Source organism: Rhinoderma darwinii, chromosome 1, assembly GCF_050947455.1.
Source record: "Rhinoderma darwinii isolate aRhiDar2 chromosome 1, aRhiDar2.hap1, whole genome shotgun sequence".
NCBI classification, from domain to species: Eukaryota; Metazoa; Chordata; class Amphibia; order Anura; family Rhinodermatidae; genus Rhinoderma; species Rhinoderma darwinii.
This window is the reverse complement of record NC_134687.1, coordinates 107,730,426-107,974,218: the sequence shown is the minus strand read 5'-3', so window position 1 is coordinate 107,974,218 and position 243,793 is coordinate 107,730,426. Positions and strand designations below refer to the sequence as shown.

At 41.8% G+C, this 243,793-nt stretch overlaps 1 protein-coding gene across 2 annotated transcripts; it reads right to left on the bottom strand.

The window, feature by feature from the left end:
* Positions 1-10,677: 10,677 nt before the first annotated feature.
* On the bottom strand, positions 10,678-189,582 carry LOC142753072 (putative ATP-dependent RNA helicase DDX60). Of its 2 annotated transcripts, none has more exons than XM_075860265.1 (39): positions 189,529-189,582; positions 167,717-167,899; positions 162,736-162,799; positions 150,929-151,118; positions 148,893-149,231; positions 147,831-147,938; positions 142,751-142,864; positions 142,261-142,419; positions 131,327-131,468; positions 128,874-129,026; positions 124,853-124,955; positions 124,646-124,761; positions 121,717-121,889; positions 117,475-117,727; positions 111,402-111,568; positions 109,120-109,275; positions 105,396-105,545; positions 104,276-104,395; positions 102,176-102,271; positions 93,667-93,782; positions 92,087-92,220; positions 87,244-87,353; positions 78,930-79,034; positions 77,191-77,319; positions 75,202-75,326; positions 72,243-72,386; positions 68,091-68,120; positions 62,636-62,768; positions 59,264-59,413; positions 50,362-50,466; positions 49,556-49,756; positions 47,087-47,191; positions 41,934-42,075; positions 40,969-41,090; positions 39,416-39,563; positions 33,905-34,047; positions 30,936-31,069; positions 12,428-12,490; positions 10,678-11,204 (listed from the first exon to the last, which is right to left on the bottom strand). In XM_075860265.1, exons 2-39 carry the CDS (start codon positions 167,883-167,885, stop codon positions 11,096-11,098), a joined length of 5,220 nt encoding a protein of 1,739 aa, XP_075716380.1. In that variant the 5' UTR covers positions 167,886-167,899; positions 189,529-189,582; the 3' UTR covers positions 10,678-11,095. The 2 variants fall into 2 exon arrangements, with proteins under 2 accessions (XP_075716380.1, XP_075716381.1); XM_075860266.1 differs by having other exon boundaries at positions 62,636-62,765.
* Between the last annotated feature and the right edge of the window lie 54,211 nt (positions 189,583-243,793).

Here is a 243,793-nt window from a genome sequence, read left to right as displayed (position 1 = left end):
TCATGGGGCAGGGTGCGTTTGAAAATGTTGACATCTGGACTACACGAAGAATCTTACTTGGGAGTGCTCTTTTTCAAATGAAGCACAAAGAAAGGTTGTGAATGAGACCCTTCCGCTTCTTCTGTGCACTGCCCCCTCCCAACCAAGGTGCTAACATGTGGCCTGATTTTGGCTGAGTTGCAGTACTTAAAGGGGGTTCGCCACGTCTTATTTTTTTTTTTCTTTTTAATTCTAGGATGGGAAATCGTACAGATTTCTAATATACATGTATTTAAGATTCTGCTCCCATACCTTTTTCTTAGATCAGTGCAGTTGTCTGTCTAAAGAAGAGATATAGCCCACAGATCTGTCCATAAAAACAAAACACCAATCGCATAACACATGGACGGTCATGTGACCACTGGCATTCAGGTAACTATGTATGTATCAGGTGAATAATGTTGCTGGAGGTAGAAATACTTTACAACTTTTCCCCCTCAATACCATATCTCCTCATGTCTGTCAGTCCCTGTGAGGAGCATTCTTATATTCTCCCCGTCCTTTTAATTTAATTTTAACTTTATTAACATGACATTACCTAGATACTGAATACACGCACCGTGAATCAATTGTTTATCATTGCTCCTATTTAGATAGCCCATGTTGCCCCAGCGCGTGTGCGCGGTGTCACATGTCTGACGCCATGTTTAGTAGTTTTCAGTTAGCCTGTGGCTGCATTACACAGGACTTATCTGTGGGCTATACCATTCTACGGTGAGACACAGGGGCTTCATGCACTATAAAATGTATGTGAACAGAATTTCTAATACAAATAAGTAAAAAACAAAATGGAACCTGGACAGCTCCTTTAAGACAGGATTGATGATGTGCATAGAAAAAAAAAAGTTAAGGGCTGTTCTAATTCACATGCAGCAGATCTTGTTGCGTCGGTTTTATGCGACTAAAAATTGGTTTCGGTCACCTGAATGGGGTTGTTTCGGCAGCACGTGCATAGATTTTTGTTGGTTAAATTCTGATAAAAGGAACGGATTTTCAGTCGCAGAAACATCCACCAAAACCTGCGTGTGACTACTCTTCTAGCACTGCTGCCTTTTTATTTTGTATGGCTGCCACACGGCTCTGTTCAACTAGGAGGTTGTATTGAGCTATACGTTTTGCGGTGGAATCACAGCTTTTCCGCCACAAAAAAGCGCAACATCTGCTATTTCTCGTGGACTTTACTTTCAATTCAATGGGGAAAACCAGCAACATAAAAGCAGCGATTACGCAAATACAATTAACATGTTGCCGATTATAAAGACTGCACTACAGGTCAATTTCTGAGCGGGTTTTCTGCTTATTTGTTCAAATCTCCTCCACTCTGCTGCTACTGTATTATGCTGCTGATTTTCTGCAATGAAATACGTTGCGGAAAAAACAGTATTTATGTAACGGTGAATTCTGCCTAATACAGCCCTGTGCTTGAGCTGTTGTGAGAGACTCCAATTCTACGTTAGGCTGGGTTCACACACACTATTTACGGACGTAATTTGGGCGTTTTAGCCCCGAATTACGTCTGAAAATGCGGCTCAAACGCGGCAGCAAACATCTGCCCATTCATTTGAATGGGTCTTACGATGTGCTGTGCCGACTGTCATTTTTTTCACGTGCCGCTGTCAAAAGGCGGCGCGTAAAAAAGACGCCCACATCAAAGAAGTGGCCGTCACTACTTCAGACGTAAATGGAGCCGGTTTCCATGGAAAAACAGCTCCAATTACGTCCGTAATGGACGCAGCGAAAGACGCCTGCACATGCCATTACGGCTGAAATTACGGTGCTGGTTTCACCTGAAAACAGCACTGTAATTTCAGCCGTAACAGACGCTGCCGTGTGAAGATACCCTAAAATGCAAGGCAATGATCTACTTTATCAACATCGTTTGCTGCCCGTCACTGAAGGAGCAGCACAGACGGTCCAGTCTCTGAATGGCAGTCACTGCATATTCAGCCGCACCACATATTTTACATATAAAATTGGATGTACTCCAATGCGTTATTCTCCAGTCTCTGCTTAAAAATCACTGTAAAGTAACAAGGAGTTATAAAATACTAGAATCTGTTGCTCCAGGAACTACATAGATTGTATATGTTTACACGCGTAAACACACTTAATACTGTTGATCAGTGGTGGATTAAGTAGACTATAGGCCCTGGGCTGTTACCCAAACTTGGGCCCGTCTTCTCCCCGCCGCGCCGGAACTATTGTTAACGCTACCTTTTGTGCAAACATTAACAAATAGGTGTTACGATTCCTCTTGTCAAAGGGCTGTGTCCCTACATACTGACAGTCTCCAACCATTGCTGACAGTATCACACGGTTACTACACTATTGTTTCCATTAAAAGAACGGAAGCCAACTGAAGCATTACTGTTGAAATCAATGGTAATACAAACAGAAGCTATAGTTTCCGTTCGGCTCTTCGTTCATCTGTTCCTTTGATTAGGAATGGACGGAAACTCCAAATGGAATCTCATATGAGCAAGCCCTGTAGAGAAAAGAATGTTTTGTTTCTTCTGTATCCTGTTGAACAAATAAAATTTTTGTTGCCAAGAGTTAAAAATATATAAGGCTTCTATGAAAGTATTTATTACGAGATCATAATTACGGTTAGCACAAACATTCCAGTATTTTTTTTTATAACCTACAAGAAAACGTGATGTTACATTTGGCAGTGCATGCAGAAAAAAGGCAGTGCTCCTAATGTAACTTCCCTGCACATTGCAGTTGATTGAAAACCATACAAATTCAGGATACTTCTTGCAAAGTGACAAATATCTCCTCTTCACATGGGCTAAAAATAGGGTATTGTAATGTGAGGTAGGGCAAATATGAAATGCAGATTTCACGCATACTGTGAAGGGTGAGGCCTGAAGCCACAACTCAAAATGTAAGAACATGCTTTTTTTTCTCGCTATGAGCAGTGGCTGCGGCTTACTTGAAAGGACTAATCCTAACATCACATTTATGCCACCATTGTACCAGTTCTGAAAAATTTGTAATATTGGCAAATAGTACCATTTATTAAAAGTGGATTTCACTTCCCCTCCCCTAAAATCCCATCCTGTTTTGTTTTGTACCTGGTTAACCCGGTTTACGTTCCCCAGTAGTCCTCATCCTAACAGGTGGAGCATGGGTACTTCTCTACTTTTTCAGCATAGCTCTTTGCTTCTCCCTCCGTAGTGATGACCCATTCGCAGTTGACCAGTGCTTGCCCTGTAGCTCCAGCTCGTCTTACCGTTGGCTATATCGTCTGCTCACTCGGCTATGTTACACAGAAGAGCAGGGTGCATGGCTGACTGTGTCCAAAATGTTGGGGCTCGGCTGAGTGTCAGTTCCTGTGTAAGTTACGCAGGAGAGAAGGGTACACTGGGAAATGTAGTTTTCAGTAAGGCAGTGATCGGTCATGTGAGCTGAAGTGCTGGACTGCTATCTGACGATTGCACGTGTTCCGATGCCACAAGTGTACCTATTTGGCAAGGGAAATCATAGGAGGTGGGTGAAGGAGGTTGGTCTGCATTTTCAATATATGCATGTATATGTGAGTTTGAAAAAAACATGGGATGTTGGATCACCATCAACCCCTTTAAAAGTTCCTGCTACTATGCAAAACTGACTGTGGTACTCGCACAATTGTGATTTTACATGCGGTTTTTCTTTTAGTGCCGTGATTTTTCCTAATAAAGTTGATGCTGAAAAACGACAATAGATCGGGTACACTGAACTATTGATCTGAAGGATGCTTGATTTCTGCAGGATAACACCAGGCAAAATTAATCCAACCTCAGACTGGGTTCACATTATGTTTAGCAGAACTGCTTGAAACCTTCCGCTGAAAGTATGCCCCAGATGTACTGTATGAAACGGTTTTATACCGTTGAATACGACTGCCATAGTCTCACATTGAAAAAAAAATGTATACTGCACAGTATTGTTGTTTTCTGCCATACAATTGAAATGAAATGTGCACTTCACTACCCAATACAGTTGAGACAAAGGTATACGGATGTATAGCTGCTAAACCCATGCCAAAAGAAAGTTTTTGTTTTTTTTATATTGCTTTGACCAATAAAAGTCTATTGGCACATTAGATGTATACGTGAGGAGTATTTTGCAGCGTGGAGCTCAAATGCAGCCTGCACCTATCCTAAAATGTTAAAGGGAAGGTGTCGTGAACATTTTTTTATTTTTATATCATATTGCTTTTAGTATGATATTAAAATAAATGTTATTTATTTGTGTTCTTGTGTTTGTAGTTTTTACTTTTTTTTCTTCTTACTTTTACTTCTCTATGGGGGCTGCCATTTTTTTTTTTCATCTCTGTATGTGTCGATTAACAACACATAAAGAGATGGAATACGGCACATACATCCCCATAGAGAATACGAACGGGAGCTGTTCCATTCACTATAGTGTACGCCGTCTGTGTGGGAACGGCGCATGCGCTGCTCCCACACAGACCAAAAGGAAGGTCTTCGGCAGAGCGAAAATCCGGCGCCGTTTTCATGTGGACCGGAAGCCGTGGCGGCGGCAGGAGCAGGTAAATTATGTTTGTGTTAGTGATGTGTGTGTGTATGTTCGTGTTATACTGTCTGATTAGCACTGTATTTAATCCTACACTGTGCATTCGCTCAGAAAATGGTGGCACACAGTGTAGGAGGTTTGAAGATTCAATCCCCTCCTTCTCCTGGCACTAGCCAGAATAAGGGAGGGGGGATTGTGTGAGGACACTAGAGCGAGTGTGTTTACCCCAAATTTGCAGCATAAAGCACTGAGGTTGCTTTACCACAGTGACCATGCTGCAATTTTGGGAATTGCAGGTACAGGTTTATAATTAAAGGCTTTACTGGACCACATTAAGTCCTGTCAAAGGATGGCTATCCCCACGTAATTCACCTGCTTCTTATGTTTTAATGTGTTGCTGCTCTTGAAGTTGCGTACCAAATGTATTGTATGTGAAAATTAAAAACAAACATTTTCTATTGGTTTTGTTTCTTGGATTGTATTTATTTATGGAACGGATGTATTTCAATATTTTTTTTTTTCTCTGCATTTTAAATATTTTATACAGAAGTGCTTCTGAAATGCAGGTGGGCCTCCACCAGTGAGGCATTCACAGTTGTAGGTGAGGTTTTCGAAGCTAGAAAGGCAGTGTTCACAGAAGTAATCCTTTGCCGTACAGGCATTTCTCTGACTGCAGCATTCTCTCGTTTAGCAACATATTTGACTCATTTTGTGCTCCTATTAATGTTATACTAGATTCAGTAATATTTATACTTATGGCATGGACTTTGACCATGGTGGTAAGACACAGGCATCACTATTTTTTGGGTTGTGAGGCCCTTTAGTATTTACTAAGCTAATTGCGTATGAATTCTGGCTCAATTTGCACAAAAAACTGATCTATATGCCTTGTGCCAGATTAGTGAGATTCAAAAAGACAAATAACAGTTTGAAAATTTTCACAAAATATTAGTCTTAAGTGAGCCAACTAAGGCCTCATGCACACGCCGTAGCCATGTGCACAGCTGTGATTTTCTGGTCGGCCGGCCGGCCACAGAGTGACAGCCGCGAGCCGCACGCAAATCGCGGGCCGTGCACATGGCCGGGGCCGTTATTTTCAATGAGCCCAGACCGCAGAACACGGCCGTAATAAGACATGCCCGTTCTTTCTGCGGTGCGGCCTCCTTGGCCATGCACGTAACGTGAAAACCACGGTCATGTGCATGGCCCCATAGGAATAAATGGGGCCGCAATTCTGCCGTGGATTTTTGGGGAAATTGCAGCCGCAGAAGCATGTTCGTGTGCATGAGGCCCAAGAGGTAAAAAAAAGAGAGAAAAGAACCAAACATGTTGAGCAAGATGCACCAAATTATCATCTAGCATACACCACTGTGATAAATTTGGGGCATCTTTTGCCTGCCTTGTTTTGTTTTAACTCCTTGACGCACCATGATCAAACTGTAGATGGTGCGGTGGTTGAGGTATGGAGTGGGCTGAACCTGCTCCATATACTGTGGGTGTCACCTCACAGGAACAGCGATAACTCAGATTCTGGCCGTTTAACCACTTGGATGCTGCGGTTAATAGCGGCTGCGGCATCTAAGCCAAAAGTAAGAGGGGGCAGCCCTCTCAAACAGCCGATCGTTGTCATGGCAGCCCGGCTCAAATCTCCGAGGAAGACTAATAAAGTGTATAACAAATATTAAAAGTTCATAAAACCCCCATTTTTCCTCCTGAAGTTCTGTAAAATATATACTGCCGCGTTCGTAAAAGAATGAAATACTACAATAAAACATTTATTCTGCATGGTGAAAGTCAGAATTGCTGTTTTTTTTTGGTCACTTTAGCTCTCAAAACAAATAAGTAATTAAAAAGTCCTAGGTACAAAAAAATGATACCACTAAAAAGTACAGCTTGTCACGCAGAAAATAGTGTTCAACTGACGGAAAAATCAAATGGTTTTGTTTTTTTTGTTGTTTTTTTTTCAGTATCCCAGTACATTACATGGTAGTTTAAATAGTTTTTTGCGGGAGGAGTTGTAGGTTCTATTTTCACTAAGGCTTCACACTAGTCCATTGATGCAAAAATAAAAAATAAAGTTATGGCTCTTGGAAGGTGGAGAGAGAAATATGGCTTGGACTTTAAGGTGTTAAGATAGTAATAATAAATCTGCCCACTGTGTGTGTTGGGAGGATAGTCAACTTTGTACTGTTTGCTAGAGATGAGCGAATTGACAGCCGGGCTCCTGCTCCAACGGCCGCAATTCGAAGTTTACTTAGATTGCGGCCGTTTAACCTGTTAAATAGCGATTGCAGCATTTAACTTGTTTACAGAGGGAGAGAGTGCCCTATGTCACCCATCGGCGGCCCACAAATGCAATCGTGGGCCTCCGACGGGGTGCCATGGCAGCCGGGGAGCCTGATAAAAGCCCCCATGTCTGCCCTGGGCATATGCCTATTAGGATGTAAAAAAAAGTGTAATAAATAAAAGTACACATATATGGTATTGCTGCAACCGGAATGACCCAAACAATAACGTTAGTATGGTGCAAGGTGAACACCGTAAAGAAAGAAATAAAAAAAAAAAACGCAAAAAACAATGACGAAATTGCTATTTTTTTCCTTGCCTCCCCCAAAAAAGTCATAATAAAAGTTAATCAATAAGTCGCATGTTCCCCAAAACAGTACCAATCAAAACTACGTCTTGTCCCGCAAAAAAAACAAGCCCTCATATCACTACATTGATGGAAAAATAAAAAAATTACGGCTCTTGGAATGCGAAGATGCAAAAACAAATAATTTTTGTTCAAAAGTGTTTTTATTGTGCAAAAGTCGTAAAACATAAAAAACCTCCACACATGTGGTATCGCCGTAATCATACCGACCCATAGAATAAAGGTAACATGTTATTTACGGCACACAGTGAAAGGCGTGAATTTAAAACGCACAGAACAATGTTGGAATTTCAGGGTTTTTTTTCTATTTCCCCCCCCCTCCCCCAAACAAAACAAAAGTTTATAAAAGTTAATCAAAAAAGGATCTGTATCCCAAAATGGTGGCATTAAAAAGTACAACTAATCCCGCAAAAAAAAAAAGTCCTCATACAGCTATGTCGTCGGAAGAATAAAAAAGTTATAGCTCTTTGAATGTGACTATAGAAAAATTAAACAAATTGCTTAGTCATTAGGGCCTAAAATAGGCTCGTCTCCAAGGGATTAACAGGCGGTCCAAAAACTATCCCTTTTTCGATAGTAGCAGCAGGTATATCCTTATTTTAACCTCTTAATTACTGGGCCTGAAAATGCCTTAATGACCAGCTAAATTTTTCTGTATTTGCCTCTCTGCTTTTCAGCAGCCCTAACTTTTTTTATTTTTTTCATTGACGTGGCTGTATGAGGCTTTTTTTTCTTTTTTTTTTTTTACGGCGTGAATATAGGAAAAAGCGATTCTCTGCATAGTTTCTTGTTTATTTTTCATTCCATTCACGCTAAATAACCTGTTAAATTAATTCTTCAGGTTATTATGGTCTTTTAGATACCCAATATGTGTAGGTTTTTGTTTTTATTTATGGTAGGGGCAATAAAATATTTTATGCAAAATAATGACTTTTTTTGGGGCCTTTTTGTTTATTAATTTTTTTGGTTACTTTTTTTTAAAAATCCCATTAAGGGATAACTTTACTTACAACTTTATTTTTTTACTTATAATGTATTCTCATACTCCTGTATGCTAATACATTATAGCGATTCACTTTGACACAGGCTGCTGTTAGGGCAGCACATAGTGTGCCCTAACAGCAGGGAAACTGAACAGACACCCCTGGGGTCTTTTCTAGGTCTTCCGGGCTGACTGCAGAGGGATTCCCCTGTCTTTGATCACGTCACTGGGTTTCCGATGACTAAATCAAAGAGGGGGGCGAACCACGGCGATCAAAGGGTTAAACAGCGGGGGTTGGAATGTTTCCAGCTTTATTTAGCAGACTGCTCTAAGATCAGGAGCTGTAAGTTACAGCGCCTGCTTAGAGGATGAGCGCTCATCAGCCTCTTCTGCAGCGACGCCAAAGGACGTCGCTGTAGACAAAGCACCTGCACCGCCTGCCGTCAAAAGATGGTGGGCGGTCGTTAAGAAGCTAAAGAAAAACAAGATTTATCTATTCACCAATTCCATGTCAGTGATGTCTGTATCATTAGGCAGCGGCACGCTATACGCATCTGGATTTAAATTAAAATGGAATTTAAAAAATAAAATAAAAACATTGTAACTTGGACACAGACTGATGTATAATGGTGCTGTCTATATTCTTGATGCAGAACAATATGCAAATTTTTGATGGCACTGCAAGATATATGCAAAACTATGAGTGACGTTACGTCCGAAATGTGTTTCAGAGGGCGACGGCACGCTATCAGCACCAGGATTATTATTATTGAAGAAGATTTATGAACAATATGATGAAGATTGGTGATTCACAAATTAATGTAAGAATTGTACCGCTGTAGCAGCACTTACTCACAGCAATAGCTGCCTGCCTAACTAACAGATTGACACTAACTGACTTCTATATCTCTATAAAATCTATCTCTCTATGAAATTATTTTAAATCTAACTATTCTCCCTTCACCTCACTATGAAGCACACTCACTGACACTAACCCACTATCTGCAGCAGGATTTACTAGCTGGACTGTGTATAATGGCTATGACTGGAATCCACTGAGTCATCAGTGACTCACCCACAAGGGCGGATTTACACGAACGTGATATACGTCCGTGCAACCCGTGTGGTTTTCACGTGGGTCGCACGGACCTATGCAAGTCTATGGGGCAGTGCAGACTGTCCGTGAGTTTTGCGCAGCGTGAGTCCCCTGCGTAAAACTCACGACATGTTCTATATTTTGGCGTTTTTCGCGCATCACGCACCCATTGAAGTCAATGGGTGCGTGAAAATCACGCGCACCACACGGAAGCGCTTCCGTGGGACGCGCGTTATTCGCGCAACAGCAGTAAAAGAATGAATGTAAACAGAAAAGCACCACGTGCTTTTCTGTTTACAAACATCCAAACGGAGTGTCATAATGATGGCGGCTGCGTGAAAAGCACGTAGCCGCGCATCCATATGAACAGGGCACACGGAGCTGTCAAGTGCCTTTTGCGCACGCAAAACGCCACGTTCGTGTAAATCCGCCCTAAATCCCTCATGATTGACAGTGCTAGAGGGAGGGCTGCTTGCAAGATATTATGGGGAAGGCCACTGCCCAAGGTCATGTGATTCTTCTCTGTCTTATCTTCTACTGATCTGTAAAACGGTCGTCGCCATTTTGAGCGATGGGACGAATCTCAAAAGTTTCGTATTTGCTAAAATACAAATCTTTGGGAAAATTCAACACAAATTTGAATAGTGTAGAATCGATTCGCTCATCTCTACTGCTTACCAATTAAGTGAATGTGCAGATGAATTTGAAATGAAATACAAAATACTCTGTAATTTATATATTTTAATAGAAATTTTAAATGCACAGCACATTTTATTTACGTGTAAATAAAGAAGACACCGCCAAAGTTAAGAAAAAAGTTGTTATTCGCCTGTGTCCTGGGCTGATAAGCAGCTAAACTCAACCAGTGATCTATTTGTCTAGAAGAACATGGTTTTGTTTTTATTTCTTTCGTTTGGTAACTTCTTATAATATTTATGTGCCCTCCATGATAAATTGATACATTTGTAGTAGACGTTTTCAGACAAACTGTACCATAATGCTCTGTTTACACTTCTCTTATTACCAAAGCCATAAAGGTTATGACGGGTCTAATGTGTAACTTGTATTAAGCACTGAAGCCTGATCAAGTTTAAAACCAGCGTAAGGCTGGGTTCACACGAGCACATTAACGTCCGTAATGGACGGACGTATTTCGGCCGGAAGTCCCGGACCGAACACAGTGCAGGGAGCCGGGCTCCTAGCATCATAGTTATGTACGACGCTAGGAGTCCCTGCCTCTCCGTGGAACTAGTGTCCCGTACTGTAATCATGTTTTCAGTACGTGACAGTTGTCCTGCAGCGAGGCAGGGACTCCTAGCGTCGTACATAACTATGATGCTAGGAGCCCGGCTCCCTGCACTGTGTTCGGTCCGGTACTTGCGGCCGAAATACGTCCGTCAATTACGGACGTAATGCCCTCGTGTGCACATACCCTAAGGCTTTGTTTACATCTACAGTCAGCGTTTCCGATAAGATGGCTCAGTCTACAGCACTATTTTTGCTGGAATAAATACCTGAACCCCAACGGATACCATTTAAGTTAATGTGGTCAATTAGTGTCCATTTAGATCCATTGAAAAACTGATCTATCAAAGCGTAATGGCACCGGTCTGGAACAATGACACCAGTGTGAACAGAAACTAACACTAACGTTTCCTGCTTATATGGCACGTTTTTACCACCAAAATACAATTATTTGTATCGAGTTTTAATTGTGTAGCTTATTGGATCTGTACAATTCAACCATTGTTATACTGCGAAATTATGAAAACATTAAAAAGATTCTTCGTTGTCAAATGGTACTTTAAGGACGAACTTGCTTATCCGCATGTAGTTTCTCATGATACAAAGATCTCAGCTGTTCAAAGGCCAATGCAACCGGGTCATTTTCACACATTTCTTTCAAAGAAACGCTGATAGAAAAAAAAAATATAAGTTATACATGTGTTCTCTTTTATGTACTGTACAATGCAGAAAAGAATCCTATATAGAATTTCAATATTTCCTTTCTGATCTTTTTTCAATTTAAAGGGGTTGTCCGGTTTTTATTTAGCTTTTTATTTACTTTGTAGAATAGGAAATTATGCAGTTTTGTAATATACATGAATTAGAAACTCTGCTTAGATACTTTTCCTATAGTGCATGAGGCCGCTGTCACAGTAGAATGTTATAAACCACAGATTACTCATACAGCAGTCAGGTAGCCTGTAGATACATTACACAGAATTGAACATGGCACACAAACACCCCCCCCCCCCCTTATAGGATATGTGGGCTATACCATATTTTTTTTTTTTTTTTTTTTTTAGACAACTACACTTGTATAAGAAAGGGACGTGTGCAGAATTTTAAATAAGTATATGTTAGAAATCTGTATAATCTCATATTCTATAAATAAATTAATAAAACAAATTAAAAGTGGACAATCCCTTTAAGTAACAACCTAAGGGCCTGTTCACATCACCGTTCGCTTTCTGTTCCGGGGTTCCATCGGAGGTTTCCGTCGGGTGAACCCCGCAACGGAAAGTGAAAGCACAGCTTCTGTTTCAGTCCAAGGGCCACATAATGCTACTGTAAACCAACCCTCAGAACTATGTAATTTAAGTGATTTATAATGGTTACACCTGTTGTTTTTGCCCCCCTAACACCAATGGCCTTAGTTTTATTTGGGAAAGTTTTCATCTATTAGCCCCTATGTCTTTACAGCACAGATACTGACGTTACCCACATTTTGTATGCAGTCCTATTGGGCCACTTTCGCACAGGGGTATTTTGTATCTGTGTTTGTAAGCTAAAATCAGAAGTAGAACCGACACACAGAAAAAGTATAATGGAAAAATTTGCACCTCTTCCAAGTTTTGGAACCTCTCCCGGTTTTGGCTTACAAATACGGAAGCAAAATGCTGACCATGTGAATGTGGGCTAATGCTGCATTTAGACGGCTGTAATGTGGCCGCATTTTAGCTTTTGTTTTACAGCTGCAAGACCCAGACCCATGCAGTGAACCGAGATTAGATCACCATAGGGTTCTATGCGGTCACGTTACAGCCGTCTGATCGTGGCCTTGTTGTAAGTGCATAAAGTATTGGTGGATTATTGCTTGAAAAAAGGAATTGCAACTGGAATAACACCTTACCTTATAGATGCAATGGAAAGGTAGAAGTCCCTCAATACATAATACGCCTCCCCTGAATTATACCTGCAAGAAAAGAACAAAACAACAATTTATATTGCTACTAACCACATGGTGAAACTACTGTAACGGGATGGTACAGGAGGATGTGACCAATATACAAGGAAAACATTTTTTAACCCCTTCCTGCTTTGGCCACTTTTGGCCTTCCTGACAGAGCGTCATTTTTCAAATCTGACATGTTTCACTTTATGTGGTAATAACTTTGGAATGCTTTTACCTATCCAAACGATTCTGAGATTGTTTTCTCGTGACACATTGGACTTTATGTTACTAGAAAAATTTGCTCGATACATTCAGTATTCAATTGTGAAAAACACCCAAATTTTGTGAAAAATTGCAAAAATGTGCATTTTTCTAAATCTAAATGTATCTGCTTGTGAGGCCTTTTTCACATGAGCGTAGTTCACGTCCGTGATACGCGCGTGAAAATCATGCGCATCGCACGGACCTATGTAACTCAATGGGGCCGTTCAGACGTTCCGTGATTTTCACGCAGCGCGTGTCCGCTGCATAAAACTCACAACATGTCCTATACTTGAGCGGTTTTCGCGCATTAAATCCATGTGATTCGCACAACAGTTGTTTAAGAAATGAAGGCAAAAATAAAAGCACCTCCTTCATTTCTGATTTGAAACATAAAAACAGTGTCTTAACAATGCCATATGCGCGAAAATCACGCAGACACGCACCATACACGAATGTCACACGGAACTGCAACGCGCGCAAAACGCACACATTCGTGTGAATAAGGCCTAAGGCAGATAGTAATACCACACAAAATAGTTACTAGTTAACATTTCCCATGTGTCTACTTTATGTTGGCATCGTTTTTTGAACATCCTTTTATTTTTCTAAGACGTTACAAGACTTTAAAGAGGCTCTGTCACCAGATTTTGCAACCCCTATCTGCTATTGCAGCAGATCGGCGCTGCAATGGAGATAAGAGTAACGTTTTTATTTTTAAAAAACGAGCATTTTTGGCCAAGTTATGTCCATTTTTGTATTTATGCAAATGGGCTTGCTAAAGTCCAACTGGGCGTGTTTAAAGTAAAAGTCCAACTGGGCGTGTATTATGTGTGTTACATCTGGGCGTGTTTACTTCTTTTACTAGCTGGGCGTTCTGACGAGAAGTATCATCCACTTCTCTTCAGAACGCCCAGCTTCTGGCAGTGCAGACACAGCCGTGTTCTCGAGAGATCACGCTGTGTCGTCACTCACTTCCTGCCCCAGGTCCTGCATCGTGTCGGACGAGCGAGGACACATCGGCACCAGAGGCTACAGTTGATTCTGCAGCAGCATCGGCGTTAGCAGGTAAATCGATGTAGCTACTTACCTGCAAACGCTGATGCTGCTGCAGAATCAACTGTAGCCTCTGGTGCCGATGTGGCCGACACGATGCAGGACCTGGGGCAGGAAGTGAGTGACGTCACAGCGTGATCTCTCGAGAACACGCTGTGTTTCTGCACTGCCAGAAGCTGGGCGTTCTGAAGAGAAGTGGATGATGCTGATTCGTCAGCATCATACACTCCCATTCCTAACGCCCAGCTTGTAAAAGAAGTAAAAACGCCCCGATGTAACGAACACAATACACGCCCAGTTGGACTTTTACTTTAAACACGCCCAGTTGTACTTTTGCAAGCCTCATTTGCATAAATACAAAAATGGTCATAACTTGGCCAAAAATGCTCGTTTTTTAAAAATAAAAACGTTACTCTTATCTCCATTGCAGCGCCTATCTGCTGCAATAGCAGATAGGGGTTGCAAAATCTGGTGACAGAGCCTCTTTAGCAGCAATTTCTCACATGTTTAAGAAAATATCAAAAGGCTATTTTTACAGGGGCAGTTCAGTTGTGAAGCGGCTTTTAGGGCCTTATACATTAGAAAGCCCCAATAAGTCACCCCATTTTAAAAACTTCAACCCTCAAAGTATTCAAAACAGCATTTAGAAAGTTTCTTAACCCTTTAGACGTTTCACAGGAATTAAAGCAAAATAGAGGTGAAATTTACTAATTTATTTAATTTTTTTTTGCAGAAATGTATTAATAATCCATTTTTTTTTGTAACACAGAATGTTTTACCAGAGAAACGCAACTCAATATTTATTTCTCAGATTCTGCAGTTTTTAGAAATATCCCACATGTGGCCCTAGTGCGTAATGGACTGAAGCACAGGCCTCAGAAGCAACGGAGCTCCATTTAGGAAACTGTACCCCCTGAGGAATTAATCTAGGGGTGTAGTGAGCATTTTGACCCCACAGGTGTTTTATACATTTTATTAGAATTGGGCAGTGAAAATAAAAACAATACTTTTTCTTCAATAAGACGTAGTTTTAGCTCAAAATTTTTCATTTTCTCAACAAATAAAGGAAAAATAGAACCACAAAACTTGTAAAGCAACTTCGCTGAAGTACGGAAATACACCATATGTGGTCATAAACTGCTGTTTGGGCACACGGCAAGGATCAGAATAGAAGGAGCGCCATTTGGCTTTTGGAGCACAGAGTTTGTGGATTGGTTTCTTGGCACCATGTTGCTTTTGCAAATCGCCTAAGGTACCAGTACAGTGGAAACTACCCAATAGTGACTCCATTCACGAAACTACACCCCTTGAAGAATTAATCTAGATGTGAAGGGAGCATTCTGACCCCACAGGTGTTTCATAGATTTTATTACAATTGGGCAGTGAATTTGCTGGATTGGTTTCTGGTTGCTATGTCACATTTGCAAAGCCCCTGTGGGACCAAAACAGTGGAAACCCCCCAGAAGTGACCCCATTTTGGAAACTACACCCCTCAAGGTATTCACCTAGGGGTGTAGTGAGCATGTTAACCCCGCAGGTGTTTTGCAGAAATTAGCGTGCAATGTTGTAGAGTGAAAATGGGATTTTTTCCATAGATATTCCAATATGTGGTGCCAAGCTTGTGCCACCATGAAAAGACAGCTCTCTAATTATTATGCAGCGTTTCCCGGGTTTAGAAACACCGTACATGTGGCCCTAATCTTTTGCCTGGACATTCCACTAGGCTGTGAAAGGAGTGAAAGAGTACCATTCGAAGTTGAGGCCTAATTTGGTGATTTACAAAGTATTGGTTCACAATTGCAGAGGCTCTGATGTGAAATAATAAAAGAAACCCATGAGAAGTGACCCCATTTTGGAAACTACACCCCTCAAGGCATTTATGAGGGGTGTAGTGAGCATTTTCACCTCATAGGTCTTTTCCATAAATGATTGCGCTGCGGATGGTGCAAAGTCAAAATTTAAATTTTTCCCTAGATATGCCATTTCAGTGGCAAATATGTCACGCCCAGCTTGTGCCACTGGAGACACAATCCTCAAAAATTGTTAAAAGGGTACTTCTTGGTATGGCGATGCCATATATGTGAAAGTAAACTGCTGTTTGGGCACGCTGTAGGGCTCAGAAGGGAGGGAGCACCATTTGGCATTTGGAGTGTGGATTTTGCTTGGTAGTAGTTTTGTTTGGAGTAGTACTCGTATTTCAGTTTATAATGTGGGGGCATACGTAAGCTGGGCAGAGTACATCAGGGGCATAGTCAGGTCATATAATAATGGGGTAAAATAATCCATAGATGTGTGTTAGGCTGGATTCACACGAACGTGGCGTTTTTGCGCGCGCAAAAATCACTTGCCAGCTCCGTGTGTCATCCGTGTATGATGCGCGGCTGCGTGATTTTCGCGCAGCCGCCATCATAGAGATGATTCTAGCCGACGTCAGTCACTGTCCAGGGTGCTGAAAGAGTTAACTGATCGGCAGTAACTCTTTCAGCACCCTCGACAGTGAATTCCGATCACCATATCTAGCAACCTTTTAAAAAAAAAAAAGAGGTTCGTACTTACCGAGAACTTCCCGGCCGTTGCCTTGGTGACGCGCCCTTGGTGACGCGCCTCTCTTTACATCTGGCCCCACCTCCCTGGATGATGCGGCAGTCCATGTGTGACCGCTGCAGCCTGTGATTGGCTGCAGCTGTCACTTGGACTGAATTGTCATCTCGGGAGGTCAGACTGGAGGAAGAAGCCGGGAGTTATCGGTAAGTTAGAACTTTTTTTTTTTAACACGTTCATGTATATTGTGATCGGAAGTCACTGTCCAGGGTGCTGAAACAGTTTAACTCTTTCAGCACCCTGGACAGTGACTATCTCCTGACGTCGCGTCCCGGATATTATTTTGCCGGGTTCGGCCAAAACGAGTTTGGCCGAACCCGGTGAAGTTCGGTTCGGTTGTCCGGGTTCGCTCTTCTCAAAGACACTCCGTTTGGATGTTTGTAAACAGAAAAGCACGTGGTGCTTTTCTGTTTACATTCATCCTTTTGACAGCTCTTGCGTGAATCACGCAGTTCGCATGGAAGTGCTTCCGTGCGGCATGCGTGGTTTTCACGCACCCATTGACTTCAATGGGTGCGTGATGCGTGCAAAACGCCCAAAGAACGGACATGTCGTGCCTTTTTTTCAGCGGACTCACGCTGAGCAAAAATCACGGACATGTCTGCACGGCCCCATAGACACATATAGGTCCGTGCAACGCGCGTGCAAATCACGCGCGTTGCACGGACCTTTTTCACGTTCGTCTGAATAAAGCCTTACGCTGTGAAGCAATCCTTTCTGCACAGGCCGGTGTCGCCCTGATAAATGATGTCCTTTCTTATGCCCCTTTTGGTCCACACTCCGCACCTTTGCAGTTTGGGGAATTTTGCTGGGAAGTGTTGTCCTGGTATAATACGGGCACCGGCGCTTCCAGCAGATATGTTTGGGCCCTCCCCTTCCTGGTTTCCTAATTTTAGGGCCTTGATAAATCGCCTCTTGAAACAGAAGAAATGTTCCCCTCAGGCCTGCACAATGGCATATTTTTTCTTTCCTTCTTATGGGAGCCTTAACTTATTTTATTTTTTCATAGACGTAGTCGTATGAGGGCTGTTTTCTTGCGAGGCGGGCTGTAGTTATTATTGGTACCATTTTGGGGTACATGCGACTTTTTGATCACTTTTTATCCTATTTTTTGGGAGGCAAGGTGACCAAAAAAACTGTAATTCTGGCATAGTTATTTAGTTTTTTTTTATATACAGCGTTCACCATGCGTTATAAATTGCATGTTAACTTTATTCTGCGTGTCAGTCCGATTCCGGCGATACCAAATTTATAGCACTTTTTTATGTTTTCCAAGTTTTTGCACAATAAAATTACTTTTGTAAAAAAAATGTCTTTTTTTCTGTCGCCATGTTGTGAGAACCATAACTTTTACATTTTTTCGTCGACGGAGCTGTGTGAGAGCTTGTTTTTTTGTGAGACAAGCTATAGTTTTTATAGGTAACATTTTTGGATACATGTGACTTTTTGATCACTTTTTATTTCAATTTTTGTAAGGGCAAAGTGACCAAAAAACAGAAATTCTGGCATTGTTTTTTTAAAAAAAAAAAAATTACGCTGTTCACCGCGTAGAATAAATAACATAATATTTTTTATAGTTTAGGCCGTTACGGTCGCGGCAATACCAAATATGTATGGTTTATTTATTTTTTTCAATAATAAAGAACTTGATAAGGGAAAAAGGGCGAATGTGTTTCATTTTATTATTTCAAACTTTTATTATATTTTTTTACAACTGTTTTTTTTCCCCTTTTTTATGAGTCCCACTAGGGGACTTGAAGGTCCAACTGGGAGCTTTTTTTTTTAATACATTGCACTACCTAATACATTGCACTACCTGTCATTCACTGACAGCAAGCCGATTAGGCTTCGCCTCCGGGCGGGGCCTAATCGGCTTTCGTAATGGCAGAGCAGGAGGCCATTGTTAAGCCTCCTGTTACCATAGAAGCAGTTGTCAGCCCTGCAATCAGATGTTTGTCCGGTATACATCCGATGTACATCAGTATATGTTTCAAATGTATTAAAAATCAACTACATTTTTTCACTACAACTGTATACAAAAAAAACTATAAATCTGCCATGCTCGAGTTAAAGGAAGATGTATGCAACTGTAGAGACATGCAGTTACATACGTCTGGGGCCGATTTTCGGTGGAACCTTTCAAACATGCATGCTGTGCATAAGTAGTGTGTACCTAGACAAAAACGAAGGGGGGGGGGGGTAGATCCAGCGCTGATGAAAGAGTATAAAAGGAAGCTTTTTCCAAGTTTTAATTTAAATTGTTAAAATAGCGATCCATGGAAGAAATATGCTAAAGAAATATTGATGTCCTGTATTGCCAAGATATTTGAGAGGGGTGAACGGCCTACGCATTTCAAACGCCGCCTACGTTCTTAATCATGGCTCTGTGAATACTGACTGCGAATGTGGAATATTATATATCCGGGATGACACCTGTTTATTTGATTGCGTTTCAGGAGGAGTTCCCCGTTGAGACGCAAGCGTCTGTTCTTTGTTGCCCGCCTTCATTTGATCAAAGGACCGGGATTCATCTGATTGGTAAGTATTTTGAACTTTTTATATCGATGTTGTAAGTTAATACTTATTGTATTCGTGAGAAAAAGGTAAGCTCCTTCGTTTATATACACATTGTGTGTGGGAGCTGATGGTATGTTTTGAAAAAATTAGAAAACAGGTGTGTGCATAGAAATCGCTTGTTTCGTTTAGTCGCACATAGTCAGTGTAATGTGTATGATGGCTGAGTATGGGGAAAAAAGAAAAAACTAGACACATGAAAGGGTGTTTAGGTGGTTGAGGAACAATGTGTGGGAAAGGCTAAAAAGGCATGTATATATTATCTAAATGGTTATCTTGTTGGAATTTCAAAATATTTACGTGACTGGTTAAAACAGAATTAAATTATGATTAAACAACATGTGTATAATCTTGTCAGAAAAGGAGAAAAACCCTGAAAATCTTGACTATGTTCTATATCAGGGGTCTCAAACTCGGCCGGGTAAGTGGGCCGCATATAGAAAAAATGGGAAGTGGACGGGCCGCATTACTTTCAAATTTGATACAATACAAAATTATTGTTAATCAATTAGTTATTTGAACTACTATAACACTATATTACTAGAATAATAATACTACATTACTATAATAATACCGCTAGGTTTAAAATTTGAGATATTTCTCCACGTGCTTATTTCAACAATCCAGCTTTCCAGTTTAAGTGTCGCTAAATGCAGTCCGGCGGCTCAGTTAGCACACATGTCAAGATTGGGCAGCCCCTTTTTAGATAGTGCCGCAGTGCCCTCTGTGGATGCTGCCGCAGTGCCCTCTGTGGATGCTGCCGCAGTGCCCTCTGTGGATGCTGCCGCAGTGCCATCTTTGGATGCTGCCGCAGTGCCCTCTGTGGATAATGCAACACACCCCTAGATAAGGCCACAGTGCCCTCTGTAGATAAGGCCACAGTGCCCTCTGTAGATAAGGCTACAGTGCCCTCTGTAGATAAGGCCACAGTGCCCGCTGTAGATAAGGCCACAGTGCCCGCTGTAGATAAGGCCACAGTGCCCTCTGTAGATAATGCAACACACCCCTAGATAATGCCAGTGTCCTCTTCAGATACTGTCACACACCCACTTGTAGATAACGCCACAGTGCCCTCTGTAGAGGCTGCCACAGTGCCCTCTGTAGAGGCTGCCACAGTGCCCTCTGTAGAGGCTGCCACAGTGCCCTCTGTAGAGGCTGCCAAAGTGCCCTCTGTAGAGGCTGCCAAAGTGCCCTCTGTAGAGGCTGCCAAAGTGCCCTCTGTAGAGGCTGCCAAAGTGCCCTCTGTAGAGGCTGCCAAAGTGCCCTCTGTAGAGGCTGCCAAAGTGCCCTCTGTAGAGGCTGCCAAAGTGCCCTCTGTAGAGGATGCCCCAGTGCCCTCTGTAGAAGCTGCCCCAGTCCCCTCTGTAGAGGCTGCCCCAGTGCCCTCTGTAGAGGCTGCCCCAGTGATGTCAGGGGCTTGCCCAGAGCTGGAGTCCCAGGCAGAGCGCTAGTAGGCTCTTCCTGGGACTCCAGCTGTGCTCCTGACATCACTGGGACTCCTGCTCTGGGGAAGCCCCTGACATCATTGTCGATGTATGGACAGCGATGTCAGAGGCTTCCCCAGAGTCCCGGAGCAGAGCCGATAATAGCGCTCTGCCCGGGACTCCGCTCTGGGGAAGACCCTGACACACTGTCCATATATGGGCAGCGATGTCAGGGTATTCCACAGAGTCCCGGAGCAGAGCCGACACCAACGCTCTGCTCGGGACTCCGGCTCTGGGGAAGCCCCAGACATCGCTGTTCATATGTGGACAGCGATGTCAGGGAATTCCACAGAGTCCAGGAGCAGAGCCGACACCAGCGCTCTGCTCCGCTCTGGGCAAGACCCTGACACACTGTCCATATATGGGCAGCGATGTCAGGGAATTCCACAGAGTCCCGGAGCAGAGCCGACACCAGCGCTCTGCTCGGGACTCCAGCTCTGGGGAAGCCCCAGACATCGCTGTTCATATGTGGAGAGCGATGTCAGGGAATTCCAGAGTCTCGAAGCAGAGCCGATACTAGCGGCTCTGTGTCCCGCGGGCCGCAGATGACAGCCCCAGGGCCCGAATGCGGCCCGCGGGCCGCGTGCTTGAGTCCCCTGTTCTATATGATCCTACAAATTATTTTCATTGGAAAAGAAAAATATATATATATATAGCCCTTCATGTTCTTTATAGTCCTACAGGTTAATTTCATTAGAGGATATATCGCCCTTCGTTTTCGGACATGTATGTAGGTTGATAGTTATTAGGTATTAAATATGAGAAATTGAATTATAATTGAATAATATTTTGTGTGTATTATATGAATACTCATATTTCGTTGTTAATATTATACGTTGTGTTAGTAAAGAAACATAAGCTCTTTTTTTAGATTAAGGCCGTGTGGTACTCTGGTGTTTAATCGGAAAATCCAATAAGCTTCCCTTTAATGCATTTTGTGTTTTACATCTCCCCCTCTTTTAGATCTGTGAATTTTTTCGATTGCATAGCAGGCGAACGTATTTGTTGATCTTTTGTGGTGTTGGATAAAATGCCTTGCTGCATTGGATATATTAATAATATTGGTATTTCTAATGTAACTGAGATGTTCGAGTATACAGATTTTAATTTGCGTCTAGTGCACCCGACATATTTCAACTTGCAATCGGTACATTCAATTAGATATATTATTGACTCTGAGTTACAATTGATATAATTTTGTATGGTAAAAATTTCGGAATATTTTGAGTTTGAAAAGGTTTTGGAAGTGAGGGTATATGTACAAACTTTGCACGGATGCTGTCCGCATTTGTAGAAACCTTTATTTTCTAACCACGTTGTTTTGGGTTCTGCAGAAGAAAAAAGAGATGGGGACAAGATGTTTCCTAAGGATGGAGCCTTCCTCGCTACTATATTGCATCCCTCCTTCAGAATGGTCCTTAAGCTGTCATCCTCCATGAGTATAGGTAAGTACTTGTTAACAATCTGTTTTATTTGTGAAAATTGATTGCTTTGTTGGAGGATGAGTGTTGGTTTATTCGTGTTGGTTTTTGCATGTATTTGACTGTTTAAGTAGATCGGCCCTATTCGTTTTTGATGTAATGTTGTCCGCTTGTCTGACGGACCATTTTGGAAATCCTCTGTTAGACAATCTCTCTTGAATTTGATCTTTTTCTTTTGTATATTGAGAGTATGAGGTGCAATTCCTCTTTGCCCGATACATTTCTCCTACTGGTATGGATTTGATGGTCTGTTTAAGATGATGACTGTTTGCATGCAGTATTGTGTTTCCGCTTGAAGGTTTTCTGTGGGTTTTTGTTTCGATAATTTTATCGGTTTCACCTTTTAAATCTAAGTCTAAAAATGTGATAGAATTTTTGTTGTTATAATGGGTGAATCTTAGATTGTAATCGTTGTTATTAAGGAACTTGATGAATGGCAGGATAGTATTAACGTCTCCCTTCCATATAAATAGAAGGTCGTCGATATACCTGCCATACCATTCCAAATTGTTATCATACGGATTAATTGCTGAAAAGATTAATTTTTGTTCCCACCAGGACATAACGAGATTGGCAATTGATGGGGAGAATTTAGCTCCCATTGAAACTCCTGCTATTTGCAAAAAATACTTTCCATCAAATTGAAAGTAGTTGTGTAAAAGGAGAAACATCAGTATGTCCAGGATATATTTCTGGAAATCTGGACTATATGTACTGTAGGTATCCAAATGGTATTTTAGTGCATCATGTGCAACTTGGTGTGGGATTGACGTGTACAGTGAAATGACATCACAAGTAAGCCAAGTAAAGTTGTTTTTCCAGATTTTTTGTTGGAACGCACAGAGTACATCTCTAGTGTCTTTCAAAAATCCTGGTGATTTTTGGGCAAGAGGCTGTAGTAAAGAGTCCAACCATTCAGATAGTTTTTCCAATAACGACCCTATGCCTGACACTATGGGCCGCATGGGTGGAGGAGAAATGTTTTTGTGGATTTTTGGTAGCGCGTGTATGATCGGAGTAATGGCGTTCTCTATATAGATGTAATTGAATTGTTTCTGGGTAAGAAAACCTTGAGTAAAACCTTCAGTTAGTAACAATTTCATTAGGAGTTGAATCTTTTCAGTTGGATTGACGTCCAGATGAATGTAAGTGTCTTTATCCAATAACAGGTCCAGTATGGCCTGTTGGTAGTCTTTTTTGTTCATTATTACAATTGCTCCTCCTTTGTCTGAGTTTTTAATGGTTATGTCTTTATTTTCTTTGAGTAGTTTAACAGCATTTTTCAGTCGGCTAGAGATGTTTGATTCGACTGTGTTTTCCTTTATTTTGTCTGATAACTCTTGTAGCTCTTTTTCACCAGTAGTTGAAATTGATCCATCGATTCGGTTCTGGATGTTTTAGGATAAAACTGAGGGTTGGTGGTTGAGAAGTTGGTAGCTGTACATGTGGTCTGTGATGATGTTTCCGAACTTAAGGTCTCGAGGCAGACTAATGTTTTTAATTCTTGAAAAGAAAATGTATTGATGTGATCATGTTGTGTACTTAATGCTTCAACATTATCTTCAAGGTTAACGGACATGGAAGGTACATTTGCTGTATCAGTAACTATCATAGGCTCATTATTTATTACTTGTGGAATTAAGAAATGTCGTTTTATGGTTAAGTTACGTACAAATTTGTTTATGTCCAGTAATGTATGAAAAGGGTTGAAATTGTTACTGGGCGCAAAATTGAGACCTAGGGACAGTGCTTCTATTTGTGTTTCCGTAAGAGATGTGGAAGATAGATTGACTACATTGAGATTTATTGGTGGAACTTGCGGGATCGGAGGCGGCGGCTGTGATCTTGGACCATTTCGTTTGTGTTTTCTGCCGCCCCTCCTACCGCGATTTTTGACATGATTGTTGTATTATTGTGTCTATAGTTATTTCTGGAGGGTGGAAAAATAATGTTCTCGTCTTCAGAAAGACCATCCGTAGAATCCAAGTCTGTAGAGCTGAAGCTTACTTTATTTTGAGGATCTCGGTATTTATTGTAACGGTTATGGTTTTTTAGAATAGGGCGTAATCTGTTGCGATTTGCTTCCCTTTTGTTCCAGTCATAAACTTTGTTTTCTTTGTAGTCTCTTAAGTCTCTTTGGAATTTTCTTTTCTTCGTTTCTGCTATGAGTTTGTTACGTTTTTCAATAGATTGTGTCGTTCGTGTGTCCATTAGTGTTATGTCAGGTGAGCTGGGTATAGCATCAATTTGTGACTTGATCTCTGCGATGTTAATCTCGAGTTCTTTCAATTTTGTCTCTTCTTCGTTAGTAATCAAGTGCATAAGTTTTAAAGAACATTCAGAAAGGGTTTCATTCCATTTAAGATTAAACTCTGCCGAATAGTTAAAAGTGGGTATTTTGCGAATTCTTAACCCTCTAGGTATCATTTCTTTGGATAAGTAGTTTCTTAGGGTCGTCATGTCCCACCATATTTTTGCTTCTTGATTTAGAAACCTTTCCATATTTTGAAACATGTCCTTGATGGTATGGTTACATTCAACAGACGTTTCCGAGTTACCGAAGACTTTCGCGGCCATTTCGGATCTGGTCAATTGAATATCTTGATTCATTTTATTAACTAGTGTGAACAGTTGTCTATGTTTCAGGTTTTTACACCGGAGAAATTCTGGTATGCGTGAGTTTTAAAACCAATAGAAAAAAATGAATGAAAAGCCTCGATATTTCTGAACACAATGTGTAGTATTTGCGTTTTTCTTTGATAGTAATAATATATATTGACTCTTGGAATAACACAGGGAACATATATTCGTTATATACATGAAAAGTGCTTATTTCTGATCCTTTGTTAATGATGTTTGAGGTGTGCACGTGAGGAAAGAACCGATGTGTGGAATACAAAAAAGAAGAATGGATGCCTCCAGCTCACCTTATTCAGACATGGGTAGTTTGATCTCTGCGCACGGGTCTTCGTGTCGGCACACGGAAATAGTAGACAAAAACGAAGGGGGGGGGGGTAGATCCAGCGCTGATGAAAGAGTATAAAAGGAAGCTTTTTCCAAGTTTTAATTTAAATTGTTAAAATAGCGATCCATGGAAGAAATATGCTAAAGAAATATTGATGTCCTGTATTGCCAAGATATTTGAGAGGGGTGAACGGCCTACGCGTTTCGAACGCCGCCTGCGTTCTTAATCATGGCTCTGTGAATACTGACTGCGAATGTGGAATTTTATATATCCGGGATGACACCTGTTTATTTGATTGCGTTTCAGGAGGAGTTCCCCGTTGAGACGCAAGCGTCAGTTCTTTGTTGCCCGCCTTCATTTGATCAAAGGACCGGGATTCATCTGATTGGTAAGTATTTTGAACTTTTTATATCGATGTTGTAAGTTAATACTTATTGTATTCGTGAGAAAAAGGTAAGCTCCTTCGTTTATATACACATTGTGTGTGGGAGCTGATGGTATGTTTTGAAAAAATTAGAAAACAGGTGTGTGCATAGAAATCGCTTGTTTCGTTTAGTCGCACATAGTCAGTGTAATGTGTATGATGGCTGAGTATGGGGAAAAAAGAAAAAACTAGACACATGAAAGGGTGTTTAGGTGGTTGAGGAACAATGTGTGGGAAAGGCTAAAAAGGCATGTATATATTATCTAAATGGTTATCTTGTTGGAATTTCAAAATATATACGTGACTGGTTAAAACAGAATTAAATTATGATTAAACAACATGTGTATAATCTTGTCAGAAAAGGAGAAAAACCCTGAAAATCTTGATTATGTTCTATATGATCCTGCAAATTATTTTCATTGGAAAAGAAAAAATAAATAAATATATATATATATATATATATATATATATATATATATATATATATATATAGCCCTTCATGTTCTTTATCGTCCTACAGGTTAATTTCATTAGAGGATATATCGCCCTTCGTTTTCGGACATGTATGTAGGTTGATAGTTATTAGGTATTAAATATGAGAAATTGAATTATAATTGAATAATATTTTGTGTGTATTATATGAATACTCATATTTCGTTGTTAATATTATACGTTGTGTTAGTAAAGAAACATAAGCTCTTTTTTTAGATTAAGGCCGTGTGGTACTCTGGTGTTTAATCGGAAAATCCAATAAGCTTCCCTTTGATGCATTTTGTGTTTTACATCTCCCCCTCTTTTAGATCTGTGAATTTTTTTCGATTGCATAGCAGGCGAACGTATTTGTTGATCTTTTGTGGTGTTGGATAAAATGCCTTGCTGCATTGGATATATTAATAATATTGGTATTTCTAATGTAACTGAGATGTTCGAGTATACGGGTTTTTAATTTGCGGCTAGTGCACCCGGCATATTTCAACTTGCAATCGGTACATTCAATTAGATATATTATTGACTCTGAGTTACAATTTATATAATTTTGTATGGTAAAAACAGTGGGCTTGATCTCTTATCTGACTTTTATCTACATCTCACTGTAACCAGATATCTCTATTTGGGTAAACCTGTTCTCAAATCCCATTCACAGAACTTGGGAGAAGACAAGAGGAAAGTAGAGAAGAAGCTCTTGGAGGACTGGAGGTTACATGTGGGGAGGTATAGGGAGATTAGGGCAGAGATGTATTGAGGGGACAGTTTGTGGACAGCCTTGTATGTCACTGTCAGTATTTTGAAATAAATGCACTAGCCAATAGCCAGCGAAGAGACTGGCAGAAAGGAGAGGCAGATTAACAGGGCAGCAGAGTTGATGATGAATTGGACGCAAGAGCGTCAGAAGGGAGGCCACAGAGAAGGATGTTGTTGTAGTCTAGGCGGGATATGGATAAGGACATGTATGAGCATTTTTATTGAAGGTTGAGGAAAGAAGGTTGAGGAAGTTTGAAGTGGATTTGAGAAATTTGGAGGTGGGAGGAGGTAGTAAGGAGGAGTAAGGGTGTATTTCACATGGGCAGGTTTTGAAGATTTTTTTCAAAAAACGCCACACTTGTGCAAAATCGTGGCAACCATGGTGCAATTTTGGAAAATTTGCATAGCCGCAGCATTTTTTGCAGCGATAATCACAACAAAAACATGTCACAAAACCTGCCCATGTAAATACACCCTTTGGGCATAAATGTGTGGTCTGAAGAACAGGATAGAATCAAAGGTTATCCTGAGACTGAGCTTGCGAGACTAGAGAAAGAAAGGAGCCAACTGTGTTTGATGGTTCAGATAAGAGGGTTAAATAAGATGGGAAAAATGAGGAATTTGGTTTTGTCCTTTTTGAGTTAGGATATGTTCATACGGCTTATTTTCAACCGTTTTTCGGACCGTAAACGGTTGAAAAATGTCTGAAAAATCGGAAGCAGAACGCCTCCAAACATCTGCCCATTGATTTTAATGGGAGATACAGCGTTTTGTTCCGACGGGGCGTATTTTGAAAAACGGGCGTGTAAAAAAATGGCCACGAAAAAGCAGTGCATGTCACTTCTTGAGCCGTTTTTGGAGCCGTTTTTCATTGACACTATAGAAAAACAGCTCCAAAAACGGCTGTAAAAAAACGCAGCAAAAAACGTGAGTGGCTTAAAAACGTCTGAAAATCAGGAGCTGTTTCCCTTGAAAACAGCTCCGTATTTTCAGAAGTTTTTGATTTTGTGTGTGCACATACCCTTATAAAAAAAGGGAAGACAAGGAGTAGATACCAGATAGATACCATTGTTTTTGGCAGATAAAATAGTGTAGTCTTTTGTGCTATTCTACCCAGTAAATAAAAGTAGAAACTGGACAGATATAATTAACCCCTTCCCCCTGCTGGCATTCTGGGCCCTAATGTCCAAGCCATTTTTTACATTTTTCCATTGTCACATTCGAAGAGCTGTAACTTTTTTATTTTTGCGTCGGCATAGCTGTATAAGGTCTTGTTTTTTGCGGGACGACTTGCAGTTTTTATTGGTACCATTTGAGAGTAGATGCGACTTTTTGATCACTTTCTATCACATTTTTTTAAAGTCAGGATTAACAGAAAACAGCAATTTTTCCATTGTTTTTTATTTTATTTTTTACGGCGTTCACAGTGCGGGTTAAATAATGTAACAGCTTTATAGTCGGGGTCGTTACGGACGCGGCGATACCAAATATGTGTAACTTTTTTGCTTTATTGTAGTTTTTTTTAATAGTAAAGCATTTTGTAAGGGGAAAAGCTGGGTTTTTCATTTTTTTTTTTTCACTTTTTTTTTTAATTAACTTTATTAAACTTTTTTTTACTTTTTTACTAGTCCCACTAGGGGACTTCCCTATCCTCCGATCGCTATTATAATACACTGCAATACTTTTGTATTGCAGTGTATTACTGCCTGTCCGTTTAAAACGGACAGGCATCTGCTAGGTCATGCCTGCGGCATGATCTAGCAGGCATTCGCTGCAGGCAGACCTGGGGGTCTTTATTAGACCCCCGGCTGCCATAGAAGACACAGACACTCGGCGATTTTATCGCCGGGTGTCAGTGAGATGAGAGGGAGCTCCCTCCCTCTCTCCAAAACCATTCAGATGCGGTGCTCGCTATTGTGCACCGCATCTGAAGGGTTAAACAGGTGAGATCGATACTAATATCGATCTCACCCGGCAGAGCAGGGACGCTCCCAGCCCTCAGCTGCTTCTGGCAGCTGAGAGCAGGGAGATTTCACGGCTCCCTGCTCTGTTTACTTTATTCTAATGCAGCGACGTAGTTTGGCGGCGCTCTAGAATAAAGCCCACTAATGACCGCCGTAAAAAGACGTATCGGCGGTCATTAAGGGGTTAAAGTCAATAGCCTCTTTTATAATCTCTTGGGGTATGTTCACACGACGGATTTTTGAAGTAGAAAAATCTGATGTGGATTTGCAAGAGAATCTACGTAAGTAATCCAAGGCTGATACTCAGATTTCTGCTGTGAATCTGCAGTTTCATCTGCACGTGTCTACCGCACATGTATCTACACAATGACGTTTTCAAGCGAATATCGGGTCAAAAAGGGACGTCTCTTTTTTTCCCCCGATAATTTTCAATTTCACATGTGGAAAGTTCCACGCCTTATGAACGAAGGGGTGGTTTCCCATTTAAATCAAAGCTGTTTGGGGGCAGTTTTCACATGAATTTCGCAACAGGACACGCACCAAAATCTATCGTGTGAACATGGCCGTAAACTACTGCTTTAATCCATTGAAGGTGGGTACCTTAAATATTTAACTTTTTACATTTGTCAATAATAAAAACAGTGGGGCAGATTAAGGCCCCATGCACACGAACGTAAAAACGCCCGTAATTACGGGCCGTAATTACGGCCCGTAATTACGGGCCCATAGACTTCTATTGGCCGCGGGTACCTCCCCGTATGCTTATGGGAAGGTGCCCGTGCCGTTAAAAAATATAGAACATGTCCTATTTCAGGCCATAGTAACGGCACGGGCAGGCCCATAGAAGTCTATGGAGCTCCTGTAATTACGGGTGACTACGTGTGTGCACCCGTAATTACGGGAGCGTTGCTAGGCGACGTCAGGGAATAGTCACTGTCCAGGGTGCTGAAAGAGTTAACTGATCGGCAGTAACTCTTTCAGCACCCTGAACAGTGACTAACAATGACAATATAGATCAACCTGTTAAAAAAATAGAAGTTCATACTTACCCAGAACTCCCTGTTTCTTCCTCTAGTCTGGCCTCCCGGGATGACGTTTCAGCCCATGTGACCGCTGCAGCTAATCACAGGCTGCAGCAGTCACATGGTCTGCCGCATCATCCAGGGAGGTCGGACTGGATGTTAACAGAGGGACGCGTCACCAAGACAACGGCCGGTAAGTATGAAATTCTTTTACTTTTTCTGCGGAAAGAGCTGCCCCTTCTCTCTATCCTGCACTGATAGAGAGAAGGGGCTGCCGATTACTGCAGTGCAATCTTGCAGCGAAAACGTGCCCGTAAATATGGGTGGAATACTGGTGACACCGGACCCGTATTTACGGGCACGGGTCCGTAAATAGTGGTGCAATACGGGTCGAATACGTGTGACCAAGGACCCGTATTTACGCCAGTATTTACGGGAGGACAAAAATACATTCGTGTGCATGAGGCCTTAGGCTGGGTTCACACTGAGTATTTTGCAGGCAGAAAATCTGCCTCAAAATTCGGTTTAGAATCTTGAGACGCAAGCGAAAACGCAGCGAAATATGCTTTCTCTGCCTCCCATTGATGTCAATGGGAGGTGAGACACGTAAACGGCCGAAGATAGGGCATGTCCCTTCTTTTTCCGCTAGCGGAAAAAAAACGCCTTCGCCTCCCATTGAAATCAATGGGAGGCATTTTCGTCCGTCTTTTGGCGCGTTTTCCGACGTGGTTTCCGCGTCAAAAACTCAGTGAACTGACCCTTACTATTCAAATTGAGGCAGAATTCAGGCGTATGTGCTGTGCGCCACATTGATTAACTCTTTTAGACACTTTTTTCGAGACGCTTTTCATAACTTAACTGTAAAGAAGACATGGTCTAGCACAAAGAACAGGCGTGGCTTAAAATTAAACCCCACGCGCCAAAAATCGGCATAAGCTAAGCCAACTAATAGCTGGTATAAGGAAAAGAAAATATGTCTAGCCAAGATGCTCCAAAATTATCATACATTATGCACCACTTTGATAAATTTGATGCATCCTCTGACTGCCTTGTCTAAATTTACGCTGCCTAAACCTTAGACTGTATTAGTAAATTTGCACCAACAGGCCTTATTTATTAAAACTGTCTAAAGGAAAAACTGTCATTGATGCTCATAGCAACCAATCACAGTGCAGCTTCCATTTGTCCAGAGCAGTTTAAGAAATAAAAGCGTGGTCTGATTGGTTGCTTTGGGTAACACTGCCACTTTTTCTTTTGATAAATACGTTTTGATCAATAGGACTAGTGTTTGTTATTCATCCATTTTTTCTTTAATTATTGTATTAATACAAACATATACGATAACATGTAGCTGTATCCTCCTATAGGAGTAAAGTATCGTGCAAAACATACCCATTATCTTCCACAATGGCATCCATGCAGCCGTGTTTAAAGAAATCCAAGGCATAAGAGTTAAGGTATCTTTTTTCCTTAAAGGATAACAGTGGAATTTGTGTCTCAGGAATGTGAGCTGTTTGCATCATGAGCTGTTGGAATATCAGATACCATTTAAAATTGAAAAATAAATAAGACATCCCTTATTTTCTACTATGTATTCAAAGTATCAGTCCCCCTAAACAATTTCCCATAAACAACATTAATTACATATCCACAGGAGAGGTGATAAATGTCTGATCATTGGGAGTCCGACCGCTAGGAAAGCCACTGAAAATGAGAACGCGGATACGGATGTGTGAATGGAGTGGTGGCCGAGCATGCGCTCCATTTACTGTCTATGGAGCTGATGAAGCAAGTCGATTACCTCGCTCAGCTATCTCCATCAGTCCCATAGACAGTGAACGGAGCGGTAGTGCGCAAGCTCATACACTGCTCCATTCATTTTGAGGACACGCTTTCTCGTGATCGATGGGGGGCCCAGCAGTCGAAATGTTCTTACTGGGAAAATCCCTATAACCGTTTAGGATTTGCAGTCATTTTTTTTTCATAGTGCCTCCATTTTCACAGGTTCAAAAGGAATTGAACAAACTAACAGAATTATAATATAAGGTTTATTTTTAATACTTAGGCCTTGTTCAACAGGGCGCTCAAAAAAACCAACGTGTAAACGTGTCAAAAACGCTAGCATTTTTGTAAAGCGCTTTTTAAAATACAGGTGTTTTTTACGTGTTTTTTTGACACGTATTTAGGACTCCCATTCACTATGGGAAGTGTGCGTGTTTTCGCCAAAGAATTGACCTGACGCTTCTTTTTTTTCATGCACGTGTAAAAAAAAAAACACTTTGTATGCACTAACAATGCGCTTTCCTATTGATGTCAATGGGGAGCTTAAAGCATGTGTTTTTGATGCACTTTTCGGCGTGTAAAATACGTCAAAAACGCATCGAATACACGTCGTGTGAACAATTTAAAGTGTACCTTAGAATAAGCTGTGTGTATACATGAGGAATAACACTATTTCTGGCATTATATGACTTGTATTCTTCATTTTTAGCAGTTTTCCCCTCTGCAGCCTCTATCTCTTAGGGCTTATTCAGACAAACGTATAATACGTCCATGCTACGCGCGTGATTTTCACGCGCGACGCACGGACCTATGTTACTGAATGGGGACGTTCAGACTGTCAGTGAATTTCACGCAGCGTATGACCGCTGCGTGAAACTCATGACATGTCCTATATGTGTCCGTGTTTCGCACTGCACGCACCCATTGAAGTCAATGGGTGCGTGCAAATCATGCTCGGCACACGAAAGCACATCTGGGTGCCGCACGTGATTCGCGCAACAGCAGTAAGGGCATGACCACACGTGGCGGATTTCCTCCGCAACTGTCCGCATCAATGCCGCACCTAATCCGGGTTGCGGATTACGGCTGCGGATCTGCACAAAATGTGCAGAAAATTGATGCGGACTAGCTGCTGCGGACTGCGGGAAAAGTGCTTCCCTTCTCCCTATCAGTGCAGGATAGAGAGAAGGGACAGCACTTTCCCTAGTGAAAGTGAACGAATTTCATACTTACCGGCCGTTGTCTTGGTGACGCGTCCCTCTTTCGGCATCCAGCCCGACCTCCCTGGATGACGCGCCAGTCCATGTGACCGCTGCAGCCTGTGCTTGGCCTGTGATTGGCTGCAGCCGTCACTTAGACTCAAACGTCATCCTGGGAGGCCGGACTGGAGACAGAAGCAGGGAGTTCTCGGTAAGTACGAACTTCATTTTTTTTTACAGATACATCTATATTGGGATCGGTAGTCACTGTCCCGGGTGCAGAAACAGTTACTGCCGATCGCTTAACTCTTTCAGCACCCTGGACAGTGACTATTTACTGACGTCTCCTAGCAATGCTCCCGTAATTACGGGAGCCCCATTGACTTCCTCAGTCTGGCTGTAGACCTAGAAATACATAGGTCCAGCCAGAATGAAGAAATGTCATGGCAAAAAAGCAAGACGCATCCGCAGCACACATGACATGTGCATGACAGCTGCGGACTTCATTGCGGAACTTTGAATCTCCATTGAAGTCAATGGAGAAATTCCGCCATGAGTCCGCCACTGCTCCGCAACAGACAGAGCATGCTGCGGACACCAAATTCCGCTCCGCAGCCTATGCTCCGCAGCGGAATTTTACGCCTCGTCTAAACGAACACTGCTAAATTAAAGTGTAAGTCAATGGACAAACGGCTCCGCTGCGGATTAACGCTGCGGAGTGTCCGCAGCGGAATTTAAGTGAAATTCCGCCACGTGTGGTCATGCCCTAAAATGAATGAATGAAAACAGAAAAGCACCACGTGCTTTTCTGTTTACAAACATAAAAACAGAGTGTTATAATGATGGCGGCTGCGCGAAAATCACGCAGCCACGCATCATATGCTGCTGACCCACTGAGCTTTTGCGGACCTTTTGCGCGCGCAAAACGCACACTCTCGTGTGAATCCGGCCTTAATCTCAGTTTTACCTAAGCTAGTGGCAGCGCCTAACTGCTATTATGTCTGCCATACATTGCACATATAGAGAAGAGAACATCCTGCTCTCCTATCTCTCTGCTTTATTTCAAACCCATTGTGGTACAGGACAGAGGCTAAATAATGGAAATTGTGTCACTATCCAAATACTTCTGGGCCCGACTGTATATATTTTATCCATTTTGCAGATGAGGCCCATTCTAGGTTTGGATATGGGGCTCTACGTCTGTGTACACCCATGACCAGAATAAAAGTCAAAAGAAAATGGTATTGCAAAAGCTTATGACAAGTGACAGTACCGTAAGAAGCTGGGCTCATACAGAACTGAAGCCTTTCCCCATAGTTATGTGTATATAAACGTCATTGACATTTTACGGGTGCGTTCCAAATTCTTTCTATTACTTACACTACTGAGGCTCCTCATATTCATCAAGTCATGATCTGTATTTCCTGAGAGACATGCGAAAGGGGTGATAGCACTTCTTCCTTCACAGCATGACATCAGGTGATCCACCAATCCCGAATCCATACACTCTTTACCTGAAAATTCTAATTATAGACAGTGGATCAAACAAATGTTAATAGAAATATACATTGAAATAAACATGAAGATATCATCTTACTGTGCTACCCAACTACATTATTTAAAGACACCAGGAAGTAAAAAGAGAATTGCCAAATTCATTACATAAATGCAATTTTACTTCACATTAAATATTTTGAGGAAAAATGGTAGGTGGTATCATTCATACAAATTACAGACCCAAAGTCTTCAGTTACTCCACCCCATAACAACACCTACTCATTGCTCTGGTGCAGCCATGTCATAGGCACTTATATGGATCCAAACTGCTGTCCACATCCTGAGGATAGAAAGTGGGGACACTGGTGCAGAGCAGGCTTCAGGCCTGTAACTTCAATTAATAAACTTTCCACATTCAGTAAGGCAGTGAAAACGTTTTTTTGCGTGTTTATTTACATGCTCTAAGGGGGCTTGAATTTAATACTTTAGGTACTTCTTTAACACCTCTTTAACCCATTAAGGACACAGACAATGTTGGCCTTAACCCCTTAATACCGAAGGTGTTTTAAACCTTAGTGACCAGAGCAATTTTCGCAGTTTTGCTATTCACAGATGTAACGCAGTATAACTCTGTATGTATTTTATGTATCGATGTGAATTGTGCACTGTTTTCTTGGGACATGTAGTGCTTCCTTTTTGTGGTATATATGTATAGGTAACATTTTTGTTACTTTTTTTATAGCCGTGGAAAGAGAAAAAAAAGAAACATTTTGATTTTTCATCATTTAAAATGTAACAGTTTGAAAATAAAAGTAATTGTATCATATAAATGTATTGAAATATATTTTTTCATTTATCTTGATCATAAGGACACCTGACTTGCAGGTGTAGTTTATTTGTTTTGACCAGAAATATAGAATAAAACACAGGTGCCCCTTTTTTCAATTGCGCACTAAAATGTCTTAATTTAGTTTTTTACACCATGGTAATAAAGTATGGGTAATGGACTTGAAGTCCAATAAATAATGGTAAAAAGCATTGTGTTCTACAAACTAGACACTCTAAAGTCTATTTCTAGCGGTTCCGTTTTAACCCTTCACACTTTTTACAGAATTTGTCCAAACTTGGGCCAAAAAAATGGAACAGGATTTCACCATATTTTTTGTATGCGCCATTCATATATTTATATAAGTTAATCATGTCCCCCCTTAGTCGTCTTTTCTCAAGGCTAAATAGGTTTAATTCTTTCAATCTTTCCTCATAACTTAGATTCTCCATGCCCCTTATTAGCTTCGTTGCTCTTCTTTGTATTTTTTCCAACTCCAGGGCATCCTTTCTATGAACTGGAGCCCAGAACTGGACTGCATATTCTAGATGAGGCCTCACTAATGTTGCCATCTGAATAAGGTGGATGGCCACATTTTTATACCAGGCGCGGGATTTTCTTTGCACCAGGTATGGCTGTAAAGCCTGGTCAGACAAATTCACTGCCCCCATGAATTTATTATACTCGGTGATGCAGACCGGCTCCTCTTTATCATGGTGGCACCACGTTCCCTCACTGTCACTTTTGTGTCTGTGTGAACAGTGCTTAGCATGAACACATTATTGCAAGAAGGTTTCCACTGCAAAGACCACTTGATTCCCCCCTTCTCAGGCGTTTTCTCACCAGCTCCTGTGGCAAGCCACTTCTGTTTTGCGGATTGTTCCGCAAGCCCCTATGTCAGCGGCATGCAGGTGCTTGTACAAGGGGATGCTGGTATAGAAGTTATCAGTGTATAACTGATAACCCTTATTCAGCAAAGGCTGCATCAAGTCCCAGACTAATTTGCCACTGCATCCTAGCTCACTGGGACATCCTGGGGGGTTAATATCATGGTCTTTACCTTCATAGATTCTAAAGGCGGATGTGCAGCCTGTACCGCTCTCACAGAGCTTGTAGATCTTAACCCCATATTTTGCTCTCTTTGAGGGGATGTACTGTCGGAGCCTGCCTTTATAACTCATGAGCGATTCATCCACCGCTAGGTTTTTTTCGGGGTTGTACACCGGCATAAATGACACCTCCAAAATTTTTATCAGGGGCCTTATTTTATACAGGTGGTCACGGTCTGGATCACTACGGGGGGGGGCTGGTGATTGTCGTTAAAATGAAGGAAGCACATTAGCACCTCATATCTGCTTCTGGTCATAACGGCTGGAAAAACAGGTGTGGCATGTGTAGGGCTTGTTGCCCAATATGACCGGATTGAGGGCTTTTTCACTAACCCCATGTTGAGGATTAGCCCCAAAAATGTTTACGTTCGCCAGTATTTGTGGGGTGCCACTGCATAGGAGGACGTTGGTTTTTCAGCAAAGAATTGGCGAGCATACAGATTGGTTTGGTTGACAACCAGCTCCAATAGTTCATCTGTAATGAATATTTTTAAAAAATCGAGGGCTGTAAAATTTTCCACGTTAATATTTATTCCTGGTGTGGCAATAAATTCTGGGATATTAGGGGAAAATGACTCTGTGGGTACCCACTAAATATATTCTGAGGGAATAGGGGCCGTGTTTTGTGGTACTTCTGCGGCATGCCCTGTGCTTGTGGACTCTGCAGCGACACTTGCATTTGCAGAAAGCGTATCACTGTCGTCGCTATCACTGTTAGACAACATTTCTACCTCGGACGCGGTTTCTGTATGGCTTTCATCAGAGTCAGAAATTAACATGGCGTATGCCTCTTCCACCGTGAACCTTCTATGGGCCATTGTAATTACACACACGTACGACAAAGACTGTAACCAGACGCACACGCAAACAAATGTATTATTTTTTCTTTACTTTTTTTTTTCACAGACAATAATACACAGATGTCACAAAAGCACGCTTCACAAAAAACTGATGTCGAACAAACACGTTGACTATAAAAAAAATTTTTACATATATATTTTTTTTTTTTTTTTTTTTTGTACACAAAATACACAGACGTCACACACGTACGCTACACAAAAACCCTAGGCTAAACCTAGACTAAACCTAGGCTAACCCTAGACTAATTCTAGAATAGAACCTAGAATAGAACCTACAATAGAACCTAGAATAACCCTAAGGATAACCCTAGCCTAGCCTAGGTATACAATTGAAGTTTATATAAAGTATATATATTAGATTTTTAGTAATTTAGTGTCTTCGGTGTCACTGTAAAATTCTCTCTGTCTCTTCTCATACAAAGTAACAAGTGTGAGGAGAGACAGAGAGACAGGGAGGAGAAACACATTCTTTACATTTTGTGATCACTGTGAATGGCTCTCACAGTGATCACATGAACGGAGACCACTGTTATTGGTCTCCGTTCAACACTCTGAAGCCAAGGCTGTTGCTAACAGCCTTGGCTTCAGAGGCAGATTATGCAATCCCCGCGAAAACCGCTCCGATGCGGCCCCCTCCCTCGCAAACCACTCAGATGCGGCACTTGCCATTGAGTGCCGCATCTGAGAGGTTAAATACGATTGGAGACCCCTGCTAGTGGTCTCTGATCGTTGCCCTGAAGCCCGAGGCAGTTACTAACAGCACGGGCATCAGCAGCACCCCGCACGATGCAGGGAATGTTCTTTTGAAGTGCCGACGTGAAAAGCCGACACTTCAGAAGAACTACCCTAAACGACCGACGTAAAAACACTATACGCCGGTCGTTAAGAGGTTAAAGATGATCTATCACCAGATTTCACAATATAAACAACATACATTATTAACCTCTTAGTGACCAGCCTATTTTAGGCCCTAATGACCAAGTTTTTTTGTTTTTCTATAGTCGCATTCAAAGAGCTATAACTATTTATTTTTCCGTCTACATAGCTGTATGAGGACTTGTTTTTTGCGGGATTAGTTGTACTTTTTAATGGCACCATTTTGGGGTACATATCATTTTTTTATTAACTTTTATTAACTAAAAAACTGAAATTCCGCCATGGTTCTATGCATTTTAAATTCACACCCTTCACTGTGCGGCGTAAATAGCATGTTACCTTTATTCTATGGATCGGTATGATTACAACAATACCACATATGTAGAGGTTTTTTATGTTTTACGACTTAAAACACTTTTGAACTAAAATTATTTGTTTTTGCATCGTCGCTTTCCAAGAGCCGTAATTTTTTATTTTTCCGTCAATGTAGTGATATGAGGGCTTATTTTTTGCGAGACAAGACATAGTTTTGATTGGTACTGTTTTGGGTTACATGGGATTTATTGATTAACTTTTATTATGACTTTTTTTGGCGACAATGTTAAAAAATAGCAAGGCGACGGCCTAGCCTAAGGCCCCATAGTGACCGCCGTGAAAAGGTGTATTGGTGGTCGCTAAGGGGTTAAATCTTAGACCTGATGACATGCTAGACCTACTTTTAAAATCCATGTCAGAATGGCTGCATAATAATTTTTGAAAATGTTCCTGCCTGATATTAAAATTTGCATTTTATGAGTCCTGCCACAGGCCAAGAGAGTTCATAAATCATTTGTATTCGTGAGATAAACTCAATCTCCGCCCACCGAGAGCTGGCAAGCCCCTCCCAGTGTACCTCCTCCACTGCTGCTGCTGAAATCCCACACATCCTCCGTACAAGCTGCTGTCTACCTGGCTCTCATACATCCTCAGTACAAGCTGTAGTCTTCCTGGACAACTAAAAGGATCCCTATGCGCTGAGGAAATTAGTGGAGAGGAGTGCAGGACGCTGATTGGTCAGCGTCATATATTCCTCTGTACAACGCCCACTTGGTCTAAAGTAAAAACACGCCCACTTGGGCATTAAGCAACTCATTAGCATAAATCTAAAATCGCTAATAAAGTGGTGAAAACAGATCGTTTTTTTAATTAAAAAGCACTGCTGTCACCTACATTACAGCGCCCATCTCCTTATGTAGGAGATGGGGCACTTATAATGTGGTGACAGAGTCTCTTTAAGCCAATGATGAACTCCACTTTTCACTAGAATTTTCTTGAGACAAATGTAAGGCCATCAGTCCAGCAGCTTTATCTAGGCTGTAAGAAACAAGGAACCCAAGCACACCAGAAAATCAACATCTGAGTGGCTACAGAAGAAAAAATTAAGGTGCTCGGATGACCAAGTCAATGTTCAGACCTTAATCCGTTTGAAATTCTGTTGTGGTACCTTAAGCTGTGCATAAATGAATACCCTCGAAAATCAATGAACTGAAGCAATGTTGTAAAGAAGAGTAAACAAAGTTCCTCCAAAATGAGGTGATGGACTGATAAACTACATGTTTCTGAATTATAGAATGTACTTATTTTTCCCACTCGGTTTCTGAAAGATGGTTAACTTTTTGGAAAAAAATTACTACATATTGAAATCGATTGTGTTTTTTTTTTCCCATTTGTAGAAAATACTTACTGATTTTTGAAAGTGGTAGCTGGTGTTCCTTCTCCATTTCTGTCAGTTTGGAACCTGCAAGAATACAGTCTCCAAATACAGTTTGTACTTTCCAGTTGTATTCCTCAACGACTGAAGCAAAATCATCTGGAAGTTTATCAAGAAAAACCTGTGCCGAAACAAAGTTTGCATATTCCAGAATTCTGTTTTATTTATTTTTTTATTTATTTATTAGAATTTATCAACTTTTCTTGCCATTACGTTCTATAATTTTGTCTGATCGAGAAGTTTTTAAAGGAACACTCCAGCCAGATCGAATACAATGGGCCTCATCTATCAAAACTGCCTAACAGCAAAACTGTCCTTATTGCCCATAACAACTAATCTGAGCCCAGCTTTCATTTCTTAAACTGATTTAGAAAAATGAAACCTGCATTGTGATTAGTTTTATCTTTATATACCAGTAGATTATGTCTGTGAAAAAGAATGTTGTGGCTTTTAGGCAGAGTAATCCTCCCCTAGACAACAGTTCAGCCTGTTGCTACTATGCAGCAGGTCCTGAGTTTGAGACTCAGCAGAGACCTGGTAAAAGAAGAGGCTAAATAGAAGTTAAATGTATAGAAGCATTCCCGTGGTCTTTCAGAGTTGTGACATTGTAAACCGATCCTGCAATATCGGTGGGACCTGCCGACATTAATCGAATGTGTATTACTAATATTAACAGTTAAATAATAAAAAGACCTTCTGGGTCCCCTCAGCTTGACGCGGCTCATGCAACGTATTGACACCGGGTAGCGTCAGGACGTTGTATGCGATGCAGCACTGATGATGTTGAAGTGCTACATTTCATATAAGGACCTAATGCAGCTCGGCGTCAGGACCTTGTATGAGTTGCGCGGCATGATTATGGGGACTTGGAGGGAAGAAGAGAAGCGTCGAGATGAGCATGTTTTTTTAAAACTTATGGCAGATGGGATAGAATGGATGACGTACGACCGGCCGAAAGATGCAACACATTTATTAATAGGCTTTGTCTCTTAATAAATATGTTGAATCTTACTCCAACTTTTTATTTATAAAGACTGGCGTATGAATTCCACCCATAGTGTATATCAGTAGCACTGTACTAGTGATCCGCCACCGTTCATGAGAATGGGGGTCCTGAACCCCCTGTTACTCCTTAACCGCAAATAGAAAGTCTTTGAAATGGAGAGGCAGTTGAACATGCACGCTGCCGCTTCATTCAAGCTCTGATGTTTCCGTCAGTCCCATAAACGATGATACGAGAGGCAGACGCATTCTCAACTGCAGTTCCATTCAAACTCCTTCTCACTGCAGTGAGGAGGATCGGGAGGTTTAAGATCCCCGTTTTCACGATCAGGGGGGGGGGGGGGTCCCAGCAGTGAAGCCTCAGTGATCAGACAATTATCAGAATTGTTGATTCTGCGACAAGCCCTTTAATACATTACTGCAATTTTTTTGCAGTAATGTATTAAAGGGGTTCTTTACAATCTTCTTGCCATATTCTCTGAATGCGTCGTCATAAGCTGCAAACATCTGTAACATTTGTTTACCTTTGACTGGAAAAATTCTTCTTCACCTGGAAATTTGTTTGGTGGTAAGTAACGTCTCCCAAATAGGTTTGCTAATATCAGTACAAGGGTTTCCATTACAGAGTCTGGAAATTTGGTAGAATCTATGTAACAGTAAATACAATGGTATAAGTGATCACGTGCCTGTAATTTTGTCTGATTTACTATGCCCAAGTTAATAAAAGTTGATGTAACTTTGATAGCAACACAACACATTTGTAAAGGGCAAGTCAAGTGGGGGAAACAGCTTTATCATTCAATTACCTTTTTTTCTCATTTTTGCACACCATATTTTAAATGCAGTAATGAAGCAAATAAAATCCTGAATAATTCTGTCCATGTCTTTATTGAATTGCATGTTTGTTATTTGGAACATAACAGGATAAGAAACAGCGGCACTACCAGACACAGCCTGTGAACAGGAGTGGTACTGATTGGGTACCCATACATGATACAGCCAAGCCACGGTACTTGATTGGTGGGGGTCCGAGCACTGAGACCCCGACCCATAGCTAAAACGAATCGGCAGAAGCGCTCGGGTGAGCGCTGTGTGGCTTCGTTTCTGATCGGCTTTCCTCAGAAAGCTGAGTGAGTGGTGTACAAGCTTTCTATTTAGCTCGTACACCACTTGCTCAGCTTTCTGAAATAAGCCGATCAGAGACTAAGCCGTACGGCGCTCACCCGAATGCTTATGCCACTAAGTTTTAGCGTTCATTGCGGGTCTCAGTTCTCAGACCCCCACCAATCAAAACATCTGACATTTCACTATGACATGTAAAAAGTTTTTTGAACGTTTAGTTACGTTTTAAGAGAACAGTAACAAATGTGAGAATTAGCCAGCTTTATTATTGGTGGAGATGCTATGGAGTTATTCCTTTAATAGTCTGTTTATGAAAAAGGCAAAACATTATTATTTTTTTAAATTTAGTTTGCAATGTAAGAATTACCTTCTAAGCTCGGTTTGCAAAGCTGGTGAAACAAGCCTTTTTGTAGAAAGCGGACAAACACAAAATTTGATGGTTCATGGTAATGTAAATGAGTAACAAGTCCTGTAAATGAAGTAGGTTCACAATCTTGATTCAAGTATCCCTGCAAGAAGCAATTATTGTTAACTCACACAAATAAAATCTAAAATTGTAAATGCAGTCACCACTTCTAGTTATTGAAATAGGAAAAAGCATAATAAATTAGCATCTTTGTTCTCCCCATGCTTTTGTGGGTTTACTCCTTGGGGTCAGAAGAGATTACAGTCAACTTGACAAAATTGGTCAGAGACAATTATATAAAATAAACCATACATATTCCCTTACGTCCGACCAACAGCACAATAATGGAGTGTACTCTGTAGGACAGATGATATTTTTAATTAATCATATTGATCAAACCGTGTGTTTTTTCTGTTCTGTGCGGACTTAGACTTATGGTTTGTTTTGCTTGTTTGCTTTTTATTATGTTTCGGTTTTAATTTTTTTATGCTGGACGTCGATTGAACTGGGAGGTTTACAAGGGTGTTTCTTAGGCTATGTTCACATGCATAACAAAAAACGGCTAAAAATACGGAGCTGTTTTCAAGGCAAAACAGCCTCTGATTTTCAGCCGTTTTTTAAGCAACTTGCGTTTTTTACGGCCGTTTTTGGAGCTGTTTTTCTATTGAGTCAATCAAAAACGGCTCCAAAAACGGCTCAGGAAGTGACATGCACTTCTTTTTACGAGGCGTTTATTTATGCGGCCGTTTTTTAAAACGGCTGCGTAAAAAACTCTGTGGGAACGGAACACCGCTTTTCCCATTGAAATCAATGGGCAGATGTTTGTAGGCGTTCAGCCCCCGAAAAACAGCTGAAAATAGCTCGTGTGAACATACCCTTAGGCCTCATTTACGCGAGCGTGTGCGTTTTGCGCGCGCAAAAAATGCAGCGTTTTGCGTGCGCAAAAGGCACTTGACAGCTCCGTGTGTCATCCGTGTATGATGCGCGGCTGCGTGATTTTCGCGCAGCCGCCATCATAGAGATGAGGCTAGTCGACGTCAGTCACTGTCCATGGTGCTGAAAGAGTTAACTGATCGGCAGTAACTCTTTCAGCACCCTCGACAGTGCATTCCGATCACCATATCTAGCAACCTGTTTAAAAAAAAAGAGGTTCGTACTTACCGAGAACTTCCCGGCCGTTGCCTTGGTGACGCGTCCTTGGTGACGCGCCTCTCTTGACATCTGGCCCCACCTCCCTGGATGACGCGGCAGTCCATGTGACCGCTGCAGCCTGTGCTTGGCTTGTGATTGGCTGCAGCTGTCACTTGGACTGAATTGTCATCCCGGGAGGTCAGACTGGAGGAAGAAGCCGGGAGTTATCGGTAAGTCAGAACTTTTTTTTTTTTTACACGTTCACGTATATTGGAATCGGAAGTCACTGTCCAGGGTGCTGAACCAGTTTAACTCTTTCAGCACCCTGCACAGTGACTGTCTCCTGCCGGGTTCGGTCAAAACGAGTTTGGCCGAACCCGGTAAAGTTCGGTTCGCTCATGTCTAAGACACTCCGTTCGGATGTTTGTAAACAGAAAAGCACGTGATGCTTTTCTGTTTACATTCAGTTTGACAGCTCTTGCGCGAATAACGCAGTTCGCACGGAAGTGCTTCCGTGCGACCTTCGTGGTTTTCACGCACCCATTGACTTCAATGGGTGCGTGATGCGTGAAAAACGCACGATTATAGAACATGTCATGAGTTTTACGCAACGCACTCGCGCTGCGCAAAATTCACGCATCGTCTGCACTGCCCCATAGAGTAATATAGGTGCGTACGACACGCGTGAAAAGCACGCGCGTCGCACGCGCGTATATTACGCTCGTGTAATTGAGGCCTTAATGTGTAAATCTGCTGCTTGCAGCTTACTCTTTTGTATGTTTTAGCTTGCTGCACTAATGCACATTTCTAAATCAAAGGTTTCTAAAAAAGAAATTGCTTACCATTTAGTTAACAGACAGCATTGATATAAGAATTGTTTTATTTTAAAGGGAATGTGTCGCTAGAATTTTTTTTTATTTTTTTTTTAGTTAAACAATTATTATTTAAGTGATTACACATTGTTTTAATTTTTTTAATTTTTTCAAATGTCAGGAAATATTACAAATTAGATTCTAATTTATAAAATTTCCATGTGCTGGCCACTAGAGAGAGCAGTTCCCAAAATTGCAGCATTGTCAATGTGGTAAAGCAACCTCATTGCTTTATGCTGCAAATTTGGTGTAGACACACTCGCTCTAGTGTCCTCACACAATCCCCCCTCCCTTATTCTGGCTAGTGCCAGGAGAAGGAGGGGGTTGAATCTTCAAACCTCCTACACTGTGTGCCGCCATTTTCTGAGCGACTACACAGTGTAGGAGGATTAGATACAGTGCTCAGCAGACAGTATAACACGAACATACACGTACATAATACACACATCACATACACAAACATAAATTGCCTGCTCCTGCCGCCGCTGCCGCCTCCGTTCCTATTCCTTGCGCCTTCGCTTCCTTGAACATATGGCCGGAAGCCGCGGGCAGAAGTCGTCATCTTACTGTCCGGCAGCGGCTTCCGGTCCACATGAAAATGGCGCCGGATTTCGCTCTGCGAACGAGCTTCGTTTTGGTCTGTGTGGGGGGGCCGCATGCGCCGTTCACGCACAGACGGCGTACACTGCAGTAAATGGAACGGCTCCCGTTCGCATTCTCTATGGGGTTGTATGTTCTGTATTCCATCTCTGTATGTGTCGTTAATCGACACATACAGAGATGAAAAACAAATGGCAGCCCCCATAGAGAAGTAAAAAGTAGAACACGAGAATATAAATAAATAAAATTTATGTTATAATCATATTAAAAGCAATATGATAAAAAATAAAATAAAATTAATGGCACCTTCCCTTTAAGAATTCTATATTCTTTCAAAAACATACGGCAAATTATTGGTACCCATAAAAATTATTGAAGCAAAACGCCAAAATGTGCATATTTGGGAAAATATTGTCTTTTTATTGATCCTAGTCTCCAGGAATTCCAATTTTGGCTATGACTTTATATGGTTTCCCTGGGGTAATAATATAAGGGTTATGCTGGATTTACACGAGCGTGTGTGTTTTCCGCGCGCAAAAAAACGCGCCATTTTGCGCGCGCAAAAGGTACTTGACTGCTCCGCGTGTCATCGTCATATGGTGCGCGGCTGCGTGATTTTCGCACAGCCCCCATCATTGTGACACTCTGTTTGTATGTTTGTAAAGAGAAAAGCACGTGGTGCTTTTCTGTTTTCATTCATAGTTTTCCTGCTGTTGTGCTTCCGTGTGCTGCGCGTGATTTTCACGCACCCATTGACTTCAATGGGTGCGTGATGCACGAACAACGCACAAATATAGAACATGTTGTGCGTTTCACGCAGCGGACACCCGCTGGGTGAAAATCACTGACAGTCTGCACGGCCCCATAGACTAATATAGGTCCGTGCGAGGCGCGTGAAAATCACTGACAGTCTGCACGGCCCCATAGACTAATATAGGTCCGTGCGAGGCGCGTGAAAATCACGCGCATTGCACGGACGTATTACACGTTCGTCTAAATAAGCCTTAATACACATAAAAAGAACTGTCAACTCAAATGAGACAGGAGGTTGTGGACCTGCACAGATTAGGAAATGGTTACAACTGTAAACAAGACAGCATGGTATGGTGACAAATCTTTTAGCACATTCAGGATGATAATTAAAGAGCTTATAAATAATTTGCAAGAAAGAGGACACATAGTGCACATCACCGTATCGGAACTGCAGTGTAAATCAATCTTGGCATTTTCAAGTTTGAAAATCCCAACTCCATGACCAGAAGCTTTTTAGAAGAAGTCCAAAAGAAGCCTGTCCTTACAGCATGGCACAAATGCAACAACGGCACTAGGGAAAATGTCATTGTAACAATAAATGGAACCATGTGATGTAGTCAGATGAGACAAAAAAGTAATTTTTTTGTATCATCGTCAAATTTGGCAACAAAAAGGGACTGCATGCAAAGAATTGCACCTGATATCCACTGTTAAACATGGTGGTGGATTATTGATGCTAAGGAGCTGCTTTTCCATTAGTGTATCAGAAACTCTTATGAAAAATTTGGGCATAATTAAAATGCTAGAATATTTTGGCCCAGAGTCTGTCTGCCTCTGCCAGAAAACTGAAACTTGGGCATGGCTGGACCTTTCAGCATGATAATGACTCTAAACGCACATCAACAACTACACAGAAATGGTTGCTGGAACGAAATTAAAGATGCAATGACAATCTCAAAATAAGACAGGTTCTATTTTTCAACGGACCCTTCACACTGTCTGTTGAAACAATGTCCGTGTGAACGGCCCCATTGAAAAACATGTATCCGTGTGACGGCCGTTGAAACAATGGCCGTCATACGGACGTATTCAACGCTTGTGTGAATAAGGCTTAAGAGTTCTATTTCACCCCAGTGAGATACTGCTGTATCATGTCCTCCATGTTGCTGCAGCTTTTACACTAGCTCAGAGAAAAATGAGAATTAAAAATAGATCCTGCAGAGGGGAATACTGCTAAAAAAAAACCCGCAAGAAATAAGTCATATAATGACTAGAAATAGTTTTATTCCTCATGTACAAATATGACAGCTTATTTCACCTGAAACCAGAGGTACGCTTTAAATAGTGTTAAGCTTATAGCATCATTTATTATACCCACTGTCAATGATGGAGCCAGCTAGTATCTGATGAAACACCATAATTTGCTGAGTACGATGGTTATGGACATATCATCGAAACGTAAAGCTGTTACTGATGCAAAGGTGTCATCCTAATCAGGAATTATGTAAATGATCTATTTTTGTTGAGGTGGTATTACTTTATTTAGAACCCTGGCTAGTTGAACTGATGTAAATGATAGAGTGTGTCATGGCAGTAAGATCTTTAGACTAAATAAGTAATTCATGTCTCTATAGTCATAAAACGAAGTCATATTGCTAGACTTTCACCATCAAACCAGAGTCCTTTCCCTTGAAATAGCCTCATACATTTGATCCTATGAAAAGTCCAGTAATGATGCACAATGTACATTATACATACCTCATAGAGTAGGAATTGCAGTGAGAATATGCAGTACAGCTTTAACATTTGTGCTTCTGATGGATGTTTGAATGACATAAGTGGGTGCATCAACATTGATAGAACCTAAGAAGTAACATTGTTATTTTTATATTATTATTTCATAGTGTTTCATTTAAACACAACAACGCAACTTAATTAGCCAATGCAGTCAATGTTTGATATTATTAACAATGAAAAGAAACGCAACGGAAGGGGAAGGAAAGTGTGAAGGAGGAGAAAAGAATGAAAGGAATTTAAGATGTAGAGCAGACCACCATTTTTCACATAATAATCTAATTTACTGCTAATTTACCACAATTATATGTACACATTACAATAAAAATCTGATTGTCTATTACACTCAAGGACAATGAGGTGTTAAGGGGGTTTTACACTGGGCGATGTAAACAGGGCAGTGATCAGCAGATGAATGAGCAAACGCTCGATCATCTGCTGGTAATATCGTTTTAAAAAAGTAAAATATTATCGTTGTCGGCAGCACATCTCCCTGTGTACACAGGGAGACGCACTGCCGACATGATAATAATGTATGGGGACGAGCGATCAGAGTAACGACCGCTCGTCCCCATCCATAGCTCAGTGCGAGAGGAGAAAACGAGCGCTGATCAACGATGTCTCATTGATCGGCGTTCGCTGCACCGACCAATTATCGGCCGGTGTAAAAGGGCCTTTAGACTGTCAGATTTTCGAGACTATTGCAACCTCCCTAGAAGTCTGGAAAAGGTCATTATATGGGTAAATTCACACATACTTGATTTGTTGCAAAACTGTCTGCGACTGGGGGTGTGTGGCTATGCATAGAGCTGAGAGGGCGCACTTCCCCACTACTCCACTGTCATTATAATCCTACACAATCCTTTTATCCACCAGACGCTAATGCACATTTTGAGTGGTGTATTGCCCACCCATAACATCGTTTGCAGTTGCAGCCTAGTCCCACATCTGAAGCCGTGGCCTTGACATCTGGAACACGCGGTGTGCCTGTGCAGTGGCCTAAGCGGAGAGGCTGTTCCATCCATGCAATACTGGAGGTGCTTCTAGACAGCGTCCCTCTTGCCGACGCTCTGGCCGGGGATTCCGCTTAAGAAGAAGCCCCTGACATCAATATTCATAAATTGACAGTGACGTCAGGGGCTTCTCTTGAAGCGGAATCCCCAGCTAGAGCATTGCCGATGCTCTGTGCGGGGATTCTGCACCAGGAGAAGCCCCTGACGACACTATCCATATATGGACGGTGACATCAGGGGCTCATCTTGAAGCGGAATCCCCGGCCAGAGCATTGCCGATGCTCTGGTCAAGGATTCCGCTCCTAGAGGGAGCCCCTGACGTCACTGTCCATATGTGGACAGAGACGTCAGGGGCTCAATCCCCGACCAGAGGGATTCTGCTTGTACAGGGAGCTACAGTGAAGCTATCTATGGGAGGTCCCATCTACGGCAGGTGCTATCTACAAGGGAGCTGTGTGGCACTATCTACAGGGGGTGTGGCACTACTTACAAGGGGGATTTGTGGCACTACTTACAGGGGGCTGTGTGGCATTACCTACAAGGGGGCTGTGTGGCACAACCTACAAGGGGGCTGTGTGGCACAACCTACAAGGGGGCTGTGTGGCACAACCTACAAGGGGGCTGTGGGGCACAACCTACAAGGGGGCTGTGTGGCACTATCTACAGAGGGCATCAACATCTGCGATTGCTGAGAAATCAGCTAAAGCTGCAGTACACAGTCCAATTGTTGTGAGGGCATGGTAGCAAGTAAAAATAGCAGAGAAAAAGCCAGAAACCAATGCAAGTAAGCTGAAGGATTAGGCAAAACTCGCTATACTCTAAAAGCAAGAGAAAATGGTGACTGGGTGATCATGTGACATTCCTGTGGGTGTTTTTAGTTGTTTGAGACCAAAAAAATTGACAAATGAAATTCACCCGTTTTTAAAACGAACAGTGAAAAAAAGATGCAAAACGGGTCACAATAAAAACTGAAACACGTCCCGGAACAGGTGCAAAATTAATGCGAAACTGGCGTTTTTATGGGCCGGAACCCGGACCCTGTCGTGTGAATAGAGCCTTGGCTTTCTATGGGTGCCGTGCAGCCTTTAGAACGGCCAAAATAGGTCATGTTCCAATTTTTTGATGGCCCGGTTTACCTGGCTGTTAAAAAATCGGTTATGTCAATAGCCCCATTTGGGGCCTATTGTTTTTACTGCTGCTGCTTGACGGAAGAAATATCTAGGGGAGAAACACTTTCTCATTGTATACTGATTGACAGCGATGATCTCCTCACTTGTCGGCCGCTACAGTATTAATAATCAGCATTATCTGTATATAGATACCCATTACATTAAACAGAGCAGCATGTTCACTTTATACATTGTACAGATGCTCAGCATCATATACATATTTCAAAAATCAAAAAAATCTGTGCACTTACCTTGGACTTTGCATCATTTTTATCATCTGCTTTGGCCGCCAGTAACATTAATCTGAGAATGAAGGTAACACTTAGAGTAAATTGTCCTCTCAACTCAGGAACATTGGACTTTAAGAGCTTTTTCACCTTAGGCATTGGGATGTTGAAAAAATAGACATTTCCTACTAGATCATGGCCTCTTCTTCCAGCCCTTCCTGCCATCTAAATAGGGAACAGTACCATTACAGACATATTACATTACTTTATAATTCATTACTTAACCTTCCTAAGTTCTTGAAAAGCAGCTGGAGCCTAGATACCATTTTTTAGACCAAAATTACCATACAGTTATATAACAAGCTAAAAATCTTTTGGAAATCTCGCGTCTCTTAATATTTTGATCATCTATTTTAAAAGATCAGAATACTAAAGGCCCATTTACACAGGTCAATGATTGGTTGACTGAGCATTCGTACGAATGTTCGTTCCCGATCATTGCCCTGTGTAAACACGGCAAAGATAAGCCAATGAAAGAGAAAATGCTCGTTCATTGACTGATCGCATCTTTTATGTGACTCAAAAATGTTCACTAGACGGCAGCACACTTCCCTGTGTAAACAATAGTACAAAATAATAATAATAAAAATGTTACAGTTACTTGCTAACCATTGGCTTTGTGCTGCCTACTTCGGGCATAGCAGTGTCCTGGTTCTAATGGCACATACCCTATTTGTACATTTACATTGCACAGTTTGATCGTGTTACAATAAAAATGAAAAACAAAAATAAATTATGTACATCATTAAAACAGGAATTGTGCAAAATACCTGTCTGTAGTTCAGTGCATCCAGGTACAGAGAATCTTTTAGGAAAACTACCGATTTGCATGGCATGTTGATTCCCAGAGCAAGTGAACTAGTAGCTGTTACAACCTGAAAAAAATAAGTTTCTAATCAATACTTATTAATACTAAAAGATGTAAGTGTGCTTAAATAGAAATAACTAGAGTATATGGCCAAAAGTATGTGGAAATCTGATCAGCGCACTAGGCATAAATCTGGAGTGTGGTTCCCATTTGCATCTATAACAGCCTATACTCTTCTGTAGAGGCTTTCACAACGTTTTTGTTGTGTATATGCGGGAATTTGTGCTCATTCAGCACAAAGATCATTTGTCAGGTCAGGCACTAAATTTTCAATATGACCCATTCTACTACCAATGTATGTCTACGGAGATTATTGTAACGCATCTGCCAGCGGTCCCCACCGCCGTGTTTTGTGTCCCCCTCGGTGCTTCCTGTCTTCTGCAGCTCATGGCCGCCGGTTTCCTTGTGCGCGCACAAAATTCTTAAAGGGCCAGTGCACACAAAATTCTTAAAGTTACCCAATCACCCCTGCTGTGTCCCAGGACTATTTAAGGTACCTCCTCCATCTCCCAAGTGCCTGAGCAATGTTGTTGCTAAACTGGGATCTGCAAAGGTTCCATAGTCTGTTCCTGTATCCCGTGTCCGTGACGACTTTAGTATCAGTATCAAGTTCAGTATCTGCGTCCAGTGTCCGAGACCAGTTCTGCTTCCGATAATCCAGAACAAACCATCTTCCAATAATCCAGCACAAGCCTGCTTCAGATAATCCAGCACAAGCCTGCTCCAGATAATCCAGAACAAGCCAGCTTCCGATAATCCAGCACAAGACAGCTTCCAACTATCCGGCACCAGCCTGCCATCCAGGTCCAACCGATCAGTGACTGTTTTATATTTGTTTGACCAGCTGCTGCTCCGTTACGGCGGAGTGGTCCAGTGGGTCCAGAACCCTGGTGTACGTAACAATTTGCTCAGGCCACGGAACCCGCTGGTTAACCCAAGACCGCAGTTCAAGCCATTCAAGTGGACATGCGAGATCTCAGATCACGCCAGGATCAGCTTCTGCAAGCGGTCAATTCCTTTGCCACACTGGACTTTGCTTCTGTTGCTCCCCTGTCAACCTCTCAAGTTGCTGCTCCATCTATTCCTCAACCCGTCATAACTCCAATCAGTTCTAGGGCTGGAATTTCTTTGCCACTTTCTCCCCGATACGATGGAGATGCAAGTACCTGTTGAGGCTTCTTCAACCATTGCAAAATCCATTTCAAGCTGCCTGCACATCTGTTCCCATCTGATCAGATCAAAGTAGCCTTCATTGTCTCCCTACTGTCAGGAAAACTCTGGGCGAATCCTATCTGGGAACGTGATGGGCCGGAGTCTTCTAATCTGCAGGTGTTCAGAGATGCACAGTGTTTAAGGAACCGGGCCCTACGTCTTCAGCCGCTTCTTCGCTTCTGACACTCCGCCAAGGGGTATCGACGGTAGGAGAGTACGCCATACAGTTCCGTACTTTGGATGCAGAGCTCACTTGGAACAACGAGCCCTTGGTGGCAACCTTCTGGCAGGGATTAGCGAGTAAAATCAAGGGTGAACTGACGGGTTGTGATCTCCGTTCTACCCTGGATTACCTGGTTCTTCTGACAACAAGCATTGACATGAGTTTCCGAGAGCACTCCTAAGAGGTTCTCCGAGAGAAGGTCCTACAGACTGGCACCTAATTTTCAAAGACCCCCTGCTACCTTCTTCTGCTGTCGTACCTGAGGAATCTATGCAAGTGGACAGAGTCAGACTGTCTGACCAGGTGTCACGGCGCGGGGTGTGGACCCACTGGGCCATACCACGTAATGGGAAGGCAGCTGGCCAAACAGGTACAATAAATGTCTATAGTCCAGAAAGGGTACCTGAGGCAATGTAGACAGTAGCGGTGATTCAGGCTTAAGATGAAGCTCCAGCAGTACACAGACACCCGGCGGGTATGACACAATAGATGCAGCGGAAGACACAACTCGACTCCAACTCTAGATGGCACAGAGCCACTATAGCACGGGATACAGGGTACAGGCAGCAGGAACGGGTAAAACAGGGAACTGGAAAAAACTAGGAGACCATTTGCAAGACAAGTCCAGCAGCATTCTGACCTAATTGCAGATTTTCTGCAACTGTTCGCGCACTGGCCCTTCACTGGAGACAGTGTCTGGACCAGGAAGTGAGTGCCGGCGTTTCTCAGGAGGGAGATGCCGCCGGGAGCTCACACTTCCACGGCCGCAGCAGTCAGAGGGTAAGTCAGGACGACGGTCCGTGGCCATAGATGTTACACCAGGAGTGCCAGCGCAGACGTTCTGCTAGCTTATGTATGTACTGTGGCTGCAAGGGTTATTTTTTGCGCCAATGTCCCCACAAGCCAGGAAACCCAAACACCTAGGGTTGTTAAGAGAGACTATCCTAGGTGGACTGATGCCTTTTGCAAATTTCTCTCCTAAACGCTCAATTCCTGTAAAAATCACATCAGGTTTAGAATCGCATTCTGTTTCTGCTTATCTGGACACTGGAGTGGCTGCGAACTTCATTCATCAGGCCTTAGTAGACCGTCTCCACTTGCCCATGACTCCTTTGGAATAACCTCTAGCGGTAGCTTCCGTGAATGGTTAACCATTGCCAGATCCAATTCCCTCCATCACAGAACCTTTGAGGTTACAAGTGGGTGTTCTATACTCGGAACAAATAGCCTTCTATGTTCTGACTAAGGCTATTAACCAACTCCTGCTGGGACTACCATGGCTTCACCAACACGCTCCTGTCCTCGACTGGAACACAGGAGAAATTCTCCAGTGGGTATCCTGATGTCTACACCGCTTTCTGCCTCAGGTTCATCCTGTTCAATCTCCGGTGTCTCAGTCACCCCCTGGTCTGCCTCCACAGTATGCCTGTTATGCGGATGTCTTCAGCAAGAAGGAGGTAGAGATTCTGCCTCCTCATCGTTCTTACGACTGTCCAATTGAGTTGCTTCCTGAGACTTCACCTCCTCGTAGATGAGTAAATCCTCTCTCTCTACCCGAAACCCAAGCCATGTCTGCATATGTCAAGGAGGACCTCGACAGGGGGTTTATCAGGAAATCTACTTCTCCAGCCAGAGCTGGATTCTTCTTTGTGGAAAAGAAAGATAGATCTCTCCGGCCTTGTATCGATTATCGTGGTTTGAACCAAATCACTGTAAAAAACGAGTACCCCTTACCACTGATCTCAGATCTCTACAACAGAATAAGTGGAGCCAAGGTTTTCACAAAGCTGGAGCTATGCAGGGCTTATCACTTGATCCGTATCCACAAAGATGATAAATGGAAAACCACATTCAACACCAAAGACGGTCACTACGACTATCTTGTGATGTAGTTTGGATTATGCAACGCTCCGGCTGAGTTCCAGGAATTTGTGAATGACATATTCCAGGATCCACTGTATGTCTGTGTGGTGTTGTATCTGGACAATATCTTGATCTACTCACCAGATCTGACTACTCACTGGAAGCATGTTCTCCAGGTCCTGTCGCGGTTAAGGGGGAATAACTTCTATGCCAAATTAGAAAAGTGTGTATTCGAAAGGAAATCCTTGCCCTTTATGGGCTATATAGTTTCCGATCATGAACTCCAGATGGATCCTGAAAAAGCAAAATCCGTCTTAGAGTGGCCACGTCCTCAAGGTCTCCGTGCCATACAAAGATTTTTAGGCTTCGGAAATTTCTATCGCCAGTTCATCCCAAACTTCTCTTCACTTACGGCCACTATCTCTGCTCTCACTAAGTAGGGCTTGAACGCTAAAGTCTGGACCCTTGAAGGAGAGTCGGCATTCACTAGTCTCAAGAGGGCCTTCACCTCTGCCTCCGTTCTTCACCATCCTGATGTTTCTCGACAGTTCTCGTTGGAGGTCGGCGCTTCTTCAATTGCTGCTGGAGCACTTCTCTTTCAAAGAAACTCCAAGGGTAAGGCGGTCTTCTGTGGCTTCTTCTCTAAACTCCTCACTGCAGCAGAGGTAAAAGGCTCCATTGGGGGCCGTGAGCTACTTGGCATCAAGTAAGCCTTAGGCTGGATTCACACGAGCATGTTACGTCCATAAAGGACGGAACGTATTTCGGCCGCAAGTCCCGGACCGAACACACTGCAGGGAGCCGGGCTCCTAGCATCATAGTTATGTACGATACTAGGAGTCCCTGCCTCTCCGTGGAACTACTGTCCCGTACTGAAAACATGATTACAGTACGGGACAGTTGTCCCGCAGCGATGCAGGGACTCCTAGCATCGTACATAACTATGATGCTAGGAGCCCGGCTCCCTGCAGTGTGTTTGGTCCGGGACTTGCGGCCGAAATATGTTCCGTCCTTTACGGACGTAACATGCTCGTGTGAATCCAGCCTTAGAAGAGTGGTGGCATTTACTAGAGGGGCCTGCTCATCCAATTATCATTTACACTGATCACAAGAATCTCACTTACAGTCTGCACAAAGCTTGAACCCTCGTCAAGTCAGATGGTCACTTTTCTTTGCCAGATTCAAATTCCAACTCTGTTTCCGTCCTGCTGATAAAAATGTCAAGGCTGATGCACTGTCTTGTTAGTTTAAAACAGATGACGCTGAAGAGGATCCTCAGCATATTATTGACCCTTGCAGTATTATTCCTGTTAACACTCTGCAGATTAAAGACATTCCTCCAGGGAAATTTTTTTTGTTCGTCCTATTGACAGGAAGGGAATTCTCATCTGTGGTGATAATTCCAAGCTTGCAGGTCATTCAGGTATTCGTAAGACTCGGGAATTTACCTCTGGCCACTACTGGTGGTCCACGTTGCCCAAAGATTTTGTGGACTATGTCTCATCGTGTACCAACTATGCCCAAAACAAAACTACTCATTCCAAGCCTGCGGGTCTACTCCAACCGCTGCCGGTTTCTGATAAAATCCATGGCAATATGCTGCCAAGGACTATTACAGATCTTCCTCCCTCTGCTGGGGCACCACTGTCTGGGTTGTGGTGGATCGTTTCTCAAAAATAGCACATTTAGTTTCTCTGTCTGGCCTTCCCTCAGCTCCTCACCTGGCAAGTCTATTTGTTCAGCATATTTTTCGTTTGCACGTGTTGACCCTTCATATCGTGTCAGATTGGGGTGTGCAATTCACATCCAAGTTATGGAGAGCCCTGTATAAGCTTCTGGATGCGAAATTGGACTTTCATCTGCATACCGGCTATGTTGAAAGAATTAACCAAGTGCTTGAAAATTATCTCTGCCATTTTGTATCTGCTCAACACGACAACTGGGTACATCTCCTTTCGTGGGCCGAATTCTCTTATAATAATCACATTAGTGAATCTACTACTACGCCTCCATTTTTCATTGTTTACAGCCAACATCCGCCTATCCTTCTTACTGTACCTGCGACATCTCCTGGTGTCCTACAAGTTACGTTTACCTCCTACCCTCAAGAGTCCCAATTCCTTTCATGTATCTCCCCTGAAACCTGTGATCCTCAACCAGTACAACAAGTCTTCCAATTCTTCTGCCCTAGGTGTTTGGCTGATGTCTTTGAAGTCAAGGAGGTTCTGGACCGCAAGAGGGTTAGAGGAAAGACTTTTTATCTTGTGGACTGGAAGGGCTTGGGTCCTGAGGAGAGATCTTGGGAGCCTGAAGAGAACATTGTTACCCCAGCTCTCAAGTTCCTCCTGCGCTATAGACCTAAGAAGAGGGGGTGTAAGGGGGGGTACTGTAATACGACGGCAGGCCCCGCATCTGCCAGTAGTCCCCGCCACCGGGTCACGTGCCTCTCTCAGAGCTTCCTGTCTTCTGCAGTTCACGGCCGCCAAATCCCTAGTGCGCGCGCGCTCTGACCACCTCTTAAAGGGCCAATGCGCTCGAAAGTCTAAAATTTCCCTAATCACCCCTGCTGTGTCGCAGGACTATTTAAGGCACCTCCTCCATTTCCAAAGTGCCTGAGCAATGTTGTTGCTAACCTTGGGTTAGTCTGAAAAGGTTCTGTAGTCTATTCCTGTATCCAGTGTCCGTGATGACTTCAATATCCATGCACGGTGTCCATGTCAAGTCCAGTGTCCGTGATGACTTCAGTATCCATGTCCGTGGCAAGTCTAGTATCTGCGTCCAGTGCCCGAGACCAGTTCTGCTTCCGATAATCCAGCACAAGCCAGCTTCTGATAATCCAGCACAAGCCAGCTTCCAGCTATCCGTCACCTGCCTGCCATCCATGTACCACCGACCAGTGACTGTCTTATATTTGTTTGACCAGCTGCTACTCCATTACGACAGAGTGGTTCAGTGGGTCCACAACCCCGGTGGGCATAACAATTATATGGCTATGTGCTTGAGTTTATGCACCTGCTTGGGTGTGGCTGAAACACCTGAACCCAGTAATTAGGAGGAGTGCCTCCTTACTTTTGCCCATACATAATGTATGTACAGTACATTCCCCTTACATGAACTTTGTATGATTTTATAATCCAATCCAAAGAGTTTCTCTGAATGGGTTTTTTTTACAAGGCAAATTGAGATTGCCATGATAGAAATAATATGGGGCCAAACATGGAAGAGGTAGCTTGAAGGTATTGGTATGTCCATCCTTTGTATTAGACACTTTACTATTATTAAAAGGACCATCAATTCTGCCCTGCACCAGTCTAGGATGCAGATACTTTTGAACACTATGGCAGAGCAGGGAGGTTTCCCCCTGCTTGGCCATTTACTAGCCTACAGGCCACGTTCGGCCTGCAGCTATCAAGCAGGCCGGTGTGCCAGCCTACGCAAGGATCCCATAGGCGGTGAGGATGCTATGGAGCAGCTCCGTTCATGGCACTATCTACAGGGGGGCTGTATGGCACAATCTACAGGGGGTGACTGTATGGCACAATCTAGAGGGGGCACTAACTACAGGCGGGCACTATCTGCAAGGTGGTGTGGCACCAAGGGGAGGGGGGGCCCAGTCAAACTTTTGCTATGGGGCCCAATATTTCCTAGTTACGCCCCTGCATTCAACTATGGAGTCCCGGGCCAGAGCAGCGCAAGCTCTCTGGCCGGGGACTCCTGTCTTGGAAAAGCCTTTGACTTCACTGTCTATATATGGACTATGGACAGTGACATCAGTGGCTCTTCCAATAGCGGAATCCCCGGCCAGATCGTTGCCAATGCTCTGGCCGGGGATTCCGACATCTTAAAGCCCATACCTTCACTGTCCATATATGGACAGTGACGTCAGGGGCTCCTCCTGCAGCGGAATCCCCGGCCAGAGCCTTGCTGATGCTCTGGCCGGGGATTCCGCTCCTAGAGGGAGCCCCTGATGTCACTGTCCATATATAGACAGTGACGTCAGGGACTCCTCCTGGAGCAGAATCCCCGGCCACAGCGTGGCCAATACTCTGGCTGGGGATTCTGCCCCTAGAGGGAGCCCCAATGAAGCTATCTACAAGAGGGGTTAGCGCTATCGGCAGGAAGGGTGGCGCTATCTTCAAGGGGTTGTGGCACTATTTACATTGGCACTGTGGCACTATATGGGCACCATCTACATGGGCACTGGCACTTTATATGTGGGCTCTGTGGCACTATGTGGACACTATCTACAGTAGGCACTGTGGCACTATGTGGGCACTGTGGCACTATCTACAGTGGGCACTGTGGCACCATCTACAGTGGGCACTGTGTGGGCACTTTGTCACTATGTGGGTACTGTGGTGGTATGTGGGCACTGGCACCATCTATGTGAGCACTATCTACTGTGGGAACTGTGGCACTACCTACAGGGGCATTGTGGCACTATGGGTATTATCCTGTATGGGAGCATCAGTGTGGGTATTATACCATATGGAGGCAGCTATGGGGACATTATACTGTATGGGGTCAGCTATGGGGACATTATACTGTATGGGGACAGCTATGGGGCATTATACTGTATAGTGGCATCTGTGTGGGCAGTTTACTGTATGGGAGAATCTGTGTTGGCTTTATACTCTGTATGGCTGCATCTATGGGGACATTATACTGTATGGGGCAGCCATTGGGAGGCATTAAGGGGTATTATACTGTGTGTGGGTTTTATGGGGGCATTATACAGTGGGGAGGCACTATGGGAGCATTATACTGTGTTGGCTGAATCGAGTGCGTATGGGTGGTATTGGGCGGGGCTAGAGGTGTGGCTTAAAAGGAAAAAATTTGCTGCATCGATTGTCCCTCTTTGCGATACTTGAAAGTTGGGAGGTATGCCATATTTTGGCACATAGAGTGCCTATGGCTCTGTAGCATGGAGTTGTATGGACTACCAAAAGGCACCGTGCACATGTATTAGCTCTAATTGTGTTACGCAGCAACAATGATCTAAGACAGAAAAACAAACCAACATCCGAGAGGACAAACAAAACGAAACAAAACAGATTTTTGATTGTTCTAGGGAACAGAGACATTGTATTGCAATCTGAATATACTGTACATTAGTTTGTTGCCCCTTCTCCACAAAGTAATGCACACAAATCCCTATATGCTGAGTTGCATTCATCGATTTGCAGATCAGTAGATCAACCATTTAGCATGCTTCACCTTGGAACTGCTGCTTCTGGGTAATTGTTCCTTTCGCATTCACCAATTCTAGTGAGTCTGCTGCCAAAAGAGAATGTATTCCTAGCATTATATCAACTTTGTTATAAACTTGTGCTCTTACTGCCAGTGGCTATCCTTTCTATATCCCGGGGCACATGCTCCACCAGACTATCCCTAGCTACACCACTGTCTGGAAATGTGTATATCATTGTGGTAATAAGTTTAGTCTTCCACAATATCCTTTTCCATATAGAAGATATTGTGCTGAAGGTTGCTGTAAAATACTCACTCTTATGTAACCCATCCTGAACAGCATCTCAACAAGTCTCCTTCCTTTTGCATCTACTGATCCATGGTGATAACCAATTCCTTTGTGTGACAAAGGTATCAGATTGGTGTTTCTTGAATATCTCGTTCTGTCATACATTTGCGATAAGGTCTGTTAACAGATCACGGAAATTGTATGAATTGTATAAAACATGGATAACAAAGCTTACAGTATTATTGTTTGTTATTGGTGAACTAGATGGCACAGCTTGGCATTGTATATTATGTAAACTAAAGGCACACAATCTGCAAAACAATATTTTAAGCGGCTGTTACTTATCTATATCTGTAGGACCAGCTGACCAATTCATTAAAGATAGATGCTTACTTATGTTATTAATAGCTGGTTAACTTTCAACCAATATTTTCACTTTTATTTATTCCTTGAACTGTATTATTGAGAACTCCTGCAATGCAACATATGATACATGCTGCATATAACAAAATTATTCCTCTTTTGAATAATGATCTCCTGAAAACTGTTAGGCCCCATGCACACGAACGTGCTTTTGCGGCCGCAATTCCCTCGAAAATCCACGGGAGAATTGCGGCCCCATTCATTCCTATGGGGCCATGCACGGGCTCATTGAAAATAATGGCTACGGTCGTGTGCATGAGGCCTTAGGGTATGTTCACATGGCTTATTTTCGGCCGTTTTTCGGGCCGTTAACGGACGAAAAACGGATGAAAAATCGGAAACAGAATGCTTCCAAACATCTGCCCATTGATTTCAATGGGAAAAACGGCCGCGTAAAAAAACCGGCCGCAAAAAAGAAGTGCATGTCACTTCTTGAGCCATTTTTGGAGGCGTTTTTTATTGACTCCAAAAACGGGCGTAAATAACGCAGTGAAAAACGCGAGTTGCTTAAAACGGCTGAAAATCAGGAGCAGTTTTCAAGGGAAAACAGCTACGTATTTTCAGACGATTTTTAGTAAGCGTGTGAACATACCTTATAGGTAAGCTACAAAGGAAGCCTACTGCAAAAACTGGGGGCATGAACTTATAGTAAAACGTGAAATCGGTTCCCACTACCAACTGCAGAAGCAAATGAGTTCAGGACATAAAAAAAATAACAACATATAAATTGGTCCCCTGTGTTTTCCTCTCTTTTACTTGTACTCCTGGTGGTTTGCATTTAATTTTCCATTGCCCCTTGTCAACCCTTAGGGTATGTTCACACGCCCTATTTACGGACGTAATTCTGGCGTCTTACGCCTGGAATTACGCCCGAAAATACGTCTCCAAAGCGTCAACAAACATCTGCCCATTGAATTCAATGGGTCTTACGTGTTCTGTGCAGACAAGCTTTTTTTTTACACGCCGCTGTCAAAAGACGGCGCGTAAAAAGACGGCCGCCTCAAGGAAGTGCATGTCACTTCTTGGGACGTAATTGGAGCCGTTTTTCATTGACTCCATTGAAAAATAGCTCCAATTACGTCCGTAATGGACGCCGTGAAAAACGCGAGTACCAGCAATTACGTCTGAAATTCAAGAGCTGTTTTCTCCTGAAAACAGCTCCGTAATTTCAGACGTATTTTACGTTTGCGTGTGAACATACCCTTAGCATACCCTTAGACTGAGCAAGACTTTGCATATAGCACTGCTCTTCAATGCTAGAACCAATATAAACCCACAAATTCTTTTATATACCTTAGCTGCTTTATGAATATTAAAAGGTGAATTACTAATCTTGAAATAGCTGTGCTCTAAAAAGGAAGAAATCTCACAGTAAAGTGTCATATTCATGTTGACCATGTAGGTGGATGCCTCACTACAGAAGGAGTCTTAGAACATGGGTAGAGTGGGTACAAGCTAACAAATTATAACAATGTAGACTGTCTCCCTACATTCCTGCTAATCCACACTAAATAGTCATTCTAATAAGGCTGTATCAATGGCCCCTCACATACTTAAAAGGACCCCTTGCCAGACAACACTCAAAAAGCAAAAACTGTCTACAAATGAGAATCACTGGTTAGTATTAATACGCATGTTTTAAGGCACTTCCTGGAGTGATATATCAACTTACAGCATGGACGTAGCTAGGGGGGGCAGACGGAGCATGTGCCCCGGGCGCAACTAAGAGGGAAGGTGGGGGGGTGCTCTGAGGGGGCAGTGGTGCCACTGAAACCAGCCACCGCCACCCCCTCCTGCACTGTAGGCGATGAACGGCCGGGTACGTTCAGTGACTGGCCATTCAGCGCCTTTCAACGACTCAAGCGGAGAGATTACCTATTTGCGCCGCTTGCATCGTTGAAAGGCGCTGATTGACAGGGCAAGTCATAGTGCCCTGCCAATCAGCGCCTTTCATAGACGCAAGCGGCGCGATGACGACATCCTGTCGCTTGCGTCTATGAAAGGCGCTAATTGGCAGGGCAGAATGACTTGCCCTGTAAGTCAGCGCCTTTCAACAACACAAGCAGTGCGAGGATGTCAGAAGAGAGCAGGTCTGCATTGACACCGGATGGCGCCGGAACGGGATTAAGGTAAGTATGTAAAGTTTTTTTTTTATCCTAATAAAAATGTAAGTGACATTATCTACAGGGGTGGCTCTATCTACATAGGGAAGGCTCTATCTTCAGGGGGAGGGGCTATATACAGAGGTCGGCTATATGTGGAGCACTATAGGGGGAGCTATATGTAAGGCACTATATACAGGGGTGGGCTATATGTGGAGCACTATTTATAGGGGGAGATATATGTAGGGCACTATCTACAGGGGTGGGCTATATGTTAGACACTATTTACAGGGGTGGGCTATATCTACAGGGGGGCTATATACAGGGGTAGGCTATATATGGAGCACTATAGGGGAGCTATATGTGAAGCACTATATACAGGGGTGGGCTACATATGGAGCACTATTTATAGGGGGAGATATATGTAGGGCACTATCTACAGGGGTGGGCTATATGTGGAGCACTATCTACAGGGGGCTATATATGGGGCATTATCTACTTGGGGGGCTACATGTGGGGCACTATCTACAGGGGTGGCTATATGTGGGCACTATCTACAGGGGTGGCTTTATGTGGGACACTATCTACAGGGGGCTGTATGTGGGGCACTAACTACAGGAGAAGGAGGAGTCTGCACACACATACACAGTCTCTTCTTGAGGAAAGCTAATTTGCCTGATACGACAGATCAAATTCTTGATGGGAAAACGGAAAAATACATCATACGACTGACATTGTGGACCGAAATACTGTTAGTACTCAAGGACACAAAAATGACAAAAAGTTTATTCTAAAAAATACTCTTGGAATGATAGATATGCTTTAAATCCTACTAGGCTAGACATGCCTTCTGCTTCTCGGAATGGTGTCTTACCTCTTTGTCCACAGCGGTGACATCAGCATAAGTACAATCTGATGGTATTTCATTGAACTTTTCAATCTTTTGCTTTAGACTGTTATAGTTCGCTTGTTTGATCATTAGTTCTTCATTTTTACTTGATGATCTGCTAATAATAGTGGAATAAGTATTTGGCTTATAGCGAAGTAGTCACAAGCAGCTTAAATGGTTTCAATTATTAGCAGCTAAGCAGAAGTCAAGAAATATAAAAAATAAAATAAAAACCTAGGGAAAATCTTCAAATGTAACAAAGCTTCTATAAAATGTGGATCAGATACATCCATGGTATTGTATTTTCTGTAATTCTTTATGAATGTGGAATCAGGACAATAAATAAGAGGGTTAAAAAAAAGAAGCTCAACTCCTGTCCATGATTTGTGCCTGGTCTTGCAGCTCTTCCCAATTTAAGTGAATGGGGCTGAGCTGCAATACCAGACACATCCAAGGGACAAAAGTGGTGCTGTTTCTGGGGAAAAAATGCAGACCATTTTTTCTAAACCCAGACAAATTCTTTAATCTTATCAATTCAACTAACTTCTACAACCTACTCAGCTCCCTATTGGCACCATTAATTTCTATACATCTTTCTAACTCGTTCTGTTCCGGTCCAAACCTATCATCTTCAGGCACCATGTAAATCTGTTTGTTTTTTTTATCCATATTTTTTATTTATACATTTTCTTGAGAGGTAGAACGGGTAACAGAAAGGCCTAGTTCACACAGAGTTTTTTGAAGGCAGATAAAACCTGTCTCAAAATTCCTTTAGGAATTTCGAGGCAGATTTTAAACTGCCAGCATTGTTTTATTGCTTTTTTCCCGCATTTTCTGCTGTTTTTTTGCCTGTGGCTGTTAAATCTAACGCATAAATTAGCTGTTTTTTTCTGCCTCCCATTATTTTCAATGGTCGGAAACTGCTGGAAGGAAGAACATGCCTCTTTTTTTTTCCGCAAGCGGGCAAAAGCCGCCTGGAAAAAAACACCACTACCTCCCATTAAAATCACTGGGGGGGGGGGGGGGCGGGGGATTTGGACTGTTTTTTGGTGCTGATTCGGATGCGGTTTTCACATCAAAATCAGCGCCATAAAAACCGTATAAACTGACCCAAAGAATAATAGTGGTGGGTTATATAACAATAAGGGCACATTCAGACGTGGCGGATTTGCTGTTGAATTCCGCTGCGGACAGTACGCAATAAAATTCTGCAGCAGCCGCTTTTTACATTTGTTTCTATACATTTTTAAGAAACCTAGTTCAGACGTTGCGGAAAATAACTGTGCGGAATTTAGGCTGCGGTGCAGAACTTTCCCTCGGCAGCATGCTCATTATGTTGCGGAATTTCGCTGCAGATTTCAGCCTTTGCCGGGCAAAGGCTGAAATCTGTGGCAAGTCCACTGTGATATCTGCAACGTCTGAATTACCTGTCAGATATGAAAATGTTGCTGCAAATTTGCAAAGAATCTGCAGCAACATTTTCACCGGAAAAATTCCGCCACGTCTGAACATGGCCTAATAAGTGATCTCTGCTGACAAGTACATTCAACAAAAAAAACACATATGGGCCCCATGCACACGACCGTACCCGTAATTACGACCCGTAATTACAGGCAAGGCTGGCCGCGGACAGCTGTCCGCATTTACGGGGCGTGCTCCCATTATAAAGTATAGGAGCACGGTCCGTAAAATAAAAAAATAGGACATGTCCTATTTTTTTCGGAAAGTTTCTACGGCATGGACACCTTCCCATAAATACAGTGAAGGAAATAAGTATTTGATCCCTTGCTGATTTTGTAAGTTTGCCCACTGTCAAAGACATGAACAGTCTAGAATTTTTAGGCTAGGTTAATTTTACCAGTAAAAGATAGATTATATTTAAAAAAAAATAGAAAACCAAGACTCAATTAATCAGTCTGACTCTAACCTCTACAACATGGGCAAGACCAAAGAGCTTTCTAAGGATGTCAGGGACAAGATCATAGACCTGCACAAGGCTGGAATGGGCTACAAAACCATAAGTAAGACGCTGGGTGAGAAGGAGACAACTGTTGGTGCAATAGTAAGAAAATGGAAGACATACAAAATGACTGTCATACGACATCGATCTGGGGCTCCATGCAAAATCTCACCTCGTGGGGTATCCTTGATCCTGAGGAAGGTGAGAGCTCAGCCGAAAACTACACGGGGGGAACTTGTTAATGATCTCAAGGCAGCTGGGACCACAGTCACCAAGAAAACCATTGGTAACACATTACGCCGTAATGGATTAAAATCCTGCAGTGCCCGCAAGGTCCCCCTGCTCAAGAAGGCACATGTACAGGCCCGTCTGAAGTTTGCAAATGAACATCTGGATGATTCTGAGAGTGATTGGGAGAAGGTGCTGTGGTCAGATGAGACTAAAATTGAGCTCTTTGGCATTAACTCAACTCGCCGTGTTTGGAGGAGGAGAAATGCTGCCTATGACCCAAAGAACACCGTCCCCACTGTCAAGCATGGAGGTGGAAACATTATGTTTTGGGGGTGTTTCTCTGCTAAGGGCACAGGACTACTTCCCCGCATCAATGGGAGAATGGATGGAGCCATGTACCGTCAAATCCTGAGTGACAACCTCCTTCCCTCCACCAGGACATTAAAAATGGCTCGTGGCTGGGTCTTCCAGCACGACAATAACCCGAAACATACAGCCAAGACAACAAAGGAGTGGCTCAAAAAGAAGCACATTAAGGTCATGGAGTGGCCTAGCCAGTCTCCAGACCTTAATCCCATCGAAAACTTATGGAGGGAGCTGAAGATCCGAGTTGCCAAGCGACAGCTTCGAAATCTTAATGATTTACAGATGATCTGCAAAGAGGAGTGGGCCAAAATTTCATCTAACATGTGTGCAAACCTCATCATCAACTACAAAAAACGTCTGACTGCTGTACTTGCCAACAAGGGTTTTGCCACCAAGTCTTGTTTGCCAAAGGGATCAAATACTTATTTCTCTGTGCACAATGCAAATAAATATATATAATTTTGACTATGTGATTTTCGTTTAGTTTTTTTTTATACATAATCTATCTCTCACTGGTAAAATTAACCTAGCCTAAAAATTCTAGACTGTTCATGTCTTTGACAGTGGGCAAACTTACAAAATCAGCAAGGGATCAAATACTTATTTCCTTCACTGTATACGTCGGCTATAGAAATGAATGGGTTCGTAATTACTATCCAAAATTAAGGGCGGTTTTACGGTCGTGTGCATGGGGCCTTATACATCTCATATAATTCGCTATACACAAGATGAATAAATTTCACTGGTTTTTTTAACCCCTTCCCTCTGCAGTCAACTTTCAGTTTTTATTTTTGTTTTTTCCTCCCCACTTTCCAAAAGCCATAACTTTTTTATTTTTCAGTCGACGCAGCCATATGAAGGCTTGTTTTTTGTTGGACTAGTTGTAGTTTTTCATGGCACCATTTAATGTACTATGTAATGTACTTGGAAACTGTATTCTACGGGTTGATACAATTGCGGCAATACCAAATTTATATAGTTTTTTATGTTTTACTACTTTTACAAAGAAAAAACGATTTGTTTAAAAAAAAATTGTGTTCTGTCGCCAAATTCTAAGAGCCATAACGTTTTTATTATCCCGTCGATTGAGCAGTATGAGGGCTTATTTTTTTGTGGTGCGAGCTGTAGTTTTTACTAGTTTCATTTTGCAGTACATGTGACTTTTTGATCGCTTTTTCTTGCATTTTTTTTTTGGAGCTAAGGTTACCAAAAAACATCAATTCTGGCATTTTCATATTTTTTTATACAGCAGTCACTGTGCGGGCTAAATAATGTTATATTGTAATATTTTGTACTTTTATGGACGCGGCGAATCCATTTAAAAAAAATTTAAATGACCATAACAATACTCTATGGAAAGAATGGGAAAAGTGTTGTTTTTTTTTTAACGTTATTCAACTGTTTTTTATAAGTCCCCCTAGGGGATTTGAGCCAGCGATCGCTCGCACTGTATACTGCAATACTAATGTATTGCAGTATATCGTGATTTTGGCAGGGCTTAAAGGGAACCTGTCACCAGCATTTCACCTATTAAACCAGCAATACCTGGGGGTAGTGGGTGAAAAATTGTTTCTATATAACCTATAATTGTCTACTTAGTCGGCTCTGTAGCTTTAGTATTCAGTCTTTTAGTGTTCCCACACCGTATGCAAATGAGCAGAAAAGAGTCAGATCTTCGTTTGAAAAGAGTCAAATCTTCGTTTGAAAAGGTCAAATCTTCGTTTGAAAAGAGTCATAACTTCATTCTTCAAGTCTATCCGAGTTTACCCCGCCTCCTTACTTTTGATTGACAGCTCCTCATCATCCCCCAGCACACAAAATCCTGCGCTTGTGCATTGATGTCCTCTTCTGGTGTGTGCGCACAAAGGGTCACCGGATTATTACGATAAAAGGCGCAAAATGTTTGCAGACCGTTATTTACAGTCGGAGAAGGAGTTTAGGAGAGGGGATAACGGCAATGAACTTTTGACAGCAGCGGCCAGTGAGGGATAAGTAAAGTTCAATAGGTGAATTGCTGGTGACAGGTTCCCTTTAATAGCAGCGCAAAGATGGCAGACCTGGGGGCCTTCATTTGGCTCCAAGGCTGCCATGACAACCATCGGCACCCCACAATCTCGTCCCAGGAGGTCCAATGGGCTGTCGGGTGGGCCACCCTACTCTTTCTAACCACTAAGATTCCGCAATCGCTATTGATTTTTGATTACGCCCGTTGCAGTCACGTATTGGCTGTAACATACAGCCGACACACGCTTAGTATGGAGCGGGCTCAGCCCATGAACCTGCTCCATATAACCTCTTAACACCCGTTATGTACAGTTACGTTATAATACGTAAGGGGTTAAACATAATAGCCAAAAAGAAGCTTGGGATGATTTTGAAACACTTGAAAATAAATCCTACGATAAAGAGCATGGACAGAAGCGCAACTTTAAAACTTCCATAAAAAAAATCTGTGTTTATAGGCTTAATAATATAAAATAATTGGGAGGATTTATATATGTATTTATGGAAGTTTTCTGGCCTAAGTACATTGAAAAATAAACCAATTGAGTTAAGCATCATATTAATGAAAACCTCTGCACTATTCTTTCCGACACATAGCAATGTGTCGGGAAAAGTGCGTGGGGCCCCAGAGTTGCATAAGTTTATTACAATTTTCAACCACTTTTTTACATAGAAATGCATAGGAAAACCACGCCAGACCTGACCTGGCACTAATTTTAGTGTTTACACCCTGTTAATAAATTAAGGGGAGAGATACTAGTGCACCACTCATATCTCCCCACCGTATTTTCCCAATTAAAGACAGGACAGAATTGTTTCAAGACCGTAAATAACTATGGTGTAAATGGTGTAAAATTGATTTAAAAATATCTATTTTACCTTGAAGGACGTGTTTCTGTTTGTGTTGCCCTGGATAAAAACAAAACATTGATTTTACTTACTGATCACCACATGTTTATAATATTTTGTATACAGTATTGACAAAAAAACATTATATATTAATAGCATAAAATTGTATAGTACATATGCTCCTTTAACCATAAGGATATGATCACACGTGCTATTTTCAGCCATTTTTCGGGCCGTAAACGCTCCGAAAAACGGCTAATAATGCAGGGGCTAAAACCCTACAAACATCTGCCCATTGATTTCAATGGGAAAAACGGTGTTCTGTTCCCACGGGGCGTTTTTTACGCGCCCATTTTTTCAAAAACAGCCGCGCAAAAAAAGCCTAGCAAAAAGTGCATGTCACTTCTTGAGCCGTTTTTAATTGTCTCAATAGAGAAACAGGTCCAAAAACGGCCGTAAAAAACGCTGCAAAAAACACTAGTTGATTTAAAAACGGCTGAAAATCAGGAGATGTCTTTGCTTGAAAACAGCTCCGTATTTTCAGCCGTTTTTTGTTAAGCGTGTGAACATACCCTAACCATTAGGGTATGTTCACACGGCAACGCAAAATACGTCTGAAATTACGGAGCTGTTTTCAGGAGAAAACTGCTCCTGAATTTCAGACGCTTTTACACGTACTTCGCGGCGTCTATTACGGACGTAATTGGAGCTGTTCTTCATTAGAGTCAATGAAAAACGGCTCCAAATACGTCCCAAGCAGTTTCCTGCACCTTCTTTGACGCGGGCGTAATTTTACGCGCCGTCTTTTGACAGCGACGTGTAAAATTACACCTCGTCTGCACAGAACATCGCAAAACCCATTGCAAGAAATGGGCAGATCTTTGCAGACGTATTGGAGCCGTCTTTTCAGGCATAATTCGAGGCGTAAAAGGCCTCCATTACACCTGAAAATAGGTCGTGTGCACACACCCTTACTTACCTTGCACTGATCTTGGGTTACAACCTATGCTCTAGTCTAGTCCAAAGCTGAATTTACAATTCTGCAGTCTTCAGTACTGAAATCTCCCAGTATTCCGCTCAAGGCCAGGTAAAGGGAGACAAACCATGTGGCGCTGCACAATCCCTTTGAGTTAAATTTTTGAGAAAATGCTGCAAAACTATTCCTCCTCATAGCAGACATAGATTTGATTTTCTGACTGTTAAACAGTCCCAAATGCACCACATTTATTAAGAGGCGTGCACCTTTAAATAATTTTGCTGCAAATCATGTCCTTTACTTAGACTGGCGAAAGATATGCCAATCTGAGTAAGACCTTATGCACACGACCAACGTTTTTGCGGCCGCAATTTAACCACATTTTTGCGGATCCAATCTTTTGTATGGCCCCATGCACATGATTGTGATTTACACGGATCTGTGCAGGGGCCGCAAATCCGGACCGCAAAAACTCAGGACAAGTCATTTTATGGTCCAGATTTGCAACCCAATACTGGTGAATTGTTCTGGATCCATGAGTCCGGATGACACACGGATACACAACAAGGGCTTTTTGCGGTCCAACAGACCGTAACGGAACCTAGGTTATGTGGACCACAAAACCAATACGGTCGTGTGCATGGATCCTAAATGTGGGCCTCAGTCTATATGGTTAATAGCACAGATCCACAAATAATGTGTCAGTGTCATTACATTAAAAACATAGAAAAACGTCAAAATACAGGGGTTCAAAATTTATTATATTAAACTACATAGTAGGAATTTCTGAATATCAGCCATTTAAACCTATAGGTAAAATACAACAACAGTCCTAAGTAGCAAAGAAGACACCACATGCTATGTCAATATACTGAGAGTGATAGTTGCAGATTAGATCATAGTTTAAATTATACAAGCTATAAAGTATATAAAGATAGTCCATGAAACATTAGTCAAGTTATCTGGAAAGCAAATAGGGAGAGAGACCAAAATGGCCGTGGAGTGAGCAGACTGCCTCCGCTATTTTACTGTTTTTTACTTGTCCCCCTAGGGGACTTTAACCAGTGACCATTAGATCGCTTGCACGATACTGCAATAGTAATGTATTGCAGTATATCGTGATTCTGACAGTCTCCTATGAAGCCCTGTCGGAGGCAGGACTTCATAGGAGTACAAAGATGGCGGACCTGGGGTCTTTGGCAGGGCCCCAGGCTGTCATGCCAACCAACGGCACCCCCCCAATCTCGCCGAGGGGGGCCCGTTAACGGGTTAAACAAGCGGGATCCCGCTCGAACGGGATCCCACTCGTTACCTGGAAGTGTCGGCTGTAAAACACTCTATGGAGCGGGCTCAGACCGTGAGCCAACTTCATATTCCCCCCCACGGCGTGCGCCGTATATATACAGCGGATGTCGGGAAGGGGTTAAGATTAATGGGTCAGGTTAGGGGTTGTAGGATAGGGTTTGTAGTGTGGCTGTTAGCCACCAGGTAGAGTGTTATTGTCCAGCATGGGCAGGGCTTAAGGGATCAGTAGGAGGGGTCATTAATGTGACGACAGGAGTGGGAAAGTTTACGCCCAACCCTTTAGTGCGTACTAGTGTCTTAGTAATTTAAGTCATGACAGCGTATGGGGAATGAGTTTCTGGCGGGGAAAGGGGTCCCTGGAGGCAGAAAATTATTGTCAGGTGCACAAGAAAAGGGTCGTGCATCATAGCTGTTGGTAATATGAAACATGTGTGTGTTCCTGGTGGGGATTGAGTTTCCAGGAGCTTATTGAATATTTATGTTTTCAGTGCCCTTGGGTCAGGTTTGGACAGCTAAGGGTAAGAAGACTTTACCACGGTTAGTAAAAGGTGATGATGATGGAGACTGCCTTTAAGGATTTTTTTCCCCCATGAAGTAGACAGATGGTTTATATTCATAAGGTAATGTGAATACTGTTTTATATTGTTTGCATATTTAATTAGCATATATTCTTTATTATGTAAATATTGTGAGTTATGAAAATTGTTATTTAATAAATGTGTCTTCTATGGCTTTTTACCACACCAAGGAGTCAATGTTTTTTTATTGGGTATGGGTGGTCATAGTGTTCTATCCTTTAGGGTATGTTTACACAAAATACATTTTTGCGGCCCAAAATTCCGCCTCCCATTAATTTCAATGGGAGTCAGACGCTTCTTTTTCCCACCAGATGATTTTTTCAGCTAGCAGGAAAAAGAAGCGTCCTGCTGGATCTTCGGAAGGATTCCGCCTGAACCGCCCATTAATGTCAATGGGAGGGAGGAATCTTCCTGCCATTGTCAAGAATAGTTCCGCGGCAGATTTTGTGTCGGCACCCACCACGAAAAATACGCTGTGTGAACTAGCCCTTGAAGTCAAGATCTGGACAAGCCGTAACTGAAAATGAGTACAAGGTAAGTAATGCAATGTATATACAAAGTTTTAAACTTTTTAAGTCTATTATATCTTTATGTGAACTGTATAAATTTGTGTTTCTCTGTGAACATCAATCAATTATTATTCAATAATTCATTAGAAATGACAATAAATAATAAATAAAAGTCTAAGGGCTTATTCAGACGAACGTGTAATACGTCCGTGCTACGCGTGATTTTTTCACGCGTGTCGCACGGACCTGTGTTAGTCTATGGGGCCGTGCAGACTGTCAGTGATTTTCACGCAGCGTATGGCCGCTGCGTAAAACTCACGACATGTCCAATATTTGTGCGTTTTTCGCGCATTACGCACCGATTGAAGTCAATATGTGCGTGAAAATCACGTGCAGCACACGGAAGCACTTCCGTGTGACGCGCGTGATTCGCGCAACAGCAGTAAAAACTATGAATGAAAACAGAAAAGCACCACGTGCTTTTCTGTTTACAAACATACAAACAGAGTGTCATAATCATGGCGGCTGCGCGAAAATCACGCAGCCACGCATCATACGCTGCTGACACACGGAGCCGTTATGGACCTTTTGCGCGCGCAAGACGCACACGCTCGTGTGAATCCGGCCTAAGTAAGATGTGTTTGATTGATTTTAATGTAATGTAATGGCAAACTGGCACCAAGGGACCTAAATTGGATCACCAACTTACACCTTAGGCATGTGCTTATGCCTCTCGGGGTGATGCATGATGACCATAATGTATACTGTTGCATAATCACACGTCATGGTATATAATATTTCACACGAGACTTACTTAAGACTTTTTTCTAATTTTTCTGCTCTTGCTTGAAATTTCTGGATATTTTTCGTCTCCTCTTCAGTCTGTTTCATTTTCCTCTTAGTACTTAGATGCTTGCACAGCGACACTGCCAAATTTTCCACTAAATTAAGTTCAAATCTAAGGCAAGATTACATTAAAAATCAAGATGTAGGAAATGAATACACTTTTATAAATAATAGTTTGTCAGTATAGTTAGTGCTTATTTGTTTTCTTCATAATACATACAAATCCAAAATATAAACCCAGACACATTCTAAAATTTTATAGTGCTGAACAATCTGGAGATATGTGAGAAGAACTAGCGATCATACCATTCAGTGACATTTTTCTAGGCTTACTATCAGTAATCCCACAGGAAAACACTACAAAACTACAGTCAGGCTATCCCAAGCTTGAAATAGCTGATTCCAAAAACCAAAAGGTAGGATTCCACGTAACATCAAATAGAGCTAAAATAAGCTACTGTGCCTTTAAGTAAATCTCATTGTTTGAAAATTCACATGAGTGGGCCTCATCTCAGAGACATAAACCAATGAAAGTCCTTCAATTAATTAATTTTCCATGTGCTGGACTCGGTTTCTAAGAGAGCTATGATTCATAAGTTCTAGTTAGTGCATCATTTATTCAGTCAAAATTTCAATCTACAAATTTCCACTAAGGCCCCATGCACACGACCGTAAAATCGCCCATTAGTTCTATGGCCGACGGAAACCTTCCCGTATATATTTATGGGAAGGTGTCCGTGCCGTAGAAACTATTTTAGGGACCGTGCTCCCATACTTTAGATTTAGCATTACGGGTCGTAATTACGGGCACGGTCGTGTGCATGGGGCCTAATTATGTAGACCTAACTTTTTGACAAATATTGAGGAGCAAAATATGATCTTAATTTGCTCAAGTGGTCTTATATTTTTGCTAGAGTAACTCAGTATTTTGCTGGAAATTTTAAAGTCGAAACAAAATTCTTGAAAATGTGAAGTTCACAACCTTCTTGGCGGTCCTCTTCAGATCCCCTCTAATTTCTCGAGGTCCCTAACAGTTCCTAATACTTCCGGTTTTGCACAGTATCTCTTTTTATTCTTTTCTCAAACCTTTTGCAAAACCATTTTATATAAATGAATTAGGCAAAGCACAATGACAATGATGAGGCTGCAGTAATAACAGGACTTTGTTATCTAGCAGGTAAAGGAGGAAGTAAAGGGCTGCAGTAATTTAGTTCTATTCTTCTCCTACTCTGCCCCACATTGAAATGAATGGAATATGCAGCCTGCAAGTTAATAAGGCTAATAAACAGCACAGAACACAAATTAGAAACTTGAATTTACGCCCTAAGACCTCTTCCGCACAAGCGTACTATGGGTGCTTTTTGTGCCGCCTATTACGGACGCAATACCCGGATCGCCGGCCGTTCATGAGAACCTGACTTAGATCATCACAGGCTTTTATGGTGCAGTAACACCATGAACGGGATAAGGTTTGGATGTTGTGTTCGTAATACAGACGCAAAAAAGCACCCATATTATGCTGGTGTAAAAGCAGCCTAAGGGTATGTTCACACGAGGGCGTCCGTAACGGCTGAAATTACGGGGATGTTTCAGCCTGAAAACATCCCCGTAATTTCAGCCGTACCGGCATGTGCAGGTGCTTGAACGCCGCGTCCATTACGGGCGTAATTGGAGCTGCTATTCATTGGAGTCAATGAATAACGGCTCCAATTACGGCCAAAGAAGTGACAGGTCACTTCTTTGACGCGGGCGTCTATTTACGCGCCGTCATTTGACAGCGGCGCGTAAATTACGCCTCGTGTGAACAGACAAACGTCTGCCCATTGCTTTCAATGGGCAGATGTTTGTCAACGCTATTGAGGCGCTATTTTCGGGCGTAATTCGGGGCAAAAACGCCCGAATTACATCCGTAATTAGTGCGTGTGAACATACCCTAAGGGTATGTGCACACGTAGTGACCAAAAACGTCTGAAAATCCAGAGCTGTTTTCAAGGGAAAACAGACCCTGCTTTTCAGACGTTTTTTGACCAACTCGCATTTTTCGCGGCGTTTTTCACGCCGTTTTTGCAGCGTTTTTTACGTCCGTTTTTGGAGCTGTTTTCATTGGAGTCTATGAGAAAACAGCTCCAAAAACGTCCAAAGAAGTGTCCTGCACTTCTTTTGACGAGGCTGTATTTTTACGCGTCGTCGTTTGAAAGCTGTCAAACGACGACGCGTAAATAACAGGTCGTCTGCACAGTACGTCGGCAAACCCATTCAAATGAATGGGCAGATGTTTGCCGACGTATTGGAGCCGTATTTTCAGACGTAAAATGAGGCATAATACGCCTCGTTTACGTCTGAAAATAGGTCGTGTAAACCCAGCCTAAGGTTCATATACTGAGGGTATGTGCACACGATAACTGCATTTACGTCTGAAATTACGGAGCTGTTTTCAGGAGAAAACAGCTCCGTAATTTCAGACGTAATTGCATGTACTCACGTTTTGCGAGGCGTCAATTACGGCCGTAATTTGGAGCTGTTCTTCATTGGAATCAATGAAAAACGGCTCAAATTATGTCTCAAGAAGTGTCCTGCACTTCTTCAGACGAGCCGTCTTTTTTATGCGTCGATGTTTGACAGCGACGCGTAAATGACAGGTTGTTGGCACAGTACGTCGGCAAACCCATTCAAATGAATGGGCAGATGTTTGCCGACGTATTGGAGCCGTATTTTGAGACGTAAATCGAGGCGTAAAACGCCTCGTATACGTCTGAAAATAGGTCGTGTGAACCCAGCCTAAAAGTACATCTGAAGTGGATCACTAGATGTAAGTTATTTACACTATTTAAATCATAAATACCTGTAATATTAACAAAATGTGGTTTGAAAATAATTTTGTTTTTAATATCTGAAAGATTTTTTTAAAATAATAAAAATATACTTACGCAAAAAACAGAGCAGGAAGTTTGTTAATTTTGTCTAGTTTTTCAACAAGCAGAGGAAAATATTTGGAGCAATCTACCTCATCGTATGGCTCTTTAGTTCCAAGGCTTTCCAGCACTTGTGAAACCTTTAAAACATGAATTATTGCTAAGAAAACAGTGTCATGCTTTGACGCATTCATGTATAGATATGGTACTTAAAGAGTATCTGACACTATTAATGCCCAATCTAATAACTCATCTGATGAGCGCTGTCATGCTGATAATTCCAGTGAAAATTGTATTCCAAAACGTTTATTATTTTAAAAGTTATTAGCTTTTTTCTAAATATGCAAATGAAGCTATACTAGCCAAATGGGCGGTAACGCGGCTCTTTCTCTGTGGGTGTGTTTGTGTTGTCTGTATGACGCTGTCCAACTACATAAACGCGCCCACAGAGAAAGAGCAGTGTTACCGCCCATTTGTCTAGTATAGCCTCATTTGCATATTAGGAAAAAAGGTAATAATTTTTAAAATAATAACCGTTTTGGGATTCAATTTTCATGGGAATTATCAGCACGACAGCGCCTATCAGATTAGCTAGGAGATTGGGCATTAATAAAGTACTGACAGACCCTCTTTAAAGAGGTTGTAAAGGATAGTAAAACATGCCCACTTTCTTCTAGAAACAGCACCACACCTGTCCATGGCTTTTGTCTGGTATTGCAGCTTATCTCTATTGAAATGAATGGGGGTGAGTTGCAATACCGCACACAACCTGTGGTCATTTATGCCATTGTTTTATAAGTAAGCAGCCAAGCGTGTCTCCAGTTATAAGAAAAACAATAAAATTCGCCATGAGTCACTTTAAGCCTTCAGTACAGAAACCTTCCTGTGCGGCCCATTAAATAAGACCATTATTGTAAAGGCTCTCAGACTAAATGTGACTTTGTATTACCAACAGTATCCCCAGTGTGGCTTTTTTTTAATATAGTTTTTATACAATTATAATACAACATACTAAAGATAATCAAATATACGTTTTTGTCGCTTTACTGCACTCTTCATATGTATAGGCTGACTTTTAGAGTGTGGTTTTAAGTAGCTTTTGCTTATAGTAACAGTGCATCTATCTATTTGGATTCTGGTCTAACACACAGATACATGTGCATGCACTTGTCTTTTTGTTTCTATTTGTTTTGTTGTAAAGACTGGTAGAGTATTAATGAAGTTTTCCGAATTATTTAAAAAAAATGGCCAAGAAGGGGGGGGATCTGTCACCTTACAGATCCCACAGTGTTCCAGCGCAGCCGCTTCTGTCTTCCCCGCCGCTGTTTGTTGACATGGCTGCAGTAATGACGTGTTTGTATATATCCATGTGATTGTTGCAGTCAATCATTGGCCACTGTACCCACTGAGACCAGTGATTGGCTGCAGCGATTCCGTGGGTATATGGGTACGTCATCGCTGCAGCCATGTCAATGAATAGCTGCCGGGAGTACCAGGCCGGAGCGGCACTTGAACACTGGGAGCTCTGTCGGGTAAGTAATGATTCTTTTATTTTATTCCATTCTCTCCCCCTTCGCCACTTTTTTTTATCAAGTCGGAAAACTCATTTAAAGGGTTATTCCCATCTCAAATATTTATGACGTATTCACAGCATATGCTATAAACGTCCGTTAACCTCTTTCTTAACCCTCTAGAAATTCTGGAAATAAGGGAAAGATGGTAGAGGGGATAAGGTGAATTACATGCCAGAATGATTGTATAAAATAACAGGTACAGCGACAATTAAAGAGGTCTGCCTCTGCCTACCCGCATCTTCAGCAAGTCGATTTCCCCATTATGTTTTTGCAATTTGTGAAGTTGCACCTTCTTTTGGCTATTTTAAGAGACATTTCCAGGTAGGAAATGGAAGGTATCCATTTGGGGCAACGATGAGGGCTTCTATTATCAATTTATTTTTTGGAAACTATGGAATACTTGATATATGTTAATAATTTAATATGTTACCTTTTTATCATGTCCTTTTTGAACCCATTGTATAAGTTCTTCTTTCAGTGCCTCTCCATACTCAGTTGCATCATTTTTTGTTATTATTAGTTTGTTCTTCAAATGTATGTTCTTTTCAGGGTCTAATGCCTTTAGGTTAACAAAATAGTTAGAAAAATGATTAAAAAATGTGATATAAAGTAAATTTTTATATCAAACAATATCAAAGTTATATTTTCCATTAAAATATATTACTTTCTTTGTTGCTACATATACTAGTCATTAACCAAAGCAGGTGATGAGTGTACACATAATGAAGTTAATGGTAAGCACTGACTATTTAATTAATTTTAGTGACGCCATGGGGCTTTTCCAGGGGTGGAATCCCCGGCCAGAGCGTTGGCAACACTCTGGCCAGGGATTCCACTTCAGGAACAGCCCCTGACATCACTGTCCATATATGGATAGTGACGCCAGGGGCTTCACCAGGAGTGGAATCCCCGGCCAGAGCGCCGACAATGCTTTGTCCGGGAATTCCACTACTGGAGGGAGCCCCTGAGGTCACTACAGTGATGTCAGTGGCTCCCTCTAGGAGCAGAACCCCCGGCCAGAGCGTTGGCAACGCTCTGGCTGGGGATTCTGCTCCTGGAGAAGCCCCTGACGTCACTGTACATAAATAGACAGTGACGCCAGGGGCTTCTGCAGGAGCGGAATCCACAGCCAGTGCATCGGCAACGCTCTGGCCAGGGTTTCCTTTCCAGGAGGAGCCCCTGACGTTACTGTCCATATATGGATAGTAATGCCAGGGACTTCTCCAGGAGCAGAATCCCCGAATAAAGCGCCGGCATCGGGGATTTCGCTCCTGGAGGGAGCCCCTGTCGTCACTACAATGAAGTCAGGGGGGCTCCCTCTAGGAGCGGAATCCCTGGCCAGAGCGGCAGCAACGCTCTGGTCCGGGATTCCGCTTCAGGAGGAGCCCCTGACGTCACTGTCCATATATGGATCATGACGTCAAGGGCTTTTCTAAGACAGGAGTCCCCAGACAGAGCGCTTGCGCTGCTCTCGCCCGGGACTCCATGGTTGAATGCTGAAGCCTCCCCTGATGGTTTCCTGCTTTAGCATTGTATTCAACTGTATCTGCCTCCTGAGGAAACCGGGACATATCACCGGCCATCCAGGACAGCGGGACATTGCCCGGAATCCAGGACTGTGCTGCTGAATCCGGGATGGTTGGGAGGTATGCTGCACTAGTAGATGATCTGTGCAGCAGGAGAGTCTCTATGTTTTCATGTGTGCAGCCTCGATCTCTCCATCCTGTCCCCCTCTCTCATATAGTATCTCTGCTCTGTGTAATCTGATTCCCCACTTTCATGCCTCATAGTCCTCTGTCTTTTTTAGTGAGCACAGAGATTCTAAATAGTTACAGACATTGCAGTAGTCAGGTATAGGGGGGAAGTGGCCTTTTTCTGTTTAACAATATTAGAAAGTCTATTATCTTTGCATAAACTATTGATCTATGGGAAAAATGTGAACAATAGGTACACTTTCATTTGCGCATTGTAAAAACGACTCAATCTATTACGTTAACATGGGCTTCAACAAAATTCATGCTATATTGAGGTCACATGGTGGCAGTGCGCAAGACTAGAATGGTGAACCAAGTAAAGTGGCCGCTAAATGTATATAGTTATATGATATATACTGAATAAAACATATACTATTTTTACCACATTTCTAATTTAACTGGAATCCTACAGTACCTTTAAATTTGGCATTTGTGGCCATGCAGATACCATGCAGTCATACAGCTGTATGCTTTCCCTTGGAGAGAATGTAAGATCCCTTGGAATACCACAATTCTTCATCTAATTTACAAAAAATATTAATATGTATTACATATTTATACATAGTAATTTAATATATATATATATATACACACATATATATAAAAGAATAATTGCTCAAAATAAATCTTAGCTTATAATTATACTGTGTACAAATGCTAGGGACATGAGATCTGTACTGTTATGCATTGTTTATAGCACTGGTGTCCTCATACAGGGGACCTTTTGGGATCCCTTAGCATCATTTAGAATCTCTACTGCATAGTTACAATGTAGAAACTCACCTTGTTCCTTTAAACCTTTAGGACAATCGTCTAAATTTCTCAATCCCATTCGGTATAACCGAAAGGGAGTATAACGTGCCCTATGTGCAATATAAAACTATTTGAGATGATTGAGAGATTATTTGAGATGATTGTGGAGAGACCTAAATAATTTCTTGTAATATTTTTGTCCATAGTCCCTCTGTTATATTATCTATACCCAGATCTTCTTGACAGTTATTTTTTAATTTATCCAGTATATTTTACAGATGAAGCCCAATAAAATAATATAATTTACTAGTCCCTCTCCTTACATAATTGTTTTTCAATATAAAGTTTAACTGTTCTATACTGCTAAATACGACTTCACTGCCAAGCGCCTGGGATTGAATTGCTGAGTTTAGTTGTAGATATTTATATATCCCACTCCTCTCTAGATTAATGTCCTGTACGGGAATATCCCAAGATTTGACCTTACCTTGTATAAATATATGTTTAAGGTACCTAATCCCCTTATTCTTCCATACCTCAAAACTACTTTCATTTTAAACATTTATATTATCTTATATTATCCTATATTGTCATTGCGTATATAGACCAATTCTAAAAAGGTGTCTCGTAGAATGACATATTTTCTGTATCATAACACATGTTGGAAATCCGTAACCCAACAACTGGTTTGCCTCTAATGCAGGAAAGAGTTCTTCAAGGGTCATAGATTGTAAAATCTCAGTATTTCTATCCAGTATAGGATGAATTCCCTAACTCTTCAAATAGCCATTCTGAGTGGAAGCAAAATTAAAGGCGCGGATAGGGTACTACCAGACCGCACCTTCTTATATCTTCTTGCAATTTCTTGAAACTGATCCTTGCTTTCTTCCCATTCCAAATTAAGCCCCAAATATTAGATTTATAGTTGTAAAGATCTTTGGATTCATCCAAACGGATTCATCCAAACATGCTGTTTTGCATGACATACAATAGCTTTAGGAACAATAGATTTAACCAAGGCAACAAGTCCACTCAAAGTGAGGGGAAGTCATCTCCAGGTCCACGCCTTCATTCTGAATGAACCCAACATGGGTTGGATATGCAGCTCATCATACTCCATTAAGTGTCTAGAAACCCTTATACCAAGATTCCTCCATTGACTTTCCCCCATTTTTGGGTTTTTGTTTTTACAGCGTTTATGTGTGGTAAAAACGGCATGCAAAACTTTATTCTGAGGGTCATTACGATTACGGCAATAACAAATTTATATATTTTTGATGATTTAACACTTTTATAAAGAAAAAACTATTTGATAAATGAAAATTTCTTCTGTTTTGCCATATTTTGAGAGCCATAAATTTTTTTTATTTTTCCATCGATTAAACATTTTTTTTCAGTGTGAGCTCTAGGTTTTTTGGGTACCATTTTGGTGTACATGCGAATTTTTGATCACTTTTTATAAAACATTTTTTGGGAGCTACGACGTTCATGGTGCCGGTTAAAAAGCATTATATTATAATAGTTCAGACTCTTACAGATGCGGTGATACCTAAAATATTGTTTGGATAAGATTTTTTTTTTACTTTTAATTATTTTTTGTACATTACAAAAAACCTTAACCCATTATTTTTTTTTTATTCCTCAGAGAGGACTTGAAAAATTGATCATTTGATCTCTGCTACAATACACTGCAATACTTAAATATCGCAGTGTATGGTACTTTGAACCTCTCTACCTCTGACAGGGCTTAATAGGAGCAGAAAAATGGCAGACCAGGGGGTATTCATTAGGCCCCAGGCTGCTGTGACAACCATCGGCATCCCGTGATCACTGACGTCGATGGTGGCTCCCCTTTTTCTAATGGCTTAGATGCCGTGATGGATACTGACCGCGCATCTAAGTGGTTGTAGTAAGGTGTTAGCTGTAACAAATAGCCAACAACTGCTGAGTATGGAGCAGGATCTGTCCGTAAGCATTCTCCATACATCACATGTCACCAAGGGGTTAATACTGTATGTTTAATGGTGATCCTTTAAACTTAAAGGTGTTTTCTAGGAAAACACATTGATTTGTGTGGGTCCCAAGGGTTGGCAAAACAAATTTTTCCCTTCAGTGTCTATCCAAAATAGAGGTTTTTGGGTGCTGCACTCTCTAATACCAGTAAGTGCTTTAATGCAAGTTACCTCAATGTTGGATCAATTCCTTAGACGCAAGCTTGAAGAGATTCCACAGTGTGCTAAAAGCAGCAAATTACCTTTAAAATTGAAGTCTGTGTGCTGTTACAGTACCTAGTTGTTCTATTCAGTAATATAGAAACAGGGAGATTCTTTCCTGCCATGACTAAGAACGCAGACCGCGTTCGAAACGCGTAGGCTCGGGTATATACCCTGACTACTCCTACCTTGGGACTCCCTTTTGATTTTAAGGATTTCTCCAATAAACATGGGACCTGTTTTTCCCTTTTAACTACCATCAGCGCTGGATCATTTTTTTTCTTCTATCTTGCTGTTCTATTCAGTGTCTATCCAGGGACAGCATTCTGGGGGTCGAACCCCTACCTATCACACATTGAGGGTCTATCCTAATGATGTCCAGTACGCAGTTAATAAAAGTGGCCGCCTATGAGTCCGTAGCCACTCATTTTAGCTAGTATACAGAGAGGGAGGTATAGTTAGCAATGCTGCACTTGTTGCAGAAGCCGAATTGTGTTAACCCACCCGCGATTATGAGCGCTGCTTGGGAACATTAATTAATCGGCAGCTGGGCTCTTCAAATGGGAATTAGAAGAAAGTTGGCGGGCAGTGCAGTGATTTGTTGCCTAGATGGTCGTTTAGTTGATAAATAGAACTGACCCACCATCTAGCGGAGTTCAGGGTTACCTTAAAGAGAACCTTTCACTAGGTCATATAAGTTGAACTAGTTAACTGACCCGAATAACACTCTCTCCCTGATTTCAGCGCTGTTTTTCTTTTTTTCCTGGGCCCTCACATTCCAGAGATATGGCCCACAGTTATGTTTGCCCCCTATATGCTAATTTGCTGTAATTAGCCAATGGGGTGGAGCTAGCTTCCCTGCCAGCTGAGGGTAGTTCATGCCGTTTTGCGCTATTCAGGTCAGTTAACCGGTTCAACTTATATGACCTAGTGACAGGTACTCTTTAACAGTGACGGGATCAGGAGTATCGGACCAATGGACCAACTTCTGAGCAGACTTCTGGGGAGAGCAAGTGAGGAAGGAAGCGAGGAGTGCGTATTGCAGTGTCTTAAGGAGCAGCCACTCCCACAGATAGAGAGCAGTGTAGGGACAGCAGCTGTCAGCCAAAAGGTAGGGAGAAAAAGGTGGAGCAACAGAGGTAAGGTACAAATGGCCAATGTGAAGAATGTATGGAGTGAGGGTGCCAGAAGAAGAACAGTGACTTATTCACCTTCACTTATTAAAAAATTAAGGAGGAGGAATAATTTTACTAGGCAGGCTAGGGAATGGATTTTACAGCAGGGAAATCAACAAGAGACCTGCAGCGGCTGAGATTTATAGCAGGAATACTTCAGCAGCATCCAAAGAATTGGCGGATTCAGCAAAAACTTCGGGAACAGTGGCGGCTCGAACCCCTACCTATGTGAAGACATTGGAGTGGTTACCTACATCCAAGAAGTTATGAACTTAGATGTGATCGTTAACACCTCGATCCTGCGTGTCAGAGACCCACTGACACTGAACTCGTCAGTGCCGCTGACCTGATAGATTCAGGTCTCAGTGCAAGATACAGCTGCTCTGTATGCAGGATACAAAGCAGCTGTATTTCAAAATTATTTTTAATAAAATGTATTTAGAAAGTTACACCAAATAGACAGGATAGACATTTTTATTTACAAAAAAAAATAATTTATTTCAAGGGTGTACATAGTCTTTAAGAGGCTCTGTCACCAGTTTATAAGTGCCCTATCTCCTACCTAATCTGATAGGTGCTGTAATGTAGACAACAGTGGTTTTTATTTTGAAAAACGATAATTTTTTAGCAAGTTCTGAACAATTTTAGATTTATGCTAATTAGTTCTTAATGACCAACTGGGCGTTTTTTAACTTTTTAACAACTGGGCGTTGTAAAGAGGTCAGTGTTAGGCCTCATTCACAAGACACGTTCATAAATCGGCCGGCACCCTGCTGCATTAGGAATAATAGACCCCTAATGGGGCTATTCACACGACCGATTTTTTGACCGCCGGGAAAACCGGCCGTCAAAAAATAGGACATGCTCTATTTTCGGCCGGGTACCCGGCCGCCCGGCTCCCATAGAAGTCTATGGGGCCGGGTAATACACGGCCATCACCGGAATGTGTCCCGAGTGATGGCCGGGTTTTCCATCACTTGCGCTCTATCTCCTCCTCCTCACAGCGCAGAGTGCATGTGAGGAGGAGGAGTTGATGCGCTGTACACTGTGTGGCAGGGCCGGGGTGTACAGCAGGTGGAAGGGAGTACTGCGCTGGCTCCCTTCCCCTGCTTGTTTTAAAAGCGCCCTGGCCCGGCGACACCTTCCATGGCGCCGCTAGCAGCTGCTGCTGCTGCGGCTGCTGCTACTGTAGCGACGCCACTATAGCAGAGCAGGGAGGTATCTCCCCGCTATGCTATGTGCTAGCTCCATTTTAGCTCCCTGAAGGAGCGGAATCCCCGTGTGTTCGGGGATTCTGCTCCTGGACAGAGCGCTTGATGTCTCTGTCCATATCTGGGAAGTGACATCAGGGGAAACTCCTGAAGCGGAATCCCCGAACACATGGGCATTCCCCTTCAGGAGTTGCCGCTGATGTCACTGTCCAGATCTGCCCGGCCCGGAACTGATGCAAAAATAATGCAAACCGGCCGGGAAAAACGGCCGATTTTACCGGCCGATACTCAGGCTCGGGCGGGACCCGGTCGTGTGAACCCAGCCTTATACACTTCTCTTCATTCATTTTCAGCTTGTTTCACTGCACAGCATGATCACGCGAGATCATGCTGTGACGGGACTTCCTTCCACAGGTTCTTCATCGGAGCCATGGAAGAGTCAACAGACATCGCCTTCAGCCGCTGCATATTCAGATAAACGTCCTGGCATGGCTGGAGTCGATGTCTGTTGACTCTTCCATCACTCCGGTGAAGGACCTGTGGGAGGAAGTCCCGTCATCGCGAGATCACACGAGATCACACGAGATCACGCTGTGCAGTGAAACAAGCTGGGCTGGAATGAAGAGAAGTGTATTGGTCAGCGTCATACACTTCTCTTTACAACGCCCACTTGGTAAAAAGTAAAAAAAACGCCCAATTGGTCATTAAAAACTAATTAGGATAAATCTAAAATTATTCTTAACTTGCTCAAAAATGATCAATTTTCTAAATAAATACCACTTTTGTTATCCACATGACAGCGCCCATCAGATTAGGTAGGAGATAGGCACTTATAATCTGGTGACAGAGCCTCTTTTTTAATACTGTCTCAAATTGAACATATGGAAAAAAAGCTAGGCATATTTCTGGTTGTAAGTAGGATATAGTGAATGCATTGTCATGATTTCAGCTGAAACATTTCAGAACATTGGTCCGGCAAGCAAATTTGTTTATGTCAGTTTATCTGGAACATCTATTAGATGTAATCTGTTATTGATGAGCAGGAATGACTCAGTTCAAGATTACATTTCACCTGTTTGGGATAGGGGCTGTGACAGACGCTGGGCTGGGTCTGACTAAGGAAGTGATACGGATTGGGAAATGAGAGGTAAATCAATTTAATGGCTATGTTCGGCCACATTAAATAGTTTAAATATATAATACAGTATCATTATTTTTGGTCGATCTACAATATGGATAATAGGCCACTCCTTTGTTTTTTGGGCACACAAATTCCAAGTCTTTTGGCAAGGCTGCAAACTTAAATTTTCTGGTTTTAATGAAGATCAGGATGACCAGGAGCAGCTAAAGTGATGACCGAATACATTTATTGGATATAGGCCTTGATATATTTAATTTGGACTTGAAAAATATGATAGAAATGGCCGCGATGATTGGTGGTGGTGCCAAAGTTACGAACTGGTGGGGGTTAACACCTAAATTATTCGGTGGACTATATAGTTTGTGAGTTAATATGTGCTCGAGGAAACCGGTTGATAGGGGTGGTTTGGCAATGAGAGACTATTTTTTGGCTGCGCAAGTTAATAAGATTATTAATACAAAAACTGATAATGTTAATGTTAGGGCCCTAGGATATAGATTCCCATTCTCGCAGAATTATAACATGCTTGAAATTCTGGAATGTGGAATGGGAAGAAGATATAGGATTGAGTTTCCCTCTTTGTATATTTACACTATGGTATGAAAATTAGTAGCTAAGAGACTGGAAGGAATGGTTACTATAGTGGCACTCCTATATGGGGGAATACAAATATGAGAGATGACAGATCCTTAAAGAAGGAGGACTAAAAGTGTTCCATGAGCTAACTATGGAATATGGACTTGAGGAGTAAGATAGATTATGGTTCTTACAGCTCAGACATGCACTTGGTCATAAATGGAGGGAAATGACCAAGGAGTTGGAGAAGAACCCATTTGTAACCTTGATGTTGAGAATAGAGGACTGTGGTAGGAAAGGGAGACACTCAAAGATATATAAAGTAATGAGTGATAAAAAGAGTCAAACTATTCTAATCCCTGCTCAGGTGAGATTGATACAAGATATGGGGGAGATAGGAGAGCCCCAATGGAAGAGAATACTTGGAAATATTCCTAAACTATCTCATGGACCTCAGCTTAGGGTCACACAACTCTTCATTTTTAATAGGGCACATTATTCAATAGGTTGGCTAAAATGTTTAAAGATCGGAAAGCAAACTGTCCTAAGTATGCAGGGGAAGAGGCAGACTTAGTCCATATGTTGTGGTCATGTCCCCAAATAAGAAGATTCTGGGAGGATATCCTTAAAGAAATTGTAGAGAGATTTGGGGTTGAAATCCCCTGGGATCTGGTTATTTGCGTATTGGGTTATGATGGATTTATGGGTACAAGAAATATTAGGAAAGAAGTCCTACTGAAACGGCTATATTGGGTGCGTAAGACCATTATGTTTAAATGGATCAAGCTGGATCCACCTACAGGAAATTGCTGGAGGAAATATGTGAGGAGGATGCTACAATACAAAAAAAAAATCTACTACCTAGCAAACAGTAGGAAGGTAGAGTTTGAGGAGTTGTGGGGAAGTTGGTTGCAATAGGAGGTCGGATGTATTCATACGTAGAGGGGAGGAGAGGAGAGGGAGTAGGGTACGTTGTTTTTTGTTGTTGTTTTGTTTGGCGATGGGATAATAATAGTCTAGATAAATGGGTGGACAATTTTTTTAAGGGTGGGTTTAGAGGTCTGAATGGATTCTAATTATGGGCAAAGGGTGTATTTTGAAATGTTTAAAAAGTATTGGTTTGGTTCGGTGACAAGAGTCCCATTCCTGTATCCCCTTTATAGATTAAAAATGTATAGGAAGGAAATTGGTGTTAAAGATTCCTTAAGAAAATGGATATATTATATGTTGTCTTGCAATGTATGCGTACCGATTTTGTATTTTTACTAATATCATTATAATAAAGAAAAACTTTAATCATAATAAAAATATGTGCTCGAGCAAGATTGCAGAGCTGATTTGTTTTGCTCATATTGTCTTTTACTGTGATGGTTTATTAAAAAAATATTTTAAACTTATTATCCACAATAAAGTGCTGCAGCCATTTTTTGGGCACTATTTATAGTGTTTTGCTATTTGAGTGAGTTCTGTGTGATCAATGTGTGTGTGTGCTTTCTATGATCCCATGTGTAATTTTCCAGAAAACCGATTTATCACATCTAAAAATGTAATTTCATTATATAACCAAATAAATAATCCTGTTAGAGTGCATTTCATCTAGGGGATTATCAACATAAAGTACAATACTAGTGACAGAATTAGTGACATACTATATACTTACATGATCTATTGTCAAGAAAGCACATGGATGGTAATGTTCGAAGTTAACGTCGGAGTCTTTCACAGAACATATATACTTTTCCAGATCATTGTATCGTTTATCATACTGAACTACAAGACAGAATTCAATTTATTTTAATTTTGGTTCATTCGATATATGACAGTATAAATAAAAAAACAATAACTAAGAAATAAATATAAAACATTATGCAGATTGATTCGTTTCATTTAGTTTCTCCCTTAAAAAGTTATTTCCATCTTGGGCTTTTATGTATTTTTTTGTCCTGCTGTAATCTACATTGAAATAGAAACATATTGGTGTGCTCAAATCCACTGTCATACATTTATTTATGAGTTTCCTCTCTTCTTTTGGCTGCTTTGAGTTGTGAGCGCTACGCTCCCCTAGTATCACATGTCACCCGAACTTGCATACCGCTGTGAGGGATCTACCGTCTGCTTGTAAAAAATGTCTACACTTGTTATCTCTATATTTACATCTGGAGATAACAGTGCGTTGGAGCAAACAGACTGTGAAAGCCTTCATTTGGGCTCAGCAGCTAGGTGCCGTGTTTGCAGTTGTACGGAACAACTGCAGGGTTACTGCGCATGCAAGAGAGTCATCCTATACACTTGCGGTATATAGGGCTGCCAAGAAGTGGCCGGGAAGGGAGCTCCTGATAGCCCGGCCATACGCAATGTGAAATGATCTATATCAAGTGCACAATGCGGAGACCTCTGCCCGGCCGTGGCGGTGGACGTTACCATAGGCAACGGAGAAAATACAAAAAGAGGCATACAGGGTGGAGAGCACGTCAGATCTAAAAAAAAAGGTACACTTTTGAAACATGGATGAATTGGCAAAAACTATTATATTTAAATTATCTACCATCTAACCATTGATTGCTGAGATGGGAATACCCCTTTTAAGGTTTTCTAAAAAGGACTTCACATTTTTATTGTTTTTACAGGGTTGGATGGTCCAACACAGTACCAGAGAATCCTGTAGGGGCACCATACTGTTAAACAATAATGGGCCCTTAATCCCCTAAGGACCGAGCAATTTTTCATTTTTTCGTTTTTGTTTTTCACTTCCCGCGTTCCAAGAGCCATAACTTTTTTATTTTTCCATCAATAGAGCGGTGTGAGGGCCTATTGTTTGCGGGACGAGTTGTAGTTAATGGCACCATTTAAAGTACCATATAATGTACTGGGAAACTGAAAAAAAATTATTTGCAAGCTGAAATTGGAAAAAACTGCGATTCCTACATTGTTTTTATGGTTTTCGGTTTTACGGCTCTCACTGTGCGGTAAAACAACAACTTAACTTTATTCTGCAGCTCAATATAATTATGGTGATACCAAACTTATATAGTTTTTTTTTATATATTATTACTTTTTTTTTTTAAAAACCATAAGAGCCATAACTTTTTTATTTTTCAGTGGATTGAGTGGTCTGAGGGCTTATTTCTTTGCAGGATAAGCTGAAGTTTTTATTGGTACCATTTTTTGGTAGGATCCAACTTTTTGATCACTTTTTATTACATTTTTTATGTTAGCTTAGGTGACCAAAAAAGAGCGACTTTGGCAGTTAAATAACGGTATGTTGTAATAGTTCAGACTTTTACGGACACAGCGATATCAATTTTGTTTATTTTTTCCATTTTTTCCATTACTTTAGGTTTTTTGAACTTTTAATATTTTAACTTTTTTACTAATAACTTCATTAAACTTTTTTTTTTACACATTTTATTAGTCCCCCTAGGGGACATGAACCAGCGTTAGATCGCTGGTACAATATACTGCAATGCTAATGTATTGCTGTATATCGTCATTTTCAAAGGCTGCAGTATATCGTAATTTTCACAGGCAGACAAAAGGCAGACCTGAGGGCCTTCATTAGGCCCCCAAGCTGACATGACAAACACCAGCGCCCCCCGATTTGTGTGGGGGTGCCGATGAGCCCATGATTGACCACAGCATTTGAGGAGTTAGTAGGCTAGGAACAGCACGATCGCCGTTTCCGGCCGTTAGTCTGGGCTGTCAGCTGTAAAACACTTCTGACACCCGCAGGGTATGGGGGGCGCTCAGACCGTGAGCGCCCTCCATACTCCCCTATGACACTTATCAAGTACGTATACGTGATAATGCGTCAAGGGGTTGAAGATCCAGCAGAACAACACTATATGGAGTGGATGTCATCCTAATAACTTTCTACTACGGTCTATTTCTTATGGGTTAATTATCAAATAGCCTATTAGACTTTAATGATGATATGTCATGCAATTAATAGTGGACATGCGCATGTTCTGTATAGATGAAGGGTAGGCCCTCAGAATCTTTTTCTCTGTTGGGCCCAAGAAAGCCCAGAATGACATTGCGCATAGAGGTGATATGGGTGCATAAATGTGTATGTGATATTGTATATCTATTAATCCTATCACTCATGATCAACAATTCCATTTCAACAAAGGAGCTTGCTGACACTCAATAAACAAATGACGAAGCCCCAACCTACAAAATAACATTATATTAGCATTAAAGCAGACCTGCCAGCCTATTCCTGATGCCCTATCGGCTGGTAGAATGAGATAGCTAAAGGTTTGCTGGCCAGTGTTGTACTTATGTTGTAAAAACGTCGGGGAAAATTTATGAACCTCACTGCTTTTACTCACTAAAAGTTCTTCACAGATGGTTTACAAAGAAACTGAACCTTGACTATAACGCGGTGCTTAAAGAGAACCTTTCACCTGCCCATATTTGTGCAGCCGAGTGCAGCATGTAATAGGCAGGGCTGTACAAACCCTGGGGCACTTTAAATTTTTTTTCCTACCCTCCTCCGTTATTTAGATATCGGTGCCGTTATATTTGGTATGTAAACAACCCTCTGAACTGTCAATGGGGCGTATAATTGTCAAGGGGGCGTGTAACATCGCTGTGACACTGTCCAATCAGATAGGGACTGTGTCACAGCAAGAGCTGGAGCGCTCACGTGCTCACTCTTTAGCTCCCGGCAGACAAGCTGAACAAGACTGTGATCTCTCGCTAGAGATCACACAGTCTTGTTCTTGTCTACCGAGAGCTGAAGAGTGAGAGCGTGCTGCGATGTCGCTGCTGAAGATACTCCCGCCGCCATGGAACAGAAGAGGAAGTATTCACATTCTTCTTCTGTTCTGTGGTGGCCACGGAGCTGCGCTCTCCTCTCTCCAGCTCTTGCTGTGACACAGTCTGTAGCTGATTACACGCCCCATTGACAGTTCAGGGGGTTATTTAACCCCTTAGTGACCAGCCCATTTTAGGCCTTAATGACCAAGCTATTTTATTCGTTTTTCTATAGTCGCATTCAAAGAGCTATAACGTTCTTATTTTTTCGTCTACATAGCTGTATGAGGACTTGTTTTTTGCGGGATTAGTTGTGCTTTTTAATGGCACCATTTTTGGGTACATATAATTTTTATATTAACTTTTATTAACCTTTTTGGGGGGGATTATAAAAAAAACCTGAAATTCTGCCATTGTTCTATGCGTTTTTAAATTGACGCCGTTCACTATGCGACGTAAATAACATGTTACCTTTATTCTATGGGTCGGTACGATTACGGCGATACCACATATGTAGAGGTTTTTTTATGTTTTACGACTTTTGCACAATAAAAACACTTTTGAACTAAAATTATTTGCTTTTGCATCGTCGCTTTCCAAGAGCCGTAATTTTTTTATTTTTCCATCAATGTAGTGATTTTTTGGGCTTGTTTTCTGCGGGACAAGACGTAGTTTTGAATGGTACTGTTTTGGGGTGCATGAAACTTATTGATTCATTTTTATTATGACTTTTTTGGGGGGCAATGGAAAAAAATTGCAATTTCGTCATGGTTTTTTGCGTTTTTTTTAACGGTGTTCACTTTGCGGTTTAAATTACATATTAACTTTATTAATGGAGTCATTACGGTCGCGGCGATACCACAAATGTGTACTGTTTTTATTTTTTTACACTTTACTAAATAAAACCACTTTTTATGGAAAAAAATGGTTTTATTTATTTTTTTACTGTACTTTTTATTAATAATCTTTATTTCACATTGATGACTTATTTTATTAGTCCCACTAGGGGACTTTACTGTGCGATATTCCGATCGCTGCTATAATGCTTTGGTATACTTCGTATACCAGAGCATTATTGCCTGTCAGTGTAAATCTGACAGGCAATCTGTTAGGACGTGCCTCCGGCGCGTCCTAACAGGAATATGTCCAGGGCAGACCTGGGGGCTTTTATCAAGCCCCCGGCTGCCATGACACCCCATCGGAGACCCGCGATTTCATTCGCGGGCCGCCGATGGGTGACAGAGGGAGCAAACTCCCTCTGTAAACAAAGTTAAATGCTGCGGTCGCTATTGACGGCGGCATTTAACGGGTTAAACGGCCGCGATCTAAGTAAACTTCGATCGCGGGCGTTGGAGCAGGAGCTCAGCTGTCATCAGACAGCAGAGCCCCGGCTCCTGCCTGCACGGGAGACCCGTGCAGGACTTAGACTAGGCTGACGTGAAAAGGCGTCAGCCTAGCCTAAAGCCCATTAGTGACCGACGTAAAAAGGCGTATTAGTGGTCACTAAGGGGTTAAATATGGGGCGCAAAATATAACAGCAGCGATATCTAAATAACTGAGAAAGATAGGAAAAAAATGTATAGTGAGTCTGGGTTTGTACAGCCCTGCCCATTACATGCTGCACTCAGCTGCACATGTTTGGGCAGGTGAAATGTTCTCTTTAAATAGGGTACCATGATCAAGGTGACAAGTTCACTTTAAATTTAAAAAAAAAAGTAAGGGTACAACTTCTGGCATTAATTCACCTAGTCGAACATTGTAAGACATTCTTTCTGTCTTTACTGTTTTTTTCTTTATTCCCTTTTGGAGTGATTTTGATATATGACTCATCTCTCTTTCATCATTTTGTTGCCAATACTTTTGGACTGATTGTAGCCACCTAAATAATAAAAGACAACAATGGAAAATGTTATTACATGACAAGTATTATAAATAAATGAATGATCATGAATCTTACATTCCATTTTCACAACAATAAATGCTGTAGGTCCAATATACACTAGTATACTATGGGGGTTCTTTCACTCTCAATATTTTTTTTTGTGGGATGGGGAAGTATTTCCTTCTCCCTGTACTCGAAAAAGAATACAGAAAAGGCTTGTATAACAGTAGTGTAAATTGATCCTTTAAAAGAGTTTTTCTGGTCCTATGCACCATTCCCACACTGTTAGTCACCGGGCCCCTAGAGGCTTTATGTTATAATTGCAGCATATGTTCTTTAAAATGATGTAACTATGGAGAACACATTATCAAGGTGGCCAATGATTGGCCAATGTGACACGTCACTGATGACCAGTAGAAGCAGCAAGAATTGTATTCTTTTTTTATATTCTGAGCCTATTCGTTACATAGTTACATAGTTACATAGTTAGTACGGCTGAAAAAAGACACATGTCCATCAAGTTCAACCAAGGGACGGGAAAAGAGAAGGAGGGACGGGAAAAGGGAAGGAAACTCCATTCACTGGCATAAACTCCATTTACTGGCTAAAAAGTGTCCAATGAGGCCTTTTATAAATATGTCAGTCACATCATGAATGTCTACATATCAGTGACAGATGCTTCTCTTGTCAGCCACATATGCCCCCAGCAACATATGCTCCCATATCATCTGTAGACTAAATGGGCTGACAAGAGGAAATTTGTATGTCCACATAGAAATACACAAAGGTATGTGTTTGTGTATTCTCTGCATGCTGATCCTGCAGTGTGGTTCAATAGTATAAAAAATAAAAATACAAAAACATAATCAGAAAATAGATGGAAACAAAAAGTATAAATCACAAAATAATTGAATTAGTAACAAAATAATAATAAGCAATGTTTTCCCTTTCAGATTATTAGTTAACTGTTACTATGTTACTCTTTCATAATAACTAACACATTTTTTCCTGCATTCCAAGTAAAGATTTGAATTACAATAATAAGAATTTTAAATTTTTATACTGATGACCTATCCTATCCATCAGTATATGATGGGAGTCCGACACCCGGACCCACACACATCAAATGTTCTGGCTGCCTCTTGGAACCAGATGTTATGCAGTGGCCGGTGTCGGAAGCAGATGGCTCCGTACACAGTATAACGGCAGTGCTGCAGTACTCCTATCCACTTGAATAGAAGCAGAGCTGCAGTATTGCAGCAGAGCCACTATACTGTGACAGGAGCCATCTGCTTCTGACACGGACATCTCGTGCGCGGAGGCAGCCGGGACAGCAGATCGTGCAGGGTCCGGGTGTCGGACCCCCGATAATCATATACTGAAAAACCGCCCCATCCCCAGGCAACCCCTTTAATGTGATCAGTAGAAATGTATAGCACATACTCAGTTAAGTGTTCCGGATTACTGATAGTTGCAGACAAAGCCAGGAATGGACAGCGAATCATGGATATTATGTGGTCCCAGGTTTCCGCTCCAATTTCTCCTCCTAAGCAATGAACCTTGCAATGAAAAATAGATTATGAGTATTAGGGTCTTCTGGTGTTAGTGACTACAGACAAATATCTACTGACTGTCTACATAATATTAAATAGAATTAAGAAATGTAATGAGCTTATAATTTGCAAATTGAATAATGTGCCAGAAAAATTTAATGCACGACTTGCACTTGCACTGTCTTGAAAGACACAGCTCCTTGTGTGGGGTACAGTGGAGGGGGCTTTATAAATATTGCATACATGCAGAGTATTATTTCAATTCATTTGTTTGAGAAAACGGGCCTAATAATTGCCATTAGTACATCTCGCCCAAAATGTGGTTGTGGTAACTGATCAACAGTTACTTCAAACATTTATTGTTGGTAAGACTGATTACACCAGATACTAAAAACAGAGGTTCACAGAAATTTTAAATAAAAACATTGCATGCTAAAGTACTAAAAATTATATAATTTTATATTTTATTAAATGGATTACTTAAAGGATTCCAATGCATTTAAAATAAAAAATGAAGCAACTTTGTAAGTAGTCTTAATTTTATTTATTTTAACAAGAACGAGAAAATAGGTGGAATGCAGTATAACTGAAGGATCATACTAATGAAACTGGGAGTGGAACGGACGGAGGTGTTAGAATACTTAATAAGGATAAGTTAAATTAAAAACAATTACCAAAAACCTGTAAATTGTATGCTAGCCAACAACAGAAACCTAAACCTCCTTTTACACAGGTAGTTATTTTTGTCTGTTAAACGAGTGCCAATCAACATGCTGTATTGCTGATCCGCGTTCGTTTGCTCTATTCAAATGGAGCAATGATGGGGATGAACGATTGTTAATACTAATGGGGTACCACAAGGGACAGTATTGGATCCTAACTAGTTCCCGACCGCTGGCTGTGTTTTTACGGCCAGCGGTCAGGGTCCTTAAAACCCGCACCATAGACTTTTTACGGCGCGGGCTTTAACTTGCGATCGGGCAGCTGAATGTTGAATCTCCGGCAGTCAGTGACTGCCGGGGACCCTGAGGAAAAGCTCCGATCTCTTTTACACAGCGCTCAATGCGCACTGTGTATAGGAATAGAGGCAGCGGCCGAGCCGCTGTCTCTATTGGTCCAGGTGTTCATGTGACTGGTCACATGATCGCCGGGTGCCGTTAGTGGCAGACTGCTGCTGGGTCTAACTAGACCCAGCACAGCCCTATTAGTGACAATAGTCACTATGAGAGGGCTGATTTCCCCTGTAACTGGGGCTGCTGTGCAGCCCCAGTTACAGTGGAAAAAGATGGTGTAAATGAAAGAAAATAAAAAAATAAAGTTCCCCAAAGGTCTTTTCTGACCTTTGAGGGACAGAACATAGTAATAAAAAAATAAAAGTAAATTAAAGTGCAAAAAAAATTAATAATTGATACACATAAAATACCCACCCCCAAAAAAACGTTCCCCCGCCAATCATTGTCGTAACGCTAGCCCTGACCCAATTATCCTAATATAGACTTTAATATATTAAAATGTACGGTATACAATGACAATCACAAATAAAATGTCTATTTTTGTGTAAAACTATGTTATTACCAAAAAAAAAATAGCTGAAATGTAAAAAAGCTTATTTTTTTACTATTATTTTCAAACTTTAAGCCTAAAAATTCTAAAATAGCAAATAGGATGTGTATAAAAATGATAAAAAAAAGAAACCTGCATTGTCTATGGAAAAAACAATCGCAAAAATCACGTCGCTAGCCCAGCAAATAAAAAAGTTATAGCCATTTAACTAACGCGTGCTAAAAATGGCTAGATGGTGTCTGGTCCTGAAGGCTCAAAATATTTATTAATGACCTTGTAGTGGGATTGAACAGTAAAATATAGGTTTTTGCAAATTTGCAAATGATACTATGCTGTGCGAAGAAATTTACACAAAGGAGAGCAGTGTTCTATTACAAATGGATCTGGACAAGTTGGAGGTTTCGGCAGAGAAGTCGCAAATGAAGTTTAACACTGATAAATGTATGGTTATCCACTTGGGAAGAAAAAATACATGTTACCATTCAGGGCCGGCGTCAGCACCCGGCAAACTTAGGCAAGTGCCGAGGCCCACTACCCTTGGGGGGGCCCACTCGGCCACTGGGTGCTGTCGCTGCAGTCGTCACGGCATTACTGTCCATATATGGACAGTGATGTCAGAAGAGGGGAGGAGTCCCAGGAAGAGCGCTACTGGCTCCTCTCCGGGACTCCGTCTCTGGGGAAGCCCTTGACATCACTGTCCATATATGGACAGCGATGTCAGACAGGGAGAAGGAGTCCATGCAGAGCGCTAGCAGCTCTGCTCCGGGACTCCGTCTCTGGGGAAGCCCCTGACATCACTGTCCAAATATGGACAGTGATGTCAGAGGGAGAGAAGGAGTCCCAGGCAGAGCACTACAAGCGGCTCTGCAACGGGACTCCGTCTCTGGGGAAGCCCCTGACATCACTGTCCATATATGGACAGTGATGTCAGGAGGAGAGAAGGCATCCCAGGCAAAGCGATAGCGGCTCTGCTCCGTTACTCCGTCTCTGAGGAAGCCCCTGACATCACTGTCCATATATGGACAGTGTTTTCAGGAGCAGAGCAGTGTCCCAGGCAGAGTGCTAGTAGCGCTCTGCCCGGGACTTTGGCTCTGGGGTTGCCCCTGACATCACTAGCCGTATATGGACAGTGATGTCAGGCGTTTCCCCAGAGCTGGAGTACTGGAGAAGAGCCTTTACTAGCGCTCTGCCTGGGACTTCAGCTCTGCTCCAGACATCACTATCCATATATGGACAGCGATGTCAGGAGCAGAGCAGGACTCCCAGGCAGAGTTCTAGTAGTGCTCTGCCCAGGACTATGGCTCTGGGGTTGCCCCTGTCAACAATGTCCATATATGGACAGTGACGTCAGGGGTTTCTCCTGAAGCGGAATCCCCAGCCAGAGCATTGGCAATGCTCTGACTGGGGATTCCACTTCTAGAGGGAACCCCAAAGGTGCTTCCTACAGGGATGGTTTCTGTGTGGTACTACCAGGGAGGGTGGCTGTGTGGCACTATCAGGGAGGGAGGCTGTGTGGCACTACCTGGGAGGAGGGGACTGTGTGGCACTACCTGGGAAGAGGGGGCTGTGTCACACTACCTCGAAGGGGGGGCTATGTGGCACTCCCTGGGAGGTGGGGGCTGTGTGGCGCTACCTGGGAGGTGGGGTACTTAGGAATTTTAGTTGACAGTAAACTTAACTGTAGCAACCAGTGTCAGGCAGCTGCAGCCCAGGCAAATAAGATCATGGGATGCATCAAAAGGGGCATAGATGTACATGATGAGAATATAGTTCTACCGCTTTATAAATAACTAGTCAGACTGCAAATGGAATATTGTGTACAGTTTGGAAACCAGTGCACATAAAAGACATACACTGTATTAGAGCTTGAGCAGGTTCAAAGGTCGGCAACTAAAATAATAAATGGAGTGGGTGGACTGCAGTAACCAGAAAGATTATCAAAATTATGGTTATTTTGTTTAGAAAAAAATATGGCTGAAGGGTGACCTAATCCCTATTTATAAATACATCAGGGTCAATACAGAGATCTCTATCATGATCTATTTATACCCAGCACTCTAAATATAGCACGGGGACATCCTCTACTTCTGGAGGAAAGAAAGTTTCAACATAAACATAGAAGGGGATTCTTTTCTGCAAGAGAAATGAGATTATAGAACTCTCTGCCAGAGGAAGTTGTCATGGTGAATGCACTGAAATGGTTCAAAAGTGTCCTTGGAACCCTTTTAAATAATATTATGGTTACAAGATTACGGTTGTTGACCTAGGGATTTATTCTGACTGCCATATTGCAGTAGGGAAGGAATTTTCCTCTGGATCAACATTGCAGGATAATAATATTAATAATATATATTATATAGCACCATCATATTCTGCAGCACTTTACAATTCAGAGGGAACATGTACAGACAATATCAGACATTACATAGTGACAAAACTAATTTACAATTCAAACAAGAGGAGTAAGGACCCTGCTCGCAAGAGCTTACAATCTATGAGGAAATAAGAGAGACACAAAATGTAAAAAGTGCTTGTTCAGTACAATGGCCCAAGTGCACCCCAAGTGCATTGGGGTGCAAGGAGTGTGAGAGATACTACTGAATGAGGGGGTCTAGTTCTCATGACTAATGTAAAAGGGGGGGCAGGGAAAGTAGTCAGATTAGGGACTGTTATAGGCCTGTCTAAAAAAGATGTGTTTTCTGGCCACTTTTGACCTTCCTGACAGAGCCTCATTTTTCAAATCTGACATGTTTCACTTTATGTGGAAATAACTTAGAAATACTTTTACCTATTGAAGCGATTCTGAGATTGTTTTCTCGTGACACATTGAACTTTATGTTACTGGCAAAATTTGGTCAATTTTGCGGAACATTTAAAAAATTCGCATTTTCTAAATTTAAATGTATCTGTTTGTAAGATATGCAGTAAAACCACACAAAATTGTTGCTAATTAATATCCCCATATGTCTACTTTAGATTGGCATAGTTTTTTGAACATTCTTTTATTTTTCTATAACGTTACAAGGCCTAGAACTTTAGCAGCAATTTCTAACATTTTCAAGAAAATTTCAAAAGGCCATTTTTTCAGGGACCAGTTCAATTGTCAAGTGGCTTTTAGGGCCTTATATATTAGAAACTCCCAATAAGTCACACTCAAAGTATTCAAAACAGCATTTAGAAAGTTTCTTAACCCTTTAGAGCTTTCACAGGAATTAAAGCAAAGTGGAGGTGACATTTACAAATTTAAATTTATTTTTTTTGCAGACATTCATTTTTAATCAATTTTTTTGTAACATAGAAGGTTTTATCAGAGAAACACAACTCAATATTTATTGCCCATGTTCTACAGTTTTAGGAAATATCTCACATGTGGCCCTAGTGTGGTAATAGACTGAAGCACCGGCCTCAGAAGCAAAGGAGCACCTAGTGGATTTTGGGGCCTCCTTTTTATTAGAATATATTTTTGGCACCATGTCAGGTTTGAAGGGCTCTTGCGGTGCCAAAACAGTGGAAATCCCCCAAAAGTGACACCTTTTGGGAAACAACACCCCTTGAGGAAATTATCTAGGGGTATAGTGAGCATTTTGACCCCACAGGTTTATTGCAGAAATTATTGAAAGTAGGCCGTGAAAATTTAAATCTAAATTTTTTCAAAGAAAATTTAGTTTACTTAATTTTTTTCTCATTTCCTCAAGAACTAAAGAAGAAAAAGCACCACAAAATTTGCAAAGCAATTTCTTCCGACTAAAACAATACCCCACATGTGGTAATAAACGGCTGTTTGGACACACGGCAGGGCTTAGAAGGGAAAGAGCGCCATTTGGCTTTTCGAGCTCAAATTTAGCAGGAATGCTTTGCGGCGGCCAAGTCGCATTTGCAAAGCCTCTGAGGGACCAAAAAAGTGAAAACGCCCAAAAAGTGACTCCATTTAGGAAACTACACTCCTTGAACAATTCATCTAGGGGTGTAGTAAGCATTTTGACCCCACAGGTGTTTTATAGATTTTATTAGATTTGCGCCGTTTACCGCATGGAATAAATTACTTAATATCTTTATAAATCAGGCCGTTACTGATACGGCAATAGCAAATATGTATGGTTTTTTATTTTTTTCAATAGTAAAGGTCTTGATATGGGAAAAAGAGCAATTGTGTTTTATTTTATTACTTGAAACTTTATTTTACAACTTTTTTTCACTTTTTGTAGTGCAATGTATTAGATTGGTTAGTCATTCACTGACAGCAAGCAGATAAGGCTTCGCTCCGGGCGGGGCCTAATCGACTTCCGTAAGGCAGTGCAGGAGGCCATTGTTAGGCCTCCTGTTGCCATAGCATCAGTCGGCAGCCCTGCGAATGCATGCAGGGCTGCCGATCTGCTACCAACCTCTAAGATGCAGCGATCGCTTTCTAGCTATCTCCGATTCCTGCCGTTACAAGTGGATGTCAGCTGTAAAATACAGCTGACATCCACCGCTGATGAAGCCAGCTCAGCTCATGAGTCAGCGCCATCTTGCCGACGGCTACGGAAGACTTTTAGGCCCCGCCTTCGGGCGAGGCCTGAAAGGCTTCCATACTAGGCATACCAGGAGACTAGTGTTAGACCTCCAGTTGCCTTTGCAGCAACCGGCACCCCGGCAATTTCATAGCTGGGGTGCCGATGAAATGCAAACCCCTTAAATTCAGCAATCGCTTTCTATTGCTGCATCTAAGGCGTTAATGGCAGGAATCGGAGCTAGCTCCAGATCCTGCCATTACAGGTGGATGTCAGCTGTAACATACAACTGACATACACCGCTGATGACATCGGCTCAGCTCCTGAGCCGGCACCATCTTGTCAACAGCTACGGAAGCATTTTAGGCCGCGCATCTGGGCGGGGCCTGAAAGGCTTCCGTACTAGGCATACCGGGAGGATAGTGTTAAGCCTCTGGTTGCCTTTGCAGCCACCGGAACCCTGGCAATTTCATTGGTGGGGTGCCGATGAGCTGCAAATCCCTTAAATGCAGCGATAGCGTTTGACTGCTGCATTTAAGAGGTTAATGGCAGGGATCGGGGAAAACTTTGGTCCCCGCCATTACCCCAGGGTGTCAGCTGTAACATACAGCTGACATCCAGGGATGATGTCACGGACTCAGCTTCTGAGCACATTTGTCGTATGGATACGGCAAATTGGGGGAAGCACTAGCTTTCCATGACGTATCCATACAACAAATGTCGGTAAGAGGTTAAAACTATAGATGTTGGGAATTAATCTGAATGTCTGTGGTAGCACATTCCAGAGGACTGGTGCAGCACAAGAAAAATCTTGGAGACGGGAGTGGGAGGTTTGGATTATGGTGAATGTTAATCTAAGGTCATTGGCAGAACGTAGAGCCCGAGTAGGGTGGTAGACAGAGATGAGGGAGGAGATGTAAAGAGGTGCAGCACCGTGCTGAGCTTTGTGGGTGAGAGTAATAAGTTTGAGTTTGATTCTGAAGGGAATGGACAACCAGTGCAGTGACTGGCACATGGTAGAGGCGTTGGTGTAGCGGTTGGTCTGAAAGATGAGCCTGGCTGCTGAATTAAGGATGGATTGGAGGGGGGAGAGTTTAGTGAGTGGAAGACCGACTAGTAATGAGTTACAGTAATCAAGACGAGAGTGAATCAGAGCAACAATGAGAGTTGTGGCTGTTTCCTCGGTAAGAAAAGGGCGGATTCTGGAGATGTTTTTGAGGTGAAAGTGACCGGAGCGTGGAAGTGATTGACTGTGGGGACTAAAGGAAAGACCTGAGTAAAAAAGAACCCCATAATAGGCTTAAGGGCTCGTCCACACGTTGCGGAATTGATGCATTTTTTCCATCCGCAGCAGAATACAGTAGCAGCATAGCGGGTGAGATTTAACAAATCTCATCCACACACTGCGTAAAAATTCAGAGCCAAAATTGACCTGCGCTGCGTATTTTTCGAACCGCAGCATGTCAGTTCCTGCTGCGGAAAGTGGACTGAATTGCTGCTTTTTTTCAGAGGAGATGTCACCATTTCCCAGCATTGAGAAGAACGCACCAAAATACGCACCATTTTCTGCAGTAAAAAACGCAGAAAAATTATGCATTTGTTCCGGAGCGGAAAGTCTGCTTCTTTCAACAGAAATGCTGCAGAAATTGTCTGCAGCAATTTTGTTGTGTGTGGACAAGCCCTAAGGGCATGTTCAGACGTGGCGGAATTTTTCCACTGCAAATGTTGGTGCAGATTTGGGGCAATTACACAACAAATCTGCAGCAACATTTGCATATTTGACAGGTAATTCAGATGTTGCAGCGGACTTGCCACAGATTTCAGTTTTTGCATTGCAAAGGCTGAAATCTGCAGTGAAATTCTGCTTCTTCTCCGCAACGTCATGAGCATGCTGCGGAGGGAAAAATCTGCACCGCAGCCTAATTTCCGCACAGTTATTTTCTGCAACGTCTGAACTAACTTTCCTAAAAATGTATAGAAAGAAATGTAAAAAACGGCTGCTGCAGAATTCCACTGCGGACTGTCCGCAGCGGAATTCAACAGCAATTCCGCCACATCTGAACGTGCCCTAACTTGGTGGACTCTTTTTGTAATAGGTTCTATTTGTAATAGGTTACTGCAGAAATACCTGATTTTGCATAGGAGCTGCAGACACAATACATTAGCAGGTTTTCAGACTGTGGTAAAGTTGCTTTATTTTTATTTTAGATACATTGGAACAAAACAAACTAAATTGGTTACATTGGTGGACATATTTTTTTCAGATTTTTTTTAAGAACTATTGTATATTTTTATCTGCATTGTTTATATACAAAAAAACTTTGTTATAGATAAAATACTACATACCTCATCAAATATTACATATTTTATTTTTTTCACCCATTCTTGTCGATGTGGACTTAATAAAAGAATTTCAAAACACTGTGGCACAGTGACCAGCACCTGTTATGAAACAGTGAACAACACAGAAATCAAAAACAGGACTTGATCCTATAGGCTTATACCTATAAGGCCGGATTCATACGAGCGTGTCCATTTTGAGCGCGATGACACTCTGGTTTTATGTTTACAAACAGAAAAGTACGTGGTGCTTTTCTGTTTTCATTCATTGTTTTTACTGCTGTTGCGCGAATCACGCGCGGCACCCGGAAGTGCTTCCGTGTACCGGGCGCGATTTGCACGCACCCATTGTCTTCAATGGGTGCGTGCAGCACGAAACACAGGCAAATATAGGACATGTCATGAGTTTCACGCAGCGCACATACGCTGCGTGAAATTCACTGATAGTCTCAACGGCCCCATTCCGTAACATAGGTCCGTACGTATTATACGTTCGTGTGAATAAGCCCTAAGAAATAGAGATTGAGATTTTTCCCAGTATAACATGCGCGTCAGACTTATACTTTATTTGCCATTTAGCAGGAATCAGAAAAAAAGATAATTGCTATAAATGTAACATTTTATTCTGTAGTGTTATACTATATTCTGTTCCCTAAACCTTAACCCCAGACAAGTCTCATAGCAATGGCATGGCCTCTATTAACCCCTTCACCCCACAGCCATTTTTCATCTTCGTTTTTTCCTCCCCACCTTCCAAAAGACATAACTTTTTTATTTTTCCGTCTATATAATCCTATGAGGGCTTGATTTTTGAGGGACGAGTTGTAGTTTTTCCTAGCACCATTTATTGTGCCATATAATGTACTAGGAAAAGGGAAAAAAACAACGATTCCTTCATTGTTTTTGGCGCTTCGTTTTTACAGAATTCACTGTACAATTAAAATAACATGTTAACTTTATTCTGTGGGTCAATACAATTACGGCGATACCAAATATATATAGTTTTTTCTATATTTTACTACTTTTACAAGTGTAAAAAATAAAATTTATTTTGTGTCACCAAATTCCGAGAGCCATAAGTTTTTATTTTTCCGTCTATTAAGTGGTATGAGGGCTTATTTTTTGCAGGATAAGCTGTCGTTTTTAATAATACCATTTTGGGGTACATGCGACGCTTTGATCACTTTTTATAAAAAAATTTGTGGGAGATGAGGTGACCAAAAAAGAGTGATTCTGGCGTTCACATTTTTATTTTATTTTTATGGCGTTCAACGTGCGGTTTAAATAATGATATATTGTAATAGTTCAGACTTTTACGGACGCGGCGATACCAATTATGTTTGCTCTAGGGGGAAAATGTTTTTTTTTTTTACTTTTAATATTTTTTTTGTTTTTACATAAAAAAAACAACTTTATTTTACTAATTTTTTATTTTTTTACTAGTCCCCCTAGGGGACTTCAACCAGCGATAGTTAGATCGCTTGCACAATATGCTGCAATACTAATGTATTGCAGTACATCGTGATTCTGACAGGCTTCCATTAAGCCCTGCAGCGCTTAATAGGAGCACAAAGATGGCGGACCTGGGAGCCTTCAGTAGGCCACCAGGCAGCCATAGCAACTATCGCCACCCAATAGCATTGTGGGGGTGCGATGAGCTGTTAGAGGGGGTCGCCCCCTCTTTCTAACGATTTAAACGCCACGGTTGCTATTGACCGCGGCATTTAACGAGTTAAACATACAGCCGACACCCATGAGCCCGTTCCATACTTTCCCTACCTGACATTGGCGTATGGATACGTCAAATGTTGGGAAGGGGTTAACAATGTTATACAAAGGCATAATTTGAAGCTCCTGGGCCCCAATGCAAAATCTGTAACAGTCACCTTCCATGTGACATTTATAATATCGGTGCAGTATATTTTTATGTGGCAGAGGAGCCATATTGAGCCTCCAAAGACACGACGGCTATCTTTGCATCTCTTATAGCTACACCCATGATATTATACTACTGTAACCAGGAGAAATGAACTCCAAAAATATGAATAGACTCATCTTCTACACATTGTATATTCACGTTTATAAATAAAAAGAAATAATACGTACCTGGCTGTTTAAAGCATCAGTGCGATAATCGCGGGTGAAAACCCCACACAATGCCATTCCATTTGGTAATTGTTTATTGAACTGACTCATAACAGTAGCTACAACTTGGTTCACAAGAGCCTATATGGGACAAATGTATTGCATAAAGGTAAATTGCATTCTATATGAAACTTTTATAACTGGCATTTGTAACCTTTACAATAATAATAATAATAATAATAATAATACAACGTTCCAGAATTTAGCATTAGGCCAAGTTCACACAAAGATTTTTGTCAAGCAGAAATATCTTCCTCAAAATTCCTTCACTATTTTTGAGGCAGGTTTTGCAATGCAAGCATTTCTTCACGGTTTTTTTTTACACATTGTTTTATTCATTTTTGACATGGTTTATCTCAGGCGATTTTTTTATTAATCAAATGTAAAAAACATGGGTGGTTTTTGGTAAAAAAAAACAAAACGCTTCAAACGAATGGAGCGTTTGGTTTCCAGCCTCTCATTCATTTCAATGGAGGTTTCGAGGCAGACACTGCTCCAAAATAAGGTTCAACATTTCTTTTTTTCCACGAGTGGTCAAAAACCGGCCAGAAAAAAAACCTACCTCTATCTCCCATTGAAATCAATGCAGGGAGACTTGGGGAGGTTTTTTTTGGCACTCATTCCGACTCAGTTTCCACATCAAAATCAGCACCCAAAAACTGTGTGAACTAGGCCTCAACAATGTTTAAACATTTTTTTTAATTCTATAAGAAATTATAATCTGTTTCATGTTCAGAACTGGCATAAAGCGAATAACAAAAGATAATGGGGAATATTTACTAACAGGTGCACTGGCAAGCTGTATGTAACCTTAGGGACATGTGCTCTATATTCACCAACATGCTGTTTAGGCACTGAGCAACGCCAGGTTGTACCTGTGCAGAAAATTGGTGGCCATTTTTGGTAGATAAACTGCACTGAATGCAAATTGCAAGACCTACCCCATATTTTTCAGTACTTCATAAGTGTTAGAAAAAGTGGTGTGTTAGGGGGCCTGATAAATATGGTGTTTAGTTTTGTGTTTTGTTGGTGGATACAAGCGCTGCTTTACAACACTTCTGCACAAGACCTCTAGTTTTACCTTAGTAGGAGCAACGTAAACCACAACTGCTTCATTGCTTTGTGTCAAAACTTTCTCCATGCAATAATAAGATGCATATGTTTTTCCTGAAGATGTTGGAGCCACTATTACTGCAGATTCATTTTTGTCAACAGCATCAAGAAGTTCTCTCTAGAGTAGACAAACAAATTCAGTATTATTTATCAATAGCATGATAGATATGCCATAAAAAAAAAAAGCTTAGGCTTCATGCACACTTCCGTCAGCCGTTGTACGGTTCTGTCAAACACGGGCCGCACACGGTTGGTTTCCGTGTGCAGCCCGTTGTTTCACAGACCAAATTCAATGAAAAGGCCGAGACTGTTCCATCAAAAATGGGCAGGAGTAGGACCTGCCCTACTTTTGACGGAACGGCCGCATGGCCCCATTGACATGAATGTGTCAGGGTGCTATCCATTAAAATAACTGATAGCACCCTGACAAAAAAAACTGAAGTGGGCATGAGGCCTAGAATTACATGTGTCTTTAGAATTTGCTTTAAAACACACCAAAAAACCCTTGTGTGAACCCTGAGGTTTTATTAGGACAAGTTCCTCCAAGATCCTGTTTACTTTTGTTAAACTCCTGTGTACCTGATCTGTACATTTTGTATTTAATAAATTATTGCAAGTCAATTTTTTATATATATTTTTTTATTTGTTTAATTACATCACCTTAATCCGTATATACTGTCAAATATTGATATGTCCACATATGTTAAAAAATAAAAATGTTACATGGGGTTTTTTGCATAACTGTAAATGTAACTCAATTAGTCTATTAAGTAGGAAATGCAGACATCGAGAGCTACTGTATGCAACGAGAGACACAATTCCCAGATGTGTCCTTCCTGACCAATTGCTCCATCTTACATGAGACTTTCTTTCATGATATTATGGCATCAGTTACATGTTTATCACAAATATGAGCCTCCGATCCTGTAAAATGTACAAGAGTGTATATCAGGTTTAAAAAAAAATTCTGCGATCCTGCCTGCCATGTTTTCTACAGCAATTTCATAATAGTGGCAAAACCACAAAAAAAAAAGGTGTGAATATAGTATAAAGAGAATGCAGCATTGTACCCTGAAGAATTAGAGGCTGACGTTAAAATGCTGAAATGGCTAGGCCATTATTATAATAAATATTTCTCTGTTTGGGGTACGCCTCTTTCTATATTCTTAAACTCTTGTAGGAACGGTAATATGCCCAACTTCACCCCTATCACTCCATCTACTTTATGATTTCAAAACCTTAAACCGACCATTTGCGTTCCAACTATCTCCCAATTTCCTAAGAAAATAGACATTAAATTGCTAGCTAAGACCCTCGTCCTTGTTTAGGTACCTTAATACACAGAGATCTAAAAATATACGACGAGTCTCCCACCTGTTACATTACTGCAAATGCAGAGGCATTGAGGCTATGTTCCTTTCCCTTGATATCAGAAAGGTGTTTGATACAGTCCCTTTGCAGCACTGGACCAGTGGGGTTTACCCTACTATTTTATCACTTGTCTTAAAACCCTCTATATTACTCCGAAGGCCTTTGTAAGATACAATGGGTTCTCCTCTGACCTCTTCTTCATCTACCGAGACGCCCACCAGGCCTGCCCTCTTTCGCCCTTGCTATTTATTCTTGCTCGTGATTCATCTTTGCCAAGATCCCAATATTCAAGGCATTGAAATAGCTTTCGTAGAACACAAATTATGTCTGTTTGCCGATGATATCTTGCTGAGCATCACATCTCCATTCACCATCCCACCCAACCTTTTACGCATCTTGTCCAGCTTTGGGTTAATCTTAAATTTAGTAGTTAACCATGCCAATACACTAAATATCTTACTCCTCTCACTCAACTCGTCATATCTCGCTACCCCAAAATAAAATTTCCCCTTTCAGTTGGTGTTGAGCAAGCTGGATTATCTGTGAATTTGCGTTCATTAATGATGTGCGCTCTATTAGTATGACTACCCCCCATTAATGTGACCATTTAGAACTGTGCTGGAATATTGGGGCAAATATGAAATTTTATGGTGCAAAAATAGTGTTTTTACCTAAACAGCTCTATCTTTTTCGCGTGCTCCCAGGACCTGTTCCAGGTCATTACCTTCAATTATACCAGTTGATCAACAAATTTTTATGGCAGGATGCTCTTTATTATGCTATTGCAGTGTCACCCCTATGGATTGCACTAGAAGCAACTGAATGCCATCCAATCTCATTAGATGGGATCTTATGGCTTCCTCCCTCTCAGTGGTCTTTCATTACCAACCCCTACCTGACTCACATTTTGCAAATTTGTCACTCAGTCAAGTACTCAGCTAAATTGATTTCTCAGATCCTACCACTTTCTTCACTTTGTGAAAGAGCACTATTTCCCCCTGGACTCGAGTCGCCTAATCTGTTCCAAGTTTGTTATATAGCAGGATTAATGAAAGGCCATTATTTCCTCACTATATCAGGAATCAAGCCCTTTCCTGTTTTACAGGAAATTTTCCCTGCGAAGTGGAGAACTGTTCCAATATTTGAAGATTTCCTACTTGCTCAAGAATGGTCCTACCCCTCTTGCGCTAACTCAATTTAAGAAATGTTGTCATCAAAGCCCTCACTGCCCTGGTACTATCTCACTACTATATGCTTGCCTTTCCCAAGCTCAGTCTAGCCACCAACGGCCGTATGTACATAATTGAAATACAGAATTGTGCGTGGAATTATCTGAAGCCAAGTGGTCGCAAATATGGTTTTCCAGCACCAGAGGGCTGTTGAAGACTCTAAAGCTTGAAACCAATGTCAAGGTCCTCACAAGGTGGTACTTAACTCCTGCCCATATAACTAGGGCTGTCCCAGGGTGCTCTCGATGCTGCTTTAGAGGATGCCGGAAACCAAGGTATATGTTTCATATATGGTGGCAATGTCTTAGAGTGTCAAGGCTTTGGGTGCGGGCATATTTCCTTATCCTGACCCTCACCTTTTAAAATTAGTTAAAAACTCCCGGGAGGCCCTCCTGAATAAGAAAATCCATAATATTCCCCAGACTTCTGTCTTTTGGCTGTGAAACAAATGATTGCAATGTCATGAAAGAAGTCATCTCTTGGTACATGACTAATGAGAAACTGACGGCCATACTCCTGGAGGTAGAGAATCTCCCAACAATTTATAATCCCCTATGTCAGCAATACCCCTTTTGCTGGACCTGCTCTTTACGCCCCTAAGTGGAGTTGTCATCCTTACTAGTCAATGGCATGGGTTGAGGGTTGGTGGACCCTTGGTCTTTCCCCTCCAACTCCTCTTTCCCTTCTCAACTTTCTCCTGTGGAGTTGACCGCAGCTCTCAGTGGTCCCCTACGTGACACCTGGTCCGCCCTTTTATGTCCAGCTTTATGCTATATAGTACCTTGATCCTGTGTGATACCCCCCCCCCCCCATTATCTGCTTATAGTCGAGCGATGGCAGAGTAAGCTTGTATTACTATGTTATAGATCACTAACCTGCTTTAGTCAATTGTTCCGATTTCTTCTCAATTCGCATTGCTACAAAGATCTCTATGCTATCAATATGTAGGCTTAAGTTCTGGCCTGTTTGCAGCTATTTGTGATTTATCTATTCTTCCGATGTTGCCCTATGCTTCGTTGCAAAATTTCAATACAAATGCAAGTTAAAAAAAAGAACATGCAGCATGTGCCTATTTAAATTTGGGTTTATTACCTGCCATGTGTCTGGAATGAAGTGCTGCACTCTTGGATCTGGATCACTTCTTTCATCCCTTAGCAAATGTGGTCCCATATACTGTAGTTGGAAACGAACTGAACCAACTCCAACTGCATATCTACTTTCTGTCCTCTCTTCCATTTGGCCAGGCAACTATTAAGACATATTTATGTTTATTTCCAATTTTTCCTTTGTTTTACAGTTTTGATATAAACATTTTTACTGCATTAAGGGTATGTGCACACACACTAATTACGTCCGTAATATACGGACGTATTTCGGCCGCAAGTTCCGGACCGAACACAGTGCAGGGAGCCGGGCTCCTAGCATCATAGTTATGTACAATGCTAGGAGTCCCTGCCTCGCTGCAGGACAACTGTCCCGTACTGTAATCATGTTTTCAGTACGTGACAGTTGTCCTGCAGCGAGGCAGGGACTCCTAGCATCGTACATAACTATGATGCTAGGAGCCCGGCTCCCTGCACTGAGTTCGGTCCGGGACTTGCGGCCGAAATACGTCCGTCAATTACGGACGTAATTAGTGTGTGTGCACATACCCTTAAATGTATTCATCATGTAAGGTTTGTTCACATCTGCATTGTGTCTTCAGTTTACAACATGTTTTCATGGCGCACTGCCAGATACCTTGTGCGACAAATACCAATGTTTCCCAAGGGACTTCATTGTCTTACAATGAGATCCACCAGGGTTCCAGCCAGCATAGTGTCTGTAATTTTGTTGGCAAGAATAGCTCTGCATGCTTCTTCCAATACATATGTGAATGGAGCCTAATTACAATCACCATAGACTATCACACTCAACTATCATACATGATGCATTATTGTTCTCATCAATTATTATATTGTGCTGAATCTCATCAATTATTATATTGTGCTGAATCTCATACATTACTTTGTTGCTTTTCAGAGTGCAGCCATGGGGATCTGATTATGTTCTTTTTTGGGTAAGTATGTATTTTCTCTGGGTATTTTGGTTCCCTCAAGCATGGAGTATTTGGCTTTACATAGATTGTGTACAGTCGGATGAACAAGTGGTACTGTTTCTACAATGTCTACATTCTCTTGTCACTCACAGAAATAATTTCTAATTCATATGGTTGATATGTGATCTGTCCAGACACACTAAGGCTGAATTCACACGAGCATATTACGTCCGTAATGGACGGACCGTATTTCGGCCGCAAGTCCCGGACCGAACACACTGCAGGGATCCGGGCTCCTAGCATCATAGTTATGTACGATGCTAGGAGTCCCTAATTACGACGTCAGGGGATAGTCACTGTCCATGGTGCTGGAAGGGAAAACTGATCGGCAGTAACTCTTTCAGCACCCGGGACAGTGACTACCGATCACAATATAGATCAACCTGTAAAAAAAAAAAAGACGTTCATACTTACCCAGAACTCCCTGCTTCTTCCTCCAGTCCGGCCTCCTGGGATGACGTTACAGCCCATGTGACCGCTGCAGCCAATCACAGGCTGCAGCTGTCACATAGACTGACGCGTCATCCAGGGAGGTTGGGCTGGATGTCGAAAGAGGGACGCGTCACCAAGACAACGGCCGGATAAGTATGAATTTCTTTTACTTTTACTGCGGAAAGGGCTGTCCCTTCTCTCTATCCTGCACTGATAGAGAGAAGGGGCTGCCGATTAGTTCAGTGCAATTTTGCAGCGAAAACTTGGCCGTAAATATGGGTGGAATACTGGTGACACCGGACCCGTATTTACAGGCACGGGTCCGTAAATACTGGCGGCAATACGGGTCGAATACGTGTTACTAAGGACCCGTATTTACGCCAGTATTTACGGACAGGAAAAAATACGTTCGTGTGCATGGGGCCGTCAATTTACTACAACTATGTTTAGGTTTGTGGGCAGGGGGGGTACCAGAATTATCACAGGAAGTCCAGGGTTACATTGAAGAAAATGGACACTTCATCCATTTGTCGCTGTGGTGGGCAATTAAACCCATGACACTACTAGACTCTCCTGCCACAATTCTAAATCTTACACTCTCCAAAATGTTTTGTATAGTGAAAAAACTGACTCCTTACAGATGATGCGTAAAGCGTAAACTTTATTCATGTACAATGCCCAGTGAACTGGTGATTATATATCCTGGCTATATTATTATATAGCTGGAATGTAACTTCTGCTGGCAAAAGCTATTATTTTCTGTATTTCTTTCTGAAATATCCACCACTGTATTGTAAGTACAATATGTTGCTTGTTTGGGTTTATATAATAGACTAATGCATACCTTGGTTGACCTCAATAGACAGGCCAGGCTCTCAAAACCAAGTTTACTTAGATAAGTAGCTATTTGGCGTTGATCATCCTTTTGTAATATATCCTGGTGATGGCTCATGACTGCTTGAATTCTTTTCATTATTTCCACAACAATTTGTATGTCTCTTTGAACTTGAGCTGAAATATATAAAAATAACAACAAAATAGAAATCCAAAAAATGGTGAATATATAAACATTGTCTCTTTGGTGTGTATTTTGAGATGCAAATTGGAGAATTAAAAACTATTTAATATCTATAAGATGACTAAGAAGTGTGTTCATCGGAACTAGACAGTTGAGAAGTGCAGTAAGAGGGATGTTCTATGAGTCATGGTTAACCATTTTTGGTATCTTAGACATCAAATAAACCTACCTTTATGAGAATGTCATGTTTATGCCCATACGGTGCTAGGTGACAGCACTCTAGTAGCCCCTTTGAGCAAATGTCTCCATGTTATCATATGTGGGGGTGAATAGTCTGTACAACCTAACAAATTAAAGTGCATCTTCTTTTTTAATTTAAAAGGGTTGTCCCATGAATGAATGTGCCCATTAACCCCTTAAGGACACAGCCTTGTAGACACAGACGATTTTTTTTCAAATCTGACGTGTTACTTTATGTTGTAATAACTCTGGAATGCTTTTACCTATCCAAGAGATTTTGAGAGTGTTTTGTCGTGACATATTGTACTTTATGTTAGTGGAAAAATTCAGTATTTATTTGTGAAAAACACCAAAATTTAAAGAAAGTGTGCAAAAATTAGCATTTTTCTAAATTTAAATGTATGCACTTGTAAAACAGATAGTAATAACACACAAAATAGTTACTAGTTAACATTTCCAATATGTCTACTTTAAGTTGGCATAGTTTTTTGAACATGCTTTAATTTTTCTTTAACTTTTGCAGCAGTTTCTCACATTTTCAAGAAAATTTACAAAACTTATTTTTTTATGGACCTGTTCAGTTCTGAAGTGGCTTTGAGGACCTTATATATTAAAAAGTCCCCATAAATCTCCCCATTTTAAAACCTGCACCCCTCAAAGTATTCAAAGGAGCATTCAGAAAGTTTCTTAAATCTTCAGGCATTTCACAGGAATTGAAGCAAATAAGAGATGGAATTTACAGATTTCATTTTTTTTGCCAAAATTAATTTGTAATATCTTTATTTTTGTACCACAGAAGGTTTTACCCGAGAAATGCAACTCAATATTTATTTCCCAAATTCTGCAGTTTTTTTTAGAAATATCCCACATGTGGCCCCAGTGTTCTAATGGACTGAAGCACAGGCCTCAGAAGCAAAGTCGCACCTAGTGGATTTTGGGACCTCCTTTTTTTTTTTAGAAAATATTTTAGGCATCATGTCAGGTTTGAAGAGGTCTTGTGGTACCAAAACAAAGGGATCCCATTTTGGAAGCTACACCCCCTTTAAGGAATTTATTTAGGGGTATAGTTAGCATTTTAAACTCACATGTTTTTTGCAAAATTTATTGGAATTAGTTTGTGAAAATTAAAATCTACTTTTATTCTGAAAAAACATAGATATTTTTAATTTTTACAAGGGATAAAAGAGAAAAAGCACCCCAACATTTGTAAAGCAATTGCTTTACGGCAATACCCCATATGTGGTAATAAACTGCTGTTTGGACCCGGGGCAGGGCTCAGAAAAGTAGGAGCGCCATTTGGAGTACAGATTTTGCTGGAATTGTTTTCGGGTGCCATGTCGCATTTGCAGAGCTCTTAAGGTACCAGTACAGTGGAAACTCGCAATTAGTTACCCCTTTTAGAAAATTGCAGATTTTATCTAGTGGTGTGATCACTTTTATGATCCCATAGTTTTTTTTGCTGAATTTAGTGGAAATCTGGCATCATTTATTGGACAGATTTTTCAGACACAGAGCATGTAAGTGAAGGAAAGCACCTCAACATTTATTAGGCTACTTCTTCTGAGTTTAGAAATACCCCTAAAGTGGTCTATTTATGTTGTCTGGACACCTAGCAGTGCCTGGAAGTGAGGGATCACCACAAGGCTTTTGAGACCTTATTTATACTTGATGATTTTGGGGCACAAGCATAGGCCTAAAAAAATTGTGCCGATCATTCACATTTGTTATAGTATTAGGTACTCATCTAGGGGTATAATGAGAATTTTTAGTTTTGTTGTAAGATTTTTTAGAGTGTCCAATTTTAAAAACGGGTAAAAGACCAGAATGATAAAGGGAGGGTTTGAAAGTTTTAAAAGTATCAAATTTTTAATCCAGGGAGGTGTGGAAGATGCGGAAGCAGTCTTTAATGCAGAGTCCGGGTTTGGATGGACAAGTGTCGCACTGATATATTGTACCTTTTGTGCAGACACGGCACCTTTTTCGTGCCCTGCGTTTTTTTGCTGTGGCAGGCACTTCACTTGGAAAGTGCTGCCCAGGAACGATACGGCAAGAAGCAGCAGAAGTTTCCCCCCCTAATCTCTAAGTAAAAAAATTGTAATAATCTTTTCTTGGTACGTTAAGTATGTACCCGGATGGCCAGCTTTTCTGAAAATTAAAAAGGCATTATACAGTGCCATCTGGACAAGGTACACTGCCAATTTATTGTACCAGATTTTGCTTTTCCTCATGGCACTATATGGTTTTAAAACCTGATCATTCAGGTCAACCTCCCCCTGAATTTATTATATGCCTGAATGCACACCGGCTTCATTGTGGATTGTGTGAATCCACATGTGGGGACAGGGGTGCAGCTAGCATAATGCATAGTTGACAGCATGCATACATCTTTTTTGTCTCTAAATTTGAGGCACAGGATCCCATCCTACAGCAATGCCCTGCTTTTGCCAATTTGCAGGGATTCGGTGATGAGGGTCTTGGGAAGGTGCGTCTGTTTTTTTCGTACCGTCCCACACGCCAATTTTTTTTTTGTCTGGAAGACATTTGAACAGAGGTACACTTGTGTACCAGTTGTCCAAGTACAAGTTGTACCCCTGATCAAACAGTGGGTGCAGGAGGCCCAAAACTATCTTCCCACTGGTCGTTATGTAGGGTGGACATTCTGTGGGCTTTATTGTCCTACCCCTCATAAATCCGGAAAGCGTGTGTGTATCCGGTCTCAGATTCACACAGCTTGTACATATTGATGCCTTACCTGGTGCGATAATTGGTCAAATATTGGAAAAACTTCAGCCTGCTCTTGAAGGGCACCAGGAACTCATCTATGGAGATTTCTTTTTTGGGAGTGTACAGTCGATTTTGGGAAAAAATATTAACGAGGAGCGTAATTTTAAAAAGTCTGTCGAAATTGGGATCATTGGGCATTGGAAGTTGTCACTAAAATGCAGAAATTTATGAAGGGCCTCGAAGCAGGGTCTGGTCATTGTAATTCGGTACAGAGGACAATGATACAAAATGTCCATGGACCAGTGGGATCTCACTTTGGGTTTTTTAGTGAGGCCCATGTTGAGGACTAACCCCCAATATTTTAGCATTTCTGCACAATTGGTTTGTTGCCACCGATTGGGCTGGGCATAAAAGGAGTTGGGGTGTTCAGAAATAAATTGGTGGGCATAAATGTTCGTTTGGTCGACCATAAGCTGAATAAAATTGTCTGTAAACAACAATGGGACCACTGTGCTTTAGCGCTACCTACAAGGGGGCTGTCTGGCGCTACCCACAAGGGGGCTGTGTGGAGCTACCTACAAGGGGCTATGTGGTGCTACCCACAAGGGGGCTGTGTGGCGTTACCCACAAGGGGCTGTGTGGCGCTACCTACAAGGGGGCTGTCTGGCGCTACCTACAAGGGGCTGCGTGGTGCTACCCGCAAGGGGGCTGTGTGGCGCTACCCACAAGGGGCTGTGTGGCGCTACCTACAGGGGGAATCTGTGAGTGGGGGGCTGATGGTCATTTTACTGTGAGTGGTGGGCTGATGGTCATTTTACTGTGAGTGGGGGGTTGGTGGTCATTTTACTGTGAGTGGGGGGCTGATGGTCTTCAAGTGGTTTCCACCTCTGACCTCCAATTGAAATTAATTGCATTCGCTTCAACAGCTTAAGAAAAAACACAAAAAAAAGGTCACACAATGCTGTCAGTTGCTGAAGGAATTATGAGGCAGATTTTTTTTGCCTTACAAAAAACGTGTGTGAACATGCCCTACGAGTGAAGTGCTTGTTCTTAGCCGTTTTCTGTCTTTCTCAAAACAATTTTTGGTAGGGGGGCCCTGAGGAAATTTTGTTTTTACAGTGCTGCATCGAGTCCGAAAAGGTTGGGAAACTCTGTACTGGGCTACAGGGTCCCATCATGGAGCAGCTCAGTTCGTCAAGGGAATGGGGCCTAGGTGAGTACAATTTTTGTTTTTGTTTGGGGGCACTGTCTACAAGGGGGAGATGTGGGGACTGTATGGCACGATCTACAAAAGGAGATGGGGAATTATCGCACTGTCTACAGGGAGGCTGTATCGCAAAATCTACAGGGGGGCACTATACTGTGTGGGGTCACTAAGCGGACATTATACTGTGTAGGGGTACTACAGATGCCATAATACTGTGGGCACAATTAGAGGACAAAATACTGTGTTCTTGAAGGGGTTGTAATATATTATATTATTAAATATTATTATTATACTGTATGGGGGCACTAAAGGGGCATTATAATTTTTTCATGGGGCATTTTATTTTAATGATGGGGTGGGGCGCCGAAAGATCATTTCGCACAGGGTGCCATCTATCCAAGGGCCGGCCCTGCAGGCAATACAGGCAGTTTTATAATAATTTGCAGTCGGTTTACTACTTATGAATTATAGTCTGCCATACACTAGAGTCTATGTCCTATTCACAGACCGCAGGCTGTAGACAGATAGAGCAACCACTAGAAAATGAGTAGCCCAGGCTATAATTAATCACATTACTTATGTAACAGCCACAGTCCTTTGAGCTCCTGCCGTTGTCTCCTTCCCCGGAAATGCCAGCATACGTGGCCGTACTGCTCCACAGTGTTTCACGAGGCGCACCTGTAAAATGTTCCCTAACCAATCCTCAGATCACCCTGGACTATAAAAAGGGCTCTGCCCTTCCACTTCTTGCCTGAGCGTTGTTGTTGTCTTCCCATGTTAGTTAAGCAAATGGTCCATTATTTGTATCCTGTTCCCAGGGTTCCCGTATTTTGCTTCCCGTATCCTGTATCCAGTAACTGTGTTTGTTCCTGAGCTAAAGTCTAGTGTTGGAGTCATCTGCCATGTCCAGTGTCATCTGCCACATCTGGTGTCATCTGCCACGTCCTGTGTCATCTGCCATGCCAAGCATCAGCTGCCACGCCAAGCACCATCGGTGCCACAAATCATCTGTGCCAAGCCATCTGCTACACCTTGTGTCTGTCTGGACTTTCATATGGGTACTCTTGTGCTTAGACTTTCCATTGACTACTTGTTTGGTCAGCTGCCACTCCGCTACGGCGGAGTGGCCTCGTGGGTTCACATAATCGTGACAGCTCAGTTTAGCATTAGCCTGGTAACAGTTTGTAAGTAAGGAGTTAGAATAGGAGTATTGAATAGGTGTAAGCATGGGTCCAACTTGAAGCAGCTGAGCCCTAGTGTAAAATCTGTAACAGCGCCCCATCTATCATATACCATTTACAGTGTGTTTTTATGTGGCAGAAAAGCCTTTAGGTCCCTACAGTCACAAGAACCTATTATTTCTACATTACCTGTAGCTCTACCCCTGAGTGTAAGGAGATATTGGGGACTTTTACATGGGCCAATTATCGGGCAAATGAACATTCATAAAATGCTTGTTGACGATAATTGATAATTGTAAACAGGGCAGTAATCAGTAGACGAGAGAGTAAATGCTCGTTCATCTGCTGATCGTATTTTTTTTAAAACAGGCTGGTTGCTCTCCATTGAGATAGATGGGAATTAAGGAAACTGCTGATAAAGAGCTGATAATTTGTGAAAAGCCTTTTAACAATTTAACAATACACACTAGGGTAGTAGTCCATCCTGATTAAAATGGGGACTGGAAAAAGGTATATTGTTTTCAATTGCTGCAATAATAATACCTACATTTCATTTTGCACTCTTCAATCCATTTTTCAAAACATAGTGCTAATGCTCTCAACCGTGCTTGGTATTTTATATATGGTGTCTGGAAAGATATGATTAAATTTTCCAGCTTTTTCAACCCAGAGAATAAATCTACCATGATTTCTTTTTCAAAAGATCGAGCCACAGTCTTCCATTGTTGCTGTTCCCTTTTCTCTTCCTCTGCTTTGTTCTTTTTTAGATTATCTTCTATTATTTGATCCTTTTTTTTCTTCTGTAAAAGACGGAATGTTTAAATAAATTTTACATTATCTTGTAAAAACTGTTCTGTGGTCTTAAAGGGGTACTTTCGGATATAACTTTTTTAATTTACCCCTCATATTCTTGAATAATAAGAAGACTTTGCAATAGGATGTTTGTTAAAAAATCCCCAACCTCTCTCCCTATGGCGCCCACTGAACTCTACACAATTCCCCCTCACAGTCTGTGCAATGTACAAACCACCTGTACATTTCACAAAGAGGCTTTGCCCACTGCAAACTTTTTTTTTTATTCAGAAGAATAAGGGCATGGCCAGACGTGGCTCAATTGCTCTGGAATTCCGCTGCGGACAATAGGCTGCGGTGCGGAATTTGGTGTCCACAGCATACACTGACTGTTGCGGATGTGTAGCGGACTTGTTGCGGACTCATTGCGGAATTTCTTCATTGACTTCAATGGAGATTCAAAATTCCGCATTGAAATCCGCAGATGTAATTTATGTGGCGTAGCGTATTGGTTTTAAGAACATGATATTTCTTCATTCTGGCTGGACCTATGTATTTCTAGGTCTATAGTCAGACTGAAGCACACTAACGTAAAAACGCCCGTAATCACGGGCCGTTATTACGGCACGGGCAGGCCCATAGAAGTCAATGGGGCTCCCGTAATTACGGGTGACTACGTGTGTGCACCCGTAATTACGGGAGCGTTGCTAGGCGACGTCAGGAGAGAGTCACTGTCCAGGGTGCTGAAAGAGTTAAGCGATCGGCAGTAAATGTTTCAGCACCATGGACAGTGACTTCCGATCACAATATAGATCAACCTGTAAAGAAAATAGAAGTTCATACTTACTGAGAACTCCCTGCTTCTTCCTCCAGTCCGGCCTCCCGGGATGACGTTTCAGTCCAAGTGATGGCTGCAGCCAATCACAGGCCAATCACAGGCTGCAGCGGTCACATGGACTGCCGCGTCATCCAGGGAGGTCGGGCTGGATGTCGAAAGAGGGACGCGTCACCAAGGCAACGGCCGGGTAAGTATGAATTTCTTTTACTTTTACTAGGGAAAGGGCTATCCCTTCTCTCTATCATGCGCTGATAAGGAGAAGGGAAGTACTTTCACCTGAATATGCAACGGCTAATCCGCATCAATTTCCTGCACATTTTAGGCAAAGCCGCAACAGAATCTGCAACACAGATTATGTGCGGCATTGATGCGGACAGTGACAGTCTTCCTCCAGTCCGGCCTCCCGGGATGACGTTTCAGTCCAAGTGACGGCTGCAGCCAATCACAGGCCAATCACAGGCTGCAGTGGTCACATGGACTGCCGCGTCATCCAGGGAGGTCAGGCTGGATGTCGAAAGAGGGACGCGTCACCAAGGCAACGGCCGGGTAAGTATGAATTTCGGGCTGTCCCTTCTCTCTATCATGCGCTGATAGAGAGAAGGGAAGTACTTTCACCTGAATACGCAACGGCTAATCCGCATCAATTTCCTGCACATTTTAGGCAAAGCCGCAACAGAATTTGCAACGCAGATTATGTGCGGCATTGATGCGGACAGTGGCGGCAGAAACACGCCACGTCTGGCCATGCCCTTAGAGAGCTAAATAAAAAAAGATTAATTTCAGACAACCCCTTGAAAATGACGATCTATTAGATCTCTTGGATATTCCTTATCTCATTAGGAAGAAATATAGTTTGGACCTGGGAGTCTGAGGAGACTGTCAGGACGGATATTTGTTAAAAAATTCCCCAGTACTGTCAGGTAGGAGCAGTCGAATACTGTATTGTAATGATGGGGTAGGGAGACAGACAGGTGAGCCCTAATCTACCCGCCACTCAGTCCCTGCCTACTTGCAATGGCCCGTCCTAGGCGACGGCGTACAACTGGGCGACGGTCCCTATTCTCACTATGTGCACGACAGACAGACAGACAGACAGACAAGGGTACAAAGAAGCTAAGGGAAAAGGGGCAGATGCCCACGGCAACACCGTGAGCAACAAGAGTAGTGAACGAGCCGAGTCAAACCAGGAGTGTACGAGGTACCAAACGCAGAGCAAGAGAGTAGTCAGTAAAGCCAGGGTCAGTATGAAGCAGAGGACAAATAGTACAAGCAGCAGCAGCAGAGCCAGGAAACCAGCAGAATCACCAGCAGAGGCAAAGGAGAAGAAGGAAACGAAGGTATAAATAGACAGAGGGCGGGAGCTAGCTCCGTATGGCCAGGCTGTGATAGGCTCTCCCACTTCTCAGCCTCCCAGCCCGAGTGGTAGAAGATTGAGTCACTCTATCAGACTTAGGAGCAGGTGCAGACTGAGTAACCACGGGCGTCGACACAGAAGCTGTGTCTGGCAGATCCTTTACATGTATCTAGGCAAACGAGGAGGCAGGGTCAAACTGGCCCACCAGAGTACCAGAAGATCCTACTGTGGGTCCCAGGTTCTGACACCATAATAAACCCCAAAGGTCCAGCAGAAGACAACCCCAGGTGGAATTGATTGGAAACCATTAACTTTGTGCTAGGGACAATTTTTTGGGTTGATTCATAAAAACCTTATAAGAATTTATTAATGATATATGACCTGTGTATCCAATAATTATTTAAGATGTTTTTATAAGTAGACATGCATATATTCTGCCCAGATTGATAGCAGGCCCACAGAATAATTTCCTTTGGTGGGCCCAAGATACGTCACTGAAACACTGGAAGGAGATGAAAATTGTAGAGAATACCTGATGTGGAAACGGGTGGGAAACTCACTCCACTGCTCAGACAGCGGCCAATTCCCTAACTCTATATAATCTGCACATTCTGACATCCAATCCCAACAATTGTACAAATAGTTCATACATTGCTGTCATATATAAATGGCAAACAGTAACATTTTAATCCTAGTTTCCAATGGAGAAATATGTGGATGGTGAGTCCTGCCAGGAGAGCTTCCTGGTCAATGAAAATATCATAAAAGTGAAAATCTATGAAGGGCAGTGGTATGTGCATTTAAACTGTATACCAGCAAATGTACTTTAGCATATACATATATAAAAGTATTTTTTTAAGTTTATACTCCTGAATGCCAATATATAGGAGTGTTACCCTAAGGGCATGGCCACACGTGGCGTATTTCTGCAGACACTGTCCGCATCAATGCCGCACATAATCTGTGTTGCAGATTCCGTTGCGGATTCAGGTGAAGAGTACATCCTGCTCTCTTTTAAAACATTCCATCTCAGTCTGGCTATAGACCTCGAAACACATAGGTCCAGCCAGAATGATGAAATATCCTGTTCGTAAAACCAATCCGCGACGCAACACATAACATCTGCGGATTTCATTGCGTAATTTTTCAACTCCATTGAAGTCAATGGAAATTCTGCCACAAGTACGCATCAAGTCCGCAACAGCCAGTGTATGCTGCGGACACCAAATTCCGCACCGCAGCCTATGGTCCGCAGCGGAGTTTTCCGCAATGTCTGAACTAACTTGCCTAAAAATTTATTGAAACAAATGTAAAAAACGGCAGCTGGAGAATTCCACTGGGGACTGTCCGCTGCGGAATTCCACGGCAATTCCGCCACGTCTGGCCATGCCCTTATAAATAAATATGTGCGATCAATATATTATCTGTGGTCATTTTATTTAGCAACAATATAAATATTTTATAGAGATTATATAGATTACTAAATATATTTATTCTGAATGCTTTTACTACATAGGTTGAAACTTTTTAATCTACAACTGAATGTTTATTGTGATATTTTGCTTTCATTATTTTCTATAATTAATTTTATTTTTTTTGGTCTATAGCACCTACTAAAATTAGCACTGATATATGCAATAGATGCCCAATTTTTTTTTATAATATTCATTCCCAGTGAGTAAAACCATTTTGGCAATTCTGCTTCTCATATAGTAATAAAAAAAATTGCTTCACTGGTTTTACTTAATGCAACAAAAATATATTTTTAATACATTTTTGTAATCAACTTTTATTCATAAACTCACCTGGGGCTCCTTTTTCCTTATAACAGCCTTATGAGCGGAACTTTTCTCTTCTGGTTGGTCAGTCTGCAAAATAATTTGCTTAGGTGCTTTCACACCTAACGATTGTCCATAGTAGTGTTGAATGGTCTGTAGTTTTTGATAATTTCGTAGTTCCCACTTATCCTTCACTCTGTCTGTCAAGAATATAATAATAATTTTAGTATAATAAAAAAAAAGGGTGATTAGATTCTATTATTTGCAATGTTATAGTTTAAGCTTTTTTTCGGAGGCTACATATATGGTGCCTATAGAAAGTTTTTTTTGTTTTATTGCGTAATAACATTGAATCGAAAACAGTTAGAAATAATTGAATGAGTCACTGTATAATTAAGAGCGGCAGATTTGTTCCAGAAATTTCTGTGACTGAAAAATCCACTCCATACAACTGAATGGCAGAAATTCCGGCAACAAATCTGCTATATGTAAATATACTCTTAGGCCCTGTTCCCACTGAGTTTTCTGTCGCGGAAACCGCGACAAAAAACTGCAGAAATCGCCTCCCATTGATTTCAATGGGAGGCAGAGGCGTTTTTTCCCGCGAGCAATAAGCGACATGCCCTTTCTTCAGGCATTTCCGTATCTGACCTCCCATTGACATCAATGGGAGGCAGACAAAGCATTTTTCGTGGCGTGTTGCGGATTCGCTTGTTTTCTGTTGCGGGTTTTCCCCATTGAATTCAATGGGGAGGTAACAGCCGCAACAAATAGATGCTGCGATTTTTGCGGCAGAAAAGCTGCAATTCCGCTGCAAAAATCGCAACTCACAAAAATTATACTTACCCAGATCTCTCTGCTTCTGCGTCCAGCCCGGCCTCCAGGGATGACATTACATCCCATGTGACTGGTGCAGCCAATTACAGGCTGCAGTGGTCACATTGGAAGAAACATCCTCCCAGGAGGCCTGGTTGCAGGATGACAGAGGGACGCGTTGCCATGGCTACGGGTAAGTATAGACCTTTTTTACTCGCTGTTTTCCGCAGCAGACCTTCCGGTCGAAAAACTGCACCACAATTTGTTGCGGTTTTTCGGCTGGAATTCCCTGCAGGCACTAGGGAGGATATGCTGTGTGCTTTTACGCAGCGTATCCACCCCATGTGAACATACCCTTACTATTCACCGTGGTCCAGTCAGTATTTAGTAAAGACGTCTGTGGCAGAGGTTGTATCCGTGTGTCTGTGTAAATAAATCTCTATTAGGCCTCGTTCACATCTGCGTTGTGGTCCCGTTCTGACGTTCCGTCGGAGCTTTCCGTCAGAACGGGACCCTGAATAGACACAAACTGACACAAATGGAGTCGACTACGCTATTGGTTCAGGCAAAACTACGGATCCGGTGCACAACAGAGATAAACGGGAAACCATGGGCACCGGATCCGTCACCATTGAAATCAATGGTGATGGAAACGGAAACCTCTGGTTTCCATCGGTGTCAGTTTGTGTCTGTTCAGGGTCCTGTTCTGACAGAAAGCTCAGACGGAACGTCAGAACGGGACCTCAACGCAGAAGTGAACGAGGCCTTAGCTTTGCAAATGAGGATACTATATATTTTTTTTATAATAGTTGTTTCAAGCCATTCCTGTAAAGCTTTGAATTTATTTTTTCGTTTGTTGTCTTGCTGGAAAGAAATTTAAAAGCATAGCGTAATTTTTTTTTTAATCCATAAGTTGTGTTGGAACGCCATAGGCAGGTGCCTCTTTGTCATGGCCCTGTGTACCACAGAATGACACCTAAAGAAAAGTATAAGTGCATGTTCAGATGTGGCGGATTTGCTGCGGAAATCCGCAGCAGACAGGACGCAGTGGAAATACACAGCATACTTTTTATTTTTGGTTTCTATTGCTAATAATTAGATAACTTAGCGCAGACGTTGTGGAAAATAGCTTGCAGTGTGGAATTTACATTTCACAGCATGCTCAGTCTGTTGCAGAGAAGCATTTCATGCATTTTCACTGCAGATTTCAGCCCTACTGCAAGTTCGCTGTGAAATCCGCCTCTTCTGGAAATATACAAATTTTGCAGCAGATTAGTTGCGTAATTGTCGCAAACTTGCAGCATCATCCGCAGTGGAGAATTTCCGCCAAATCTGAACATGCCCTTATAAAGTTGCAAGAAAAAGTTACGTGGATTTCTGCATTGATAACTAATAAAATGGGGTCTAAATGGTAACTAAGGCTTTGTTACACTGTAACGTTATTTATTCCGCATGGTGAACACGACTCCAAATAAAAAAGTTTAATAAAAAGTGATCAAAAAGTCATATCTACCCCAAAATTGTACCAATAAAAACTACAGCTACGCAACAAATAAGCCCTTGAACAGCTGCATCGCTGGAAAAATATGACAAATTATAGTTCTCAGACTATGGCGACAAAAAAACTTTTTATTGTTTTACAAATTATTTTCATTTTGTAAATGTAGTAAAACAAAATAAAATGAAGATGTCCTAAACCATAAACATGTCATACAGAATAAAGTTAACATAATTTTTACTTCGTGGTGAACGACGTAAAATCAAAACCCAAAAAATCAAAACCCAAAAAACAATGGAGCTGTTTTTTTCTATTAAACCAGACAAAATAATTTTTTCAAGTTTCTTAGGACATTGGTGGTACATGATGCCATTAAAAATTACAACACGTTACGCAAATAACAATCCCAAACAGCAATGTGGACAGAAAAATAAAAAAGTTATGGCTCTTGGAAGGCAGAGAGAGAAAAACAAAAATTAAAAAATTAAAACTGGCTGCATCTTTAAGGGATACATTTTAACTCAAATCTTATGTGTAATAAATACATTGTATATACAATAGACTAAAGAGTAATGACTTAAAACGACTTAAAATTAATGTCATATATGTTTTTCATTATTTTTCTTTTAGAATTTTAGTTACCATTAAAGTCGCACTTGGTTCTGTCATAATCATCACTTAGTGGGCGTTCTATGTGCCAGTGCAATAGTTCGTCATACGTTTCTACGTTCATCAAGCAGGGAATACGTGGGTCATCACTAAATAATAAAACAATAAAATGAAATAAATGTATTTTAAATCAGTTATGAAAGTGAAGAGCCCAACCTTAGTCTCTACAGATCTGTATACCTGCTTAATACTGGTAGTTCCTTTATCATATCTCCAGCATAATCTTCAATGACATCAGATTGTATTGGTATCAGCCCGACAGGGAGAACTTTCTTCTTTTCAACTTGGTAAAATAAAATTATACAAAGAATGATTTATAAATAATAAAATATATTATTAATATCTACAGTTGTTAAATAAAAATATAGAAAACGTATGGACAAGTTAACCTCCCATCTTCATAGTCCCATGTCTATTAGTGATAGCGATGTGTAATGAAGTTTTGATGATGACAAAGGGAAGCTTAAAGTGTAACTAAACGTTTGACAAACTATGACATGTCAGAAGTTTTGATTGGTGGGGGTCCGAGCATTGAGATCCCCACCAATCGCTCAAACGAAGCGGCAGAAACGCTCCTGTGACTCATAGACTTTCTATTAAGCCCATACAAAAAGCGGCTGAGCGCTCACAACTAGTTAAATGCCGATGTCAATAGCGACAGCAGCATTTAAACCGTTAGCTTATGACATGTCAGAAGTTTGTCAAACATTTAGTTGCCCTTTAACGGGAGTCTGTCACCAGGAAAGACCAGTTAAACTTAAAGCACCTAACAAATTTAGTAAGGTGCCGTGGATGCAGCTATATAGTTCAAATTGGTAAATCACTCAATTTTGTAGAGAGAGTGCTTTCTAGGTTTGGGAGTTCAGGGGGCTGCTTAGAATGTGCAATAGTACACTTTGGCCTATTTTTCTCAAGACCACTATTAGATACCTTGAGGTGAAGGGGTCTATCTCAAAGTCCTGTTTGGATAAGCGTCTCTTAGAGGTCCTCAAACAATAAGCTGATCCTCAGCTGATATTAGCAGTAAACCGGACGTTGAGCACTAATTCCCCTACAGCAATGATGTATTCCACAATGCCGATGTAAATGAATGGTCTGTTAGTGTAATGCATGAACACGGTGTCCTCTACAGTGGGTACTGCTGTTTTTAACAGTTCTCCAGTTTGACTGATAGAGTAGGATTATTCTCTTCTCGCCCACCCCATATAAATTAATGGGTTAATGGCACGGATCCTGTGAAGAAAGCTATTAAATTACGTGCTGCCTTCGATGGCAATGCGCGACAAGTTAGAGAAGATTTCTCATCTGCTAGATGCTAGATCTGCCCCTGTCACTTGTAAGTGCTATTATTATGAAATGGAAGCATCGAGGGGTAAGAACAGCTCAGTCACGCAGCAGTAAGCCAGATAGCGCGGCCGCTCAATGCTAAATCACATGGCGCATAAAAATCGCCTATGCTCTGTTGCATCCCTCACTACCGAGCTCCAAACTGCATCTAGAAGTTACATTTGCACAAGAACTGTGTGTCAGGAGCTTTATGAAATGGGTTTCAATGGTTGATCAGCTGTGCACAATCCTAAGATCACCATGCACAATGCCACACATCAGCTGGAGTTATGTAAAGCACGTCGTCACTGTTCTCTGGAGCAGTAGAAACATGTTCTCTGGAGTGATTCATCATGTTTTACAGTCTGTTTGATGAATCTGGTTTCGGCAGTTGCCAGGAGGACGCTACCTACGGGAATGCATAGTGCATAAAACGGTGGAGGAGGAATAATGGTCTGGGGCTATTTTTCCATGGTTTGGGCTAGGCCACTTATTTCCAATGAAGGGTAATGTTAATGCTACAGCATACAAAGACATTTTAGATAAATGATATGCTTTCAACTTTGTGATAATAGTTTGAGGTAGGTCCTTTCCTGTTCCCGCATAACTGTGCCTTTGTTCAACAAGCGAGGTCCATAAAGACATGGTTTGATGTGGAAGTACTCGCGTGGCCTGCATAGAACCCTGACCTCAACCCCATTTAACACCTTTGGGATGAATTGGAACTCCAATAGTGAGCCAAACCTTGTCCAACATCAGTGCCTGTCCTCACAAATGCTCTCTCCAAAATCTTTGGAAAAGCCTTCCCAGAAGACTGGAGGCTGTTATAGCTGCAAAATGTGGCCTAACTTCATATTAACGCCCATGGTTTTGGAATGAGATGTACAACATGCTCATATAGTTGTGATGCTCAGGTGTTCAAATATTTTGGCCATGTAGTGTACATTTAAAACTGAAATAAGGTATTTGGTCATTGATGCTATAGTGACGTTATATTTTACACAATGTACACAAATTTGCCTTCACTATGCACAGGAGAATTAACCCTTCCCCGACACATGAGGAAAATGAATGTCATGGAGCAGAGGGGAGTGATGTTTGGAGCGGACTCACGCGCTCCATACGCGGCTCAGCCCGCTCCATACGCTACAGGTGTCAGCTGTGTATCACACCTGACACGCTGCTCTAACGGCCAGAAACAGCGATTGCTCTGTTCCTGGCCGTTTAACTAGTTAAATTTCTATGTCAATAGCGACAGCAGCATTTAAACCGTTAGAAGGAGGTGGCCCCCTCTGACAGCCCATCAGCCCCCTGCAACACGATCGATGGCCTCCGATGTTTGTCATGGTTCTTTGGAGCCGTTTCTGGAGCTGTTTTTCCATTGACACAATGAAAAACAGCTCCAAAAACGGCTCAAGAAGTGACATCCTGCTTCTTTTTACAGGGCGTTTTTTTACGCGACATTTTTTTAAAACGGCGGTGAAAAAAAACGCCATGTCTGAACGAAACACCGTTTTCTCCATTGAATTCAATGGGCAAATGTTTGTAGGTATCTAGCTACCGTATTTTCAGGCATACTTCGAGGCGTTTATGCCCCGAAGTACGCCTGAAAACAGCGGTCTAACATACTCTAAGGGCTTATTCAGACGACTCTATAATACGTCCGTGCTACGTGCGTGATTTTCACGCGCGTTGCACGGACCTATGTTAGTCAATGGGGCCGTTCAGACTGGCAGTGATTTTCACGCTGCGTAAAACTCATGACATGTTCTACATTTTCCCGTTTTTCACGCATCACGCACCCATTGAAGTCAATGGGTGCGTGAAAACCGCGCACGGCACACAGACGCACTTCCGTGTGCCGCGCGTGATGCGCGCTACAGTAGTCAAAACTATGAATGGAAACAGAAAAGCACCACGTGCTTTTCTGTTTACAAACATAAAAGCAGTGTGTCATAATGATGGCGGCTGGGCGAAAATCACGCAGCCATGCATCATATGCTGATGACACATAGGGAGTTTTTTTATGCCTCATTTTCAAAAAACGGGGCGTAAAAAAAACGCCTGTGAAAAAGAAGTGCATGTCACTTCTTGAGCCATTTTTGGAGCCGTTTTTCATTGACTCTTCATAGAAAAACAGCTCCAAAAACGGCCATAAAAATCGCCGCAAAAAACAAGAGTTGCTAAAAACCGCCTGAAAATCAGAAGCTGTTTTCCCTTGAAAACAGCTCCGTATTTTCAGATGTATTTTGCTAAGCGTGTGAACATACCCTTAAAGTTAAAAAAAAGAAACAAAATTGGTATCGCCGCATCCGTAAAAGTCCAATCTATTACAATATACCATTATTTAACTTGCACGGTGAACGGCGTATACATTTTTTTTTTCAAAACACCTAATGTTTTTTGGTCACCTAAGCGCAAAATAAATATTTGATAGAAAGTGATCACAATATTGGGTGTGCCAAAAAAAACTACAGCTCGTCCCGCAAAAAATAAGCCCTAACACCGGTTAATCAACCAACCAAAAAAAAATAAAAAATATGGCTCTCAGAATGTGGTGAAACACAGCAATTTTTTTTTTTTTTTTTAAGAATCGTTTTTTCTTTGTAAAAGTGGTAAAATATAAATAAAACCTATATAAATTTGGTATCACCCTAATCATATCCAGTCGCAGAATAAAGTTAAGTTGTTGTTATTACCGCACAGTTGTTTTTTTTTACGTTTTACAGTACATTATATGGTACTTTAAATGGTGCCATTAAAAACTACAACTTCCACCGCAAAAAAAATAAACCCTCACACGTGTAGTACAATACACTGGAGGCATTGTCAGAAGTGCTAGACTAGGCAAGAAGTACTGACATCAGTCACATACCTTGTACAGATGAGTCCTGGGAAAGAAAAGGTTTTGATGTCTTTCGGAGTTCATAGGACTGCAAATGTTGACTTTTAGGGACTAATATCAATGCTGTCTCCCAGAGGCATTTATAGAGTTGATTTATTTCATCACCAAATTCCAATTTAAAGTCTTTAAGAAAACACAATGATTAAGGCAATAATTTGAAGTTCCATCTTCCATGTATTTTTTTTTTCCACCATTTTAAATAATGTCCTATCCTTTTGTCTAAGGGTATGTTCACACGGTCTATTTACGGACGTAATTCGGGCGTTTTTGCCCCGAATTACGTCTGAAAATAGCGCCTCAATAGCGCTGACAAACATCTGCCCATTGAAAGCAATGGGCAGACGTTTGTCTGTTCACACGAGGCGTATATTTACGCGCCGCTGTCAAATGACGGCGCGTAACTAGACGCCCGCGTCAAAGAAGTGACCTGTCACTTCTTTGGCCATAATTGGAGCCGTTCTTCATTCACTCCAATGAATAGCGGCGCCAATTACGGCCGTAATTGACGCGGCGTTCAAGAGCCTGCACATGCCGTTATGGCTGAAATTACGGGGATGTTTTCAGGCTGAAACATCCCCGTAATTTCAGCCGTAACGGACGCCCTCGTGTGAACATACCCTAAGGGTAGGAACACACACAGCGTATATACTGCAGATTTTTGGCAACGGATTTCATTGCGGAAAATCTGCAGCGTAGTACCGTAGCAGCAGTGTGGATGCGATTTGAACTAATCTCATCCCTAACCAGCGGAAAATATCAGCCAAAACACCGTTCATAAATTTACCTGCGGTGCGGTTTTTTAATCCTTTTTTAATGCTGCGGAATAGCTGCTCTTCTGTTGCGGAGTTTCCCCATTGAATTCAATGGGGAGGAAAAACCCGCAACAAAGAGCCATGTGTTGCGACTTTTGCGGTGGGAACGCTGTGATTCTTCCATAAAAATGACAACTGAAAAAAATTATTTTTTTTGTATTTCAAATGATAAAAAAGTTTATACTTACACCCGGACATTGTCATAGCGACGCCATCCTCTGTTCTGAGCACAGTCTGGCCTCCTGGGATGACATTTCATCCCATGTGACTGCCGCAGCCAATCAAAGGCTGTAGCAGTCACATGGACTACAGCGTCATCCAAGAACGCCGGGCTGTACTGTGATCAGAGGGACGCGTCGCTATGACAACGCCCGGGGGTAAGTATAAACTCTTTTTTTCCTGCAGTATATCCACAGCGGCCATTCCGCCCAAAAAAACGGCACCATAATTTGCTGCAGTGTTTCGGGCGGAATGCCCTGCGGTTTCCAGGATGGATACTCTACTTTTACACATCGTATCCGCCCTGTGTGTTCCTAGCCTAACTGTATAGATAATAAGTTTTGTACAATTAGACCTTGTTCACACAGTGCAGATTTGTTGCAAATTGTGCATGTATTTTTTAAGCCAAAACCAGGAACGGAACCTAAACAGAAGAAATATATAAAAGAAGTCCTTATAGGTCCCCCTGGATCAAATTCTAGTTTCAACATTTAAAAAAAATGCATGCAAAATTTGGAGCAAATCTGCACTGTGTGAAAAAGGCCTTAGGGTAAGTACACTCGCAGCAGATCTGTTGCAGAAATTTCAACAACTGAAAATCAGTTCCATACATCTGAAAGAGTTGTTTCTGCAATATGTGTATTGATTTCTACAAGCTCCACTCAAATTAATGGGAAAGTCACAGAAATATCTGCTAAAAGTATTTCACATTAGGCCACTTTTACTCGCCAGTATTTTGGTCAGTATTTTGCTTCGGTATTTGGTAGCCAAAACTAGGAGTGGGTCCAAACACGGAAGTACAAATTTTTCCATTATAGTGTTTCTCTTTGTAGATTCCAAATACTGAAGCAAAATACTGCTGTGTGAAAGTGGCCTTAGGCTTTGTTCACATCTGCGTCGGGTTTCCGTTCATGGGTTCCGTCAGACCTTTCCATGAACGGAAAGCCAAATGGAAACCATAGCTTTCCGTTGGCATTACCATTGATTTCAATGGTAATGTTTCCGTTGCTCATGTTTTCCATTTGTCTCCGTTCCGTAAGGTTTCAGGTTTTTTTTGGCAGAATCTATACCATAGTCGACTACCCTATTGATGTGGACTAAGCCTTTACAAAGATTTTGTTGTCAATGCTTCTAAGGGAGAATACAATGGACCTTTTTTTTGGAACCAAACCCAGTTTTGGCAAGAATAAAATGCATGAAAATCTCAAACCAATACTGTCTTGTGTGAACAATCCCTAAAAGAGAAGAAAAGACTGACACAATAGGTACACACAAAGTTTAGATATTAAAAGGCTTATTTTTTTATTTTTGTTTGTTTTATTTGGCATTTTTCACCATGACATAACGTTTGTTCAACATTTAAGTGTATTCTGCATTATGGTACATACATACCTGTGGAGTCCTCTTTTTCACAGTAATATACAATGTTTGTTAGCAGTAAATCATCACTTATATCAGAGACATAGGTCCAGTCAATCTTAATATTGCTGTGATCTCTCATCTGGGTCAATGCAAAATCTGCACATAGAGTGTACTAGGAAAAAATATTGTTAATAAAAACAATAATCAGAGAGTAGATTTTATTAGTTTATCTGATACCTAAATAACATGCATATTATTGTACCACAAAAAGTTACTGGTGTCAGAGTCGGACTGTGGTTCCTTGGGCCCACCAGAGGAGATAATTGTAAGGGCCCTCCCTCCATCTAAATAGAACATGTACATGTCTACTTTTAATATGATTATAGTCCTTGTTGTTATCATTGTACATATAGGATGTATTATCAATAAATTCTAATAGGTAATATGTGAATCCATAATAAATAGACCCTAGTGGTAAGCGGTTGGCTCCAAAGAGCTCCAAATGGGGTTGTCTTCTGCTGGACCTTTAAGGCCCATTATTTTGTCAGAGCCTGGGCCCACCGAAAGATCCTATGGTTCTCTGGCGGGCCAGTCCGACCCTGTGTGTAATGGTTATCGGCAGTGGTAAGCCAATAATAGCAAAGACATTCATACAGACAAAGGGCTCCAAAACAAAGATAAATATGGGCTCTCACTATAATGCTAGGATTTGCCATCCAAGACAGATTTGCTAACAATGCAGGTACTCCGAAGAGGCAAGTCCTACAAAGCTTCTCGCCAAGGCTCAAAAGGGGAAGGGACTAACCAGGGCTGGACTCCCTCTCTATAAAAGTCCCAAATCCAGTAGCATTGTCTGCCTTTATGGTATGTACACCCGTGTGTAATAACCATGACACAGAGGAACCCCTATTCACCCAAATTACATATATTCATGTCTCAATGCTGCTGGGATGTGAACATGTGGTTATTTGTATTGACAATTTGTGTGGCTGAAATTAAGCAAAGCTGTTAATGTCCAATGTTGGCATTTATGCGTTAGTTCAACAATTATGAGTCATCTAGCACTCCATGTCACTGTTATAGTATGGAGCAATGAAAAGTGTATGCTCCAAACCACTGTGAGAGGCACCAGTTGGAGTTCCGACCCCTCCTTTAGTTAAATTGTATCTCTGGAGTGATGCTGTATGTGCTCCATGTAACAGTCAAAGATAATGTTTATGAAGTGGTGCACTGTTGATAGTGATGTGATTGGTATGTTAGGTGTATTGGTGTTCCAGACCATAAAAGGAGCATGGTATTACAATGTTCCCTATAAGGTATGCGGCTGCACGGCCGCGCACCTTCCACGGCCCCACGCTCACTGAACTTTAAAGCCTGCGCACTGTCAGTGCGACGGGCGGAAGTATCTCAATCTCCTCCCTCACTCACCTTCACGGAGCGGCCAGCCAATGAAAACTCCAAGAAGGTGAGAGAGGGAGGAGATAGCCCAGAGTATCAGAAACGGCATGCAGGCTGTTCGCTGGCAAGTGAGGTCGGTGCCAGGAGTGGACCAATCCAGTCACCTGAGATGAGGTCAGGTGACTGAACTGGTCCAGTCCTGTGCCATCACCGACTCCAGACAAAAGTGATCCGATCTTCGCCACATGACCACCTCCACCTCCTCCTCCTCCTGACGGTGAGTCATGTCAGGCAGAGCGGAGAGTTGTACCGCTCTCCGCTCTGTTTGCACTAAGTACAAGGGAAGGGGGGAGGCTGTGCGGCGCTACTTACGTCGGAATGGGGGTGCTATCTAGAAGGGGGGCTGTGTGTCTATCTAGAAGGGGGGGTGTGTGTGGCTTTCTACAAGGTGGGCTGTGTGTGGCTATTTACAAGGCGGGCTGTGTGTGGCTATCTACAAGGGGGGGGGCTGTTTGGCTATCTAAAGGGGGTGTGGCTATCTACAAGGGGGGCTGTGTGTGGCTATCTACAAGGGGGGCTGTGTGTGGCTACCTACAAGGGGGGCTGTGTGTGGCAGTATATACAAGTGGGGACTGTGTGGCAGTATATACGAGGGTCTGCGTGGCAGTATATACGGGGGTCTGTGTGGCAGCATATACAAGGGGGTCTGTGTGGCAGTATATACAAGGGGGGCTGTGTGGCAGTATATGCAAGGGGGGCTGTGTGGCAGTATATGCAAGGGGGCTGTGTGGCAGTATATACAAGGGGGGCTGTGTGGCAGTATATGCAAGGGGGGCTGTGTGACAGTATATACAAGTGGGGCTGTGTGGCAGTATATACAAGTGGGGCTGTGTGGCAGTATATACAAGGGAGGCTGTGTGGCAGTATATACGGGGGTCTGTGTGGCAGTATGTACAAGGGGGTCTGTGTAGCAGTATATACAAGGGGGGTCTTTGTGGCAGTATATACAGTATCAACATGGGGTAGTATCTACATGGGGCTGTGTGGCACTACAGGGTGGTCTTTGTGGTGCTATCCACTGGGGGGTCTGTGTGGTGATATCTACAGGGGGGTCTGTGTGGCGCTATCTACTGGGGGGTCTGTGTGGCGCTATCTACAGGGGTCTATGTGGCGCTATCTACAGGGGGGGTCTGTGTGGCGCTATCTACAAGGGGGTCTGTGTGGTGCTATCTACAGGAGGGTCTGAGTGGAGCTATCTCCAGGGGTCTGAATGGCGCTATCTCCAGGGGGTCTGTCTGTGAGGTGCTATCTCCAGGGGGTCTGTCTGGTGTCTGGCGCTATCTACTAGGGGGTCTGTGTGGCGCTATCTACAGGGGGGTCTAAGTGGTGCTATCTACAAGGCGTCTGTGTGGCGCTATCTACAGGGGTCTATGTGGCGCTATCTACAAGGGGGAGTCTGTGTGGCTCTGTCTACAGGGGGGTCTGAGTGGTGCTATCTACAGTGGGTCTGTGTGGCGCTATCTAAAGGGGCAGTGGTGTAATGAGGGATTCTTTCATTGTCTATAATTGGTGTTTATAACTGCCTATTTTACTGCTGTACTTGTAATATTATAGTATTTAAAAAAGTAATTACAACTAATTTAACATAAGTTTTCTTATTCTCTTATTTAGTCGCTACATTAGCGTTTACTGGGGGTATTACTTTTGGTCATCCGATCGCCCACCATTGATGGAGAACTGCTCCCTAATTGCTCCGCTCAGGAGCTGCCAAGACTTAGGGCACGTTCAGACTTGGCAGAGTTTTTCCGCTGCAAATGTTGGTGCAGATTTGGGGCAATTACGCAACGAATCTGCACCAACGTTTGCATATTTGACAGGTAATTCAGACGTTGCAGAAGACAAAGCGGTCTTGCCACAGATTTCAGTTTTTGCATTGCAAATGCTGAAATACGCAGTGAAATTCCGCTTCTTCTCCGCAACAGACAGTGCATGCTGTGGATTGAAAATTCCGCATCGCAGCCTATGGTCCGCAGCAGAGTTTTCCGCAACGTCTGAACTAACTTTCCTAAAAATGTATAGAAACAAATGTAAAAAACGGCCGCTGGAGAATTCCGCTGCGGACTGTCCGCAGCGGAATTCCACAGCAATTCCGCCACGTGTTAATGTGCCCTTAGAGAGAACATTGATTAGGAGCTCCTGAAAACCACTGATGGCACTGGCAATGCCATGACGGCCGCCACTTTCCACTGTTTATTATGGGAAATAGAAACGGGGAACTGCAAAGCCCAGGTAGCCGGGCATGTCAAACATGAGTTAGCAACGTATTGTATATTGTCCCTGCCAGAGTGAAGAACAGGCAAAGTGCCCGTAAGGAACCATAAGTAGGGCCATGTGGCCACAAGGAAGAAAGGGGTAGTAGTGGGGAACCTCAGATTGTTTAGTAGGAATAGGGATAATGTTGGTTAAGGGTTCTCTATGTCCAAAATAGAGCTGGCCACATGGATGGCAGTGACAAGTAGTTTTGGGGGAGAGGTAAAGTTGGAGACAGTTTTGGATCTGAAGTAGGTGTAAGAAAATTGGGTGAAGGGATTAGGGGGCAGTAGTGTAGAGGGATTTAAGGCAGGGCAGGTGAAGGAGAGCAGGCTAAGGCCTGATTTACACGAGCGTGTGCCTTTTGCACACGCAAAAAATGCGGCGTTTTGCGTGCGCAAAAGGCACTTAACAGCTGCGTGTGTTATCAGTGTATGATGCGCGGCTGCGTGATTTTCGCGCAGCCGCCATCATTATAACACTCCGTCTGGATGTTTGTAAACAGAAAAGCACGTGGTGCTTTTCTGTTTACATTCAGAGTTTGACAGCAGTTGCGCGAATCACGCAGTTCGCACGGAAGTGCTTCCGTGCGGCATGCGTGGTTTTCACTCACCCATTGACTTCAACGGGTGCGTGATGCGCGAAAAACGGCGAAATATAGAACATGTCGTGAGTTTTACGCAGCAGACTCATGCTGCGCAAAACTCACGGACTGTCTGCACTGCCCCATAGACTAACATAGGTGCGTACGACACACGTGAAAAGCACGCGCGTATTTTACGCTCGTGTAAATGATGCCTAACTCTGTTTCTACTAATAGAGAAAAGTAAGGTTTCTACTTAAAGGGAAAAGCAAGAAGAAATCTCTATCTTTAATCGGCAGAATGGACGACAAGAAAGCTACTAGCCCAGCAGATCAGCGACTCCAGCAGTGAAGAGGCAGAGAAGAATGAAGTTACTAGTACGTCGCAAGGCCGGTGCTTGTAATTGCAGGAGCGGCGCGGCTGGTCAAGAAGAGCAGTTAGGGTATGTTCACACAGAGTGTTTTCGGCCGTAAATGCCCGAAAAACGGCCGAAAAATCGGAAGCAGAATGACTCCAAACATCTGCCCATTGATTTCAATGGGAAAAACGGCGTTCTGTACCGACAGGCCATTATTTTACGCGGCCGTTTTGAAAAACGTTCGCGTTAAAAAAACGGCCGCGAAAAAGAAGTGTAGGTCACTTCTTGGAACATTTTTGGAGCCGTTTTTCATTCATTTTTCTATTGAAAAAAGCTCCAAAAACGTCCGTGAAAAACGCAGCGAAAATCGTCGAGGGACTCTTTTCCCTTGAAAACAGCTCTGTATTTTCAGACGTTTTTGAGTTTGCGTGTGAACATACCCTTAGGGAGGAAAACAGTGGAAGCAGGTTCAGCAGTCACTACGGGACCACCTGGAAGACTGGCCTACAATAGGACCACCAGTAAAGCAATGGGAGAAGTGGCACAGCGATAGGAAAGCAAGGTGAGTGTGATTCTAATCTGTCATATAACGATGGTTTTGAGTGGTCAGATGTTGAGGGTAGAGGGCTGATAGCAAGTTGTTAAAGGTGCTGGAATTTTTTTTTTTTTAAATTATGAAGGAATGAGGAGCTATTGATTTTGGAGTTGCACTTGCCCAAGAAAGTGTTAAAAAGATAAGGGTGGTTATGTTTGGGGACAGTGTTGGAATTTGATGACATTTATGGATTTAATTGTCGATGCATTGATTGTTTTTTTATGGGGGCAGTGGTCGGAGTGATTGTTATCATGTATGGTGTCATTGTTATCAAGGATGATGGGTAGTAGTTTGTTGAGCTATGGTCAGAAGGACTTGGACCTTTGGTCCAGGTTAATGTGAAGACACATGCAAATGGGTCAGCAAATGCAAAACCGTTTCAGGTAGTCGTCGCACTCAGATATTTGTAATTTGTATTCTGGACACATCGGCGAGGTGGCAATCCGGACATGTCAATCATGAGTTAGCATCGTACAGTATATTGTTCCTGCCAGAGTGACGAACAGGAAATGTGCCTGTAAAGAACCATAAGGAGGGCCATGTGCCCCCCAGGAAGAAAGGGGTAGTAGTGGGAAACCTTATATAGTTTAATAGGAACAGGGATAGCGTAGCTTAAGGATTTTTTTTGTACAAAATGGAGCGGGCCACATGGCTGGTTGTGTCAGTAGTCTGGGGAGGAGAGGTAGAGGAACAATAAAGGGGCGGTTTTGGACCTGGGTAATTGGGTGAGGGAATTAGGGGTGGAGTTTAGACAATTTAGTGAAGGAATTAGGGGTGGAGTAGTGTAGGGGGATTTAAGGCAGGGAAGGTGAGGATAGCAGGCTAACGGTTTCTTCTTTCAGGGAAAAGAAAGAAAGACCCAGCCATTATTATAAGTTTTGTTGTGATGTTCTGAGTTGTAAGGCAGGATAGCGGGACTTTACACACATGGAGTTGGTACCCATGGGCCATGACGAGATAGCCCCAACCTGCACGGTAGGATTCCTCGTCTGTGGAAAGACACAAGCTGGATGGCTGATCCCCAGTTCGTACGGACTTGGGCAACCACGAATGGTGGTCAGCGTGTACCATCCATTTCTCGGGAGGGAGTAAGTGGAGGTTCGCTGGCATCGCTGACTCCAAGTTGGTAGGGGGGCCTGGGGCAGGCATGCCCCAGCCCATCACGTGAGGTGCTGCAATTGGTCAGATTCACCCAGCTGAGCTGTGTGATGTGTTAAAATAAAAAGTGGCCAGTGCCACAAATTTAATTGCCAAAATATTGTTGTTGTGTGGTTATTAGTGTTAAATGAGTAGGGGTTTAACATCTGAACTCTTTATATATTAACTAACCCTCAATGCAGGAGATATTAAAACTGGTAGAAGAATCCGGGAATACCGGCAAAATGCAAGTCAGGCATTCTGTTCCGATAATCTTCTGGATTGAGGGTCAGTTAACATAGGCAGGAACAGTACACAGTATGGTGCTAACTCATGTTTGACATGTCCAGATCGCCGCTATTTCCAGAATGCCTGGACTTTGCAAAAAAAGCCCCGTCGCTGTGTGCCATACTAAACAGCCATTCGTGGCGGCTATCATGGCGTTGCATTATCAGTGGTCTCAAGAACTCTTACTACCATGCTCCTTTAACCTTCTGGCACACAATTACGCCTAATCACATCAACAGTGCACCACTTCATAAATGTTATCTTTGACTGTTACATGGACAAATCAAGAGATACAATTTAAATAAAGGGGGGTTCAGAACTCAGATTTACAGCTGGTGCCTCTTCCAGTTGTTTGGAGCATAGACGTTTCATTGCTTCATACTTTCACAGTGATGTGGAGTGCTAGATGACTCATAATTGTGGAACTAACGCATACATGCCAACATTACCAGCTCTGCTTTATTTGAGTCACACACACAGTGAGAGGAGGGAACTACTGTCGAGTGGAGAAAGCATGTCCAGATTCTACAAAGACACTGGGCTATCCTGACGGCTGACCCTGATCTCAGGGATGCAGTGATGGCCAATCCGAGTGTCACCTACCGTAGGGGCAGGAATTTACGGGAATTCTTGGTACATAGCCATTATTCCAAACAATCCCACACTCCTTCGACATGGCTTAGATCACCCCTGAAGGGCTTCCATCCATGCGGCAGATGTTCTTTCTGCCCCCTAATGCCGACAGTTAAGAACTTTTCTAATCCCGTCGATGGCAAGTTATATCGAATCGAACAATTTTTGAACTGCCAGAGCAGTGGGGTGGTCTATATTGCAAAGTGTCCTTGCCCCAAGTTGTATGTGGGTAAAACCATTCAGGAATTGAGAAGACGTGTGTCTAGACATATAAGTGCGGTGACCTGTAACGAGGATACCGCTCTCTCTAGACACATTGTAAAGTTTCATGGAGGTAACCCCAGGTTGCTTAAATTTTGGGGTATAGCCCAAATCAAGATGGGACCTAGAGCGGGCAATCTGGACCGTAAACTCCTGCAGGAGGAAGCGAGGTGGATCCACCGACTTAATACCATGTCTCCCTTAGGTCTGAATGAGGGTTTCACCTTCAGTGCGTTTCTTTAGTTCTGCAGTTAGACATCGAGAATTTTTCTCGTTGTATTTTTTGTCCATATTATTGGACCTCTGTAGAATCACATATGTACATATAAAAACTACTTATAAATTGAACATTACTTATCTGCCATTGCGTTCTCTACATAGTTGTGGAGAACTTTTCTTAAATCATATAAATAACAGAATAACAAAATAATATGAGAATTATTTCTGATCAATTGGTTGGATTAATCCACGTATTTACATTCATTATAGCTGTGATCACATGATGGAGGCGGTTTATTGTCACTGACATATTATATACATAATTATTGATCCTGTGTCGACCCTCAGAGGTATGGCATATCTCTAATTGGAGATTTTTGAGGTACCTTTTTGGTCGTGAATGACATTCCCTCCTCTCCCCCCCCCCTTAGTTGTGGGGAATTACCACACTATCTGATGTGTGTAGACGCATGGGGACGTTACTCCTTGAACCTGACTTACATTGGTGCACATGTGCCCTAATTTTTGATACTAATCGGATACATTGATTTGGACTTATCAACTTGGTCATGATCTAGATTGTAATATGGCAACCGAGTGTTAAATATACACTTTGGGCTATCCATTCAATCACTTTATATTAGTCTTGATGGACTATGGGCTCCTCTTTATTCAGTTACCCTTACACCGGCTTGACTGGTAGATATATGCTCGTTGAGTATCGTTTAGGGGTACCGCTGCACATAGTGTTGCACATCGATAGGCATAATGAGCCTCTCTGGCACTAAGTCATTGTTTCATGCATCTGCGCAGGCGCTAGTGACTCACTCGGTGAGTCGCAATCTGGGTTGGTTTGAGTGCACTAAGTCCCTCTTTCACCCCCATGCGCATGCGTCGTCTCTGGTCTCTGATTGAGCTATCTTATCCGGTTGTTCATTCGTCAGCCAAATACAGCTGAGAGGCATTTTTGTCTCCTCTATCGCCATAGGCCATCTGGCCCGACACACCTTTGGACGCGTCATCTTGCGTGTCTATATTAGGATCGTTTTTATTTTGCGCCGCCATTAGCCCCGTGTACCCCTGAGGACGCTACTTAGTAGCGAAACATGTCGGGGGGGCTGTGAATATTTTTGACACTGCCAATGACCGGACCTATCGTTGCCCACTAGTTGTTTTACAATTTAACTGGATAGGGAAGAATCATTCCTACGTTAACATACAACATATGCCTGTTCAATCAGGTAATACATTTGTGCGTCCGATCTCGGCTGGTGATAATTTTAATTCTAAGTGTGGTCTGTTCAGCTATACGTAGCTAATAAAGTACAATTCATTTCATATATTAGTGGGGGCTGGGAAATTGGGTTTGGCTGTTGCAGGCAGCCTTTTTCCGTGTTTATGTATATTGTGCCCGCCAGCTACCAAGGGTCATTAATTTGTTTGTTCTTGACACACACAGTGTTGACTCACAAACAATGGCTATTGAAATTATATTAGCATACCTTGGTGTATTATTAGTTGTAATTATAATAAAAACACTATAATAATTAAATACTATACATGCCAAGATATTGTATTCTGTACTCATTGCACTACTTCTTCTCCTCTTCCCCTTGCTGTTGGATTTCTTCATGGATCATTCCTAGGTCCGCTCCTCTTTTCTCTCTACACAGCCCCTGTTGTACAAACCATCAGCAGATTTGGCTTCCACTACCATCTCTACGCTGATGACACCCAATTATATACCTCTACCCGTGAATCACCGCCGCTCTAACACAAAATGTCAGTGATTGTCTGTCCGCTGTCTCTAACATCATGTCCTCTCTCTATCTGAAATTGAATCTTTCTAAAACTGAGCTCCTTGTGTTTTCACCATCTACTAACCTCCCTAAACCTGATGTCTCCATTTCAGTCTGTAATACTACCATAACTCCTAGGCAGCGCGCCCACTGTCTTGGGGTTATTTTTTACTCCAATCTTTCCTTTAGTCCCCACAGTCAATCACTTCCATGCACCTGTAACCTTCACCTTAAAAACATCTCCAGAATTCGCCCTCTTCTTACTGTAGAAACAGCCAAAACTATTATTGTTGCTCTGATTCACTCTCGTCTTGATTACTATAACTCATTACTAATCGGTCTTTCTCTCGCTAAACTCTCCCCCCTCCAATCTATCCTCAATGCAGCAGCCAGGCTCATCTTTCTGACCAACCGCTACACCAATGCCTCTACCCTGTGCCAGTCACTGTGCTGGTTGCCCATTCCCTTTAGAATAAAATTGTAACTAATTAGTCACCCACAAAGCTCTCCACAGTGCTGAACCTCCTTACATCTCCTCCCTCATCTCTGTCTACCACCCTGCTCGGGCTCTACGTTCTGCCGATGACCTTAGATTAACATTCACCATAATCGGAACCTCCCACTTACATTTTGTCTCTCCCCTATTTCCTCATAGATTGTAAGCTCTTGTGAACAGGGTCCTCACTCCTCTTGTATGAATTGTAAATTTGTTTTTTCAAAATGTAATGTCTGAAGTGCTGCGAAATTTGTTGGTGCCATATACATAAAGATTATTATTGTTATTCTAGCATATTCAGCCCATTCATGAGGTGTGAAGTTGAGGGTCACTCACACTTTCCTGAGACTCACTTTGGCCCTTCTTCCCCTTTCCTTAGATTTTTTTTCCCCAAATTTTTTACTGGTCGTGTACACTTTGTGTGGTTTCTCTTAATATTTACATCTAATTTAGGAGAGTTGTAACCACAAATTCTGATATCATGGGATGTGAATATGCATTCGTCCACGATCGTAACACGTGAATGTTACGCTATAGTCAGTGGAATTTTGCGAAGTCTCATTCACACAGTGCAGTTGAAAACCACACAAATATCACAGTATTCTGCATTTTATTTTAAAACCCCAGTATGCTGATTGGTCAAAGTTTATGTGATGTTTCTACGGTTTTCTCATTGACTACAATCAGCATTTAACTTATTAGTAACAATGTGATGAGCCTGTAATAAAGTTTCATGGGGGATATCACACAGGCCTGCAGCGGATAAACAATAATCGATAAGAACCAGTGGTCATGTATTCATGTGCTATAATTCTTGATGGTACGTATATGTACACTAGCAGTGTGCATCACTGACCTCAATACTAGTATAATACATTAATTCTCACCATATCCATAAATGAGGAAGCATTTTTGTTCCATTTTCCATTTAGTTTTCGTATTCGCGCTCGTTGTGAAAGTGGCAAAGTTATCATTAGTGCCACACAGAGACATTGCATTTTGCATAAGTCACTTGCTTCTTCCAGTGTCAGGCTCATGTTGTCATCCTTTAACAAAGGAAATATAGCTTCAATATGATTTATATTTTGTGTTAGAATATAGAAACTCTGTGCTATAAATATAATTTAGCAAAAAGAACTTAAGGACTTTCTTCATGTTCTGCATTTTAAGAATAAATGATCAGCAAGGCAGTTACTAGGACAAGTTAAAGACTAAAGTAAGAGGGTCCTGATTTATCCAATATCATAACAATTGTTGAGACTGCTAACAACACCTAAGGCTATGTTCACATCCGTATGATGGATCCCTACGGTGCCCGACGAACCCCAGAAGGTCCCAATCCTCGGATTTGTTTTCTATACTACATAAAGATGGTACCTCGTTGGTTTTAGATTCAGCATATATTCTCAGTGCGATGGCACATGAAACAACACAAGTGATTGCTCGTGCATCTTTCTTATGTGTAGGAAGTAGAGAAAAGCATTTCTGCACCTATGAAAGAAAAGAGCACAGAGGAGAACACTTTAAATCTGCTTTACTCCTGATTGTTTATCATGATGCCAGTATTATAAAGAACACTTTAAATCTGCTTTACTCCTGATTGTTTATCATGATGCCAGTATTATAAGGGTGTATTCACATGTGGCATTTTTGTGCATTTGTGATTTGGCATTGGGGTAAATTTATTGAATGGGTTGATATAGTTTACATAGTAAAGTTGAAAAAAAAAGACATCTAGTTCAACCTATTTTGGTGCAATGTTGATCCAGAGAAATCCCAAAAAACCCCATGAGACAGAAGCCAATTTTCCAAATTTTGATGAAAAAATTCTCTCCTGACAACAAATACTTTCAAAGATTTATCTCCATTAGGCCTGCTTTACACGAGCGTGTGCGTTTTGCGCGCGCAAAAAACGCTGCGTTTTGCGTGCGCAAAAGGCACTTGACAGCTCCGTGTGTCATCCGTGTATGATGCGCGGCTGCGTGATTTTCGCGCAGCCGCCATCATAGAGATGAGGCTAGTCGACGCCCGTCACTGTCCAAGGTGCTGAAAGAGCTAACTGATCGGCAGTAACTCTTTCAGCACCCTCGACAGTGAGTGCCGAACACAATATACACCAACCTGTGAATAAAAAACAAGACGTTCATACTTACCAAGAACTTCCTGCTTCCTCCAGTCCGGTCTCCCGGCCGTTGCCTTGGTGACGCGTCCCTCTCTTGTCATCCGGCCCCACCTCCCAGGATGACGCGGCAGTCCATGAGACCGCTGCAGCCTGTGATTGGCTGCAGCCTGTGCTTGGCCTGTGATTGGCTGCAGCTGTCACTTGGACTGAATTGTCATCCCGGGAGGTCAGACTGGAGGAAGAAGCCGGGAGTTAGCGGTAAGTCAGAACTTCTGTTTTTTTTACAGGTTCATGTATATTGTGATCGGAAGTCACTGTCCATGGTGCTGAACCAATTTAACTCTTTCAGCACCGTGAACAGTGACTGTCTCCTGACGTCGCGTACCCGAACATTTTTTGCCGGGTTTGGTCAAAACGAGTTCGGCCGAACCCGGTGAAGTTCGGTGCGCTCATCTCTAATTTGACACTCCGTTTGGATGTTTGTAAACAGAAAAGCACGTGGTGCTTTTCTGTTTACATTCAGGAGTTTGACAGCTCTTGCGCGAATCACGCAGTTCGCACGGAGGTGCTTCCGTGCGGCATGCGTGGTTTTCACGCCCCCATTGACTTCAATGGGTGCGTGATGCGCGAAAAACGCAGAATTTTAGAACATGTCGTGAGTTTTACGCAACGCACTCGCGCTGCGCGAAATTCACGCATCGTCTAAACTGCCCCATAGAGTAATATAGGTGCGTACGACATGCGTGCAAAGCACGCGCGTCGCACGCGCGTATATTACGCTCGTGTAAATGAGGCCTAATACTGTATTATTACTTTCAGGAAAAGCATCCAAATCCCTTTTCAACTTTTTCACTAAATTAACCATGACAACATCCCCTGGCCGAGTGTTACATAGTCTCACTTAACCCCTTAATGACCAGCCTATTTTAGACCTTAACCCCTTAATGACCGCCGAAAAGCCTTTTCACAGCGGTTCATTAATGGGCTTTATTCTACAGCGCCGCTATTCCACAGCGCTGCATTAGAATAAAGTAAACAGAGCAGGGAGCTGTCAAATCTCCCTGCTCTCAGCTGCCAGAGGCGGCTGAGGGCTGGGGGCGTCCCTGCTCTGCCGTGTGAGATCGATATTAGTATCGATCTCACCCGTTTAACCCCTCAGATACGGTGCTCAATAGCGAGCACCGCATCTGAGTGGTTTTGGAGAGAGGGAGGGAAAATTTAGAAAATGGCTTGGTCATTAGGGCCCAGAATGCAAGCAGGGGGAAGGGGTTAATGACCAAGTCATTCTTTACGTTTTTCCATCATCTTATTCAAAGAGCTATAACTTTTTTATTTTTGCGTCAACATAGCTGTATAATGTCTTGTTTTTTGCGGGACAAGTTTTACTTTTTAATAGCACCATTTTGGGGTAAATAAAATGTATTGATTTAACTTTTTTTGGGGGGGGGAATAGAAAAAAAACAGCAATTTCGCCACAATTTTTTGCGTCCTAAATTTACACCGTTTACTGTGTGGTATAATTAACACAATATCTTTATTCAGCAGGTTGTTGCGATTGCAACGATACCAAATTTATATAGATTTTGTATGTTTTACTACTTTTACACATTGAAAACACTTTCTTTTCAAAATTATTTGTTTTTGTGTCTCCATATTTGAAGAGCCATAACTTTTTTATTTTTTTGCCGATGCAGTTGTATGGGGGCTTTTTTTTGTGGGACGACTTGTAGTTTTTATCGGTACCATTTTGGAGTAGATGCGACTTTTTTTTATCACTTTTTATAACATTTAAGGCTGGATTCAGAGAAAAGAGCCATTTTTGCATGGTTTTTTAGTTTATTTCTTATGACGTTCACCATGCGGGTTAAATGATGTAATAAGTTTATAGTTGGGGTCATTACGGACGCGGCGATACCAAATATGTGTAACTTTTTTTACTTTATTTTGTTTTTTAATAATAAAGCCGTTTGTAAGGGGAAAAAGTGGGTTTTTCGTTATTTTTTTCCCTTTTTTTTTTTCACTTCTTATTAAAAAAAATTTAAACTGTTTTACTAGTCCCACTAGGGTACTTCACTATGCGATAATTCGATCGCATTTATAATACACTGCAAATCTTCTGTATTGCAGTGTACTATGCCTGTCCGTGTAAAACGGACAGGCATCTGCTAGGTCATGCCTGAGGCATGACCTAGCAGGCATACACTACAGGCAGACCTCCGGGCCTTTATTAGGCCCCCGGCTGCCTTAGAAGACAGACACTCGGCGATCTTATCGCCAGGTGTCGGCGGTAGAGAGAGGGAGCTCCCTCCCTCTATCAAAAACCACTCAGATGCGGCGCTCGCTATTGAGCGCCGCATCTGAGGGGTTAAACGGGTGAGATCAATACTAATATCGATCTCACATGTTCGAGCAGGGATGCCCCCAGCCCTCAGCTACCTCTGGTAGCTGAGAGCAGGGAGATTTAACGGCTTCCTGCTCTGTTTATTTATTCCGATCCAGCGCCGTAAAAAGGCTATTGCATCGGAATAAAGCCCATTAGTGGCCGCCGTAAAAACACTATGAGGTGGTCACTAATGGGTTAAAGTAAAGAATCCCCTCCTATGTTGGTGTAGAAAGCTTCTGTCCTCTAGAAGTATTGGATGCCCCTTTGTTATAGTTACAGTCCTGGGTATAAATAGATCATTAGAGAGATCTCTGTATTGATCTTTGACATATTTATACAGTTATTAGGAGGAGACCTCTACCAAACTAAATAACCCCAATTTTGATAATCTTTCTAGGTACTGTAGTACACCCATTCCATTTTTACTTTAGGCGCCTGCCATTGAATGCTGAAGCTTTGCTATGTCTTTCTTGTACATTGGTGCCCAAAACTGTACAGTTTTCCATATGCAGTCTGGCTAATAATTACTAATGACTAAATAATTCCGATTATTAAAGCCTAATTTATTTATGTCTAATAAAAGCTTTATTATTGCAAAAGAAAATGTCTGTTTTTGTGTGAATTTTCTTCTTGTTTTCTTTTATATTGTCTATTTTTCATTTACATTTTATATCCTCCATAAGGTATTTTTTTATTTTACTACTTTTTTCATTAAACCCTTAAGGGGTTTGCACATCTTGCCGAAATTTAAGCCAATTTGATGTTGTGAGCTCAGGAGCTGAGCCCGTGTCATTACTTGCAACCGACACCTTGCTCTAAAGGCCTGGATCAGAGATAACTCTGATCCCGGCCATTTAACCCCATTGCATCCCTTGCAATGCGATTGTGGCATGCCAATGGGTTTCTATGGCAGCTGGGACCAAACAATGGCCTCCAGGACTGCTATCTTACTACACCTGAATTCTAAGGCCATTTCCTTATGTAGCGAATTTGCTACAAAGTTTAGTTGCGGATTCCACACCGGAAAATTACAATGCAATACAAGTGAATGGGGTTTTCGAAACCCCATTCACACATAGCTGAAAAGCCTGCTCAGATTTTAGGGCTTTCTGTGTGTTTTTTAAATAGGCATCACACTCTATGCTACTACGGAAAGGCCATTACAAAGGGGGAAATCCACAGTCAAATCTGCATCAAAATCCACGTCCAAATTTACCACTAGAGGGAGCTAAACTCATGTTATATATATATATATATATATATATATACATATATATATGTGTATTTTTTTTAAAAATGTTTAAAAAAGCATTGATTGACTTCACTCTATGACTGAGGTAGGCAACAACTACTGGTAAATCTTTGACAGACCCTGAGTATATCACTGTTGCCTTAGTTCAACAATGAGGGCCCTTCAGTCCAAAAGATGTGGACAAAGAGCAGCAGTAGTTATCACCATAGTCCACAGGATGCCTTGGTTTTTATTTGTTACCATACTGACTGACACATTTCTAGACTGATGTGATTAAAACATGTTTGTGAAAAATTTGAATTATCATGTGAAAATATCCCAGTGTATGACCTAAACAGGGTTGCTTCTTTTTCTTTTCTGTATGGAAAAAAAATACATTTATATCACGGTTGATCTTAAGACCCTTCTGTATTCTTACAGTAGATCTCTGCCTCACCCAGGTTGCCTACCCCTGCCCTATGGTGACATTATTCACTTTATAATAAGGGCAATAATTGGGTCTATCACGTACATGTGCATCTATTTTTATGTGTGTGCATGCTGGAATATGCATCGAAATACCGGCGAAACCTCAGCCCCTTGTGAACCCTAAACCTTAAAATCCTGAGTGTCTGCCCAGGCCAACAAATCTGTACATAATAAACATTTATCACTCAATCACAGCTATTAACATCTTTTACTAAATAGCTTGCGTTTGTACCTGTTCTTTGCCGTTGATCGTCTTTAGGAATTTAAAGAGTGGTTTGGACAGGTTTTGTTTTTGTGACTTAATGATTTTTTTCAAAGTTACTTCAAAGTTTTTCTCATGCTAAAGAAAGGGAAAGGAGATAATTTAGTCTGTAATGTCCTTTTCACATGCAACACTTGTAACTTTAATATAATTAAATAGGACATTGTTGCACATTGTTAAAATTAATAGTTTATACTGCCTCCATTTCTTCGTCTCCATGGCATCAGCAGACATGGTTTTACCGGGAGTCACCCTATTTTTAGCCTCTCTCACTCGGTCATCCATGATATAAAGTTTTTGCCTATTTGCCAGGAGGGAGGATGAAAACATTGGATGTGATACTGACTTGATGCAAATCTATGGTGACGAATGATCGTATTAACAATCGTTTGTCCCCATACTTGTAATTGATGCGCCGTATGAGTGGAGCAATCGAGCACTGATTGACAAGCTGTACTTTCGTTCAGCGCCCATTTAACGGGCAGAATATACTCCTGTGTAAAAGCATCACTACACTTCACAGGATGTAATGGGCAGCTGGACATCACCAGGACCCAGTGCAGTGATGCCTGGAGCTGAACAAGAGCGTGGAGGGTAAGTCTGGTCAGATGTCTGAATATTTCTTTTGTTTAGTCTGATCTTGGGTTTGAATAAAGTTAGGGGTCTGGTCTACGGTCTGAATATATTTATGGGGCCTGGTCTAGGGGCTGAATATATTTAGGGGTGTGGAGTCTGAAATAAATTTAGGGGTCTGGTCTGGGGTCTGATAAATAATAAAGGAGGTCTGAATAAAAAAGACCACTCATATTTTTGCTGTGACCCGCTGCTCGAGTATCACCCTGTGAAGGGCTGTCTCTGTCCCAAGTTGACATCTTTACAGCTGTCTGAGCGGCTTATATTGTAAGTAGCAACCATTCATTATGTCTGTCTTCAGCTTTAGTTTTATTTAATATAAACTATAAAGCTTTTTAAGATTCTCATTTTGCTTTATTTCTTTGCGTTACAAATTTGTATTGAGCATAAACTTCTTACCACCGCTATGAACATTTTAGTCCGAAGTGAAGATCTGATATGGTATCCATAAACCCTGAGGTGATCATATTGCTGTCCAGCGGTGAGCACAACATCCATGTTGTTTACCAGAGAATCTAACATTAGCATATTTAAAAAACATGTCTGCTCAGGAGTCATTCCTTTATCAGAAACCATTAAAAAGTAAGGAGACTGATCCCTGAGGAAAGATTTCCATTGCTCAGAGAGAAAGTTTGCGAAGGTGTATACGGTTGTGTCTGTATTTTTCTGCAGGTGAATTATCAATTGAGTACGCCAGGACTTTAACGTATGACACTGGGAATACATTTGTTCCATATCCTGTAGAAAGTACAAAACACATCTATAAGAGAAACGCTGGAGGTGATATATTTACATGACTGTATATTTGAATATTTTCAGTTGAGGACACAATGAAACTTACAGTAAAACTATGAGGAGTTAATACAGAAAGTATATTGTGAAAAAGGTATACCGGTGAGACATATGCCAAAAGGACAAAGCGTCTGCCCCATAGAAGCCTATGGGTACTGTACAGTATATACATGAATACTTGTATTTTTTTCAGACATAAACTGCCAAGTGTAATGTGAATAGAGCCTTACCAGTATCGTTGATCTCCAGTGATGCAGATGCGGCCTCTTTAGTACACCTATATAGAGATGTTTCCCTATGTCTAAGATTTTATTCAACCTATTTCTTAGACCTTTACGCTTCCTTCATACATGTATAGGACTTTTGTTCAACCCATTTCTCAGACCTTTAGGCTTCCTTCATACATAGTATTTTTATTGAGTTTTTTTTTTTGCTAAAAACACCAGCTTTTTTTTAATGGTACACGTGTATTTTTATGCTTTTCTTGTGTTATTTTTTATTTATTATATTTATAACATGCTTTTTTTGGTATTTTTCAAGTCCTATAGACAAGCCTATGGAGAAAAAAACGCCATACTTAGAGCATGCTGCATCTTGAAAAAAAAACGGTACCAAAAGGCCAGAAAAACGCAACAAAAAAGTGTTGTTTGTAATGCATTTTATATTTCATCCAGCATCTAAAAAAAATGGCACAAATAATGAGGCGTTACTTCCTCTAAACCGCTATGTTCACACGCAGCAGAAATTTCTCCAACTGAAAATTCCATATATATGAATGAGGTGGTCTCTGCAGCATGTGCATAGGTTTCTGTAAACCCCATTCAGGTGTTTGGGACAGTTTCAGAAATTTCTGCAACAAATCTGCCATGTATGAACTTACCCTTAGGCTAGATTCACATACGGCATATTTGTTGTTAATTTTCATTACTAATTCCACCCTAAAGACTGTGAAGTACAGTGCATATAAATGGGGATTTACTAAACTCCATTCACACACTGAGGGAAGAAAAATTAGCATGGATTTGACGGGATGCTGCGGATATTTTAAAATTCCTAGCATAACATATCTGTCATGAATGTCTTCTGTAATGGCTAAAATTCACAGCATTATCAGCTGCGAAATTTTGCAGATCTCAGGAAAATTCTCCAGCAGAAAATATCCACTGCTTGCTGAACTGGATTTACTGATCCAGAGCCCGCAAGGACATATTGTCAGGATACTTAGACTCATATGTATAAGTTCCCTAAAGGGCAACCTACTATATGTGTACTTCCATTTCATATTAAGGGCCTGTTCACATCAGCGTTGTCATTCCGTTGAGGGGTTCCGTCAGAGGTTTCCATCTGGGGAACCCCTCAATGGAAAGGCAAACGGAAACCTTCGACTGCACTATTGATTCCGTCAAACCAACGGAACCCAGTCACAACGGTGACAAACGGAAACCATTAGCAACTTTTTCATCACATTGAGATCAATGGTGATGAAAATGGAAGCTAAGGTTTCCATTTGCCTTTCCGTTGAGGGGTTCCCCTGACGGAAACCGCCAGACGAAACCCCTCAACAGAAAGATAACGCTCATGTGAACACAGCCTTAGACATTTAATAACACAATGCCAATTTTGGATTAGCATTAGGTACCAACCTGAAAGAAGACAACAACATATCTTGCACCTTTGTCCGTAAAATTAAGCAAGAAACGTTCCACCAAGAAAAATAAATGTAAACTCTGTCCTTTCTTCAGGGATTCATCAAAAGCGCAGGATAATAATAATGAATCTCCATCAATGACAAAGACATCAGATTCCACATAATCATTAAAAAGACTTGCAAAGCTGTAGGAAGAAAAGAAGAACATGTCAAGACCATGATAAACTGTGCAGATTGAGTTTACATTAAGTGCATAATATACCATAACTTTGTCCAAAGCATTTATGTAAACTTTTGATCTGGGTACTATAATTTGCTCACCCAGCCAACATGACACCAGACTGTCCCATTGTGGACAGAGTAACTAGCAGTTATCTCAGTACCTAGCCCAGTACATAGGCACACAGGGCAGTACCTCCGGTAATCCCATGGAGCTGAGATTCTACCTTTAGAGTAGGAATACACACAGCGGAATCAGGACAAATACACTGCGTAAAACTACACAGCGTATCCGCCCTGGTTGCCGAAAATTGTTGTGCGGCTTTTCGGGCGTCATGTCCGCTGACGAAATCCTGCAGTAGTAGAGAATTTTTTTTTTTAAACTTACCCGCCCGTAGCCATAGCGACGCGTCTCTCTCTCTCTTCTGCGTGTAGCCCAGCCTCCTGTGATGATGCTGTAGTCCATGTGACCGCTGCAGCCCTTGATTGGCTGCAGAAGTCAAATGGGATGAAACGTCATCCCAGGAGGCCGGGCTGTGTTAAGAAAAGAGGATCGCGCCACTGGGACTACTGCAGGGGGTAAGAATGAGCTTTATTTATTATTTTCAAATTAAAATTAAAAAATTTTTTCATTTGCGATTTTTGCGGCAGATTTGCAATGTTTCCGCCGCAAAAGTTGCAACACATAGCACTTTGTTGCGGGTTTTACTACCCCATGGAAATAGATGGAGAAAACCCGCAACAAAAGAGCAGCGATTCCGCAGCATAAATTTACATGTTGCTGTGTCAAAAACCGCACCGCAGGGGAATTTCTGAACGTTTCTTTCGGTTGATTTTTAGCGCTGTGTGCGGATGAGGTTTGTTTAAATCTCACCCACACTGCTGCTACTGTATTAGGATGTGGACTTTCCGCAATGAAATCCGTTGTGGAAAATCAGCAGTGTTTACGCTGTGTGTGTTCCTACCATAACTATTCTTCTGAGCAACATAGTGATACATTAATATCAGAGACCTCAGCTCTAGGACCTCTGCCTACTGGAGATATACAGGGATCGGCTGAAGGAACTACATCTACCTGCAATAAAACAAGAAAAGTTAGCGCAGGACTACACCTAGACTTTTTGAAGCACTACTGATTGCTTTTAACTCTTGAGTGACAGCTACAGTCCGCAAGATTACATGCAACTCAATGTATTCATCTGGAATGCAGCTGTAGCTCAATAGTTGAATACAATCAGTAGCGTTACAAAAAGTCTAGGTGTAGCCCTGGCGTTAACCTAGCAACCTAGTTAACCTAGCAGAAAGTAGCTACAAGTAATACATTCATTTAAAGTGTCCTGTTCATGTAGCTCAATTTCCTGAGGCACATTTGATGGTGGCGAAGAAGAGGATCAGTGGGAAGTAATGTATCACTCTAAGCTATTGGTGCAGGATAGGGTATAAAACAAAAGAGCTCCTACGTGGGGTGCTCCCGTGGCAGATAAAAGCACATGACGGTCATTAGAAATTATTTCTGTTTATTCGGGACGGACTTACAATAAAACAAACACTGGATAAATTGGGATGCTTCACGTTTCGACCTAGAACCTAGGTCTTCATCAGAAATATTTGTGCTTTTATCAGCCACGGGATTGCCTCACATAAGAGCTCTTTTGTTTTATGCCCTATCCTGCACTAATTGGACGCTGGGAGGATCTCCTTTCCTAGGAAACAGACACCAAAAGTCAGATCCAGAGGCTAGCAAACCGCACTGAATCAAAGGTCTGCAAAGACCCGATATGCCATAAAGTTTAGTTTTGCCGACGAACCAGCAAAACTCGATCAGGTGTGCCTTCTTGTTTCACCAACTATTACGTGCACACATTTCTGAGGTATGCCCTAACAACTGCCTATGTATAATCAGTACACAGGCTAATGTACTGGCATTTAGATATATGCCAGTACATTAATGTTCAAAAATCAAAATGAAAAGTTAATTTAAAAAAATGTGATGTTAAATTTTTTTAAAATTACACAGAAATACACATTTTTTTACAATAAATAAACTTTTCAAAATATAAGTCTCAAAACATGAAATAATATATGTATATTTGATATAACCTGTACAATAAATGTATAATGTTATTTCTGATGATCGTTGTATGGTGTAAAAAAACGTAAAAAAAACTGCAGCAGAACTGCCTTTTTTTTCTACATTTTTGCCAAAATAAACATTTATATAAATTAACCCCTTAGTGTCTAAGCCTGTTTTGGCCTTGTGGACACAGCCGATTTTTGCAAATCTGACATGTGTCACTTTATGTGGTAATATCCACATATGTTTATGTTTTGCCTATCCAAGCGATTCTGAGATTGTTTTCTCGTGACATGTTGTACTTTATGATACTGAAAAAATTTCGTCGTTAAATTCAATATTTATTTGTCAAAAACACCAAAAATTTAGAGAAAATTTGCAAAAATCTGCATTTTTCTAAATTGCAATGTATCTGCTTGTAAAACAGATAGTAATACCACACAAAATATTTACTAGTTAACATTTCCTATATGTCTACTTTATGTTTGCATCATTTTTTGAACGTCCTTTTATTTTTCTAGGACGTTACAAGGCTTAGAACTTTAGCAGCAATTTCTCACATTTTCAAGAAAATTTCAAAAGGCTATTTTTTAAGGGACCAGTTCAGATCTGAAGTGGCTTTGAGGGCCCTATATATTAGAAAGTCTCCAGAAGTCACCTGATTTTGAAAACTGCACCCATCAAAGTATTCAAAACAACATTCAGAAAGTGTTTTAACCCTATAGGCGTTTCACAGGAATTAAAGCAAAGTAGAGGTGAAATTTACAAATTTAATTTTTTCTTCTTTTAAAATTCATTTCTAATAAATTTTTCCAGTACCACTGAAGGTTTTACCCAAGAAATGCAACTCAATATTTATTGCCCAGATTCTGCAGTTTTTAGAAATATCCCACATGTGGCCCTAGTGTGATAATGGACTGAAACACAGGCCTCAGAAGCAAAGGAGCACCTAGTGGATTTTGGGGCCTCCTTTTTTTAGAATATATTTTAGGCACCATGTCAGGTTTGAATAGGTCTTGTGGTACCAAAACAGTAAAGACCCCCCAAAAGTGTCCCCATTTTGGAAACTACACCCCTCAGGGAATTTATCTATGGTTATAGTTAGCATTTTGAAGCCACAGTTTTTTTGCTACATTTATTTAAATTAGTATATGAAGATGAAAATCTACTTTTTTTGTGAAAAAACATAGAAATTTTAAATTTTTACAAGGAATAAAGTAGAAAAAACATCCCAACATATGTAAAGCAATTTCTTCCGATTATAGCAATACCCCATATGTGGTAATAAACTGCTGTTTGGACCCACAGCTGGGCTCAGAAGGGAAGGAGCGCCATTTGGATTTTGGATTTCTGATTTTGCTGGAATAGTTTTCAGTGCCGTGTCGCGTTTGCAATGCACTGGAGGGATGAAAACCGTGTAAACCCCCCAATAGTGACCCCATTTTGGAAACTACACCCCTCAAGGAATTTTTCTAGGAGTAAAGTCAGCACTTTGACCCCACAGTTGTTTTGCTGAATTCATTGGAATTAGTCTGTAAAGGTAAAAATCTACTTTTTTTCTGTAAGAAGTTAGACATTTTTAATTTTTACAAGGAATAAAGGAGAAAAAGCAACCCAACATTTGTAAAACAAGTTCTCCTGATTACGTAAATACCCCACATGTGGTAATAAACTGCTGTTTGGACCCACACCGGGGCTTAGAAGGGAAGGAGCGCTATTTGGCTTTTGGAGCTCAAATTTAGCTGGAATAGTTTTTAGGTGTCATGTCGAATTTGCAAAGCCCCCGAGGGACCGAAACAGTGGAAGCCCCTCAAAAAGTAACCCAATTTGGGAAACGACACCACTTAAAGAATCTATCTATGGGTATAGCGAGAATTTAGGTTTCCACACGTCTTTTGCAGAATTAGGCTGTGAAAATTAATATCAACATTATTTCCACTAAAATGTCGAATTTTTTCAATTTCACAAAGGATAAAGGAGAAAATGCCGCGCAACATTTGTAAAGCAATTTCTCCCGAGTACGGCAATACCCCACATGTGGTCATAAATGTTTTTTAATTAGAAAGTAATTAACCCTTTCCGAACTGATCCATATTTTGATTTTTCGTTATTCCTCCCCGCTTTCCGAGAGCCACAACTTTTTTATTTTTCCGTCAATAGAGTGGTGTGAGGACTTATTTTTTGCGGGACGAGCTGTAGTTTTTATTGGTACCATTTTTTGGTACATAAGACTTTTACAGATGCAGCGATACCAATTTTGTGTATTTTTTGACATTACTTTAGAGGAAAAATGTGAAAAGGGTTTCTTTTTGGACTTTAAATATTTATTACATTTTTTCCACTAATAATAACTATTTACTTTTGTTTTTACATATTTTATTAGTCCCCCTAGAAGACTTGAACCAGCAATCGTTAGATCACTGGTAGAATACACTGCAATACTAATGTATTGCAGTATATTGTCATTTTTACATGCACCTGTAACAGCGTGATCGCTGTTTCTGTCCGTTAGTCCCGGGTATCAGCTGTAATACACAGCTGACACCCGCAGCGTATGGCGCGGGCTCAGCGCGTGAGACGCTCCATATATCACCCCCCACACCACGACATGCTATTAAGTCATGGTGCGCGAAGGGTTTAATGCGCAGCGGATGGTGCAGAGTGAAAATTAAAATTTTCCACTGATGTGCCATTTTAGTGCACTATATGTTGTGCCCAGTTTGTGCCACAAATACCACATAAAATATTAACCGGGTTCTCCCGGGTATGGCGATGCCATATCGGTGGACGTAAATGGCTGTTTTGGCACGCTGTAGGGCTCAGAAGGGAGGGACGCCATTTGGCTTTTGGAGCACAGATTTTGCTTGGTAGTAGCTCTGGCGTTTTGCTGGTATTTCAGTTTAGAATGTGGGGGCACATGTAGGCTGGGCAGAGTACATCAGGGGCACAATAAGATTGTATAATAATGGGGTAAATAAATAATAATCCACAGATATGTGGCCAGTGTCGCACTTATAAATTGCACCCGATCCTATCCGCTTTTGGAACACTGCACATTTTGCATCGCCATATTCTGGGAGCCAGAACTTTTTTTATTTTTTCACCACCGGAGCTGCGTGAGGGCTTATTTGTTGCGGGAAAATCTGTAATTTTCATTGGTACCATTTTGGGGTACATGCGATTTTGTTGATCACTTTTTATGCCATTTTTCGGCAAGCCAGGTGACCAAAAACCATCAATTCTGACAATGATTTTTATTTATTTTTGACGGCGTTTACCCTGGGCTATAAATGACCATTATACTTTATTCTGCGGGTCGGTACGATTACGGCGATACCATATGTATATAGGTTTTTTATGTTTTGCAGCATTTGCGCAATAAAATAACTTATTTAGAAAATAAATTATTTTTTGTGTCACCATATTCTGAGAGCCATAAGTTTTTTATTTTTCAGTCAAAAAAGCTGTGTAAGGGCTTGTTTTTTGCGGGACGGGTTGTAGTTTGTATCGGTACTATTTTCGCGTACATGCGACTTTTTGATCACTTTTTATTGCATATTTTGGGAGGGGTGGTGACCAAAAAATAGTGATTCTGGCATTGTTTTTCGTTTATATTTTTTGCGGTGTTCACCGTGCGGGAAAAATAATATTATAGTTTTATAGTCGGGGTCGTTACGAACGCGGTGATACATAAATATGTGTACTTTTTTTTAAATGTTCATTTTTTTTATAATAAAAGACTTATTATAGGAAAAAAAAGCAGTTCATGTTTATGTCACTTATAACTTTTATTTTTACACTTTTTTTAAAACATTTTTATTCTTTTTTTTTACTTTTTTCACTTGTCCCACTAGGGGACGCTTAGACTTGCAGCTCTGATCGCTGCTGGAATACATTACACTACCTACGTAGTGTAATGCATTCCAACTGTCATTGTGACGTGACAGTCACACTGACAGGAAGCCTACGACGACCACCCTCCGGCTGGTCCTCATAGGCTTCTGTACATGGCAGCCCGGAAGCCATTGTCTGGCGTCCGGTTGCCAGGGGTACCATCGCCAGCCCCGGTGATTTCACGTTAAACACCTTAATTGTGGCGTTCAAAATCGAACGCCGCAATTAAGGGGTTAACTGCCGAAATCAGCGGTGATGGGCCGCTGATCGGCAACGGGGAATGCAGGGCAGACACCCTGCACAGTTAACCGCCGCTGCGGTGTAGCGCCGCGCGGCGGTTAACTGTCAAAGCACAGACGTAACTGCACGTCAAGGTGAGCGTACTTACTGCTCACCTCGACGTACAGTTACGTCAAGGTGCGCTAAGGGGTTAAACGATGATGTAGATGTACCAAAAAATGGTGCCTCCATAAAGTACAACTCGTCCCGCAAAAAACAAAGTCTCATACAGCTACGTTTAACAAAAAATGAAAACGTTTAAATTGGCCCAGTCCTTAAGAGGTTAAGCACTTGGGTTTGACCAGCTCTGAAAATTATCACTCTATTATTCCAGAGGAGAAAAACCTTGTAGGCAGAGAGTTCATACTGCATTCGTTCAAAAGGCTTAAATTCATGTGTTAATATTGAATGTGGCCACCCTTTCCAAACCCAGTTCAATACTCTTGCCAAGATTGGATCCATGGCAGTCATGTAAGGTATATATCAGTTGCTTGTAATGGAGGATTAGATAGTGAGTCCAGCACAATATTTTCAGAAATTTCAGTACAGCAAAAAGCCATCAGCATTGTTGATTGCTTTTCCTGGCCGATACTGTAACTCAGCATTGGTAGGGAATTTAGCATGAGGCTGGGTTCACACGAGCATTTTCGGTCCGTAAAATATGGAGCGTATGGTCGCCACATTTCCCGGACCGAACACACTGCAGGGAGCCGGGCTGCTAGCATCATAGTTATCTATGACGCTAGGTGTCCCTGCCTCGCTGCGGAAAACTGCCCCGTACTGAAAACATGATTAGAGTACGGGACAGTTTTCCCGCAGCGAGGCAGGGACTCCTAGTGTCATAGATAACTATGATGCTAGGTGCCCGATTTCCTGCAGTATGTTCAGTACGGGAAATGCGGCCGACATACGCTCCATATTTTACGGACCGAACATGCTCGTGTGAACCCTAACTTAAAGACGAATGAAGCATAAGTGGTGAAATAATTTGAGGTGTAAGCCAATTATTTTTAAACAGACCCAAAGTGGCTTGTTGTCTGTTATAATACTGAAATTGTATCCATATACAAAAGTATGATTTTTTTTTTTTACTCCTGCCACAATGGCTTAAGCCTCCTTATCAATATGTGCTTAGTTTCTTTCAGTAGTACTCATAGTTCTTAAATAGTAACAATTGGAGCTATTTGTCCTCCAATTAGTGTGTGACTCATAACTGCCCCTATTCCATAAGAAGATGCATCATAGGTGAGGGTCAAGGTGGTTTTACACGGTCCGATACTGACCGGAAAAATGAGAACCGATGCACACGGTGCAATGATAGTTAATGTATGGGGACGAATCTTTAATATGATCGTTTGTCCGTATGCATTCGCATTATGTTGGCACATCTCTCTGTTTACACAAAAAAGAACCGATCAGCCAGTGAACGAGCGTTAGCTTGTTCATCGGCTGATCGTTACAATGAGCAACGATTGATTGGGAACGGGCAATGATTGTGAATGAACATTCATGAAATGGGCAACGATTGATTGCCCAGGCATGTTCCCAATTATTGGGAATGAGCATTCATGTGAGCTCTCGTTTGCTCGATCATTGTCCCATGTAAAATGGCCTAAAGTGGCTTGTTTAAATCATAATGCACCAAGACGCTATCAGATTACAATAATTTCTTGGAATCTATGAAAATCTTGTCATAAATTTATATCCACTTCCAGATTGCACTTTTGTCCAACAATCCGTGAAGAGATTCAGCAATAGTTTCTTTGTTTTATAGGAGTGAATGATAAGAGACCTAAAAATGCTTGCAACTCTGATTTATTTCTTAGGATTGGTTCTCCATGAATTGCTATGACTTTTTTCCCTCAGTTCAAAAAATTCTGAATGCATCAACCCTGTATCCAAGGAATTCAACACTGGGCAATCCAAACAAACATTTTTCATTTTTACGTTTTAATCCGACATCTTTGAATTTCTGCAATTTTAGTCGTCAGCTTAAACCTGCATTGAGTCTGCTTCAATAATGCCTCAAAATATGGAACAACTTCTGGATCCCAGCAAGCAGGTCATCCAGAAAATGCTGAAAAAGAGCCTTGAATGCTCCTTTTTGTTTAATAATTGTTTGTACATCTGCACCATCGACAACCAGCTGCTGGTAGACTTGGACTGGGTCTCTGACGTTGCGGTTTAAATCTGGCATTAAATCCTGACTTCACCATTTGGCTACATAACAGGAACAACAGGTGTGGTCCAAGTAGGGTGCGTCACTGCAACTAATGAACCTTGTACTACTAAATGATCAATTTCTACATCTATTTTTGCACGTAGAGCAAATGAATGTTGTGGATTCGTGCGTATTGCTGCTACTTTTGGATCTCATTTAAAAGATGCTGGTGGTCCTTTACATTTTACATTTTTCAAGACATTTTTCAAACACAACAGCAAAGTATTTAAAAGGGTTGTCCAACGGATAATTATATATTTGAAATCATTATCCGATGTACTACAAGTTCTTTTAAATTAAGTTATATAAAGAAATATCTTTTTTTTTTAATTTCAAAACCCCTGGACCTCTCTTCTGTTCCGAGAACCCCACACACTTCCAGAACTCTGTATAATGCTTTTACTTGTCGACAATTTATTAGGTTCTAAATTTAATAACAATTGAAGCTGTAACAGTTGGGAGAACAGAATATATGGTTTTACTGTTCATCAAAATGGACACACGCTGTCGTCACTCACAGGTCCTGCATCGTGTCAGACGAGCGGGGACACATCGGCACCAGAGGCTACAGATGATTCTGCAGCAGCATCGGCATTTGCAGGGTAGTAGCTACATCGACTTACCTGCTAACGCCGATGCTGCTGCAGAATCAACTGAAGCCTCTGGTGCCGATGTGTCCAACACGATGCAGGACCTGTGAGTGACGTCACAGATCTGCACTGCCAGAAGCTGGGCGTTCTGAAGAGAAGTGGATGATACTTCTCGTCAGAAAGCCCAGCTAGTAAAAGTATTAAAAACGCCCCGATGTACACACATAATACACGCCCACTTGGACTTTTACTTTTAAACACACCCACTTGGACTTTTGCAAGCCTCATTTGCATAACTACAAAAATGGCCATAACTTGGCCAAAAATGCTCGTTTTTTAAAAATAAAAACGTTACTGTAATCTACATTGCAGCGCCTATCTGCTGCAATAGCTGATAGGGGCTGCAAAATCTGGTGACAGAGCCTCTTTAAACATACTGTATTAGAAAATAACATACTAAGGCCTCATGCACACGACCGTAGCCATGTGCACGGCCGTGATTTTCTGGTCGGCCGGCCACGGAGTGTCAGCCGCGAGCCGCCCGCAAATCCCGGGCTGTGCACATGGCCGCGGCCATTATTTTCAATAGTTTTGAACACGGCCGGGCTCCTGGGCCATGCACGGACCGTGAAAACCACGGTCGTGTGCATGGCCCCATAGGAATGAATGGAGCCGCAATTCTCCCGTGGATTTTCGGGGGAATTGCGGCCGCAAAAGCACGTTCACGTGCATGAGGCCTAATTGACATTGTTTTACAAATCTCCAGCAACAGCGCCCTCTAGGGACACTGGACGATATTTTAATATGTAACAATCAATACATAAAGGTCAGTTCACAAAGCGTTTTTTTGGCACTGATTTTGACGTGAATGAGGCGTTTTTTTTATTCCAGGCGAAAAAAAAAGCAGCATGTTCTTTCTTGGAGCAGTTTCCTCCTCTGACCTTCCATTGAAATCAAAGGGAGGCAGAAAAAAAATGTGGCGCTCATTTGAAAGGGTTTTTATGCTGCGGTTTTAGTATTTAATTAATTTTAAAACGAGCCTTAAAATAAACGCGCCAAAACGCACCGCAAAAAAACGTGGCAAAAATCGCTGGCATTTCAAAATCTGCCTCCAAAATCCAGAAGGAATTTTGAGGAAGATTTTCCTACCCTAACAAAGTTGGTTTAGACATTCCCAGTCAGCAAGGTTGAAAAAAGATGTAAGTCCACTTAGTTCAACCTCTTATTATGTATTATGACAACTGTCTCGTACTGAAAACATGATTACAGTACGGGACAGTTGTCCAGCAGCGAGGCAGGGACTCCTAGCATCGTACATAACTATGATGCTAGGAGCCCGGCTCCCTGCACTGTGTTCGGTCCGGTACTTGCGGCCGAAATACGTCCGTCAATTACGGACGTAATGTCCTCGTGTGAACATACCCAAAGGCAAAACAACCTGTATGTATGTTCCTCGCCCTTAGTTAAAAATTGTGTATATATCATTTTAATTGTGCGTGTATTGCTTTAAATGTTTAATATTAACCTGTGAGGTGCATTATACTGTGCTCTGAGATGCTATGCTCACTGTACATGTTGTTATTCATTACTGTTGCAGGGCTAGGGTACCGTTCCTAGCCACTGCAACTCCAGTCACTGCAGGAGGAGATGATACACACAGGGCCTGCCCACGCGGAGTCAGACGCTGACATAGTGGCAAGCATTGTATCGCAGTGCTATGTGCCAGAATGCTAGTTAGGAGGGGCCAGTAGGTGGGAGTAAATAAAGGGGGGCAGAGTTAGAACCAGAAAGTTGTAGTGGTACTCCGAAGAAAATGAGTTCAAGTAAAGTACTGCACTGTTGTGAAGAAAATAGTGGTTTATTGTTAACTGCAACTTAATCATCTTCTGTGATCATTCTTAAAGGGGAGTTGCCCAACCCTGTTCACAAACCCCTATGAGATATTAGACAATTGTCCTCGTTTTAAGGGAGAAAATTTCTTCACAACTCCAAAGATCATAAGACCATAAAATCGTAAGACTAGGGCTCTTGAAGTACTCGATACCCTTTTGTTATAGTTACAGGCCTGAATATTAAACTATCCAGATTAGATAGATCTACTGTATGCATTGGCCTTTGATATATTTGTAAATAGCAATAAGATCGCCCCGAACCGGATATACACACAGATATGGCTCCGATCATTCATTTACTGAGATTTTTGAATTTATTGCGGCAGTTTTGATTGATCTTTTCTTCCATTGTCCAGTAGTGCCACAGATTAGCACCAAGTCATCAACGCATTTGCTAATCTTTAATAATTTATGTTATCCTACCAAGAAAATCATAGGGTTACAGCGCCAGGCAGGAATTTCCCCTGGGAGAAGAACCATTTTCATTCCCTATATTAGCAGCCAAAACTAGGATGGAGGCAATTGTGGAGTAAATTGAAGTCTGTCCCTTGCAACACACTTACATACCAGTAGATGGCAGGTACTTGTGTTTTGGCACCAACAAACTATTAAAATACATAAATTCATACTTACATTGAGTGTTGGTGCGTGACACGCTTAGACATTATAGCGATGAACTTATATTTCTTCTTAAGCCCTATGTGATCAAATCAGAGCACAACATCAGTGATTTAATAGCAACTTATTTAATTTATAATAAAACATTACACTATATCAGCATATGATAAAGTTTTTCCAGCTTCCTACCAATAACTAAATTGACACTAACTTTTCATATAAATGAATAGTATACATGATACAGTGAAGGAAATAAGTATTTGATCCCTTGCTGATTTTGTAAGTTTGCCCACTGTCAAAGTCATGAACAGTCTAGAATTTTTAGGCTAGGTTAATTTTACCAGTGAGAAATAGATTATATAAAAAAAAAAGAAAAGAAAATCACATAGTCAAAATTATATATATTTATTTGCATTGTGCACAGAGAAATAAGTATTTGATCCCCTACCAACCATTAAGAGTTCAGCCTCCTCCAGACCAGTTACACGCTCCAAATCAACTTGGTGCCTGCATTAAAGCAGCTGTCTTAAATGGTCACCTGTATAAAAGACTCCTGTCCACTGACTCAATTAATCAGTCTGACTCTAACCTCTACAACATGGGCAAGACCAAAGAGCTTTCTAAGGATGTCAGGGACAAGATCATAGACCTGCACAAGGCTGGAATGGGCTACAAAACCATAAGTAAGACGCTGGGTGAGAAGGAGACAACTGTTGGTGCAATAGTAAGAAAATGGAAGACATACAAAATGACTGTCAATCGACATCGATCTGGGGCTCCATGCAAAATCTCACCTAGTGGGGTATCCTTGATCCTGAGGAAGGTGAGAGCTCAGCCGAAACAATCACGAGCTCAGCACGACAATGACCCGAAACATACAGCCAAGGCAACAAAGGAGCGGCTCAAAAAGAAGCACATTAAGGTCATGGAGTGGCCTAGCCAGTCTCCAGACCTTAATCCCATCCAAAACTTATGGAGGGAGCTGAAGATCTGAGTTGCCAAGCGACAGCCTCGAAATCTTAATGATTTACAGGTGATCTGCAAAGAGGAGTGGGCCAAAATTCCATCTAACATGTGTGCAAACCTCATCATCAAATACAAAAAATGTCTGACTGCTGTGCTTGCCAACAAGGGTTTTGCCACCAAGTATTAAGTCTTGTTTGCCAAAGGGATCAAATACTTATTTCTCTCTGCACAATGCAAATAAATATATAGAATTTTGACAATGTGATTTTCTGTTTTTTTTTTTAATATAATCTATCTCTCACTGGTAAAATTAACCTAGCCTAAAAATTCTAGACTGTTCATGTCTTTGACAGTGGGCAAACTTACAAAATCAGCAAGGGATCAAATACTTATTTCCTTCACTGTATATATCCACTTTGTAATTTACTTACTGTTACAATTTATTTGCTTTCCCCATGCAAAGTCTGCAGGACACTAGGTGCCTGCCTTTCTGTAATTTGCCATCCACCCCTTGTTGTCACGCTAAATCTGTCTCTAGTTACATAACAGAGGAGACGGACTGCAGGAAGTGGGGATGTGTCTCTTCACAGCCTGCACATAGAAGTCTATGGAGGGGTGAGGGGAGCAGGAGCAGGAGAGAGAGAGAGACAGACAGACAGACAGACACATTCTCAGAAAACAACAACAAAAAAATAATAATAATGTTTTGTTCTAGTAGGCAGCAGGTAAATTGACGAACGGCATTTTGTATCTTTGGTAACTTTAGAGAGACAGACAGATACACAGATGTGCCGCAGCCAACGGCGGATTATAATATGCCCGAACTGCACACAATCTTAAAAAACTATGCAGCGCTGCTAGCTGCCGTGCTGCCCGCTTCCAACTGAATCTGCATCCGCAGGACGCAGATTCAGTTGGGTTGAATGCTGGAGCCTCGCTCCAGCATTCACTCTGCCGTGAGCGGCTCAGTGCAGGCAGGCGCGATGTAGTGACGTCATCGCGCCTGTCTGCACGGAGTCACTCACGGGACAGTGCAGAGGAGGAGAAGCATCCCCCACCGTCGTGGGAACCGGGATAGGTAAGTAATTATGTTTTTTTTATTTATTAGGTACGCACATATGGAGGCATTATACTGTGTCACATCTATGGGGCATTATACTGTGTCACAGCTATGGGGCATTATACTGTGTCACATCTATGGGGCATTATACTGTGTCACATCTATGGGGCATTATACTGTGTCACATCTATGGGGCATTATACTGTGTCACATCTATGGGGCATTATACTGTGTCACAGCTATGGGGCATTATACTGTGTCACATCTATGGGGCATTATACTGTGTCACATCTATGGGGCATTATACTGTGTCACATCTATGGGGCATTATACTGTGTCACATCTATGGGGCATTATACTGTGTCACATCTATGGGGGCATTATACTGTGTTGCGGTTATGGAGGCATTATACTGTGTGGAGGCAGCTATGAGGGACATTATACTGTGTCACAGCTGTGGGGGCATTATACTGTGTCACAGCTATGGGGGCATTATACTGTGTCACAGCTATGGGGACATTATACTGTGTTGCAGCTATGGGGGCATTATACTGTGTCACAGCTATGGAGGCATTATACTGTGTCGCAGCTATGGGGGCATTATACTGTGTCACAGCTATGGAGGCATTATACTGTGTCACAGCTATGGGGGCATTATACTGTGTCGCAGCTATGGAGGCATTATACTGTGTCACAGCTATGGAGGCATTATACTGAGTCGCAGCTATGGAGGCATTATACTGTGTAGAGGCAGCTATGAGGGACATTATACTTTGTAGAGGCAGCTATGAGGGACATTATACTGTGTCACAGCTGTGGGGGCATTATACTGTGTCACAGCTATGGGGGCATTATACTGTGTTGCAGCTATGGGGACATTATACTGTGTTGCAGCTATGGGGGCATTATACCGTGTCACAGCTATGGGGCATTATACTGTGTAGCAGCTATGGGGGCATAATACTGTGTAGCAGCTATGGAGGCATTATACTGTGTGGAGACAGCTATGGAGGAATTATACTGTGTCACAGCTATTGGCGCATTATACTGTGTAGCAGCTATGGAGGCATTATACTGTGTTGCAGCTATGGGGCATTATACTGTGTCACAGCTATGGGGCATTATACTGTGTAGCAGCTATGGGGGCATTATACTGTGTAGCAGCTATGGAGGCATTATACTGTGTGGAGACAGCTATGGAGGCATTATACTGTGTCACAGCTATTGGCGCATTATACTGTGTAGCAGCTATGGAGGCATTATACTGTGTCGCAGCTATGGAGGCATTATGCTGTGTCGCAGCTATGGGGATATTATACTGTGTCGCAGCTATGGAGGCATTATACTGTGTCGCAGCTATGGGGGCATTATACTGTGTCGCAGCTATGGAGGCATTATACTGTGTAGAGGCAGCTATGAAGGGCATTATACTGTGGGGGCAGCTATGGGTGGCAATATACTGTGGGGGCAGCTACGGGGGACATTATACTGAGCAATTACAAGAGCTGCAGGTCCAAGGGGGGGAGACGCTGTGTAGCACAATATACAAGGGGGGATTGTTGTATAGCACTATATAGAAGGGAGCGCTGTGTATCACTATATCTAAGGGGGATTGCTGTGTAGCACTATATAAAAGAGGGGGAGGGCTATGTGACGCTATTTACAGAGGGGGAGGACTGTGTAGCGCTATTTACAGGGGGCTGTGTTTTGTTTGACACAATTATATTCAGGGGCGCAGTCTATGGTGCTATAATAAATTAGGGGCACAGTGTTTGTACTATTTTATTCAGGGGCGCAGTGTTTGGTGCTATTATATTTAGGGGCACAGTGTGTGGCACCATGATAATATTATCTTTGTTTATAGGTGTGGAAATGTTGGAAAAGTGAGGAGCCAAAGACATCTGAGTGGCAAATTCTGCAGAAATGGGTCATGACCGGGAAAAGTCATCATGAAGTCTGGACTGAATGGAGAAGAGGAAAAAAACTACGTCGTCACCTGTGAGTCACTAGATTTATAGACAATCTGTCATCTCTACTGACATGTTTATTATAGGAAATCCTTGTATTTCACAAAGTCTTTGTGCAGTCCAGGACTGATAGACAAATAAGTGTTACTATTCCCCTTGTCAGGAGAATGTGTCCCTACACGGTGCGATACGGTCAGCGATGGTTGGAGACTGTCAGTATGTGGGGACACAGCCTTTTGACAAGGGGAGTAGTAACACCCATTTGTTAATGTCTGGACAAAAAGGAAGTGTTAACAATAGTTACAGGGCGGCGGTGGAGAAGGGGGGCCCAACTATGGGTAACAGCCCAGGGCCTATGGTCTACTTAATCCGCCACTGGCCGCAGCTTCTGGTAAGATTTATATCTCAGCCCAGTGCTAGATTCTCAGCTACACAGCTCATTACTGCTATATAATCTCCTCCATACTGCTGCATCTTCTATATATATTTATTGTGATAGATATAGGAGAGCAGGATTCTCCTTTTTTCTGTGTGCCGTGTATAAAAGATATGATAGGCGTAAGGCTCTGCCCACTAGCCCAGGGAAAACTGAGCATTAGAGATAGAGCCTGCAGAGGGGAAAATTACTAAATAATGCCACATGCAAGTCATATAATGGCCAGAAATAGTGTTATTCTTCATGTACACACATATGACAGCTTATTCTGGAAAATCACCTGAAAAGTTAGGTATGCTTTAAATTGCAAATAGGGAGTATGGAACAACTAAAGAATAAATATCAGACCCAACAAAACAAAGGTGATTTCTTTCTTTCATTAGACACCTTGATCTGAAGTAAAAAAAAAAAAAAGCTAGGTAAGTGTCATAGGGTCAACAATAAATTGTTGTTTTTTTTGGTTTTGTAAATCTGTATATACGCCGAACGTGCACCACAGATGTGATGTGAATTCAGCCCCAACTGTTTAATAATGTTTCCAGTGTTGGTAATGAAAATTTAATGCACCTGAACATTCCTCCTTTTTCTCTGTGCTGGTGCCAGGGGCATTGAGGTCAACTGGTTTTCTGCTATCAGATGCCACTTTGCCTTCAAAATATCCAGCATCAACAGAAAATGCTTCATCTTCTTTATGTATGGCAACTTCCTCTGGATTCGACCCTCCAGGGTCCATCATTGTTTGTTGAAAACCTGTATAATACAATGTAAAATAATGTGTCTTTAATTAAATAATTACTCAATGATACATACTGATAACTTTATATGAAGTTTCAGCTTCAGTGACTGGCATTGCTGTGTACATGAGCCCTCATATGGTTTTTTATATAGCAGTCACATCTGGGTCATGGGGGGGGGGGTTAAATGCCCCTCTGCAATATAGGGAGACACCAATATTGTAAATGGCACATGGTAGGTGCGGGCCCGGTTACAGACTTTACATTGGGGCAAAGAAGCTTCAAGTTACACCTAATGTGCATGGCTTAAGAAATCGCTTTAAAACAATAGTTGTGTTAAGGTTTCTGGAGGTCCTCAGAACTGAAGATGTCTCCCTAATGGGCAAACATTTCACTGGACTTCTGCTCAGTGAAGTTGGATTCACATTAGCTTTATTGTGAATGGATGTTTTTCTGAACATGATGCATTATTTCAATTGTTGTCCAATTCTTTATTCATTCATTCATTCACCTTTTCCCATCTGCCCCCTGTAAATGAACGTAGTAATGGTGCTGTCCCTGTGCCAATAGCTTGTTAATTTACTTGTACCTCTTTGATAGCAGTGCACGCGCATGCACAATATCCTATCCACCGGTTTGGTCCGTCACTGTACAAGGGAATTGAAATAATCAATTCGCTATGTGTAGACTCTGAAAAAAGTCCCCATGTGTTCCCGAATACAGAAGCTGCAGCTGCGAGGAGAGCCCATGATACTGTTGAAGAGTTTGACCTGACTACACTTTCTTGCGCCGCTTTTCGCTGCGTTTTTCGCCCGTGTCTATTGAGGGCCGCGGGCAAAAAATGCAGCGAAAACCGCTTTCTCTGCCTCCCATTGATTTCAATGGGAGATCAGAGGCGTAACCACGGCAAGAAAGAGCATGCCGCTTTTTTTTTACCACAAGCAGCTGAAAGCTGCCGTGGGGAAAAAAACTTCTCCACCTTCCATTGAAATCAATGGGAGGTGGTTTCAGCCGTTCTTTGGCACCGATTCTGACGCGGTCCCCACTTAGGGTAAACTGCGGAATTTCCGCAACAGAAATCTGTATGGAAATTCCACAGCATTTAGACGGGGTTCCAACGGGGTCGGATACGCTACGTAAAAACTGTGCAGCATATCCGACCTGGAACCTGCAGCATCTTCCGTCTGAAAAACTGCAAGTCATTGTGGTGTGGTTTTTCAAACGGAATTTCCGCTGCGGAAAGCAGTGTTGCGAGGGGAAAAAAAGCTGTTCATACTTGTACCCTCCCTCTTTTGCGCGTAGTCCGGCCTCCCTGGATGACGTTGCAGGCCATGTGACACTTCAGCCTGTGATAGGCTGCAGCAGTCACATGGGAAGCAACGTCATCCCAGGCGGCCGGACTGCAGGAAGGAAAGAGTTCTGAGGCATTTTTTTTTTTCGGAGGCATTTTTTTCTGCGTCAGCTTTTAGGCTCGCAGTAAAAAGAAAAAGCAGCATTATACTGTGTCACATCTATGGGGCATTATACTGTGTCACAGCTATGGGGCATTATACTGTGTCACATCTATGGGGCATTATACTGTGTCACAGCTATGGGGCATTATACTGTGTCACATCTATGGGGCATTATACTGTGTCATATCTATGGGGCATTATACTGTGTCACAGCTATGGGGCATTATACTGTGTCACATCTATGGGGCATTATACTGTGTCACATCTATGGGGCATTATACTGTGTCAAATCTATGGGGCATTATACTGTGACACATCTATGGGGCATTATACAGTATCACATCTATGGGGGCATTATACTGTGTTGCGGCTATGGAGGCATTATACTGTATGGAAGCAGCTATGAGGGACATTATACTGTGTTGCGGCTATGGAGGCATTATACTGTGTTGCGGCTATGGAGGCATTATACTGTGTAGAGGTAGCTATGGAGGCATTATACTGTGTCGCAGCTATGGAGGCATTATGCTGTGTCGCAGCTATGGAGGCATTATACTGTGTCACAGCTATGGAGGCATTATACTGTGTCGCAGCTATGGGGGCATTATACTGTGTTGCGGTTATGGAGGTATTATACTGTGTAGCAGCTATGGGGGCATTATACTGTGTAGCAGCTATGGAGGCATTATACTGTGTGGAGACAGCTATGGAGGCATTATACTGTGTCACAGCTTTGGCGCATTATACTGTGTAGCAGCTATGGAGGCATTATACTGTGTCGCAGCTATGGAGGCATTATACTGTGTCGCAGCTATGGGGATATTATACTGTGTCGCAGCTATGGAGGCATTATACTGTGTCGCAGCTATGGAGGCATTATACTGTGTCGCAGCTTTGGAGGCATTATACTGTGTAGAGGCAGCTATGAAGGGCATTATACTGTGGGGGCAGCTATGGGTGGAAATATACTGTGGGGGCAGCTACGGGGGACATTATACTGAGCAATTACAAGAGCTGCAGGTCCAAGGGGGGAGACGCTGTGTAGCACAATATACAAGGGGGGATTGTTGTATAGCACTATATAGAAGGGAGCGCTGTGTATCACTATATCTAAGTGGGATTGCTGTGTAGCACTATATACAAGAGGGGGAGGGCTATGTGACGCTATTTACAGAGGGGGAGGACTGTGTAGCGCTATTTACAGGGGGCTGTGTTGTTTTGTTTGACACAATTATATTCAGGGGCGCAGTCTATGGTGCTATAATATTTAGGGGCACAGTGTTTGTACTATTTTATTCAGGGGCGCAGTGTTTGGTGCTATTATATTTAGGGGCACAGTGTGTGGCACCATGATAATATTATCTTTGTTTATAGGTGTGGAAATGTTGGAAAAGTGAGGAGCCAAAGACATCTGAGTGGCAAATTCTGCAGAAATGGGTCATGGCCGGGAAAAGTCATCATGAAGTCTGGACTGGATGGAGAAGAGGAAAAAAACTACGTCGTCACCTGTGAGTCACTAGATTTATAGACAATCTGTCATCTCTACTGACATGTTTATTATAGGAAATCCTTGTATTCCACAGAGTCTTTGTGCAGTCCAGGACTGATAGACAAATAAGTGTTACTATTCCCCTTGTCAGGAGAATGTGTCCCTACACGGTGCGATACGGTCAGCGATGGTTGGAGACTGTCAGTATGTGGGGACACAGCCTTTTGACAAGGGGAGTAGTAACACCCATTTGTTAATGTCTGGACAAAAAGGAAGTGTTAACAATAGTTACAGGGTGGCGGTGGAGAAGGGGGGCCCAACTATGGGTAACAGCCCAGGGCCTATGGTCTACTTAATCCGCCACTGGCCGCAGCTTCTGGTAAGATTTATATCTCAGCCCAGTGCTGGATTCTCAGCTACACAACTGCTATATAATCTCCTCCATACTGCTGCATCTTCTATATATATTTATTATGATAGATATAGGAGAGCAGGATTCTCCTTTTTTCTGTGTGCCGTGTATAAAAGATATGATAGGCGTAAGGCTCTGCCCACTAGCCCAGGGAAAACTGAGCATTAGAGATAGAGCCTGCAGAGGGGGAAATTACTAAATAATGCCACATGCAAGTCATATAATGGCCAGAAATAGTGTTATTCTTCATGTACACACATATGACAGCTTATTCTGGAAAATCACCTGAAAAGTTAGGTACGCTTTAAATTGCAAATAGGGAGTATGGAACAACTAAAGAATAAATATCAGACCCAACAAAACAAAGGTGATTTCTTTCTTTCATTAGACACCTTGATCTGAAGTAAAAAAAAAAAAAAGAAGCTAGGTAAGTGTCATAGGGTCAACAATAAATTGTTTTTTTTGGGGGTTTTGTAAATCGGTATATACGCCGAATGTGCACCACAGATGTGATGTGAATTCAGCCCCAACTGTTTAATAATGTTTCCAGTGTTGGTAATGAAAATGTAATGCACCTGAACATTCCTCCTTTTTCTCTGTGCTGGTGCCAGGGGCATTGAGCTCAACTGGTTTTCTGCTATCAGATGCCACTTTGCCTTCAAAATATCCAGCATCAACAGAAAATGCTTCATCTTACATAGTTACATAGTTAGTACGGCTGAAAAAAGACACATGTCCATCAAGTTCAACCAAGGGAAGGGAAAAGGGAAGGAAAAAATTTCTACACATAGGAGCTAATATTTTTTTGTTCTAGGAAATTATCTAACCCTTTTTTAAAGCCATCTACTGTCCCTGCTGTGACCAGTTCCTGCGGTAGGCTATTCCATAAATTCACAGTTCTCACTGTAAAGAAGCCTTGTCGCCTCTGCAGCTTGAACCTTTTTTTCTCCAGACGGAGGGAGTGCCCCCTTGTTTTTTGAGGGGGTTTTAAAAGGAACAGGATTTCACCATATTTTTTGTATGTGCCATTAATATATTTATATAAGTTAATCATGTCCCCCCTTAGTCTTCTTTTTTCAAGGCTAAATAGGTTTAATTCTTTCAATCTTTCCTCATAACTTAAATTCTCCATGCCCCTTATTAGCTTCGTTGCTCTTCCTTGTATTTTTTCCAACTCCAGGGCATCCTTTCTATGAACTGGAGCCCAGAACTGAACTGCATATTCTAGATGAGGCCTCACTAATGCTTTGTAAAGTGGCATTATTACATCCCTGTCCCGCGAGTCCATGCCTCTTTTAATACACGACAATATCCTGCTGGCCTTTGAAGCAGCTGATTGACACTGCATGCTGTTATTGAGTTTATGATTTACAAGTACACCCAGATCCTTCTCAACAAGTGAATCCGCCAGTGTAGCGCCCCCTAGGACATATGATGCATGCAGGTTGTTGGTACCAAGATGCATAACTTTACATTTATCTACATTAAACTTCATTTGCCAAGTGGACGCCCAAACACTTAGTTTGTTTAAATCTGCCTGTAATTCATGAACATCTTCCATAGTCTGAACTATATTACATAGCTTGGTGTCATCTGCAAAAATAGAAATAGTGCTATTAATCCCTTCCTCTATATCATTAATAAATAAGTTGAATAATAGTGGTCCCAGCACTGAACCCTGGGGTACACCACTTATAACCGGGGACCATTCAGAGAAGGAATCATTGACCACAACCCTCTGGATACGGTCCTTGAGCCAATTCTCAATCCAATTACAAACTATATTTTCTAAACCTATAGTCCTTAATTTACCCATTAGGCGTCTATGGGGGACAGTGTCAAATGCCTTTGCAAAGTCCAAAAACACTAAATCCACAGCGGCCCCTCTGTCTAGACTTCTTCTCACCTCTTCATAAAAACAGATTAGGTTAGTTTGACAACTTCTGTCCTTAGTAAAACCGTGCTGGCTGTCACTTATAATGCTATTTATTGTCACATAATCCTGTATATAGTCCCTCAATAGCCCCTCAAACATTTTCCCCACGATGGATGTTAAGCTTACTGGTCTATAATTACCTGGGGAAGACCTAGAGCCCTTTTTGAAAATAGGCACCACATTTGCCCTGCGCCAGTCCCTTGGCACTATACCAGTCACTAGAGATTCTCTGAATATTATGAAAAGGGGGACAGAAATAACTGAACTAAGCTCTTTAAGAATTCTAGGGTGTAACCCATCTGGTCCCGGAGCCTTGTGCACATTTATTTTATTTAATTTAGCTTGGACCATCTCTACATTCATCCAATTCAGTATATCAACTGATATATTAACAGCACTGGCACCGGCTACATCAGCTGCTCTTTCTTCTGTTGTATATACAGAGCTAAAGAACCCATTTAGTAACTCTGCCTTCTCTTGATCCCCTGTGATCAACTCCCCATTACCATTATCTAGGGGTCCTACATGTTCAGACCTTGGCTTTTTTGCATTTATATGCTTGAAGAATTTTTTAGGATTTGTTTTACTATCCTTGGCCACCTGCCTTTCATTTTGTATTTTTGCTAATTTTATTACATTTTTACAGATTTTATTAAGCTCTTTATATTTTACAAAGGCTACAGCTGTACCCTCAGATTTGTATTTTTTAAATGCCCTTTTTTTGTCATGTATTGCCCCTTTCACAGAAGGTGTAAGCCATGTGGGGTTTAATTTGAGTCGTTTATACTTATTACCTGTAGGAATAAATTTTGCACTATAATAACTCAAAGTAGATTTGAAAATCTCCCATTTATCATTTGTTCCATTATTTGACATTAGTTCTTCCCAGTCTATATCCTGAATTGCAGCCCTCATCCTGGGGAAATTGGCTTTCTTAAAATTAAATGTTTTTGCCCTCCCAGCCTGCGTTTGTTTTTTACAGTATAGGTAAAATGTAACTATATTATGATCACTGTTACCGAGATTTTCACGAACATTGACATTCCCAACAAGATCTGCATTATTAGAAATGACCAGATCCAACAGAGCTTCACCTCTAGTCGGGTCTTCCACAAACTGGCCCATAAAATTTTCCTGCAACAGGTTGAGGAAATGTCTCCCCTTTGCAGTTGAAGCCGAACCATGACACCAATTAATATCCCGGAAATTAAAATCTCCCATTATCACTACAGTACCCGCCTGTGCAGCCCGCTCCATCTGTTTATATATCTGACCTTCCATCTCCTCAGTTATATTGGGGGGTCTATAGATTACACCAAAAGTAATTTTTTCAGTGTTTACCTCCCTTTCTAGTTCCACCCACAAGGTTTCAACCTCCTCACAGTCTTCACCCACTATTGTCTCTTTCACACTCGCCTTCATATCACTTCTCACATACAGACATACACCACCACCTTTCCTATTTGTCCTGTCTTTACGAAAAAGTGTAAAACCCTGTAGATTTACAGCCCAGTCATGTGAAGAGTCCAGCCATGTTTCAGCAACACCAACTATATCTATATTTTCTTCCAGTGTCAAGGCCTCCAGCTCCCCCATTTTGCTTGCTAGACTTCTGGCATTTGTAACATACACTTTAACTTGCCTGTCAGTTTTTCACTTTTATTATCAGAAATGTGATTTGACATTAATCGGTCCTTTTTATTTACACTGATGTTTTGTAACGAAAGGATCTCCTTATCTTGTTGTCTAGTCCTCTCCCCACATTCTGTTTCTCCCCCCACCAATATAGTCTGACCCCTCTCTAACCTGGCTACCCCTTTTTTTTCTACATTGACCTCCCTCCTCAGCCCTAGTTTAAATACTCCGCCACCCCAGCTAGAATTCTCTCCCCCAGCACAGCGGACCCCCTTCCATTTAGGTGCAAATCATCTGCAGAATACAGTTTGTACCCCAATGAAAAGTCAGCCCAGTGCTCTAGGAACCCAAATCCTTCTCCTCTACACCAAGACTTCAGCCATGCATTTAACTCCCTAAGCTCCCGCTGTCTTTCCTGTGATGCGCATGGCACAGGCAGTATTCCTGAGAATACAACCTTGGAGGTCCTTCCCTTCAGCTTGTAGCCTAGTTCTTTAAAATTATTCTTAAGGCTCCTCCACCTACCATTTATTCTGTCGTTGGTACCGACATGGACCACGACAGCTGGATCATCACCAGCCCCTCCCAGCAATTTGTCCACCCGTTCCACCACATGCCGAACCCTGGCACCAGGGAGACAGCAAACCATTCGGTTGAGGCGGTCTTGGCGACAAATTATTCTATCCGTCTTCCTGATTATAGAATCCCCTACAACTATCAATCTTCTTTATGTATGGCAACTTCCTCTGGATTCGACCCTCCAGGGTCCATGATTGTTTGTTGAAAACCTGTATAATACAATGTAAAATAATGTGTCAATGGGAGGCAGAGAAAGCAGTTTTTACTGCGTTTTTTCCGAAAAAAAGGCCGCAAGAAAGTGCAGGCAAGTAAAGTTCTGCCTCAGTATTCTTGAAGGAATTTTAAGGCAGATTTTTTCTGCCTGCAAATTCCTCAGTGTGAACTGGGCCTTAGGGATTGTACACACGTAGCGGAATTGCTGTGTATTTTCCGTCCGGAATTGCGGATTTTGGTAGCAGCAAAGTGGGTAAGATTTATCAAATCTCATCTACAGGCTGTGTAAAATTTCTGACCAGAAACTCACCAGCGGTGTGTATTTTTCATACCGCAACATGTCAATTCCTGCTGCGGAAAGAGGACTGCATTGTGTTTTTTAAAGGAGATATCACCATCTCCCAGCATTGAAAAAAATGCAGCAAAATCTGCACAATTTTCAGTAAAAAAAAAACGCAGGAAATGGTGTGGTTTTTCCGCAGTGGAATTTCTGCTACTTTCTGTGGAATTGCTGCAGAAATTTTCTGCAGCAATTCCATTATGTGTGGACAAGCTCTTAGGGTTTCCCTGTAGCAGAGGGGGCTGGAGGGCAGAGAAAACAAAACCTGTATCTTCCTTGTATGTCCCGGTATACAGATCATTGGTAACAGTGATCTAATGGTCTGTAATTATTTACATCACTACTATCTGTATATAGCGACAGTAGGAAACACCCAGATAATGTGTTCCCTGCTTTTCCAAACTACAATAGGGTCACATGAATGAATACATTTATAAATATAGTAAAATTAAAAAAAGAGAGCCATTTTTCTTTGGACAGGATATTTAAATTTAGTGTGAAGAAAAGCCTAGCTACGACTACTGTTTAGGCCTCGTGCAACACTTCCTTCACCGTTTTGTGTGAGTCAACTCCGCTATTGATTCCGTCGTTAAAACGCAAACCTGCCGGAATGGTGATGAACGGAAACCATTAGCGATGTTTCTGTCACCATTGAGATCAATGGTGACTGAAACGGAAGCTGTGGTTTCACTTTCCGTTGCGGGGTTGACCCGACGGAAACCTCAGACGGAACCCTGGAACGGAAAGCGAACGGTGATGTGAACAGGCCCTAACCGGCTGTTTTTTACGGATCCGTGTGCCCGTTTTGTTGTCCGTGTGGTTTCCGTGTTTCCGTTTCCGAGCATGGTACTGTCCAGGGTGCAGAAAGAGCAGGGTTGTTCAGCGCTAGTCACTGTCCAGGGTGCTGAAAGAGTTAATGGGCTGCACTGATCGGCGGTAACTCTTTCAGCACCCTGGACAGTGACTAGCGCTGATGAATGACCATGCTCGACACTCGCAAAACACAATTTTAATAAAATAAAAAAATCAGTTCATACTTACCCAGAACTCCCTGCATTTTCCTCCTCTCCGGCCTCCTGGGAGGATGTTTCATCCCATGTCACCGCTGCAGCCAATCACAGGCTGTAGTGGCGGTCACGCCGGACTGGATGACGTCAGAAGGCCGGCCTCCAGGGATGACGCTTCATCCCACGTGACCGCCTCTGCAGCCAATCACAGGCTGCCGCATCATACAGAAAGGTCGGACTGGAAAAAGAAGAGGGACTCGTCACCAAGACAACGACCAGGGTACGTATGAACTGCTTTTTATTTTATTTTTATCAGCAGCCTCTTCTCTCTATCAGTGCTGGATAGAGATAAGTGGCTGCCGATTAGTGTAATATCTCTAATGTACTTCTGCCTGCCCGGCCGTTGCTAGGCAACGGCTCCATCACACACGGACGGCACACGGATGCCTTCAGTTTTTTTGACGGCCCCATTGACTTGCATTGGCCTTATGGTCACGGAATCTCAGACCAAAGTAGGACATGCTCTACTTTTGTCGGAACAGAGCAACGGGACCGTCAAAAAAACTGAAGTGTGCATGGCCCCATTGAAATGAATGGGTCAGGGTGCTAGCCGTCAGAAAAACGGCTAGAACCCTGAAGAAAAAGACTGAAGTGGGCATGAAGCAGCTACTAATAAAGTAGCTCGGACTATAAAATTTCTGTGATTTTACTGTTAATGTTTAACTCTACATTAACCCCTTCCCTCTTTAGCCACTTTTAACCTTCCTGACAGAGCCTCATTTTTCAAATCTGACATGTTTCACTTTATGTGGTAATAACGTCAGAATGCTTTCACCTATGCAATATACTGATATACAGATAAAAAATAGAGTCTCCAAGGCGCTGCTGCACAGGGAAGCAATGAGCATAAAGGAAGTATAAGGTATAAGTGATTTATTAGAAACAAGGCTACGCGTTTCAATGCCGCACCGGCATCTTCATCTTGGCCTGATGAAGATGCCGGTGCGGCATTGAAACGCGTAGCCTTGTTTCTAATAAATCACTTATACCTTATACTTCCTTTATGCTCATTGCTTCCCCGTGCAGCAGCGCCTTGGAGAGTCTATTTTTTATCTGTATATCAGTATATCCCTTGCGGTTTTCCGTGGAACACCGGCACCGAGTCCTGGCAGCAGCAGCAACCATTCTCTCCACTGTTCGTTGTCCTTTGATCCTAGGTGAGCACCTAATTGGATTTCTGGATTTTGCATCTCTTTACCTTTGGTAATCTACACTATGTGGCGCTGTGTTTTGTGTCTCTTATTCACCTATGCAAGCGATTCTGAAACTGTTTTCTTATGACACATTGGAGTTTATGATAATGGCAAAATTTGCTCGATACATTCAGTATTTAAAGAGGCTCTGTCACCAGATTTTGCAACCCCTATCTGCTATTGCAGCAGATAGGCGCTGCAATGTAGATTACAGTAACGTTTTTATTTTTAAAAAACGAGCATTTTTGGCCAAGTTATGACCATTTTTGTAGTTATGCAAATGAGGCTTGCAAAAGTCCAAGAGGGTGTGTTTAAAAGTAAAAGTCCAAGTGGGCGTGTATTATGTGCGTACATCGGGGCGTTTTTAATACTTTTACTAGCTGGGCGCTCTGACGAGAAGTATCATCCACTTCTCTTCAGAACGCCCAGCTTCTGCCAGATCACGCTGTGACGTCACTCACAGGTCCTGCATCGTGTCAGACGAGCGAGGACACATCGGCACCAGAGACTTCAGTTGATTCTGCAGCAGCATCGGCGTTAGCAGGTAAGTCGATGTAGCTACTTACCTGCAAACGCTGATGCAGAATCAACTGTAGCCTCTGGTGCCGATGTGTCCTCGCTCGTCTGACACGATGCAGGACCTGTGAGTGACGTCACAGCGTGATCTGGCAGAAGCTGGGCGTTCTGAAGAGAAGTGGATGATACTTCTCATCAGAACGCCCAGCTAGTAAAAGTAGTAAAAACGCCACGATGTACGCACATAATACACGCCCACTTGGACTTTTACTTTTAAACACACCCACTTGGACTTTTGCAAGCCTCATTTGCATAACTACAAAAATGGTCATAACTTGGCCAAAGATGCTCGTTTTTTAAAAATAAAAACGTTACTGTAATCTACATTGCAGCGCCTATCTGCTGCAATAGCAGATAGGGTTTGCAAAATCTGGTGACAGAGCCTCTTTAATTGTGAAAAACACCAAAACTTAGAGAAAAATTGCAAAAATTTGTATTTTTCTCAATTTAAATGTATCTGCTTGTAAGACAGGCAGTTATACCACACAAAATTGTTGCTAATTAACATCCCCCATATGTTTACTTTAGATATGCATAGTTTTTTGAACATCCTTTTATTTTTCTAAGACGTTACAAGGCTTAGAACTTTAGAAGCAATTTCTCACATTTTCAAGAATATTTCAAAAGGCTATTTTTTCAGGGGCCAGTTCAGTTGTGAAGTGGCTTTGATGGCCTTATATATTAGAAACCCCCAATAAGTCACCCCATTTTAAAAACTTCACCCCTCAAAGTATTCAAAACAGCATTTAGAATGTTTCTTAACCCTTTAGATGTTTCACAGTTATTAAAGCAATGTAGAGGTGAAATTTACAAATTTTTTTTTTTTTTTGCAGAAATTCATTTTTTCTGAGAACCATAACTTTTTAATTTTCTTGTCGATGGAGCTGTATGAGGGCTGTTTTTTTTTGTGGGACAAGCTGTAGTTAGTATTGGTACAATTTTTGGATGCATGCGACTTTTTGATCCCTTTTTATTCCAGTTTTTGTAGGGCAAAGTGACCAAAAAACTGAAATTCTGGCATTGTTTTTTACATGGTTTTTTTTTACGCCGTTCACCGCGTGGAATAAATAACATAATATTTTTATAGTTCAGGCCGTTACGGATGCGGCGATACCAAATATGTATGTTTTTTTGTTTTTTTCAATAATAAAGGACTAGATAAGGGAAAAGGGCAAATGTGTTTTATTTTATTACTTGAGACTTTTATTTTACTTTTACCAACTTTTATTTGCACTTTTTTTTACACTTTTTTTCATTTTTCTTTAGTCCCACTAGGGGACTTGAAGGTCCAACTGTCAGATTATTTTTCTAATACATTGCACTACCTATGTACCTACCTAATCGGCTTCCGTAAAGGCAAAGAAGGAGGCCATTGTTAGGCCTCCTGTTGTCATAGTAGCAGTCGGCAGTCCTGCAATTGCAGGGCAGAGCTGCCGATCTGCTGACAACCACTAAGATGCAGCAATCGATTTCGATCGCTGCATCTAATGGGTTAATGGCAGAAATCAGAGATAGCTCCGGTTCCTGTCATTACAAGTAGATGTCAGCTGTAACATACAGCTGACATCCACCGCTGATGAAGCCGGCTCAGCTCCAGAGGGGACTTTAACCAGCGATCATTGGATTGCTTGCATGATATACTGCAATACTAATGTATTGCAGTATATCACTATACTTAGAGTCTCCTTTTAAGCCAGAGGCACGGCTTTAAAAGACTACAAATATGGCAGACCTGGGGGCCTTCATTAGGCCCCCAAGCTGCCATGACAACCATCGGCACCCCGCAATCATGTCGCGGGGGTGCCGATGGCACGTCGGAGGGAGCCGCCCCCTTGATTCTAGCACTTTAAATGCAGTGATTGTGATTGACTGCGGAATGTAAGTGGTTAAACGGTTGGAATCATATTAATATTTCATTCCGCCCGTTGCAGTGAGGTGTCACTGGATTACACAGCCGTCACCTGCTAAGTATGGAGCACTTTTTTTTTTATGCACTATTTATATTTAAATATTTATTTGTCTTTGTTTAATGGTGTTTACTTGGTATATGGTTTTTGAAGACTAATGTATCTCTGATGTTGAGGGGTTTCATATAATTGAATGTGAGGCACAGATGTGTCCATAATTGATTCATTATATCCACATATTAATTTATACATATATATTTTTTCTATAGTACTCTTGCAGTCGAATACATATAATTGATTATCTATTTATCTAATTTAATGAGGTTTTTTTACGTATCACTGTTCTAAGAAATAAATGTTTCTCTTTCTTTCCCCGTTTTTTCTCAATACTATGCAACATGAGCAGCGTTCCTGTAGAAATCGGCCCCTAATGAGGTACACAACAGAAAAACATCTGCTGGGTAAAAACGAATCAGATGTAAATCATCTGTATTTCCCAGTCAACTTTACTAAATTGTGAAGATAAAGAGATCATGCAGCATTAAAAAGGGTTATGATATGTTCCAATTGTACTTACCTGTACGTAGTGTTCTGTTCTGTCCAATCGGGTGCGCGCCTCTGACGTGTGCGACCGGGACTGGGTGAGGCCACGCCCGTCTCTCCTAGAGTGCGGTGCGCATGTCCGGATCATCTGGTACGCGACCAGAGACCGGATGTGCGCCGCAGCACTGGAGGACGGAAGTGGGGCATGCCACACTTCCGGTTTCGCCGTCGGATGCGCGCCGATTGCGCATGGACGGGACAGAACACAGATAGAATACACCTGGGTAGATAGGGTATATAGGGTGCCTTCTGGTCAGACACACTACACCCCCTTGAGGAAGCGGACATTCGCGAAACGCGCGTCGGGGCGCACACAGTGACCACCAGGACTCAGCCTAAGGACTTTTTATGGGTAAGACCATCCTAGGAATCCTTCACACAGGGTCTGTTTCAGACCCATTACCTTCATTCTTTGATGTCTGTTTTCAGGACCATTTATGCCCTTTAAACAGCATCAAAAATTATAAATAGATCTAACTAGTTTTATGCTACACTAGTGTGAGTCTTACTCCAAACCTATACTTCAAAGGTTTATTACACATACCTTGGCTTTCCTGACGTGACTCTATGTCATTCTGTGATTGAGTTCTCCTACTGTTATACATCTTTTAAATGTTTGTCCATTATGTATATTTAAATAAAGTTTTGTATTGATACTTTTCGAATATATTGGCTATAGACTCTGTTCTTCTCATGTTTATATATGTATCATAGAGTTGCCTCATTAACAGATATGGGAGGTTGTTCCTAGGAACATTACCTAGCCCAATAATATTACTTGCTTTTGGATACCATTAGTTATAATTAATTTTCTGTGTGTTTTTCACAGCGACTGGCATCCAGCCTAATATGGATTTTCGAGCACGTGATCAGTCATGGCTCGCGCAACTAGATATGATTTTTAAGGAGGACTCTAACCTGTTTTTAGATGCTGGTAGTGTTAACATCAGAGAACGTAGTGTTAAACTGAAAACACTCCTCAATAAAAGAACGAGGTTGTGGTGGAATAAGGCTTTCTTGGAAAAGTATATATCAAGAGGGTTGATACCGAGGGGCCTAAGGGTCCAGGTGTTTCCCTCCTTCGAAATAGAGAACGATATGTTCAAAAAGAAATGGGAGGAGCTGGCAGATACTTGCTCTAGAGGGTTTATGAATCTTTTGATTCAATCAAACTGTAATACTCTACTAGAAATGGAAAAAGCTATAGATGGGATGCAACTGGATCTTAAAAAAAAGTTCTCTACTGAGACTCTAGCCAAATGGCAGGAAGATTTGGATAAAGATTACGCCAAATGGGAAAAAGAGATATGCACAGTAAAAGCAGGTAAATTTCAAAGAGATGTGCAAGATTATAAATCTAACAGAGTTTACAAATGGCGATCTAATTATGAGAGATCAAGACCTATATCACGCTCAAGATCTTCCTCAATGTCTTCACGCACCTCTGGTGATGAGCCGGTTAGAACAAGGGATGCGATGACTGCTGGTGGCACCGGTAGTAATCCGGGTACCTATATGCCAAGAAGACAATACGATAGGAACGCCAAGCGCAAAAAAACAACGATTCCACAACAGGAGAAGAGATCCGGTAACAACTTAGAGGTAATTAACCTATCTTCACATTCCCTCTCTGATGCCCAACGGGAGGTTCTGAGTAAAGGGTTAACGTTTTCCCCTACTGCCCCTTTTGATTTCTTCACAGTTTTAAAAGATTTGCATCTGTTCGCTAGAAAACTTGTTCTCCAAAAACGGCATAATAGGGGTTATGGTGCATTTACAATTGACAGTGAGATGGAAAGGGAGGCTCTATCAGCACTGGAAGAATTACTATGCGAACAAAACACTGTGAGAAGTAAGTTTCCCATGTCGGCCCTACCTAAATCGACTAAGTTTCCCCCCTTGTCATTGTGCCCTCAGGTAGAAATATTTACCAAATTGGTAGTAGATGATCTTAAACAGATACCCAAGTTTGGTCATAGGGACAACCTTACAGTCGCTCAGAGACAAGCAATTAGAGAACTGCAATCCTATGAGGACGTAGTTATCAAAGCCGCTGACAAGGGGGGTAACATTGTGGTATGGCCGACAGACAAGTATGAAAAGGAGGCATTTAGGCAATTAAGAGATAAGCAGACTTATGCCAAACTCATGTTTAACCCTATATCTAGATTCTCTTTGGAACTAAAGGTAATCCTGAATAGGGCTCTGGACAAGGGAATTATCACCAAGAAGATCTGTGAGGGATTACTGACTGAGGACCCCAAAATACCTACAATCTATTTTTTGCCCAAAATTCACAAAAACCTGATGGAACCCCCAGGACGTCCTATTGTGTCAGGTATGGGAGGCTTATGTGAAGCCACATGTAAATTTATCGATCACTACTTAAAGCCGTTGGTGACAGAACTGCCATCCCATGTAAAGGACACAACAGACGTCCTGGGAAGAATTGATGGGATTCAGATTGAACCTGACATGTACCTTGTAACGGCAGATGTCGAGAGTCTATATACAAGCATTAGACATAGGGATGGTCTGGAGGCGGTCCGCTTCTTCCTGGGGACTAGCAACTGGGATGATGAACTATGTGAACTCATTGTGGAGCTACTCCAGTATGTTTTGAGCCATAACATCTTTGTATTCAAGGACAACTTTTATTTACAGATTCAAGGCACTGCCATGGGCGCGGCATGTGCGCCATCCTATGCAAACCTGTTTCTCGGTTTTTGGGAGAGGCAGGTTTTTCATGGGGATGGCGCTCGTGCCGCGGACCATGTGCAGTGCTGGCTCCGTTATATTGACGACATACTGTTTGTGTGGCAGGGTTCGGAGTGTGAGTTGAGGAAGTTCATGCAGCAACTCAACATTAACCAGATGAATGTGAAATTGACTTACTCATTTGATTCATCCAAGATTGAGTTCTTGGACCTCTCAATATTCACGGATGCAAGTGGCTTCCTACAGACGGATGTCTACCGCAAGTCAACATCCGTTAATTCATTGCTGCATGCATCCTCCTCACACACTCCTTCCACTATCAAAGCCATCCCAGTTGGTCAATTCCTCAGGATGAGGCGGATCTGCTCTACTGACCATCTGTTCGAACATCAGTCTCAGGATTTGAGATATAGATTTGAAGACAGGGGGTACAGTAACAGGTCCATAAAAGCAGGGTACCGAAGAGCTAAAAAGACCCCTCGTGCCAATTTGTTGAGAAATAAGATACCTATAGTGGGAAAAACAGCCGTTAGGTTCATCTCCACTTATAACAGCAGATGGGATGAAGTAAGGACCATTTTAGGGCGACATTGGCCAATTTTAAGGTCTGAACCCACTCTGGCCCTATGTCTGAGTGACAAACCGACAATGACGGCTAGGCGAAGCAGGAATCTTCGAGATATCCTGGTCCAAAGTCACTATATCCCCAAAAAAATTAACTTCTTCGGAACCCAGGGACAAAGAAAGGGCTGCTACCCATGTGGCAACTGCGTTGCATGTCCCAACATCAGCAGAACTAATAAGTTTGAATCAGTGGACGGTACTAAGTCTTTTGAGATCAGAGACTATATATCGTGCAGTACCACACACATAGTGTATTACGCTGTGTGCGGGTGCCCCAAGGTCTACATAGGCCTAACATCGAGGGAACTACGCATACGCACAAGAGAACATGTGCGAGATATTATCGCAGCGGGAATAATCGATGACCCAATTGAACTTAAAACCCTGCCTAGACATTTTAAAATGTATCATGGGTGTAACCCAAGGTCCCTGAAAATCCGGGGAATCGAACGTATCCGTTGTGGCATCAGGGGGGGCAATGTGAAGAAGGTTCTGGCACAGAAAGAATGTAGGTGGATTGTGCAACTAGGATCTATGGCACCGGCTGGACTCAACGAACAGCTGAGTTTTGCTCCCTTCTTATGAGGAAGCCGTAACCGCCACACTACCAGCAGATCATTGTTTTATGACTTTTAAACTGTGAATTGTTTGTGTGTTTAGTTTTTAATGCATTTACTCTCTTAGTAGGTATGAGATGTATTGGCCAGTATCCAGTAAAGGCATCCTTGTACCTTGACTAAAGCCCTGTACAATTGGACGACCCATCATGTTGCGAATCTCGAAGATGATAATGTATATCCAGGACTCGATTTGTGTAACCTGCTTATGATCTGGTTCTCATTTTTGCATAAATATAATTTATGTTTGTTTACAGACAACTCTATATGACTGTTTATTATGGAACAGTCTTTTATACGAAAATAATCTACATGTGACTTGCGTACGATTTTTTATTAATTTTTATTATTTTTTATTTTTATTATTTTTTGTTTGTATGTTTGCATCAGCACTTTAGTTGCCTGTTTTATTTACAGACAACCTTACATGACTGTTGCTTTTGGTAACAGTCTCTAACATATTTTTTTTTTTTTTTTTTTTTATGCACTATTTATATTTAAATATTTATTTGTCTTTGTTTAATGGTGTTTACTTGGTATATGGTTTTTGAAGACTAATGTATCTCTGATGTTGAGGGTTTTCATATAATTGAATGTGAGGCACAGATGTGTCCATAATTGATTCATTATATCCACATATTAATTTATACATATATATTTTTTCTATAGTACTCTTGCAGTCGAATACATATAATTGATTATCTATTTATCTAATTTAATGGGTTTTTTTTACGTATCACTGTTCTAAGAAATAAATGTTTCTCTTTCTTTCCCCGTTTTTTCTCAATACTATGCAACATGAGCAGCGTTCCTGTAGAAATCGGCCCCTAATGAGGTACACAACAGAAAAACATCTGCTGGGTAAAAACGAATCAGATGTAAATCATCTGTATTTCCCAGTCAACTTTACTAAATTGTGAAGATAGAGAGATCATGCAGCATTAAAAAGGGTTATGATATGTTCCAATTGTACTTACCTGTACGTAGTGTTCTGTTCTGTCCAATCGGGTGCGCGCCTCTGACGTGTGCGACCGGGACTGGGTGAGGCCACGCCCGTCTCTCCTAGAGTGCGGTGCGCATGTCCGGATCATTTGGTACGCGACCAGAGACCGGATGTGCGCCGCAGCACTGGAGGACGGAAGTGGGGCATGCCACACTTCCGGTTTCGCCGTCGGATGCGCGCCGATTGCGCATGGACGGGACAGAACACAGATAGAATACACCTGGGTAGATAGGGTATATAGGGTGCCTTCTGGTCAGACACACTACACCCCCTTGAGGAAGCGGACATTCGCGAAACGCGCGTCGGGGCGCACACAGTGACCACCAGGACTCAGCCTAAGGACTTTTTATGGGTAAGACCATCCTAGGAATCCTTCACACAGGGTCTGTTTCAGACCCATTACCTTCATTCTTTGATGTCTGTTTTCAGGACCATTTATGCCCTTTAAACAGCATCAAAAATTATAAATAGATCTAACTAGTTTTATGCTACACTAGTGTGAGTCTTACTCCAAACCTATACTTCAAAGGTTTATTACACATACCTTGGCTTTCCTGACGTGTCTCTATGTCATTCTGTGATTGAGTTCTCCTACTGTTATACATCTTTTAAATGTTTGTCCATTATGTATATTTAAATAAAGTTTTGTATTGATACTTTTCGAATATATTGGCTATAGACTCTGTTCTTCTCATGTTTATATAAGTATGGAGCAAGCTCAGCCCATGACCCACTCCATACTTCCCCTTAATGGCTGTTAGGTAAATATACATGGCATGTCATTAAGGGGTTAAAAGCGGACAAGGGTGGACCCTCAGAATCAATTTCTCAAGTAGGTGGGCCCTCAGGTATCTTATCTTAAAGGTGTGGTCGCTGATGGGACAAACACTTTATTCCTCTCCATACTTATGATGAGTAGATAATACCGTGTTTCCCCGAAAGTAAGACAGTGTCTTACTTTCTTTTTATCCCCAAAAGCCCCACTATGTCTTACTTTCGGGGTATGTCTTATATTGGGAAAAAATTGTCGAATTATTTATTTATTTTTTTTCACAAACTTTATTTAACTGTTTTACATTTTTTTTTTTAGTCCCACCAGGGGACTTCACTATGCGATGTGCCGATCGCATATATAATGCTTTGGTATACTTAGTATACCGAAGCATTATTGCCTGTCAGTGTAAAACTGACAGGCAACCTATTAGGTCATGCCTCCGGCATCGCCTAACAGGCAGATGCTGAAGGCAGACCTGGGGGTCTTTGTTAGACCCCCGGCTGTCATGGAAACCCGACGGCGACCCGCGATTTGTTTGCGGGGGCGCCGATCGGGTGACAGAGGGAGCTCCCCCCTCTGTCAAACACATTAAATGCCGCTGTCACTATTGACAGCGGCATTTGATGGGTTAAACTGCCGGAATCGGCGCGCGCTTCGATTCCGGCAGTTGCAGCAGGAGCCAGGCTGTGTATAACAGCCGTGCTCCTGCCGCTGATGGAGACGTATGGAGAGGGGGGCGGCGCGGAAGTGGGCAGGAGGCGGCAATACCCCCGTGTTTCCCCGAAAGTAAGACATATGTCTTACTTTCGGGGTACGGCTTATATTAGCCGACCCCCCTGAAACCCCCGATACGTCTTACAATCGGGGGTGTCTTACTATCGGGGAAACACGGTAATATTCAATTTCACTGTAGGCTGTAAAATGAGATGTTTTTATGTAGTAGTCATGGGTGTAGCTATAGAGGGGCAAAGAGGTAGCAGTGGGAATAAATGAAATATTAGCTTAATTATTAGGTGGATGAAATTTATATTGTAGTATTCCTAACTGCCCAAATTCATTGTATTCTCTATAATGGTGAATTATACTGTACACACTAACAATGAAGTTATATATACTGTACACATGAATAACGCCAATATATACTGGACACATAAATAAGGCTCCTATATATAATATACATATGAATAATGCTACCACGTATACTGTATATGTGAATAACCTGGGACATTTGCCGTGCCACTCGACACTTGTACCTTGAACACATTAAGGTACAATAGCGTTTATTAGGCTAGGGCGTGGTGTCCATCATTTTGACTGAAAAAATAACGGAACTGTGACAGAGGCTCTGATGCAGATGAAAACAGGACTTAACTTCTCTGCAGCTACTGGGGGTTGTTGGTTTATTGTGGAAAGTAATAAAGAGAGTGGCACGCTGAGCAGCTGCTATATGCCAGGTCCAGTGGCTGCTTATTGGGTTAGTGCCTTCTCTCTTTCTCTTCTCTAATGAGGTCTGTGAAATTTGCTGATGGGGCACCACCCCCAGGGACAAAACAGTGTACTAACCGATGCTGGGCTGGTGGACGGGCACTTTCCTTCAGGGAGAGGATCACTGCTTTTTTCTCTGCCACTTGATTGCTGCTCGATTATACAGATGTAGGCGACCTCATCCCTCTTCTACTCCTTGCCATCTCTCTGAGTGTCTGATCAGTGGCTGCTTACAGATAAGCTTGATCAGACACCCGAAGTAAATAGGCTTCAGTCCGCAGCTATAATTAATAAGAAACTGTGTGGGTGGCAGCCAACCAGCCCATTGTTGCACGAGCCCTTATGGCATTTGCTAGAACTACCAGGTGGCCAGTTTGGACCTGGTTTGGGGGCCCTATTACAGATTTTGCATTAGGGCTTATGTTTCAAGTTACACCTCTGCACTACTCTACAGTGTAGCATGTTTTGCCCAGTAAAGGTCAGCAATATTTTAACATTTATAATGGATAGATAGATAGATAGATAGATAGATAGATAGATAGATAGATAGATAGATAGATAGATAGATAGATAGATAGATAGATAGATAGATAGATAGATAGATAGATAGATAGAGAGAGAGAGATATGGTAAAATACCAAAACATCTGTATTTTGGGGTATAAAAGTAGAGAATGCTAAATTTCATTGAAATTATTGTGCTAATGGATGCTAAATGAACAATACAGACAATTATATAATTCTAAAAACAGCTACTGTTCCAGCAAGAAAAATACAATAAGATACTTTTGTAACAGGTCAAATGTGAAGCTTGTAGGCGAACGCCTCTTAATAAATGTGTTGCATCTTTTGGCTAGCTGTGCTCCATACATTCCTCCCCATCAGACATAAAATAAAATACATTTGGCAGTGGAAGATTATGGCCAACAATCTGGCTAATAAAACCCCAAGTGATCAACTTTTGAAAAGGGGTTGTCTGAATATTATGCAAAAAAATTAATAAATTTGCCTTCTACTTACTCCTCTTTTATTCCAGAGCCAGCAGTTGAGTGTGCTTCTTCTCCTGCCAGTGTTAACCTGCAGCAATTTGCTCTTTATATAATGCTCTCATACGGAGGGAGGTGCGTCACGTGATACAAATAAAGCAGTTCAGTTTCGTTTCTCAGGATTGCAGAATGCAGCAGTTTCAGTTTCTATTTAGAGAAATCAGTCCAAACTATCGTTTCATTGAATCATGATGTTATATTGTCAAATTCAGCTATTTCAAGGCATCAGTCACGTCTTAGACGGTTTAAGCTCAACATTTGTGAGGCTAATATGAATGTACATGACGTAAGAAGACGTGGTATCTATGATTAAAAATTCATATAGTTTAAATGTTTTACTTGCAATATTTTTCTTGCATAAATACATTAGCATACAAGTCAATAAAACAGACTCAGGAATTCAATAATCAACATCTCCGTCATGCAATGTTAGGCTTCCTTCACACACAGAATTTGTCTGGTGTTTAAACTTCATCAAAAAGCGCTTCTAAAACATACATTTTTTTATGACATTTGTAGTGGCCTTTTTGGTGAGATTTTTCAGTTAGTGTCATTTTGTATGTGCTTTTATCTGCCATTTTTGAAGTCCTATAGAGCAGCCTATGGGAAAAACACCTGAAAAAACGCCATACCCACAGCATGCCACGTTTAGAAACAAAAATGTCACTGACCACAAAATTGCCTCTAAAATGCCACAAAACAAAACACAACTGTGTGTAGTGCATTTGATATTTTACTATAGACTTTAATGTAACAGCTGGCCACACTAAAAAATGCCATAAAAAAACACCATTTAAAACGCCACGAAAATCACACAAAAAAGCAGCAAAATTCTGTGTGTGAATCCAGCCTTAAAAAAACAGAGTTTGCAGGAATATATGATCTGAAAACTAAATTTGAGGAAGAGAATAGGACAATCACCTAGCATAAGATTTCTTCTCAGTTTAAATTTTTTGGGATGTTGGTGTCCATATATTGTTTGAACCTGCGAGAATAAGGGATATATAAAGTCTAATGTAATATTAATTATATTTTATTATACATTTATTCAATGCATTAATTGCTAATATAAGGAGTTAAATATACAGTATGATTCCAAAGATACTCGAAAAAAGGATTCACTCCTTACTGAAGGCGCTCCTGCACAGGTGAGGATTGTCAGCTACATTCCCAATTAACGTGTTTCAGTGTAAAGCATCTTTTTATTGGTTTTCGTATTGTTTTAATATTGTTTTAATATTGTTTTATGGTTTATATATATTTCATTTTACTGAATAAGATCGATTTTAACCTAGACTAATTCCTGATTGTGGAACAGGAACTAACCACTCCAATTCCGAACTATGACCTGTACCTTTGACCCAGAAGTGCTTTCTGATGTCTTTTCTTTAAGCCTGATGAAGACTTAAGTACTAGGTCGAAACGCGTAACTTTTAGATCTACCTATTGAGATACATGCTGTTTCAAGTACACATGTCTTTTCAAGAAATAACGTCGTTTATAACGTCATCCACCGAGAGGTCATTCTGTAATTGGGAACGTAGCTGACAATCCTCACCTGTGCAGGAGCGCCTTCAGTTTGGAGTGAATCCTTTTTTCGAGTATCTTTGGAATTGTTTATTTTATCGGACCACGCTGATCTCCCCCAGCTACCGTTGCCCACTGTGAAGGTCAGCAAACTGCCAATCCATGGAGCCTATGGACTCCACATGCTAGAAGTTAGTGTTGTGCTGACCACCTCGCACAACCATAAAAGGTGACTGTATTACCAAACACCCCCTTGCTCACCTATGTTTGTGCTATCTGTTTTTGAACATAAGTTATCGACTTAGAGGAGCGCCCTGTGTCTTTTTTCCTGTATTTCTCTCTATATACAGTACGAGCTGGTGCTATGTGGCTGTCCTATTTCCTAGAACAAATGTAGTTTGCAGATCATATTTCTAGCCCCAGCATGGTGGTAGCTCTTTGAAATTCTGGACGTTCTATTTCTGTCAGAACAATCTATAAAAAGAAACGAGTCTATATACCAACAATGTCAAGTTGAAAATATACAAATTTTATTAGATACAAAGATAAAAAACACACATACAACAGAGATGATTACCACAGTGTGATAAGATGGATGCCAGGCAATAAGGGAGGCTATACAAACATGAAAATTAAATGAGTAAGGTCAGTCTCTGACATTTAACATCAATGCCAATTAACATAAAGGATCAAATCCCAATATGTATAGTACAATTCACAGTTTAAACATTAACAGCAATGGAAACCATACCCATATAAATATCATGGTGTAAATGGCTGTTGAACAACAAGAGGTGGAGTGAATGTAGGTATACAACACATGTATATTGAGCCTACAAAGTACATATCTTACCCATCAGTGTGAGGAGAATAGAAACCGCCTGACGTAACACCCCCGACCCGCGTTTCGGCTCGAAGCCTTCGTCTGGGGGTGGTAATAGAGAGTACAGGAGGGGCTGATTTGTAGCCGCTGGCCAATTGGATATGAGTCTTAACACCAGTGGTAGATAAATAAATCACGCAAGGCTGGGTGCATTCTGCACCGGCCCACCCCGGGACACAGACATCCGGGTATCAGTGATACTGGACACCATAAAAATACCACAAGGGAGATCCGTTACACTGCTTGTAGGAATGCTGCAAATCCCAAATTTTCCTGTGGTTGGACTGTTCTAAGTTTTCAAATCCACCGGGCCTCTAATCTCAGTAATTTCTTCATCATTGATCTGCCATGTAGGTCCCACGCAATGTGATCATTGCCTTTCACTCGTAACCCTTTAGCGTTACAATGGTCTTATAGGAAGAAGTGCCTTGGTAGGGTTTTTAGATGTTCTATGATGGAAGATTTCCGTACCCCTGGCTGACTCAACTCCGTTCACATGCTCTCTTATCCGTATTTTAAGAGATCTCCTGGTGAGGCCAATATATATTTTAAGGCATGGGCATTGGGCATAGTAAATGACCCCACTCGTGTTGCGATTTATAGGCCATGTGATCTTGTAATTCACCAGTCTAGCTGAGTCACAGAATTCAGCACTCGTGTCTATATTAGGACAGGCAATACACCAGCCACATGGGCGACAGCCCCACCTTGGCTTACTTGCTCCAAAAATCGGTTTGATCCCTGGAGGGTTGCGAAAACTATGGACCAATGTGTCCCTTAGGTTTCTCGCCCGTATCGAGGCCACAGCAGGTATTGCAGTGAGGATTTCATATAGAATTGATTCAGCCTGTAGTATGGGCCAGTATCTAGATAGACATTCAGTCATCTCATACCATCTGTCATGGTAAGTAGTCACATACCTTACTTGTGTTGTAAGTTTCTTAGGCACAGGCTGAAGTAGTCGTGTTCGTGTGGTCTTCCGGACCCTATTGTAAGCTTTCTTAATACATTTTCTACTGTATCCTCTGTCGGGAATGCGCTGTTTCAAGATTACTGCTTTTCTCTCAAAGTCGTTCTCAGATGAAAATAAACGCTTCATCCTTAGAAATTTAGCTGTCGGAATGACTCAGATCATATGCCTGGGATGTGCATATGAGGCATGCAGATATGCATTTACCGCAGTTTCCTTCCTATGAACATCCGTTTGTATGTAGCCTTCGTCGTCACACTTGATGAGCACATCTAAAAATCCAATTGCCCGATCGTTAATTTTCCATGTAAGTCGAATATTATAATTATTATCATTCAATTCAGTCCCGAAAGAATAAAGTTCCTCCCTAGTGCCTTGCCATATTAGGAAAATATCGTTGATGAACCTGGTCCAAAGGACAACATTTGTCATCGACGATAACCGCTCGGACAAAAACAGATCCCTCTCCCACAGCCCCAGGAACAGGTTAGCATAAGAGAGTACACAAGCCACCCCCATGCTGTACCCTGGAGCTGTAGGTAGAAGGACCCATTAAAAGTCAAAAAAAGTTGTGCATAAGTACAAATTCAAGTAATATAAGGATGAACTGTGACATTGCAGATTCCATGTTAGTCATTCGCAGAAAGTAGGCTACAGCCCGTAAACCATCTTGGTGTCTAATGTTGGTATACAGAGATTCAAAATCACGGGTGGCAAATAACATATTAGATTCTTGCTGAACACCCCTTCAATTTCTGGAGGAGGTCAGCAGAGTCCCTTAAATACGAAGGGAGTGTCTCGACCAGGGGTTTTAAAATAGTGACAATATACTTACAAACGTTGTCACATAAATTCCCTCTTCCTGAGATGATTGGGCGACCAGGAGGTTGTTTTGAATTCTTATGTATCTTTGGTAGTAGGTACAAACATGCCACTGTTGGTTCTTGTACAATAAGGCATTCCATCAGAGTCGCTGAAATAATACCTTCATCCAGTGCTGTTTTTAAAATGCTGTTCAACAAAGCGCTGAAAGAAGAGAGGGGATTAAAAGTCATCTTTTTGTATTCATAAAATTCTTCTGGCCACACAACTACATTGCCCCCTTTATCTGCTGGTTTAAATACTGTGTCTTCCAGAGTTGTTAATTTCTTAAGGCTCATACATTCAGCTGGTGTGAGATTATCATCCCTAATTGATGTTGATATATTTTCGAACTCTTGAGACACTACTTTTACAAATAGATCAATTGGTAGACACAGTGCAAATTGTGGATATGTTGTTGATTGTTTCCGTGTAGCCAATGGTATCCTACCTGTATCAGGGTTCTCCTGTTCGTTCAATAGATGTTCTAGTGCCTGTAAAGCCTCTTGTTCCTCTAGCATGTTAAAGATGATATCGTCCTTCCTGTGAAATGATCTTTTAAAACCTTACCGCACCAGGACGCACCGGTACATCCTGTATTGCAGTGCTTTAAGGCACCGGGACGTACCGGTGCGTCCTGGCTAAAAAAAGGACAGGGTAACAGAACTGTGCCGTCAACTGTTTATGACAGTTGATCGGCACAGTAAGACCGCAGGGGACCAATCACAGCGGTCTCCTGCCGGCGATCGCTGTGATTGGTCAGTCACAGCAGACTGACCAATCACAGCTCCATGAGGTGGTGTATGTGATGGCGCTGGCTTAGAAGCTGAGCCAGCGCTTTCACCGCCGGGTGTCGGCTCCGATCCGGCCGATTAACTCCTTAGATGGAGCGATCGCTGCATCGAAGTGTCTTCTAGCCTGCCGGCAACCATGATGGTTGCCACGGGCGCGGGTGTCAGCTGTTTGTCACAGCTGACATCGTGCTCTAATGGCCAGGACCGGAGCTAGGCACCGATCCGGCCGATTAACCCCTTAGATGCAGCTGTCGCTGCATCTGAGTGTTTAGATTGCACCCTATGGTTGCCAATGGCAACCATCGGCACCCGCGGGGGTTAATAAAAATGTTGTAAAAAAGTACAAAAAAATAAGTTTCATGTTAAAAAATACTATAACAGTCTTTTTGTTCCTATAATAGGACTTTTATTATAGGAAAAAATGAAAAACTTTAAAAAAAGTACACATATGTGGTATTCCCGCGTCCGTAACGACCCGAACTATAAAAATATCACACTATTTTACCCGCACGGTGAACACCGTAAAAAAATTGAAATAAAAAACTATTCCAGAATCGCTGTTTGTTAGTCACTACCCCTCGCAAAACAGAATAAAAAAAGGGATCTAAAAGTTGCATGTACCCCAATTATACCATTAAAAACTGCAGCCCGTCCCGCAAAAAATAAGCCCTCCCACAGCTTTTTTGCCGGAAAAATAAAAAAGATATGGCTCTCAGAATATGGTGACACAAAAAATTAATTATTTGAAACAAAAGTGATTTTATTGTGCAGATGCTGCAAAACATAATAAAAACTATATACATATGGTATCGCCGTAATCGTACCGACATGCAGAAAAAAGTAAAATTGTCATTCATAGCGCGTGGTGAACGCCCTAAAAAAAATAAGAATAAAAAACATCAGAATTGCTGGTCTTTGGTCACCCTGCTTGCCAAAAAAAATGAAATAAAAAGTGATCAAAAAATCACATGTAGGGGGCGTGGCCTGACTGTTGAGCGGGCTGGCTGTGTGAGTGCTTAGCTCCTGCACCACTAAGCAACTAAAGCGACTTTCAACGGTATTAAGCTTTCTCCTTTTCTACCTACACCCGGCTTAATACTTTCTCAAGATGCCTAGGAGAAAAAGAATATTGAAGAAACCGGAGAAACTATTAGATTTCTTCTTTCCCGCGACTTCGGGCAAAATCCAAAATGGCGCCGGAGAAGAATCCCGAGCGGAGTCCATGACTTCAGAGCCTGCAATGGAGTATGCAGAGCGGAGAGGGGATGAGGACGAGGTGCACGGTAGGAGGAGTACATCCTTACCTCCTAGACCGAAAACTCCAGTCTTGCTTCCCTGTGTCAGAGGTTTGACAGACCGACATCCATCCGGAGAGGAGGAAACCACTACAGACCAACAGGGTGTCGGCAGACGCCGTCCACAAGATGGGAACTCACCAACCTCTTCATCTCCTCGGCCGTGCAGTCCTGAGTCACGGAGACCGAGGATGCAGCTACAGGACGTCCCTCTGACACAGGTGAGAGATACACCCTCGCCGCTGCTATCTATGGCACATGAGCTCCCTGACGGGTTTGATGATTTACCGGCTTCTAATATGGCGGTCACAGAAGCTACTATGAAACATATGTTACAGGCCTTGCGCCAATCTTTGCAAACAGGGTTTGCTAATCTTTTACACCCTATTTCAACATCTTTACAAGAAGTGGAGACTAGAGTCAATCACGTGGAAACTAAAATGGGGTCGTTTGCTACTTCACACAATGATCTGATAGACGCTCACTATGGCCTTGAAACGGAAGTTCAGCAGTTGCGCGCTAAAGTTGCCGACTTGGAGGATAGATCTAGGCGTAACAATGTGAAGTTCCGAGGTATCCCAGAGTCGGTCATGCCACAAAATTTGACCTTGTATATACAGTCTCTGGCAAAAAGCTTACTGCCTGAATGCACTTCGCAGGACTTGATTATCGACAGAGCACACCGGGTGCCACGACCTAGACATTTAGGGGAACATATCCCGAGAGATGTATTGGTTCGTATTAATTTTTTTCAAACTAAGGAAAACCTGATGTATGCGGCTAGAAAGATGAATCGCCTGCCGGAGCCTTATCAGATGGTTACTCTCTATACTGATCTATCGGCTGCAACATTACAACTTCGACGCCAACTATCTCCCATCACCTCTGCGTTGAGGGATCAGAAAATATTGTATAAATGGGGCTTCCCGGTTCGCCTACTCATTAACCAAAATAATATTCTACACATCATCAGATCGATGGAAGAGGGCTCGGCTCTATTACACCAATGGAAGATTCCGCTTTCATCAAAAAGTATTCCGCCACCAGCATCCCCTAAACGTATCATGGATGGCTGGCGCAAAGCGGGCTCTTCGAAACACCCACACCGTTGAGGTACTTTCGTTATATTTCAGGTGCTTCCTCAGGATGGTTCTACCGAGTCTTGAGGATACTCACAGACTGTTCTAACCCCCTTTTGTATAAGACGGCTATAATGCTGTTACGGTCTAACAAAATTTTGTTTTATTGCTGGTATATCAGCATGGTTCTATATATGTTTGTTTATTTTTCTTTGTTAGTTAGTATGTGGAATGATGCATCAACAAATTTCTCATTTATGGATGTAAATGTAATGTGGTATAGTGATGAGGGAAGTAGTCGGCCACCAGGTGACATAGGCATAAATGTGAATAGTCAAAATGTTATTATGCACTTATTGACATGTCCTAATGGTATTACGAATTGCATCCCTTAATGTGAAAGGGCTTAATAGCCCGCAAAAGAGAGCATATATGTGGGCAGAAGCCCGGGATTTGTCATGTGATCTTCTATGCGTGCAGGAAACGCACATTATTCAGAAGGATGCGGATAGGATCAAACACCCTAATTTCCCAGTAATATACCAGTCGCACTATTCCTCTAAATCCAGAGGAGTTCTCATAGCGGTAAAAAATACCATTGCGTTCCAAATTATCCAGGAGAAAATAGATATTGCAGGACGATATATTATTTTGGTGTGTTCTATTAATAATGTCACATATACAGTGGTGTCGGTTTATGCTCCAAACAAGGGACAAATTTGATTCTTTAATAAGGTAATGCGCCAGGTATCTAAAATAAAACAAGGAAATATCCTCATATGTGGTGATTTCAACACAATAGCGGACACAAGTTTAGATACTACCTCTAGTGTGAGGAGACAGCCCAACTCATTGGGTGAGAGTTTGTGGAAAGTGGAATTATACGATGCCTGGCGTGTTCTACACAGCACAGAGAGGGACTTACTCGTATTTTTCTACGGTCCATAATAGTTATTCTAGATTGGACATGTTTTTGGTGGACAGAGCATTATTGTTCAGGTCTAAAGCTTCTACCATTGAAACTATCACATGGTCTGACCATGCGGCCATTACACTCCACATAGAAGAAAAACATCAAGCTCCAGACACATATCTCTGGCGTTGCAATCCATATTTGATCTCTAATCCTATACATAAAGCTACGATAGAGAGGGACCTTCAGGAATTTTTTAGTTTAAATGCCCCTTCAGTTACTAAATCAGATATTTTATGGAATGCTCACAAGGCATATATCAGGGGAACGTTCATTAAACTTGGACATAGGGATAGGAGGGAACAGGCGAAACGGAAGATGGATCTTATAGATAACATCAAACAGCTAGAAATGCTAAATAAAACCCAACAAACCCCGGATCATGCTAAGAAACTCATAGATCTCAGACATCAATTAAGAGAGTGCTTGCTACAAAAATATGAGAAGAAGGTTAGGAAGACTAATTCCCACTATTACTCTCAAAATAATAAAGCGGGTAAATTATTGGCCTCTAGACTTAAAAGGCAGTATATGAAAGCCAGAATTCCATTTCTATTAACAGAGGGAACGAATGGAAAGATATATGACCCAAGGGAAATTGCTAACAAATTTAAGACTTATTATGCGGCGCTTTACAATTTAAAGGAGAACTCTGATTCTCTCCAGATGACGGAAGAAAACGTTCAGAAATTCTTACAATCTATGAATCTCCCTACACTGAATGTAGAACAGCTGTCCACCCTTAACTGTCCCATTACTGACGCGGAGATCTTGACTGTAATTAAAAAACTCCCCTTGGGGAAATCACCAGGTCCCGATGGGTTAACGAATGAATATTATCGAACCTTCCAAAATATCCTTATTAAACATCTTAGACAGACATACCAAGATGCGAGTATATATTGCAGATTCCCCAAGGAGAATCAATCCGCATTGATAGTCACCCTTCCTAAACCAGGAAAGAGCCCGGATGTTCCTCAGAACTTTCGGCCTATTTCGCTGTTAAATACTGATTTGAAGATATATGCTAAATTGCTAGCATCTAGATTGGCCCCACTACTACCGAATCTGATTAAGGAAGATTTATAAAAGGTAGGCAAGCTACTGATAACACTAGAAGGGTATTAAATATCACTAATTACCTAGCTACACGAGAGATACCTGCTATTCTACTTTCGCTCGATGCCGAAAAGGCTTTCGACCGCATCAATTGGATGTATGCCTTTTCCGTGTTGAAGCGGATGGGATTTTCGGGACAAATTTTATCCGCTATTCAAGCTTTATACTCAAATCCTTCGGCCAGGGTATTCACAAATGGCTCATTATCAGAAGATTTCCGTATTACTAATGGCACCAGGCAGGGATGCCCTTTATCCCCTCTCATTTTTGTCTTATCTATTGAACCCCTTGCGCAGGTTATACGGGAAGATAGTTGCATAAAAGGTATAGGAATTGGAGATCGTACACATGTTATATCGCTATATGCAGATGATGTTATACTTACTATGAAGGACCCGGAAGTATCGTTAAAAAGAACTCTTGATATCATTAAGGAATTCGGAAGTATCTCAGGATATAAACTGAACGCGCAGAAATCACAGATACTTCCTTTCCACATTACCCCTGATCGTCTATCCATTTTGAAACAGAGATTCCCTCTGGATTGGCAATCGGAGGGTATACAATACTTGGGACTCACGTTAACTGTCTCATACCAAAAACTATATAAGGCTAACTATTTGCCACTCCTAGAAGCTATCTCCACTGAAGCATGTCGACTTTCAGCATTTGAGGTTTCGTGGATTGGCAGAATAGCGGCTTTTAAAATGCTTCTGTTACCAAGACTTCTTTATATATTCAGAACGCTCCCAATTGAAGTTCCGGGATCCTTCTTTACTTCCATACGTCGGGTTGTTTCTTCGTTCATATGGGCTAACCGCAAGCCACGAATTTCATATAAATTACTCACTAAAGATAAGAAGAAAGGTGGCTTGGGGGTACCTGATGTATACGATTATTTTATAGCATGTCAGGTTTCGCAATTGAAATATTGGTGGCACCTCGAAGCTGCTAAACACTGGGTACATATTGAAAATGTTTTATCGGCTCCTATTAATTTGAAAGCGCTATTGATAGCTAACCTATGGAATATTAGAGAACCTACTCAGATCTCCCCTTTCACGAGGTCATCGCTAATATGCTGGACGTATTTCCATAGGCACTCGGATGTAAACATGGGGATATCAAGATCATATGTACCTTTGGAAATTATGAGTGCTGCTATACCAGAGTTAAATGTCAATTTATGGGTGAAACATGGGATTGGTTCACTGGCAGATTTATACGACAATAATCTCCTCAAGTCTTTTACGGAATTATCGGCTAGGTTTTCTCTGCATCGAAGTGAGTTCTATAAATATTTACAAATAAGACATTTTTTGTCTAGCACCAACATTGGTCTAATTAGATACAATTCTCAAATATTTCATATATTTCAGAAAGGCTCCAAAGGCCTAAAGCCAATCTATAGTTTACTAAATGACCATCAAAATTTTAAGAAAGCATATCCTTTTAGATTGTGGGAAAGAGAGATAGGTGTCACTTTCACTGAGAAGGAATGGACAGACGCATTAACTTAAATTCATAAATCATTTAGATGTAGCTCTCACCTCGAGGCAGCTATGAAAACTATGTTGAGATGGTATTTTACACCTGACCGATTACACAGTATATTTTTTTCATTTTCACTGCCTCAATCTAATACAATCTATGAAACACCTGTGAGATCAAAATGCTCACCCACACCCCTAGATGATTACCCTGAGGGGCATAGTTTCCAAAATGGAGTCACTTCTCAGGGGTTTTCTACTGTACCGGTACCTCAAGGGCTCTACAAATACGACATGGCGCCCAAAAAACAAGCAACCAAAATTTACATGCCAAGCAGCACTCCTTCTGAGCCCTGCCGTATGTCCAAACAGCAGTTTATGACCACATATGGGGTATTGCGGTACTCGGGAGAAATTGCCTTACAATTGTTGGAGCCCTTTTTCTCCTTTATTCCTTGTGAAAATGAAAAAAATTCAACATTTTAGTGGCAAGAATGTAGATTTTCATTTTCACTGCATAATTCCAATAATTCAGCAAATAAACTGTGGGGTCAAAATGCTCACTATACCGCTAGATAAATTCCACAAGGGTTTTAGTTTCCCAAATGGGGTTACTTTTGCCGGGTTTGCACTATTTTGGCCCCTCAGTGGCTTTGCAAATGTGACATGGGGCCGCAAACCATTCCAGCAAAACTTGAGCTCAAAAAGTCAAATGGTGCTCCGTCCTTTCTAAGCCCCACCGTGTGTCCAAACAGCAGTTTATTACCACATATGGGGTATTGCTGTGCTCAGAAGAGTTTGCTTTACAAATGTTGGGGTGGTTTTTCTCCTTTATCTATTGTAAAAATGAAAAAATCTGAGCTAAAACGACATTTTATTAGAAAAAATTTAGATTTTCAATTTCACGCCATAATTCCCATAAATTCTGCAAAAACCATGTGGGGTCAAAATGCTAACTATACCCCTACAAAAATTCCTTGAGGGGTGTAGTTTCCAAAATGGGGTCACTTTTGGGGAGTTTCCACTGTTATGGTCCCTCCAGGGCTTTGCAAACATGACATGGCACCGCAAACCATTCCAGAAAAACCTGCGCTCCAAAATCCAAATGGCGCTCGTTCCCTTCTGAGCCCTGCCATGGGTCCAAACAGCAGTTTATTACCACATATGGGGTATTGCCGTAATTGGGAGACATTGCTTTACAAATGTTGGGGTGCTTTTTCTGCTTTATTCCTTGTAAAAACTAAAACATTGTATGTTTTTTCAGAAAAAAAAAGTAGATTTTCATATTCACAGATCAGTTCCAATAAATTTAGCAAAATACCTGTGGGCTCCAAATGTTAACTATACCACTAGAAAAATTCCTTTAGGGGTGTAGTTTCTAAAATGGGGTCACTTTTGGGGGGTTTCCACTGTTTTGGCCCCACAAGACCTCTTCAAACCTGACATGGTGCCTAAAATATATTCTAATATAATAGAGGCCCCAAAATCCTCTAGGTGCTCCTTTGTTCTGTGGCCTGTGTTTCAGTCCAAAAAAACTGTATTACAAATGAATTTTGTAGAAAAAAATTAAATTTGTAAATTTCACCTCTATTTTGCTTTATTTCCTGTGAAACACCTAAAGAGTTAAAGTAATTTCTGAATGCTGTTTTGAATACTTTGAGGGGTGCAGTTTTTAAAATGGGGTGATTTATTGGAACTTTCTAATATAAAAGGCCCTCAAAACCACTTCAGGTCTGAACTGTTCCCTGAAAAAATAGATTTTTGACATTTTCTTGAAAATGTGAGAAATTGCAGCTAAAGTTCTAAGCCTTGTAACGTCCTAGAAAAATAAAAGGACGTTCAAAAAATGATGCAAACATAAAGTAGACATATGGGAAATGTAAACTAGTAACTATTTTGTGTGGTATTACTATCTGTTTTACTAGCAGATACATTAAAATTTAGAAAAATGCAGATTTTTGGAAATTTTCTCAAAATTTTGGTGTTTTTTTTACAAATAAATATTGAATTTAACGACCACATTTTTTCAGTATCATAAAGTACAACATGTCACGAGAAAGCAATATCAGAATCGCTTGGATAGGTAAAAGCATTCCGGAGTTATTACCACATAAAGTAACACAGATTTGCAAAAATTGGCTGTGTCCACAAGGCCAAAACAGGCTTAGACACTAAGGGGTTAAACATAAATGCTCAAGCAAACAGATGTAAATCTTTCACCGCTGTAAAGGCATCATAATAAGGAGAGGTACAAACATCATACCTTTAGATAAAACCCCTATATTAATTGTTGAAAGGATGTGTTTAGATAAATTTATTACCTTGAGCAGTGAGTTCTCAGTTGCTTGATTGCCATAGAAGATGATCTCTTCATGTCATTATTTCTTATATAGGGATGACACCATCTGTACATCTGGTTAGATGTTTTATCACTTAAATCACATTAGAGTTTGGGTGTTTTGACATCCTGTATGTCCTTTTCCCATTTATCCATTTCAGTTTCAAGCAGTTCAATGAAAACATTAAAGTCTTCAATATTTAATTTCTCTTTGAGTTTTGTCTGCACTTGAAGGTTTGGGACGATGTATTACGTTTCTTACCATCGTTCTTTTTCTGTCAGTCTCCAGTTATATATAAGGCCGGGTTCCCACAATGCGGATACGCTGCGTACAAATCAAAATGCCCATAAAAAAAGTATAATGCCCCCACACACAGTAAAATGCCCTATATAGTGCCCCCACACAGTATAATGGCCACATACAGTATAATAATAATATTTAATAATGTAATATATTATAACTCTTTCAAGGACACAGTATTTTGTCCTCTAATAGTGCCCACACATTATTATGCCCCCTAAGTTCCACACACAGCAATTTCTCCATAGCTTTATATTACATTATTTACGGCGTTCACCGTGCGGGTTAAATAATGTAAAAGATTTATAGTCGGGGTCGTTACGGACGCGGCGATACCAAATATGTGTAACTTTGTGACTTTATTTTGTTTTTTTAACAGTAAAGCATTTTGTAAGGGGAAAAGCTGGGGTTTTCATTTTTTTTCACACTTTTTTTTAAATTAACTTTATAAAACTTTTTTTTAACTTTTTTACTAGTCCCACTAGGGGACTTTAATATGCGATTCTCCGATCGCTATTATAATACACTGCAATACTTTTGTATTGCAGTGTATTACTGCCTGTACGTTTAAAACGGACAGGCATCTGCTAGGTCATGCCTCCGACATGATCTAGCAGGCATTCACTCCAGGCAGACCTGGGGGCCTTTATTAGGCCCCCGGCTGCCATTAGAGACACAGACACTCGGCGATCGTATCGCCGGGTGTCGGTGGGGGAGAGAGGGAGCTCCCTCCCTCTCTCCAAAACCACTCAGATGCGGTGCACGCTATTGTGCACCGCATCGGAGGGGTTAAACGGGTGAGATCGATACTAATATCGATCTCACCCAGCAGAGCAGGGACACCCCCAGCCCTCAGCTACCTCTGGCAGCTGAGAGCAGGGAGATTTGACGCTCCCTGCTCTGTTTACTTTATCCTGATTCAGTGCCGTAAAAAGGCATATGCATCAGAATAAAGCCCGTTAGTGGCCGCCGTTAAAAGGCGTATTGGCGGTCACTAACGGGTTAAACAAATTCATAAATCTCAAAAGGGGCATCTTGTGTTAGTGGGAGATTACAACAAAGTTATGTGGCTATCACTTGACTCTACGGCTCCTGGGGCCGGCGCACTCTCCTTCAGATTTTTTTCAGGTCATGGCCAGAGAAGGTTTGATGGATGTTTGGCGTTTGCAACATTTGAATGAGAAGGATTTTACGTTCTCTCATCCTCATGGCACTTATTCGCGCATTGATATGATCTTTGTGGATAAGATATTGTTTGACAGAATTTCCTCGTCACATATAGGGCTAATTACTTGGTCTGACCATGCGCCTATTTCCATGGTGGTGCCTGAACACTTCAATAAACCCCCCTCATTCCCTTGGAGAATTAATAATTTCATACTGAACTCCCCCAAATATCAGGACTCACATATTTCCACATTGGAAGAGTTCTTTAAATTTAATGTGACACCGGATGTGTCCCCCACAACGGTGTGGTGTGCTCATAAGGCCTTTATTAGGGGTCACTTTATTGGTCTAGCGGCTAAAGACAAGAAGATTAGAGAAGCTAAGAGTATAAAACTATTGGAGGAAATTCTTCGTCTTACTCAGTTAAATAAGGGAGTGCCTTGTACAAATAGATCTCGGTTAATCAGTCACCTTCATGCACAACTACATCAGCTTGACTTATACAAATATGATAGGGCGTTGAGAAGGTTAAAAGTTAAATACTATAGACAGAGTAATCGAACAGGGGCGTTATTAGCACAACAATTAAGTCATAAGGCCTTCAAAGCTAGAATTCCTTTTCTCCATAATCAACAAAATGATATTATATTTAATCCGCAGGATATTACAAACTCTATAGCACAGTACTATTCCTCTCTGTATAACTTAAACCAAGACCCTACTGTCCCTCAACCTACTCCCGAGGGCATTAATGCATTTTTGGCCTCCATCTCTCTCCCAGAAATTGCACCTTCCCAACTTACTGCACTGTCTCAACCTTTTCAGTTAATTGAAATTTTGGATGCTATAGATACTTTAAAACCGCAGAAGTCGCCAGGTCCGGATGGACTCACCAATGAATATTTTAAAAAATACAGCACCATTCTTGCTCCCCAACTCCTACACCTATTTTCGCAAGTGCATTCCACGGTTCAAATACCCCCCGAAATGCTTCAGGCTACTATCATTACATTGCCTAAACCAGGTAAACCTGCAGATAGACCGCAAAATTTTAGACCCATTAGTCTACTTAATACAGACTTAAAACTATATTCCAACATTTTGGCCGTCCGCCTGGCTCCCTTATTGCCTGATTTAATTCACCAAGATCAGGTGGGATTCACTCAACAGAGATCATCAGTAGATGGTACCAGGAGATTTATAGATCTCATAGATTGGATGGGGCGCAGTCAGACGTCTTCTTTGCTTTTATCCTTAGACGCGGAAAAGGCGTTTGACCGTGTGCATTGGGGATACTTGGATGCTGTGCTTGCTAAATTTGGAATCAAAGGAAAGGCTCGGGATATTATAATGGCACTATATACTCACCCCTCTGCTACCGTGTTAGCTTCAGGGTACCAATCCACTCCGTTCCATATATCCAATGGCACTCGCCACGGATGTCCACTCTCCCCACTCATTTTCACCTTAATAATGGAGTCCTTGGCTGCGGTAATTAGATCTAACCAGGAAATCAAGGGGGTTACGATTGGCCGGACTGAGCACAAAATTGGTCTCTTTGCAGATGACGTACTTATGGTTTTATCTAACCCCTGTGTCTCACTTCCTCATGTTATGTCCATTCTAGAGACCTTCAGTGAGGTCTCCTATTATAAACTGAATGAAAGCAAATCTAAAATTATGAATATGGGATTATCGACAAATGATGTTCAAAATTTGCTAAATTTGTATTCTTTTGAGTGGACGTCTCAGGGACTTCCTTACTTAGGGATTCAATTGGCTTACCCTACGTCAAGATTTTACGCGCTTAATTATCCTCCTCTATTGACTCAGCTGGAAAAAGAGCTTGATGACCATCTACGGTTTGAAGTTTCGTGGGAAGTTTCCATTGCAGCTCTTAAAATGTTAATTTTGCCAAAAATTCTTTACTTATTTCGTAATCTGCCTATATGGGTTCCTGTTTCTTATCTACATAAATTGCACCAGCTTTTAATCAAATATGCATGGAAGAAGCAAAAAGCGAGGGTAGCTATTCAAATTCTATATCTCCCAGTGGCAAAAGGAGGGTTGGGATTCTCCCATATCTCTGCATACTATCACTCCTGTATTCTAGACCAAGTACGGCAGTGGTTGAATCCAGCACATTTAAAACACTGGGTTCTAATTGAAGGCAGTTGTGGGCACTTTGAATCTCTTGATACCTACTTGTATGCTGCAGCACTTAAACTGCCCATTCCTGTCCCGCCTCTGCTAACTATTAAGGCTGCTCTAAGTTCGTGGAAATCAATGGTGGTCAAGAAAGCTCTTTTTCCTATGAGATTGTCAGACATGAATATTCGGGTACTCGCGCAATTAATTCCTAATTTGAACCTGTCCTTCTGCATTGCTCAGGGATTGAATACGGTGGGGGATATTTGGAGTGGAGGTGTTCTTTCTACTTTTGCACAGCTTGTTAATAAATTCAACTTACCGGCTAGTGACTTCTATAAATATGTTTGTGTTCGTCATTTCTTACTAAATAAAAGCAGTGATCCCCTTCCTTCTAAATCACTTTATGAATCCTATTTTTTTCAGTACTCCAAAACTGCGAAAGGGGTCTCCAGAGCATATATGGCTGTTTTAGACATATTACAACAGACTACCCTCCAGTGTGTTAGGAGGTGGGAATCTGATCTATCCTTACCTCAGAATAGTGTAGACTGGGAATCTACCTTTTCATTGGCCTCCCAACTGTCCAACTCTACTCACCACCTAGAAACTACTGGAAAGGTGCTATATAGATGGTACCTGACACCCCATCGCCTCTCCTTAATATATCCTACTTCTTCCAATATTTGCTGGAGATGTGGAGTAGCGGTAGGGACTCTTAAACATATCTTCTGGTACTGTCCAGTCATACGGACTTTTTGGGACAAGATAGATAAACTCCTGTCGACTGTTCTACAATTCCCACTAGTTACTACTCCCGCCTTAGCTCTGCTTCATGTAGGGTTAGCTGATTTTCACTCTCATGATAAGTAAATTATTTTTCATGTACTATGCTCTGCAAAAATTTTTGTAGCTAAATATTGGAAGAAAACCTCCACTCCTACATTAACGGAGGTAATTCAGTATGTCAATCTCACCTGTATTATGGAAAGAACGATAATCCTGCAAAGATCTCATGTTTCACAATGTCTTCAATGGGACAAGTGGACTTCCTCTAGATACTATGTGGATTCTCTCCATACTTAAACTTCCACATATTGAAGTGTCTATGCTCTTGCAAGCTGAGTTGTTTTGTCTTGTTTTGTTTTGTTTAAGTTCGGTTTTTATAATTTTCTTTTTCTAAATTATTGATTGATAATCTACATAACCTGGGTAGGCATATACATTGGTTTTCAGCGTAATTTACCCCCATGACAGTGATTGGTGCATTACTTTACACATTTGTCAATCATTTATGGTTTTGTACCCTTTGTCTAGGTTCAGAATTTGTATTATATATTCTCTATTTTATATGCCTTCTGTGGGGGATGACATGATGCAAAAATGTATATGCAAATTGTATATGCCAAACGTATGTATGTGATATTTGATTCTTCTTTCAATAAAAAACGTATGTTTTAAAAATAAAATAAAAATTATGTTATCTTGTCTCTGTAAGGGTGTTTATAACCTAAGTAGTCTTCTAGGGATTAAACTAAACATAGACTCTTCAAAGTCTTTGACTAAATATAATTCTGAGGGAATTATCTCTGTGTGATGAATTATTATGCTTAACCCCTTCAGGACCCAGCCTGTTTTGGCATTCAGGACCCAGGCAATTTTTTAAAATCTGACATGTGTTACTTTATGTGGTAATAACGTTGGAATGCTTTTACCTATCCAAGCGATTCTGAGATTGTTTTCTCGTGACATGTTGTACTTTATGTTAGTGAAAACATTTTGTCGATAATTTTGCTATTTATTTCTGAAAAACACCACAATTTAGAAAAAAATTGAAAAAATTAGCATTTTTCTAAATTTAAACGTATCTGCTTGTAAAACAGATAGTAATACCACACAAAATAGTTACTAGCTAACATTTCCCATATGTCTACTTTATGTTTGCATCGTTTTTTGAACGTCCTTTTATTTTTCTAGAACGTTACAAGGCTTAGAACTTTAGCAGCAATTTCTCATATTTTAAAGAAAATTTCAAAAGGCTATTTTTTCAGGGACCAGTTCAGTTCTGAGGTGGGTTTGAGGGCCTTATATATTAGAAAATCCCCAGAAGTCACCCCATTTTGAAAACTGCACCCCTCAAGGTATTCGAATCAGCATTCACAAAGTGTTTTAACCCTTTAGGCGTTTCACAGGAATTAAAGCAAAGTAGAGGTGAAATTTACAAATTAATTTTTTTTTGCCGAAATTCATTTCTAATACATTTTTTTTTTGTAACAAAGAAGGTTTTACCAGAGAAATGCCACTCAATATTTTATTGCCCAGATTCTGCAGTTTTTAGAAATATCCCACATGTGGCCTTAGTGTGATAATGGACTGAAGCACAGGCCTCAGAAGCAAAGGAGCACCCAGTGGATTTTGGGCCTCCTTTTTTTTAGAATATATTTTAGGCACCTTGTCAGGTTTGAAGAGGTCTTGTGGTGCCAAAACAGTGGAAACACCCCAAAAGTGACCCCATTTTGGAAACTACACCCCTCAAGGAATTTATCTAGGTGTATAGTTAGCATTTTGACCGCACAGGTTTTTCGCTAAATTTATCAGAAATTTGTAATATTTACAAGAGATAATAAAGAAAATGCACCCCAACATATGTAAAGCAATGTCTCCCGATTACGGCAATATCCCATATGTGGTAATAAACTGCTGATTGGACCCACAGGAAGGCTTAGAAGGGAAGGAGCGCCATTTGGATTTTGGAGCACGGATTTTGCTGGATTGGTTTTCGGTTCCATGTCGCTTTTGCAACACCCTGGAGGGACCAAAACAGTGGAAACCCTCCAAAAGTGACCCCATTTTGGAAACTACACCTATCAAGGAATTTATCTAGGGGTATAGTTAGCATTTTGACCACACAGTTTTTTCGCTAAATATATTGGAATTAGTCTGTAAAAATTAAAATCTCCTTTTTTTCTGAAAAAACATAGAAATTTGTAATATTTACGAGGAATAATGAAGAAAATCACCCCAACATTTGTAAAGCAATGTCTCCTGATTACAGCAATATCCCATATGTGGTAATAAACTGCTGATTGGACCCACAGCAGGGCTTAGAAGGGAAGGAGTGCCATTTGGATTTTGGAGCACGGATTTTGCTGGATTGGTTTTCGGTGCCATGTCACGTTTGCAACGCCCTGGAGAGACCAAAACAGGGGAAACCCCCCAAAAGTGACCCCATTTTGGAAACTACAGCTCTCAAGGAATTTATCTAGGGGTATAGTTAGCATTTTGACCACACAGGTTTTTTGCAGAATTTAGTGGAATCAGTCAGTGAAAATGAAAATCAACTTTTTTTCTGAAAAAGCATAGAAATTGTAAATTTTTACAAGGAATAAAGAAAAAAAGAACTACAACATTTGTAAAGCATTTTCTCCTGATTACGGCAATACCCCATATGTGGTAATAAACTGCTGATTGGACCCATGGCAGCGCTCAGAAGGGAAGTAGCGCCATTATGATTTTGGAGCACGGATTTTGCTGGATTGTTTTTCAGTGCCATGCCGCCTTTGCAACCCCCTGGAGGGACCAAAACAGTGGAAGCCCCCCAAGTTACCCCATTTTGGAAACACCCCTTAAGGAATTTTTCTAGGGGTATAGTGAGCATTTAGACTCGACGGGTCTTTTGCAGAATTTATTAGAATTAGGCGGAGAGAATTAATATCACAATTTTTTTCCACTAAAATGTTGAATTTTCTAATTTTCACAAGGGATAAAGGAGAAATAAACAACCAATTTTTTCTCCCGGGTACGGAAATACCCCACATGTGGTCATACATTTTTTTCATTAGAAATGAATTAACCCTTTCAGGACTGATCCATTTTTTGCTTTCTTATTTTCATTTTTCACTACCCGCCTTCCAAGAGCCATAACTTTTTTCTTTTTCCGTCAGTAGAGTGATGTGAGGGCCTATTTCTTGCGTAAGGAATTGTAGTTTCTATTGATACCATTTAAAGTGCCATAAAAAGTACTGGGAAACGGAAAAAAATAGGAAAATATAGGAATATAGGAAAAAAATCTGATTCCATTCTTTGGGGTTTTCGTTTTTACAGCTTTCGCCGTGCGGTAAAAACGAAAACTACAGCGATTTTGGCGGTTTAAATTATTTACGTTTTTTACGGTGTTCACCGTGCGAGTTAAATAATGGTATATTGTAATAGTTCGGCCTTTTACGGACGTAGCGATATCAATTCTGTTTATTTTTTTACATTACTTTTGAAGAAAAATGGGAAAAGGTTTTTTTTTTTAACTTTAAACTTTTTTCTTTCTCACTACTAATAACTTGAATTCTTCTACACATTTTATTAGTCCCCTTAGGGGACTTGTACCAGCGATCATTGGATCCGCGGGTACAATATGCTGCAATACTAATGTATTGCAGTATATTGTTATTTTTACAGACTCCTGTAACAGCGCAATCGCTGTTCCTGTCCGTTAGTCCCGGGTGTCAGCTGTAATACACAGCCGACACCCGCAGCGTATGGAGCGGGCACAGCACGTTAGCCCACACCATACATCAACCCCCGCACCATGACGTGCTATTAAGTCATAGTGCTCAAAGGGGTTAATGCACAGCGGATGGTGTGAATATTGCAATTTTCCACTGATATGCCATTTTAGTGCATATGTCGTGCCCAGTTTGTGCCGCTGAAGACAAATACCACATAAAGCGTTAAGCGGGTTCTCCCGGGTATAGCGATGCCATATATGTGGGCACAAACTGCTGTTTGGGCACGCTGCAGGGCTCAGAAGGGAGGGACGCCATTTTGCTTTTGGAGCGCAGATTTTGCTTGGTCGTTTTTCTGTTTGGGGTTTTGCTGGTATTTCAGTTTATAATGTGGGGGCATATGTAATCTGTGCGGAGAACATCAGGGCATAATAAGAGGGTATAAAAATGCGGTAAATAAATAATAATTCATAGATGTGTGGCCGGTGTCGCACTGATAAATGGTGTCGGATCTTATCCGCTTTTAGAAAACACTGCACATTTTGCATCGCCATATTCCTGGGAGCCAGAACTTCTTTATTTTTTCACCACCGGAGCTGCGTGAGGGCTTATTTGTTGCGAAACAATCTGTACTTTTCATTGGTACCATTTTGGGATACATGCGATTTTTTATTACATTTTTTTGCAAGCCGGGTGACCAAAAACAAACAATTCTGACAATGTTTTTTAGTTTATTTTTTGCGGCGTTCACCGTGCACTATAAATGACCATTATATTTTATTCTGCGGGTTGGTACAATTACGGCGATACCATATGTATATAGGGTTTTTTTATGTTTTGCAGCGTTTGCGCAATAAAATCACTTTTTTATAAAATAATTTATTTTCTGTGTCACCATATTCTGAGAGCCGTAACTTTTTTATTTTTCAGTCAAAAAAGCTATGTAAGAGCTTGTTTTTTGCGGGACGGGTTGTAGTTTTTATCGGTATTATTTTCGGGTACATGCGACTTTTTGATCACTTTTTATTCTCTATTTTGGGAGGGTGGTGACCAAATAATAGCGATTCTGGTGTCGTTTTTTTTTTTTTTTTTGGGGTGTTCATCGTGTGGGAAAAATAACATTATAGTTTTATAGTTGGGGTCGTTACAAACGCGGTGATACCAAATATGTGTACATTTTTTAACGTGTTCATTTTTTTCCTATAATGAAAGACTTATTATAGGAAAAAAATGCAGTGTTTGTTTATATAACTTATAACTTATTTTTACACTTTTTTTTAAAACATTTTTATTATCTTTTTTTTACTTTTTTCACTTGTCCCACTAGGGGACACTTAGACTTGCAGCTCTGATCGCTGCTGGAACACATTACACTACACACGCAGTGTAATGTATTCTAACTGTCATTGTGACGTAACTGTCACACTGACAGGAAGCCTCGGAGGACCGGCCGGAGGCATTGTCTGACCTCCAATTGCCGTGACAAGCATCGGTAGCCCCCACGATCACTTCGTGGGGGCTGCCGATGTGCTTCAAACCCCTTAAATGCGGCGACGGCAATCCGTCGCCGCATTTATGGGGTTAATTGCCGAAATCAGCGGCGATGGTCCGCTGACCGGCAAGGCTGGAGTGTCAGCTGTCAGGTGACCTTCCGATTCCCGGACACTGTCAGTTAGGACAGTGTGTGCCAGGAACTACTCCGTAATAGTACGTCTGGATGCGGGAACTAACCCCTCTGCAGGACATACTATTGCGGAGCAGCGCGTGAAGAGGTTAAGATCCAACTGTCTGTTATTATCGATTCCCATGTTTTATACATTTTGTGTATGGAGCTTATGATATTAGCTGATATTAATGTCTTGGGCTACTCCAACCACATGAATTTCCTATGTGTGTATTGTTGTTGCTGGTCTTTTTGAACTGTACTTTGGGAAATACTTGGGTCTGGCCTTGGAACCTGTAGTCAGTGGCGTAACTACCGTGGTAGCGCCACTACTACGGGGCCCGCGCCGCCGAGCCTCTAACATGTATAGGCCGGGCGACACAGGCCCTCTCATGCCCATAGGCATTGCTAGCACCGGAGGGGGCCCCAATGATAGCCACCGCCACCCTGTCTTGCAGTAATTGTACCTGCATCTATTGCACGCAGATAAAAATACATGCATTAGCGCTGAATGGCCGGGCATGTTCAGACCATGCCCGACCATTCAGCGTCTTACAATGACGCTGATTGGCGGGGTAAAATGATTTGCCCCGCCAATCCGCGCCTTTCAACTACGCTAGCGGCGCGATGACATCATCGCGGCGCTTCCGTGCTTGAAAGGTGCTGATTGACGGGACAAGTCATTCTGCCCTACCAATTAGCGCCTTTGAAAGACGCGTCGTTCAGCTCCAGGAGACCTGCTCAGAAGAGAGCAGATCTGCATTGGCATCGGATGGCGCGGGAACGGGATCATGTGAGTATGTAAAGTTTTTGTTTTTTTTCTAATAAAACTGTGAATGGCATTATCTACAGGGGGGTCTGTATGTGGGGCTATAGGCCACTATATACAGGGGGGTCTATATGTGGGGTACTATATACAGGGGTTTCTATATGTGGGGATGTGGGCCACTATATACAGGGGGTCTATATGTGGGGCACTATCTACAGGGGGGTCTATAAGTGGCGATGTGGGCAACTATATACAGGGGGGGTCTATATGCGGGGATGTGGGCCACTATACACAGGGATTGTTTGAGGATAAAACATATATATATATGTGTCCTCATCCATATATATATATACAATTTTTTATCCTCTAACAATTCCCGGGGACATCACAGGTGATTCACTTAATGTAATGTAAATGCTTATTCTGCCTCTAATCAGTACTGTATTCGCTGTATGATCTGCAGCGAGATGATGGGTGGTATGATTTTTTATTGTGGAACAGCAACTACCAGCATATCCTTACCATTGGTCGGGCCATGCTGGGAGCTGTAGTTTTACGCCGTACAAACCTATATGTCAGGGGTTGCACTATGTTGAGCTGTATTTGTTCTGGTGTTGTATTTATGTGCTGAGCTTGATTCTGGGGCTGTATATATGTACTGATCTTTGTTCTGATGCTGTATTTAAGTACTGAGCTTTGTTCTGGTGCTGTATACAGTATACGTATGAAATTTGTTTTGGTGCTGTATATATGTAATGAAAATAATTCTGGGGCTGTATATATGTACTGAGCTTGGTTCAGGTGCTGTATATATGTGTCAGAGCTTTGTTCTAGTGCTGTATATATGTACTGAGCTTGGTTCAGGTGCTGTATATATGTCAGAGCTTGGTTCTGTCAGGTCCGTATTTCACACCGAATAACCACCTCTGTAAATTGAAAGCTGAAGGCATGCCTGGAAAGAAGTAAACCAGCCAAATATGTTTGGTACACAGCTTCCCTCTGTCAGCCAGGAGGAAGACTGAAAACTTTTTATTCAGAACAAAGAAACACAGAAAGAGACACATGCCTCCTCCCCAGAGATGTGGGAGTGCCCAAGCCCCCACCGGTTTCTCAGCTGTAACTTCTCAGACTCACTCTTCTTGCATTCCAGGGGGCGGTGTCTTCCATAGGTGTGTCCGACATGAACAAAGAACTTGTTATATATATATCAGTATATTACACAAAGAACTGAAATGTATATACATATGTGTGAGGATAATATTTTTCAAACAATATACATAGTAATGATCCCTGAGAGTCCCCCCTAAAAATATTATTCCTCTATCCCTGAGTCTTGCCTATCAACCTACCACTGACCACTCGAACCAGGCGGGTAGGGGTTTTGGATTTCTTCACCAGCTTGAGACGAGCTACTCCTGATGAGTAACCCCCCTTAGTACCTGGACTTCCAAGGTGTCGGAGTGGTCCTAATTTTCCCTATTCTCCTCTGGATACAGGATGGTTGTCTTGATATAATCTACAAACCGCTGCTGGTTGTAATATATATAATTAATCCGGTCTACATTTTTATTAACAGTAATAATTGTCGCACTGTCACTTACTGTCCTAATGGGACTTTACCCCTGCAGATATGACAGGTCATGGGCAGCACAGTGACCTTCACCTCACACCTTCACATAAAACTCCTCAGATTGTAATTTGCAGCACCGTGGCATATTTACACACATTATAATTATAAACCTCAGACATTATAAACAATAGGGTCTCAACTAATAACATAATGCTATCACCAATCTCATGCTATCACCCTCAGGTTTTGCGTCCCATCAGTTCATTGCCAGTCCTGTACACCATCGTCTTCTTCTTCTCCTGTCTTCTGCTCTTCACTGACTGTCACCCTCAGGGTAACCTACACAATTGTGGAGTCAGACTACGTTGGTGTCCAGTGGGGGAGTTATTATTACCCCCTCCTAGCCACTTACTTATCAAAACACTTGATCCTGCTGACGGATTCACTCAGGTCTTTGGTCTTTACTTTGATCTTTGCTGATATCATCAGGACTTGGTTTGGTCCTTCTCATCTGTCTGACACCGTCTCCTTTAGTTTATGTCATCAGGCTGTACATAGCACCTCATGCTGTGATCCTGGGGTGAGATCCCACGTAGGCGGATTAGTGGAGTTGTATTGTGAATATCACAAACCCTCCGCATCTGTACTCTTCCTCTGGCAAGTTACTTGTCTGGGCGGCCGCTTAGAATTGTGACACTGCCGTCAGTTCATGATAAACGCATTGTAGTGGCTCAGGCTGCGCCTGCCGCATCTCAGTGATGGAGTTCATCATATTAAAAGTCTCTTTTGCTGGGGACCCCCAACCCTTGTCAATTGTTAAAATAAATACTAATCTGGTGATAACATCATCCGCATACATTATAAACGTTTTTCTAAGTACATACAATAATGTCAGGCCCTTAAATGACATCAAACACCTTTATATATATATATAAGGAAAAACTTCTCTGTTACAATGGACAGTGCACCTAGAAGATGTGTGATTACTGGGTACATTTCATTTGCACTTGGTGATACCCTTTCAGCAGGATTTGTACCTTGATCTCAGCTGATTGCCTAGAACATCTCCACCTCACAGAAACATACACAGATTCCACATGTTTATCTGACAAGTGTCTTAAACCTATTTTTCTTACTCTAATCTGGTTCGTTCTACCTGGGAAGGCCTCTCAATGTCGGTTCTCTTTGTGGGAGGCGGGTATGATAAGGTTGGCACCGGTCTACCAGGACTGTTCTGTAGGCAAATCAAACAGCTCTAACAGAATTTAGCAGCAACAGCTGTAAAACCTGGGGCATACCAATTAGATCTTACCACGTCGATCCTTGCAGTCTTGGGGCATATGTGAGGTCATACACCATCAATACAAGTGCTATCAAGAATGCATTGGGCGCTACCGGTTTACCTTCCTTTATCCGTCCACATTCCGTTAGACTCTGGTTCTCACGCCTTCCGCTCCCAGTTGGACTCTTCCTGTGAAGAACAAGCTTTTCATAGCCTAATCAGTAATTGATCTTAATCAGATAATTAACTTGAAGAAAAACATTAACAATGACAGATTTATTTTAAACGTTCACACTGGTCAGTAACTAAAACTTACAAACTGATTCTTCTTCTTTATATATATCTATACATACACATATACACTGCACAGAATTCTCTGCTCTAAAATTTCCCTTGATCAATAATAACAACAAAAATAAACAAATAAAAATGTTTTCGCATGGGAATATTCCGCTTCTGTACCTTTTGTCTGACACATCCAATAGTCCAATGCTGAGGCTCATCCAGAACTTTACATAAAACTTAACCTCAGTATTTAATATTCCCACAACACTTCTTAAATACAGTTATTAAACAAACTAACCTTGGGACAATGTCTAGAGAACTGCTGACATCTTATCATTGTACAAACATCAGGTCAATACTTGGGATAAGCACTGTTCCCCTGTCACTACACACAACGTCTGCAGTGGGGAAGATACCGGCCGGGCTTCAGACCCCCCTAAGAATAGGTCTACACACACGAGCACATTGTCATACACTTCTACCTCGGGTAGTTGTATGTTCTGCAGTCGCTGGGACGGGTAATCTGGCCGGGCTGCACTTTTCACAGGTACTTTTGCTGTTTTACCTATGTCATGCCGTGCGCACATCATGCCGGCTGCTACAACCTAGTGGTGGCATTATTGTATCCAGGGACAAGCCAATTTACTGACACCTGGCTGCACATATCCTTGTTGTCAGGTCTGTCTTCTCTCGCTCTCTCAATTGGCTTACCCGATGATCCAATAAAGTACCTACTACCAATGGGCCCATAATTAAGGGCGATGCCAAAAGCGTACCTAGAGTCAGTGTAAATGTCGGCCGTCTTACCTTTTGCCAGGTTACAGCCTCAGCGAGCACCTCCAGCTCCGCTCCTTGAGATGAACAAGAAGGTGAGAGTGGTTTCTGGGTAATTTACCTGGTGCCTCGTATCCTGTCTTGTACATACTGTATGAAGTATTTCTACATTACAAATTTAAATTAAAAACCCACGTCACATATAGATAGAACATTTCAAAGGGGTGGCGTCTTCATCCTCTAAAATAAAACCAAATGTTATACACTTCTCCACACTCATCTAATAATCCAGATTACTTTGAGAATTTCACTTTTATCAGGTCCTGCAAATACTTGATTAATACAAAAACAAATAAAAATAAAACATTTCTAAAAACTTTACATCAAATTAACAATGTCCAGACAAGTTTTTTTATTTTTTTTTCCTTCTCCCCCATCTAAATCTGTAAAGTGACGTCACCTCCTGTGTAACTTTGCTGGAGGGGGATGGTCTTTTACACAATACCTCATATTGGGTGGAGACTACAGCCCAGCTTACCCAGTGCCATATTTACTGTTCTGGAAGGATCTGGAACCATCTACACAGAAAAACCTCAAAATGTAGGTTACTGTCATACACATTTAATCTGGATCACTCATTGAAGCTCACACACATTTAATCTGGATTACTCATTGGGGTCTCTTACACATTTTTAGATCTCCAGAAACCAAATTAATTAACTCAAAACAAACCAAAATTATACCTGATCAGTTCCTTCACCATTCCCCCCTTTGTGGACTCTGCGAAAGTAATGTAGCAGAGTTCAAAACGACATCTCAACATAACAAAGTCGGGCACTAGTTTAACCCCCTGTAATGTACAACAGCCTGAAACAAAAATGACTTTTTCCTGACGAAAATACATTTGATCTTTACAATGACATAACTCATGTGTGAAATCAAAAACAAAACAATTGTAGTTAGTTATTCAGTAAAACAGAAAATATTATATCTGATAACATTAATTACTGCAAACCAATAAACTGTATATAAAAATAGGGAACGGTGGGGGCACATACATTTTCAAAACCCCGTGTCTCACAGTATCTATAGTTTAATACATCTGATTTAACATCAAAACACATGAAATCTGATCACATCATAACACATAAATATCGTAACTTTTATAAACAACAGCGCATGCGCAAAGAGAAGAAATTTATTTAGGTTTGTAGACATTACTGATATATATATATCTATCAGTGCATATTGAAATCCCTTTGTCTCATCATCCCTGCAGACTGCACCCAGTCAGCCCCCTCCTCCTCCCAAACACAGCATACTACAGGGGGGAGGGAGGGGGTCACACACTCACAGCTTCTAACAGCGTCTAGTCTCATAATCTTAACACTTTCAATGACGGCAAAACAACATACGTATCTGCAATCATTCATCACACCATTGTATAGGAATTATCTACGTTCAAAACATCAAACACATAATCTGTAACAGTCCAATCTGTCGGCCACCATCTCTATATTATGATGACGTGTTGTTTCATCAGTGAACAGCGTCCCGCACACTAGAATGGAACCTCTGTAAATAGAAAAGACACTACAAATGACAAAATTAACAAGGCGATTATTTCATACTGATTTGGTTGGGCCGGGCGTGGCCACATCAGGGGCAGGGGGGGGGGCAGCCTCTCCCATTGGAAACACAGTGCGGTCTGTTATATTTTCTATCTAGTCCCTAATTACCCAGAGGATGGTTAGTCGGGGCGCGACTAAGGTCTCACAGGTTTTCAACCTCACAGCGGAAAATATCACCTCTGTCACCTGAGATAATCCAGGAAATCAACAAAAGGGTTCTACAGATCGCCACAAGACTGTCCACTAACACAGATAAGACGAAGATTTATAAAATCAATTCGCTTACCGTGTTATTGCGGAGGTGATCAAATTCCTTCAGTGGGCAACTTTGAGACCTCTGTTTCACCCTGTGATTGTCGATTGTCCGGATTTTGATATTTCCTCGAGTGAGGCCCCACGTTCGGGCGCCAAATGTCTGGTCCGTATTTCACACCGAATAACCACCTCTGTAAATTGAAAGCTGAAGGCATGCCTGGAAAGAAATAAACCAGCCAAATATGTTTGGTACACAGCTTCCCTCTGTCAGCCAGGAGGAAGACTGAAAACTTTTTATTCAGAACAAAGAAACACAGAAAGAGACACATGCCTCCTCCCCAGAGATGTGGGAGTGCCCAAGCCCCCACCGGTTTCTCAGCTGTAACTTCTCAGACTCACTCTTCTTGCATTCCAGGGGGCGGTGTCTTCCATAGGTGTGTCCGACATGAACAAAGAACTTGTTATATATATCAGTATATTACACAAAGAACTGAAATGTATATACATATGTGTGAGGATAATATTTTTCAAACAATATACATAGTAATAATCCCTGACAGTTCTAGTGCTGTATTTATGTACTGAGCTTGGTTGTCGTACTGTATATATGTATTGAGCTTGTTTCTGGTACTCTATATATGTCAGAGCTTGGTTCTGGATCTGTAATTATATAGGATATATTTATAATAACAAAATTGCAGTGCAGATGGAATTGTTCTCAATTCATTGTATATTTCATGGGAACCTGTCTGGTAGTTTTAACTCCTTGAACCGCCACCATGTGGTAATACATGACCTGACAATATTTCCAAACATTCCCTTGTATATTTTATTCACATGCAGCAAAATCTTTAAAATCCACTTTTAAAACGGCGCACACTATTTGCTAATTACTCATTAAAGGTTCATGAGGCGGTGCCGTTATCCTGAAGAGTCACATAGTCCTGCCTCCAAACCCACCTTTCCATGTTTGATTGACATCTCCCTGGCTGATACAACTTTCTCGAATGCGCCATTGCCTTGTGGCACTATACACAAAGGGGGGCTGTGTAGCACTATACACAGGGGGGCTGTGTGGCACTAAACACAAGGGGAGCTGTGTTTCACTATACATAAGGGGGAGCTGTGTGGTACTATAAACATGGGGAACTGTTTGTCACTATTTACAAGGGTAAGAGCTGTGGCTCTATCTACAGGGGGCTGAGTGTGGTGCAATCTACAGGGGTCTGTGTGTGGCACTATCTACTAAGGTGGGGGCTGTGCTACACTATCTACTAAGGGGGGCTGTGTGGCACTATATACAGTGGGAGCTGTATAGCGCTATATACAGTGGGAGCTTCATGGCGATATCTACAGGGGGGCTTTATGGCACTATCTACAACGGGGAGGTGGGGGCGCTATGTACAAATGGGGTGGGACACTGTCTATAGGCGGGGCTTTATAGCACTGTCTACAGGGGGGCTGTATGGCACATTCTACAGGGGGCACTATTTATAAGGGGGGCTGCTTGTGGCACCCGGGGGCCCCGGTCAAGAGTTTGCAATGGGGCCCAGTTTTTCCTAGTTATGCCGCTGCCTGTAGTGACGACCCTCTGAGTGAAAGGGCTTCCTTCCTATGAATGAAGATTACTTTAAATTCATAAAAGATTTTCTAGCTCTATGTCTGCCCTTTACTTCCTGATTTAATTCAGTGACAAAAAGGTTTAGGTTATCAACATTACTCTGTTTGTGCGAGATACGGTATTGGTTCTAGATCATTCATACCAGCTGAATTGAGCCATCTCTGTTCCTGATGTTAGAAATGTAATAAATAATTGTCCTTTTATTCTCAGTACCATTTAATCTTCTTTTATAAGAGATGCTCTAAATGCCCACTAGACAATATCTCTTACTACTAATGAATTTAAAAAAGGCCAATCTTTGAGGAAATAATTTTTTATAATTTTGGTTCCTAACCAGTCTCATTTTACAGTGTAGGTGGGTACTGGCAATCCGATCCCTAGGGAAAGGCAAATGCTTCACTGTAACGTTTTGCCCACATGCTGAGATGGAACCACAATCATTGTGTCGCTGGCTAAACTGGGGTGTTGAGTCTAAGGGATTCCCAGGTTTTTACCCTTTAACCTCCATACGGAGATGTGGTCTTTACTGCAAGGAATCCCCAGTTCTCACAGTTTCCAGAATAGTCGTGATAGCACAGGAGGAGCAGTAACATAGTATTCAAGTCTCAAGGCTGCAGCATAGCCAAGAATAACCAGGATTCAGCACCAGGAGAAGTAACACAGGTGCCAGGCGTAGTATCCAAGGGTAAAGTCAAGAGCGTAGTTAGGAAAGACAGGGGTCAGGACAGGAAGTAGCACTAGAAGTATCAGGTGTAGTATACAAGGGTAAAGGAAGGAATAGCCAGAGGGCAGCAACAAAATATCCAAAGGTTTATTTTCCTTAGCATCTCACTCTGAGTGTTATATTATTCTCCTTTTAATGTTGATGATCTACTTCGAGGAGTAAGAGTCTATTTCAATTAAAGGGGTTTTCCAGCCCCTAAAAATTGATAGCCTATCCCTGCTGCTGTGTCGGCGATTCAGTATGAGCAAGTAAGGGAAAGGAAGGGGAAGCATCGCTCGTACGTGTGCTGCAGCCCCTTCAAAACAGCTGATCGGCGGGGGTACCGGCAGCCAGACCCCGACCCATCAGCTATTGATAGGCCATCAATTTTTAGGGGCTGGCAAACCCTTTTTATCTGTTTGGTGTGTGCCCACAGATACCGACACTATTACATATCTTCATGCATCGCAGCTAAGAAAAATTATGATTTCGATCACTTCCCTTTGCACTCGGGGGAATTACAAAAGAAAACAAACTCCCTCAGTGAAACTCTTAGGGTATGTTCACTCGCAGTGAGCACAAATGTTTGAAAATACGGAGCTGTTTTCAGGCGAAAACAGCTCCTGATTTTCAGACGTTTTTTTAACAACTCGCGTTTTTCGCTGCATTTTTTATGGCCGTTTTTGGAGCTATTTTTCAATGGAGTCAATGAAAAACGCCTCCAAAAACGTTCCAAGAAGTGTCCTGCACTTCTTTTGATGAGCCGTCATTTTACGCGCCGTATTTTGAGAGCGACGCATAAAATAAAGGCTTGTCGGAACAGAACATCGTAATTCCCATTGAAAGCAATGGGCAGATGTTTGTAGGCGTATTAGGGGCGTTTATTCAGACGTAATTCGAGGCGTAAAACACCCGAATTACATCTGAAACCACTGCGTGTGAACATACCCTTATAGTGGTATAAAAAAAAACAATGCCGGCAGGTGGCTAACTCTTCTGACACCCTAATTAGCATACAGGTTTAGCTCAACCAAGTGTTCATGTGTTTTTCAATGGCAGTATTATACACAGAAGAGAGGTGGGTCCACAGCAAAAATCAGACCGGACCCCCATTATGGTCTAGTGTTTATTTTCCTCTCTACACTCTTTCCATGACCCATGGGCCAATTCTCAACACCAATGTTTACTAATAGCAAAGGGGGACGGAAGCCTCTCTCTTCAACTGCTTTATAGAAGCCACATTGGTTGCCTCTATGGTATGTATACCCTTGTATGAGAATATGGAAATAAGATGCTGTTAGACACCTCTGGTAGACACTGCCATTATCTTGTGTATAACAAAGGATTGGGCATGCTGAAATTCAAGATGGTATTTAATCTAATGTGTATAGCCAGTGTAGTTCTTGTTTGTGGACATCCTGATAGTTCCACTAAAACGAAAAACTAGGACTTTATTAACAGAATCAACAGTATGTAGAATATCAATGATGACCATACCCTCTCAATGGGTGTCCTCAATAACATTGGTTAGTTTGTGATTGGTCAAGATCCTATAGTCTAGCTTTCACTAGGTCAAAGGGGATGTTGGTTGATTTACAGTAGTGATATTTTTAGTCATTGTAACATCTTGTACATTAATCCTAATAAAGGCATGGTATTATACCACATACATACCTGTTAGCTTAATAAATTAACTAATAAAAAACAAGACCAATATCTTGTGGTATAAAATTTGGCCACTGCCTTTATTAAAGTTGGAACAAACCAACTATATAATTTTAAATATAAACCAAGAATAAGATACTCAGCTTAGCCATAAGCTCAAGAATGTCACCATATTTTCATGAGCGAATAACACCACCAGGCCAAATTTACTAAGACAAATTTGGCCCCACCGCACACAAAGTTTATCTAGTATCGCTTGAGGGTCAAATTAAAAATTTCCAAACCAATCTCTGACAAATTAATAGCGTCATTTCTGTACAGGCCGACCACACCACCTTCCAGATCTATATGTCTGAGAGAAAAATCTGCTAACATTGGTAATATCTTAAAACATACATTTGCTAATTCTCTTGCGAATTCTCTCACAAAATTTAGGGAGTACTGCTTTAAACCATAAAAGCTTATTTCTGAGAAAACCAATTTCACATCAGGGAACAAGCAACAGATGCGCAGAAAACTTTTGTTCATCTGGAAAACCAAGTTAACTGTTCCAATTCGACCAATGTCATTGCCACCCAGGTGAATATTGATCACATCAGTATCCTGTATGCAGTCACTTATCAGCATAATTTGCTCCAGAAGGCCATCTAATTTTTGACCACGAAGTCCCCTCCAACAGACTTGCACCTGTTCAGATGGAAATGACAAGTTCCTACTATAGTAATATGAACGTGAAACTTGGGGTTCTTTATCCCAGAGATAAGTACAGCCAGTCTCCTACAAAATACCCAACCCATGGGAATGACACGAAAGGTAAAAGGTAACACAGATGGAACTTTTTGAACCATAACCTTTTAACAAAACACAATTTAAACAATGCCTCCCTAGTCTTAACTATGTGTAAGCGAAACTCGCCATTCACTGAATCAATAACTATACCTAAATATTCAATAGAACTGGAAGGAAAAATTGTTTTCTACATAGGTAATAGAACTCCTAAATCCAAACAAACCTGAAAAACATGTATCAAGGAGCTTCTGACAAACTTGGGACTCCCTAGGATACACAAAAAGGAAGTCATCAAGGTAATGGGAAATACCACCGTGCGTAAAACTTACTAAGGATAGACCATCACTTTGAAAAAATCTGGATAACTCCTTTAAGATTTCCCTTCACTTGAACTAAGGGGCCTTGGCAAAGCTCTGGAAAACAACCCCATAACATTATTCCTCCTTCACCAAACGTTGAAGTTGGCTCAATGCAATCAGGCAGGTACCGTTCTCACAGTATTTGCTATACCCAGACTCATCCATCAGACTGCCAGACGCTTGGCATTGTGCTTGATGATTTAAGGTTTGAATACAGCTGCTCAGCTATTGAAACCCATACCATGAACCTCCTCGGGCACAGTTTTTCTGCAGATGCTAATGCCAGATGAGGTTTTGAACTCTGTACATATTGAGTCAGCAGAGCATTGGTGACTTTAAGGCACTATGCGCCTCAACACTTGGCGACCCTGCTCCGTAACTTTATGTGGTCTGCCACTTCGTGGCTAAGTTGCTGTTGTTAGAAGATGTTTACACTTTGCAATAATACCACTTACAGTTGATTGTAGAATATCTATGAGGAAAGAAGTTTCACGAACTGACTTGTTGAAACGGTGGCATCCTATTACAGTACCATGGTCGAATTTCATGACCTCTTTGACACGACCCATTTATTCGCACATGGCATGGCAGACTGCAGGGTTAGGAGCTTGATTTTACCTGTGGCAATGGGACTGAATGAAAGACCTGAATTTAATGATTAAGAGGTGTGTCTGAATACTTTTGCCCATAAAGTGTGCGTATTTACACAGTCGAGTCACATTATTATGACCACCCCCTACTTTCGACGTCGGCAGCGCGTAACCCATGAAGGAAGTGTGCTGGCTTGGTGGGTATATAAGGCATGCGATAGGCTGTGTGAACACATATAATTTGTTGTTGCCATGGGTAAAAGGGCCGATTTATCGGAGTTGCAAAAAGGGATGATTATTGGCTTTCGGGCCGAGGGTGCAATATTTCTCAAACAGCGCAGTTTGTGAACTGTTTGCGTGCTGTTGTGGTGAAAGTGTATCGTGAGTGGACAAATGGCACAATTGGGAATATCCGACATGGAAACTGTCAAATCTTTTCCAACAGAGTGCCTCTGTCAGCTTCAGAAATCATCTGATATGGCGGCCGATTTGTAAGTGTGCCGCATGACTACCGCATCAGTAGATTTTTTAAACTAACAGTTGCAGAACCGCACTGTCCATGAGGCAAGGTGAGCTTCTCGCCTCAGGCGGCAGCCTGGTGCATCTCTGAGGGGGGCGGCAGGCCCATTGAAACCAGCCACCCCCTCCTGCACTATAATTGTATCTGCGTCTATAGGATGCAGATACAATTCCATGTGTAACTAGCCCTGGCAAGGCACCGTGTCATTTAGCGCCTTTCAACAACGCAAGCGTTGCGATAACGTCATCGCACCACTTGCGATGATAAAATGTGCTAAATGGCAGGGCAAGAATGCACCTTGTCCTGCCATTGAGTGCTTTTTAATGATGCAACCAGTGCGATGACGTCTTTGTGCCGCTTGCGTCGTTCAGCCCAGGCAGACCTGCTCAAAAGAGAACAAGCCTGCATTGTTAGAGAACGGCGCGGGAACAGGATCAGGTGAGTATGTAAAGGGGTTTTTTTCAGTTAAAAGTGTGAGTGGCTCTATCTACAGAGGGGGTCTATGAGCGGCACTATCTACAGGGGGCTCTATGGGTGACACTATCTACAGGGTGCTCTATGTGGGGGCACTATCTACAGAGGGCACTATCTACAGGGGGCACTATGTGTGTGGGACACAGTGTATGGTGCTATTATAATCAGGGACACAGTGTATGGTGCTATTATAATCAGGAACACAGTGTATGGTGCTATCATAATCAGAGAAACAGTGTATGGTGCTATTATAATCAGGGACACAGTGTATGGTGTGATTATAATCAGGGACACAGTACATGGTGCTTTTATAATATGGGACACAGTGTATGGTGCTATTATAGTCAAGGACACAGTGTATGGTGCTATTATAATCAGGGACACAGTGTATGGTGCTATTATAATTAGAGGTGCAGTGTATGGCACTATTATATTTAGGGGTGTAGTGTATAGCTCCATGAGAATTTTATCTTCGTTTCTAGGTGCGTTAATGTTTGAAAAGTGATAAGCTGAAGACATCTGAGTGGCAAACTGCAGAAATGGGCCGTGGCCGGATGAAGTCATCATAGAGGTCTTGACTGGATGGGGAGGAAAAGAGAAAAAGAACGACTAGAATCTGAGAAGACGTCACCTGTGAGTCACTCAATGTAAATGTTTATTTTGCCTCTAATCAGTACTGTTGTCACTGTATGATCTGCCGCAAGATGATGGGTGGTATGCAGGGGCATAGCTAAAGGCTCAAGAGCCCTGGTGCAAAAATTCAGCTTGGGACCCCTACCCTTCCCCAACACCACAAGTCCCCTGCCACGCCTATGCCCAGCTGCCTTGCCCAACAGCCCCCATGGATGCCCTCACAGTATAATGCCCCCCATAGCCGCCCCCACATAGCATAATGCTCCCCGTAGCTGCCCCATACAGAATAATGATCCCCATAGCTGCCCCCATACAGTATAATGCACCCATAGATGCCCCCCACACAGTATAATGCCCCCATACCGTATAATGCTTCCCATAGCTGCCCCATATAGTATAATGCCCTCCATAGCTGCACCACACAGTATTATGCTCCCCATAAATGCCCCCATACAGTATAATTTCCCCATAGCAGCCCCATACAGTATATTACCCCCATAGCAGCCCCATACAGTATAATGCCACTCATAGCTGCCCAACACAGTATATTGGTTCCAATAAATGCCCCCATACAGTACAAAGCCGCATAGCAACCTTATACAGTATAATGCCCCCTTAGCTGCCCCCACAGTGTAATACCCCCATAGCTGCCACACACATTATAACGCCCCCAGAGCAGACCCCATACAGCATATTGCTCCTCATAGCTGCCCCCACACAGTATAAAGCCCCATAGCTGTCTCCCCACAGTGTAATGCCCTCATAGCTGCCACCATATCAGCCCCCCATACCTGTCCTGCCACAGTGTAATGCCCCCATAGCTGCCACCATATCAGCTCTCTATACAGTATAATGCCCCCATACCTGTCGCCCCACAGAGTAATGCCCCCATAGCTGCCACCATATTAGTCCCCCATACAGTATAACGCCCCATAGCTGTCCTGCCACAGTGTAATGCCCCCATAGCTGCCCCCATACAGTGTAATGCCCCCATAGCAGCCTCATATAGTATAATGCCCCCATACTTGTCACCCCAGTGTAATGCCCCTATAGCAGCCCCATGCAGTATAATTCCCCTCATAGCTGCCCCCACACAGTATAATGCTCCCCTTAGCTGCCCCACACAGTATAATGCCCCATAGCTGCCTCCCCACAGTGTAATGCCCTCATAGCTGCCACCATATCAGCCCCCCATACCTGTCCTGCCACAGTGTAATGCCCCCATAGCTGCCACCATATCAGCTCTCTATACAGTATAATGCCCCCATACCTGTCGCCCCACAGAGTAATGCCCCCATAGCTGCCACCATATTAGTCCCCCATACAGTATAACGCCCCATAGCTGTCCTGCCACAGTGTAATGCCCCCATAGCTGCCCCCATACAGTGTAATGCCCCCATAGCAGCCTCATATAGTATAATGCCCCCATACTTGTCACCCCAGTGTAATGCCCCTATAGCAGCCCCATGCAGTATAATGCCCCTCATAGCTGCCCCCACACAGTATAATGCTCCCCTTAGCTGCCCCACACAGTATAATGCCCCATAGCTGCCTCCCCACAGTGTATTGTACCCATAGCTGCCCCCATATCAGCTCCCCATACAGTATAATGCCCGCACAGCTGTCCCCCCACAGTGTAATGCCCCCATAGCTGCCACCATATCAGCACCACATACAGTATAATGCCCCCATACTTGTCGCCCACAGTGTATTGCCCTCATAGCTGCCACCATATCAGCCACCCCTATACAGTATAATGCCCCCATATGTCCCCGTTCCCACGATGGGTGGAGGAGGAGGAGATCCTTCTCCTCCTTTGCCCTGTGTTATGAGTGACTCGGCGCAGACAGGCGCGATGACGTCACTACATCGCGCCTGTCTTCGCCAAGAGATAACAAGATAAGATATTGTAACAGAGCAAGTGAACGAAGTCTACAATGTCTATCACAAGCCTACAGTTTATGTTAATAACAATATTAAATATCGATATTTCAGCTTTGTATAGCTGACCCATAGAATTAAGTGCTTAGTGCAAAATAAATCCAATATGTAAGAACAAACAACTGACCTGTCATGCTGGATCCTTCTAAATTAGCGTCCTGCCCTGACGCGTGTTTCGGCTTCCACCTGCGTCTGGGGGTGGCGCTTACAGTTTCAAACTCTCTATTTATATGGTGACCAATTACAATGTGACCTGCTTCATGTGAAATAATATATTAAAACAATCGCCTTGGTTCATTGGCGGCACCATGTTTCGTTTGTCAATAGCATCACAATACATGTGATCAGCGTCATCTGTCGTGTGAGGCGAACACGCGCTAGTCTCATCACGTCGTGTCGCGTCACACATACAAAGAGATACCAACCAGAGGTTGGTTGCCATGGATGCTTGAGCATGCGTACAGAACCCGGATTTTCTATACACGTAATCAAATCACACAGAACTGGGTTAGAGCAGCCTATCTATATAGATGTTTCACACTCATGATATAATGTCTAAGATGTATGTCTGGCTACTCGTTATTTGATTAAGCATATCCCTATTATTATATATGGATACAAAGAATACGTGCTAGAATAGTGGAAAATCGAATATGCTACAATATAAAAAGTGTATGTTGTTAAGAATAAATGAATAAATGTGAAAATAAATACACATAAAAAGTGTACAATCGGTTCATATCTAAACAGATGCAGGGAAAAACTCCTACATTTTTAACAAATATGAATATATTCAATAATACTGTATATATAATATATATCAATAATTGCAACATGTATTGCGTGATCGTGATGAAGGCAATGTATATTCAAATATACTCGTGATAAATATATATATTGAAAATAGTGATATCAATATAAAAAATATAGATGAAGAATGTATAAATATATATATATTATTATTATATGTGTTATACATAAATAGTGATAAAAAAGTGTACTTGCTAACACAAAATATTACAAAAATACGTGAACAAAAATAAATAGTGAATAGACTTCGTTCACTTGCTCTGTTACAATATCTTATCCTCAGGGTACATTATTTATTACATTTATTTTTCTATATGCATTCTTGTACCAAGCCTTTGATGTCATGCATACTATATTACCATAATTATTGATGATGTGATTCCCCTATGTTAGTACTCCTTTCCATCTGTGTCGATTCATTTTTAATATTTTTAACTTTTTTTTTTTTTTATCACATTTGTTTTTATAAAAAAAATTCAAATCATACATACAAGTAAGCAGAAACAAAGCTTACAAAATTAACAGAACAGAATATAATTAACTTTACATAGTTATCAGAACATTGTCATAGCACTGTGTAGAATAGAGCAAAAGAAAAGGAAATACTTCCCTATAGTAATGCTGGAAATCGAGCTAGAAGTCCTTATTTTCTCAGCTAAGGGTTCCATTAGTAGAGCGAAAATTAAAGGAGACATGGGGCACCCCTGCCTTGTTTCATTTGTGATGTCGAAGCGTGAGGACAAGAAGCCCACTGAGTATACTGAGGCAGATGGACTGGAATAGAGAGCTAGAATTGCTCTCCCAAACGGGCCCACCAGTCCTATTTTATTCAGAACTGATTTCAAGTAGCCCCAATGGATCCTATCGAATGCCTTCTCCGCATCAAGGGATAAGAGCAGAGAAGGAATGTTATGTGCTTCGGCATAGTGAAGGATGTTGATTAGTCTCCTAGTACCATCTAGCGTTTTTCCTATTTTTAATAAAGCCAACTTGATCAATTTTAATCAAAGAAGGAAGGATGTCGACAAGCCTATTGGCCAAAACTTTAGAATATATTTTCAAATCACTATTTAACAATGAAATTGGTCTGAAATTTTCGGGTCTGTCGGGAGATTTGCCAGGTTTCGGGAGAGTTATTATTAATGCTTGCAGCATTTTTTTAGGAAAACATCCCGATGTAGTGGCTTGGTTGAACACCGATACTAAGTGAGGGGAGATAATCTGAGAGAACTGTTGAAAATATTCGTTTGTCAGACCGTCCAGCCCCGGTGTTTTATTAATCTTGAGTTGTTTGATAACAGTCTGTAGTTCTGGTAATGTAAAATGCGCATTAAGGAGTGATAGCTTGTCGCTCGGAATAGACGGTAAATTGACAGTCTCCAGAAAACCATCTATAAGTTGCTGCGTAGGCTGACTAGTAGTAGGATCCTTGTTTAAATTATATAAATGACCATAATACTCAGCAAAGGAGTTAGCGATTCCTTGGGGGTTTCAAATTTTTTCCCCAGAGGAGTTGATAATATAGGGAATTTTAGCTTTCAAGGTTTTATTTTTAAATTTGTTGGCTAACATTTTCCCAGCTTTGTTACCTTGCCAGTAGTAGAGCATTCTATTCCTTCTCAGTGCATATTCACATTTATGGTATAGCAGTTGGTGAAGTTGCGTTCTTAGTTGTTTTAGTTCGAGTGTTAGGCCTCTCGTGGTTTTAGTTTTGTTAAGATCCTCTAATTTCTTAATTTTGGACAGCAGATCTTGTGTTTTGGCTAGTCTTAATTTCTTTGCTGTTGCCGCAATTTTGAGAAGATGCCCCCTAATAACAGCTTTGTGCGCGCACCAGTTGTTAAAAATGGAGGTATCTTCCGGACTATTAATCTAAAAAAAGTCAGTCAACGCCTTGTGTATCTGGGCATTGTATTCCTCATTGTTCAGTAAGGAGTTGTTTATGCGCCAGGGGGAAGTGGGAACATTATTATATTGCTCATTAATAGAGACAGAGACCGGGGCATGATCCAACCAAGTGATGGTCCCAATAATGGGGTGAATTACAAGTTGGAGCATCCATTGATCGACAATGATAAAATCTATTCTAGAATAGCATTTGTGAGGGTGAGAGAAAAAAGTATAGTCCCTCCCGAAGCACTACAAGTTCTCCATGTGTCATAGAGATTTTCCCTGAACAAAATATTGTATATATCCGTGTTTTTTTCTTTCGGTTTGCATTGAGTTTTATCTAGCTGAGGATTCAGTACCTTATTAAAGTCTCCACATAGCACTAGGGAGCCAAATTTATTATTCTCAAGTCGCCTAAGTAGACGTTTGAGAAATCTACCTTGATGTTTATTAGGGGCATATAGTGAGACCAAAGTGTATTTCTCGTTGTTAATAAAGCATTGTACAATTATAAACCTGTCACATTTATCGTAAGTTACTTGGATAAGTTGGAAGGCCAAAGAGCGTTTAATAGCAATCAGCGTCCTCTTTTTTTTATGTGCGCTTGGAGTGCAAAAAATATGGGGGAATTGTGCATTTTTAAGCCTGTGGATGTCTTTTTCCAGAAGATGTGTCTCTTGTGCACATAAATCATCACATTTAAGCATTTTACATTCTTTCCACATGAGAGAGCGTTTGAAGGGACTGTTAAGGCCCTTCACATTCAAAGATGATATTTTAAAGACCATGAGGGAAAAAAAGACAACAGATACGATGTAACCACGAAGCATCTCCGATCAATCAAATCCTTCCCGACCCACACATTGCTATATGGCCGATGACCAGACACCCCGGATAATCTCAATAATAAAGGACAATATGTATATATCGTATTCTTTTTGCTGAGCAATAGTGATACCTTATAACATAGAAACCTGAGAACAAATACAAAAATATGTTCAAAGTGAACAGGCCAAAACCTTGTAAGGGTAGTTGGCATCATGGAGGGGTGGTAACACAACATATTTAACAGTAGTGCCTGCCTAGGCTACAGGTTAATTTAAAGGCATATCAAAACCCGCAGTATCAAATATACCAAAAGATACCCATCAGGAAAAGGGTACCCTTATCCTAGATTCAAGAGGAAGATCAGAGTTATTGCAGGAACTTTCTCCCCCACTCTCAGCCAGGTTTGGATGAGGATTTCCTCGGAGAGCCAACCTGTGTCCATTCTTGGGTTAGCAAAGGAGATTTATTTTTCTTCAGCAGTTGTTGATCCTGTGGTTAGAGATCAGGAAACCATTTTGCTAGTAGAATCGCAGCTTCCTTGGGTGTATGAAGAACATGAGTGGTACCGTTCTTTGTAAAGATAAGCTTGACCGGGTAACCCCATTTATAGGGTATTTCTTGGTCACGTAATTGCTTTGTGAAAGGCGCAAATTCTCTTCTCCGGTTGAGAGTGGTTGGCGATAGATCAGCATACAAAGAGATACCCATAAACCGCTCGGGAACGCCGGTAGCTCTAATCGCCGATTTCAAGATGGCCTCCTTTGTTTGGTAGAAATGAATTCTTGCCAGTACATCTCTTGGTGTGGCCTGCGGTAGTTGTTTGGGTTTTGGCAGTCTGTGTACTCTGTCAATCATAAAATCTCTTTGATCTGCCTCTGGCAGCAATGCAGAAAAGTAATCGATCAGGAATTCTCTGAGTTGAGCAGGCAGAATGGATTCAGGAATACCGCGAAAGCGAATGTTGTTCCTGCGGGAGCGATCCTCCAAATCAGCCAATTTTAATTTTACTGCCAGCATATCTTCATCTGTCTCATTTTGAGCGTCCACTAAAGTGTTAAAAGCAGAGGTAAACTCATCCATTTTCATTTCAAGATGAGCTGTACGCTCACCAATATCTCTAATGTCCTTAGACAGTGTGGTGAAGGCAGTTTGAAAATAATTTTGCATAGAGGATCTCAACTCTGACATCAAACTCCTCATGTTAGAGAAGGTAATGGCTGATCCCTCAGGAGGGCTACTTTCCCTGGAGCCACCCATCTTAGGCAGTATAGGAGGTAAGGAGACTGACCTGAAGTCCAGGGCATATAGCTTGTCTGGAGTGTCTGATGAGCCACCCACAACAGACGGATTGCCTGCCATGTATTGTGCTGCCTGGGAGAGAGTAGGAGCTCCGGGGGTTCCAGCGCGTCTGCCTGCAGAGGATGGCCGGCGCCATTTTGGGAGTTTCCCGCCGGGGGATAATAGGATGTGAGTTTCACCGGACCGGCTGTTTTGGGTCTTCCTCTCCCCATCACTGCCGCTCTGTGCCTGCTTCGGGGGTCTCCCGGTAAGTGTGTGTGTCGATGTACGACCTTTAAAGGTAGTTGTGAGCCGCTTTAGATGAGGCTAGGAGCGGAGCTTGGAACTATGCGACCACTCTGCTCGGCATCAGGCCCCGCCCCCTTTAAAAGTTGATCTAATAAAACTTTATATTTTATTTCCAAAAAAGACATTTAAACTTATAGTTTATTTTATCGGTAGTGTATAATTCAAAAGAGTACAGTCAGGTCACTTTAGGGAAATGGTGTGTATGTATGCTTTGTGGATAGGTTAGATTACTGTATTTATGTACTGAGTGTAGCGCCGTTGGCCACAGGTCTCACTCACCCCAGTGGCCGCCACCCTCCCTGTCCTCTGCGCCAGTGTCTCTCTGCTCTGGGTCGCTGGCGCGCTCTGCTCTCCACCGGCCTGTGCCCATCTCGTCTTCGTTCTTAAAGGGCCAGCGCGCACATCAGGAATATTGCTCCCAACCTATTGCAGCACATCCTGGACTTTTTAAGGAACTCTACCTTCTTCCACAGTGCCTGTGCAATGTTGTTGCTAACCTTGTGTTAGTCTGCAAAGGTTCCATAGTGTGTTCCTGATTTCAGTATCCGTGTCCGGTGTCCGTGTCAAGTCTAGTGTTCGTGACGACTTCAATATCCGTGTCCGGTGTCCGTGACAAATCCATTATCTGCATCCACTGTCCGAGATCAGTTCTGCTCCCGTTGAACCAGCTCAAGCCAGCTTCCGTTAATCCAGCTCAACCCAGTTTACAATAATCCAGCACAAGGCATCTTCCGATAATCCAGCACAAATCAGCTTCCAGCTATTCGGCACCAGCCTGCCATCCAGGTACCAGTGACTGTCCTATATTGTTTGACCAGCTGCTGCTACGTTATGGTGGAGTGGCCAAGTGGGTCCACAACCCCGGGGGATGTTACTGTTTGCTCAGGCCATGGATCCCGCTGGTCAACCCAAGATGGCAGTTCAAGCTATGCAAGTGGACATGCGAGATCTCCGATCACAACAGGATCAGCTGCTGCAAACGTTTAATTCCATCGCCAGTTGCCTGGATATCGCTCTTGTTCCTACTCCGGCACCTCCACAAGTGGTAGCCCCAGCAACTACTCAGCCAGCCATAGTTCCGGTCAGCTCCGGAGCAGGAATTAAATTGCCAGTTCTACCTCGCTATGATGGGGACCCCAAAACCTGTCAAATCTTCCTCAATCAATGTGAGATCCACTTTCACCTGCATTCTCATCTATTTCCACTGTCTTAGTGGAAGCAGGCCATACATCTTCTGCTTCCACTTTCCTTCTGTCCGTTCGTCAAGAAGGTTCGACGGCAGGAGAATCTGCCATACAATTTTGAACTCTCGCAGCAGGTCTTGCTTGGAACAACGAGGCCCTAGTAGTAACCTTCTGGCTAGAATTAGCCAGTAGGATTAAAGATGAGCTGGCAGATCATGATCTCCCTTCCACTCTGGATGCCCTGATTCGCTTGGCTACCCGCATAGACCTGAGGTTCCGAGAACCCTCTCAGGAAGCCCTCCGAGAGAGAAAGCCCTCTAGACTGCGCCTAATTTTCAGACACTCCTGCTACTTCCTGCCGCTACTATCTCTGAAGAACTGATGCAGGTTAATCTGGTCAGATTATTGGACCAAGAACGGCAGCATAGACATGCAGCTAACCTATGCCTGTACTGTGGAAGAAAGGATCATTTTGTGCGGCAGTGTCCTCTGAAGCCGGGAAACTCCAGCAACTAGGGTTGATAGGAGAGACTACCTTAGGTGTACCTATGCCTTCTGTAAAATTCTCTCCTAAACTCTCGATTACGGTCTCTATCCTCACTGGTGAGGCCTCACATTCTGTCTCGGCTTATTTGGATTCTGGAGCGTCTGGGAACTTTATACACCAGGCCGTAGTAGACCGTCTCCACTTGCCCATGACTCTTCTTAAGAAACCTCTAGCGGTGGCCTCCATAAATAGTCATCCGTTGCAAAACCCAATCCTGTTCATCACGGAACCATTGAAATTACAAGTGGGTGTTCTACACTCGGAACAAATAGCCTTCTATGTTTTGCCCCTGGCTATTAATCCAATTTTGTTGGGACTACTCTGGCTTTGCAAGCATGCTCCTGTGTTTGATTGGGATTCTGCAGAAATTCTTCAGTGGGGACCTTGCTATCACTTCAACTGTCTGCCTGTTGTTCATTCTGCCCGACCACCAGTGTCTCAATCTCTTCCTGGGCTACCTCCACAGTATGCCTGCTATGCAAACGCGCTCAGCAAGAAGGAGGCTGAGACCCTACTGCAACATCGTCCATACGACTCTCCGGTCTAGTTACTTCCTGGAATTTCCCCACCTCGTGGACGGGTATATCCTCTCTTTCTACCCAAAACCCGAGCCATGTTGCCATATGTCAAGGAGAACCTCTAGAGGGAGTTTGTTAGGAAGTCAACTTCTTCGTCCCCTCTCTGGATCTATGTGGTCTGCCTGGTGGTGTTTCTGGATGACATCTTGATCTACTCATCCGATCTGATGACACAACGGAAGCATGTTTGCCAAGTCCTGTCGTGGTTAAGGGGGAACAACTTTTTTGTCAAACTGGAAAAATACACCTTTGAAAAGAAGTTCTTACCCTTCCTGGGCTATTTAGTTTCAGATCATGGACTCCAGATGTATCCAGAAAAAGTAAAGTCTGTTCTTAATTGGCCTCATCCTCAAGGTCTCCGTGCTTAACAAAGATTTCTGGGCTTTGCAAATTTCTTCCATCAGTTCATCACCAATTTTTCTTTGCTTACTGATCCCATCTCTGCCTTCACCAAAAAGGGGGCAAATACAAAGAATTGGACCCCGGAAGCCGAATCTGCATTCACAGAGCTGAAAAAAATCCTCTACTTCTGCCTCCATTCTACGTCATCCATATGTCTCCTGGCAGTTCTCATTGGAGGTTGACAACTTGTCCATTGGTGCTGGAGCACTTCTCTCTCAAAGAGACTCTAAGGAAAAAACTGTCCCATGTGTTTTTTCTCCAAACTCTTCTCTGCTGTGGAGAGGAACTATTCCATTGGTGATAGTGAGCTCTTAGCTATCAAGCTGGCTCTAGAAGAGTAGAGACATCTGTTGGAGGGTTCCGCACATCCAGTATTCATTTACACTTACCTCAAGAACCTCACCTACTTACAGTCGGCACAATGTCTGAATCCACGTCAAGCCAGTTGGTCTCTGTATTTTTCCAGATTCAATTTTCAACTCCATTTTCGCCCAGCTGACAAAAATGTGAAGGCAGATGCTTCATGCCGTTCATTTAAAACAACCAACCATGTAATAAAGTTTTAAAAAAAATACAAATGCACAGAAAAAATTATTTTATTGAAATAAAAAAAGCCACACAACTTTCATTAATCATTTTATTAAAAATAAAAACAGCCGTCATCGAAGTAGTCCTCGATTCTGACGTAGCCCAATGACCAAACCTGAAAAAAACACAAACACAAAAAAAACATTAGTAAGACGTGGTAGACTTAGATACAGGGCCCATGAATGATACTGTTTGTTGGACCCTGTATCTAAGTCTACCACAAGGTAGGCTTAGATACAGAGTCCAGCAAACAGTAATCTTATACAGTATAAGATTACTGTCTTCTGGAGCGTTGTATCGAAGCCTACCATGTGGTAGGCTTAAATACAGGGCCCATCAGACAGGATCACACATAGGCCATGCATCAAAGCTTACCATGTGGTCATGGGAAGATGCTTAGATACAGAACCCCAGCACACAGGTTTGAAGAGGTCTTGTGGTGCCAAAATAGTGGAAACATCCCCAAAAAGACACCATTAGAATCTAAATCTAATTTTTTTTCCAATAAAATATATACGTTTTACATTTTTACAAAGCATAAAGGAGAAAAGCACCCCAACATTTGAAAAGCAATTTCTCCCGATTACGGTAATACCCCATATGTGGTCATAAACTGCTGTTTGGACACACAGTAGGGCTTAGAAGGGAAGGAGCACCATTTGGCTTTTGGAGCTAAAATTTAGCTGCAATGGTTTTCGGGCGTCATGTCGCATTTGCAAAGCCACAGACGGTTCAGCTCTGATGCTCCCCTGTGCACTGTAAGCACTCTCGGTGGTGGACAGGGGTCAGCATGGGCCCCCTGGTTAGTCTGTGGCTATGCAGCAATACGTTATGTGTACACCAGTCTAATAGCTAGAATGGGCCTTTTCAGCAATTTGTGTAACAGTAGCTCTTCTGTGGGATTGCACCAGACAGCTAGCTTTCGCTCCCCATGTGCATCAATGAGCCGTGGGTGCCCATGACTCTGTCGCCAGTCCTTCCTTGGACCACTTTTGGCAGGTACTAACCACTGCGTACTGGAAACACCTCACAAGAAATGCCATTTTGGAGATACTCTGACCCAGTCGTCTGGCCAACACAATTTGGCCCTTGCCTAACCCCTTAATGACCAGGCCTTTTTGCATGTTAAGCCCTTCCTAATTTGGCCACTTTTGACCTTCCTGACAGAACCTCATTTTTTAAATCTGACATGTTTCCCTTTTTGTGGTAATAACTTCGGAATGCTTTTACCTATCCAAGTGATTCTGTAATTATTTTCTTGTGAAACATTGGACTTTATGATACTGTTAAAATTTGCTCTGTACATTTAGTATTTAATTGTGAAAAATACAAAAATTTTGTAAAAAATTGCAAAAATTTGCATTTTTATCAATTTAAATGTATCTACTTGTAAGACAGGCAGTTATACCACACAAAATTCTTGCTAATTAACATCCCCCACATGTCTACTTTATCTTTGCATCATTTTTTGAACATCCTTTTATTTTTCTAGGATGTTACAAGGCTTAGAACTTTAGCAGCAATTTCTCACATTTTCAAGAATATTTCAAAAGGCTATTTTTTCAGAGACCAGTTCAGTTGTGAAGTGGCTTTTAGGGCCTTATATATTAGATACCCCCAATAAGTAACCGTCACCCCTCAAAGTACTCCAAACAGCATTTAGAAAGTTTCTTAACCCTTTAGACGTTTAGACGTTTAACAGGAATTAAAGCAAAGTAGAGGTCAAATTTCATTTTTTTTTGCAGAAATTAATTTTGAATCCATATTTTTTGTAACACAGAAAGTTTTACCAGAGAAACACAACTCAATATTTATTGACCAGGTTCTGCAGTTTTAGGAAATATTTGGTCCTAGTGCGACAATGGACTGAAGCACCGGCCTCAAAAGCAAAATAGCACCTAGTGGATTTTGTGCTTCATTTTTATTAGAATATATTTTAGGCACCATGTCCGGTTTGAAGGGCTCTTGTAGTGCAAAAACAGTGGAAATCCCCCAAAAGTGACCCCATTAGGGAAACTACACTCCTCAAGGAAATGATCTAAGGGTATAGTGAGCATTTTTAACCCACCGGTTTATTGCAGAAATTTTTGGAAGTAGACCGTGAAAATTAAAATATAAATTCTTTCAAAGAAAATGTAGGTTTAGCTAATTTTTTATCATTTCCACAAGGACTAAAGAAGAAAAAGCACCACAACATTTGTAAAGCAATTACTCCCGAGTAAAACAATGCCCCACATGTGGTCATAAACGGTTCTTTGGACACAGCGCAGGGCTTAGAATGGAAACAGCGCCATTTGGCTTTTGGAGCTCAAATTTAGCAGGAGTGGTTTGTGGAGGCCATGTCGCATTTGCAAAGCCCCTGAGTGAACAAAACAGTGAAAACGGCCAAAAAGTTACTCCATTTAGGAAACTACACTCCTTGAGGAATTCATCTAGGGGTGTTGTGAGTGGCATTTTTTCCATAGATATGCCAATATGAGGTGCCCAGCTTGTGCCACCATAACAAGATAGCTCTCTAATTATTATGCTGTGTTTCCCGGTTTTAAATGGGCTAAAAATTAAAGATAAGAGAATCTATCAAATTTAAAATTAAAACTAATAAATTACCATATTAATGTGATATTCCTCTAGGATGACATCCACGCATGGTTATATGCTCTTTTGAGCATGCTACATCAAGAAGCAAGTATGGTGGCAGATGAATAGTTAAATCACGACTTACTATGTACTTGGAGTGTCTGGACATGTGATCAGCACTTGATGACGCTTCTTGCTGTTTGCGGTCACATTATCGCGGCTGCCAGGCAACGGGAACGCTGCCGTGATACGCACTGAATCCTGCCAATGGGCAGTAGGGCTGAACGCTGATACATGAAAAATTTAACATTAACGAGTGTTTGACAGCTCGTTTTAGACGGTCCGGCCATCCATCCACTAGGGTATAGTCTATATTATTTGTAATGCATTGTATTGTACGTTTATTGCTGTATTGTGTGTTTTGTTCATGATGATGTTACAACTGTACTGACATTTGCAATTAGTGTCATGATGTAATTTCCACTATATAAACTGCACATTTGCACTTTGTTTATTGTTTGAAAAAGACCCTCACTGGGGTCGAAACGTCGCTTTTATGGTGAAATAAAGACACCTCTTTTTGATACTTGGATAACGTGTGTACTGCGGTTTTTCTACCTTCTTGGCTCAGCTCCTGAGCCGGCACCATCTTGCCGACGGTTACGGAAACCTTTTAAGAAAAAAAGAGTTTTTAATTTTTTTTACTGCAATTTTTTTATTTATTTTTTCCTAAACATTATTTAACTATTTAACTTTTTTTTTTGACAGTTGCTGAAGGCAGACCTGGGGGTTTTTATTAGGCCCCCGGCTGCCATGGAAACCCAACGGCGCCCTGCGATTTCTTTGCGGGGGTGCCGATGGGGTGAAAGAGGGAGCTCCCTCCCTCTGTCAAACACATTAGATGCCGCTGTCGCTATTGACGGCAGCATCTAATGGGTCAAACTGCCGGAATCAAAGAGTGCTTTGATTCCGCCAGTTGGGGCAGGAACCTGGCTGTGTATAACAGCCGTGCTCCTGCCGCTGATCGTGTGGTTACAGTGCCATCACCCACGCGATGAGAGTACGGATATATCCGTCCTTATGCAGGAATTAGCTCCTGCATGAGGCGGATATACACCGCGTTCCAAATTATTATGCAAATATTATTTTTCGCTGATTTTCCTAAATAGTCGATGCAAATGACAGTCAGTATAATCTTCAAGACATCAACCGTTGGAGTATAATGCCAATTTTATTGAACAAATCTCCTAATGATAACAGATTTTTTTTTAACAGGCCAAGTTACATGTTAACATAGGACCCCTTTTTTTATATCACCTTCACAATTCTTGCATCCATTGAATTTGTGATTATTTGGACAGTTTCTGCTTGAATATCTTTGCAGGATGTCAGAATAACCTCCCAGAGCTTCTGTTTTGATGTGAACTGCCTCCCACCCTCATAGATATTTTGCTTGAGGATGCTCCAAAGGTTTTCAATAGGGTTGAGGTCAGGGGAACATGGGGGCCACACCATGAGTTTCTCTCCTTTTATGCCCATAGCAGCAAATGACACAGAGGTATTCTTTGTAGCATGAGATGGTGCATTGTCATGCATGAAGATAATTTTGCTACGGAAGGCACGGTTCTTCTTTTTGTACCACGGAAGAAAGTGGTCAGTCATAAACTCTACGCACTTTGCAGAGGTCATTTTCACACCGTCAGGGACCCTATAGGGGCCTACCAGCTCTCTCCCCATGATTCCAGCCCAAAACATGACTCCGCCACCTCCTTGCTGACGTCGCAGCCTTGTTGGGACACGGTGGCCATTCACCAACCATCAACTACTCCATCCATCTGGACCATCCAGGGTTGCACGGCACTCATCAGTAAACAACACGGTTTGAAAATTAGTCTTCATGTATTTCTGAGCCCACTGCAACCGTTTATGCTTGTGAGCATTGTTTAGGGGTGACCGAATAATAGCTTTATGCACACTTGCAAACCTTGAGGTTCGCAGGACTCCAGAGGTACCAGCGGCTTCAGGTACCTGTTTGCTGCTTTGCAATGGCATTTTAGCAGCTGCTCTCCTAATCCTATTAATTTGTCTGGCAGAAACCTTCCTCATTATGCCTTTATCTGAACGAACCCATCTGTGCTCTGAATCAGCCACAAATCTTTTCACAGTACGATGATCACGCTTACGTTTTCTTGAAATATCCAATGTATTGCACTATTTCACGCTTTTCGGCAGCAGAGAGAACCTTTTTCTTTCCCATATTGCTTGCAACCCGTGGCCTGCTTAATAATGTGTAACGTCCTTCTTAAGTAGTTTTCCTTTGATTGGGCACACGTGGCAAACTAATTATCACAGGTGTCTGCGACGTCATGTGTATTCAGAATCCTGACACTTCTGACTCATTTCTGTGAGATTTGCAGCAAGGGAAACGAAATCTTGTTTACTTCCGTAATCTCGCGAGATTTCGTTTCCCTTGCTAGAAATCTCAAAGAAAAGAGTCAGAAGTGTCAGGATTCTGAATACACATGACGTCCAGGCTGGATGATCATGTGTATTCATTATCAGGACACTTGATTAACGTTAATCTCTGTTTATGTGGCTGCACATCGCTGCTGTGTAAATCAATGGAGATGAGTGTATGACGCTGACTGGTCACCGATTGGTCAGCGTCATACACGTAAACACGCCCAGTTAAAAACACAATACACGCCCAGTTGGACATAACGAAAAAAAAACGCCCAGTTGTCCATTTCAAACCCTATTTGCATATATATAAAATTGCTCATAACTTGGCCAAAAATGAACGTTTTAAAAAAACCAAAACGTTACTGTTATCTACATTGCAGCGCCGATTACATGCAATAGGAGATAGGGATTTGAGAATCTGGTGACAGAGCCTCTTTAAGCTGCTGTGAACATTGGTGGTCGGCTTCTCTTGTCAGGTTGTGTAATGTTGTTCTGTGGCATGTTCACAGTTTGGGATATTCTTTTTTAGAACCCAACGATGGCCTATATTTTTCCACACCTTTGTCTGACCTGTTTGGAGAGCTCCTTGGTCTTCATGTGGCTTGCTTAGTGGTTGGTTTTGCAGACTCAGAGCCCTTTCAGAACAGATGTATTTATACTGACAGATCATTTGACACTTTGATTTCACTATTAAATGGTATTTGTTTTTTCATTCCACTGTAACAATTTGAACTATTTTGTCTGTCCATTGCATAAAATCAAATTTAAAAACCATAATATTTTTATAATTCTATAAATATATAATAGGTGCCAAGCACCTTTTACTGCAGAATCGCTGGCATTTGTTGCTAGCAATACATAGGGGCAGTTTTGCTTGCTATGTTTTTGGAGTACTATAGCTTTTACTGGCACTGTTTGGAGGAACTTGCTAACTCTGTTTGGAGGTCACTGTAGTTGGCAGCATGTGGGGGATCTGTATCTAACATTGTACTAAAAGCATTGTGACTGGAATACACACTGCAGGTTCTTGAGATTATTAGGGTATGTTCACACGCAGTGGTTTCAGACTTAATTCGGGCATTTTACGCCTCGAATTACGCCTGAAAAAACACCCCTAATACACCTACAAACATCTGCCCATCGCTTTCAATGGGAATTACGATGTTCTGTTCCCACGAGGCTTTATTTTACGCGCCGCTGTCAAATTACGGCGCGTAAAATGACGGCTCGTTAAAAGAAGTGCAGGACACTTCTTGAGACGTTTTTGGAGGCGTTTTTCATTGACTCCATTGATAAACAGCTCCAAAAACGGCCGTAAAAAAACGGTGCGAAAAATGCGAGTTGCTACAAAAACGTCTGAAAATAAGGAGCTCTTTTCGCCTGAAACCAGCTCCGTATTTTCAGAGGTTTTGGTCACTGCGTGTGAACATACCCTTATAAATTATCTAGGAGTCCCTTTCAAAGCACTTTTAAAGGCTATGTACACCTTTGAAATATTTTTTTTTGTTTCAATAATAATGTCTATCAGCATGTTTTGTGCAACATTGTAAATACTTTTTTATTAAAAATAATTGTTACTTTTTGACATACAGCGGCTTTGTTTCCTGTATACAGAGCAGCTTTATTGTCCGCTGAGATCAGATTAGCGGCACTGACAAATTCAGTGTCAGCGGGTCCTGCATGTCTCTGACACGGAGGATCGACCTGTTATCCATCAAATCTAAGTTATGAACTTAGATGTGATCAGTAACAGCTCGATCCTGCGTGCTAGAGACATTGCTGCTAACCTGAGGGATATAGGTTTCAGCACCTGATAC

Bases quoted from the DNA above. Each gene is read 5' to 3' on its own strand.
- LOC142753072 (XM_075860265.1), bottom strand. From the start codon at position 167,885: ATGATGGACCCTGGAGGGTCGAATCCAGAGGAAGTTGCCATACATAAA. The intron at 142,420-142,750 runs GTACCATCTTTA...CCTTTGTTAAAG, and splicing joins CTGAATCTAAAACCAACGAG to GATGACAACATGAGCCTGAC. The intron at 79,035-87,243 runs GTAAGTATATAG...TTTGTAAATTAG, and splicing joins CTTTCTTGACAATAGATCAT to ATGAAGAATTGTGGTATTCC.